Consider the following 288358-nt stretch of genomic DNA (forward strand, 5'->3'; position numbering starts at 1 on the left):
TTGGTACAATTTTTACTTTTTTTGTATTAAATAATACATTAAATACAATTGGGTCGATTTATCAAGGGCCGAATGGCACCTGATGCCTCTGTTTCCACGGGAGCCTTCAGGCTCGCTGGAAACAGCACTTAAGAAGCAGCGGTCTTAAGACCGCTGCCCCTTAACTGGTCCGCCGCCTCTGAGGCTGCGGACATCAATCCACCTGATCTCATACCATCGGGCTGATTGACACCCCGTGCTAGCAGTTGATTGGCCACAAATCTGCAGGGGGCGGCATTGCACAATCAGTTCTGGTGATCTGCTTGTGCAAAGTTAAATGCCGACAGCGTATACTGTTGGCATTCAGCAATGTCTGTCAGACATGATCCACTAAGCGGATCATCCTGGACAGACATTGCTGAATGCCAACAGTATACGCTGTCAGCATTTAACTTTGCACAAGCAGTTCACCAGAACTGCTTGTGCAAAGTTAAATGCCGACAGCGTATACTGTTGGCATTCAGCAATGTCTGTCGGACTTGATCCGCTAAGCGGATCATGCCGGACAGATGTTTGATAAATCGGCCCCATAGTGTGCTGTGTACATTAAATATGATTATTTCCTGTGTAATTTAAATCTGCAATTTACAAATTGTAACGCATATTATGAATATGATTTTAATGGATATGTTCATTATGATTTTTACTCTGTACAACATGCTTAATAAAGAGCTTATTTTATTGCACATTGTATTGTAAAGTATGTGTGCTTCAGAAATGTAGAATTTACCCCCTAGTGTGATGCAACTACAAAAGGTAAAATTTGCCTTCAGAGAAGGCTGTAAAAGACATTTGTAGCAATGAGGATTTTTATAGATAATCTAATCTGAATTAAGAGCCTATAAACATAAAGCCAGGTAGTTTTGCGGTGTCACATTTAGGAGTAAAGAGAAGCACGCACCATTACCTACTTAATATTTTTTACAATTGTTTATGCAGATTTCATTATGTCAGCAGCAAATAAAACAAAGCAGCTAATTAAAAGATAAACAAGTAAGGTCAATGTTACATTTCAGTGGAGACTCTAAGGCCTAGATTTGGAGTTTTGCGGTAGAAGGGCTGTTAACGCTCCGCAGGCTTTTTTCTGGCCGCACCATAAATTTAACTCTGGTATCGAGAGTTCAAACAAATGCTGCGTTAGGCTCCAAAAAAGGAGCGTAGAGCATTTTTACCGCAAATGCAACTCTCGATACCAGAGTTACTTACGGACGCGGCCAGCCTCAAAAACGTGCTCGTGCACGATTCTCCCATAGGAAACAATGGGGCTGTTTGAGCTGAAAAAAAACCTAACACCTGCAAAAAAGCAGCGTTCAGCTCCTAACGCAGCCCCATTGTTTCCTATGGGGAAACACTTCCTACGTCTGCACCTAACACTCTAACATGTACCCCGAGTCTAAACACCCCTAACCTTACACTTATTAACCCCTAATCTGCCGCTCCCGCTATCGCTGACCCCTGCATATTTTTTTTAACCCCTAATCTGCCGCTCCGTAAACCGCCGCAACCTACGTTATCCCTATGTACCCCTAATCTGCTGCCCCTAACACCGCCGACCCCTATATTATATTTATAAACCCCTAATCTGCCACCCCCAACGTCGCCTCCACCTACCTACAATAATTAACCCCTAATCTTCCGACCGCAAAGCGCCGCCACCTACGTTATCCCTATGTACCCCTAATCTGCTGCCCCTAACACCGCCGACCCCTATATTATATTTATAAACCCCTAATCTGCCACCCCCAACGTCGCCTCCACCTACCTACAATAATTAACCCCTAATCTTCCGACCGCAAAGCGCCGCCACCTACGTTATCCCTATGTACCCCTAATCTGCTGCCCCTAACACCGCCGATCCCTATATTATATTTATTAACCCCTAATCTGCCCCCCACAACGTCGCCGACACCTGCCTACACTTATTAACCCCTAATCTGCCGAGCGGACCTGAGCGCTACTATAATAAAGTTATTAACCCCTAATCCGCCTCACTAACCCTATCATAAATAGTATTAACCCCTAATCTGCCCTCCCTAACATCGCCGACACCTAACTTCAATTATTAACCCCTAATCTGACGACCGGAGCTCACCGCTACTATAATAAATGGATTAACCCCTAAAGCTAAGTCTAACCCTAACACTAACACCCCCCTAACTTAAATATAATTTACATCTAACAAAATAAATTAACTCTTATTAAATTAATTATTCCTATTTAAAGCTAAATACTTACCTGTAAAATACATCCTAATATAGCTACAATATAAATTATAATTATATTATAGCTATTTTAGGATTAATATTTATTTTACAGGCAACTTGGTAATTATTTTAACCAGGTACAATAGCTATTAAATAGTTACCTAGTTAAAATAATAACAAATTTACCTGTAAAATAAATCCTAACCTAAGATATAATTAAACCTAACACTACCCTATCAATAAATTAATTAAATAAACTACCTACAATTACCTACAATTAACCTAACACTACACTATCAATAAATTAATTAAACACAATTCCTACAAATAAATACAATTAAATAAACTAGCTAAAGTACAAAAAATAAAAAAGAACTAAGTTACAAAAAATAAAAAAATATTTACAAACATAAGAAAAATATTACAACAATTTTAAACTAATTACACCTACTCTAAGCCCCCTAATAAAATAACAAAGCCCCCAAAATAAAAAAATTCCCTACCCTATTCTAAATTAAAAAAGGTAAAAGCTCTTTTACCTTACCAGCCCTGAACAGGGCCCTTTGCGGGGCATGCCCCAAGAATTTCAGCTCTTTTGCCTGTAAAAAAAAACATACAATACCCCCCCCAACATTACAACCCACCACCCACATACCCCTAATCTAACCCAAACCCCCCTTAAATAAACCTAACACTAAGCCCCTGAAGATCTTCCTACCTTGTCTTCACCATCCAGGTTCACCGATCCGTCCTGAAGAGCTCCTCCGATGTCCTGATCCAAGCCCAAGCGGGGGGCTGAAGAGGTCCATGATCCGGTCAAAGTCTTCATCCAAGCGGGGCAGAAGAGGATCTTCCATCCGATTGAAGTCTTCATCCAAGCAGCATCCATCCGAGCGAAGCGGCAGGATCCTGAAGACCTCCAGCGCGGAACATCCATCCGGCCCGACGACTGAACGACGAATGACTGTTCCTTTAAGGGACGCCATCCAAGATGGCGTCCCTCAAATTCCGATTGGCTGATAGGATTCTATCAGCCAATCGGAATTAAGGTAGGAATTTTCTGATTGGCTGATGGAATCAGCCAATCAGAATCAAGTTCAATCCGATTGGCTGATCCAATCAGCCAATCAGATTGAGCTCGCATTCTATTGGCTGTTCCGATCAGTTAGGTTTATTTAAGGGGGGTTTGGGTTAGATTAGGGGTATGTGGGTGGTGGGTTGTAATGTTGGGGGGGGGTATTGTATGTTTTTTTTTACAGGCAAAAGAGCTGAAATTCTTGGGGCATGCCCCGCAAAGGGCCCTGTTCAGGGCTGGTAAGGTAAAAGAGCTTTTACCTTTTTTAATTTAGAATAGGGTAGGGAATTTTTTATTTGGGGGGCTTTGTTATTTTATTAGGGGGCTTAGAGTAGGTGTAATTAGTTTAAAATTGTTGTAATATTTTTCTTATGTTTGTAAATATTTTTTTATTTTTTGTAACTTAGTTCTTTTTTATTTTTTGTACTTTAGCTAGTTTATTTAATTGTATTTATTTATAGGAATTGTGTTTAATTAATTTATTGATAGTGTAGTGTTAGGTTAATTGTAGGTAATTGTAGGTAGTTTATTTAATTAATTTATTGATAGGGTAGTGTTAGGTTTAATTATATCTTAGGTTAGGATTTATTTTACAGGTAAATTTGTTATTATTTTAACTAGGTAACTATTAAATAGCTATTGTACCTGGTTAAAATAATTACCAAGTTGCCTGTAAAATAAATATTAATCCTAAAATAGCTATAATATAATTATAATTTATATTGTAGCTATATTAGGATGTATTTTACAGGTAAGTATTTAGCTTTAAATAGGAATAATTTATTTAATAAGAGTTAATTTATTTCGTTAGATTTAAATTATATTTAACTTAGGGGGGTGTTAGAGTTAGGGTTAGATTTAGCTTTAGGGGTTAATCCATTTATTATAGTAGCGGTGAGCTCCGGTCGTCAGATTAGGGGTTAATAATTGAAGTTAGGTGTCGACGATGTTAGGGAGGGCAGATTAGGGGTTAATACTATTTATTATAGGGTTAGTGAGGCGGATTAGGGGTTAATACATTTATTATAGTAGCGCTCAGGTCCGCTCGGCAGATTAGGGGTTAATAAGTGTAGGCAGGTGTCGGCGACGTTGAGGGGGGCAGATTAGGGGTTAATAAATATTATATAGGGGTCGGCGGTGTTAGGGGCAGCAGATTAGGGGTACATAGGGATAACGTAGGTGGCGGCGCTTTGCGGTCGGAAGATTAGGGGTTAATTATTTTTAGTAGCTTGCGGCGACGTTGTGGGGGGCAGGTTAGGGGTTATTAAATGTAATACAGGGGTCGGCGGGGTTAGGGGCAGCAGATTAGGGGTACATAAGTATAACGTAGGTGGCGGTCGGCAGATTAGGGGTTAAAAAAATTTAATCGAGTGGCGGCGATGTGGGGGGAGCTCGGTTTAGGGGTACATAGGTAGTTTATGGGTGTTAGTGTACTTTAGGGTACAGTAGTTAAGAGCTTTATGAACCGGCGTTAGCCCAGAAAGCTCTTAACTACTGCTATTTTCCTGCGGCTGGAGTTTTGTCGTTAGAGCTCTAACGCTCACTTCAGAAACGACTCTAAATACCGGCGTTAGGAAGATCCCATTGAAAAGATAGGATACGCAATTGACGTAAGGGGATCTGCGGTATGGAAAAGTCGCGGCTGAAAAGTGAGCGTTAGACCCTTTAATCACTGACTCCAAATACCAGCGGGCGGCCAAAACCAGCGTTAGGAGCCTCTAACGCTGGTTTTCACGGCTAACGCCAAACTCCAAATCTAGGCCTAAGCTTTTTATAATCTCTCTCCATTAATACAGAGTATACAATCATTTCTCAGCTATGATATATAAATTTGAGAGCTACAGCTTATTCTCCTTCCATCCACTATTTATGTCCTGCTTTCTCAGCATTGGAATATACAGTTTCTTCCTCAGAACACCAAAACTACTGCCAAGACTACCCATACTTAAAGGGGCAGTCTAGTCAAAATTAAACTTTCATGATTCAGATAGGGCATGTAATTTTAAACAACTTTCCAATTTATTTCTATTATCTAATTTGCTCAGTTCTTTAGATATCCTTTGTTGAAGAAATAGCAATGCACATGTGTGAGCCAATCACACAAGGCCTCTATGTGCAGCAACCAATCAGCAGCTACTGAGCATATCTAGATATGCTTTTCAGCAAGTGATATCAAGAGAATGAAGCATCTCCCAGACATCACATTTTACCTTGCACAGACAAGTGATCTCCAGACATATTACCCTAGTGACAAGCAGGTCCTCCTTGAAGAACTAGGCATCAGTATAATCATTTTTCAAATTCTAACAGCAATAAATATTAAAGCTTCAGTTATCAATTTTAATGTGAGATTTGTCAGATAAATAACCCAATCATATGCCTGGAGTTATAAACCTATAGCACAAGTGCTCAAGGTGGCTTAAGGTGGCCTTCTGGATTGCAAACCATACTGCTAGGGGTCCTTGGCAGCAATTGTATTTAGTAACAATAAAGCTTTTATTGTTTATATATTTCATAGGTGTAAAACAAAAATAATTTAAATATTTCTTTAATGTCCCCTTCTTTATATTTCTTAATTCTCATTATATGGGTCCTTTGAGAGGCTCAACAGGTAAAATCTGCCTGATGTCCCTGGTTCCCAATCTCTATGAACCTGACTGCTCAAGATCCTCAGACTCTGCCTCTTCATCCAAACCTACTTACTAATAAAATGCCCAATCTTTCATGGAGATCTGCAGGTGCTGAATCTTATCGATAGCAGATGAATGGCATCTTTTGAAGAAGGTTGGACTTTCTGATCCAGTGGTGAATACACTTTTTGTAAACCTGTAGAGTATCTACATCTACATCCTATTATTAAGTTTTAGGTTGTCTTCCCTGCATGGATGAGGTCGTCTGGGATATTATTGGGTTCTGCTTCTGTACATCATATCTAGTCTGCCATCACTGGAGAAAGATAAAGTCAGAAGTTTCTTGTCCAACAAGTAGTTACATATATTTGACACTCTGAACGTTTTCAGTGCTTCTATAGAATTTAATTTTAATCTTTAAAGCTCTGTTGACCTCTTCATCTGAACCTCTGCTAATTAAAGACTGTTTCTTTCATGTAATTAGCAAGAGTCCATGAGCTAGTGACGTATGGGATATACATTCCTACCAGGAGGGGCAAAGTTTCCCAAACCTTAAAATGCCTATAAATACACCCCTCACCACACCCACAATTCAGTTTTACAAACTTTGCCTCCCATGGAGGTGGTGGAACTCAATGCATTCCCAGAGTTCTTCAGTTGGTTTCTTTTGAAGAAGAGACGTTTATTGTTTTTTTCAGACATTATCACATCTGTGGTGTATGTCAATCATCAGGGTGTGACTATCAGTCTTTAGACTGTGACAAAGTATCTCGCATATTTGCTTCGACTAAATCTAGCTCCTATCTAAATTCTGGGGTCCTTTTCCCAGGTATAGACGTTTGGGAAGCGGATTATCTCTGTTAATCAAGCTTTACATCCGGGAGAATGGTCTTTACCCAGATATGTTTTTCAATTTTTCAGATGTGAGGGCTTCCAGAAATAGATCTGTTGGCCTCTCGTCTTAACAAGGAATTTCCCAGGGGCCTATTTCAGGTCCGGGGATCCTCAGGCGGAAGTAGCGTATGCTTTGACACTTCCTTGGAATTATCATTCTGTCTATATCTTCCGCCTCTAGTTCTTCAAAATTCTAATAGAGCGTTCGTTTGTACTGCTGGTGATTCCAGCATGGCCTCACAGGTTTTGGTATGCGGATCTCATTCGGATGGCCAGTTGCCAACCTTGGACATTTCCGTTAAGACCAGTCCTTTTATCTCAAGGCCCATTTTTCCATCAGGATCTCAAATCATTTAATTTGAAGATATGGAGATTGAACGTTTGATTCTTAGTCATAGAGGTTTCTCTGACTCAGTGGTTAATACTATGTTACAGGTTTGTAAATCTGTCTCTAGAAAGATTTATTATCGAGTTTGGAAGACTTTCATTTCTTGGTGTTCTTCTCATAAATTCTTTTGGCATTCTTTTAGAATTCCTAGAATTTTACAATTTTTCAGGTTGGTTTTGTCTGCAAGTTATTTGAAAGGACAAATCTCTACTCTTTCTGTTCTTTTTCACAGAAAGATTGCTATTCATTCTGATATTCATTGTTTCTCCAACATAGGTGTGTCCGGTCCACGGCGTCATCCTTACTTGTGGGATATTCTCTTCCCCAACAGGAAATGGCAAAGAGCCCAGCAAAGCTGGTCACACGATCCCTCCTAGGCTCCGCCTACCCCAGTCATTCTCTTTGCCGTTGTACAGGCAACATCTCCACGGAGATGGCTTAGAGTTTTTTAGTGTTTAACTGTAGTTTTTTATTATTCAATCAAGAGTTTGTTATTTTGAAATAGTGCTGGTATGTACTATTTACTCAGAAACAGAAAAGAGATGAAGATTTCTGTTTGTATGAGGAAAATGATTTTAGCAACCGTAACTAAAATCCATGGCTGTTCCACACAGGACTGTTGAGAGCAATTAACTTCAGTTGGGGGAACAGTGTGCAGTCTCTTGCTGCTTGAGGTATGACACATTCTAACAAGACGATGTAATGCTGGAAGCTGTCATTTTCCCTATGGGATCCGGTAAGCCATGTTTATTACGATCGTAAATAAGGGCTTCACAAGGGCTTATTAAGACTGTAGACTTTTCTGGGCTAAATCGATTCATTATTAACACATATTTAGCCTTGAGGAATCATTTTATCTGGGTATTTTGATATAATAATATCGGCAGGCACTGTATTAGACACCTTATTTCTTAGGGGCTTTCCCAAAGCATAAGCAGAGCCTCATTTTCGCGCCGGTGTGGCGCACTTGTTTTTGAGAGGCATGGCATGCAGTCGCATGTGAGAGGAGCTCTGATACTTAGAAAAGACTTTCTGAAGGCGTCATTTGGTATCGTATTCCCCTTTGGGTTTGGTTGGGTCTCAGCAAAGCAGATACCAGGGACTGTAAAGGGGTTAAAGCTTAAAACGGCTCCGGTTCCGTTATTTTAAGGGTTAAAGCTTCCAAATTTGGTGTGCAATATTTTTAAGGCTTTATGACACTGTGGTGAAAATTTGGTGAATTTTGAACAATTCCTTCATGTTTTTTCGCAATTGCAGTAATAAAGTGTGTTCAGTTTAAAATTTAAAGTGACAGTAACGGTTTTATTTTAAAACGTTTTTTGTACTTTCTTATCAAGTTTATGCCTGTTTAACATGTCTGAACTACCAGATAGACTGTGTTCTGAATGTGGGGAAGCCAGAATTCCTATTCATTTAAATAAATGTGATTTATGTGATAATGACAATGATGCCCAAGATGATTCCTCAAGTGAGGGGAGTAAGCATGGTACTGCATCATTCCCTCCTTCGTCTACACGAGTCTTGCCCACTCAGGAGGCCCCTAGTACATCTAGCGCGCCAATACTCCTTACTATGCAACAATTAACGGCTGTAATGGATAATTCTGTCAAAAACATTTTAGCCAAAATGAACCCTTGTCAGCGTAAGCGTGGCTGCTCTGTTTTAGTTACTGAAGAGCATGACGACGCTGATATTAATATCTCTGAAGGGCCCCTAACCCAATCTGAAGGGGCCAGGGAGGTTTTGTCTGAGGGAGAAATTACTGATTCAGGGAACATTTCTCATCAGGCTGAACCTGATGTGATTACATTTAAATTTAAGTTGGAGCATCTCCGCATTTTGCTTAAGGAGGTATTATCCACTCTGGATGATTGTGAAAAGTTGGTCATTCCAGAGAAACTATGTAAAATGGACAAGTTCCTAGAGGTGCCGGGGCTCCCAGAAGCTTTTCCTATACCCAAGCGGGTGGCGGACATTGTTAATAAAGAATGGGAAAGGCCCGGTATTCCTTTCGTCCCTCCCCCCATATTTAAAAAATTGTTTCCTATGGTCGACCCCAGAAAGGACTTATGGCAGTCAGTCCCCAAGGTCGAGGGAGCGGTTTCTACTTTAAACAAACGCACCACTATACCCATAGAGGATAGTTGTGCTTTCAAAGATCCTATGGATAAAAAATTAGAAGGTTTGCTTAAAAAGATGTTTGTTCAGCAGGGTTACCTTCTACAACCCATTTCATGCATTGTCCCTGTCACTACAGCCGCATATTTCTGGTTTGATGAACTGATAAAGGCGCTCGATAGTGATTCTCCTCCTTATGAGGAGATTATGGACAGAATCAATGCTCTCAAATTGGCTAATTCTTTCACTCTAGACGCCACTTTGCAATTGGCTAGGTTAGCGGCTAAGAATTCTGGGTTTGCTATTGTGGCGCGCAGAGCGCTTTGGTTGAAATCTTGGTCGGCTGATGCGTCTTCCAAGAACAAGCTACTAAACATTCCTTTCAAGGGGAAAACGCTGTTTGGCCCTGACTTGAAAGAGATTATCTCTGATATCACTGGGGGTAAGGGCCACGCCCTTCCTCAGGATCGGCCTTTCAAGGCAAAAAATAGACCTAATTTTCGTCCCTTTCGTAAAAACGGACCAGCCCAAAGTGCTACGTCCTCTAAGCAAGAGGGTAATACTTCTCAAGCCAAGCCAGCTTGGAGACCAATGCAAGGCTGGAACAAGGGAAAGCAGGCCAAGAAACCTGCCACTGCTACCAAGACAGCATGAAATATTGGCCCCCGATCCGGGACCGGATCTGGTGGGGGGCAGACTCTCTCTCTTCGCTCAGGCTTGGGCAAGAGATGTTCTGGATCCTTGGGCGCTAGAAATAGTCTCCCAGGGTTATCTTCTGGAATTCAAGGGACTTCCCCCAAGGGGGAGGTTCCACAGGTCTCAGTTGTCTTCAGACCACATAAAAAGACAGGCGTTCTTACATTGTGTAGAAGACCTGTTAAAAATGGGAGTGATTCATCCTGTTCCATTAAGAGAACAAGGGATGGGGTTCTACTCCAATCTGTTCGTAGTTCCCAAAAAAGAGGGAACGTTCAGACCAATCTTAGATCTCAAGATCTTAAACAAATTTCTCAAGGTTCCATCGTTCAAGATGGAAACCATTCGAACTATCCTTCCTTCCATCCAGGAAGGTCAATTCATGACCACGGTGGATTTAAAGGATGCGTATCTACATATTCCTATCCACAAGGAACATCATCGGTTCCTAAGGTTTGCATTCCTGGACAAACATTACCAGTTTGTGGCGCTTCCTTTCGGATTAGCCACTGCTCCAAGGATTTCCACAAAGGTACTAGGGTCCCTTCTAGCGGTGCTAAGACCAAGGGGCATTGCAGTAGTACCTTACCTGGACGACATTCTGATTCAAGCGTCGTCCCTCCCTCAAGCAAAGGCTCACACGGACATCGTCCTGGCCTTTCTCAGATCTCACGGCTGGAAAGTGAACGTGGAAAAGAGTTCTCTATCCCCGTCAACAAGGGTTCCCTTCTTGGGAACAATTATAGACTCCTCAGAAATGAGGATTTTTCTAACAGAGGCCAGAAAAACAAAACTTCTGGACTCTTGTCGGATACTTCATTCCGTTCCTCTTCCTTCCGTAGCTCAGTGCATGGAAGTGATCGGGTTGATGGTAGCGGCAATGGACATAGTTCCTTTTGCGCGCATTCATCTAAGACCATTACAACTGTGCATGCTCAGTCAGTGGAATGGGGACTATACAGACTTGTCTCCAAAGATACAAGTAAATCAGAGGACCAGAGACTCACTCCGTTGGTGGCTGTCCCTGGACAACCTGTCACAAGGGATGACATTCCGCAGACCAGAGTGGGTCATTGTCACGACCGACGCCAGTCTGATGGGCTGGGGCGCGGTCTGGGGATCCCTGAAAGCTCAGGGTCTTTGGTCTCGGGAAGAATCTCTTCTACCGATAAATATTCTGGAACTGAGAGCGATATTCAATGCTCTCAAGGCTTGGCCTCAGCTAGCGAGGACCAAGTTCATACGGTTTCAATCAGACAACATGACGACTGTTGCGTACATCAACCATCAGGGGGGAACAAGGAGTTCCCTAGCGATGGAAGAAGTGACCAAGATTATTCTATGGGCGGAGTCTCACTCCTGCCACCTGTCTGCTATCCACATCCCAGGAGTGGAAAATTGGGAAGCGGATTTTCTGAGTCGTCAGACATTGCATCCGGGGGAGTGGGAACTCCATCCGGAAATCTTTGCCCAAGTCACTCAGCTGTGGGGCATTCCAGACATGGATCTAATGGCCTCTCGTCAGAACTTCAAAGTTCCCTGCTACGGGTCCAGATCCAGGGATCCCAAGGCGGCTCTAGTGGATGCACTAGTAGCACCTTGGACCTTCAAACTAGCTTATGTGTTCCCGCCGTTTCCTCTCATCCCCAGGCTGGTAGCCAGGATCAATCAGGAGAGGGCGTCGGTGATCTTGATAGCTCCTGCGTGGCCACGCAGGACTTGGTATGCAGATCTGGTGAATATGTCATCGGCTCCACCTTGGAAGCTACCTTTGAGACGAGACCTTCTCGTTCAGGGTCCGTTCGAACATCCGAATCTGGTTTCACTCCAGCTGACTGCTTGGAGATTGAACGCTTGATTTTATCGAAGCGAGGATTCTCAGATTCTGTTATCGATACTCTTGTTCAGGCCAGAAAGCCTGTAACTCGAAAGATTTACCACAAGATTTGGAAAAAATATATCTGTTGGTGTGAATCTAAGGGATTCCCTTGGGACAAGGTTAAGATTCCTAGGATTCTATCCTTCCTTCAAGAAGGATTGGAAAAAGGATTATCTGCAAGTTCCCTGAAGGGACAGATTTCCGCCTTGTCGGTGTTACTTCACAAAAAACTGGCAACTGTGCCAGATGTTCAAGCCTTTGTTCAGGCTCTGGTTAGAATCAAGCCTGTTTACAAACCTTTGACTCCTCCTTGGAGTCTCAATTTAGTTCTTTCAGTTCTTCAGGGGGTTCCGTTTGAACCCTTGCATTCCGTTGATATTAAATTATTATCTTGGAAAGTTTTGTTTTTGGTTGCAATTTCTTCTGCTAGAAGAGTTTCAGAATTATCTGCTCTGCAGTGTTCTCCTCCTTATCTGGTGTTCCATGCAGATAAGGTGGTTTTGCGTACTAAACCTGGTTTTCTTCCGAAAGTTGTTTCTAACAAAAACATTAACCAGGAGATTATCGTACCTTCTCTGTGTCCGAAACCAGTTTCAAAGAAGGAACGTTTGTTGCACAATTTGGATGTTGTTCGCGCTCTAAAATTCTATTTAGATGCTACAAAGGATTTTAGACAAACATCTTCCTTGTTTGTTGTTTATTCCGGTAAAAGGAGAGGTCAAAAAGCAACTTCTACCTCTCTCTCTTTTTGGATTAAGAGCATCATCAGATTGTCTTACGAGACTGCCGGACGGCAGCCTCCCGAAAGAATCACAGCTCATTCCACGAGGGCTGTGGCTTCCACATGGGCCTTCAAGAACGAGGCTTCTGTTGATCAGATATGTAGGGCAGCGACTTGGTCTTCACTGCACACTTTTACCAAATTTTACAAGTTTGATACTTTTGCTTCTTCTGAGGCTATTTTTGGGAGAAAGGTTTTGCAAGCCGTGGTGCCTTCCATTTAGGTGACCTGATTTGCTCCCTCCCTTCATCCGTGTCCTAAAGCTTTGGTATTGGTTCCCACAAGTAAGGATGACGCCGTGGACCGGACACACCTATGTTGGAGAAAACAGAATTTATGTTTACCTGATAAATTACTTTCTCCAACGGTGTGTCCGGTCCACGGCCCGCCCTGGTTTTCTTAATCAGGTCTGATAATTTATTTTCTTTAACTACAGTCACCACGGTACCATATGGTTTCTCCTATGCAAATATTCCTCCTTAACGTCGGTCGAATGACTGGGGTAGGCGGAGCCTAGGAGGGATCGTGTGACCAGCTTTGCTGGGCTCTTTGCCATTTCCTGTTGGGGAAGAGAATATCCCACAAGTAAGGATGACGCCGTGGACCGGACACACCGTTGGAGAAAGTAATTTATCAGGTAAACATAAATTCTGTTTTTGTGCAGGTTTTGGTTTGTATCAAGCCTGTCATTAAGTCAATATCTCCTCCTTGGAGTCTCAATTTGGTACTGAGGGCTTTACAGGCTCCTTCGTTTGAACCTTTGCGTTCTCTGGACATTAAAATTACTTTCTTGGAAAGTATTGTTCCTTTTGGTTATCTCTTCTGCTCGAAGAGTTTCTGAGTTTTCTGCTCTTTCTTGTGGATCTCCTTTTCTGATTTTTCATCAGGGTAAGGCAGTATTCCTTCCTGTTATTCATTATTTTGTTCAGGCTTTGGTTCTTATCAAACCTGTCATTAAGCCAATTTCTCCTCCTTGGAGTTTTAATTTGGTTCTAAAGGCTTTACAGGCTCTTCTATTTGAGCATATGTTTTCTCTAGACATTATTTACTTTCATGGAAAGTATTGTTCTTTTTAGACATCTCTTCAGCTAGAACAATTTTTAATTATCTGTTCTTTCTTGTGAGTCTCCTTTTTCTGATTTTTTTCATCAGGATAAGGTGGTTTTTGCTATCCTCATTTCAATTTTTACCTAAAGTTGTGATTTCTATCAACATTAGGGAGGAATTATTGTCTTTTACTAAGACTTCTTTGGTAAGATTCTTACATTCTTTGGATATGGTAAGAGTTTTGAAATCTTATGTTGAAGCTATTCAGATTTCAGATAGTCTTCTAGTCTATTTGTTATCTTTTCTGGTGTTAGGAAGGTCAAAAGGCTTCTGCCATTTATTTGGCATCTTGCTTAAACTTTTGATTCATCATGCTTATTTGGAGTCGGGTGAATTCCCGCCTCGGAGGATTATGGCTCATTCTACTAGGTAAGTTTCTACTTCCTGGGCTTTTTAAGAATGAAGCTTCTGTTGATCAGATTTGCAAAGCAATGACTTGGTCTTCTTTGCATACTTTTACTATGTTCTGCCATTTTGATGTTTTCTCTTCTTTAGAAGCAGTTTTGGTAGAATGGTACTTCAGGCAGCTGTTTCAGTTTGATTCTTCTGCTTATATTTTCTTTTTTTTTCATTATAAAAATTGAAACTTTTTTGATTTGGGTAGTGGATTAATTTTTCAGCGGAATTGGCTGTCTTTATTTTATCCCTCCCTCTCTAGTGACTCTTGCGTGGAAGATCCACATCTTGGGTAGTCATTATCCCATACGTCACTAGCTCATGGACTCTTGCTAATTACATGTAAGAAAACATAATTTATGTAAGAACTTACCTGATAAATTCATTTCTTTCATATTAGCAAGAGTCCATGAGGCCCACCCTTTTTTGTGGTGGTTATGATTTTTTGTATAAAGCACAATTATTCCAATTCCTTATTTTTTTGATGCTTTCGCTCCTTTTTTTATCACCCCACTTCTTGGCTATTCGTTAAACTGAATTGTGGGTGTGGTGAGGGGTGTATTTATAGGCATTTTAAGGTTTGGGAAACTTTGCCCCTACTGGTAGGAATGTATATCCCATACGTCACTAGCTCATGGACTCTTGCCAATATGAAAGAAATTAATTTATCAGGTAAGTTCTTACATAAATTATGTTTTTTCTGTTGGCTATTATACAGATAGCTGAGTGTCTGGCTCTATTCTGGCATTCTCCCTGTTTATTTCTTTCCATCAGGATAAGAGTGCTCTAGTCTGTACTGAAATTGTTTATGAGGATGTTGTCTGAATTTCATGCCTGTCAAGATATCTCTCTGCCCTAATGTTTTCCTAATAAGAAGTTGGGGAATATAAAATGGCTTTACACTTTAGCCATGGTTTGCTGTTTTCATGTCACCCTTAAAGGGACATGAAACCAAATTTTTTTCTTTCATGATTTAGAAAGAGCATGCAGTTTTAAACAACTTTCTAATTTACTTCTATTATCTAATTTGCTTCATTCTCTTGATATTCTTAGCTGAAAAGCATATCTAGATAGGCTCAGTAGCTACTGATTGGTTGCTGCACATAGATGCCTCGTATGATTGGCTCACCCATGTGCATTGCTCTTTCTTCAACAAAGGATATCTAAAAAATGAAGCTAATTAGATAAAAGAAGTAAATTGGAAAGTTGTTTAAAATTGTATTCTCTATCTGAATCATGAAAGAAAAAAATTTGGTTTAGTGTCCCTTTAACAGAAAAGGCAGCCTGACATGCTTCTATTCTACAGGGACAATGCAAAGTATTTATATCGGCCATAACTATGATTTCCTGAAGGGTTGTTTTACTTCATCATTTCTGTCTATCAGTCAGTCAAGACACCTATTCCACAAGTGCTTCCGGCTCATTCTTAAATGCCAGGGCTAAGAAAAAGTTTTTTTATGTTATCATATGTTGTAAGATTTTTTCTGTCATTATTGTTTTTATTGTGTGAGTCACTTTTATTTGTTTACTTATTATTAAATGTGATATTGATTTTTACCTATTGGTAGTTAATTTAGAGCCAGATACTACATATATTAAGCTGCTGTAGCAGCGCAGTAGCAATTTCTTAGTAAGAAATTACTAGATACAACCTTAGAAGAAGGGAGGTGCTCCAGGTGTTTGTGAGAAGGGTGCTCAGACTGACTTGAGGCCCAGTTTTGCCCTCAGAGAGTTACTGTTTGGACTTTGGGGTATGGGTAGTAACACCCTATAGGAGTTAGTCACAGGTGTTACAGGGACTACTCCTTGTCTACTCCTGTTGGTTCAACATTATACTCTATACAGTTAGATTCTCAGCTGTCCTGCGTACAGCACTGGATTGGCTATCTATTGGAAGCAGTTCCTGCTGCTATGGTAAGTCCAGTAATATGGGTGCCTATGATGTAAGTTGGGAGGTTGTTGTTGTTTAGCCTGTAGGCTATTAGTAGGTATTCACTTATGGGTATATCATAGGCTGGGGACCATTATGTCAGGCCTTTTAGCTTTGAGCGTATAAGTACCTTATTTCACCCAATTATAAGCCTTAATGTATGTTAAGTAGTTTCAGATTCTTCCTTTACAGTTACTTCTTTGTTAGTGCTCATCGACCTGTTTGTTGTTTGCACTCATTTGTTTCGCATGTCTGTTTTGGCTCAGTATATCTATGTCTTGGTTATTGCACATCAGCTTGTCAGTATTTGTTTTGCGCTTTATCTTAATGCAGGTTGGCTTATATATAATATGAAACATATTTACAATATATATGTATATTCAAAAATGCTTCTTGTGAAAGTTATCACTGTTTTAGTGCTAACATTTTTCTCTGCACGTGCATGTAAAGCATACCTAGATATTTTCAGTGCACCAGCATTATAAATACTGCAGCTGCTCAGAGCACCAGTGGGTCTTGTATCATGTCAGCAATTAACAAATTGAGTCATTACTAGATAGAACAAGCAGCTAAGACTCTCTAAGCAAGTGCTGTGTTTAAAATGCTGGTGCACGATGCATACTTAAATACACTTTTGAAACAGCAATAGATTTTCTTAGAAGCATTTTTGATTTGTATATTACAAAAATGCTTCAATTAAAAACTGAAACGCATCCATGTGGATCCCAATTTTGGCTGGAAATGTCCCTTTAAATTCCACACATATAAATTGCTATTTATTTCATGTAATTGGCAAGAGTCCATGAGCTAGTGACGTATGGGATATACATTCCTACCAGGAGGGGCAAAGTTTCCCTAACCTCAAAATGCCTATAAATACACCCCTCACCACACCCACAATTCAGTTTTTACAAACTTTGCCTCCTATGGAGGTGGTGAAGTAAGTTTGTGCTAAGATTTCTACGTTGATATGCGCTTCTCAGCATTGTTGAAGCCCGATTCCTCTCAGAGTGCAGTGAATTTCAGAGGGATGTGAAGGGAGTATCACCTATTGAATGCAATGGTTTTCCTCACTGGGATCTATTTCATAGGTTCTCTGTTATCTCTCATAGAGATTCATCTCCTACCTCCCTTTTCAGATCCACGATATACTCTCATATTCCATTACCTCTACTGATAACCGTTTCAGTACTGGTTTGGCTATCTGCTATATGTGGATGGGTATCTTTTGGTAAGTATGTTTTTATTACTTAAGACACTCTCAGCTATGGTTTGGCACTTTATCGGCTAGATCACGAGTTCTGCGTTAGCCTTAAAAAGCAGCGTTGAGAGGTCCCAATGCTGCTTTTTAACACCCGCTTGTATTACGAGTCCTGCAGGTACAGGTGTACCGCTCACTTTTCTTCCGCAACTCGAGGCTACCGCAAATCCCCTTACGTCAATTGCGTATCCTATCTTTTTAATGGGATTTGCCTAACGCTGATATTACGAGTCTTGGAAGAAGTGAGTGGTACAGCCTCTCCTGTCAAGACTCCTACCGCATTTGAAAGTCAGTAGTTAAAGAGTTTTATAGGCTAACGCCGGAATATAAAGCTCTTAACTAAAGTGCTAAAAAGTTCACTAACACCCATAAACTACCTATTAACCCCTAAACCGAGGCCCCCCCACATCGCAAACACTAAAATACATTTTTTTAACCCCTAATCTGCCGACCGGACATTGCCGCCACTTTAATAAATGTATTAACCCCTAAACCGCCGCACTCCCGCCTCGCAGACACTAGTTATAATTTAATTAACCCCTAATCTGCTGTCCCTAACATCGCCGACCCCTACCTACATTTATTAACCCCTAATCTGCCGCACCCAATGTCGCCGCTATTATATTAAATGTATTTACCCCTAAACCTAAGTCCTAATACCTTAACCCCCTAACTTAAATATAATTTAAATAAATATAAATAAAATTACTATCATTAATTACATTATTCCTATTTAAAACTAAATACTTACCTATAAAATAAACCCTAATATAGCTACAATATAACTAATAGTTACATTATAGCTATTTTAGGATTTATTTTTATTTTACAGGCAACTTTGTATTTATTTTAACTAGGTACAATAGTTATTAAATAGTTATTAACTATTTAATAACTACCTAGCAAAAATAAATACAAAATGACCTGTAAAATAATCCCTAACCTAAATTACAATTACACCTAACACTACTCTATAATTAAATTAATTACCTAAACTACCGACAATTAATTGCAATAAAATTAATTTAACTAAATTACGAAAAAAAACAAAACACTAAATTACATTAAAAAAAAAAAAATACAAATTTTAAAACTAATTACACCTAATCTAATCCCCCTAATAAAATAAAAAAGCCCAGGGGGGCGGAGCTAACCGCCATTGTAGATGGCTGCCTTTTTACAGAGCTCCTGACTAAGACTCACAAAAAGAGATCTATCTAACTAATTCACCAGCTTGACATGATTCATGCTAAGTCATTTCTAGAGGAGATACTGTCTGACTGTCTTTGGGAGCATTCCAAAGCCTCTTTCATGCAAGATCTCAATATGGGACTCGAGTGATACGGAGTTAGGGACGCCAAAGATGGCGACTTAAGCAACAAGCAGATTGCAGTGATTGACGGAATAGACTGAAGCGATCCTAATTGTGAATAAAAGCAACTTGTCCTGACGATGGCGGAGATAATGACACTACTCAGGGAGTTATCTTTGCGGATGCAGACTAATTTTGAAGAGCTTACAACCACACTCAGAACTACATGTGAGCATGGAGATAGAATCCCACGCAAGATGGCGGAGACATGTGAAGATCCTCTTCAGAACGGGAAACCGCAAATGGATCTAGCCATTCTACCTCCCACGGCAATCCCTCCCGAGTACCACCCGATCCAAATTGAGAGGGATGAAACTACTCTGCGCCCTGACTTATACTACTGGAATTATGACAACCTCCGATATGCATCTCACCAGAGATTCACTATACCTCGGCGCAGCCATCACCTTGAATTTTCCTCAGTCGGTGCTGTTGTGGATACAGCAGGCGTCCTGCTGCAGGATAGCACTGACATCGGTTTACAGCTTCTGGCTGGCTTACCAATAGCAGCGGCTTTACATTCTGAGGCATATGTCACACGGGCACCCTACCCTCCACAATTATTGGCCTCTCTGCTGACCCATACACCTGAGGTAGCGCATATCTCTGCTGGCTCAACAACACCAACTGGTATCGGCTAAAAGATCAGCTGAACTGACCACATCGCGAATGGCACAGATGTTTCATTTACCAGCTGGACATGTGGCCTATATGAACTGGCAAACATTCATAGCATTATTTATTGTATGTGGCATGGGTAGATGAGAAGACGCAAAGCTTGATCTGTGTGTTTTTCTTAAGACAGATGTTAACACTATATATGCCTGTTGTAGAGTGTTATGCTATTTTCCAGGCCCACAGACTTCCGTTAATGACGACAAGCCTAAATTGTCTGATATGCTGTCTACTAAGTACTGATTGAGCCTACTGAATGTGCTGGGGGGCGGTCTACCTCTGCCTTCTAGCCCTTTATATATATATCCTGATATACATAACTAAGTATACATACTAGTGTTGGTTTTCATCTGTACAGAACTTGATCCCTCTTAGCTCCCCCCCTACAAAACCATGCCCGGCATTCAGCATATATAGATGCCAGTATCCTTCATTTCATAGACAGGTTGTCAGTTTACACAGATAGCCTTGTAAGACCTTGTACCATAAGCACTTATACTCCTGCAACATCTAGTCCTCAAAAGTTGATGCCAATAATTTAATCTCATATTACTAGGAGGGAGTATTAGCTTGAGCCTCATCTCAACTGCTAAGATATAGAATGAGGGCAGTCAGTACAGATCCTACTTAATTTATCTATGTAAATGTGTCTTATGCAAGGCCCTTGTTTTACTCTATTCCTACATGTATATGGTACACTGTCAGTCTTTCCATCTTTCACCTCCGTAGTTACAAACATTAACATTAAGCTTAGTTTCTTGCATAATAATAATTTATATTATAAATAGTGGAATCTCTTTTTGTGTATGGACCAAGAGATACCTATAAGATTGTAGTTGCATTATTATAGGTGCTGAATGATAGTGTGTTTTTTATCTGTATCTAACCTCTACCCTGCAAATACTATAGTAGTACATGTTTATATTAAGTAGAAGGCACATATTTAATCTACTAAATTCTCTTACAGGGCAATTCACCCACATACCAGCCTCCCACCCCAGAGGGCTTGCCTGCTCTAATATATGTAGGTTCTACTATTGAGCTTACTGTGTAATGGAGATAACTAGGATATTGGTAAACTAATATACCTTGCACTGGCTATACATTCTCACTTGTTCTTTATGCGAGTCTCCCCTCTTGGGGTGTCTCATGGGTTATATATTAGGTTCACACGTACTACTGGCAGGCCTTGAATAGTAGATTTGTGGATAATATACATAGAATTAGTGTGAATGGACTAGAACAGTTGTTATGCATTTTACAAGCCTCATACAGGCTATAAAAGGTTCATAGCTTAGTTGTAATAGTAGAACTTATACCCTGTATATATGTAAGTGCCTATTTGTTTACTAATTACTATACATTACTTATTTTCCTCTGTAAGAGGCCCTTTCCTTAACAGTAACGCAAGGATCTTATACTAGACTCTGATGTATCCCTCATGTGCTTGTAATGCACTTTATTTTTATTAAGTTATACCAACCCAATTCTAGACAGGGTTCTCTCAATGAAAGATAGATCTGCTGTAGGTTATGTTCTTTAGCAAATGGTTATAGTTTGTACTGCTACCCTTGTAATTATCCTGAGCACTAGTAACTAATGTGACATGCACTAGGCCCATACCTCCACTGTCTCTACATCTACTGGTCATATGCACCAGAATGGGAAATGTTTGTGCTTATATTCTCAAGACATAACTGTTTACTATCTTCTCAAATGTTATCTTGAAAGTGTATTATGTAACATACTTCATCTCAGCTAGTAGATACGTTTGTTACGCAATGTTTGGATAAGTTTATATATTACCTGTTTCATTACTCTTTAGGTCAGTCCTGAACACATATGTGAATTGCTATCATTGTGACATGTGTACATTTCTCTATAGTATATTTCTGTAACGTTTGAGTCTCTCTGAATTAAGCAGCAGAGTAGCTTTCCGCCATTATTTAGCTTCTTTACCTGGTGTTATGATGTTACGTTGCCCCACTACCTACTTTTAAGTAGACTAATTCTCCTAGGCATATCTAACTTATCTGTTTAATAATCTAACTACCAGGCCTCGTGGTGCTCGTGCACCCCTAAGTCCATTATAGGTACCCTATGTTACTTGCATTTATATTTAGCTCCGTCCTCCCGCCCCTTTTCCTATACAAATAGCGGTGCTTACCCGCTGAATATCCCCCTTCCCCCTATCTACCTCGGCCCAAGAGTGGCTGATACTTATTCTAACCCTCCGCAGACTCATATTTTGGATTTTTGGTAATACTTTATTAGAATGTGGAGTTCATACGCTGATAATAAAAAAAAAGAAGTTTTATTTTATCTCGCCAAAGATATTGTCTATCTTCATAATCAGACTTGAAATGTATTTTTTCTTACTGTATGTTCATATTGTTTTCTCAATAATCCCTTTGTATAGACAATGTACTATTCGCTTTGTTGTAACTTTTGACTTAGGGCGAGTTCTTGTTTAGATGATATATGTGTCAACTTCAATAAAAAAATTATTTTAAAAAATAAAAATAAAAAAGCCCCCCAAAATAAAAAAAAATCCCTACCCTATACTAAATTACAAATAGCCCTTAAAAGGGCCTTTTGCGGGGCATTGCCCCAAAATAATCAGCTCTTTTACCTGTAAAAAAAAATACAATACCCCCCAACATTTACAACCCACCACCCACACACCCCTACTCTAAAACCCACCCAACCCCCCCTTAAAAAACCTAACACTAACCCCCTGAAGATCACCCTACCTTGAGCCGTCTTCACCCAGCCGGGCACAAGTGGTCCTCCATACGGCAGAAGTCTTCATCCGATCGGGGCAGAAGAGGTCCTCCAGATGGCAGAAATCTTAATCCAGGGGGCATCTTCTATCTTCATCCTTCCAGAGCGGAGCGGGTCCATCTTCAATCCAGCCGACGCGGAGCATCCTCTTCAAACGAAGTCCTAACGAAGAATGAAGGTTCCTTTAAATGACGTCATCCAAGATGGCGTCCCTTGAATTCCGATTGGCTGATAGAATCCTATCAGCCAATCGGAATTAAGGTAAGAAAAATCCTATTGGCTGATGCTATCAGCCAATTCGATTGAAGTTCAATCCGATTGGATGATCCAATCAGCCAATAGGATTGACCTTGCATTCTATTGGCTGATTGGAACAGGAAAGGCTAAAAGGTGCAGAGGTGACTGAAGTTTACAAAAAATATAAAGAAAAACGGTCTTAAAAAGAACAGGGTGGGCCGTGGACTCGTCATATCGTAAAAGAAAGTAATTTATCAGGTAAGCATAAATTTAGTTTTCTTTTACAAAGATATGACGAGTCCACGGATTTCATCCTTACTTGTGGGAAACCAATACCAAAGCAATAGGACACGGATGAAAGGGAGGGACAAGACAGGAACCTAAACGGAAGGCACCACTGCTTGAAGAACCTTTCTCCCAAAGATAGCCTCAGAAGAAGCAAAAGTATCAAATTTGGAAAAATTGTGAAGGGACGACCAAGTCGCAGCCTTACAAATCTGTTCAACAGATGCATCATTTTTAAAAGCCCATGTGGAAGCCACAGCCCTAGTAGAATGAGCCGTAATTCTTTCAGGAGGCTGCTGTCCAGCAGTCTCATATGCCAGGCGGATGATACTTCTCAGCCAAAAAGAAAGAGAGGTAGCCGTAGCTTTCTGACCCCTACGCTTTCCAGAATAAACAATGAATATTGAAGATGATTGACGGAAATCCTTAGTTGCCTGTAAGTAAAACTTTAAGGCACAGACCACATCCAAGTTATGTAACAGACGCTCCTTCTTAGAAGAAGGATTAGGACACAAGGAAGGAACAACAATTTCCTGATTAATATTCTTATTCGAAACAACCTTAGGAAGGAACCCAGGTTTGGTACGTAACACTCCCCCTAACTTAAATCTAATTTAAATAAATCTAAAGAAAATTACTATTATTAACTAAATTATTCCTATTTAAAACTAAATACTTACCTATAAAATAAACACTAATATAGATACAATATAACTAATAGTTACATTATAGCTATTTTAGGATTTATTTTTATTTTACAGGCAACTTTGTATTTATTTTAACTAGGTACAATAGTTATTAAATAGTTATTAACTATTTAATAACTACCTAGCTATAATAAATACAAAGTTGCCTGTAAAATAAAAATAAATCCTAAAATAGCTATAATGTAACTATTAGTTATATTGTATCTATATTAGGGTTTATTTTATAGGTAAGTATTTAGTTAAATAGGAATAATTTAGTTAATAATAGTAATTTTCTTTAGATTTATTTAAATTAGATTTAAGTTAGGGGGGTTAGGGTTAGACTTAGGTTTAGGGGTTAATAAATTTAGTATAGTGGCGGCAACGTTGGGGGCAGCAGATTAGGGGTTAATAATTGTAGGTAGGTGGCGGTGACGTTGGGGGCGGCAGATTAGGGGTTAATAACTACAGGGAGTGCAGAATTATTAGGCAAATTAGTATTTTGACCACATCATCCTCTTTATGCATGTTGTCTTACTCCAAGCTGTATAGGCTCGAAAGCCTACTACCAATTAAGCATATTAGGTGATGTGCATCTCTGTAATGAGAAGGGGTGTGGTCTAATGACATCAACACCCTATATCAGGTGTGCATAATTAATTATTAGGCAACTTCCTTTCCTTTGGCAAAATGGGTCAAAAGAAGGACTTGACAGGCTCAGAAAAGTCAAAAATAGTGAGATATCTTGCAGAGGGATGCAGCACTCTTAAAATTGCAAAGCTTCTGAAGCGTGATCATCGAACAATCAAGCGTTTCATTCAAAATAGTCAACAGGGTCGCAAGAAGCGTGTGGAAAAACCAAGGCGCAAAATAACTGCCCATGAACTGAGAAAAGTCAAGCGTGCAGCTGCCAAGATGCCACTTGCCACCAGTTTGGCCATATTTCAGAGCTGCAACATCACTGGAGTGCCCAAAAGCACAAGGTGTGCAATACTCAGAGACATGGCCAAGGTAAGAAAGGCTGAAAGACGACCACCACTGAACAAGACACACAAGCTGAAACGTCAAGACTGGGCCAAGAAATATATCAAGACTGATTTTTCTAAGGTTTTATGGACTGATGAAATGAGAGTGAGTCTTGCTGGGCCAGATGGATGGGCCCGTGGCTGGATTGGTAAAGGGCAGAGAGCTCCAGTCCGACTCAGACGCCAGCAAGGTGGAGGTGGAGTACTGGTTTGGGCTGGTATCATCAAAGATGAGCTTGTGGGGCCTTTTCAGGTTGAGGATGGAGTCAAGCTCAACTCCCAGTCCTACTGCCAGTTTCTGGAAGACACCTTCTTCAAGCAGTGGTACAGGAAGAAGTCTGCATCCTTCAAGAAAAACATGATTTTCATGCAGGACAATGATCCATCACACGCGTCCAAGTACTCCACAGCGTGGCTGGCAAGAAAGGGTATAAAAGAAGAAAATCTAATGACATGGCCTCCTTGTTCACCTGATCTGAACCCCATTGAGAACCTGTGGTCCATCATCAAATGTGAGATTTGCAAGGAGGGAAAACAGTACACCTCTCTGAACAGTGTCTGGGAGGCTGTGGTTGCTGCTGCACGCAATGTTGATGGTGAACAGATCAAAACACTGACAGAATCCATGGATGGCAGGCTTTTGAGTGTCCTTGCAAAGAAAGGTGGCTATATTGGTCACTGATTTGTTTTTGTTTTGTCAGAAATGTATATTTGTGAATGTTGAGATGTTATATTAGTTTCACTGGTAAAAATAAATAATTGAAATGGGTATATATTTGTTTTTTGTTAAGTTGCCTAATAATTATGCACAGTAATAGTCACCTGCACACACAGATATCCCCCTAAAATAGCTATAACTAAAAACAAACTAAAAACTACTTCCAAAACTATTCAGCTTTGATATTAATGAGTTTTTTGGGTTCATTGAGAACATGGTTGTTGTTCAATAATAAAATTAATCCTCAAAAATACAACTTGCCTAATAATTCTGCACTCCCTGTATAATGTAGGTGTTGGCGATGTTAGGGGCAGCAGATTAGGGGTTCATAGGTATAATGTAGGTGACTGCGGTGTCCGGAGCGGCAGATTAGGGGTTAATAGTATAATGCAGGTGGTGACGATGTCGGGGGCGGCAGATTAGGGGTTAATAAGTGTAAGATTATGGGTGTTTAGACTTGGGGTTCATGTTAGGGTGTTAGGTGTAGACATATTTTTTATTTTCCCATAGGAAACAATGGGGCTGCGTTAGAAGCTGAACACTGCTTTTTTGCAGGTGTTAGGGTTTTTTTTCAGCTGGCTCAGCCCCATTGTTTCCTATGGGGAAATTATGCACGAGCATGTTTAGCCAGCTTACCGCTGACTTAAGCAACGCTGGTATCGAGGTGAGATGTGGAGCTAAATTTTGCTCAACGCTCACTTTTCTGTGGCTAACGCAGTCATTCAGAAAACTCGTAATACCAGCGTTGTTTTAAGTGAGCGGTGAAAAAAAAAGGGTCGTTAGCACCGCATGGCTCTACCGACAAAACTTGTGATCTAGCCGTAAGTATTTATATAAAGTTCTAAATATATGTGTTGTACATATTTGCCATGATTCAGGTTTTCAGTATATTTCCTTTTTGCAGACTGTCAGTTTCATATCTGGGAAATGCTATTTTTATGAAAATGTATTTCTTATCTGGGGTTTAGTGTCTTTTTCAAATTGACTGTCTTTTAAATTCGCGGACAGAATTAGGCTCACGAGGGTGCAAAATGCCAAAGTTTATTGCGTCATTCTTGGTGCGAGATTTTTTGGCGCGAAGTTACGTTCGTTGACGGAAAATTTGTCATTTCCGGCATCTTAGTTGATGCTGAGTTCTTCACAAGGTTGCGTCATCTGTGATGTGAGTGTGTCGTTTCGGAAGTTTTTGGCGCCAAAAAATATTTTTCTGTTTGTTGTGCGTCATACTTGGCGCCAAATATTTTCATTATTTAAGACCCCATTCCTTTTTGCCTCTTGCCTTTTTCTATGTCAGAGGGCTATGCTGTTTGCATTTTTTCCCATTCCTGAAACTCCCATATAAGGAAATTGATAATTTTGCTTTATATGTTGTTTTGTTTCTCTTACATTTGCAAGATGTCTCAATCTGATCCTGTCTCAGAATTCACTGTTGGATCCCAGCTGCCTGATAACAGTTCCTTTGTTGTAAACTTGAGGAGATTATACCTCCAGCTGTGGTTTGTAATAGTTGTCATGATAAACTTTTACATGCAGAAAATGTATCCATCAGTAGTAGTTCATTACCTGTTGTTGTTCCCTCAACATCTAATGCACAAGATATACCTGTAAATTTAAAAAAATGTATTTCTGATTCTATTCAGAAGACTTTGTCTGCCATCCCGCCTTCTAATAAACGTAAAAGGTCTTTTAAAACTTCTCATAGAGTTGATGAAATTTTTAAATGACCGGCAACATACTGATTTATCCTTCTCTGATGAGGATCTTTCTGATTCAGAAGATCCTGCCTCAGATATTGACACTGACAAAAACACTCTTATTTATTTAAAATGGAGTATATTCGTTCTTTATTAAAAAAAGTGTTGATTACATTCGATATGGAGGAAACTAGTCCTCTTGATATTAAAACTAGTAAACATTTAAATTCTGTTTATAAACCTCCTGTGGTTATGCCAGAGGTTTTTACAGTTCCTGATGCTATTTCTGATATGATTTCTAAATAATGGAATAGGCCTGGTACTTCTTTTATTCCTTCTTCAAGGTTTAAAAAATTGTATCCTTTGCCAGCAGTTAGATTGGAGTTTTGGGAAAAGATCCCCAAAGTTGATGGGGCTATCTCTACTCTTGCTAAACTTACTACTATTCCTATGGAAGATAGTACTTCTTTTAAAGATCCTTTAGATAGGAAAGTTGAATCTTATCTAAGGAAGGCTTATTTATATTTAGGTCATCTTCTTAGGCCTGCAATTTCTTTGGCTCATGTTGCAGCTGCTTCAACTTTTTGGTTGGAAACTTTAGCGCAACAAGTTTCAGATCATGATTTGTCTAGCATTGTTAAGTTGATTCAACATGCTAATAATTTCATTTGTGATGCCATTTTTGATATCATCAAAATTGATGTTAGATATATGTAGCAAAAAACAAAAGAAAAAAGCGCAGCCCCACATCAAGGTAGACTTTTTCAAACTTTTATTGCACACGCTGCAAATATTGCACTTACAAGATAGAATTAAAAACAAGCCTTGATCCCACTTAGGGGAAGAAAGTAACGAGTCCCAATCCAATGTGGATAGCTCTGGTATCGTCCAGTATGTGGTTGCTCGTTCACTCTCTCTAGGGGGTATTGTCATCCAAGACCAAGATGTAAGGCTCTGGAGCACACCTATGTGCTTGTAGGGACAGGCTGCAGATTTTATCAGGTGTGACAGCTCACCCACAGAGGATATCAGTCATTCACTGTAGTAGAAAGATAAAACACAGGAAAAGCACCAAATTGTGCAGATCACAAAGGATATGGTGTTTGACTTAGCACAAAGGAAGATTGGGTACTCACATGTTAGATGAGCACACTTATGTGCTAGTAGGAGCAAGCTGGCATATTATGGTAAGGTGTGTCAGCTCACCACCAAGGGACTTTTCCTTAGGATGCAATATCCCAAAAGTGGCAAACTTCTGTGTGCTAGGTTCCACTCCAAGCAGGTGCAGGCAGGTAAAATCACTCACAAGAGTATTTTTACAAATTAAAAAATACTATTTATTAAAAACAAATTAAAATACATGTACAAAGGAGTGAACAAGGGGCATACAGTCTAGCCCCATGTAAATGCAACGCGTTTCTCGGCTCATACGCCGTTTCCTCAGGCATGCCACTTTTGGGACATTGCATCCTAAGGAAAAGTCCCTTGGTGGTGAGCTGACACACCTTACCATAATATGCCAGCTTGCTCCTACTAGCACATAAGTGTGCTCATCTAACATGTGAGTACCCAATCTTCCTTTGTGCTAAGTCAAACACCATATCCTTTGTGATCTGCACAATTTGGTGCTTTTCCTGCATTTTATCTTTCTTCTACAGTGAATGACTGATATCCTCTGTGGGTGAGCTGTCACACCTGATACAATCTGCAGCCTGTCCCTACAAGCACATAGGTGTGCTCCAGAGCCTTACATCTCGGTCTTGGATGACAATACCCCCTAGAGAGAGTGAACGAGCAACCACATACTGGACGATACCAGAGCTATCCACATCGGATTGGGACTTGTTACTTTCTTCCCCTAAGTGGGATCAAGGCTTGTTTTTAATTCTCTCTTGTAAGTGCAATATTTGCAGTGTGTGCAATAAAAGTTTGAAAAAGTCTACCTCGATGTGGGGCTGCGCTTTTTCCTTTTGTTTTTTGCTACAGGATCCTTGAATAAGAGAGTGTTTAGGGACACACCTCTGAAAGCAGCTGCATCTCACATACCAAGGACTTTGGAGTGAACCCTGGATTCTGTATCAACGGTTATATCTGAATTAGGACTTCCTAAAGATTCTTTACCTTCATGTGGTAATAAGTATTATGTACAAATGAATTGTGGTTATTTTAAATTAATCTTATAATATTTTAGTATTATTATTTTTTACTACTATCATTATTTTTTGTTTAATTTTAGATATATATACATTTTACAAAATCTACAATCATAAATTGTCATTTAGACCCAAAAGTCAATATTTATAATCCTTCTAGTTGCGCTGTTAATACTTTATATTGGTTTTAGATATATGTCTTTAGCTATTTTAGCTAGAAGAGCTTTGTGGCTCAAATCTTGGAAAGCTCAGATTTATTTCTCTTTCTTTCCAAGGTAATAAATTGTTTGGTTCTCAGTTGGATTAAAAAATTCCAACTGTCACTGGGGGGAAGGAAGTTTTTTTGCCTCAGGATAAAAAACCTAAAGGCAAATCTAAAGCTTCTAACCGTTTTCGTTCCTTTCGACATAATAAGGAACAGAAATCTAATCCTTCTCCCAAGGAATCTGTTTCCAATTGGAAGCCTTCCTCAAATTGTAATAAATCAAAGCCTTTTAAGAGATCAAAGCCAGCCCCTAATGCCCTCATTCCAGCTCAGCTGGTAGGGGGCAGTTTAAAATTCTTCAAAGATGTTTGGATAAATTTGATCCAAAATCATTGGATACAGAGTATTGTCTCTCAGGGTTACAGAATAGGATGCAGATTAAGACCACCTGTGAAAAGATTTTTTCTCTCACGCATTCCAGCGAACCCAGTAAAAGCTCAGGCTTTCCTGAAGTGTGTTTCAGACCTGGAGTTATCAGGGGTAATCATTCCAGTTCCGATTCAGGAACAGGGCCTGGGGTTTTATTCAAATCTATTCATTGTTCCAATGAAAGAAAATTCATTCAGACCAGTTTTGGATCTAAAGATTTTGAATCGATGTAAGAGTACCAACTTTTAAGATGGTGACTATAAGGACTATTCTGTCTTTTGTTCATCAAGGGCATTATATGTCCACAATAGACTTACAGGATGCATATCTTCATATTCCGATTCATCCGGATCACTATCAGTTCCTGAGATTCTCTTTTCTAGACAATCATTACCAATTTGTCGCTCTTCCTTTTGGCCTAGCACCAGCTCCAAGAATCTTTTCAAAGGTTCTCGGTGCCCTACTCTCTGTAATCAGAGAGCGGGTATTGTGGTGTTTCCTTATTTGGACGATATCTTGGTACTCGCTCAGTCTTTACGTTCTGCAGAATCTCATGTGAATCAACTAGTGTTGTTTCTTCAAAGACATGGTTGGAGGATCAATTTACCAAAAAGTTCTTTGATTCCTCAGACAAAGGTAACCTTTTTAGGTTTTCAGATAGATTCAGTGTCCATGACTTTGTCTCTAACAGACAAGAGACATTTGAAATTGGTTGCAGCCTGTCGGAACCTTCAGTCTCAGTCATTCCCTTCAGTAGCTATGTGCATGGAAGTTTTAGGTCTCATGACTGCAGCATCGGATGCGATCCCCTTTGCTCGTTTTCACAGGAGACCTCTTCAGCTTTGTATGCTGAACCAATGGTGCAGGGATTATACAAGGATATCACAATTAATATCCTTAAATCCCAATTTTTGACTTTCTCTGACTTAGTGGTTAGATCACCATCGTATAATTTTAGGGGCCTCTTTCGTTTGTCCAACCTGGACTGTGATCTCAACAGATGCAAGTCTTTAAGGTTGGGGAGCTGTTTGGGGATCTCTGACAGCAAAAGGGGTTTGGAAATCTCAAGAGGCGAGATTACCAATCAATATTTTGGAACTCCGTGCAACTCTCATGGCTCATCAGTTTTGGCCTCTATTAAAATGAGAACCGTTCATTTGTTTTCAGACAGTGGCATATGTCAATCATCAGGGTGGGACTCACAGTCCTCAAGCTATGAAAGAAGTATCTCAGATACTTGTTTGGGTGGAATCCAGCTCCTGTCTAATTTCTGCTGTTCATATCCCAGGTATAGACAATTGGGAAGCGGATTATCTCAGTCATCAGACTTTACACCCGCGAGAATGGTCTCTCCATCCAGATGTGTTTTCAAATTGTTCAGATGTGGGGGCTTCCAGAAATAGATCTGATGGCTTCTCATCTAAACAAGAAACTTCCCAGGTACCTGTCCAGGTCGAGGGATCCTCAGACGGAAGCAGTGGATGCATTGACACTTCTTTGGGGTTATCAGCCTGCTTATATTTTTCCGCCTCTAGTTCTTCTTCCAAGAGTGATCTCCAAAATCATCATGGAGCAATTGTTTGTGCTGCTGGTGGCTCCAGCATGGTCTCACAGGTTTTGGTATGCAGATCTTGTTCGGATGTCTAGTTGCCAACCTTGGCCACTTCCATTAAGGCCAGACCTTCTATCTCAAGGTCTGTTTTTCCATCAGGATCTCAAATCATTAAATTTGAAGGTATGGAAATTGAACACCTAGTGCTTAGTTATAGAGGTTTCTCTGACTCAGTGATTAATACTATGTTACAGGCTCGTAAATCTGTTTCTAGAAAGATTTATTATCGAGTTTGGAAGACTTACATTTCATGGTGTTCTCATAAATTCTCTTGGCATTCTTTTAGAATTCCTAGAATTTTACAGTTCCTTCAGGATGGTTTGGATAAAGGTTTGTCTGCAAGTTCCTTGAAATGACAAATATCTTCACTTTCTGTTTTATTCCACAGGAAAATTGCTAAACTTCCTGATATTCATTGTTATGTACAGGCTTTGGTTCGTATCAAGCCTGCCATTAAATCAATCTGTCCTCCTTGGAGTCTTAATTTGGTTTTGAAGGCTTTACAGGCTCCTCCGTTTGAGCCTATGCATTATTTGGACATTAAACTACTTTCTTGGAAAGTGTTGTTCCTTTTGGCCATTTCTTCTGCTAGAAGAGTTTCTGAATTATCTGCTCTCTCTTGTGAATCTCGTTTTCTGATTTTTCATCAGGATAAGGCAGTTTTGCGGACCTAATTTAAATTATTACCTAAGGTTGTGAATTCATTCTAACAACATTAATAGAGAAATTATTGTCCCTTCTTTGTGACCTAATCCTAAGAATTCTTTGGAGAGATCTTTACATTCTTTGGATGTGGTAAGAGCTCTGAAATATTATGTTGAAGCCACTAAAGTTTTCAGGAAGACTTCTAGTCTATTTGTTATCTTTTCTGGTTCCAGGAAAGGTCAGAAGGCTTCTGCCATTTCTTTAGCATTGTGGTTAAAGCTTTTGATTCATCAAGCTTATCGGGTAGAGCCCCACCTCAGAGAATTACAGCTCATTCTACTAGATCAGTTTCCACTTTTTGGGCTTTTAAGAATGAAGCTTCAGTTGATCAGATTTGCAAAGCAGCAACTTGGTCTTCTTTGCATACATTTACTAAATTCTACCATTTTGATGTGTTTGCTTCTTCGGAAGCAGTTTTTGGTAGGAAAGTTCTTCAGGCAGCTGTTTCAGTTTGATTCTTCTGCTTATGATTTAAATTTTTATTTTTATTTTTTGAGAATAAACTTATATTTGGGTTGTGGATTTATTCTTTTCAGCGAAATGGCTGTTTTTATTTTGTCCCTCCCTCTCTAGTGACTCTTGTGTGGAGTTCCACATCTTGGGTATTGCTAACCCATACGTCACTAGCTCATGGACTCTTGCCAATTACATGAAAGAAAACATAATTTATATATGAACTTACCTGATAAATTAATTTCTTTCATATTGGCAAGAGTCCATGAGGCCCACCCTTTTTTATGGTGGTTATGATTTTTTTGTATAAAGCATAATTATGTCCAAATTCCTTTGTTGATGCTTTCTACTCCTTTCTTTATCACCCCACTTATTGGCTATTCATTAAACTGAATTGTGGGTGTGGTGAGGGGTGTATTTATAGGCATTTTGAGGTTTGGGAAACTTTGCCCCTCCTGGTAGGATTGTATATCCCATACGTCACTAGCTCATGGACTCTTGCCAATATGAAAGAAATTAATTTACCAGGTAAGTTCTTACATAAATTATGTTTTTCATTTCACACTGTACAACTGTATCAATCCAGACACCTTTATTGTAAGGGATATTCATTCTAAATGGCCATTGTATTAGTGATTTGCATTTTTATAACGTGAAACAGGTTGTAATAGTTATGCAACAATCTAAAATTTGAATCACAACTGTAGATTTAGCTACATTCAACTAGGATACCTATAATGCAATTCCTTTTCAAGTAATGAAAGTAGTTAGGTTTATCCTAAACATATGCTTGAATAGTATGTTACTGTGACGGTTATTAGCAGTATTAGAAATCTACTTTGCATTGCTTAGATCAGAATGGAATAAACACACAGCAGACTAAACTTAGCACAGTAATAATCTATGCAGGGATAATGAACAGCACACTGGGGTTGTCTGTGTAATAGACTGTGTGTATTGAGCAGTATCGAGGCAATCGTATAGTAAAGGTACCTGATCCTGACTGGAACCCGGGTGAATATGAAGATATATTAAAGCTGGTATAAGTTGAGGCTTAATAATGAAAGCTCCAGTCTCAGCGTCCCTGTCTTTGCACAGATCCGCACTGCTGCAAGCAACCTACTAGTAACGGAAGTAGAAAGTCCGATCAGCGGACCGCAGAAAGAGGATGATGTCAGGATACAGCCCTGAAATATGAAACTAGATGCAGCTAAGAAACAGCTGAGATGCAAGCAAAGTAATCCACACTTTAGGTAGGTAACACAAAAGGACTTTAGTTACGAAATGCTGAAGGATATATACTGGAACAGCGGCGCTGTAGAGGAAACTTGAGAATCAGGTATCAGGCTCAGGACTTGAACGAATCCAAAATACCAAGAAAGTAGTAACAGGATGGGGAGGCTTTTAACAGGTAGATAAGATAGATGTAACACCCACTGTTAAAGGAACATAACCCTGACATAACACCCCCCCCCCCCGACATTAACCGCTCCGAGGTTCATGGACGAGGCCTCTCTGGATGTCTCCTATGAAAAAGAGACACCAGGCGGGGGGGGGCAGATAGATTAGACGAAGGTTCCCAAGAGTCCTCCTCTTCCGAGTAGCCAGACCAGCGGATAAGGTATTGGAGCTCACCCCTAATGTGCCTGGAGTCAAGAATAGATTTTACCTCATAATCAGTAGTATCCAAAATAGGGCACAACTGAAAAGGATCAGGGCTATCAGTCCTTACCTAAGAATAGGGTTTGAGCAAGACAACATGAAAGGTGGGATGTATCCGGTAAGCTGGGGGAAGCTGTAGCCACATCTTGTCACCAACTGAGTATCTTGGTGGGTTTATTCATCTAAGCTCTTAATAGGACTTTTGGAGAAGTTGAGCTTGTCTTATATTGTCTTGTAAGACCTTAAAGCTCTCACGTAACGTATTTACAGTGTCATTGACAAGAGGGCATATACTGTCACAACCTGAGTAGACAGGAAAAGAGGGATGAAAACCATAATTTGCATAGAAAGGAGTTTGTTTGATCGTAGATTGGATGGAGTTGTTGTAGGCAAACTCTGCAGAGGAGAGAAAAGAGGACCAGTGTTCCTGTTGGTAGCTACAATAACAGCAGAGATACTGCTCCAACCATTGATTGGTCCTCTCTGTCTGTCCATTGGTTTGGGGATGGTACGCGGATGAGTGACATTGTGTAATTTGCATTTTATTACATAATTCTGAAAATATTTAAGTAAACTGACTCCCTCTGTCCGATGTAATACTAGATGGCAAACCATGAAGTTTTACAATTTCATCGAAGAAAAGTTCTGTGATTTGGGATGATGAGGGTAACTGTTTGTACGGAAGGAAATTAGCAATTTTGGTCAAATAATCTACTACAATGAGTATTATACTATTGTTGTCGGACTTGGGTAGTTCTACTATGAAATCCATACTAGTGTGTTCCCATGGTCTGTTAGGAACTGGTCTGGTGAGTAGAAGTCCAAAAGGTCATTTTCTACTAACCTTAGATGTGGTACATATATTACAGGACTTAATGTGTTTCTTAATATCTGAGTACATGTTAGGCCACCAAAAAGTCCTTGAAACTAGATCAGAAGTCTTTTGGAATCCAGGGTGGCTTGCGAGACAAGAATCGTGAGTGGTTTTAAGAATGTCAGCCCTAATTTCAGGTGGAATGTAAATTTGTTTGTCATGATAATATATACTATCAGAATGCAACTGAAGTTTTTCTAACCTTTTCGTATTATCCTATTCTTGCTGAGTTTTAGGTGGTCTATGTGTTCAGTTAAGAGACCAATTACATTTTGTGAGGGTATAACATTAATAGGAAGAATTTCTTTAACAGGTCTATGATCCTTTCTGGAAAGTGTCTGCTTTTCCGTTCCTTTTCCCAGGTCTAAAAGTTATGATGTAGTTGAATCTAGTGAAAAAGAGATTCCATCACACCTAACGAGAAGAGAGAGTTTTTGTGGTCTTCAAGTACTGCAGATTACAATGGTCTGAATAAATGAGTATTGGATATCTAGTACCTTCTAGCAAATGCCTACAGTGCTCGAGAGAAGATTTAATTGCGAGCAATTCCTTTTCCCCTACTGGGTTATTTTGTTCAGAAGAATTCATTATTCTTGAGAAATATGCTACGGGATGAAGAGGATCAACTAAAGATTCTCTTTGTTAAAGAATAGCTCCAATAGCGTAGTGAGAGGCATCTACCTCTAAAATGTATTGTAGTGAAGGTTGAGGAAATCTTAGAATTGGTGCTGATGTGAATCTTTGTTTTAAATGATTAAAAGCTCATTCTGCAGCTTCAGACCAGACAAAGGGGATTTTATCCTTTTTGTTAAATCTGTTAAGGGATTGTAAATAAAAGCAAAACCTTTTATAAATTTTCGATAAAAATTAGAAAAACCCATAAACTGCTGAACTTCTTTTTTTAAGAGGACCTGGGCCAATCGAGCACAGCTTGTATCTTATTCTGTTCCATGTTAATACCATTTGGAGTAATATGATACCCTAGAAATAATATAGTTTCTGTATTAAATATGCACTTCTCAAGCTTTTCATACAAGCGATGTGACCTCGCTCAAGATCCAAACGTACATGTTTTATATGCTGTTCAGGAGATGAGGAATAAATTAAGAAGTCATCAAGATAAATGACCATAAAAATATCCAGAACATCTCTAAAAATATCATTAATCAGATTCTGAAAAGTTGCTGGGGCATTACATAACCCAAACGGCATCATAGTGTACTCAAAAAGCCTTTAACGAGTACGGAGTGCCGTTAACCACTCATCTCCTGGACGGATTCTGATGAGATTATATGATCCCCTGAGATCTAATTTTCTAAATATCTATGCCCCTTGTAACCTTTCTATCATCTCGGGTATAAGAGGTAGAGGATACCGGCTTTTAGTAGTTCTTTTATTTAACTCCCGATAATCTATGATTGGCCTTAGACTGTAATCTTTATTTCTAACAAAAAAGATACCTGCACCTGCAGGAGAGGTAGAGGGTCTAATGAACCCTATCCTCAAATTCTCATCAATATATGTTTTAAGGTGTTCCAATTCGGGCTGGGTCAAAGGATATATGTGACAATAGGGAATCAAGCTACCAGGTAGAAGTTCAATTGGACAATCATATGTTCTGTAAGGTGGAAGTTTTTCAGCTTCCTTAGGATCAAACACAGAAATCAGGTGGAATTGATACATGTTCTGTATGGAGAACTGTGTGATTTACAAAGCAATTATCTAGACAAAATGTGGAATCTAGTGTGATATGAGAATTAGCCCAGTTAATGGATTGTTGGTGTTTTTTCAACCAGTTTAAACCTAAAACAACAGGATATAAGGGAGACTGTATAATATCAAATGATAATCATTCTATGTGTCCTTTTGTGGTGGTAACAGTTAGAGGAACTGTTTGGTGTTTAATGGGACCTGATGATATTTAATTACCATCAATAACTCTGAGTGACACTGGAAATGCTTTTTCAATGCTAGGCATTTTATTCAGATCAACAAGTGAGTTATCTATATAATTTCCACATGCCCCTGAATTTATTATGGCTGTGAGTTCAAGTTGTTTGTCTTTCCACTGTAAGGAAATAAGTAGAGAACAATAAGGTGCGTTGGTAGATTTAGTGGTTAAACAGTTGAGTTCAGTATATGGCTTACCCTTTTTCTGTTTCAGTAGTATGGGACAGTCTTTCATTAGGTGGCCAACTGCAGCACAGTATAAACATAAATTTAGTTGATGTCTCCGATTCTTCTCCTCTAGAATTAATGGACCCTTGACCAAAGCTATATCCATTGGCTCATCTTTAGTACTAGGCAATATTGATGAGTGGAGTGGATAGGATGATCTCTTTGGTATGATATCATGGGAATGTTTTTCATTTCTTCTCTCACGTAGTCTATGGTCTAACGATATTGTTAAAGACATCAATGCTTCTAGGGTGTCTGGCAACTCAGTGCGGGCAAGTTCATCTTTTATGGCCTCAGAGAGACCCAACCTGTACTGATTTCGTAGGGAGAGATCGTTCCATTCACTGTCTTTTGCCCAACGTTTGAAATCTGAGATAAAATCTTCAAAAGGACGTTTATGTTGCTTTAATGATCTTAGTGCAGTCTCTGCAGTAATTTGTTTGTGGGGGTCTTCATAGAGATTAGACATGGTAGTTAAGAATGGATTTAACAAGTCTAGAATTGGGTCTTGATTTTCAAAGCAAATATCTGCCCAGACTTTGTTTTCCCCTCTTTACAAGGAAATTACTGTTAATACCGTAGTGCGTTCAGTATGGTAAGTACGTGGCTTTAGTGAAAAAAGAAGGTGGCAAGTGGTCTTGAATTGTCTATAGAGTGATCTGTCTCCACAGAATTTGTCAGGTAAAGGGAGTTGTGGTTCTGGTGTGGATTCTGGGACAGGAGGTTTTACAGTCTGGTCAATATATTTTTTGAGCTGTTGATTCTCCAACTGTAACTCTCTAAGATGTTGGGAGAGAGTATCTACCATTTGTGTCAGAGTAACCACATGTGTAGCTAGGTCTACTGGATTCATAATCCTTTTGAGAAAAAAGGAAGGCTTGGTATTATTGTAATAGTTAAACAATCTTAAGTAACAACAAACTCAAATTTGAATAACAACTGTAGATTTAGCTACATTCAACTAGGATACCTATAATGCAATTCCTTTTCAAGTAATGAAAGTAGTTAGGTTTATCCTAAACATATGCTTGAATAGTATGTTACTGTGACGGTTATTAGCAGTATTAGAAATCTACTTTGCATTGCTTAGATAAGAATGGAATAAACACACAGCGGACTAAACTTATCACAGTATTAATCTATGCAGGGATAATGAACACTGGGGTTGTCTGTGTAATAGACTGTGTGTACTGAGCAGTATCGAGGCAATCGTATAATAAAGGTACCTGATGGGAGGAGATCTCGACTGGAACCCGGGTGAATATGAAGATATATTAAAGGTGGTGTTAGTTAAGGCTTAATAATGAAAGCTCCAATCTCAGCGTCCCTGTCTGTGCACAGATCCGCACTGCTGCAAGCAACCTACTAGTTACAGAAGTAGAAAATCCGATCAGCTGACCGCAGCAAGCGGATGACGTCAGGATACAGCTCTGGAATAGAATTAACTAGATGCACCTAAGAAACAGCTGAGATGCAAGCAAAGTAATCCACACTTTAGGTAGGTAACACAAAATGACTTTAGTTAAGAAATGCTGAAGGATATATACTGGAACAGCGGTACTGTAGAGGAAATTTGAGACTCAGGTATCAGGCTCAGGACGAATCCAAAATACCAAGCAAGTAGTAACAGGAAGGGGAGGCTTTTAACAGGAACATAACCCTGACACAGGTAGGTTTCTAGTAAATTCACAATGGGAATCACTGTGCAATTTCCCCTAGAAATGTTGCACAAAGTACTGCTTGTAATCTAGGTCACTAATGGCAGAATTTGCTAAATATTTAACTAAATAATATAAGATCTTATGTTCCAAATCAGCATGAGGAAGCATTTCTTTACAGAACGGATAATTGATTCATGGGGGCCAATTTATCAAATGGCGGGAGGACATGATCGCTGTAGCGAATTATGTTCGCCAGCCATTGCTAAATGTTGACAGCATACGCTGTCAGCATTTATCATTGCACAAGCATTTCTTGTGAAATGCTTGTGCAAATGCCGCCCCCTGCACATTCGCGGCCAATCGGCCGCTAGCAGGGGGTGTCAATCATCCCGATTGGATCGGGATAGTTGCACTCTGCCACCTAAAAAGTGGCGGACAGCAGTTTTACGACTTTTATTGGCCTGGGAGATTCAGGCTTTCTTTTTAAACAGATATTCTTTTTCTTACTATTTTGTTTAAAGATTGCCTATGTTTTCACTTAAGTACCTATCCATATCAATTGGCATCTGAAACATCCCACAGCATTGATCATTACTGACTAGAGCACTGTACCCATAAGAAGAGGAGTTATAGGGGCCGATTTATTAAATGGCGGGTGAACATGATTCGCTGTAGCAAATTATGTTCACTCGACATCACTAAATGCCGACACGGTCTGCATTTAACATTGCATAACTGCTTGTGCAATGTCGCCCCCTGCTCACTAGTGGACAATCGGCCGCTAGCAGGGGGTGGCAATCATCCCGATCGTATCTGATTGGGAAGATTGCAGTCTGCCACCTAAGAGGTGACAGAGAAGTCAAGGAGCCAGAAACTTTAGGGGAGGATTGCAGCATCCGCTGCTTTATAAATCTACTCCTCAGTATGATCTTTCACACTATAGTTTCCATGAATAAAGTGTATCACTTTGACTCCCAGCAGAAGTATAGATAGTTGGAAGATGTAAACTGGGAATCCTGCATAGTGATCAGTCTGGCTAACGAGGTACACACACTGGGGCCGATTTATCAATGTCTGGTGGACATGATCCGCTGTAGTGGATTATATCCGCCTGACATCATTGAATGCCGACAGCATACGCTGTTGGCATTTAACATTGCACAAGCAGTTCTGCTGAACTGCTTGTGCAATGCTGCCCCTGCAGATTTGCGGTCAATCGGCCACTAGCAGGGAGTGTCAATCAACCAGATCGTACACGATTGGGTGGATAGCAGACTGCAGCCTCAGAGGAGGCTTCTTAACTCTTGTTTCTGGCGAGCATGAAGGCTCACGCGGAAACAGCTGCATTGGGGCTGATTCAGACAATGATAAATCGGCCCTATAGTCACAACTAGGGGTCAAGTCCTACAAAACAAAGTGTTTGAACTCACCAAGACTTCTGCCCACCCCTCACAGTTAATATTGTTTTATATATACACACACACACTGTATATGTATATAATCTATATGCTCTGGTTAATGAAAGAAAATTAAAACCAATGAATGGTTGCCTTTGGGCCTGAGGATATTTGGGATTATCCTACTACAAGATGTTTCACAAACACCTGCAAGGACTATTTTCGTTTGTGCGTACACATGTATTCTCCTTGCAAACCTGATCCCAGCTATCTCTGGATAAACTAAAAGGTATTTCAATCAGAAAGGAAGCTGGAAAGACATGACTCCTCCCTGCTTGATGAGCACATTTTTTTTCTTTGGTGAAACTTTTTTAAAACAACTTTAAAATAACTAAACTAGATACACATGAATGCCTGTTTAATGTACAGATCCAGGATGTTCATACTTTGTTTTTAACTCACATGGTGCTTAGCCAGCTTAGATTCAGTTCTTCACACCCTCTTTTCTCCCCCCTCCTTCCTTTGCAGGGGGGCTGAGACCTCTGTGTCTGACAGCAACTCCAGACTCCTCCTCTGTAACTGAGGCTCACCCACTTAAGTAGCCATAGTCATATTTCTGCTGAGGGGAGCTAAATAGCCCCAGAGCAAGTCACACAGAAATGTAAGCACCATGTGTTCCACACAGTGGACCGCTTACAAGCTTGCATTTAGTGTATTATAGGAAGTGTTACTGCCCATTACTAGAAGATTTCACTATCCCTCTAACCAGACTGTGCTCTAGCTCCTCCTACCAGCAGCAGCAGTGTTTACTGAAGCATTTCTGTTCTCTGTCCATGGCGAACTTAGTTCCACCTGCATAAATAATGCAGGAACTCCGTTCCCATGCGTCCCTGCTGGACTTGACCCCTTATGATAAAATTTTTAGGTCTTTTTCAAACTTCTTTTTTTAGTTGATGAAGTTTTCAAAATGACCAACAACATACTGAATTATCCTTCTCTGATGGTGTTTTTTCTCATTCAGAATTTTTTCTTCATCAGATATTGACACTAACAAATCTACTTTTTTATTTAATAGAGTACATTTGTTCTTTGTTCAAAAGGTGTTGATTATTTTGGATATTGAAGTAACTAGTTATTTTGATTTTAAAGACTAGCTAAAATTTAAATTCTGCTTATTTATCTTCTGTGGTTTCTTCAGAGGTTTTTTCCAGTTCCTGATACTAGGGAATGGAATAGGCAGTTAGTTTTGAGGAAAGATTACCCAAGTTAATGGGGCTCTCTCTACTTCTGCTAAATATACTATTATTCTTATAATCCATCCATCCTTCAGATGGTCATATCTTATTTAAGGAAAATTATTTTCAGGTACTTTTCTTAGACCTGTAATTTATTTGGCTGATGTTGCAATTGCTTCATCTTTCTAGTTGGATACTTTAAGATCAAGTATCGGATTATGATTTGTTTAGCATTGTTAAAAGGACAAAATCTACTACTCATTTGGAGTTCAGACTAAGTGCTTTTGCATTGTCTTGTTTTCTTGCATTTGTTGATTGTGCAAGTCCAGTATGTTGACTGGTCCTTTAACTTAAATTAACATGCTAATAATTTTATTTGTGTTGTCATTTTATTAAATATTTTCGCAAATGAGGTTTAATCTATGTCTTTAGCTATTTTAGCTAGAAGAACTTTGTGAGTTCAATCTTGGAATGCTAATTTGATTTCTAAAATCCATATTTCTTTTTTTCCAAGATAATCAATTATTTGGTTCATAATTGGATTCAATTTTTTAACTGTTACTATGGGCTTTAAGATTGAGTTCTAAGACTAATACTTTAAGCTTATATTAGTTTTTTGTTCTTACTAAGGAATGGAGTCCTGAATTCTTCCCCAAGTAACATGTTTATAATTGGAAGTTTTTTTCTTCATTCAATTAAACCTTTTAGAAGTCTGCTCCCCAAATTTGCATGTAGGTGTGGTTCTTATTCCAGCTTGGCTTGATATTTGTTTGGTTCTATTCGGTCCAAACTTCTTTGACTTTGGGTACAGAATAGGATTCAAAGTCAAACCATCTGTGAGAAGTCTTTTTTCTCTATCGTATTCCAGCTATTCCAGTAAGACTAACACTTTCCTGAAGTGTGTTTCAGACCTATATATTTTGGGTACTGGTGAAGCGCGGCTGGTCACCCGTTGGGGCTCAAGCGCTGCTCAGACCTGGAGTCTTCTGGGGTATTTATTCCAGTTCCATTTTTAGGAACGGGGTTTTGGGGTTTTATTCAAAACTATTCATTGTTCCAAAGATAGAAAATCTTTTTGAATTGTCATATAAATGTATCATCTTTTAGAATGGTGTTTATATGGTCTATTCTGCCTTTTTTGGTCAGTGATGACATTATTTGTTTACATTAGATACAATAGATGCATATCTTTATTTTCTGTTTTCATTCAGATTATTTTTATTTTCTGAGATTCTCTTTTGTTGACAAGCATTACCGATGTATTGCTTTTCCTTCTGGTCTAGCGACAGCTCTAAGAATCTTTTCAAGGTTCTCAGTGTTCCTTATTTGGACGGAATTGTGGTACTGGCTCAGTCTTTTCATTCTGTGGAATCTCATACGATTCAACTTTGTTGTTTCTTCAAGACATGGTTAGAGGATCTTTTTATCAAAAGCTCCTTAATTCCTCACACAAGGGTCACCTTTTTTAGGTTTCCAGATAAATTGTGTCAATGTTTTTGTCTCTGATAGACAAGTGACAAGTTTATTGGGTTCCATTTGTTGGAACTTTCAGTCTCTAATATTTTCTTCAAGTTGCTATATATGCATGGAAGTTTTAGGTTTCATGGCTGCAGCATTGGATTCGATTCCCTTTGCTCATTTAGGAAACCTTTCCAGTTTCTTATACTGAATAATGGTGCAGGGATTCTAGGATATCACTTTTTATATCTTTGAATTCTAATGTTTAACTATCTTTGATTCGGTGGTTAAGATCACCATCATTTAGTTCTACAGGTCTCTTCGGTTCTTTCAACCTGGACCATGATCTCTACAGATGCGAGTCTTTTAGGTTGGGAGGCTGTCTGAGGATCTCTGTCAGCATAAGGGGTTTGGAAATCTCAGGAGGCGAGATTACCATTTCATATTTTTGGAACTCCGTGCATTCTCAGAGTTCTTCAGTTTGGTTTCTTTTTGAAGAAGAGACGTTTATTGTTTTTTCAGACAGACAATGTCACAACTGTGGCATATGTCAATCATCAGGGTGGGACTATCAGTTCTTAGGCTGTGACAGAAGTATCTCGGATATTTGCTTGGGCTAAATCCAGCTCCTATCTAATATCTGTGTTTTTTTCCCCAGGTATAGACAATTGGGAAGCGGATTATCTCTGTTAATCAAGCTTTACATCTGGGAGAATGGTCCTTTTACCCAGATATGTTTTCAATTTTTCAGATGTGAGGGTTTCCAGAAATAGATCTGTTGGCATCTCATCTAAACTAGGAACTTCCCAGGGGCCTATTCAGGTCCGGGGATCCTCAGGCGGAAGTAGTGTATGCATTAACACTTCCTTTGAATTATCAATCTGCCTATATTTTTTTCATCTCTGGTTCTTCTTTTAAGAGTGATTTTCAAAATCATCAGAGAGCAATCTTTGGTGTGGCTGGTGGCTCTAGCGTGGCCACACAGGTTTCGGTATATGGTTCTTGTTCGGATGTTCAGTTGCCAATCTTGGTTACTTCCATTAAGGCCAGACCTTATATCTTAACATTTGTTTTTTTCATCAGGAATTCAAATTATTAATTTGATGGTATGAAAATGTAACGCTTAGTACTTAGTCATAGAAGTTTCTCTGACTCAGTATTTAATACTATGTTGCAGGCTCGTAAATCTGTGTTTAGTAGGATTTATTATCGAGTTTGGAAGATTTACATCTCATGATGCTCTTCTTATGAATTCTCTTGGCATTCTTTTAGAATTCCTAGGATTTTTTAGTTTCTTCATAAGGTTTTGTCTGTATGTTCCTTGAAAGGACAAATCTCTGCTTTTCCTATGCTGTTTCACAGTAAGAATTGCTAAATCTTTCTGATATTCATTGTTTTGTTCAGGCTTTGGTTCGTATCAAGCCTGTCATTAAGTCAATTTCTCCTCTTTGGAGTTTTAATTTGTTTATGAAGGCTTTACAGGCTCTTCTGTGTGAGCATATGCTTTCTTTGGACATTAATTACTTTCATGGAAAGTATTGTTCTTTTTAGACATTTCTTCAGCTAGAACAGTTTTTGAATTATCTGTTCTTTCTTGTGAATCTCCTTGTTCTGATTTTTCATCAGGATAAGGTGGTTTTTGGCTGTCCTCATTTCAATTTTCACCTAAAGTTGTGAATTCTAACAACATTAATGGAGGAATTATTGTCTTTTCCTTGTGTCCTAATCCTAAGAATTTTTTGGTAAGATTCTTACATTCTTTGGATGTGGTAAGAGTTTTGAAATCCTATGTTGAAGCTACTCAGATTTCAGACAGACTTCTAGTCTATTTGTTATCTTTTCTGGTTTTAGGAAGGTCAGAAGGCTTCTGCCATTTCTTTGGCATCTTGGTTAAGCTTTTGATTCATCATGCTTATTTGGAGTCGAGTTGATTCCCGCCTCAGAGGATTACGGCTCATTCTACTAGGTCAGTTTCTACTTCCTGGGCTTTTTAAGAATGAAGCTTCTGTTGATCAGATTTGCAAAGCAATGACTTGGTCTTCTTTGCCTACTTTTACTAAGTTCTACCATTTTGATGTTTTCTCTTCTTTAGAAGTAGTTTTTGGTAGAATAGTACTTCAGGCAGCTGATTCAGTTTGATTCTTCTGCTTATAATTTCAGTTTTATTCATTATAGAAATTGAAACTTTTGATTTGGGTAGTGGATTAATTTTTCAGCGGAATTGGCTGTCTTTATTTTTTCCCTCCCTCTCTAGTGACTCTTGCGTGGAAGTTCCACATCTTGGGTATCTACTATCCCATACGTCACTAGCTCATGGACTCTTGCTAATTACATGAAAGAAAACATAATTTATGTAAGAACTTACCTGATAAATTCATTTCTTTCATATTGGCAAGAGTCCATGAGGCCCACCCTTTTTGTGGTGGTTATGATTTTTTTGTATAAAGCACAATTATTCCAATTCCTTATTTTTTATGCTTTCGCTCCTTTCTTATCACCCCACTTCTTGGCTATTCGTTAAACTGAATTGTGGGTGTGGTGAGGGGTGTATTTATAGGCATTTTGAGGTTTGGCAAACTTTGCCCCTCCTGGTAGAAATGTATATCCCATACGTCACTAGCTCATGGACTGTTGCTAATATGAAAGAAATGAATTTATCAGGTAAGTTCTTACATAAATTATGTTTTTTTACCCATTCCCCAGTTTTGCATAACCAACACAGTTACATTAATATTTTTTACCTTGATTACCTTGTATCTAAGCCTCTGCAGACTGCCCCATTATTTCAGTTCTTTTGACAAACTTGCATTTTAGCCAATCAGTGCTGACTCCTATGTAACTGCACGGGCGTGAGCACAATGTGATCTATATGGCACACATGAGCTAACGCCCTCTAGTTGTGAAAAACTGTCAAAATGCACACAGATATGAGGCGGTCGTCAAGGGCTAAGAAATTAGGATATAAGCCTAGGTTTAGCTTTCAACTAAGAATACCAAGAGAACAAAGCAAAATTGATGATAAAAGTAAATTGGAAAGGTGTTTAAAATTACATGCCCATAAAAGTTTATTTTTGACTAGACTGTCCCTTTAAAACAATACATATTCTTACTGGAGGATGGTGGAGTGTGGATCAAGATCAATTATGTAACAAAGGTGATGCTGCTTTGCAAAAGCATATGAAGATAATTAAATTACTTTAATCACTATAATTACAATAAGCTATTTTGTCCTGTGTTTTTTTTTTTTTTGGGGGGGAGTTCCCATCGGGGAAGGGGGCACCAACAGATATGTCTGCATCCAGGCAGCAAGTACTCTTGACTCACCCCTGCTTGCTCTGCGGCAAAGTGTCCCTGAATTCTTTTTGAAATGTTGTATTTAACTACGTTAAAGGTTGCAATTGTTTTTCTTAATTAGATGTCTCATCTGCATCACTTTTTTTTTTGCTAAATGATTTATGCTTTCTTCTAATCATTGAGGACATAAGCATAGTGCTTAAGTCACAGGGGCCTATTTATCAAATGTCTTGCGGACCTGATCCGACAGTGCGGATCAGGTCCGCAAGACATCGCTGAATGCCGAGAGCAATATGCTCTCCGTATTCAGCATTGCACCAGCAGCTCACAAGAGCTGCTGGTGCAACGCCGCCCCTTGCAGACTCGCGGACAATCGGCCGCCAGCAGGGAGCTGTCAATCAACCCGATCGTACTCATCAGAGCAGGCGGACAGGGTTATGGAGCAGCAGTCTTTAGACCGCTGCTTCATAACTGGTGTTTCTGACGAATTTGAAGACTGGCCAGAAACACGGGCCCACAAGCTCCATACGTACGGAGATTGATAAATGGGCCCCACTGTCTCTTCCATCATGGCAGAAAACTCTGGATGTATTGGAGTATGGGCTGTAATAGGAATATGGAAGGGATGTACTGGAGTATGGGCTGTAATAGGAATATGGAAGGGATGTATTTGGGTATCTATGCAGTTTTGAGATTAATTTCAAACATTAGTTTAAATGTACTGGGATGTTTGCATTGGACTGTTATAGGCTGGAAACAGTGAATGGGATGCATGAGTTGTCTGTTGGAGTTTGCATGAGAGTTAATGACCCTTCTATGACAAAAAACCTTTTTATTTTATAAGACACATTTAGCACTTTTTAGATATAGGTGCCTTTACCAATACAAACATACTGTTATCCCCATAATGCAAACTATCAAGTGTTTTACGTCATTATATGTGTAAAAGTTTTATATTTGTACAGTTGTGTTTTGCATCTATAAATATCACATTGTGCTGGGAAGGGGTGAGTCTATGACGTCCCTCATACTGCTATGGGAGATGAAGGATACTGGTGAAAGGATAATACATGTTGTGTCTAGTGTTAGATTGTACTGTGGTAAAGCTTCAGACATTTTAGTGGGACATGAAGACTGCATAATCCATTTACAGTTCCTAACAGCAGAAAATAGAAAGCTTGGAACAAGGACAAGTCCTGCCAGATTAATAAATAAAGTATTATTCTTTATTCCCAGGGTGCTACTGCACTGGATTTGTATCACTACACTTTAGGCCAGATGACAGGTGGTGTACTTAATTACTTTTTTGCTTGTGCTCTAAATGCACTCAAAGTAAAACATTATCATGGCCGGGTTAGCTCGCATATTACAACTTGAAAGTAAAAAGTTAGCGTGCAAGTGAAAGACTGATGCTAGCTTCAGGACTTCAGATACTGAGACCAAGCTAATGTCTTTTTCCCATAGATTTCTATGGAGTGCACTGTAAATAATTTAAACAGCTATCACTTGCGTTCTAACCCGACACCAATTTGGACTAAACCCAAAGTGAGTTAGGAATACTTCATGTTCTTTTATATATATATATATATATATATATATATATATATATATATATATATATTATAAAAGGCCAGGTATGGTTTTCCGATGAAGTCATGCGCAGTAGAGACTGCGTGAGACAAACATACCTGGCCTTAAGAATCAAATCAGTATCCGGCGATTGCAAGGCATTAAGGATCAGTGGCAGCCACTGGCAGCCCGTGTGTGCGCCAGAAAGGCCGTTAAGGATCAATGGCGGTGCGTGTGTGCGGATCATCGCTGGAGTGGGGCGGGAGTGGGGGGGACCAGTACGCTGCTAAGTTGGTGGCGTGGGAGGGTTAGGAGAGAGTCGGGTGGGCGGATCATCACTTTAGGGGAGCGGGTAGGACCGTTACGCTGCTAAATTGGTGGTGTGGGAGGATTAGGAGGAAGGCAGGTGAGCGAATCATCATTGGAGGGGGCGGGAGCTGGTTGGACCGATACGCTGCAGAAAAAAAAAAGTTGAGAGCGGCAGGGAAAGGAGATCAGGGGGTAGGAAAAGGTTCTTGGAGAGAGATGTGATTTTGGCCCATTTAACTGGCTTTAAGACTAGTATATATATATATATATATATATATATATATATATATATATATATATATATATATAATTTTATAGATATAGAAAGATATATACATAGATATATTGTGTATATATATATATGTATGTATGTATATATATATATATATATATTTGAAAGAAGATGGGTGTAGGTATGGCGCTGGAGAACCGCCCTATAGATACTTCTAACCTAGAGTGTGTAGCTGGCTGCCTTCGAATGTCTAACCAGTGTGAATTGTGCCAACAAAGTACTCTTCACCTGTCAGATATAATATGGAAAAAATGATTAGGGAAAGGGGATAAATTCGAATGGCGCCACACTCTGGAAATAAGCCCAATATGTTGTTACAAATACGGCTGGGAATGGGAGATCGATGTGATGTAATATGATATAGTATTGGTGCAAAATGTATAAAAACCAAATTTAAGGGATTAATACGATATGAATGATTATATGTCTATTAACTGGATATGTCAGAAAGATACCTTCCTCATAACATGCTGTGATGAAGATAATATATATAAAGATGATTCGATTCAATAGAACATAACATGTGTATGTGTACTAGTAATAATAATAATACTGTTGTTGCTAGTAGTGCCACAAAGTTACTATAATCAAATAAAATAAAGATAGTGTGTCATATGATTACACCCAAAACAGACCCATGTATAACTAGTAGAGAAGATATACGATCACACTTCCATTATATTAGTAATGCTTTCTGACATATCCAGTTAATAGACATATAATCATTCATATCGTATTAATCCCTTAAATTTGGTTTTTATACATTTTGCACCAATACTATATCATATTACATCACATCGATCTCCCATTCCCAGCCGTATTTGTAACAACATATTGGGCTTATTTCCAGAGTGTGGCGCCATTCGAATTTATCCCCTTCCCCTTTCCCTAATCATTTTTTCCATATATATATATATATATATATATATATATATATATATATATATATATATATATATATATATATATATATATATATATATATACATATATATTTATGTTTGGGAATTTTTATTTAAAAAAAATTGAAATAATTTTTTTTCTATGTAAAGAACATAGGAATAGCAATTATTCCACCACTTAGCAACAGGGTACGTCATCGGTTGTTAGATAATTTGGAGCACACGTCTTGCCGATATTGACAAGACCGCACTATGGCCTCAAGTTATCAAGCCGTCAAACGCAAATATGCTGGAATTCCGCAACATATTTGTGGCGAGGCTGATTCGCCATAGTTATCAAGCCCTACAGACCGGCAAAAGTAGAATTTAGTGACGTAACATACGATCCGCCGGACTCAGTCCCACACAGATCGATGGTTACGTCACTACAGATGTTCCGAACGCAAGTTCGGCAAAATCTGACTACTTTTGGTAGTTATCAAATACCTACCAGGTACGCTTGCCACTATTCCGGGCCAGCGTACCTGGTTTTCAATCCGCCGCCCTAGAGGCGGCAGATGCCATAGGAATCAATGGGAGTCTGACAGCAGCGAGAGCTCATGTTTGCTGCTGCCCGATATCCCATTGATTTCTATGGGAACGTCTGCACCTAACACCCTAACATGTACCCCGAGTCTAAACACCCCTAATCTGCCCCCCCCTACACCGCCGCCACCTACATTATACTTATTAACCCCTAAACCGCCGCTGCCGGACCCCGCCACCACTATAATAAACTTATTAACCCCTAAACCGCCGCTCCCGGACCCCGCCGCCACTATAATAAACTTATTAACCCCTAAACTGCCGCTCCCGGACCCCGCTGTCACCTACATTACATTTATTAACCCTTATCCTGCCCCCCTACACCGCCGCCACCTACAGTACATTGATTAACCCCTAATCTACCCCCCCTAACACCCCCCTAACTTAAATATTATTTAAATTAATCTAAATAAATATTCCTATAATTAAATAAATTACTCCTATTTAAAACTAAATACTTACCTATAAAAAAAACCCTAAGATAGCTACAATATAGTTAATAATTACATTATAGCTATTTTAGGGTTTATTTTATTTTACAGGCAAAGTTGTATTTATTTTAACTAGGTACAATAGCTATTAAATAGTTATTAACTATTTAATAGCTACCTAGCTAAAATAACTTCAAAATTACCTGTAAAATAAATCCTAACCTAAGTTACAAATACACCTAACACTACACTATCAATAAATTGATTAAATAAATTAACTACAATTATCTATAATAAAATACAATTAAATAAACTAAACTATATTACAAAAACAAACAAACAAACACTAAATTACAAAAAATAAAAAAATATTACAAGAAGTTTAATCTAATTACACATAATCTAAGCCCCCTAATAAAATAAAAAGACCCCCAAAATAATAAAATTCCCTATCCTAAACTAAATTACAAATAGTAGTAATCAACTCTTTTACCAGCCCTTAAAAGGGCCTTTTGCGGGGCATTGCCCCAAAGTAATCAGCTCTTTTACCTGTAAAAAAAGAAATACAATACCCCCCCAACATTACAACCCACCACCCACAAACCCCTACTCTAAAACCCACCCGATCCCCCCTTAAATAAACCTAACACTACCCCATTGAAGATCACCCTACCTTGAGCCGTTGTTCACCCAGCTGGGCACCACTGGTCATCCGATGCGGCAGAAGAGGACATCCGGACCAGCAGAAGTCTTCATCCGATCGGGGCAGAAGAGGTCCTCCATCCGGCAGAAATCTTCATCCAAGCGGCATCTTCTATCTTCATCCTTGTGGCGATGAGCGGCTCCATCTTGAAGACCTCCGGCGCGGAACATCCTCCTTGGCTGACGACTACCCGACGAATGACTGGTCCTTTAAATGACGTCATCCAACATGGCGTCCCTCGAATTCCGATTGGCTGATAGGATTCTATCAGCCAATCGGAATTAAGGTAGGAAAAATCCTATTGGCTGATGTAATCAGCCAATCGGATTGAAGTTCAATACGATTGGCTGATTGGATCAGCCAATAGAATGCGAGGTCAATTCTCTGGAGGACCTCTTCTGCCCCGATCGGATGAAGACTTCTGCCGGTCCGGATGTCCTCTTCTGCCGCATCGGATGACCAGTGGTGCCCGGCTGGGTAAACACGGCTCAAGGTAGGGTGATCTTCAATGGGGTAGTGTTAGGTTTATTTAAAGGGGGATCGGGTGGGTTTTAGAGTAGGGGTGTGTTAGTGGTGGATTGTAATGTTGGGGGGTATTGTATTTCTTTTTTTTACAGGTAAAAGAGCTGATTACTTTGGGGCAATGCCCCGCAAAAGGCCCTTTTAAGGGCTGGTAAAAGAGCTGATTACTACTATTTGTAATTTAGTTTAGGATAGGGAATTTTATTATTTTGGGGGGCTTTTTATTTTATTAGGGGGCTTAGATTAGGTGTAATTAGTTTAAACTTCTTGTAATATTTTTTTATTTTTTGTAATTTAGTGTTTGTTTGTTTTTTGTAATATAGTTTAGTTTATTTAATTGTATTTTATTATAGATAATTGTAGTTAATTTATATAATTAATTTATTGATAGTGTAGTGTTAGGTGCATTTGTAACTTAGGTTAGGATTTATTTTACAGGTAATTTTGAAGTTATTTTAGCTAGGTAGCTATTAAATAGTTAATAACTTTTTAATAGCTATTGTACCTAGTTAAAATAAATACAAAGTTGCCTGTAAAATAAAAATAAACCCTAAAATAGCTATAATGTAATTATTAGTTATATTGTAGCTATCTTAGGGTTTATTTTATAGGTAAGTATTTAGTTTTAAATAGGAATAATTTATTTAATTATAGGAATATTTTTAGATTAATTTAAATAATATTTAAGTTAGGAGGGTGTTAGGTTTAGACTTAGGTTTTGGGGTTAATTAATTTAATATATTGGCGGCGGTGTAGGGGGGGGGTAGATTAGGGGTTAATCAATGTACTGTAGGTGGCAGCGGTGTACGGGGGGCAGGATAGGGGTTAATAAATGTAATGTAGGTGGCCGTGGGGTCCGGGTGCAGCGGTTTAGGGGGTTAAACAATTCATTTATTTGCGGCGGGGGCCGGGATCGGCAGGATAGGGGTTAATAACTTTATGTAGGTGGCGGCGGTATAGGGGGCGGCAGATTAGGGGTTAATAGGTATAATGTAGGTGGGGGCGGGGTCCGGGAGCGGCGGTTTAGGGGTTAATAAGTATAAAGTATGTGGCGGCGGTGTAGGGGGGGCAGATTAGGGGTTAATAGGTATAATGTAGGTGGCGGCGGGTCCGGGAGCGGTGGTTTAGGGGTTAATATATGTATTATAGTTGTGGCGGGGTCCAGGAGCAGCGGTTTAGGGGGTAATAACTTTATTTAGGTGTGGGGGGGCTCCGGGAGCGGCGGTTTAGGGGGTAAAACAGTATAGTTTAGTGTGGGTGCTTAGTGACAGGCTAGCAAGAAAGCTGCGAAGAAGCCGATGAGCAGCGAGATCGATGACTGTCAGTTAACAACAGTCCGCTGCTCATCTCACCGTACTTGGTGCGCGGCTTCTTGACAGCTTTCTTGATAACTTTGGCGAACGTATTCAGGTCCGCGGCGGCGATGGTAGACGAGTTCAGGCAAGCGTATTGGGCCGGCGAATGCAGGTAAGTAGACTGTTTGATACATAGAGGCCTATATCTGTATGCCTCCGGGAATAAGGCACGCAGTTCTAGCGCAGCTTTGCGCCAGTACACTTAACGATAGAACAACGTACAGTGTATGTCAGTCATTATGGGGTTAAAAACTCTGGTTAAAATGCTTTACCATGGACTTGTAATATCAAAGTCATGCGCTAACGTTAGCACGGTCAAGCAATATTGGTTACCGTGCCCACAATATCATTAGCACGCCACTTGTAATGTGACCCTTTATAAATTAAATCTATTGATTTCATAAAAGAAATTTGAATTAAAGTGATGGTAAAATAATTATATTTTGAACTTATACTATGAAAACTACTCATAATTTGCTTTATTTTATTTTCAAAGTATGTATTAGATTTGAAATTGTTATGTGCTCGGGTTGAGTTAGTTCTCACTATATTACTTGAAAAGGGAAAAATCACACAAAATAATAAAATATAATAAAAGTGTTTATTATAAACTTATTGCAATAACATAAATCAGTAATCAGCTGATAAAAGTATCACTACTAAGCAGTTACAATATAGTAACACAAGGCAGTGATTAAACTATGCAGAAGACAAAAAAGTTCAAGGAGCACCGCAATGGAAGTAAAATGTAAACTTTATTGTGTCAATTTGGAAAACACAGGATATCCATAACCCGAGGGTAAAATACAGAGTTAAAATCAGACCAAAACTCAACTGACGTGTTTTGGCTTGCGCCTTACTCCTAGCTCTCTATAAAATCAATAGTATCAACCATGCTCAAAGCACACTGTCTCCCTGCCTATTGGATAATAGATTTACACACCTTTTTGGTTTTACCCAATCCAGCTCATTCTATGACGTAATTAGTCCTAACTCTCTACTGATCAATAACACCCTTCAAAGAAGTGTCCAAAACATGTGTTTCATTAACTGCAAAAGACAGGTCACTTATGCCACGGAGTGCCTAATCTACATAGTTTGTACAATAGAAAAACATGTGCCCCTCCGTTGTGGTTTTGATGTTTCTCAGATAATATGCTAAGTGTAATATCCTATCAAAACTATGGGGTGGACTTTAGAAGGGGGGGGGGGAATCCAAAGTGCCCCAGGAGTGAAATAACATGTCACAGGAATGCTGTAGGTCTCCTATCAATCTCTCAAACCTGCTCTTTCAGAATATAATTGTATCATGGCTGCATTTAGGCTAGGAACACTTAAATTACATTTCTCTATATATTAAGACTGACAATCAAATTTGCACCAGTGTAGTTCACCAGTTGCCTTGCGTTTACATCTCCCAGCCTGTTATGTTCCCCTAAGCTTACTGGGGGATTTATCCAGGGTTTAAGAATGGTACCTAAGACCCTTACCACTACTATTGGGGTGCAAAAAAAATCTTTTTACATGTATATGTGTGTCACAATCTACCAAAAACATATTAGATCAAATTCAGAATTTAGACCTTCTGGAACTCTGGTCCTCAACCTAAAGATCCAGAAGGTCTCCCTTTCTCCTAGTTTACAGGTCCTCCTCCCCTCATCTTAGTGGGGGTACCTTTTCTATGATGGTCCACGTGAAGAATCTCACATCTTTCTGGTGAAGGCCGAGAAATGGTTAATCAGAGGGGTAGTTAAAGTGCTGGCCCTAATGTCTGCTAAATGTTCTTTAATCCTAACTCTAGCCTCCATAGTCATGAGCCCAACATATTGAAGGGCACATTGGGTACATGTGATTAGGTACACAACATAAGTGGACACAGGCATTTCTGAAAACTCTCCCCTGTCACTACAGACCCTATGGTCACTCTCTCACATGCTACACAGGATTGGTAATTGCAGCGATAGGTCCCATTAAATCTCAGCCATGAAGAGTTATCTGATTTCTCCTTCTGTAGCCTAGTGGGAGCTATTTTATATCCTATAGTCCTGTTCCTTTTATAGGCAAACCTGACACCTTTCTCCACTGTATTTTGTAAACCATCATCCGCTGATAACAAATTAAAGTGTTTTCTTATTATCTGGCAAATTTGAGTATATTGCTGTTAGTATTCCGTAATGAATGTTACCTTATTACCTGTGTCTTTCTCCAATTTCCCTCTCCTGACCCTAGTCACTCCCCTTACTGACTTTCTGGCCTTGGATATGATGGAGGTATTAGGCCCCCTTTCCTGTAATCTACTGGTTAAATCATCTGCTTGTCTCTCGTACATATCTACATCAGTGCAGTTTCTTTTGAGGCGAATGAACTGGCCTCTCACTACACCATTGAAAATTATTTTCGGATGGCAGCTCGAGAATTCCCAGAAATGGGTTTCCGAAATATTTCTGTTTTAATCTCTCTGCCTGGAACTCCCCTTAATGTAATGTCAAAAAAGTTAATAACACACTCTTGGGTTTCTGAAGTGAAGCTTATACCCACAGTGTTATTGTTGAGACCCTCAGTGAACTCCTCTAGATCGCTATCTGAACCTCTCCATATAAAAAGGAGGTGGTCAATAAAGCATCTGTACCAAACTATTTCTTGTCTGAAGGGGTTCTTCCCACCATAGACATGGGACAGCTCCCACCAACCCATAAACAGATTTTGTACAATATCAAGTGATTAAACTATCTTCGGATAAGGCATTAATAGCATGCAACAGCACTGAGAGTCATCATTAGGGAGAATACAGGCAGCAAATTCCACAGATGCTGTCTCAGACTTTTGTCCAAGATGTTACCGATATGACTCCCTCGCCCCCTTAAAAATTCTAATAATTAAACCTTCAGTTAATTGTTAGGACATCTCCCTTCTTTGTAGACAAAAATATCTGCTTTAGCAGAGAACAGGTAATCAGAGTAAAAACAAATGTAACATATTTCTTAAAGGCAAACAAGTCAACTCTTAAAGGCATATGTAATATATGTATATGCACTATATGTATGCATACTGTATATGTGTTCTCTAAAAGCAAAGTTTTAATATGAACTGATAATAAATTAACTGTTTGATTAATTATTAGTGCATGGATTCATGAACATTTTCCAATCCCTTACAAAAATATATTAATAAATATCGTATGTAACATGGTTACATATTGGCTGTGCCAGCTAATGCATGTGGAAAGGAAAAACGCTGTTTGGAAGTGGGAAGGCAGCAGAGGGAAAAAGATTAATGTAAAACATTTAATTACACAAAATTTCATGCATTTTTAAAATTAGAATTGCTTTACTATCATTTTAATACTATAGGGGAAGATTTATTAAGCAGCGTATTCTGCTTTCTACCCGCGATAATAAGACTGATGCTCCTTAATACGTCCGCCACCTTTTAGGTATAAATCCAATCTGGATGATTGACAACCCCCGCTAGCGCAGATTGACTACAAATGTGCAGGGGGCGGCATTGCACAAGCATTTCACCAGAAATGCTTGTGCAATGATAAATGTTGACAGCGTATACTGTAACATTTAGCGCCTGCTATTTGATAAATCGGCCCCTTTAAGATATTTGGTATTGCACAGATGCTCATTTAAAGTGACATAGAAGTTGCAAAATTAACGTTTACTATTCAGATAGAGCATACAATTTAAACAAAAACTTTTTAATTTACTTCTGTTATCAAATCGACCCCTTTTTCTTGGTATCCTTTGTTAAACCTTAGAACCCTTCTATGAGAGCATGCTGAAGTAGGCTCAAGAGCTTGCATGTGTCATGAGTATTATATATTTAACATTGTTACAAACCTAGTTGCAGACACTGTTCCCATATTGTGCTTAAGCCACGTGCACACTCCTTAGCCTCAACATGTTGTTTTAAAGTGCATAGTGTTAAATATTAACTTTACCTTTTTATTTCTTCACATTTTAAAGGTAACTTCATTACTTCATAAGATGTTAGCAGAGGGTTTACCACATTCAGATGAGCTTATTTTATTCCTTCCTCCTCAAACAGACTCTAATTTGTTTTTGCATCAAATTATTAGATGGATAAAACGTTTAAAATAAAATGAAATGCAAATATTTAAATTGAAAACACCATAAGTAGAAAAGAGTGGTTAATGATGTGTGAAAATAGATCAGTGTCTTTAAAAAGAAGAAAGTGCGTGGGCGTTCTCAAGACTACTGACGTATAAGCTGCTATCAAATTCCAAACCATAACACTCTGCTAGTTAAATAGACATAAAGGTCAGATACGAAAAGTACAAGAGCCCATTTTAGACATTATTGGAGACATTTTATAATTCACTAGCTTTTGCTATTTTAAAGTCATCATTGGCTTAGATTCTGTAAAACCTGCCAGCTACCGTGAATTAGCCAGCTATTACAAAAAATAAAGGCAAGAACAGATAGAGGAAGTCCCAATTGGTATTGGTACCTCCTTCACCTTGATGTGTCTATTTGTGGTCAACTTTTTTTGCATCCCTAAATTTTACTGTCTAGAACCACCACTGGTTCCAGGTAGTTTAAAGTAGTTTGTGTACCTCAAAGTCATATAGTCACAATGGGCTTTCACTTGACTGCTAAAGGTCTTTCACCTTTTTTTACTTAGCCACTCATATTTTGCCTTTTCCTCCTGGTTGGTATTTGGCCTTAGAAGACTCTATTCATTCCATCTATTGTTTCTTAGATGCATAGTTCCTGCTAATGAGAAGCACAATGATGCCTCTGTGTTACTTTATCCTATGGATTTTATGTCTTAAGACAGGATTCTTCAATTTCATTCTGCAGCACCCACTTGCTGGTCAGAATTTTAGGATAACCTTAAATGAGAACAGCAGAGCTTAGTGTAAGAAAATAAATTGATGTACACGATAAGCAAGAACTGCTATTATCTACAGTATATTTTGTTTAATTATAAGCTTTTGTATTTTAAATCATATTTTATACATTTTCTCAGCTATGTTATATGTTATGTAAGAGCAAACACAGTACATTAAAACAGCACATCAATTCCTGGCACTACATATTTAAGGATAGATTATGAGTGGAGCGTAATTTATCGCTCCCGCTCGCTCGTTAACTTTGCTAGATTGAGGCATTTTGCGTGCAACAGGTTTTGCTTGTATTACTCGCACACAAGCTCAATCGTGTTTAACCAAGTGCGCTAACCCGGCATGAAATATGAATATTTCACATTCCAATGTTCTTCACATAGCAGAATATGTTCTATTTATTCTTCAATAAGTATTTCTATATATATCGGATGTATGTATATGTAATATATATATATATATATGTATATATATATATATATATATATATATATATATATATATATATATATAAATAAAAATACTTAGAACATATTTCCTTATGTGAAAAACATTGGAATGTGAAATATTTACAGTAAATACACACTTAAACACTTTATCATATATGAATATTGCATGAATATGATATTTCATGTTTTCAGCTACTTGACTGCAAAAGGCCCAATGCACATTATATATATATATATATATATATATATATATATATATATATATATATATATATATATATATATATATATATATATATATATATATATAAAAGAAATAATTAACTGATCTTTTTAACATAAAACTCAAAGGTCACTGGAAATAGTGTGGTCCCACTGCTGGTGGGGAGATTGCACTATTTGTAATGCAAATCCCATTTTTTTTATTATAATGGCCCTTTAACCATTTTTAGGGTATGTTGCTGGTCCTTAATGGGTTAAAGAACCATTCTAGTAAAAAAAATGACATGATGAAATTCATTAGAATATGTAATTTTAAGACTAGCAACCATGCACAAGTACCGCTGTATGCACTGTCACCACACTTTCTGAAATGGCAGCTCTAGTTACACTGCAGAGTCATGTAGTAATAATGGCTCTTTAAATATCTGGGGGATGCTAGTCAGGTAGTTAAGTGAAGCTATATATTTGTGGGGAATAAAAAGCTTTTGAGACTTTAATTGTATATGGTTTGACAGTCAGATCTCACAGTGTTAATTTAAAGTGACAACAACATTTTATAATTGCACTGATGATTGTCTAGAACTGTTTTAACCTCTTTGCAGGGGTTAAAGACTGCTCCGCGGTCGCTGGGCATACATACTCACCAATCACCGCTTGTATATTGCCCATAAGAAGCAATGCATTGTACACAAAGCTACAACCAAGCATAAGAGGCACTGTACTGGTATGTCACTTTAATTGGGAGCCAACAAAGAGATTTTACCGTGTACACTGTGTTTGAAGGTTTTTTTTTTTATACAAAAATATATATGATTTCTACTTAACATTAAATGTTAATATCATATTTGGTTTACTAAGACTGCTTAGTTTGTTAAAGCCTTCCTTTCTCGTGTTGTTTATTATTTTCTATGAGAGAGGTAACATTGTAGGTGGAGTAGGCAGGGAGTTTATCTCATGCAGCCATCTGTTCTCCCTGTGTCACTCTGTCACAAGACAGCTCTGTGGCAGGCTGCTGACTAGTGGGCAATGGCCCCAGTGATATGCCAGAGAAGGGACAAAAGTTGGCTTTATTCCAAATGGTCAGTCACCAGAATCCAGAGCAAGTGGCCAGGAGCACAGCTTCAGTGTACCCATAGATGTGTGGGCATCACTTGATGCAAGAAATAAGCATCATGAGTAAATTGTGTCACATGATGTAAGTTAACTTCCCAGTTGTGCAGAATGATTGAGCTGTTTACCCAGTACTGAAGGTACAGTAATAACAGTAAATGTGCCATATTGTTTTTTTATTTCTCATTTACTTATATTGCTTTAGAAAGTTTTAGGTATTTTTCATATAAAACTTTACTTCATATCTTTCCCAACCAGTACTGAATAATTATATTGTAGCTAATGCCATTTTTGTGAATACACTATTATCTTTTTATTTATAATAGTAATGATTATTATTATTATATTATTATTATTATTACTACAAATTTTATTTGTAATGTGATTCCAAAGTGCTGTATATGGAGTAGAATAAATAAAGACATGACACTTCTATTCAGTAACTAATTTGTTCCTCAGAGAATACTTCAATGAGTCTTTAAAGGGGAAGTAAACATCTTGTATTTACCAGATATTTCTGCTGTGCTGCTAGAGAATAACATATCAGCCAAGTCTTAACATTTTTAAAACAAATACCATTTTTATTTTCTGTAATTATTTGTCAATAGCATAACTCCACCCTTTGCTGTATTTGGAGGAGCCAATCTGGGCTTTAGTCAGCAGACAACCAGGCTAACCACTGGCACAAATTGAGTATGAAATGTATTTATTTGCAGTTAGAGCCAATCAGAGACAGATATCTAGCAGAGTGCATTTCAATTATTATTAGTATTAAAAATTGTTCAATTTCTAAAGCTAAATTACTTAAAAGGGGGCAAAAGAAATAATGAAAATATATTGCAAAGTTCTTTCATTATGCGTAACTAAACATTTTATATAGAAAACTTAGGGTGCTTACTGTCTATTGAAGCACATGCTGTGTTTTGAACAAAATAAAGTATACAGAAATATGTACAACTTAATATCTATTATAAAAATATCTATTTTAACTATTATATTTGTATATTGTAATGCAGCACTCAACAGCTTGGAATTTCTACTCAGACATTGTTCACTTTGGTGGAGGGGTTTGTATCACAAACCATTTGTTGTCTTGGAGTCCAGATTTAGGTTATTGCTAACTAGATGGTTGCATTCAAATAAGAACTGAAGCTGGCTATAGTTTTTGCATCATTAGGATTTACAACAAAGTAAGCTTGAAATTGAACACTCTATAGTCAACTACTTCATATATCTACGTAGCAAACTACTAGTGTTTTCTAATGAGACAAACTGTTGCTAAACTGAAAGACTACAAAACTTGGCAAAGTTTTAACTAATGCAAACTTGTAACTATTTGTACAAAAAACTGATAGTGGCTCAGTAATGATAGATAATATCAATTGTGATGAAGAGCAGTGTCTATAATATGGTATTATTTAAAATGATTGAATTTAATTTTTAAACAGTGTAAGAGAAGTTTTTTTTTACTATTACAGTACCATTATAGTATAGTTTATAGCTCAATAAACTGATCAGTAGTATGAAACTCTTACAGTTGTCTAAACAGTAAATATATATATTATCACAAAACAGCTAGTCAAACAAGGTCTTTAAATATATAAATAAGGATAATGATTAGAAATGTAAAAATTGGAATATTGCAATGTGGGATGAAAGTTTTTATAAATAGTGATAAGAAGGACAATTTCTTAATCTTTTGTGTCTGACATATTTTGCATTTATTCATTTACACCAATACAAAATGTAGTTTATTTTAGTGAATTATTTTAGTTTGAAATGTGTAAACAAATTACGGCTGTGCTCCAAAGGCTGTGACATGTGCCCAGTAATACAGCTGCAGTGCTGGAATCAGCTGTGACACAGAACATTCCATGCCTTGGCAGCCTTAAGTGGAGGTGTGCTTGCTTGGCAGCAGCTGTTCCCATCCTTGTAACTAGTGCATGTATTATAGATGTAGCTAGCCTGCTGCGAGCATCCCAGCTACTGTCTCTGTATCCTAGCAACCAGGGAGATGCTGCGTTTCCAAAGCAGAGGAGAGAGGGGGAGGGGTGGTTGCCTGTGTTTTGTCCTATAGGATTTAGAGAGTGTTAAAGGAACATAATGTGCAGAAAACAAAAATGCATTAATGCATTTGCCAGATGTTAATATTTTTGATAGTATAATTTATTTTAAAGTCCATTAATCCTCTAGAAATGTATGTCTGTATATTCTGTAGTCAATCAATGTGCACTTAGCACTGAACATGTACACACAGGCTGTTCATGACTGTCTGAGTGTGCTCATGCTGTTAAGCCAAGGTTAGGTAACTTTATTATGTAATTTAAAGAATTAACACTTGGCAATAAAAAAATATTTTAAAATGTTAAAAAATAAAAATAATTTAATCTTTAGCTAATGTAGGTTACAGTGTTACTGATCCCATATTTAGGAAATCCATAATATGTATTGGAGGATTCTTCGTATAAAGTGCAATGTTTATTCCCAATAAAGATGGATTGTAAATATATATATTTGAAAAAACATAAGTACATTATTTTTAATAAATGCAAGAAGTATGCCCATTATATGCAGTGCAATTCTTCATATCAGACTATCTCAGATCTTAGTGTTTTCACAGGGGCCGATTTATTAAGCCCCGTATTGGCCCCAATGCCTCGGTTTCCGCACAAGCCTTCAGGCTCGCCGGAAACAAAAATTAAGAAGCACCGGTCTTAAGACCGCTGCTCCTTAACTCGTCCGTCTGTTCTGAGGTGGTGGACAGCAATCCGCCGATCACATATGATCGGGTTGATTGTCACCCCCTGCTAGTGGCCAAATGTGCAGGGGGCGGCATTGCACAAGCATTTCTAGTGAATCGATGTGCAGCGGACGTTCACACTTTCATTTATCCGCCCCATAGGGTGAGTCTAAACCTATACAACAGGGAATCGGATTCAAACATTGTAAATATGCTCAAATACATACACTGATACTGCAGAAAATAGTGGCCCAGGATCAGTAAAAATTAAAGGGGCAGTATACACCAATTTTTAAAAAAAACTTACTTAGAAGCTCCCAATTTAACACTGTTAATGGGATAAGCCTGGGACACCCACTGAAAGGGGCTGAAAGTAGAACCTCCCCTGCATATGAAAAGACCCATTATACAAACCGAAGCAGTCTGAAGTCTGTATACATCAGTATACATCTAAACCTTTGGGGCTTGGTTAGGAGTCTGGAAACCAGCACAATGTTATTTAAAAAATAAGCAAAACTATACATTGTTACAAAAACACACCCTGATGGGCTATATAAATGGATCATTTAAAAAACATTTATGCAAAGAAAAATCTAGTTTATACTGTCCCTTTAAATGAATGTCACAGTGTGAAAAATATCTCCAGTTTCTGTGCTATCCTGTAGAAAGATCAGCTTCATATAATATGAGAAAACTGAGATTTTTTTTTTCATTGGAGAGCTCTATTAAATGTATGTGAATCTAGGGCACTGATATAGATACATGCATATTAGTATCACTGATATACAATAAGGGGTAGATTTATTATACTCCGGGTGGACAGGATTTGCTATAGCGAATCATGTCCGCCCTGCATCGCTAAATGCCAACAGCATACGCTGTCGGCATTTAACATTGCACAAGCATTTCTGGTGAAATTCTTGTGCAATGCCGCGCCCCCTGCACATTTGCGGCCAATCGGCTGCTATCAGGGGGTGTAAATAATCCCGATCGTATCTAATTGGGATGATTGCAGCCCGTCCCCTAAAAGGTGGGGTATGAGTTAAGGAGCAACTGCTGCTCTAGCGGAATAAGCAGCATCTGATGCTTTTATAAATGTACCCCTTAGAATCAACTAGCTCAAAAAAAACTAATCTTTCCTTTTCATCAAAAAATAATAATTAGGGAGAGGGACTTGGGGGTGGTGGCTCCAGATGGGAAGTGGCAGCGTGCTCTCCAGGATGTCAATGGAGCGGTTCGATGCTCTAACTTGTTTGAATTATATCTTAAAATCCTACTTAGGTGGCATTGGGTCCCGACCAGGTTGCATAGAATATACCCCTCCCGGTCAGCGGACTGCTGGAGGGTCTGCGCACAGCGCGGTACACACCTACACATCTGGTGGGAATGCCCCAGACTGGGACACTTTTGGACCCATGTAGCGGAACTACTCCAGAGGTTGGGTCTCACTGACAATCTCACTGGAGATATGGCGCTCTTTCACCTTGGACTGCAGAACCTCCCAAAATCATCCCGACTACTAGGTGTTATTATCCTCCTGACGGCAAAACTTGTTATAGCCAGACAGTGGGCGAAACATACTCCTGTCACGCTGACCCCAGTCCTAGAGTCCCTAGATTACATTAAAAAAATGGAAGAATATGCGCTGAGGGTCGAGGGTCGCTACGATTTCTACTGTTCTATCTGGTTTGTATGGGAGGAGTATAGGAGGGCTAGAAATATCAGCAGTTCGGCGAGAGGCCGGGTGGATGCGTAGTCCCTAAGACTGAACTGGATTGATGGTGGCCCGGCCGCTCCTCCAACCCTGCTGGAATCTCCCCATTCCCCCCCCCCCTTTTTTTTTTTTTTCTCCTCTCCCTCTCTCCCTTTCTTTCCCCTTCCCTGTGCCCCACCTCCCAACAGAAGTTCTTCGGGTTTTCCACCCCCCATTACCACAATATGTTCATTAGATGTTTTTCGCTTTATAGTTTAAGAATTTCCATCCTGTATATCTTGGACGATTACATTCATGCAGCATTTGATTTCTGTTTTATATGACTCATAATGAGAATCTTTGAGTCCGAGAACTATGTCTCCTGATGAGTACCAGTTTCCAGATCCCGTGAGCGGATCTACTTTACACTGTTGACGTTTGAATGCTCTGTTATTTAACAAAACAAATGAGGCATCATTAAGGTCAATACCATGTTCCCATTGCTGTTCAGTGTATTCATGTTTGAAATAAGGAATTAATGTCATGTACTATTGTCTGAGATATTGTCCTTTATACCGTGATTGTAACTCTGACTTCTTTTATTGCCTCAATAAAAATATTAAAAAAAAATAAAAATAAAAATATAATAATTATAATAAAATGTTTACTTATGCACATAAAAGATCTTTGAAGTGTATGTTCATTTTTTCTTCCCTGATATTCAGCTTCGAAAACTCTAGTTTTCCCACTTCCTCATAAAGGATAGAGTACACATTGAAGAATTTAGAGACAGGACCCTGCAACATTCTACACGATCACTGCTTGATCAGTGTGTGAGCTCATCTATATGTCTATAACTGGCCACAGCAGAGAACATAACATATCCATACACAAAAGTCTTTCCTAATGGGTATCAATGGAGTGCATAACAGTGCAAATTGTTACCAAAAATCTTAGTTTTAAAACATTTACTTTTGAATGTGGAAATGTTGCACACATTTATGTTATTTATGTTATAGGATACAGAATGTCATTTTCTTGAATTCTTTTTTTTTTTTTTTTTAATCACTGCCCATCCATCCCTCTGGCGATGAGGGGGGTTAGGACTGCTTGCTCTCAGACGGCACATTCAGCACGGCTCATAAACTGGTGCCAGTTACTCAGCATTAGATTTATAGCATCATTTTGATGTGCTGAGGCTGGCAATTTGATGGAATGCAGCTGCGGTGTTCTAGGGCAGCAGACTGATCTGACAAGCTAATCCTTCCTGTAGACTGTCCTGATAGAGCCGCACAGGCTCTAGTCCCAGCTGATAATCACTTTGCAAAGTGCAGAGAACAAGGCCAGAACTGTAAAAAAATAGGTCATGTGCTAAGCAGATTATTTTGCTTTTCTCAACCTATAATAAATTACTTTCACATTTAGCAAATTTTAATTACAACTGTTAAATTATCTGTAGATACCTTTTAATCAGGGGCAGAACTAACATTGGTGTGGCAGGTGCCATGGCACCAGGGCCCAAGTGCTTGGGGGGCCCAAAGCAGCCAGTCTATTCACCGGCATGTGCAGAATGTATACAATCCCAATGCAGGGGAGCCTTGTTATGAGTGCAGGTTGCAGATCTATCTATCTATTTCACCAGTAGGTCCGCTACCAGGGCCGTCTTTAATATTGACTGGACCCTGGGCAAATATTTTCTTGGGACCCCCTACCCCATGCAATTTCGCTCTCCACCCCAACATCCCAAAAAACAACTAAATCATTTTTTTTAAATTATTAGCCCAGCGGTGGATCATCCACTGCTGGGCTAATCATTTAAAAAAAATTAAATGAATTGCAATATGGGAAACTGGACCTAAGCAGTACTAATAAGTAAATAAATATATAAATTCCTCCACTGTGGATTCATTTAATATTCTTTTGAATATGATTCTGGTGTGAGGTTAGCGGGTTAAAGAGATTTAGGGCAGTCAACAGGAGCAAAGCAAGGCAAAGACTGAGGAGGAAGCATGGAGGTGCAGACAAATATACTGACTAGAACAGCAGAACTATTATGGGAAGCTGTAAAATCTGAGACAGAGAGAAAATAAAAACTATAAAAATAAACCTTACATTAATGTGTGAAGTATCAGCATGACACTATACATCAGCCACAGTAACACATGTCACATCTTTGTTAGGAACAAGTTCCCTCTCACCCTGCACTAGACAAAGCTGCATGGGGAGGGGCATGTGTGCACAAACTTATTCTTCCCACTGACACCTTTCTACAAAACACTGTTCCCCTAACAAACTTCAGTTAGTTGATCTTAGGGCCACAGCAGAAAGAGCAGGGCTAAGGGGACCAGCAGACTGAATGCTGTCTGTCCAAGGCTGCATGGATACAGTGTGAGATGAGTCACACAGCCTCAAGACTGAAGAGAGCAGTGTATGCAGCTGCACAGATGCTCAAATCCTCACATGCCTGCCGCTCCAGCTTTCTGCTGCATGCGCCTACAGTTAGCCCTACCCAGAAACAATCCCCACAACCAGAGCAGTTACCTGGTAACAGTGGTAACCCCAGTAGGAACTTTTCTGATGCAATGGGAATGGCTGGATGCCGAGTTAGGGCTTTGCATTCAGTGCTGCACAGTGCACATCTAAAACAGCACATGGTAATAGCTTGGCATGTCACATGACCCTGTCATGGTCTGGCACAGTTTTTTTTTTAAATATAAGCAGAGTACTTTTGACTGTGACAGTATTAGGACTGAATGTGTGTTCCCCATGTCACATCAGCAGTCGGGTATGAACCATAAAAAAAAAATAAAAAAATTTTTTTTAATTTTTTTTTAGGACTCTTGGGCCCCTCAACAGAGACTGGGCCCTGGGCAGCTGCCCCTTTTGCCCTGTGTTAAAGACGGCCCTGTCCACTACTGGTTTTAATCCTATCTTAATGTCATCAGTGGTGGCTTTTGACTATAAAATGGGGTGGCCCAAAAAAGTTGACCACAAAGTTACATATCAGGAATGCATGAGTAAGGGGCTGGGACCTAATCTTGTACTATCTATTCCTACATTTATTTATTTCTGAAATCCTTTTATACTTCTGTTCTTGCTCTGCTTGGAGCACTAAACACGTACAAATGTCACTATTTTGCCAATTAACAGCAGCTGGTATTTTTGAAGTTGGGGGGATATAAAAGTAATTAATAGGCATATACCTTCTGCACCCCACTTGAACCCCCACTGAATATATTTTTCATTAGAGGGACTTTCCTGTCAAGATTGGAATCCACATGGATGCATTTCAGTTTTGAATAGAAACATTTTTGTAATATACAGTATATATGTATTAGCAAAAATGCTTCTAATAAAAGCTATAGCCGTTTTTAAAGCATATTTAAGTATGCACCGTGCGCCAGCATTTTAAACACAGCACTTGCTCAGATGGCCTAAGATGCTTGTACCATCTGGTAATGACTCAATTTGTTTATTGCTGACATGATACAAGCACCACTGGCACTCTGAGCAGCTGCAGTATTTAAAATGCTGGTGCACTGAGAATATCTAGCTAGGTTTCACATGCACGTGCAGAGAAAAATGGTAACACTAAAACAGTGATAACTTTTACTAGAAGCATTTTTGCCAATACATGTATATTGCAAATATGTTTCTGGTCGAATATGTAATTCATCTATGTGCATTTGAATTTTGACTGGAATGTCCCTTTAAGATGCCCAAAGTGTTCCTTGCCGTATCCTGACTTCCAATTGAGTTTCTTGTTCATGATGTGCTTTTGCTTTTCATCTCTGCAGACTTCCTTGTAGACAGTTTGATAGCCACAATCAGTTAAATGCAATTAGATGCTTCATGACTCCTTCTGAATGTGTATATTTCCACTTGTCCATTATTAATTAGAAACTCCAGTGGATGAGTAACAGTTTATGGTTTCTCCTGTCTTTTAATATTTAAAATAGATTCTAGTGAAAATAAATAAATATATTGCTGAGTTTCATTTAAAGAATTTGTAAGCAAATCATTTTCTGTCACTAAATAAGTAGTCCAAGCTATATTTTTATTAAGTTACAGGGACATGAAACCCCAAAAAATGATTTCATGATTCAGATAGAGAATGCAATTTTAAACAACTTCCTAATTCACTTCTAAATCTAATTTGTTTCATTCTCTTGATATCATTTGCTGAAGGAGCAGCAATGCACTACTGGTTTCTAACTGAACACATTGGTGAGCCAATGACAATCAGTATATATATGCAGCCACCAATCAGCAGCTAGGAATTAGGTTCTTTGCTGGTCCTGAGCTTGCCAAGATAAACCTTTCAGCAAATAACAGGAGCAGGAAGCAAATTAAATTATAGAAGTAAATTGAAAAGTTGTTTAAAATTGTATTCTCTATCTGAATCATGAAAGAAATTTTTTAGGTTTCATGTCCCTTTAATGATGCAGGTGGTAATTCAATTGGCATACTGGTGTATCTTACAGTCGCCTGCCATATCCTTATCTTGTATTTTCTAACCAAATATAACACTGTTTTTTGTTGTTTGTTTGTTTTTTTAATTAAACTATAATAGGAACATGGAATCCTCCCCCCCCCCCCCCCCGTTAATAACTCATATAGAGCATACACTTTAAAACAACCTTCCATTTTATTTCTATTATCTAATTTGCTTCATTCTCTTGCTATCCTTTCGTTGGAGAAACAGCAAAGCACATGAGTGAGCCAATAACATGAGGCATATATGTGCATCCACCAATCAGCAGCTCCTGAACCTATCTAGGTGTGCTTTTAAACAAAGGCTACAAAGAGAACTAATAAAATTAAATAATAGAAGCATATTGGAAAGTTGTTCAAACACTTGCTCTGAATCAGGAAAAACATTTTTTTTAGGTTTCATGTCCTCTACATGTGCATAGGTTAAATCAGCAATAAAGAACAGGTTTACAAAACAGCTACATAATAAAATAAATGTTTTATAAGTATTTTGTATAATATTTTTTATATAAGTATTTTAAAAATGGTTACTTTATGAGTGGGTTGTGAACCTACCCTTTGGTGAATATGTTTATATTTTCTACCTTAAAACTACATGAAAGTAAAAATGTAAACTTTTATTTTTCTGTTAGATGTTGTCATATTTACTTTATTCTCTTGGTATCCTTTGTTTAAAAAGCATACCTAGGTAGCTTCAGAAGCAGCAACATGCCACTAGCTGGTGATGGGTAGCAACAAACATATGTCTATTGTCATTGGGTCAGTTGATGTGTTTAGCTAGCTCCCAGTAGTGCATTGCTGCTCTGAAGCTGATTTCAACTACATTTTAAATCCCTGAAAAGGGGTTACAACAGTTCATATGCAAGCAATGGTGCAGTAATAAAATTCTCTAACACATCAGAGGCTAAATAATGAATTTATATTGTAAGACATAAATCTGTTAGCTCTGCTTATGCTGGAGTTCACTGAACTTGAGATGTTCCTATATTCCATTGGTACTTTCATAGAAAGTTTACTTAAAACACATAATCACAGCTCAATAAATGGATGAAACCTAAGTTATGTTTTATTAGTTATTTATTGGTTTGGTCTTATAGTGTTTCCTGTTGGTGTTTAGGCTCTTGTGTTTGCAAAGTCACTGTAACAAATAGACTTTGAGAATTTGTGAATGCAAAATCGTATTCCTCCATAGAATTCAATGAAGCCGAAAAAGTTGAAAAAACATAATACCCACAAGTTGCGCAAACAGAATATATGAATTCTTAATAAAATATTTAAATATATATCTGATGGATTTTTGCACAAATATATATTTATAACTATATGTATACATGATTATATATAGATATATACAAATATATATAGGAATGTCTATTTAAAAAATACAAAGAACATATTCCCCTATGTGCAGAACATTGGAATGTGAAATATTTACCGCAAATACACAGTTAAACACTTTATTAAATATGATTATTGCATAAATGAATTTTCATGTTTTCATCTACTTGACTGCAAAGGGCTCCAATGAACACACACACACACACACATTATATATATATATATATATATATATATATATATATATATATATATATATATATATATATATATATATATTTACACTTATATACATACACACACATACATACATACAGACATATTTAGACATGTATATGTATGTATCTCTATGTTAAAGCCCTTTACAGTCCTTTTTTTCTAATATGAGACCTAATAACTTTGAGCCTTTATAACTTTTTTATGCAATTTTTTTAAAATTATTTTTTATTAGATAGTGTTATTATGAGTGTAACTGTACTTTTTAATTGTATTTTTGGTGTGTCTTGTGCAACTTTTTATTCAAGCATAATAGTTAACCAGAGGCTGTGGTAATCATTCTAATGTAAATTACGATTGCGGTCCCTCATTCGCATTTACTTCCAACTTGTAATAAGAGCGGAATTTAACTTGCGAACAAAAGGCCTCAGAAACCTGAAATTGTTTGCGCACAAACAATAGCGCTCCCTTGGAATCTAGCCCTTTAAAAAAACAGGAAACCCACAAAATTCCTGATTTGGATAGACCATGTCATAATAAACAACTTTCCAATTAACTTCTATTATCAAATATGCCTCATTCTCTTGTTATCCTTTGCTGAAGGAACAGCATTGCACTACTGGCATCTAGCTGAACACATCTTGTTAACCAAACACAAGAGACAAATGTGTGCAGGCACCAATCAGCAGCTAGCTCCCACTAGTGTAGGATATGTGCGTATTCTTTTTCAACAAGGCATACCAAGAAAATGAAGCACATTTGAAAATAGAGGTGAATTTAAAAGTGTTTGAAAAGGACATGTTCTGTCGGAATCCTGCAAGTTTAATTTTGACTTTCCTGTCCCTTTAAGAGGAAACCAATTTTACAGTTTACTGTCCCTTTATTGTCCTTTTTAAATAGTATATTATATTGTTTAGTCTGCTACGTGTGATCAATCTATGAAAAGTCAGGATTGTTTTGCAGTAGGGCAGTCTAATTAATAGGCTTTAATGTGATAATCAACTTGCCAGACTCATCTGCTTAGCCACAATGGTGCTTGCTGCTGATGTGTAAGGAGAGAATCCTGATCACCATATAAGAAGGCAGTTTATTGCTTTACGGGGCCACATATGATTTCTGTTTAGTATATTGTGATACATTTTAATAGCCAATATATTTCTAAATCAAGGCTTTCTATTCCATATGCTTTTAAGACCACAAAGGGTTCCAGGGGCGAAACTACAGGGGGTGCAGAGGGGGGGCCCAGCTTATATTTTTTTAATTAAAAAACTTTGACCTACCACTGCCTGCACTGATATCATGTAAGTGTGACATGATGCTTCACTAGTATCTCTGACTACAGGGGTTAGTGTTTCTGTTTTACCCATTGGTGTTTATGTGTGTGTATGTATGTATGTGACTGTGTGTGTATTTATGCATGTATGTGTGTGTGTGTGTGTGTATTTATGCATGTATGTGTGTATGTATGTATGTATGTATGTGACTGTGTGTGTATTTATGCATGTATGTGTCTATGTATGTATGTGACTGTGTGTGTATTTATGCATGTATGTGTGTATGTATGTATGTGACTGTGTGTGTATTTATGCATGTATTTGTGTATGTATGTATGTGACTGTGTGTGTATTTATGCATGTATGTCTGTATGTATGTGACTGTGTGTGTATTTATGCATGTATGTGTGTATGTATGTATGTGACTGTGTGTGTATTTATGCATGTATGTGTGTATGTATGTGACTGTGTGTGTATTTATGCATGTATGTGTGTATGTATGTATGTGACTGTGTGTGTATTTATGCATGTATGTGTGTGTATGTATGTGACTGTGTGTGTATTTATGTATGTATGTATGTGTGTGTGTGTGTATGTGTGTATGTATGTATGTGACTGTGTGTGTATTTATGTATGTGTGTGTGTGTATGTTTGTGGAACCAGCAAATTACAGACCTTGTTAATACAGCATGGGGGGAGGGGGTAAACAGTATCACTATACAGTACCACTATATACATTACGGGGGGCTGGATCATGTCACAGACTACTGTGGTCACTTTATAAAGTACCGGGATGGGTAGGGTCAGGCCAGCCATCTCACCGGCAGATTACAGACTGTGCCACTAACTGACTATAAACAGTACAGGTGTGTTAAGCAGTGTCACTATATACAGTAATAGGGGGTCAGACCATCTCACAGACTGTGGGCACAGGGTACCTCCATTTGCAGACGTAATCTGATTCACATTTTTTTTTTCCTGTAATAAATGTTTAAAAAAAAAAAAAAAAAGATATGTATCAAATTCACTTTTTTTTGGGGGGTGGGCTTAGATTCTTGCACCTGGGCCCTGTGTTTTCTAGTTACGCCTCTGTAGGGTTCCCATCTTTTTATACTTTAAAGAAAGCAGAATATTGAAAGAACTGAAGCAGATGCACTTAAAGGGACGTATGCTTTATTAAATCCATATTCCCTAGTTTTGGAATGTATAGCTCTCAGAAACTAGAAATCTCATTACAACAATGCTGTCTGTCTAACCATGGGTTACAAACTGTTCATAAACTTAAAAAAACCTAAAATGTCTGCCTGTTTAGATGCAAACATTTAAATAAATGTATTAAAATGTCAGTGATATACCTAATTGAACTGAAATTTAAATTCATCTTTCAATTTCTCTTTAAACACTGCTCTTGTTTGGCCCTCAATTAAAGGGCCCTAAAAGTGCATTTGAAATGCACGGCAGCTAGTTTCAAACTCCCATATCCCCTTTCTACAATACACTTTTCTTGTGTACATAAGCAGTTGAGCATATGCTAGTAGGCCATTTGTGCATGCCACTAAGGCTTCCATATACTCTTACTGCTTGTGACATCATGGTCACATATCCAAAAAATGTTTATCACCTAAGTTGGGTTACCGTTGCTAGCAAGTTTATTGCAAAAATGCTGTGCTTTTAAAATCAAATAAAGGGCCACTATAGTGGAAAAATGACAGGCTCTAATTGCTGATAGCATGTCGTTTTTTTCACTAGCTCTATGTGTTTAACTCCTACATAGTTAAAGGGACAATGTACTGTAAAATCGGTTTCTCCTTAATGTGTTTCAAATTACTAGTTATACCAGTTGCAGAGTTTAAAATGTATGGGGGATTGTTCATTTAGGTGTATTTTTGTATATGAAATAACTATTTCTGCTAACTAAAACCACAGCCTAATATAGGGCCAGATTACAAGTGGCACGCCATTTAGTGCTTTCGCTCGCATGCAAACACTGCCAGAAGTTGAAAGTAAAATGTTTGCACACGAGTGAAAGCCGACACACACTAACTTCAGGGCTTCAGATATCGCGATTGTGTTAACTTCTCTCCATAGACTTCAATAGAGAGCGCGAACTGAAAAAACCTTACACTTATCGCTCACGATAACCCGACATGAATTAGACCAACTGCGCAGATATATAGGAATATCTATTTAAAAATACATAGACCATTTTCCCCTATGTTTAGAACATAAAAATGTAAAATATTTACACTGCATACACAGTTGAATACATTATTAAATATTAAAATTAAATAAAGATGAATTTTATTGTTTTCAGGTATTTGAGTGGAAAGGGCTCCATATTATATATACATATGTATATATGTAAATATATGTTTATATACGTGTATACATGTGTCTATAAATGTATATATGCATGTATATACATAAAAACACATAAATACACATGTATACACAAATATACACACACACACACACACATATATATATATATATATATATACATACATACATTCATACACACACACACATGTATGCGTGTGTGTGTATATAGATATATATATGTGTGTGTATATATATATATATATATATATATATATATGTATAGTAATTTGCAGTCAAACACCTTGTCATATTATATAAATATTTTTTATTAGATAGTATATATATATATGAGTGTAAATGTTAATTTTAATGCATTTATGTTGTGTTTAATGCATGTTTTTTTTAACCCTAAACCTTTATGCAAGGTCTTCAGTCACGCTAACCTGCCTAGCTAACCTAATGTTAGCGCAGCACTTGTAATCTAGAGGGGTGGTGGGGTTTAGGAAGATTTCATGTTTGTGATATTATAGCTTTCTTTATTTATTGCCAATATGATTTCTCACTGTTCTGAACATTTCTATAAATATTTCTAATATTTCTTATAAAGGCAAAAAATAAGAAAGACAATAAAGTCGTGGCTACTGTCTTTTATGAAATATTAATATCATGAACTCGAAAACTTCCTAAATAAACAAAACAACACATCAAAAGCAAAATACTTGATTTTTAGAAACATGGCAATAATTACATTACATACTACAGCATTATACAATAAAATGTATAGAAATAATATATTGTATATACATGTACAATATACACACAATCCCCCACCTCCTATAGGTGTATTACTGATGTCCTAGTTTCACTATTGTATTGTAACAAAATGGGTTGTGCGTCTGTTGACACGTGTAAATGGTATTGTCATTCAATATTGTCTAAATGGATCATTTACATTACACCTTAAATATAGGTGGTGATGCTGCTTTGAAAATATTGTCACCCACCTTCAAACGCTGATGTCAGTAGTTTTTAATATTTCACCAGCAAACTTGTTCCCGCGACAAATCCCTTTTGAATATATGGTCACATTGTGGATGTTTCAACCATCAGCGTCTTAAAAAGAAAACGGAAAATAAACATTGTAGTACCGCTCTATCACAGCCCCCACTGGGATCATTATTTTATCTAAACATTCTTGTTTACATTTTTGTTGTAACCAAAACTTAAGTACATAAATGTTCAGTATGGGTGGGGATACAATAGGCAGTTATTTCAAATAAAACAATAAAGGAGAAGTAGCAATTTGTAAACAATTTATTCTGCTCCAGTAGTTACAAATGGATAATAGGGAACACATTAAAAGGGAGAATATATTAGTGTACACTGTTCCTTTTAAAGTAATTCTCAGGAGTCGCAGAGAACTGAGGGTCCTGAGCAGAAACGGTCAGAGGACTAATCAGCAGTGATAGTCACATGATCCATCTGCTTGATTGCTGCTGCTGAGTGGCTCACCAGCAGTTTTTACTCTGGACCAACAGTTCCTAATCAGTACTTTTACTGTGCGTTTAACCTCTTCTCAGGGGTTAAAAATTAGAGCTTGCCATTTTTCCACTATAATGGCCCTTGATTGTAATATATGTTTAATTATGTATAAGAAACAACTTTTCAATATGATTTTATTAGTTATCGTGCACCATTTTAGTGTAATTTAACTCTGAAAACTGTGAGTCTTCCAGTTGTAAAGATTCCCAGACTTCTCAAACTTTATTCTGTCACATGTGTGTCCCAAAAACACCTCAGCAGATGTGATGTGATAAGGAACTGCGCAAACAATTGTAGCATTGCTAACAAAATGAAAATGGTAATCCTTGTCTACTGCAGTAATAAGCCCCGATTGGCTCCTCCAAATAAGTCAAGTGGTGGGTGGAGTTTAACCATTGTAAACAACTCCAATTGAATTGGAAAAATGTTCAAACTCATTTATTATTCTCATTTATTGCGAAACTTTAGAAAAATATTATTGCTAGTGGTTTATGTCCCTTTAAATAAGACTATTTTCTTGTATGCAGCTGTATCAGATGCATCGTGCTTGACTGAGTAGTTGATTGTTTTTTTTATGTAATTGAGGCTGTCATTCTAGATGTTACCCATCAATCTGTTTTTTCTTCTCACAGATTTTGCTTTTTGTTGAGAAAGAAGCAGAACTGCAGAGATGAGTAGCCAAACTACTCCTGAACAGGTTTCCTCCCCTCCTATGCACGAGCAGAGATACTTTGACCGATATTCCGAGGATGACCCAGAGTATCTGCGTGTCCGTAACATGGCTGCCGACATCAGACAAGACTTCAATGTGATGGACCAGAAGAAGAGAGTGACTATGATCTTACAAAGCCCTGTAAGTAGATAGGGGAAAAAGGGTTGTTTGAACTATAAATGAGCAGAAATAAAAATTTAATATGCAAATTATGTTTAAGATTTCCCCATGACCTAAGTCTTGTAATGCAATTTCACATCACTTTACTCGTGCCTTGTAACAGCAGCAGGCAAGGACTCTTCTTCACCCACAGACACAACAGATTGATCCACACAAATCTCTCATAATGTGTTGCTCAGAGTTAAAGGGACATGAAACTCAACTTTTTTCTTTCATTATCCAGATAGAGCATACAATTTTTAACAACTTTCAAATTTATTTCTATGATTAATTTTGCTTCATTCTTATGGTAACCTTTATTAAAGGCAAAGCAATGCACTACTGAGCGCTAGCTAAGCACATATGTAAGTCAAAGGCAAGTGGTATATATGTACAGCCACCAATAAGCAGCTAGCTCCCAGCTCCTGATCCTATTCTTTTCAACGAGAACAAAACAAAATAGATAATAGAACTAATTCAAGAATTATGACAGAAAAAGTTTAGGTTTAATGTCACTTTAACAACAGTCACTTTCATTAATATCATACTAAATGAAAAACACTTAAACCCTACTTTTTCTGTTGTAAATGTTATCATAGAAATGGAATGGTTGAAAAAAGAATTTACTATTAGGTAAGTGTTCCCTTTCAGGGTCTAGTCTATGGCTCACTGTAATATTAACCAGAGCTGCTAATTGTTGGTGTTAAAGTATCTTTTCTTTTACTTGATTATTGTGGTTCTTAAATAAGTTCCTTTAATCACAGAAACTGTGTTACTGTTTTTTTACCCCTCTACACTATTAACCCCTGAATTGCCACAACCCCCTTCGCAAAGTACACATAGCCAAGCATAGAGGGGTACTTTGCAATGGGGTATGTGGCTGTTTAGGGATTAATAGTGTAGAGGTGTACTTTGCAATGTGTGGTGGTTTAGGGGTTAATCGTTTATTGGGGTACTTTGCAATGTGGATGTGTGGTGGTTTAGGGGTTAATACTATAGAGGTGTACTTTGCAATGGGATGTGTGGTTGTTTATGGGTTAATAGTGTAGAGGTGTACTTTGTGATGTGGGGTTGTGGCGGTTTAGGGGATAAATGTATTTTAGTACAATTGTTTTCTTCCGCCAAACTCTTTACGTGAACTTTAAGGTTGCGTAAAAAGTTTGAGTATTAAATGTGATTGTGTTTAAGTGTTTGTATTTACTTTCAACTTGTAATACGTCAAGCATAGAAAATATGTGGAACGTTTATTACCGCAAGTTTGTGTAAACTAATTTGCAGTAATTTAAACAGCATGCCACTTGTAATATGGATTTGAGCGTAAAATACACCGCAATCTTGCGATTGTTTACATCTTCACACTTTCGATAGCACTCCATTTGTAAGCTAGCCCATAGTGCGAAAGAGCGGGTAAGCAGATTAAAAAGGGAGAGACGTGGCGTGTCTTTGGGCAGCACCTTGAATGGTTGCAATATTGGTTCCTCCGAGTGGATCACAGATAATCTGCCTCTTATCAGTGTATTAATTGACCATCCAGCAAGTTCACCCTTATATTTAGTGCCTATAGGCCAAGCTGATTTGAAAGATATATTTTAAGGGAGAATCCCACCTCTGCATACCAATCCGGAGCATTGAGGCCTAGGGCAGGCTCTCCACAGAGCGGTTCTCAACACCCGCCCCGGTAAACTCACAGGCCGGGCAAACAGTGCACAGACACTGAAAACAAAAACCTCAAGCTATGTTATCACTAGATGTTTGGGAACTGAAGTTCTTTCATCTCTTAAAAGAACATCTTAATGAGCTGGAACATAGTTTGCATGGTGCCATTAATAAGATAACCGAGGGTACAAACTTGCTAATGCACACTGGTCTGAGTCCAGGAGACGTGCTACCTACCACAGCAATAAAGAATGCTCCTACCCTAGAGATGGAAAATAAATTTACAAAGCATCAAACTGCGACAACAAAAGATATAATAGAGGAAGTTGCAGCTCTACCTAATAATATTACTAGCCCACCACCTCAAACTATAAAAGGAAAGGTCCCTGCTAACAGAGACAGGCAGAACCGAGACCGGATTATCCCCGGGATGACTAATAGCTTGATGATGTCCACTTCAATACACCAGGGAGACACTCCCCAAAGATGCCACTCTATATACTCACCCAGCGGAGGCCTCAAAGCTGGTTGGTAGCAGTGAGTCCAGTGAGGGGCTGCAAGCAAGTCCCTTCCGTACAGCTGAGCGCGAAGATGGGGCCGGATCTCAATGGAAAGTTAATCTCCATACTCCCATACAACCTCACTACTTTGATGGTACTGGAGCTGGGTGGCAGGGCTTTTGCTCTAGGCAAGACAGAAGACATCTCATGTTGATCCTGGTGGCTTGTCCAGGTCTGAGCAGCTGTGCACCTGAACTGCAGTGTGCAACTGTTTTTCGAACTCATTGCTTAGTTCCTGCGGCAATTTGGTCACTAGACTTCCAATAAAATGAGTTCACAGAGACGACATAAACATTGGGGATAGCTACAGATTGTTACGGTACTTCTGTACAATATATGCAATCTATACCCTCTATAACCACATGTAATTAAGCCAACCTTGAGTATTAGATATGATTCCATGCCTATCATTTCGTATAATTAAAATTCGCTCTGCAATGCTAGTTCAATAATGTTTTCTTTGTCCCCACCCCATATATAGGTTGGAATATATTAACATTTTGGTTTATTGCCAGTCACAGATAATGACTTCTGTTGATTTTCGTAGCTAAATACTGTAGTAGCACTATAGTTTTGCTATACGTGGTGATTTTTTTTAATTCTCTATTTCTGAAGGTTTAGATTGAATATCCTACTATGGACTACTATGAAAACTGCCTTATTAATTGAGTACATCATTTAATGTAGTGTTTACTTTTTCTCTTATATGGGGTTGTGACAATTCAGGTGGGGGTAGACTCACATAAGTTTGCTCCAAAGTATATTTATGTAAATACTAATGGGTATTGTTGGAACAACCTACAGTATGCCAACCCTATACGTCAGACATAGATGGTTACTTGCATTTGTGGTAAGTAATTAATAATAATTAAATAATAATAAAGCTCAGTAAAATATTTACCTAGATTAGGCTTTTGTCATGTTCTGGTGTACATGCGCTCAGGACACAGACCCTCGGGGCAGTGGTAGGGATTTGGAGACACCAACCCCTTACCAGGGGAAGAGTATCCTGGACGTGGATAGATGATATTCTGTGATTCATCGTTGCTAGAAGTTATTGTAGAATTCATAGAGTTTGCAACATATGTATACAATTTATTCTGGCTTCACTGTGACTTATAGTTAGTTAATAGGAGTAGCTGCAGGATTCAATGAGAGATAAATATAGCAATGTGGAATGTTCAGGCTTCAGAGTAAACTGGCAGAAGATTGACTCATAGATGCAAACTAAGGTTTGTTGCAGGTTCACAGTACACAATATTATATAGAACTGTATGTCAGTAATAAGCAGAGCAGCACAGGTGATAGACAAGTTGCAAGTTTAAGGCATTAATTACTGTTTGTGCATATAATGGAGAATCACATGAAAGCTTTTAACTGAACAAATAGATGCAGAGTTCTGAATATATTAACATATATGGAGGAGGATATTTCAGCTATGACAACTTGTAGCAGAGAATAGTTATAAAGTTCTGAGTAAGATGCTGTTGAAGTAATTAGAGAGTGATGATAACCAAATGCATACTTGTAATTTAGAATAAAGTTTAGAGTTTCTTAAGTAGCAGTGTCCAGGAAACAAAATGGATTTTTTTGGATACTTGCGATTAGATGATTTTAAGCATAGGTAAAAGGAAAGGCTGTAGCTTGAATAAGTTGGTAAAATCCATGCAGGAACAGTCACAGACCTCTGTTGTTCAGGAACACAACTTCAAAGTTAATGCAATGCATATTAGGCTTCAGAAGACTTAAAAAGAGGCTGAGGGAATCAGGTGCATGAATGATTAATTAGGCAGGTAAGTTGAATGCAAATACTGCCCAAACCAGCATGATTGTCAGAAGCAGGGAAAGCAGTCTTAAAGGGACAGTGATATCAGGCTGGGATATGTTACAGAACCCCCTCCTTAAAGGTGACCTCCAGGCGCCCAACACAAACCAAAAGGAGAGAGAACAAAAATGATATGGAGTGCCGGCAGTAGGTGTATGGAGGTAGTGAGTCCAATCGGAAATAAAGAAAGGAGGATTGGAAATCTCTTGAAAAAGTAAAATGACAAAGCAAAGGCCATGGAATTCAGGTATCAAAAGATCTTGAAAATGATGAGAGCAAAATTTTAAATCATCTTTCTTGTAGTCATTGTGAGAATGCATGAACGTAACGTACAATGAGCTTCCTACCACAGAATCATCCTGAGGGTTGATAGGCGGATGTTCTTCATAATAGATGACCATGTACACAGCCAATGAAAAGGCACCCAGTCCTAGACATATGAATAGGCTTTCCTCAACTTCAGAAATAGAGATGCAGCATTCTGGATTGATAACCAGATTATCCACCTTTGGATCAGAGATTTGAGTATCCTCAGAATTAACCTCTTGGCTGAGGATTAGATATACTCCAAAAGAAAAAGCTATAGCCACTTCTAGCCCAATAGCAGGGCTTTCTTCAAAGTAGGAGATAGAAGTGTAGAGTGCAAGATTTGTCCAGTTCTTGCCATCTTCTGATTCAATATGAAATGTCTCCTTACTTGATTCAGAATCAAGAGTGTTCTCACTAGGAACAGGTATATGAATGCCCACACCAGGGCAAGGTTCAGGAATAACCACATCAGGGCAAGGTACAGGAATATCCTCAATAGGATCAAGTGAATGAATGCCCTCACCAGGGCAAGATTCAGGAATACCCACATCTGGGCAAGGTTCAGAAGTACCCACACCCGGGCAAGGTACAGGAATATCCTTAATAGGAACAAGTGAAGAAATGCCCTCACCAGGGCAAGGTTCAGGAATACCCACATCTGGGCAAGGTTCAGGAATATCCTCAGTAGGATCAGGTGAAGGAATGCCCATGCCAGGGCAAGGTTCAACTATAGAAAAAGAAAAAGAACCCACTTTAGAGCCAAAAACCATACTCGCTTGTGAGCAGAGGGCATGGCTATCTTCAGGATCAAGTATTATTACACCCATTTCTGGGTTAAACAAAGGAATACCCATACCAGGGTCAAAAACAGGAGAGTCCACCTTGATGCCAGGTTTAGTAATATCATCATGGAAAACAGGGACAGGAATGGCAACTGGGAAATCTTCTTGAAGAACTTTAGTACAAGTTTCAGGGTCAAGAACGTCTACTTGCGAACTAGGTTCAATGTTATCCTCACAGGGTTCAGTATCAGGAATTCCTGTACAGGAAACGGATGTAGTAGAAAATGTAGGTTGATGCGCAGTATCGCCCAAGGAAAACATTTTCTTAGATGCAGTAACAGAAGAAATTTGAGAAGGTGAAGTGTACTGAAATATGCCACTCTCAGGTAGATGCGGAGGAATTGTGACACAAGATTCTGACTGAGACGTTGTCTGGGGTTCTGCAGGCATTCTTATTTGAGTTTGAATTTCAGAGCTAAATTCTCCAGGGACTATTTCTGATAAACTGAAAGGTTGTATATCTGGAACAAAATGATATTTTGCTTCTAGCACAGGGTTTAAAGACATTGCGGCAGCATGAGAGGGATGTAAGGAATCAGTAGTTGAAAGCAGTGTTTGTAATTTTAAAGTCTGAGAAGAGACACCATTAAATGCTTTAAAAACAGACTGATGGCGACTAGAGACAACATCCAGCTTGGTGTTGAGAGTATCATGAGGCAAGAGAGGATCTGGCACAACAGAAACTGAAACAGGAGATTCGAGCTGAGTTTCCTCTTTACAGTTCTGATTTTCTGTAGGCAGAAATATTTTCTTTTTCTTCTTTTTTTTTCAGAGAGCTTAGATAACTGAGATTTCTTCCCATTATGAGGCTTCTTAGGGTGGTGCCACTGTGGCCTGGAGTACCTTATATCAGGTTGAGAACAGAAATCCTCTTCATCACTGGATGCATAATTCTGAAGTAATAAATCAGCAAAGTAGTTGAGGGGACCATTTCTCCAAACAGCAGTCTGTAAACCAGATGTCTCTTCTTCCAGCGCTGAATCTGTCCAATCTACAGAATCCATGGGAATATCAGAAATAGGAAGATCAGTATTTTCATGAGAGGTTTCATGATGAGAGCTGTCTGTATCATCTATATTGTAAATATAGCTACCAAGGATGTCATTATAGCCAATAGGTTGTGGTTTTGTCTGAGTTTGTGGTGAATTAAAGTTGCACTCATACCAGTCTAATGCCAGTTCAGCTGGATCTGTGAAGTCATCCTCCTCGTTGACATATTCAGACTCAGAGTCAGTATCACCAGGATGGGAATCACAAACAGGAGGAGTAGATGGTATTCTGGAACAGTAGTCCTGTCTCTTTAAATCTTTAAATATCTTATTTTATTCTGCTGATTCTATGAATACATCTTCTTCAGTTACATAGTCAGACTCAGAATCAGTTTCACCAAAATGGAAATCACGAACATGAGGAGTAGATGAAATTCTAGAAAAGTGGTTCTGTCTCTTTAAATCTTTAAAGATCTGATTTTTTTCTGCTGAATCTATGGATACATTCTCTTCATTTTCATAGTCAGATTCAGAATCAGTTTCACCAAAATGGAATTCACGAACATGAGGAGTAGATTAAATTCTAGAAAAGTGGTTCTGTCTCTTTAAATATCTGATTTTTTTCTGCTGAATCTATGGTTACATTCTCTTCATTTTCATAGTCAGATTCAGGATCAGTTTCACCAAAATGGTAACCACGAACACGAGTAGAGGATAGTCTAGAATGGGAGTACTGTGTCTTTAAATTTTTAAAAGTATGAAAATCTTCTGTTTTTCCTTTAGGGATAGCTTGGGTCTGAGATAGGTTGTAATTTTTTATTTTCCTTCGAGGGTCGGTGCATCCACTACCACTGCGGAACCCTTTTTTAGGCATTAACTTTCTGTCATGTTCCAGGGTACATGCGCTCAGGACACAGACCCTTGGGGCAGTGGTAGGGATTTGAAGACACTGCCCCCTGCCCCGGGGAAGAGTATCCTGGACATGGATAGATGAAATTATGTGATTCATAGTTGCTAGTTATTGTAGAATTCATGGAGTGTGCAACATATGTATACAATTTATTCTGGCTTCACTGTGACATAGTTAGTTAATAGGAGTAACTGCAGGATTCATAAGAGAAAAATATAGCAATGTGGAATGTTCAGGCTTCAGAGTAAACTGGTAGAAGATTGACTCATAGATGCAAACTAACGCCTAGATTTAGAGTTCTGCGGCCAAAGGGGTGCGTTAGCTACGCGTGCTTTTTTCCCCCACACCTTTTAAACAACACTCGTATTTAGAGTTCTCAGAAGGGCTGCGTTAGGCTCCAAAAAGGGAGCGTAGAGGCATATTTACCGCCACTGCAACTCTCAATACCAGCGGTGCTTACGGACGCGGCCAGCTTCAAAAACGTGCTCGTGCACGATTCCCCCATAGGAAACAATGGGGCAGTTTGAGCTGAAAAAAAACCTAACACCTGCAAAAAAGTAGCGTTCAGCTCCTAACGCAGCCCCATTGTTTCCTATGGGGAAACACTTCCTAAGTCTGCACCTAACACCCTAACATGTACCCCGAGTCTAAACACCCCTAGCCTTACACTTATTAACCCCTAATCTGCCGCCCCCGCTATCGCTGACCCCTGCATATTATTTTTAACACCTAATCTGCCGCTCTGTACACCGCCGCAACCTACGTTATCCCTATGTACCCCTAATCTGCTGCCCCTAACACCGCCGACCCCTATATTATATTTATTAACCCCTAAACTGCCGCCCCCAACGTAGCCGCCAGCTACCTACAATTATTAACCCCTAATCTGCCGACTGGACCTCACCGCTACTCTAATAAATGTATTAACCCCTAAAGCTTAGTCTAACTCTAACCCTAACACCCCCCTAAGTTAAATATAATTTTATTCTAACAAAATAAAATAATTCTTATTAAATAAATTAATCCTATTTAAATCTAAATACTTACCTGTAAAATAAACCCTAATATAGCTACAATATAAATAATAATTATATTGTAGCTATTTTAGGATTAATATTTATTTTACAGGCAACTTTGTATTTATTTTAACCAGGTACAATAGCTATTAAATAGTTAATAACTATTTAATAGTTACCTAGTTAAAATAATTACAAAATTACCTGTAAAATAAATCCTAACCTAAGTTACAATTAAACCTAACACTACACTATCAATAAATTAATTAAATAAACTATCTACAATTAAATCAACTAAACTAAATTACAAAAAAAACACTAAATTACAAAAAATAAAAAAAGATTGCAAGAATTTTAAACTAATTACACCTACTCTAAGCCCCCTAAAAAAATAACAAAGCCCCCCAAAATAAAAAAATGCCCTACCCTATTCTAAAATAAAAATTTAACAGCTCTTTTACCTTACCAGCCCTTGAAAGGGCCTTTTGCGGGCATGACCCAAAGAAAACAGCTCTTTTGCATTTAAATAAACATACAATACCCCCCCAACATTACAACCCACCACCCACATACCCCTAATCTAACCCAAACCCCCCTTAAAAAACCTAACACTAAGCCCCTGAAGATCTTCCTACCTTGTCTTCACCACGCGGGTATCACCTATCCGTCCAGAAGAGGGTCCAAAGTCTTCCTCCTATCCAGCAAGAAGAGGTCCAGAAGAGGCTCCAAAGTCTTCATCCTATCCGGCAAGAAGAGGAGATCCGGACCGGCAAACATCTTCATCCAAGCGGCATCTTCTATCTTCTTCCATCCGGCGTGGAGCGGGACCATCTTGAAGCAGCCGACGCGGATCCATCCTCTTCTAACGACGTCCTAAGTCCGAATGAAGGTTCCTTTCAATGACATCATCCAAGATGGCATCCCTCGAATTCCGATTGGCTGATAGGATTCTATCAGCCAATCGGAATTAAGGTAGGAAAAATCCAATCAGCCAATCAGATTGATCTCACATTCTATTGGCTGATCGGAACAGCCAATAGAATGCAAGCTCAATCTGATTGGCTGATTGGATCAGCCAATCGGATTGAACTTGAATCTGATTGGCTGATTCAATCAGCTAATGAGATTTTTCCTACCTTAATTCCGATTGGCTGATAGAATCCTATCAGCCAATCGGAATTCGAGGGACGCCATCTTGGATGACGTCATTTAAAGGAACCTTCATTCGGACTTAGGACATCGTTAGAAGAGGATGGATCCGCGTCGGCTGCTTCAAGATGGTCCCGCTCCGCGCCGGATGGAAGAAGATAGAAGATGCTGCTTGGATGAAGATGTTTGCTGGTCCGGATCTCCTCTTCTTGCCGGATAGGATGAAGACTTTGGAGCCTCTTCTGGACCTCTTCTTGCTGGATAGGAGGAAGACTTCGGACCCTCTTCTGGACGGATCGGTGATACCCGGAGTGGTGAAGACAAGGTAGGAAGATCTTCAGGGGCTTAGTGTTAGGTTTTTTAAGGGGGGTTTGGGTTAGATTAGGGGTATGTGGGTGGTGGGTTGTAATGTTGGGGGAGTATTGTATGTTTATTTAAATGCAAAATAGCTGTTTTCTTTGGGGCATGCCCCACAAAAGGCCCTTTTAAGGGCTGGTAAGGTAAAAGAGCTGTTAATTTTTTATTTTAGAATAGGGTAGGGCATTTTTGTATTTTGGGGGGCTTTGTTATTTTTTTAGGGGGCTTAGAGTAGGTGTAATTAGTTTAAAATTCTTGTAATCTTTTTTTATTTTTGTAATTAAGTGTTTGTTTGTTTTTGTAATTTAGTGTTGTTTTTTTTGTAATTTAGTTTAGTTGATTTAATTGTAGATAATTGTAGATAGTTTATTTAATTAATTTATTGATAGTGTAGTGTTAGGTTTAATTGTAACTTAGGTTAGGATTTATTTTACAGGTAATTTTGTAATTATTTTAACTAGGTAACTATTAAATAGTTATTAACTATTTAATAGCTATTGTACCTGGTTAAAATAAATACAAAGTTGCCTGTAAAATAAATATTAATCCTAAAATAGCTACAATATAATTATTATTTATATTGTAGCTATATTAGGGTTTATTTTACAGGTAAGTATTTAGATTTAAATAGGAATATGTTATTTAATAAGATTTATTTTATTTTGTTAGAATAAAATTATATTTAACTTAGGGGGGTGTTAGGGTTAGAGTTAGACTTAGCTTTAGGGGTTAATACATTTATTAGAGTAGCGGTGAGGTCCGGTCGGCAGATTAGGGGTTAATAATTGTAGGTAGGTGGCAGCGACGTTGGGGAGGGCAGATTAGGGGTTAATACTATTTATTATAGGGTTTGCGAGGCGGGAGTGAGGCAGATTAGGGGTTAATACAATTATTATAGTAGCGGTGAGGTCTGGTCGGCAGATTAGGGGTTAATAATTGTAGGTAGGTAGCGGCGACGTTGGGGGGGGCAGATTAGGGGGTAATAAATATTATGTAGGGGTCGGCGATGTTAGGGGCAGCAGATTAGGGGTACATAGGGATAATGTAGGTTGCGGCGGTGTGCGGTCGGCAGATTAGGGGTTAAAAAAATGTAATAGAGTGGCGGCGATATGGGGGGCCTCGGTTTAGGGGTACATAGGTAGTTTATGGGTGTTAGTGTACTTTAGAGCACAGTAGTTGAGAGCTTTATGAACCGGCGTTAGCCCAGAAAGCTCTTAACTCCTTGCTTTTTCCTGCGGCTGGAGTCTTGTCATTAGATTTCTAACGCTCACTTCAGCCAAGACTCTAAATACCAGCGTTAGAAAGATCCCATTGAAAAGATAGGATACGCAATTGACGTAAGGGGATCTGCGGTATGGAAAAGTCGCGGCTGGAAAGTGAGCGTTAGACCCTTTCCTGACTGACTCTAAATACCAGCGGGCGGCCAAAACCAGCGTTAGGACCACCTAACGCTGGTTTTGACGGCTAACGCAGAACTCTAAATCTAGGCGCAAGGTTTGTTGCAGGTTCACAGTACATAATATAATATAGAGCTGTATGTTAGTAATAAACAGAGCAGCACAGATGATAGACAAGTTGCAAGTTTAAGGCATTAATTACTGTTTGTGCATATAATGGAGAATCACATGAAAGCTTTTAACTGAACAAATAGATGCAGAGTTCTGAATATATTAACATATATGGAGGAGGAGATTTCAGCTATGACAACTTGTAGCAGAGAATAGTTATAAAGTTCTGAGTAAGATGCTGTTGTAGTAATTAGAGAGTGATTATAACCAAATGCATACTTGTAATTAGAAGTTCAGAGTTTAAGTAGCAGTGTCCAGGAAACAAAATGGAATTATTTGGATACTTGCGATTAGATGATTTTAAGCATAGGTAAAAGGAAAGGCTGTAGCTTGAATAAGTTGGTAAAATCCATGCAGGAACAGTCACAGACCTCTGTTGTTCAGGAACACAACTTCAAAGTTAATGCAATGCACATTAGGCCTGAGAAGACTTAAAGGGACAGTCTACACCAGAATTGTTATTGTTTTAAAAGATAAATAATCCCTTTTTTACCCATTCCCCATGACCAACACAGTTATATTTATATATTTTTTTACCTCTGTGATTATCTTGTATCTAAGCCTCTGCAAACTGCCCCTTTATTTCAGTTCTTTTGACAGACTTTCAGTTTAGCCAATCAGTGATGGCTCCCAGGTAACTTCATGTGCATGAGCACAGTGTTATCTATATGAAACACATGAACTAACACCCTCTAGTGGTGAAAAACCTGTTAATATGCATTCTTAAGAGGCGGCCTTCAAGGTCTAAGAAATTAGCATATGAACCTCCTAGGTTAAGCTTTCAACTAAGAATACCAAGAGAACAAAGCAAAATTGGTGATAAAAGTAAATTGGAAAATTGTTTAAAATTACATGCCCTATCTGAATCATGAAAGTTTATTTTGACTAGACTGTCCTTTTAAAAAGAGGTTGAGGGAATCAGGTGCATGAATGATGATTAATTAGGCAGGTAAGTTGAATGCAAATACTGCCCAAACCAGCATGATTGTCAGAAGCAGGGAAAGCAGTCTTAAAGGGACATTGATATCAGGCTGGGATATGTTACAGCTTTACACATAAATGCTTATATCCCAGTGTAAAGCAATACCCAATATGGGTCCTTTTAATATTATACTATATAACATCACCCAACCTTAGCTGCTTAAATAGCCCATATAAATATACCTTGGTCACTTTGCTATATATTAGAACAACACAATGCCCTGATTCTTACAAGTTATGTATATTGATTAACCTAAAGAGCTTCTAGCAAACATATAGTCACACAAATTTGCTCTGTCTGCGGCCGAGATGGAGTAGAATATTTTTTTTTTCTATACTATAAGTGAGTCATGATAGAAATAATATGTTCATATTGTACACTATCCACGCTCATAGTTGTTTGACCCTATGTACTTTGCCTCTCACTACTTGATATATGTACACACTATTAGAAGTGCTCATCACATTATATTACAGCAAGTATGAGGTCCAAAACTGCTCAATCTTTGCCCTATTGTGATTTACTGCCCAGAAACAAGAGACCATACGTGCTTCACTACAGAGGATTCAGCAATAGTCTCTAGGGATGTTCAAGCCTATATAACTCTATGCTTGATGCTACTAGTTCTCCTGAAATATAGGCACGTGTAACGTTTTGATGTATATCTGTTGACTAGAAATATATAGCTTCTTTACAGACTGTTTGTTGTCTAATCGTGAGCAATGTTTGCTATAAGCTTCCACATGTGAATATATTTGTGCAAGTCATTTTCAGTCGTATCACAAGCGTAGGGGCTTTACATTACCATACCCTTGTAATCTTGTTCCCTCATAAAATTTGACAAAATTGTTCTTTTATGAGTTCTAACAACACATAAGTAAAACGAGAAAATAGAGGTTTTTATCTCTACTCTATGTTTGGAAACATATTCATTGAATGGATTCATTATAGGAAAATAAAATATAAAATCTGAGATTACCATAATGAGACCCAAGAGTGGTTTCCCGATTTCATTAAACAGGACCTTCTCTTACATTTTCTCTTACTTTATGTCCAAGAGAGACCTCCTTGGTTTAATATGGAAGGTTTTCTTTTGCTTTGGCACCATGTATTAATACTGATGTTTAAAACTGTTAACTATTTATTTGACGAGCTGTGCAAAAGTTATAACATTCTAGTATAGAACTAAGTTGGATTTTACATTTTCCCTTTTGTGCTATATTGCAATTCACCTTGTATGTTTACACTGTTTGTATGCCTGTCTTCAGTACCTCAATAAAAAATGTATTTAAAAAACAAAAAACAAGCCCTCAGAACACACTATGGGGCCGAATTATCAAGCTCCATATGGAACTTGATACCCCTTGTTTCTGGCGAGCCTTCAGGCTTTGCCGGAAACAGAAGTTATGAAGCAGCGGTCTAACGACCGCTACTCCATAAATTGTCCGCCTGCTCTGAGGCGGCAGACAGAAATCAACCCCCTGCTAGCGGTCAATTGGCCACGAATCTGCAGGGGGCGGCATTGCACCAGCAGTTCACAAGAACTGCTGGTGCAATGATAAATGCCGACAGCGAATGCTGTCGGCATTTATCGATGTGCAGCGGACATGATACGCTACATTGTATCATGTCCATCCGCACTTACATTAATATGCCCCTACATGTGTAAGAGAGCAACAAATTATATAATGGAATGGGTGAAGAGTGAATAGTGATAACAGCAATTGGAAATATATTTTGGTAATTATATAATATGGGGTGTAGTTTCTAAAAATAGCTTAGGATAATGATAAACTAGCTTACGCTATTGAAAGACCTTAGTCTATGATAGTTTCTCTATAGCAACAGTGCCTATACGAAATAATTGTTTATATAAGAGCTTGGTGTGTGAGTGAATATATTTGTCACATTATATATATATATATAAAAACACTTTCCGTGATCAAATGAATTTATATAAGAACCACAATAATCAAGTAAAAAAAAAAGATACTTTAACAGCAACAATTAGCAGCTCTGGTTAATATTACAGTAAACCTTTTACAAAGACATAGTCGGACCCTGAAAATGAATACTTACCTAATAGTAGATGATTTTTCCGCCCTTTCATTTCTATGATAACATTTACAATGTAAAATGCAGGGTGTTTTTCATTTAGTATGAGCATTAAATAAAGGAATGAATATTAAAGTGATGGTAAATCTGAGTGTTTAAAAAAACACACTAGGATTTACCATCACTAGAAAAAAAATGGTTTGAGGATTTACCATCACTAAAAATAAACTGGACTTTCAGTGATGAGTTGTGAAAAAAGGGTGCTATACTCGCCCTTTCTTTGCTGTAGCTCCTCGCTAAAGTAATCGTCTCTGGCTGCCCACAGCACAGCGCTCTTTACCAATGAGGTGACGTTTCCACCTTTAAACTAATAGCCGTGCTAGTCATCTGACAGTTTTTTTGTATGCTACCATAGCTATTGGTTTAGAGGTGGAAACGCCACCTCCCTGATAAAAGAGCACTGTGCCGTGGTCAACCAGAGCTGCTGACTTTAGCGACGAGGCCGCAGCACTAAAAATGCAAATTTAGCACCATTTTACACAAACTCATCACTGAAAGTCCATTACAAGTGAGGTGCAATGCGAACGCGACCTCGATATTTTGCGCTCCACTTTAAATCGGTCCTACTATGAGCAGTGATGCTATAACACATTAAAATATGCAGGATTATAGGTCTTTGCTAACAAAATTTGACTGTCCTTCAATTTACAGAACTGGACATCACATTTCCTCTATCCTTTACATAGTCCAGTAGAAAGATGGATCATTTGTGTGCCTGCTGTATATTATATTTGTTTTTAAAGCCATGAAAATACAAAGTGTATATCTTTCTGAATCGAAAGGTACTGAGTTTTTATTTTACTTTTCTTTATTGTGGAAACAGGTTATATACAGTATGCCAATACATATAGCATGACTAGTTTCAAGAGTACAAGTGTCTCTTTGACCACTTGAAATATTTAGTGTATACTGCAACAGTTTATGTAGTGGGGCTTATTAATGTATGTGATTAATAAACTATGAGCTGAGAAAAAAAAACTGACCAATTCATGCACAAATCAAGCTGTGGCTAATTAATATGCACAGGGGGCAGCACTTTATTTGACTTATTTCCTTACATTGTGTATTTATGATAGTATTTTGTTTTATCACTGGCCCTGCAATAAAAATAAAAAACAAAAATTCCAATGAGGCTCATATATGTAAAGGTCAAACACATCCCTGTTGCAAACTAAAGCACTAAGGGCTTGATTTATCAAGCAAGGGGGGACAGGGGCGTCCTGCTATTTTGCGCTCACGACGTACAATCCCGCTCCATGCCCACGCACAACCAATCATGCAATGCAGGAGTTGTTAATCTCCACGGTCGGAAGAGGGTAGGATGCAGCAATCTGATGACCGCTACTTGATAAATCTTGACTGCAGGTTGTGATGTGAGAGCTTGCAGTCATAGAGAGGCAAAGAGCGTGATAAATCAAGCCCTAAGAATAGTCAATGATGAAACTTAAAGAGAGAGATTGTGTTTCTTTCGGTATCGACCGCATATAGACAAATGTGTATTAACCACTGCAAAGCTATCTTGACACTTGTTCACTGTCTACATACAAAGTCTGAAAATTGCATAGGTTTTTCAGCAAAATCATTATATTATATGACATATCTTTCATGTATCGCCTCCTTCATGTATTTTCTATGCAAAAACATAGATTCAAACATGCTATATCTATACAAGACCTCCTGACTAATGAAAGTGATGAACCTCCTCTCATATGGCCTGCCACTATCCCCAAGAGAGCTGCACTGTACAGTTTTACTTGTAGTGCTGTTATTCTGTTCGACCTGCTGCTTCAGGCTGACTCGATGGCTGTGTTTTGGTTGGGAGGTTCCATACTTGCGGCTCCTGAGCAGATTTTACCTGTGTGTTTAACTCTCTGAAAGGGATCTATTACAGGTCGAGCAATACTGATTTATGAAGGGTGGTCTTGCAGTGGGAGCCAGAGCTGGAAATTTCCACTTATCCTGGATGGGTACAAAATTGAATTAAATGGGTAAAAAAGTTTCCTATCACTAACATAAAGCGAACTATTAACTGTGGGGGGCGTTTAGTGATTAGACAACTAATAGCGGTGGGGGTTGTATTTTTACTGATGCCGAGGTCTGGCAGTTTAGGGGTTAATTGGAAAGGGGGCCTAAAAAATGGGGTCTGGTGGCTATGGGTTAAAAGCAGAGGGGGTTGCGAGGAGGTCTGGCAGTTAGGGGGATAATAGCAGGGTTTTGTTTTTTTACCATGGAGGTGTCTGGTGGTTAGGGGGTAAAGAGCAGACATTTTTTTTTATTATAGGGGGCTTAGGAGGTAAATACAGAGTTGGTGTTTTTACCATTTGTGGTTAATGGTTAGTGGGTTAACAGCAGGGGTATTTTTTACCAATTGAGCTTTTGGACATTAAGGGGTTAATAGCAGAAGGGGGTTTTACTGATGGGAAAGGTCTGGCAGTTAGGGGTTGATTGCAGAGTTTTTTTGTTTTTTTAATTGAGTGGCAGAGTTTATTTTAATGGGAGCCTGTGGCAGTGTAGGGGTTAAATGTGATAGGGGTTCTGGAGGTTAGGAGGTTTAGAGCTTATTCTGGTTACCAATAGGAGGTCTGGTGGTTAGGGGTTTAATAGCAGGTGGTTTATTGGGGGCTTTTTTCTGTTTAGGGGTTAATAAATTATTGGGTTTTAGTGGCAGGAGTATTGCATTGGGGTTATGGCTGTTTAGGGGTTGGGATACTTTACTTGTGATATCACAATGTATAACGCTCACAAAATTATTGAGTATTCCAAAAAATTAACCAACTAATTTCTAAAAAAAAATGGAAGCATTCTAGATTTTGTGCAAAGCATAATTAGCACTCCACAATGTTTGTACTCCCCTTGTAATCAAGCCATAGTTACCTAGGTTAGCAATAGATATATTGCATGCTTATTTCTGTATTAGAATCTTCCTTCAACAGTATATAAACATATACAGTACATATATATTTACATTAAACACACAGTCCCCATAGACCGCATTATAAAGGCACTTTTCGCCGTTTAACACCCCACATCTGCATATTTTATCCCCTTAAAACTGCTTTGTACAGTTAGTAAAAAAAAATTAAGATGCTCATAATTTTTATTTCAATAAATAAACAATACACTTTACTTTGGGGGCAATTGGCGGACATCTTTTAAATTAACCAGAGGTCTGACCTCTGGTTAATTTCCAGAGCGCAAATTGCTACCGTGAGCTTGCGGTAGCATTAACCACCCACTCGTAAAGGCTGGCTATTTAACGTGCGCCTGTAAACAGGCAAATTTGACCGTTTACGGGAGCATGTTAAATTAGCACTCCACTTGTAATCTAGCCCTAAATATGCTATAATACAATCCATGATCTTTTAGCAGGGTCAGAATCCTATGCAGAATACCAAATCTATTAGGATGAAGTAGCTCATGGAAGCATTTTATCATCTTAACATAAAACAATCTGCTAATCAATAAAGTAACTCTACACATATCCTGAATTTTATGAAAATGCACTTACAGGAAATACAACTGGTGTTTTTATGGCACAGAAACCTTATCTAGAAATTATACTGTCCAGCTCAGAAATATAATAATATCCCTTTTTCTTAATACTGCATGTTTTGAGAAATAACAGTACCAGTCTTAAAGTTATTGTAAAGTTTAATGAATAAGTGCCCGATATCTAAAAATAATCTTAAAACAGAGGCACTTTAATTCATTAAACTTTACAATGACGATTCTTTTTGAAAATACTTACCTTTGCGTTATGGAAAATAGACAGGCTCCCACATCTCCTGCTGTAGTTAGAATATCAATGACGAATCCAGCTTCCTCCAATCATTGCGTGCCCCCTTTTGCATCCAGCTTGTGAGGCACGCAACGATTGGAGGAAGCCAGATTCGTCATCGATCTGCTAACTACAGCAGGAGCTGCGGACGGAGGATTGTCGCTCTGCTTTCCATAAAACAAAGGTATTTTAAAAAAGAAGGTTCATTGTAAAGTTTAATGAATGAAAGTGCCCCTGTTTTTACGAGTACTGGGCACTTATTTATTAAACTTTACAATCAATTTAACAGTTTTTAATAAAAAAAATGCATTTAGTGGTAACATTTTGATGCTTATTATAATTGATATCCATGCACTAACTTGAAAAGACAAGGAATAAATTGTCTGTGGAGCTTGCAGGGTTAATATACACACACACACACACACACACACACACACATATATATATATATATATATATATATATATATATATATATATATATTGCTGCATGTGACTCATATAAATGGGTGTGTCTTGCAAATGTGTATAGATAAATACAAAATTATTTTGGATGAATTCTTTATCAAACAGAATTTATTTTGTTTCGTCAGATATTTGCTCATGGGATAATTTGGAAATAGTTTGTTGATGAAAATCCAATCACCCACTGTTTCCTATTGAGAACATCTTCAGTGCATCATAGCAGTAGTTGGACAGCAGCTTAAACATAAAGTAGTAGGTAGTGCTATTACTACAAGCCAACAGGACCACAAAAATATATGAGCGTTTTAATAATAATTTTTGTACCTCTTATTTCCTTTTCTCCCTATTCTCACTTCTCTTTCTCTGGGTCTGGTGCTCAAAAAACTCTCCAACATGGAGAGAAATCACACAAAATCTTTGAGGTTTTTTTTTTTTTTAGCATTATAGTGTGTGTCTCCCCTTAAAGGGACATAATACTCATATGCTAAATCACTTGAAACTGATGCAGTATAACTGCAAAAAGCTGACAGGAAAATATCACCTGAGTATCTCTATGTAAAAAAGGAAGATATTTTACCTCATAATCTCCTCAGCTCAGCAGAGTAAGTTCTGTGTAAAAAGTTATACTTCACCTGCTCCCAGCTGCAGGTAAAAATAAAAAAAAATGAAGAAATGAACAGCAGCCAATCAGCATCAGCAGTGCTGAGGTCGTGAACTCTTACTGTGATCTCATGAGATTTGACTTAACTCTCATGAGATTTCATAGTAAGCTTCCTTTACCTGATTGGTGAAATAATATGAGAGTGCACGATGCTCATCCTTTCAGCTGTCCCAGGACAGACACACTAAAATGCTGCTTAGAAATCCTTTACAATGGGAGGTGGCTACTGAGGAACTTTTGAGGTAACATATCTTCCTTTTTTACATGATTAGATGTTCAGGTGATATTTTCTAATCAGCTTTTTACAGCTATGCTGCATCACTTTCAAGTGTTTAAACATTTGGGTATTATGGCCCTTTAACATCTGGAACCCTGCCTAGCTAGATTAACAACTCCTCAAGTGTAAAATTATTTACAGTACTGAGAAAGATAATCTCATCACACTGAAAAGTTTTAGAACTTTGGGCCCTCTTTTGTTCCTCTTCCCCTTTCTCTCTGTTCTATCTCTTTCTGGCAGCACCTTCTTTGCCTCTGTCTGTAATGACACTGGCAAGGTAAACAAGCAAGCAGCAAGCTGACTGAGAAAGAAAATGGAAAGGGGTTACATTTATTACATTTTTGAGCCATTCTCTAATAAGGTCAGGGCTCAACAATAACAAATGTAAAGTTACATACTTATTGGCTGGCATGACAATCAATCAATACTTATTGGCTGACACAGGAATCAATCAACTGGATCGTTAGTGAACTTTGTAAACGTGAAGCCTTCCCTTCCTTTAGCTGGTTAGCCTGTTGCATCCCCTCCTATACTGAAAGTGTCAGTACTTCAATACTGGTTTAAAAACTATGTAAACAAGAAGACTTAGAAGAATTTACACTTGTGAGTGGCGGGACAGAGAGATAATAAAAATGTTTATAGAGTGAAAAGATAAGGTGGATTTATGTAAATATAGAGAGATAAGATAATGAGGTCTGCACTCCCTGAATGCTCAACCCATTGGATTAGGTTTTTAATTAGCAAAGACAGTTATTTCATATACAAAAATATACCTAAAGGAGCAATTTCCCATACATTTTTAAACTCTGCTGCTGGTCATTGCAGTATCAAGAGATAATGGGGCTGAATTATCAAGCTCCGAATGGAGCTTGATGCCCCTGTTTCTGCACGAGCCTTCAGGCTCGCCGGAAACAGTAGTTATGAAGCAGCGGTCTAAAGACCGCTGCTCCATAACTTGTCCACCTGCTCTGAGGCTGCGGACATCAATCCGCCCGATCCTATATGATCGGGTTGATTGACAACGATTGGCCGCAAATCTGTAGGGGGTGGCATTGCACAAGCAGTTCATGAGAACTGATTGTGCAATGATAAATGCTGATCAGCATTTATCGATGTGCGACTGACATGATACGCTACATCGTATAATGTCCGTCCGCACTTTAATAAATTGGCCCCAATATCTGTAGCTAGATATGATAATATGACAATTTGTAGCATACTGTACTTAGGTTACAGAATTTGCTTCTTGGTCTCTATAGGGAGCGCGTGGGACAAGCAGAATTTACACATCAAAAGTAAAGTATTTACAGCAAAAACAAAACAAAAAAAATAAACAGGGAAACTTGCAATGCTTTATCATTAAAGGGGCATGAATGTTAGAATTACACTTTCATGTTTCAGACAAACCTATTTTCAATTGACTTGTATTATCAAATTTACTTTCTTATCTTGTTATCAGTTGTTGGAAAGCAAACCTAAGTAGACTCAGGAGCAGCAATGCACTAATGGGAGCTAGCTGATCATTGGTGGCTACACAAATATACCTCTTGACTTTGGCTCACCAGTTCAACCTGCTCCCAGTAGAGCTGCTCGTGACCGGACTTTACCTATGTATTTAACCCGTTTTCATGGGTAACACACAGTTATATGAAAATAACAGTGTAATAATTAAATGCTATAACACATTAGTGTATTTTCTTTTTGCACTTTTATATCTCTTTATTGAATTTGGGGGAATTATACTTTGAGTTGCATGTCTCTTTAACAATTGTGTTCTAACAATAATCCTTTTTCAGCTAATAAAACAACTTTTGTTATGCCTTATACACTCTTTATCTTATCTACAGCCCTGTTTTTCTTCCATGAGCCTGGTACTATACCCATATTACTATATAACTAATGATTTCTTTATTAAGGCACGTTGTCCTTTAAACATCACTGCAGATTGATGGCTCATCTTAATCTTTCAGTCTTTTAGGGAGGAGTTGGAAATCCTCATACAGGAACAGATGAAGAAAGGCAACAACTCTTCAAATATTTGGGCACTTAGACAAATCGCTGAGTTTATGGCCAGTACTAGCCCATCTGTCTTCCCTACTTGTCCTGTCAGTAAGTTTCCTCTCTACTCCTCTTCCTGTATCATTACCAGTATCAGTTGCGGAGATTGTTTAGTAGCAGATGTTATTATATTTAGGGGTTAATAAAGTATAAATAAAGTTAGAAAAATAGATATGTAACAGTGAGCCCTACAGGCATTATTTTTAATACTGCAAAATGTGTGGTTCTTGTATTTTTTCTATTGATGGGATTATGTGACAGTTTATGTACCTATTCATAAATCTCTTGTAATGCTTTTATCCTAAACCTCATTAAAGGGATAGAAAGGTCAAAAATGAAAATTGTGTGGGTGCATTTTAATGTGAAATGTAATCATTTTTGCAAAAATGCTTCTAGTAGAAGTGATTAGTGTTTTTCTGCAGCATATGCGCATATCCTGTAAGGGCCCGTGCACCAGTATTAAGACACTACACCTTCTCAGAGAGCTGGCAGAGGTGTGTATTGCTTCTGAAGATGTCATTGATGCTATGCAAGCCACAGCTGATGCTCTGAGAAGGTGTGGTATCTGAATACTGGTGCACAGGCCCTCACAGCATATGTGCGTATGCTGCAAAAAAACAGTAACTTTTTCTAGAAACATTTTTGCTACTGGACGTATATATTGCAAAAATGCTTATATTTCAAATTGAAGTGCATCTTTGCACATTTCATTTTTGACCTTCCAATCCCTTTAACTATAAAAAAAATTTACCTCAGTAAAATATATATATATATATATATATATATATATATATAAATAAAATAAGATTTATATCGCAAGAAAAAAAAGGCTTATTTGCCTTTCTCAGAAGCTCAGGTCTTTGATACCTTCCATCTGCCCACCCCTCAGTCAGAAGCCGCAGACTTAAGTGCAGACAGTTAAAAAGTATTTCCTGCTCTCTCTCCCCTGACTACTTCCCACTCTAAGGGGTACATTAAGTTAAAAAAGCAGCGGTCATAAGACCACTGCTCCTTAACTCGTCTGCCACCTCTGATATGACAGACAGCAATCAGCCCGATCGGATACGATCGGGTTTATTGACATCTCCTGATAGCGGCCGATTGGCAGCGAATGTGCAGAGGGCGGTATTGCACAAGCATTTCACTAGAAATGCTTGTGCAATGATAAATGCCGACAGTGTATGCTGTTAGCATTTATGGATGTGGGGCAGACATGATCCGCTATAGCGGATCACGTCCATCTGAACATGATAAATCGGCCCCCAAGTATCTAGTGGGCACTCTCTCTCCTAATTCTTGTTGCAAGAGTGCAGTGTAAAGTAATACAGCTATTAGGTGTGATTGAAATAAAAGTAAATAAAGGAAGGTGAACCAATTTGTAAAAATATTTTCTCTGTAACTAAACATAAATGCAGGTGCACAGAATAGAAAAAAAGGCATCTTGGAGAGTGAGGTTGAACAAGTACAAACTATGTCTTGAGGTTGTTTTTGATTACTTGAGGATGGTAGTAACTAAGCCTCTATTTATAGGCTCATCCATGGTGCTGCCTATTAATGACCTGCACAGCAATGATCCTGTCCCTTTGGCAAAGGGTGAGAGGCTGATGAGATGCAAGCTTGCCAGTGTCTACAGATTGCTGGACCTCTACGGATGGGCACAGCTGATTGGTACATATGCTTCGGTGAGCTGGAAAACAATTGATCTCTCATTTTAAAGATGCATGTTCCATGACCAACATTCTTGGGGATTGGGTTAACCATTCCTGATCCTAGTAAAATAGATTGCAATATTAAAGGGACACTGAACCCAGATTTTTTCTTTCGTGATTCAGATAGAGCATACAATTTTAGGCAACTTTCTCATTTACTCCTATTATCAAATTTTCTTCATTCTCTTGGTATGTTTATTTGAAAAGCAAGAATGTAAGTTTAGATGCCGGCCCATTTTTGTTGAACAAACTGGTTTGTCCTTGCTGATTGGACAACACCAATAAACAAGTGCTGTCCATGGTCTGAACCAAAACTTTGCTGGCTCCTTAGCTTAGATTCCTTCTTTTTCAAATAAAGATAGCAAGAGAATGAAGAAAAATTGATAATAGGAGTAAATTAGAAAGTTGCTTAAAATTGCAGGCTCTATCTAAATCATTAAAGAAAAAAATTGGGTTCAGTGTCCCTTTTAATAGGTTAAAAAAGCTTGTGGAAAAATGTCTTACATGTTTAATTGAAATTCATTTTAGAACACCATTTACTTTGTTTGCATGTGACCTGACAGATGCTCCCTCTTACCTGAGGACAAATTTAGATTGTAAGCTCTCAAAAACGGATGTTGACAGCCTCTGTGTACTATTTTAAACATTTTTATGAGACGTAGATACTTAAAACATTCAGCTTGACCTGGATTGCCTGTATTCCCAGAGTTACCGGAAGCCTCCAGGATACAAAGACTTAATTTACTGGATCAATATTTATTTCTTGTGCTTTGTCTTATTAGATAAGGGTGAATAAAGAACAGGATCACTTCTTAATCAGCCCAAAAGGAATTGCCTGTAATGAGGTGACTGCTTCCAGTCTGGTGAGTACAAAACAGGTCTGGTGTTCTCATTAGTTATTTATTATAATATAATCTGTATTACAAGAGATGCTTTTGAGAGATTGAACTCTTTTCATGTCTGTAAGTACAACTAATATTCTTATTTAGAATATTTTTTCCAGTGAAATGATACTTCTTTAGTACCTATATTATGATAATATTATGATAAATATTTGTTAAAATTTAGCTTGTTTAAGTATAAAGAGATATTCAGATTAGTCGTATGGCAATCAAATCCTTTTTTTACTTATGTTTTGCTAGTTCTTTTATTAGATTACTAGGCGATAAACCTGCCCAGAGGGCAGTCTATGATTAAAAAATACAAACCCCCCAAGCTAAAGTTACAAAAAATAAAAAAAGTAAAATTACAGAAAAAAATAAACAAAAATTAAACCTAAACTAATACCCCTATAAAAATAAAAAATCCCCCTAATCTAATATTAAACTTCCAATAGCCCTTAAAGGGGCCTTTTGTAGGGCATTGCCCTAAGTTAAACAGCTCTTTTACTTATAAAAAATACCAATTACACCCTAACAGTAAAACCCATCCAACCAACCCCCTCAAAATAAAAAACATAATACTCAAAAAACCTAAGCCCCAAATAGGTACTCACCATTTCTGAAGTCCAGCGATGAAGGTCTTTTCCCAGACGGCTCCATCATCTTCTATCTTCATCCGGAGCAATGTATATATATGCGTGTGTGTTTTCTAGTATTCCAAAACCAACATGCATACTATGCACTAAAGAATATTAAAGGGACAGTATACACAAATTTTCATATAACTGCATGTAATAGACACTATTATAAAGAAGAATATGCACAGAAACTTACTTAAAAGCTCCAAGTTTAGCACTATTGATTAGGTTAGGCTGGGACACCCACTAAAAGTGGCTGGGAAACCAGAAAGGCAAGACACTCCTCCCCCCCTTCCCTGCATATAAAAAGACAGATTAGACAAAGAGGAGCCAGCAATAGTCTGTAAACGTGTGTATACCTCTGACACTTTTGGGGCTTGGTTAGGAGTCTGAAAATCAGCACAATGTTATTAAAACATAAGCAAAACTATACATTGTAACATATGGGCTATATAAATACAAAACATGTATGCAAAGAAAAATCTGGGGCGCAGGTTTCGGCACAAGCGTGGGAAACTGCGCCGCCCGTAATTTCACCTCACACATCGGGGTATTACATATACCCCGCCGGCAGTTCCTAAAGTGCCGTAAGTCGGATAAACTGGCGATGTCCAGAAATAAGCGTAAATACAAATTTCTGGAGTCGCCAGTGACTTACGGCACTTTAGAAACTGCAGGCGCCTAAGAAAAGTAAAGGAAATATCAAATTTCCCGTAAGAGTCTAACCTGCCTCCCAAAAATAGCCCGTCACGTAAAACCCCTATATCCGCAATCCCCCCTCTCACTACTAATAATAAATGTATTAACCCCTAGACCGACAACCCCCCACAACGCAATAAGTCTAATTATTAACCCCTAAACCGCCATAGCCCACACTGCAATAAAACTATTCTAGTATTAACCCCTAAACCGTCATAGCCCACATAGCCTATTAAATCTATTAACCCCTAATCTGCCGCCGCCAACGTTGCCGCCACTATAATAAAGTTATTAACCCCTAAACCTAAGTCTAACCCTAACCCTATCACCCCCCTAACTTAATTATAATTTAAATATTATTTTAATTTTAGGTAATTGGAGTTAATTTATTTAATTAATTTAATGATAGTGTAGTGTTAGGTGTCATTGTAACTTAGGTTAGGTTTTATCTTACAGGTAAATTTTTAATTATTTTAACTAGGTAGCTATTAAATAGTTATTAACTATTTAATATCTATTGTACCTAGTTAAAATAAATACAAAGTTGCCCGTAAAATTAAAATAAATCCTAAAATAGCTACAATGTAATTATTAATTATATTGTAGCTATCTTAGGGTTTATTTTATAGGTAAGTATTTAGTTTTAAATAGGAATAATTTAGTTAATAATAGTAATACTATTTAGATTTATTTAAATAATATTTAAGTTAGGGGGGTGTTAGGGTTAGGGTTAGACTTAGGGGTTAATAACGTTATAATAGTGGCGGCAACGTTGGCTGCGGCAGATTAGGGGTTAATACATTTAATAGGCTATGTGGGCTATGGCGGTTTAGGGGTTAATACTAGAATAGGTTAATTGCGTTGTGGGCTATGGCGGTTTAGGGGTTAATACTAGAATAGGTTAATTGCGGTATGGGCTATGGCGGTTTAGGGGTTAATACTAGAATAGGTTTATTGCGGTTTAGGGGTTAATACAGTTTATTAGTTATTGCGGTGGGGGATTGCGGTTGACAGGTAGATAGACACTGCGCATGAGTTAGGTGTTAGGTTTTTTTGCAGGCATTTTAGGGAGTAACTGTGCTCCCATACTCAGCGCAAGGTCTGCTACGGCTGCTTTTTATGGCGAGGTAAAAATGGAGTAAGATTTCTCCATTTTCGCCACGTAAGGCCTTGTGCTGGATATTGGATACCGATTTACGACGCGGTCCCATGTTAGCTTATGGGAGTAAAAATTGCGAGCAACGGGTGAAATATACGTGCCGCATTTATATGCGGCGCTGTATATAGGATACCAAAAACGCGCAAAAACCGGCGTCGCCGGCTTTTGTGGGCAACGCTCTTTATGTAATGGAGGCCCTGGTGTACAATGTCCCTTTAAAGTGCCAGTAAAGTCAAAATAAAACTTTCATAATTCAGTTAGAGCATGCAATTTCATACAACTTAGTTCTATTATCTAGTTTAAGTTGTTTTCTTGGTATCATTTGTTAAAAAGCATACCTAGAAAGGCTCAAGCGTACCAATGAACTACTGGAAGCTAGCCTGTGATTGCTTGTTCCAAATATATGCTATTTGTTCACCAGATGTGTTCAGCTAGCACCCAGTAGTGCATTGCTGCTCCTTCAACAAAAGGAGAATGACAAGGAAGAAAATTTGATAATATAAGTAAATTGGAAAGTTTTTTAACCCCTTAATTGTGAGTGATGACACATGTCAGTAATCCACACAATGGGGGATAGTTATCAAGCCGTCTACTTTTCTGGCTTCGCCGGCCCAATACGCCCGCCTAAGCTCGCCTCACATCGCCGCCGCGGACCTGAAAAAATACGCCTAAGTTATCAAATAAAGCTGTCAAAAAGCCGCGGGGCGATGAGCAGCGGACTGTGAGAGTTATCACTCATCCGATCTCGCTGCCCTTCGGCTTTTTCCCAGCTTTATTGCTAGCCTGTCAATAAGCACTCACACTAAACTACACTGTTCTACCCCCTATACCGGCGCCCCCGAGCCTCCCGCAACTCAATAAAGTTACTAACCCCTAAACTGCCGCTCCTAGACCCTGCCGCAACTCTTATAAATGTATTAACCCCTAAACCGCCGCTCCTAGACCCTGCCGCAACTCTTATAAATGTATTAACCCCTAAACTGCCGCTCCTAGACCCTGCCGCAACTCTTATAAATGTATTAACCCCTAAACCGCCGCTCCCGGACACCGCTGCCACCTAAAGTATACCTAGTAACCCATATCCTGCCCCCCCTATACCGTCGCCCTCTATTATAAAATTATTAACCCCTATCCTGCTGATCCCGCACCTCTCCGCAACTAAATAAATAGTTTAACCCCTAAACCGCAGCTCCCTGAACCCGCCGCAGCCTATATTAAACCTATTAACCCCTATCCTGCCCCCCCTACACCGTCGCCACCTATAATAAATTTATTAACCCCTAATCTGCCCCCCACTACACAGCCGCCACTGTAATAAAATTATTAACCCCTAAACCTAAGTCTAACCCTAACCCTAACGCCCCCCTAACTTAAATATTAATTAAATAAATCTAAATAAATTAACTCTTATTAACTAAATGAATCCTATTTAAAACTAAATACTTACCTTTAAAATAAACCCTAATATAGCTACAATATAAATAATAATTATATTCTAGCTATCTTAGGATTTATTTTTATTTTACAGGTACCTTTCAATTTATTTTAACCAGGTACAATAGCTATTAAATAGTTATTAACTATTTAATAGCTTACCTAGCTAAAATAAAGAGAAATGTACCTGTTAAATAAATCCTAACCTAAGTTACAATTACACCTAACACTACACTATACTTTAATAAATTATTCCTATTTAAAAATAAATACTTACCTGTAAAATAAACCCGAAGATAGCTACAATATAATTAATAATTATATTGTAGCTATCTTAGGATTTATATTTATTTTACAGGTAACTTTGTATTTATTTTAGCTAGTTAGAATAGTTATTAAATAGTTATTAACTATTTAATAACTACCTAGCTAAAAGAAATACAAAATTACCTGTAAAATAAATCCTAACCTAAGTTACAATTAAACCTAATACTACACTATCATTAAATTAATTAAATAAACTACCTACAAATAACTACAATTAAATACAATTACATAAACTAACTAAAGTACAAAAAATAAAAAAAGCTAAGTTACAAAAAATAAAAAAATAAGTTACAAACATGTTAAAAATATTACAATTTTAAGCTACTTACACCTAATCTAAGCCCCCTAATAAAATAACAATCCCCCCGAAATAAAAAAATGCCCTACCCTATTCTAAATTAAATAAATTTCAAAGCTTTTACCTTACCAGCCCTTAAAAGGGCCATTTGTGGGGGCATGCCCCAAAGAAAACAGCTCTTTTGCCTGTAAAAGAAATCAGCCAATGGCCGATCAGCCAATAGAATGCGAGCTCAATCTGATTGGCTGATTGGATCAGCCAATCGGATTGAACTTGAATCTGATTGGCTGATTCCATCAGCCAATCAGAATTTTCCTACCTTAATTCCGATTGGCTGATAGAATCCTATCAGCCAATCGGAATTGAGGGGACGCCATCTTGGATGACGTCCCTTAAAGGAGCCGTCATTCGTCGTAGTCCGTCGGTGAAGAAGGTGGTTCCGCGTCGGCGGAAGGAAGATTCAAGACCCGGCTTGGAAGATGACTTCGCCCGGATAGAAGACCTCTTCAGCGCCTCTTTGAAGATGACATCGGCCGGATCGAAGACTTTTCTTCAGCGCCGCCTGGATGATGACTTCATCGGATGGAAGATTTCTTCAGCGCCGCTTGGAGGATTAACTTCTTCCGCTCCGGATGTCCTCTTCAGTTCCATCGGTGGCTCGGCTGAGTGAAGACAACTAAAGGTAGGATGATCTTCAGGGGATTAGTGTTAGGTTTTTGTAAGGGGGGGTTGGGTTAGATTAGGGGTATGTGGGTGGTGGGTTTTAATGTTGGGGGGGTTGTATTTTTCTTTTACAGGCAAAAGAGCTGTTTTCTTTGGGGCATGCCCCCACAAATGGCCCTTTTAAGGACTGGTAAGGTAAAAGAGCTTTGAAATTTATTTAATTTAGAATAGGGTAGGGCATTTTTTTATTTTGGGGGGGTTTGTTATTTTATTAGGGGGCTTAGATTAGGTGTAAGTAGCTTAAAATTGTTGTAATATTTTTAACATGTTTGTAACTTATTTTTTTATTTTTTGTAACTTAGCTTTTTTTATTTTTTGTACTTTAGTTAGTTTATGTAATTGTATTTAATTGTAGTTATTTGTAGGTAGTTTATTTAATTAATTTAATGATAGTGTAGTATTAGGTTTAATTGTAACTTAAGTTAGGATTTATTTTACAGGTAATTTTTTATTTCTTTTAGCTAGGTAGTTATTAAACAGTTAATAACTATTTAATAACTATTCTAACTAGCTAAAATAAATACAAAGTTACCTGTAAAATAAATATAAATCCTAAGATAGCTACAATATAATTATTAATTACATTGTAGCTATCTTCGGGTTTATTTTACAGGTAAGTATTTATTTTTAAATAGGAATAATTTATTAAAGTATAGTGTAGTGTTAGGTGTAATTGTAACTTAGGTTAGGATTTATTTAACAGGTACAATTCTCTTTATTTTAGCTAGGTAAGCTATTAAATAGTTAATAACTTTTTAATAGCTATTGTACCTAGTTAAAATAAATTGAAAGGTACCTGTAAAATAAATATAAATCCTAAAATAGCTAGAATATAATTATTATTTATATTGTAGCTATATTAGGGTTTATTTTAAAGGTAAGTATTTAGTTTTAAATAGGATTCATTTAGTTAAAAAGAGTTAATTTATTTAGATTTATTTAATTAATATTTAAGTTAGGGGGGCGTTAGGGTTAGGGTTAGACTTAGGTTTAGGGGTTAATAATTTTATTACAGTGGCGGCGGCGTAGTGGGGGGCAGGATAGGGGTTAATAAATTTATTATAGGTGGCGACGGTGTAGGGGGGGCAGGATAGGGGTTAATAAATTTATTATAGGTGGCGACGGTGTAGGGGGGCAGATTAGGGGTTAATACATTTAATATAGGTTGCGGCGGGTTCAGGGAGCGGCGGTTTAGGGGTTAATACATTTATTATAGTTGCGGTGGGCTCCGGGAGCGGCGGTTTAGGGGTTAATATGTATAGAGTAGCTTGCGGTGGGCTCCGGGAGCGGCGGTTTAGGGGGTAATAACTTTATTTAGTTGCGGCGGTGTAGGGGGGGACAGATTAGTGGTGTTTAGACTCAGGGTACATGTTAGGGTGTTAGGTGTAGACAGCTCCCATAGAAATCAATGGGATGTCTGTCAGCAGCGAACTTGTACTTTCGCTATGGTCAGACTCCCATTGATTCCTATGGGATCCGCCGCCTCCAGGGGTGACGGATTGAAAACCAGGTACGCTGGGCCGTAAAAGTGCCGAGCGTACCTGCTGGTTTTTTGATAACTAGCAAAAGTAGTGAGAATGTGCCGCACTTGTGTGCGGAACATCTGGAGTGACGTAAGAATCGATCTGTGTCGGACTGAGTCCGGCGGATCGATGCTTACGTCACAAAATTCTACTTTTGCTGGTCTCGAGCCTTTGATAACTAAGGCGAATCAGCCTCGCCACAAATACGATGCGGAATTCCAGCGTATTTGAGGTTGACGGCTTGATAACTAGGCCCCAATGTGTTAATTGTGGATGACAACCAAGTATTGTCATCCTGGGTGCTTTCAGAACTCATTGTGGCCCTCCCTGCACTTACTGCTCTTTAAACCTCTCAATCATAGGAACCCCCAAGACCCACACATATATAAAAATAAAATAATAAATCCCCACATTCCCCACAAATGTTTTCAGGCTGAGGGTCTCTAGGCAGTTATAGCAGGTCATCAACAAGGCCTAGAGACCCCCATGAAACATAAAACTGTATAAAAAAAGCGAGACAGCGCTAGTTGAAAGCTTAAGATTAAGATTAACGGGTCTAAAGAACAAAATCATAGATAAAAATAAATAATATTTAATATAAAAACAAAAAATAATCCTATAGATGGGACAATCAACTTATAAAAACTCGTTAGGGACGTCTCCCGATACGAGGATTCTATGCTTTTAAATATGAAGTACAGCTAAAATTTATAGCACAGCTACACAAATGGCTCTGAATGTAAAATTGATACACAAAATACAAATATAAAACAATGTTGCTAAGGAGAGATATGAGATCCAAAGCTTGCCAAAGTCAAAGATAAATCAAACCATTGGCGGAATCTGGACTAGGAATCAGAGCTCATTCAGCCCAAAACGATAAAGTCACCAAGGAATCAAAAGTTAGTGAGTATACCTTTATAAAGCTTATCCTGACGTCTGAATAATAGTAATTAAATGGCTGATTCTTCTTCCCTTCTGCGGAGTGTACCACGTCCAGAGAGAACTTTATGCCTGGGGAAGAAAAAGAGGATTTACTTCTGTTACCAATCGTGGTAATTTGCTCAGACCTCTGCAACGTCCAAAATTCGACAGACGCGAGTAGCGTTTCCTGTCTTTTAGGCATCTGGGATCTTGGCGTTCACGTGACTACCCTCCGTATCGACAGGAGGCGAAGATTGGATCCTCCACAATGTGACAGCTGCTGTGTGTCAACAGTGATGATCACTAGTAGCGATGTCTCCCAGAGTGTCCTATTAGGGAGGATGGTAATAGAATAAATGGTGTTGTACCTCCAATATAGATTTGATTATCTCCCTCTAGTCAGTCAGTGCACTAAACCCGACAGGGCAGATCCTAGAAGTAATTGTAGAAGCTTGGTGTTATACAGACTGATTTATACAGGAAGGAAATAGACAGGAATAATTTGCTTCACTATGACAGCTCACACTCATCTTCAAAAAATTCACTCACACTGAGTCAATTTTTGAGAGTTTGCAGATTTGTGTCCAACAAAGATATACTCCATAAGAGGCTTGATGAAATGGCAAACTTATTTAGAGATAGAGAGTATCTTAACTCACTCTCTTACTGAATCTGGTAATCTGGAGGGAGGAGGCTAATACCTACATTCACTGTTAACCAGCTAACTAATTAACCCCTTCACTGCCAGGAATTTCAGAATTGTGGTGTACAGATACAATAAGTAACCTTCTAATTACCAAAAAACAATTGCAAAGCCATATATGTCTGCTGTTTCCAGACAAAGGGGATCCCAGATTAGCTTTTACAATCATTTGTATCATGATTGCACAAGCAGTATGCAAATAATTTCAGTGAGAACCCAAAGTTTGTGAAAATGTTTTTGCATTTGGCGTGGAAAAGGTGGTATGAAATATACCAAAATGGGCGTAGATCAGTCGCATGGGTTATCTACTTTAAAGAAATATATAGTTTTGATAGGTAAATAAAATGTATTATTTTGTTTTGCCATTGTGTTTTCAGAATCTTTATTTCTGGTATAATTTTTCCAACATTGTTTGTTTTTTAATATCACCTTAAATATGCATGGTAAATAAGTGTGATATATCTATTTAGTTTAGTTTGAAAATGTTAATAAAGAGCAACAAAAAAAAAAAAACAGATAAGATTATTCATACCAAAGTTGTTATAATCACTTGAGCCTCTTAAATGAAGAGAGGGATTACCATTACCAGATACTTTTCTATTCTTCATCATTGTAAGTATTATACTGTATGTGTAATGTTTCGGGCAATGTTTGAGATATTACACTTAGCTTTTATTGTTTTTTTTTCTCAGGTAAAGGTAAACATCTTGGGGGAGATAGTGGAAGTGGGCAGCACTGGTTTTGAAGTGAACACGCAAGACTTCAGCCTGCACTCTGCAATATACTCTGCTCGGCCAGATGTGAGATGTATAATCCAGTTGCACACTCCTGCTACCACCGCGGTAAGATTTATTTTCTAACTCTGTAAATAGAACCAGAATTCTGGTATCAAAGTGCCACAGCAGTTGAGGTAATATTATGCACATGTATAAACCATAGTACACACAGCATGAAGGCCTTGTAAACAGGGCACCCCATAATGAAGTAGACAGCTTATGGCAGAAGCAGCAAATAATGGCAAATCTGAAGGTTTCTTAAATTATAGTATAAGATCATTTCTGCTGTTCCTTACTGATCTATTTTCAATTGTATAACTCTGGAAATATGTTTAATCAGTGACAAAGAGATGCCCTAAAGGAAGTGCATTTATTTTATTACAGAGGTAACACTTGTATCCATGTTTATGCAGAAAAAGCAAGACACCCTAAAAATAATGTTTAAAGGGACAGTCTACACCTTACTCATCTTAAAGTCTTACCTTAGATTAAGTTGCAAATAGCCTCCTGACCCCTTTCTAAATTATGCAGCAGAAACTGTAAAAAAGTTATTTTAAAATGAGTATTGTTTCTGGCTACTTTGAAATAACTACCAAGCTCCGCCCACTGATGACATCATGATCTGGGGTGCATCTATGCACTCTGCTGAATAGCATTGACAATCTGTTGAATCCAACTAGTGAGCCTTTTGTGGTTGGACGCCATATGCAGCCCAGATCATGGGGTCGATCCGATATAAAGCGTCGCCCGCAAAAGCCGGCGACGCCAATAATTGCGCGGATTTGGTATCCTATATACGGCGTAAGCTAGAAGTTACGCCCGTATATTTCTGCCGTCGCCCGCAGTTTTTTGGGCCATAGGCAGGTATACCAAACCCGCGCAATTTGGTATCCAATATGCAGCGTAAGGACTTACGTGGCGAAAATGGAGAAAACTTACTCCATTTTCACCTCGCCACAAAAAGCAGCCGTAAGAAGCCTTACGCTGACTATTGGAGCCCCGTAACTCCCTAAACTAGCTGCTAAAATAAACCTAACACCTAACGCATGCGCAATGTCTATCTCCCTGTCAACCGCGATCTGCTAAAATAAACCTAACACCTAACGCATGCGCAATGTCTATCTCCCTGTCAACCGCGATCTTCTAAAATAAACCTAACACCTAACGCATGCGCAATGTCTATCTCCCTGTCAACCGCGATCCCCCCCCCCCCCCGAAATCCCTAATAAAGTTATTACCCCCTAAAACGCCGCTCCCCGACCCCGCCGCCATCTACATAAACTAACCCCCTACTGTGAGCCCCTAAAACCGCCGCCATCTACCTTATCTATCCCGTAATCTGACCCCTTACACCGCCGCCACCTATATAAAAATGATTAACCCCTAATTTAATCTACCTACCCCGCCGCCAGCTATGTTATCTATATTAACCCTAAGTATATTATAGTTAATATAGTTATTACATTATATATATTAACTATATTAACCCTAATTATATTAGGGTTAATATAGTTAATATAGTTACTATAGTATTTATATTAACTATATTAACTCTATCTAACCCTAACACCCCTAACTATATTTATATTAAATTAATCTAATTAATTTATAAACTAAAATATTCCTATTTAAATCTAAATACTTACCTATAAAATAAACCCTAAGATAGCTACAATATAATTAATAATTACATTGTAGCTATGTTAGGGTTAATATTTATTTTACAGGTAAATAGTTAATTATTTTAACTAGGTATAATAGATATTAAATAGTTATTAACTATTTAATATCTACCTAGTTAAAATAATTACCCAATTACCTGTAAAATAAATACACCTACACTATCAATAAATGTAATAAACTACAAACATCTATCTAAAAATACAATTAAATTAACTAAACTAAATTACAAAAAAAAACAAACACTAAATTACAAAAAATAAAAAAAAGATTAAAAGATTTTTAAGCTAATTACACCTATTCTAAGCCCCCTAATAAAATAATAAACCCCCAAAATAACAAAAATTCCCTGCCCTATTCTAAATTAAACAAATTTCAAAGCTCTTTACCTTACCAGCCCTTAAAAGGGCCTTTTGTGGGGCATGCCCCAAAGAATTCAGCTCTTTTGCATTCAATAAATACAATCCCCCCCCCCCCCCATTACAACCCACCACCCACATACCCCTATTCTAAACCCACCCAAACCCCCCTTAATAAATCCTAACACTACCCCCCTGAAGATCTCCCTACCTTGTCTTCACCACACCGGGCCGAACTCCTGATCCGATCTGGGCGATGTCGTCCTCCAAGCGGCAAAGAAGAAATCTTCCTCCGGCGACGTCTTCCTCCAAGCGGCAGCAAAGTCTTCAGTCTTCCGGCGGCATCTTCAATCTTCTTTCTTCGCTCCGCCGCCGCGGAGCATCCATCCCGGCCGATCGCTAAACTTGGAATGAGGTACCTTTAAATGACGTCATCCAAGATGGCGTCCGCCGAATTCCGATTGGCTGATAGGATTCTATCAGCCAATCGGAATTAAGTTAAAAAAATCTGATTGGCTGATTGAATCAGCCAATCAGATTCAGGTTCAATCCGATTGGCTGATCCAATCAGCCAATCAGATTGAGCTCGCATTCTATTGGCTGATCGGAACAGCCAATAGAATGCGAGCTCAATCTGATTGGCTGATTGGATCAGCCAATCGGATTGAACCTGAATCTGATTGGCTGATTCAATCAGCCAATCAGATTTTTTTAACTTAATTCCGATTGGCTGATAGAATCCTATCAGCCAATCGGAATTCGGCGGACGCCATCTTGGATGACGTCATTTAAAGGTACCTCATTCCAAGTTTAGCGATCGGCCGGGATGGATGCTCCGCGGCGGCGGAGCGAAGAAAGAAGATTGAAGATGCCGCCGGAAGACTGAAGACTTTGCTGCCGCTTGGAGGAAGACGTCGCCGGAGGAAGATTTCTTCTTTGCCGCTTGGAGGAAGACGTCGCCGGAGGAAGAATTCTTCTTTGCCGCTTGGAGGACGACATCGCCCGGATCGGATCAGGAGTTCGGCCCGGTGTGGTGAAGACAAGGTAGGGAGATCTTCAGGGGGGTAGTGTTAGGATTTATTAAGGGGGGTTTGGGTGGGTTTAGAATAGGGGTATGTGGGTGGTGGGTTGTAATGGGGGGGGGGGGATTGTATTTATTGAATGCAAAAGAGCTGAATTCTTTGGGGCATGCCCCACAAAAGGCCCTTTTAAGGGCTGGTAAGGTAAAGAGCTTTGAAATTTGTTTAATTTAGAATAGGGCAGGGAATTTTTGTTATTTTGGGGGTTTATTATTTTATTAGGGGGCTTAGAATAGGTGTAATTAGCTTAAAAATCTTTTAATCTTTTTTTTATTTTTTGTAATTTAGTGTTTGTTTTTTTTTGTAATTTAGTTTAGTTAATTTAATTGTATTTTTAGATAGATGTTTGTAGTTTATTACATTTATTGATAGTGTAGGTGTATTTATTTTACAGGTAATTGGGTAATTATTTTAACTAGGTAGATATTAAATAGTTAATAACTATTTAATATCTATTATACCTAGTTAAAATAATTAACTATTTACCTGTAAAATAAATATTAACCCTAACATAGCTACAATGTAATTATTAATTATATTGTAGCTATCTTAGGGTTTATTTTATAGGTAAGTATTTAGATTTAAATAGGAATATTTTAGTTTATAAATTAATTAGATTAATTTAATATAAATATAGTTAGGGGTGTTAGGGTTAGATAGAGTTAATATAGTTAATATAAATACTATAGTAACTATATTAACTATATTAACCCTAATATAATTAGGGTTAATATAGTTAATATATATAATGTAATAACTATATTAACTATAATATACTTAGGGTTAATATAGATAACATAGCTGGCGGCGGGGTAGGTAGATTAAATTAGGGGTTAATCATTTTAATAGAGATGGCGGCGGTGTAAGGGGCTTAGATTAGGGGTTAATAATTTTAATATAGATGGCGGCGGTGTTAGGGGCTCACTTTAGGGGGTTATAGATATAATATAGCTGGCGGCGGGGTACGGGAGCGGCGGTTTAGGGGTTAATAATTTTATTAGGTTGCGGCGGGGTAAAGGAGCGGCGGTTTAGGGGTTAATAGCATTTTTATTGTTAGGCTAGTGAGGGGGGATAGCGGATAGAGGGTTAGACAGTGCGGGCTATGTTAGGGAGGCGTGTTAGACAGTGCGGGCTATGTTAGGGAGGCGTGTTAGACAGTGCGGGCTATGTTAGGGAGGCGTGTTAGACAGTGCGGGTGTTTTAGACTTTAGTCAGGTTTTATAGGCGCCGGCAGATTCTAACGTGGCGCAAGTCACTGGCGACGCCAGAAATTTGTACTTACGCAGATTTCTGGACATCGCTGGTTTGTGAGACTTACGGCACGTTAGCATCTGACGGCGACCTATATGGGATAGCTCGAGTTGCGAGCTGAAACTGCGGGCGACGCCGGTTCCCTCGCTTGCGCCGCAAACTGCGATCGATATCGGATCGCGCCCCATGATGTTATCAGTGGGCGGAGCTTGGCAGCCATTTCAAAGTAGCCAGAAACAATATTCATTTTAAAATAACTTTTTTACAATTACTGCTGCATGATATAGAAAGGTGTACAGGATGGTAGTTGCAGTTTAATCTAAGATAAGACTTTAAGATGACAAAGGTGTAAACTGTCCCTTTAATGAGTACAAAACATGCAATGTTTCATATCTTTACCTAACCATACCTCAGACTGTCTCGAAGGGAAATTAATTTAGATAAATTATAACTTAAAAAGCTTAGTACCAAACAATTAATTAAAAGTTACTTAAGTATGTTGTATGAGATATCTTTATCAGAAATCTCACAATTTCTAGAACACTGCAGTAAACCATAGTAGTACTGATGGGTAGATAGCTTCTAAACTCTCTAGAGTAGGTCGAAATTCTTCCATGAGATCTGGGACCCTCATTTCCTGCATATAACCCCTCCTTCTTTACTGAGGGCCTGATTCTAAAAGGATTGTTAGGTGTTTAGGAAAAATGCTTATTTCAGCCTTGCAAGCCTCCATTCATCTGCACGGCAAAATGTTATAAAAAGTGGTCTGGCCCTCGCTGTTCAGATGAGTGGTGATGTGCTTTCTATAGGCTAGTATAGGGCTTGCTGCATTTTTTATCAATTCACATCACCAGTGAATATTGGTCTTGATAGTAACATTGTAATATATTTACACAACATATACTGTTTATTATGTAAATATATATTTTTTTCTGCTTAGTAAGAGTTTAACCCCTCTGGTCTTTAAATGGAGATTGTTTTTTTATTGACCACGCTATTCCAGGAAGTCTGCAGACGGAAGAGAGGACATAATAGTGCGGTTCTCTGCTCACGGCAAGACCCGCGTTACTATGACCACAGAAACCCTTAACGATCACCAACGCTCCAGTTACGTTGCAGTCGTTAAGGGGTTAAATAATAGATCTGTAACCTATGTTTCACTGTGCATTTAGTAGATATCTTAAAATTGGTAATCTCGTTACTGGAAGTTTGGCGAAACAGGAATGTGTGAAAAGGTTCACCTAAACAGATATTGTTTAGAACTTTAGAAATTCCTGTCAATATAGTTCTATTATAATACAGGTTATGCCCATAGAACTCCCATGGAATGCCTATATATGCGTTGTGTATGCAATTGCCATTGTCAATAAAGAACAACAACAAAACTTAATAAAAAACCTATATGGACTGTGGGTTATGAGAATAGTGTACATGTGCATATTTTGTGTAATATGTATGTATTATACTGTAAAATGCTATATTCTGTATTTAAAGTAAGTTCATTATATAAATAAATATGTTTTTAACTTTTTTAATAGCACATTTGGTACAGTGCAATTTTATTACAAAAATAAACCAAAGTAAGTTCACGCTGTACAAAAAGGGTTTACTTCTAATATTGCAGCCACCATGTAACAAACGTGTTGTTAATATATCACATGTTTGGTGCAGTGCGATTGCAATATTAGAACTAAACCTGTTTAATACAGTGTAATCTAGAAGCAGCTATACATATACAATGTTAAAAAAAGTCTTCTATTTATAAAATCTCATTTTAAAAACAACTGTAAAATGAAAAGACTGTGTCTACTGTCTTCTATGGGATATTTATAGCCATACACATAACTGTGTTCCTAAAAAATGTCAAACATGTCAAAAGTATAAAACACATTTATTTCTATAACAATCTTACTTTAATACATAACATACGACTTTACAGTATATTGCATACATATAACACACCATATACATACTGTACGTGCAATATACCCACAATTCCCCAGTTCATATCGGTTTATTATTCATATACTATTTTCATTATTGTATTGTAACAAAAGAGGTTCGGTTTCTGTTCACACTTGTAGATTGTATTACCATTCAATAATGTCTAAAGGGATCATTTACATTGCACCTTTGCCGCAGATGACAATGCTGCTTTTAACATTGCGCCAGTGGCAGAGAACCTCCCACAGTGAAGTATAATAAAATGCCTCTTGGCAACGCTGTCTTCTAACAGTGATTTTATCCCTTTAGAACATTTTACCTGCAATCTTGATTGCAATGCGGATACCTTTATAACATTGAGCTATTGCGACTATGCTTTTAGCATCAGGCCCTGAGTCAGTTCAGTTTCTACCTTTTTGGAGATAATTTTGTTTTTTTGTTCATGCGGTTCAGATTTGTTGGCGCCCCTGTTTGATATCAGCTCTGGGTAAAGTAACTCTTATGATAACATTGGTAGCATTTGCTAATTTATTCTTCTAATATTATCACCCTTACAGCATTTTTACTTTTTTTTCTTGTATTATTGTACATTACAATTAAGCTTATCTCAGGCCAAGCCAAGTAGCCAGTAAATAATATTCCATAAGCAACAAAAGGGCTTTTTAGTCTGACATTTCAGTTTATACAAAACATTATTTTCTGTGCTTAAAAGGGACATGAAACCCATTTTTTTCTGTTGTGATTCAGAGAGAGCATTGAATTGTAAACAACTTTCCAATTTACTTCTGTTATCTAATTTGTTTTGTTTTATTGGTATTCTTTGTTGAAAAGCATACCTACGTAGGCTCAGGAGTGCTGATTGGTGGATGCACATATATGCCTCATGTTATTGGCTCAACCATGTGCATTATTGTTTCTTCAACAAAGGATACTGAGTGAATGAAGACAATTGGATAATAGAAATAACTTGGAAAGTTGTTTAAAATTCTATACTCTATCCGAATTATGAAAGAGACATTGTGGGTTTCAAGTCCCTTTAAGTTTATTTGTTATTATTGAATAACATACAGGTGCACACATGACATATTCTATATCTTTATATTGCAGGTGTCAGCCATGAAGTGCGGTCTGTTGCCTATCTCACATGATGCCCTGCTTGCGGGTGAGGTGGTCTACTATGATTTTAATGGAGCTATGGAAGAGGAAAGTGACAGGATTGAACTCCAAAAGTGCCTGGGACCCACATGCAAGGTTGGGATGTTATAGTAACCCCAGAAACTAGAACAATTCTCTGGTTGGCAGGTTTTCTTTATTTTATTACTTTTCAAATTACATTTTTGCATTTACAATATACCATTGTCTGCTAACATACTTCTGTTTAATTATCTTTTTTTTTCTATTTTTGATACTCTCATTGTTTCTCCATATTACATATATGTTGAGTATAAGTGACTTTTGTTTAGAAGTAGCATTATTTATAAGCAAATATGTGGAAATCAAAAGGAAAGTTAGTTACAGGCAAATGTTTACACCTTATTTTAACTGTGGATGTGTCATGTGTTATTTATCTTTAAGGGGATATTAAAGTATTTACAGATTATATATCAGCCATTAACTACTGCATTGAAAAAGGAATCCATAAAATGTCTTCTAAATGTTTAAAGCTTTCATTGGGTATGTTTATCTAGTGCATTGTGCTTGGCAAATGACAGGCTAAATCACTATGTAGCAGGATCAGATATTTATAAAACCTGCCCTGCAAAAAAGATGCAATTTTTAGAGATTAATTATAAGAAAGGCAGGCAAAATAAAAAAAAATGTGAAGTGCAAGCTTAATGAAATAGGGGTGATTTTGAGCTTAATATCCCATTAACCTTGCAGATTCTCATTTTGCGGAACCATGGTGTTGTGGCATTGGGAGAATCTGTGGAAGAAGCTTACTACAAAATCTTCCACCTGCAGTCAGCCTGTGAAGTTCAGGTAAGTCTATGGTAGTCATTTATTTATTTATTTATTTATTCTTTCTTTCTTTCTTTTTCTTTCTTTCTCTTTCTTTCTTTCTTTTTCTTTCTTTTTCTTTCTTTCTTTCTTTTTTCTTTTTCTTTCTTTCTTTTTTCTTTTTCTTTCTTTTTCTTTCTTTCTCTTCTTTCTTTCTTTTTCCTTCTTTCTTTTTTCTTTTTCTTTCTTTCTTTCTTTCTTTCTTTCTTTCTTTCTTTCTTTCTTTCTTTCTTTCTTTCTCTTCTTTCTTTCTTTCTTTCTTTCTTTCTTTCTTTCTTTCTTTCTTTCTTTCTTTCTTTCTTTCTCTTCTTTCTTTCTTTCCTTGCAAATTAGCCATTATAGAGATCTCCTTTAATTATAATTGTCAAAAGTGCATGCTGTAAGGTTGCCACCTTTAGTTCAGACCAAACCTGAGTACTCTTGCTCCCTGCACAGTAAAGCAACTGTCAGCTGTAAGGAATCAGTCTAGGATTTAACCCAACTGTTAGAGTGATTATATAAACACATGTTAGCACACTGAGAGGAAACCAGGGCGTGACCCACTCAGGAAAGAATAAAAGACAATTATTATGCAGAAAACTGAGTACTCACTGGTGTTGCAGGGTCACTGGAAAGTCTCTAGAGAGATGAGGGAGTAATGTACAGAGACTTATGTTGGTTGAGGTATACCATAAGAATGGTCAGACAATGCAGAGGTCAGCAACCATTTTGAACAGGCAGTGGATGATCCGTTAGAGTGGTCAGGAAATGAAAAGGTCAATGTCCCTTTAAGCAGGTTTGTAGGATAAGGCAGCAGAGTAGTCAGGCAAAGCAATGGTCAATGTCCCTTTAAGCAGGTTTGTAGGATAAGGCAGCTGAGTAGTCAGGCAAAGCAATGGTCAATGTCCCGTTAAGCAGGTTTGAAGGATCAGGCAGCAGAGTGTTCAGGCAAAGCAATGATCAATGTCCCTTTAAGCAGGTTTGTAGTATAAGGCAGCAGAGTAGTCAAGCAAAGCAATGGTCAATGTCCCTTTAAGCAGGTTTGTAGGATAAGGTAGCAGAGTGGTCAGGCAAGCAATGGCCAATGTCCCTTTAAGCAGGTTTGAAGGATCAGGCAGCAGAGTGTTCAGGCAAAGCAATGATCAATGTCCCTTTAAGCAGGTTTATAGGATAAGGCAGCAGAGTAGTCAGGCAAAGCAATGGTCAATGTCCCTTTAAGCAGGTTTGTAGGATAAGGCAGCAGAGTGGTCAGGCAAGCAATGGTTAATATTCAGGAGACAGGTTATTTGGGATCAGGCAGAGAGTAGTCAGACAAGCCAAGGTCGAAATCCAGTAAGCGGTAATAAGGTTGAGACAGCAAAAAGACACTGAGCCACAAGCAGGTAAATACACTTACAAACGGGCCCCGAGGAAAACTCCCGCCAGCATTTAAAGCCAATGACGAGAGGAGGCTGTGACGAAAAAGAGGCGTATCAGGAAGGCCGCATCACGTTACTAGGCAACGTGACGTGGCAAGAACACAGAGGAGATCCGGGAGCCGCAGCGATGAGGCGATTAATGGATCGTGACAGCAACATTATTTCTTTTGTAGAATATAATAGCACATAAACACAAACGCGCATGTAGATATTCACACTCACTCTCTCATACAAGCTTACACTTACACATTCACTCTCACACACTAACACACAAACTCATACACACACAAATACACTCACTCTCTCATAAAAGCTTACACTCACACACTAACACACAAATTCACTCTCACACACTAACACACAGACTCACACACACACAAATACACTCACTCTTACACACACAGAAAGACATTGACAAATACAAAGACACTCACACACATATACTCACGCACACTCCCACACATGTGCAGTATGTTGCAAAAGCACAGTGTCACCTTTTTTGGCTGTGTTTTTTCCTATGAAACTTGGAAATATGCATATCAGCCCAACTCAGCTTCAAACTTAGACAAACAAATGGAAACCCAAACTGTCTGGGTCATTCCTGGGAAGGTGACAACCCTAGCACGCTGTCATCCCAAGTGTAATATATATTTATATGGTCTAGTGTAACTTATATGTCCACATGCCTTTATTGTTGTCTTAGTAATATTGTAAACAAAAAAATATATTTGCATGGGAGCTCAGCTGGTACATTTACTGAGGTACCACACATGCCACTAGATGTCACTTGTGAGTCTATGTAACAATGATCATGCACACTATCCCTTGGAGATGCTACTTGTAACCTTGGGGTTTAAAAAAAACACTGCAACATGTTGACAGGACGTCTGTCTGTATTGGGTAACCTAGTCTTGCACTAATTATATTCTACTAGTATTTTTATGTCAGTGATTAAATGACTGACAAGCAACAGTTTTCTTTACATTAGTATCACATTGTACTTATCAGGTTACAACAGATGATAAAGGTTAAGCACTACACCCGAATGCATGTTATACTATCTGAGATACTGTGTTCCTATAACAAAGATAAATTAAATAATGGGTTTAAAACAAATATTTCCGAGGCCAAATATAGAGTAGAGTGTATAGCTATTGATAGTGCAAGATGCACTATCGTAGAGCGGGTCCCCACTTAGAATAGCGCACAATCTTGTATTACTAGTAAATGGTAAAACAGAATAACCAGAGAATTTTTAGCGCGGCCGACAGCTCTTTAGTGCGCCTATAAGTTTGTGATTTTTCGCCCTGCATGCTGAAACATTGTTTAGATGAAAAATCCCAGCTACTTCTCAAGAATGGCTGGAACCCGCACGTTCAACCCCTTTTTCACATCTGCAAGACTGCAAGACAAAGACCCTTCTGTCTAGCAAGACGTGGTCTTCTACGTATGTAGCAAGAATACTAACACAGGAAAAATATTTAACAATTACACTTATTTACAAATTTTATTTTGCAAATGTCTTTCCAAAGTGTTTTGCAGCTGTATTTGTCATTTTTCCGCGTTTATAGCGTTTTGCATTTCCGTGCAAGATATCAATTATAGGGCTATTTAACATATTCATTGAATTTTGAGCAAGGCCCTTAGTAGCATAATGAGCATCTATAAATTTAACCCTATGGGGCCGATTTATGATGTTCAGGTGGACATGATGATCTGCTGTAGTGGATCATGTCCGCCCTACATCGATAAATGCCAACAGCATATGCTGTCGGCATTTAGCATTGCACAAGCATTCCTTGTGATATGCTTGTGCAATGCTGCCCCCTGCACATTTGCTGCCAATCGGCCGCTAGCAGGAGGTGTCAATCAACCCGTTTGTATCCGATCAGGCTGATTGCTGTCTGCCGCCTCAGAGGTGGCGGACGAGTTAAGGAGCAGCGGTCTTAAGACCCCTGCTTCTTAACTTACATTTCCGGTGAGCCTGAAGGCTCACGCGTAAACAGCTGCATCCGCAGCTTAGTAATTTGGCCACTATGTGTTTAACCCCTGCAGTGCACAAGAGCAGCAATACACTACTGGAACCTGGCTGAACACATCTGGTGAGCAAATGATAAGAGTCATATGTGTGTACCCACCCATCCCTTAGCCAGCTTGCAGGTGTGCATTGCTGCTCCTGAGCCTACCTAGGTATACTTTTAAACAAAGGATACCAAGAGAAAAAAGCTAATCTGATAATAGAAGGAAATTGAAAAGTCTCATAAAATGACCTGCTCTTAATCATGAATGTTACATTTTGACTTTAATGACCCTTTAACTTAACTGCTTTCTTTTAAAAAAATTGTATTATAGACATTTTCTGAGTTTCACATCTGCAGTCTGCATTTAATCCTTTTACTGTCACCTCCTTTTTGATATTTGTCTCCATTTTATATTCCAGGTTTCAGCTGTGCCCAGTGCAGGAGGACCAGAAAATCTGATATTGTTGGACAGAGAGAAGTGTCGTCCCCATGAGATTGGAACAGTGGGCTGGGCTGGGAATATGTTCGGACCTATGCAAAAGAGCAGGCTGGGAGAACATGAGTTTGAAGCGCTTATGAGAATGATGGATAATTTGGTAATTTTCATGAATATGTCATGCAGTCTGTAATCTTATACATTACCTAAAGGGACAATGAACTAACAAATGTTATTCTGTGAATTTATAATAATGTTTCCCAGAAAAGTTCAAACTTTGATACATGAGCAAAGCTGGATAGAATTTGTAGATATCCTCAGTTTGGGTGTGTCAGAGACAGACAGCCAATCACATGTTGCACAAACAAGAGTCATTTTTAGAGTTATCCTCTGAGGTGAACCACTACATTTTCATAGAACTACATAGCTTGAGAGGTCTTTTATCATAAAATGGATCTACAATATTTGTCTCCTTAGTAAAAGGCCTGTTTAATAATTAATATCCATTAGTTCCAACACATGCTCTCATCCTATATTACTTTGACTAATGTAATATTCCACTCACAGATCTCTCACCCTTACAGCTATTTTCCATTCAATCTATTAAAGATATTTCTGCTTTTATAATATTCAATTCAAGAGATCATTTACTGATATCTTACAGTTTCTGCAACTCTGAATGATTCTGTATTCACCACAAAATTCCTGCAATGTTCTTCAAGAGGTGTTTAATATCACTTTAAAAAATGTTTTATTATTATTAATAATAATAATAATAACAAGCTATATAGCTTTCTTTTTTATGACACCATGAGTCCACGGATCATCTTAATTACTAATGGGATATTCACCTCCTGGTCAGCAGGAGGTGAATATCCCATTAGTAATTAAGATGATCCGTGGACTCATTGTGTCAAAAAAGAAATACATTTATCAGGTAAGCATAAATTTTCTTTTTCTCTTGGGGTGGACTCAAAGCAATTTTTAAATGTTAAGGGATATTAAAGTGATTTTAAATATGCATAGTATATATTTAATCAGTAAAGCATTGTATTGCACACAATCTGCATCAAATATATCATTTTGTTAGTAGAATTTATATAATTTAGCAAAATGACATCAGTTGAGGGACACACCCCTTGAAAACCAACATCTTTACCTGGTCTCATTTGCTATAGTCAATCAGAAGCCAGATGTAAATGAGATCATATTCAGATCTAAGCAATTACTGCACAGCATGAAGAGCAAAGCACACATTTAGGGCCAGATTACAAGTGGAGCGTTAACTTCGCAAGAAGTAAGCTTTTTGCACGAGTCGATTGGTCGCTCGTTTTACAAGTTGAAAGTAAACAGTTTTCGCTTGCGTGTTAACCGAATGCAAGTAAAAAGCCGAACTTAGAATATCGCGTGCACTAATCCAACATGAAAATATGAATATTTCACATTCCAATGTTCTTTACAGAATATGTTCTATGTATTCATAAATACATATGTTCACGGATATGTTCGGATGGTATTTTGGTACAATATATATCTATACCTATATATATATACATGATTATATATAGGTATAGATAGATATATAAAGATATATATATAGGAATATCTATTTAGAAATACATAGAACATATATTTCCCTAAGTGCAGAACATTGGAATGTGAAATATTTATAGTAAATACATAGTTAAAACCATTATTAAATATGAATATTAGATAAATATGTTTTTTTCATGTTTTCATCTACTTAACTGCAAAGGGCTCCAATGCAATGTCTGTATATGTGTACATATGTATTTATGTGTATATATATCTGTAAATACATATATACACATATAAATATATAAATACATATGTACACATTTATAAAACACACATACACACATGGACATATATATATATATATATATATATATATATATACAGTATATACACACATACATACATTTACTGTATGTATCTCTATGTTAAAGCCCTTTGTCTGCCTTTTTTTCCTTTTCTAACACCTGAGCCCTCATATCTTTGAGCCTTTATAACTTTTTTGTGCAATATTTTTTTCATTAATTTGTATTAGATGGTGTTATTATGAGTGTTACTGTAATTTGTAATGCAGACGCGCATAAACTTCAACTGTAACTTTGAACCTGTAATACGTGCGAAAAAAAACAGACGCGCGCAAACAGTCGCAACAAAGCTGCCAATCAATGTAAATTACATTGTTGTTTTGAATTATACTTAACAGTTATTGCCAGCCGCAGAGCAGCAGTGCACTACAGTGACCTAGCTAAACACAGCTGGTGAGCCAATGACAACAGCCAAATGTGTGCAGACACCAATCAGCAGCTAGCTCTGCCAGTATTGCATTGCTGCTCCTGAGCCTATCTAGGTAAGCTGTGCAACATATGATACAGAGAGAACAAAGTGCATTTGATAATAGAAGTGACTTTAAAAGTGTATTAAAATGACATGTTCTATCTGAATGATAAAAGGTTTATTTTGACATTCAAGTCCCTTTTTATGTTATGCATCCTTGTTCTTTTCAAATAATCCACTTTCTGATAATTAAAAAAAGGGGTCTTACAAATAGCTTTAAACAGACATGGAAGCCAAAATGAAATGTGCATGATTCAGAAATAGCATATAATACTTTTTTACAATTGACAGCATACTGGAATGAAACCCCAAATTTTTCATTCATGGTTCAAATAAAGAATACAATTTTAAACAACTTTCCAATTTACTCATATTATCTAATTTGCTTCATACTGCTTAATTTAAGAAACAGCAATGCACGTGGGTGAGACAATAGCCTGAGGCATATATGTGCCGCCACACAATATTAAAGGGACAGTCAACACCAGAATTTTTGTTGTTTTAGAAGATAGATAATCCCTTAATTACCCATTCCCCAGTTTGGCATAACCAACACAGTTATATTAATATACTTTTTACCTCTGTGATTACCTTGTATGTAAGCATCTGCAGACTGCCCTTTTATTTCAGTTCTTTTGACAGACTTGTATTTTAGCCAATCAGTGCTCACTCCTCAGTAAATTCACATGCATGAGCTCAATGTTATCTATATGAAACACATGAACTAAAGCCCTCAAGTGCTCAAAATGCATTCATCTTAGAGGCGGCCTTCAAGGTCTAAGAAATTAACATATGAACCTCCTAGGTTTAGCTTTCAACTAATTATACCAAGAGAACAAAGCAAAATTAGTGATAAAAAGTAAATTGGAAAGCTGTTTAACATTACATGCCCTATTTGAATCATGAAAGTTTTTTTTGGACTTAACTGTTCCTTTAACCTTATCAGATAACTAATTATCATCTTCTCTGACGGGAATTTAAAGGGACACTGAACCCAATTTTTTTCTTTTGTGATTCAGATAGAGCATGCAATTTTAAGCAACTTTCTAATTTTACTCCTATTATCAATTTTTCTTCGTTCTCTTGCTATTTGAAATAAAAGCCATCTAAGCTTTTTTGGGTTAAGAACTCTGGACAGCACTTTTTGATTGGTGGATGGATTTTTTCCACCAATTAGCAAGGACAACCCAGGTTGTTCACCAAAATGGGCCGGCATCTAAACTTAGATTCTTGCATTTCAAATAAAGATACCAAGAGAATAAAGAAAATTTGATAATAGGAGTAAATTAGAAAGTTGCTTAAAAATTCATGCTCTATCTGAATCACAAAAGAAAATTTTTGGGTTCAGTGTCCCTTTAAGAAGTGTAGTGTGCAGCTGCAATTAGCGGCCTTCTAATTACCAAAAAACAATGACAAAGCCATGGATGTCTGATATTTCTGAACCAAGGAGATCCCAGAGAAGCGTGTATTACCATTTGTGTTATGACTGCGGTAGTTTTATGTGAATAGTTTTAGTGGGAACCCCAAAGTTTGTGGAAAAGTTAAAAAAAAAATTCTAATATTATTGCATTTGGCTGCAAAATGGTGGCATGAAATATACCAAAATGAGCCTAGATCAATACCTTGGGTTGTCTAATTAAAAGAAATATATAGTTTATATGTAAATAAAAATACAAGGCTCTATTTCTGTTTAAATAGAGTGATATAAAGCAAAATGCTAAACATTCTCTGGCATTTTGGGCAAGTTTTTCTCTGAAATTCCCAGTAGCGAAGGGGTTAATATCCCTTTAATAAAAGAAGCAGAATGCAAGAACACAGCAGCACCACTTTTAGTCTCCAAAACCTTCTTTTATTCCATTCACATGGGTAGCAAAAAGTAAAAACAGAACATTTCAGGTCAAACACCCTTATTCATGTTCATGCAGTGTATACAAACATTACTGCCCTTAAATATCTATACACAGGTGAGACCACACCTCCTTAATTAACACTCTCAGTACATGTAGTAGTTCACCTTCATATATACTGACCCCTAGTGGTCTACACCTTTATTGTTCTATTCTTTTTTTATTTTTTTAAAAAACTTTCTACACAGATAAGGAATACAGCAGTTCTAATCTACAGATTCAATCAAAGACAATGTACAAATTTATCATTTAACAATATACCAGTTAACCCAGAGATAAGCCTTTGCACAAATACACTCAGATCAATTTCCCTATTCATACATTTGGGAATTAATGACTCTAATTAATCTATCCAAAAGGCTTCACGCCTCTTAAGGAGTAGCTCCCTATTACCTCCTCTCCTAGGTATTGGTATATAAAAATAATTTGAAATCTCAACTGTGAGATAGTATGCCCTTTTTCCAAAAAATGATGGGCAACAGGAGCATTTAGGTTGTTGGTCCTAATATTGGATTTATGCTGAAGAATTATGTTCCTTACCCTTTGGACACTTTTTGGAAAAAATTAATAGCTTGTCTGGGTCTATGGAAAAATGTATTTTGTATAGTTTGGACATTGTAAGTCTCTACACATCTATACCCCATTCTAGTGGCTTAGATGCAATAGGTTTTGCCATTTATAAAAGTAATAGATTCACAATGGAACAGTGATAGTTTATTATTGAATTGCTTGAGATTATATTATATTGTAACTACTTCATTCTTGTTTGAAGATACATACTATATACAGGGAACAGCAATGGGGTCTAACGTCGCCCATACCTATGCCAATATTTTTATGAATATTTTGGAAGAGCGATTCGTGTACGAAAATAAACTTTTTCTCCTATGTGGCGCTACCTGGTGGCGTTACATAGATGATATCTTTGGCATTTGGTGGGGCAACGTTGGCACCCTCCAGCGGTTTGTGCTGGAATTGAGTTCTGCAACAAGGAGCTTGAAATTTACACTAATGTGGAGTGAGGAGTCTATAATCTTTTTAGACACTAAGGTGTATAAAGATAGGGGTGAACTAAAAACAGATTTGTATAGGAAGGATACAGATATGAATAGTCTCCTTCACTATACTAGTGCGCATGCCCCATCACTAATGAAGTCACTTCCTTTTAGTCAAATGCTGAGGGTAAGAAGGATTGTGAGAGATGATGCAGTAGCCCTAGTAAGACTAAAAGAGATGGGTGATAGATTTGTGGAGCGAGGATATCCCAAAAGTATGATAGAGGAGATCACCAAAAAGGTATTAGAACTACCAAAAGGAAGGGTTAATAAGGAGAATAACCAAAATAAGAAAGACCCTGACAGAATGGTATTTGTTTCAGACTATAATGCCTTTAGCCCAAAGATTCAAAATATATTACGTAAGCACTGGCATATTTTAAGTGAGTGTAACCCAGAGGTTAAAGCCTTTAGACAGCCACCTATGCCTGCATATACCAGACTCCCTAGTTTAAGAGATAAGCTTAGCTGATGTAGGGAGTAAAAAGAAAGGTAAACAGGGTTTATAACCTCAAAGAATGATGGCTGTTTCCCCTGTCTCAATTGTTCGAATTGTAATAATTTGATTAAAGGAGATAAATTTAACCACCCCTTAACGGGTCAGAATTTCAGGATTAAAGGGGATTATAATTGTAATGCTACCTTTGTAATATATCTAATTTAGTGTCCATGTAGCCTAATTTATATTGGTGAGACGACCCAAAGGGTAAGGGACAGAATTCTTCAGCATAAATCCAATATTAGGACCAACGACCTAAATGTTGCTGTTGCCCATCATTTTTTGGAAAAGGGCATACTATCTCACAGTTGAGATTTCAAATTATTGATTATATACCCATACCTAGGAGAGGAGGTAATAGGGAGCTACTACTTAAGAGGCGTGAAGCCTTTTGGATAGATAAATTAGAGTCATTAATTCCCAAAGGTATGAATAGGGAAATTGATCTGAGTGTATTTGCGTAAAGGCTTATCTCTGGGTTAAATGGTATATTGTTATATGATAAATTTGTACATTGTCTTTGATTGAATCTGTAGATTAGAACTGCTGTATTCCTTATCTGTGTAGAAAGTGTTTTTATTTAAGTAGAAAGTTTTTTTTTAAAAAAACACTAGGGGTCAGTATATATGAAGGTGAACTACTAAAATGCACTGAGAGTGTTTATTAAGGAGGTGTACCGCACACTTTTTTGGCCTTACCGCAAACCAACTTACGTAAATTTTGCAAAGGCTTTTTTCAATGGGACTTGCATAGCGCCGGTATTACGAGTTTGTCCTGGGAGGCAAAAAAGTGAGCACAGCCTATACCGACAAGATTCCTAATGCATTTTAAAGTCAGTAGTTATGAGTTTTACGCTACAAAGCTGTAGCATAAAACTCATAACTAAAGTGCTAAAAAGTACACTAACACCCATAAACTACCTATTAACCCCTAAACCGAGGCCCTCCTGCATCACAAACACTAAAAGAAAATTATTAACCCCTAATCTGCCGCTCCAGACATCGCCACCACTATAATAAACATATTAACCCCTAAACCGCTGCAATCCCACCTTGCAAACACTAACACCAACAATCGTGGACGAGGGGCAGTACGCCAACGACAGGCGGTGGATTCAGATTCCGGATCATCCAATAGCTCCGATGGTAATGTGACGTCAGCGGAAGGCTCCGCCCCTTTTTTAGCGCAAGATCAGATGGCGCCAAGGGGAGGAGGAGGAAGATGCGCAGAGGTTGCGGCCGAAAGAGGAGGAGGAATGTACACCCGACGACAACAGAAGCGGGGCAGGTAAATGTTGTTAACTTGTCCTCAAGACCGCTTAGTGACATTGAACTTTGTGTGCTCAGCAAGGGCCTGTCATTTTGTCCGACAGAGTTACCGGACACTTTTGAACTCAATGTTGACCTTATGCGGTTCTTTAGATTACTAAGACTGAAGGCTTTTTTCAACAACATGCCCCTATCATCTACTGTTGATACACAGGTTACTGATTGTGAAATTTTGGATATAGCTAGATTTGGTTTACGCAACAAAAGTAGCTTCACTCCACCTTGTACGAATCCTGGTGTGGAGACCTTTATTAAGGTGGTAGACAACCAATTTAAGTCCTTAATCAATAAAAACTGCAGCAAAAAACATGGTTTTGTAATGTGTAATTTAACTACTGAAGAGAAATGTGCATTAACTACTTTACAGAATGATGCTACCATAACGATTAAAAATGCAGATAAAGGCGGGGCAGTGGTTGTCTGGGATACTGAAATGTATGTTACTGAAGCTTTACGCCAGCTAAATGATGCAGCTGTATATACTGAATTACCAGGTGACCCAACCTTTAAGATACATACTCAATTTTTAGGCTTGTTAGATCGTGCCTTCCACCAGGGTATAATTAGTAAAAAAACTGTATGATTTTTTGTTTATCCAGCATCCCATTGTACCAGCCTTTTATTTAACACCCAAAATACATAAAGACCCCGTTAATCCACCAGGGCGCCCCATAGTGGCTGGTATTGGTTCCATTATGAGTAATGCTGCTAAGTTTATGGATAAAGTGTTGGCTCCTTTGGTACAAAAAGGTAAATCTTACATCAAAGATACTAATGATTTTCTGGTTAAAATTAAACAAGTTAATGGTCTTGATGACAATACTGTACTTGCCACATGGGACGTATGCAGTTTATATACTGTTATCCCACATAATGTGGGTATTGAATGCACCCGTAAACAGCTTGATGCATGTGGCAACTACAATAGATCACAGATAGGGTTTATGATTGATCTATTGGAAGCCATTCTATCTCAAAATTATTTTCTTTTTGACAAAAAGTATTATCTGCAGAAGACAGGCACAGCGATGGGGTCAAATGTGGCCCCATCCTATGCCTGTATGGTCATGGATTATATAGAGGAATCTATTGTGTATAATCACCCCTTATTTCAAAAGCATTGTTTGGCATGGCATAGGTATATAGATGACCTATTTTTTTTTTTGGCAGGGCACCCCTGATTGCCTAAACCAATTGAAAAATGAAATTGAAAGATCAGCATCGTTTATCACATTTACCTCTAAACATGATTCCACTAAAATTGAATTTTTGGACACTTTGGTGTATAAAGAGAAGGGTCAATTGAAAACTGACCTTTATGTTAAAACAACAGATAAAAATACTCTACTGCATAGAAATAGTTTCCATCCTCCTGCTACATTTAAATCAGTTCCTAAATCGCAATTCCTTAGGGTTGATAGAATTGTCTCTGACCCCTCAGTTAAGGAAAATAGACTTAATGAGATACAGTCTAAATTTAAAGAGAGAGGATACTCTGATAAGGAATTAACAGATGTGAGGTCTAATTTCCATTACAAAAAGAGTTTTCCCAAAAATGATAGACTAACTTTTGTCAGCACATATAATACCCTAAGCTATAAAATACAAGGTATTCTTAAGCACAGTTGGCATATCCTAAAGGAGTCATGTCCTGACATTAAAGAGTTTACTCAAGCTCCAAGAGCAGCATACCGTAAGGGGTACACGTGTGGCAAAAGGATCACTAGATCTATTGTTAACTCTGAAACTAATAAATCTCCCTTCTTTGGTAAACCTAAAAATGGTACCTTCCCCTGTTTGGGTTGTCCTCACTGCAACAGTGTCATGAAAGGGGGTGAAATTTGTCATCCCTACTCCGGGTGTAAATTTAAAATACCGGGGTTTTTTACCTGCAACTCTTCTTATGTTGTATACGCCCTTAAATGCCCCTGTGGGCTATTATACATAGGGGAGACCACCCAAAGGGTAAGGGGCCGCATAGGACAACACAAGTCTACCATTAGAAATGATAGCACTAAAGATCTTCCTGTGCCAGCACATTTCTTAGAAATGGGGCATCAAGCTAATCAACTTCGCTATATGGTATTAGACCAAATAAAAAGAAAACCTAGGGGAGGTGATAGACACAAGGAGCTTCTGTATAGAGAGGCAAAATGGATATGGAAATTAGATACTCTTTACCCCAAGGGTATGAACTGGGAATTTGACCTTAATCCATTACTATGACCCAATATTGGTTCACTTTTGTATATCTCTCCATTGTTATGTAGATGGCTATAGATTCCTGTAAATAACTCTCAGATATGTTGTTTTTAATCTTGGTCCTTTAGGATTTCCTATATGGTAACAAATGGTTAATTAAATTGGGGTTTGTTGAATTGTCTTTAAAAAAACTTTGTATCTTTGTATAACCCCGCCCTCCAAGTATGTTCCTATTGGTCCTTGTTTTAATCAGCTGTGCTATAAATTGTTTGTATGTGCATTGCATTTTTAGCTTGACAAAGGGGCAGAAGCCCCGAAACGTTGCTGTTCACTTAATAAAGTCCCTTCACTTTATGAAGAGTGCATCATTATTTGCTTTTGATTATACTTTCTAAGAGTCTATGGGATTGGACTCTATATGGTTGCACCTACCACGTTATATATGGATACCTAATGAATACAGGTGTGCTGGTCCTACCTTTGTGCTATTACCTCGCAAACACTAGTTAAATATTATTAACCCCTAATCTGCTGCCCCCAACATCGCCGCCACCTACATTATACTTATTAACCCCTAATCTGCCGTCCCCAACATTGCCACCACTATTCCAAATTTATTAACCCTTTAAACCTAAGTCTAACCCTAACACCCCCTAACTTTAAATATAATTTAAATAAATCTAAATACAAATTCCTATCATTACCTAAATAATTCCTATTTAAAACTAAATACTTACCTATACAATAAACCCTAAACTAGCTACAATATAACTAATAGATACATTGTAGCTAGCTTAGGGTTTATTTTTATTTTACAGGCAAGTTTGTATTTATTTTAACTAGGTAGAATAGTTACTAAATAGTTATTAACTATTTAATAACTACCTAGCAAAAATAAATACAAATTTACCTGTAAAATAAAACCTAGCCTAAGTTACAATAACACGTAACACTACACTACAATTAAATAAATTCCCTACATTAAATACAATAAAATAAAATAAATAAAATTAGCTAAATTACCAAAAAAACCCCCACTAAATTACAGAAAATAAAAAACAAATTTCAAGATCTTTAAACTAATTACACCTAATCTAATAGCCCTATCAATATAAAAAAATCCCACCCAAAATAAAAAAACCTAGCCTAAACTAAACTACCAATAGCCCTTAAATGGTCTTTTGCGGGGCATTGCCCCAAAGAAATCAGCTCTTTTACCTGTAAAAAAAATACAAACAACCCCCCAATAGTAAAACCCACCACCCACCCAATCAACCCCCCAAATAAAACCCTAACTAAAAAAACCTAAGCTCCCCATTATCCTGAAAAGGGCATTTGGATGGGCATTGCCCTTAAAAGGGCATTTAGCTCTATTGCAGCCCAAAGCCCTAACCTAAAAAAAACCCCCACCAATACACCCTTAAAAAATCCTAACACTAACCCCCGAAGATTCATTTACCGGGAGAAGTCTTCATCCAAGCGTCAAGATGTCCTCAACGAAGCCGACAGAATTGGTGCTCCAGAACGGTAGAAGTGGTCCTCCAGACGGGCAGAAGTCTTCATCCAGACGGCATCTTCTATCTTCATCCATCCAGCGCGGAGTGGCTCCATCTTCAAGACATCCGGCGTGGAGCGGCTCCATCTTCAAGACATCCGGTGCGGAGCATCCTCTTCCAACGACGTCTTCTTGATTAATGAAGGTACCTTTAAATTACATCATCCAAGATGGCGTCCCTTAAATTCCGATTGGCTGATAGAATTCTATCAGCAAATCGGAATTAAGGTTGAAAAAAATCCTATTGGCTGATGCAATCAGCCAATAGGATTGAACTTCAATCCTATTGGCTGATTGGATCAGCCAATAGGATTGAACTGGCATTCTATTGGCTGATTGGAACAGTCAATAGGATGCAAGCTCAATCCTATTGACTGATTGGATCAGCCAATAGGATTTTTTCAACCTTAATTCTGATTGGCTGATAGAATTCTATCAGCCAATCGGAATTCAAGGGACGCCATCTTGGATGACGTCATTTGAAGGAACCTTCATTCGTCGTTAGCCATCGAAAGAAGAGGATGCTCCACGCTGTATGTCTTGAAGATGGAGCCGCTCCGTGTCAGAAGGATGAAGATAGAAGATGCCGTCTGGATGAAGACATCTGCCCGTCTGGAGGACCACTTCTACCAGCTTCGTAGAGGACGCCTTCTTCGGAATCAATATCTCTTTAAGTGACGTCATCCAAGATGGCGTCCATTAGATTCCGATTGGCTGATAGAATTCTATCAGCCAATCGGAATTATGGTAGAAAAAATGCTATTGGCTGATGCAATCAGCCAATAGGATTGAACTTCAATAATATTGGCTGATCCAATCAGCCAATAGGATTGAGCTCGCATTCTATTGGCTGATTGGAACAGCCAATAGAATGCGAGCTCAATCCTATTGGCTGATTGCATCAGCCAATAGGATTATTTCTACCTTAATTCCGATTGGCTGATAGAATTCTATCAGCCAATCGGAATCTAAGGGACGCCATAATGGATGACGTCACTTAAAGACATATTCATTCAGAAGAAGACGCCGATTGAAGAGGATGCTCCGCGCCGGATGTCTTGAAGATGGAGCCGCTCTGCGTCGGAAGGATGAAGATAGAAGATGCCGTCTGGATGAAGACTTCTGCCCACCTTGAGGACCACTTCTGCCCATCTGGAGGACCACTTCTGCCGGCTTCGTTGAGGACATATTGCCGCTTGGATGACGACTTCTCCCGGTAAGTGAGTCTTCGGGGGTTAGTGTTAGGATTTTTTAAGAGTGTTTTGGGTGGGTTTATTTTTTAGGTTAGGGCTTTGGGCTGCAATAGAGCTAAATGCCCTTTTAAGGGCAATGCATATCCAAATGCCCTTTTCATGGCAATGGGGAGCTTAGTTTTTTTTAGTTAGGCTTTTATTTGGGGGGTTGGTTGTGTGGGTGGTGGGTTTTACTGTTGGGGGGTTGTTTGTATTTTTTGTTACAGGTAAAAGAGCTGATTTCTTTGGGGCAATGCCCCGCAAAAGGCCCTTTTAAGGGCTATTGGTAGTTTAGTTTAGGCTAGGGTTTATTTTTATTTTTATAGTGCTATTAGATTAGCTGTAATTAGTTTAAAGATTTTGTAACTTGTTTTTTATTTTCTGTAATTTAGTGGGGATTTTTTTGGGTAATTTAGCTAATTTTATTTAATTTATTTAATTTTATTTAATGTAGGGAATTTATTTAATTGTAGTGTAGTGTTAGGTGTTATTGTAACTTAGGTTAGGTTTTATTTTACAGGTAAATTTGTATTTATTTTAGCTATGTAGTTATTAAATAGTTAATAACTATTTAGTAAGTATTCTACCTAGTTAAAATAAATACAAACTTGCCTGTGAAATAAAAATAAACCCTAAGCTAGCTACAATGTAACTATTAGTTATATTGTAGCTAGCTTAGGGTTTATTTTATAGGTAAGTATTTAGTTTTAAATAGGAATTATTTAGTTAATGATAGGAATTTTTATTTAGATTTATTTAAATTATATTTAAAGTTAGGGGGTGTTAGGGTTAGGGTTAGACTTAGATTTAGGGGTTAATAAATATAATATAGTGGCGGCAACATTGGGGGCGGCAGATTAGGGGTTAATAAATGTAGTTATGTGGCGGCGATGTTAGGGGCGGCAGATTCTGGGTTTATTATATTTAAATAGTGTTTGCGATGCGGGATTACGGCGGTTTAGGGGTTAATATGTTTATTATACTGTCAACGACGTTGGGGCGGCAGATTAGGGGTTAATCAGTATAATGTCGGTGTCAGCGATGTCGGGGGGCGGCAGATTAGGGGTTAATCAGTATAATGTAGGTGGCGGCGATGTACGGAGCGGCAGATTAAGGGTTAATCAGTATAATGTAGGTGTCGGCGATGTCGGGGGCAGCAGATTAGGGGTTAATAAGCGTAAGATTAGGGGTGTTTAGACTTGGGCTTCATGTTAGGGTGTTAGGTGTAAACATAAAATGTGTTTCCCCATAGGAATCAATGGGGCTGCGTTACGGAGTTTTACGCTGCTTTTTTGCAGGTGTAAGACTTTTTCTCAGTTGGCTCTCCCCATCTATGTCTATGGGGAATCGTGCACGAGCACGTATAACCAGCTCACCGCTTACTTAAGCAGCGCTGGTATTGGAGTGCAGTGTGGAGCGCAATTTTGCTCTACGCTCACTTCTTGCCTGTTAGCGCCGGGTTGATAAAAACCCCTAATACCAGCGCTGCAGGAAAGTGAGCGGTGAGAATAAACTGCAAGTTAACAACGCACACCTGTTAACGCACAACTCGTAATCTAGGCGTAAGATTCTAATATGTTTAAAAGCATAACATATGTTGTATGCCATTAAGCCTTTGAGTGCTAAGCACTTTCCCACCTGGGTGCTAAGCTGTTTAAATTTTTTTTTTTTAGTTCCCCAAGACTTACACTGCTGGAAAGGTTAGGCGATTACCTTTCCGATGGTGGGTCTTGGGGCTCTATAGCTGCTTAGATGCCTAAGATACAGTCTTCTAAGCAGCATGCCCCTTTTTCCTATACTTAACATTGTTATTTTTAAATAAAGTTGCGCGGTGACGTCATTACGTCTTTTCATGTGAAGTCACTGCGCATAATGTGAAGGTAGTAGGGGTAGGAGCGGGTGGGAGCCCCCAGATCTCCCTCAAGGTGGGAGAGTGCTAGCGACGGCTCTGAGCCGTCATTACCACCTGAGTGGAAAACTCTGCGACGGCTCAGAGCCGTCGTTAGCACTGAAAGGGTTAAAGGTGCAGTAAACTCATTTTTTTTTCTTTCATGATTCAGATAGAGCATGCCATTTTAAGCAACTTTCTAATTTACTCCTTTTATACATTTTTCTTAATTGTCTTGATATCATTGCTTAAAAAGCAGGAATGTAAAGCTGAGGAGTCCGCCCATTTTAAGTTTAGCACCCTGGATAGTGCTTGCTTTTTGGTAACTACATTCATTCAGCCAACCAGTGAACCAAAAATGGTCTGGCTCCTATGATTTAGATTCCTGCTTTTTAAATAAATATAGCAAGAGAACGAAGAAAATTCGATAATAGGAGTAAATTAGAAAGTTGCTCAAAATTGCATGCTCTATCTGAATCATTAAAGAAAAAATTTGGATTTAGTATCCCTTTAAGCAAAGAAATACACAATGATAACATTCCATACACGTTACTCATAAAAGGCATGGTTAGCCATTTGTGTTTTTTAATCAACTGAATCTATTGTGGGGAAACTTCAAAGTCTACAGAATATTTTGATTGTATCCTTCTTGCAAATGTGACGTTAGAACCCTGTATACAATAACCCATTTAATTTTAATGCAATAGCCAAAGTTCGTGATTTGGGGTTTTTATGGGGAAATCAGTTTAAATAAATTGTAACTTAAATTTCAGGGCTATCGCACTGGTTACACTTACCGGCACCCGTTTGTCCAGGAAAAGACAAGACACAAGAGTGATGTGGAGATACCAGCCACTGTAACCTCATTTATTTTTGAAGAAGAAGGAATTCCTGTCTCCACCCTACGACAGCATGCTCAGAAGCAGCAAAAGGAGAAGACTCGCTGGCTTAATACTCCCAACACCTACATGAGGGTGAATGTTGCAGAAGAGAATGTGGGAAGTCCCAGAAGCAAAACCACGGTAGGAGGAAAGTCTGAAGTCTACTTATGGCACAAATTGTCATATATGATAATAATATAATTCTCTTTTTGTGCTAAATTTCTGAGCAATGTTATGTGTTGTGCTCGATCGCAACACATAACTCACCAATGTACTATCCATTAAAAATATAGGGCATGCTAAAAAAAAAATGTCAGCCGTGCTAATATTCTATGGTATAAATTTCTTTACCAATTCACCAGATTGTGTGCTATTCTTTGCACAGTGTTGCAATATGTCTAGAGCACCCTGCGCTATCAATATTGCCCCACTTATAATATCAGGCCTATGTTTGGTCCACAGTGCTGATATACATTTTGTGTGAGAGGGAGAGCTTATGATGAGGAAAGAAATACAGTCTTGGCAGGCATTTTATGAGTTACAAAGGACAAAATGCAGGTTGTGGACATAGCAAACTAGACCTCCTGTCTTACAGCAAAAGACATGGGGAAACCATGAGAAATCTGTGAAGACTTTGTTTCCCATGACTGGGTAGGAGGGGGATATAGGGTCAGAGGCATAACTAGAAACCACAGGGCCCAGGTGCAAGAATCTAAGAAGCCCCCCCCCCCCCCCCCCAAAAAAAAAGTGAATTTTATACATATCTTTTTTTTCTTTCTTTTTTTAACATTTAACACAGAAACAAAATGTGAATCAGATTAGATGTCTGCAAAAGGAGGTACCCTGTGCCCACAGTCTGTGAGATGGTCTGACCCCCTATTACTGTATATAGTGACAGTTTAACCCACCAGTACTGTATATAGTGAGTTAGTGACACAGTCTGTAATATGCCGGTGATATGGCTGGCCTGACCCTACCCATCCCAGTACTTTATAAAGTGACCACAGTAGTCTGTGACATGGTCCAGCCCCCCGTACTGTATATAGTGGTACGGTACTGAATAGTGACACTGTTTACCCCCCCATGCTGTATTAACAAGGTCTGTAATTTGCTGGTTCAACAAACATACACACACACACATACATGCATAAATACACAAACAGTCACATACATACACACATAAACACCAATGGGTAAAACAGAAACACTAACCCATGTAGTCAGAGACAGAGACACTAGTGAAACATAACGTCACACTCACATGATATCAGTGCAGGCAGTGGCAGGTCAACATCTTTTATTGAAATTTTTTTTATTTATTTTTTAAGCTGGGCCCCCACCCTTGGGGGCCCAGTCGCAGCTGCGTACTCTGCACCCCCTGTAGTTCCGTCCCTGTATAGGGTAACATAATGCTGTTATGTTTCAAGCACACTGTGACTGGATGTCTTTCTGCAGTGGCTGAAAGCAGATGAAGTGGTGAAGTCTACTAGTGGAATGCCCATTCGTATTGAGAACCCCAACCAGTTTGTGCCTCTCTTCACAGACCCTCGGGAAGTCCTAGAGACAAGAAACAAAGTAGGTTAAGCCTCATCTTATTTTTCATGTGATGATAATTTACTAATCCTCTGTTTATTTTATTCTGTTGTGCACACATAGTGATCTACATGAATAAAAGAATTCACATTTGCCTCCTTGAGTGGAACCTTTCAAAGGAAGCAATTTGTAATCTAAAGACAGACAAGACAGAGGCAGGAAGTGGGCCACTGAGGTCACAGCAGTCAGTCAGAAATAGGTGGCAAGAATAACAATCTGACACCAGTTGGCATATTTTGTCTTCAGGGTTACAGGCAAACAGTCAAAAATGAACATGCGATAAACCACTTTACAGAGGTTAAATAGGATATTATCAGCATTTAAAGGCAGTTTATATTATAAAGAGGGTAAGGGGGGTAGTTATCAAGCAGTCAACCTCAAATACGCTGGAATTCCGCAGCGTATTTGTGGCGAGGCTGATTCGCCTTGGTTATCAAGCCCTAGATACCGGCAAAAGTAGAATTTTGTGACGTAAACTTCGATCCGCCGGACTCAGTCCGACACAGATCGATTCTTACGTCACTCCAGATGTTCCGCACACAAGTGCGGCACAATCTGACTACTTTTGCTAGTTATCAAAAAACTAGCAGGTACGCTCGGCACTGTTACGGCCCAGCGTACCTGGTTTTCAATCCGCCGCCCTGGAGGCGGCGGATCCCATAGGAATCAATGGGAGTCTGACCATAGCGAAAGTTCATGTTGGCTGCTGCCAGACATCCCATTGATTCCTATGGGAGCTGTCTGCACCTAACACCCTAACATGTACCCCGAGTCTAAACACCCCTAATCTGTCCCCCCTACACCGCCGCAACTAAATAAAGTAATTACCCCCTAAATCGCCGCTCCCGGAGCCCACCGCAAGCTATAATAAACATGTTAACCCCTAAACCGCCGCTCCCTGACCCCGCCGCAACTATAATATATGTATTAACCCCTAAACCGCTGCTCCCGGACCCCGCCGCAACCTATATTAAATTTATTAACCCCTATCCTGCCCCCCCTACACCGTCGCCACCTATAATACATTTATTAACCCCTATCCTGCCCCCCACTACACCGCCGCCACTGTAATAAAATTATTAACCCCTAAACCTAAGTCTAACACTAACCCTAACAACCCCTAACTTAAATATTAATTAAATAAATCTAAATAATATTTCTATTATGAACTAAATTAATCCTATTTAAAACTAAATACTTACCTTTAAAATAAACCCTAATATAGCTACAATATAAATAATAATTATATTGTAGCTATCTTAGGATTTATTTTTATTTTACAGGCAAATTTCAATTTATTTTAACTAGGTACAATAGCTATTAAATAGTTATTAACTATTTAATAGCTTACCTAGCTAAAATAAAGAGAAATTTACCTGTAAAATAAAAACTAACCTAAGTTACAATTACACCTAACATTACACTATACTTTAATAAATTATTCCTATTTAAAACTAAATACTTACCTGTAAAATAAACCCTAAGATAGCTATAATGTAATTAATAATTACATTGTAGCTATCTTAGGATTTATATTTATTTTACAGGTAACTTTGTATTTATTTTAGCTAGTTAGAATAGTTATTCAATAGTTATTAACTATTTAATAACTACCTAGCTAAAAGAAATACAAAATTACCTGTAAAATAAAATCCTAACCTAAGTTACAATTAAACTTAACACTACACTATCATTAAATTAATTAAATAAATTAACTACAAATAACTACAATTAAATACAATTACATAAACCAACTAAAGTACAAAAATAAAAAAAGCTAAGTTACAAAAAATAAAAAAAATAAGTTACAAACATTTAAAAAATATTACAACAATTTTAAGCTACTTACACCTAATCTAAGCCCCCTAATAAAATAACAAAGCCCCCCAAAATAAAAAAAATGCCCTACCCTATTCTAAATTAAAAAAGTTCAAAGCTCTTTTACCTTACCAGCCCTTAAAAGGGCCTTTTGCGGGGCATGCCCCAAAGAAAACTGCTCTTTTGCCTGTAAAAGAAAAATACAACCCCCCCAACAATAAAACCCACCACCCACATACCCCTAATCTAACCCAAACCCCCCTTAAAAAAAACTAACACTACCCCCCTGAAGATCATCCTACCTTGAGTCGTCTTCACTCAGCCGAGCAGCGATGGAACCGAAGAGGAGATCCGGAGCGGCAGAAGTGATCCTCCAAGGGGCGCTGAAGAAGTCTTCCATCCGATGAAGTGATCCTCCAAGCGGCGCTGAAGAAGTCTTCCATCCGATGAAGTGATCCTCCAAGCGGCGCTGAAGAAGTCTTCGATCCGGGCGATGTCATCTTCCAAGCGGGGTCTTCAATCTTCTTCTTCAGGATCCATCTTCATTCCGCCGACGCGGAACATACTTCTTTCCCGACGGACTACCGACGAATGAAGGCTCCTTTAAGGGACGTCATCCAATATGGCGTCCCTTCAATTCCGATTGGCTGATAGGATTCTATCAGCCAATCGGAATTAAGGTAGGAAAAATCTGATTGGCTGATTGAATCAGCCAATCAGATTGAGCTCGCATTCTATTGGCTGATCGGAACAGCCAATAGAATGCAAGCTCAATCTGATTGGCTGATTGGATCAGCCAATCGGATTGAACTTCAATCTGATTGGCTGATTCAATCAGCCAATCAGATTTTTCCTACCTTAATTCCGATTGGCTGATAGAATCCTATCAGCCAATCGGAATTGAAGGGACGCCATCTTGGATGACGTCCCTTAAAGGAGCCTTCATTCGTCGGTAGTCCGTCGGGAAAGAAGGATGTTCCGCGTCGGCGGAATGAAGATGGATCCTGAAGAAGAAGATTGAAGACCCCGCTTGGAAGATGACTTCGCCCGGATCAAAGACTTCTTCAGCGCCGCTTGGAGGATCACTTCATCGGATGGAAGACTTCTTCAGCGCCGCTTGGAGGATCACTTCATCGGATGGAAGACTTCTTCAGCGCCCCTTGGAGGATCACTTCTGCCTCTCCGGATCTCCTCTTCAGTTCCATCGCTGCTCGGCTGAGTGAAGACGACTCAAGGTAGGATGATCTTCAGGGGGGTAGTGTTAGGTTTTTTTAAGGGGGGTTTGGGTTAGATTAAAGGTATGTGGGTGGTGGGTTTTAATGTTGGGGGGGTTGTATTTTTCTTTTACAGGCAAAAGAGCAGTTTTCTTTGGGGCATGCCCTGCAAAAGGCCCTTTTAAGGGCTGGTAAGGTAAAAGAGCTTTGAACTTTTTTAATTTAGAATAGGGTAGGGCATTTTTTTATTTTGGGGGGCTTTGTTATTTTATTAGGGGGCTTAGATTAGGTGTAAGTACCTTAAAATTGTTGTAATATTTTTTAAATGTTTGTAACTTATTTTTTTTATTTTTTGTAACTTAGCTTTTTTATTTTTTGTACTTTAGTTAGTTTATGTAATTGTATTTAATTGTAGTTATTTGTAGTTAATTTATTTAATTAATTTTATGATAGTGTAGTGTTAGGTTTAATTGTAACTTAGGTTAGGATTTATCTTACAGGTAATTTTGTATTTCTTTTAGCTAGGTAGTTATTAAATAGTTCATAACTATTTAATAACTATTCTAACTAGCTAAAATAAATACAAAGTTACCTGTAAAATAAATATAAATCCTAAGATAGCTACAATGTAATTATTAATTACATTATAGCTATCTTAGGGTTTATTTTACAGGTAAGTATTTAGTTTTAAACAGGAATAATTTATTAAAGTATAGTGTAGTGTTAGGTGTAATTGTAACTTAGGTTAGTTTTTATTTTACAGGTAAATTTCTCTTTATTTTAGCTAGGTAAGCTATTAAATAGTTAATAACTATTTAATAGCTATTGTACCTAGTTAAAATAAATTGACATTTGCCTGTAAAATAAAAATAAATCCTAACATAGCTACAATATAATTATTATTTATATTGTAGCTATATTAGGGTTTATTTTAAAGGTAAGTATTTAGTTTTAAATAGGATTAATTTAGTTCATAATAGAAATATTATTTAGATTTATTTAATTAATATTTAAGTTAGGGGGGTGTTAGGGTTAGTGTTAGACTTAGGTTTAGGGGTTAATCATTTTATTACAGTGGCGGCGGTGTAGTGGGGGGCAGGATAGGGGTTAATAAATGTATTATAGGTGGCGACGGTGTAGGGGGGCAGATTAGGGGTTAATAAGTTTAATATAGGTTGCGGCGAGGTCCTGGAGCGGCGGTTTAAGGGTTAAACTATTTATTTAGTTGCGGCGAGGTGCGGGATCAGCAGCATAGGGGTTAATAACTTTATTATAGAGGGCAACGGTATAGGGGGGGCAGGATAGGGGTTACTAGGTATAATGTAGGTTGCGGCGGTGTCCGGGAGCGGCGGTTTAGGGGTTAATACATTTATAAGAGTTGCGGCGGGGTCTAGGAGCGGCGGTTTAGGGGTTACTAACTTTATTTAGTTGCGGGGAGCTCCGGGGGCACCGGTATAGGTGGTAGAACAGTGTTGTTTAGTGTGGGTGCTTAGTGACAGGCTAGCAAGAAAGCTGTAAAAAAGCCGAAGAGCAGCGAGATCGGATGAGTGATAACTCTCACAATCCGCTGCTCATCGCCCCGTACTTGGTGCGCGGCTTTTTGACAGCTTTTTTTATAACTTAGGCGAATTTTTGCAGGTCCGCGACGACGATGTGAGGCGAGCTTAGGCGGGCGTTTTGGGCCGGCGAAGGCAGGAAAAGTAGACACGTTGATAACTACCCCCCTAAGGCTCTGCTTAAATGACATCTTATCTAAGAATTAGTCAGTCAGTGACAAGGCAAAAGACTTTCTGCTTTTCAGCCAAGTTTGAAGCCACATTTGCTATTCTACCTCAAAAAAGAACCAAATAAATAAAAGCACATTAAGGGCTAGGTCTGAGGCACAGCAATATTAAATATCCTGCAGATGAGTCTCATAGAACCTGAGGTTTCTTCACCTAGTAGTAACCAAGCCTAGATAGGAATTGTTCAAGTTTGCTGTCATTTAAATAGACTGTCTTAATAGTTTTCACTGGAGATTTGTTGCTTAAATGATAAGGACACAATAGGTAAAGACCCAATAACAGATCATTTGTTGCATAACTCAAGAATTTTTGTTCTGTTAAATATTTGTTATTTTAACAAATTAGGTATTATCTTATCACTGAGCTTCTATTGAACCTGTAGCATCTAACTATAAGTGATAAAAGAAGTAATTACATTGGATTATCGTCAATTGGATGCTCTCTAGTTAGCAAGCACCATATTTCCATTTGTGGGGGAATTTTGTGCCTAACTTAAAAAAACAAACACCTTATTAAACAATCAAAGCTTCAAGATACATGAAAATAAAATAGAACCCGTTCACTGCTTACACTAAAGCATAGTAATGCATATAGTTTCATGTGGCGTGACATATTAAAATAATATATATATGGGGTGGAGCCAACTACCACAGAAGCAGGACGCACATCTTAAGAGCTCCTAATATCTACCACGATCTTACTAAGTTTTATTATTGATAACACCCTCCCGTGTCTTTATATTGGAGATTTATATTGAAGACTACCTTCCGGATACAGTTAGAGGAATCCTACAGCGTTATACATCTAAACTTTTTCAACCCTAGCTCTATACCTTCTGGGGAAAAGCCGAGTATATGAAAGCATGGCCGCATTCTTTCTTTCTCAGCTACAGGAGTTATTGGCTCAGCATAATGACTCTCTTTTGGAAGCAGTGGCTGAGGCTTTTAGACCTTCCGTTACCTATACTACTGTTCCGGATGTTTTAACTGTCTGCGAGGAGAAGTACGCAGCAGGTCTGATTGCCATGCAGCAGCCGCCATCTTTGCTGCTTACACAGGGATCTCCCTCATTACCCTACACTAAAAATGAGCTTGAAAGGCGAGAAGCTGATGGAGGGCTGAACTCTATCTCAGTACTACAAGACCCGCTGCTGGATGCGCTTTGCAGTGGTTTAGAGAGGACACAGACAACAGAAGATCATCTCCGCATGACTACAAGATTAACCCAGCATGAGGCGGTGAGCTCTCTCCTTGCGACAAGCGCAAATGGAACTACAGAGAGGGCCTATAAGGATCCTACAGCGAGCCAGGCACCTAACAATCTGAGTTACCCCCAGCTAAAGTCAACGTTGTCTTCAATTGAAGAGAGGATGGTGAGGCCACTCACAAAAACAAGCCAGGCGCACAGATCTCCCAGCCTTACAACTGGGCTAAATATCACTACAGACTTACTCACAGCCCGCTTCCCACCGCGCCTCTCCGGGAGTTGTGGAGATGTATGCAATAACCCCGGTACTTCTCCCATACCTCTCCCAGCATCAAATCAGTGTAGAGAAGACCGGGCTGATCCCCTGCTGCAATGTGCAACCGGAGTGGGATAGACATTTATGAGACCCATGGGTGACAAAACGCTTCTGCCTATTTGTTTTGAGCTTGTGCTTGGCTTCCATTTAACTCTCTATCCTTGACTCCTTTTTTTTTTTTTTTTTTTAGTTTGTCCTATAGAGTAAATATAAGTTTATTATTATTTCTTGTTTGGGGCTCTACTATTACAATTTGTATGCATCAGGGTGTGGCATGTACTAGATTAGCTGATGTATGAGCAATGCAGCATATGTTGCAGCATATTATTTTTACCGGGCACAGGGGTTTTCCCCCCAGTAAAACCTAAAGTTCTTCTATTTCTAGGTACAAGCTATATTAATATGTTTAATCATATATAGTTATATAGCTCCAGATATATATATAATAGCTGTCTATATGATGATAGAGCAAGGACAGACTCACATTGCATACACTGAGGATGTTATTACATTAGTTGGTTGTACCCTTAAAGGCTATAGGCTTATTTGGCTGAGTTCTATGTACCTCTACGATTTTTGTGATTTTATACACATACTGCTTTACATGTGATATATAGATCATAATAGTTTACATATGAAGTATAAGTACTATGTTGCTTGCAATTAGATTCTATCATATTGGGGTGCTATATTGATAATCTGACTCCTATACCATACACAAACCTCTGCTTCTCCATGTTTATTACACTGCATGTTTATGCCCCTTATTGTTTACTTGCACCTTCCATGTTATAAGTATATTTTAAACATCTCATCACATAATAACCCTATGTCTGCATTCTATGCTTGTGACGTTCCGTGCCTGCGGCCGGGGTGACGGGACGCCTATATTTTATAAATATATAGATCTAAAGCATAATTCTAGACATAGTTTTCCGCCAGAATGCAAATTACTGTACTTGAGTAATGTTTATATTGCCCTTTATGGTAGAACTCTAGCCATGTTTACAATATTCCATTTATATCTGCCATATAACCACGACAGACATATGTGATCTCAGTATTATTAATATTAAATTGATTTTCTTTGCCTATATATACAGGAGTGCTAGAATCATAATAGTAAGTGAGCACTCTGGTTTACTCAGATGAAACATGTGGCACCTACTTAGCAGGCTAGTCCTATCTGTTGGAGTGGAGTTGCCCTCAGATCCACCTTAATTATTATATAGTGACTACCATATATTGTCAAATTAATATCCCACCTAGTTGGAGCTTAGCTGATCTGGAAAGAGATTAGAAGTTACAAATAACTTGTCCTTAGGCTTGGCAGCTTAGCTCACAAGTACCCTACTAGATGCTCCTCCGGTTTAACTTAAGATTTAGTGTGTAAACCCATAACTTGCTGGGGGGAACATAGCTATACTGCGATGCACAATTATAGCCGGAAGCTTATCACTCTGTCTTGGGTGTAGGCAGGTCCTGCACTATTATTAGCATCTACGCCCTTATTATATACAGCATCTTGATTAAGCTCCATAAACTAAGTTAGCCCTTTGAATATAATACTTGAGGCCCTCCAGACCAGGCATACCCTTAGCCCAATATTTATTTAGAATATAAGGCGTTTACCACACTTCAAATAACCACCTCCCCCCCCCCCTCTATCTTATAATGTACCTCCTAGGTAAGGAGGCCTATCTATGCGGTCTTTCTAACCAGTACCGCAACCTACCCCATCTATTTTCTATGTTTCTATGTGCAGCTTTTCACTCTACCATAAAATTGACTCTATTTCTCCTACTTAGTCAAGCGAAACTGTTAAGCTTCACTTACAAATTGAGTTACAAGTTTTAAGTTTAGTATTTTCAATTTCATCACACTACTTATATATTACAAAAACTTGTTTTGCTGTGTTATAAAAAAAAATAAAAAAAAAATAAGGAAGACACATGAAGACCATTCACTACTTACACATTGTGCAATATATGCCATAACTATTGTTTATATTTGACTTACTTTGAGAATTTTGAATACATTTCATTGGCAAGTTTGTGTATTATAAACATTCCTACAGATCTAGCTTATGTATAATTTTACATTCCTGTATATTCTCATGTTTATATGGCTTCGTGATAATATGCATGTAACCTTATTGCTTTTTCTTTGTCTTCAATAAAAAGAATATTAAAAAAAAAAAAAAAAAAAAAAAAAAATAATATATATATAATATAATAAATATTAAAGGGACACTGAACCCAAATTTTTTCTTTTGTGATTCAGATAGAGCATGAAATTGTAAGCAACTTTCTAATTTACTCCTATTATCAATTTTTCTTCATTCTCTTTGAATCTTTATTTGAAATGCAAGAATGTAAGTCCCATTTTTGGTGAACAACCTAGGTTGTCCTTGCTGATTGGTGGATACATTCATCCACCAATCAAAAACTGCTGTCCAGAGTTCTGAACCAAGAAAAACGCTTAGATGCCTTCTTTTTTATATAAAGATAGCAAGAGAACGAAAAAACATTGATAATAGGAGTAAATTAGAAATTTGCTTAAAATTGCATGCTCTATCTGAATCACAAAAGAAAATTTTTGGGTTCAGTGTCCCTTTAAGTGCTATTTAATTTGCAGCACTTGCAGGTTACCAACTTTGCATTTTTGACCTCACTAGGGAGCCTAGGAGAAGCACAATTTTCCACACAAAAAAAGAGTTGATTAGCATGAGTTGAAAAAGTGCATATTGTATGGTTGCTTTTTTCATCTCTCTCTCCTTAAAGTGACACCAAACTTAAAAAAATATTAACAATCGGCTAGATTACGAGTTCTGCGTTAGCCTTAAAAAGCAGCGTTAAGGTGTCCTAACGCTGCTTTTTATCTAACGCTGGTATTACGAGTCTGACAGGTAGAGGCTCACCGCTCACTTTCTTTCCGCGACTCGAGGCTAGCGCAGATCCCCTTACGTCAATTGCGTATCCTATGTTTTCAATGGGATTTGCCTAACGCTGGTATTACGAGTCTTGGAAGAAGTGAGCGGTAGAGCCTCTACTGACAAGACTCCAACCGCAAAAAAAGTCAGTAGCTAAGAGTTTTATGGGCTAACGCCGAAACATAAAGCTCTTAACTACTGTGCTATAAAGTACACTAACACCCATAAACTACCTATGAACCCCTAAACCGAGGACCCCCACATCGCAAACACTATAATACATTTTTTTAACACATAATCTCCCGCTCCGGACACCGCCGCAACCTACATTATACCTATGAACCCCTAATCTGCTGCCCCTAACATCGTCGACACCTATATTATATTTATTACCCCCTAATCTGCCCCCCCAACGTCGCCGCCACCTACCTACACTTATTAACCCCTAATCTGCCGACCGGACCTCGCTGCCACTATAATAAATGTATTAACCCCTAAACCGCCACACTCCCGCCTCGCAAACACTATAATAAATTTTATTAACCCCTAATCTGCCCTCCCTAACATCGCCGCCACCTACCTACAATTATTAACCCCTAATCTCCCGCCCCCAACGTCGCAGCTATTATAATAAAGTTATTAACCCCTAAACCTAAGTCTAACCCTAACACCCCCCTAACTTAAATATAATTTAAATTAAACGAAATAAATTTACTATCATTAAATAAATTAATTCTATTTAAAACTAAATTCTTACCTATAAAATAAACCTTAATATAGCTACAATATAACTAATAGTCACATTGTAGCTATTTTAGGATTTATATTTATTTTACAGGCAACTTTGTATTTATTTTAACTAGGTACAATAGCTATTAAATAGTTAATAACTAGTTAATAACAACCTAGTTAAAAAAAATTACAAATTTACCTGTAAAATAAACATTAACCTAAGTTACAAATACACCTAACACTACACTATCAATAAATTAATTAAATAAATTAACTACAATTATCTAAACTAAAATACAATTAAATAAACTAAACTATAGTACAAAAAAAACCAAAAACACTAAATTACAAAAAATAAAAAAGAATTACAAGAAGTTTAAACTATTTACACCTAATCTAAGCCCCCTAATAAAATAAAAAAGCCCCCCAAAATAATAAAATGCCCTACCCTATCCTAAATTAAAAAGTAATCAGCTCTTTTACCAGCCCTTAAAAGGGCTTTTTGCGGGGCATTGCCCCAAAGTAATCAGCTCTTTTACCTGTAAATAAAAATACAATCCCCCCCCCAACATTACAACCCACCACCCACACACCCCTACTCTAAAACCCACCAATCCTCCCTTAAAAAATCCTAACACTACCCCCCCGAAGATCACCCTACCTGGAGCCGTGTTCACCCAGCCGGGCACCGATGGGCCAGAAGTGGACATCTGGAGCGGCAGAAATCTTCATCCGATCAGGGCAGAAGAGGTCCTTCAAGCAGCAGATGTCTTCATCCAAGCAGCATCTTCAATCTTCAATCAACCGGAGCGGAGCCATCTTGAATCCATCCGACGTGGACCATCCTCTTCGTACGATGTCCTAAGTCCGAATGAAGGTTCCTTTAAATGACGTCATCCAAGATGGCGTCCCTCGAATTCCGATTGGCTGATAGGATTCTATCAGCCAATCGGAATTAAGGTAGGAAAAATTGAACTTCAATCCGATTGGCTGATTGGATGAGCCAATAGAATGCGAGGTCAATTCTATTGGCTCATCCAATCAGCCAATCGTACGAAGAGGATGGCTCCGCGTCGGATGGATTCAAGACTGCTCCGCTCTGGTTGATTGAAGATTGAAGATGCCGCTTGGATGAAGACATCTGCTGCTTGGAGGACCTCTTATGCCCCGATCGGATGAAGACTTCTGCCGCTCTGGATGTCCACTTCTGGGCCATTGGTGCCCGGCTGGGTGAACACGGCTCCAGGTAGGGTTATCTTCAGGGGGGTAGTGTTAGGTTTTTTTAAGGGGGGATCGGGTGGGTTTTAGAGTAGGGGTATGTGGGTGGTGGGTTGTAATGTTGGGGGGGGGTTGTATTTTTATTTACAGGTAAAAGAGCTGATTACTTTGGGGCAATGCCCCGCAAAAAGCCCTTTTAAGGGCTGGTGAAAGAGCTGATTACTTAATTTAGTATAGGGTAGGGCATTTTATTATTTTGGGGGCTTTTTTATTTTATTAGGGGGCTTAGATTAGGTGTAATTAGTTTAAACTTCTTGTAATTCTTTTTTATTTTTTGTAATTTAGTGGGGGGGGTTTTGTACTATAGTTTAGTTTATTTAATTGTATTTTAGTTTAGATAATTGTAGCTAATTTATTTGATTAATTTATTGATAGTGTAGTGTTAGGTGTATTTGTATCTTAGGTTAGGATTTATTTTACAGGTAATTTTGTAATTATTTTAACTAGGTAGCTATTAACTAGTTATTAACTATTTAATAGCTATTGTACCTAGTTAAAATAAATACAAAGTTGCCTGTAAAATAAATATAAATCCTAAAATAGCTACAATGTAACTATTAATTATATTGTAGCTATATTATGGTTTATTTTATAGGTAAGTATTTAATGATAGTAAATTTATTTAGTTTAATTTAAATTATTTTTAAGTTAGGGGGTGTTAGGGTTAGACTTAGGTTTAGGGGTTAATAACTTTTTTATAGTAGCGGCGATGTTGGGGGCGGGAGATTAGGGGTTAATAATTGTAGGTAGGTGGCGGTGATTTTAGGGAGGGCAGATTAGGGGTTAATAAAATTTATTATAGTGTTTGCGACGCGAGAGTGCGGCGGTTTAGGGGTTAATACATTTATTATAGTGGCGGCGAGGTCCGGTCGGCAGATTAGGGGTTAATAAGTGTAGGTAGGTGGCGGCGACGTTGGGGGGGGCAGATTAGGGGTTAATAAATGTAGGTAGGTGGCGCAAGGTTTGGGGGGCAGATTAGGGGGTAATAAATATAATATAGGTGTCGGCGATGTTAGGGGCAGCAGATTAGGGGTTCATAGGGATAATGTAGGTTGCAGCGGTGTCCGGAGCGGCAAATTAGGGGTTAATAATAAAATGCAGGTGTCAGCGATAGCGGGGGAGGCAGATGTGTAAGGTTAGGGGTGTTTAGACTCGGGGTTCATGTTAGGGTGTTAGTTGTAGACTTAGAAAGTGTTTCCCCATAGGAAACAATAGGGCTGCGTTAGAAGCTGGATGCTGCTTTTTTGCAGGTGTTAGGTTTTTTTTCAGCCAGCTCAGCCCCATTGTTTCCTATGGGGATATCGTGCACGAGCACGTTTTTCCAGCTTACTGCTACCGTAGGCAACGCTGGTATTGAGAGTTGAAGGGAAGCTAAATTATGCTCAACGCTCCCTTTTCTGAGGCTAACGCAGCCATTCAGACAACTCGTAATACCAGCGTTGGCTTAAGGGTGCGCTGGAAAAAAAAGCCTTGTTAGCACCGCGGGTCTTTACCGACAAAACTCGTAATCTAGGCGAATGTATTGCATTGCAGAAACCCTGCTTACCTTTAGTGTTGTGAAATCTGCAGCCAAGTCTCCATTTAACCCTTATTCTAGTGCTTCTATGCTGGGCCTATTCACAGCCCTCTTGTCAAACCTGATAGGGCAGATAGTACAGCCAATCAAAAGCCATACCACATGCTCCATAGAGTTAAGAAAATATGTGCTCACGCTGCTCTGTTTTTGAGGCTTTGGATCCTGCACTATTGCCTAAAATACAGAGCAGAGTGAGTGGGCTCTTACTAAATTACATGCATTGGTAATAACTAAAGTTTAGTGTCCCTTCAATCTCATCTTATTTGGGCCAGACATCATTCCATTACAAACTTAAAAAAAACCTGTTAGCTAGCAGGCCACTTAGTGTCACTACTTTTGATAACTTATGACTCTTTCCTCAGATCCGAGAACAAAATCGTCAAGATGTGAAATCTGCAGGCCCTCAGTCTCAGCTATTGGCCAACGTGATTACAGATAAAAGCAGAAGTCCCGTAAGAATTTAGAATGTGTCATGGATTGGTTTAATTTTTCTTTGCATGAATTAAATGTGTGTGAACACAAGATCTGATATTAGAACTGAAAGAATAGACTGGTAGTTGTTTAGGTTTAAAGAAACTAACGGCGAGATTACGAGTTTGGCGTTAACAGGGGTGCGGGGCTAACAAGGCTTTTTTTTCTAACGCTACCTTAAGCCAACACTGGTATTAAAGGTTTTTTTAAACCTGGCGTTAGCCGCAAAAAGGTGATTGTAGAGCAGAATTTAGCTCCACATCTCACCTCAATACCAGCATTGCTTATGGTAGCGGTAAGCTGGCTAAACGTGCTCGTGCACGATTTCCCCATAGGAAACAATGGGGCTGAGCTGGCTGGAAAAAAACCTAACAGCTGCAAAAAAGCAGCGTCCAGCTTCTAACGCAGCCCTATTGTTTCCTATGGGAAAATAAAAAATATGTCTGCACCTAACACCCTAACATGAACCCCGAGTCTAAATACCCCTAATCTTACACTTATTAACCCCTAATCTGCCGCCCCCGCTATCACTGACACCTACATTATATTATTAACCCCTAATCTGCCACTCCGGACACCGCCGCCACCTACATTATCCCTATGAACCCCTAATCTACTGCCCCCAACATCACCCACACCTATATTATAGTTATAAACACATAATCTGCCGTCCCCAATGTCGCCGCCACCTGCCTACAATTATTAACCCCTAATCTGCCGACCGGACATCGCCGCCACTTTAATAAATGTATTAACCCCTAAACCGCCGCACTCCCGCCTTGCAAACACTAGTTAAATTTTATTAACCCTTAATCTGCTGTCCCTAACATCGCCGACACCTACTTACATTTATTAACCCCTAATCTGCAACCCCCAACGTCGCCGCTACTATAATAAATTTATTAACCCCTAAACCTAAGTCTAACCCTAAGTCTACCCCCCCTAACTTAAATATAATTTAACTAAACGAAATTAATTTAACATAATTAAATAAATTATTCCTATTTAAAACTAAATACTTACCTATACAATAAACCATAAAATAGCTACAATATAACTAATAGTTACATTGTAGCTAGCTTAGGATTTATTTTTATTTTACAGGCAACTTTGTATTTATTTTAACTAGGTACAATAGTTATTAAATAGTTATTAACTATTTAATAACTACCTAGCTAAAATAAGTACAAAATTATCTGTAAAATAAATCCTAACCTAAGTTACAATTACACTTAACACTACACTATCATTAAATAAATTACCTAAACTACCTACAATTAATTACAATTAAATTCAATAAACTAAAGTACAAAAAAACCCACTAAATTACACAAAATAAAAAAGAATTACAATTATTTTAAACTAATTACACCTAATCTAATCCCCCTAATAAAATAAAAAAGCCCCCCAAAATAATAAAATTTCCCTACCCTATAATAAATTACAAATAGCCCTTAAAAGGGCCTTTTGCGGGGCATTGCCCCAAAGTAATCAGCTCTTTTACCTGAAAAAGAAAAATACAATACCCCCCAACATTAAAACCCACCACCCACACATCCCTACTCTAAAATCCACCCAATCTCCCCTTAAAAAAACCTAACTCTAACCCCCTGAAGATCTCCCTACCTTGAGCCGTCTTCACCCAGCCCGGCACAAGTGGTCCTCCATACTGCAGAAGTCTTCATCTGATCGGGGCAGAAGAGGTCCTCCAGATGGTAGAAGGCTTCATCCAGGCAGCATCTTCTATGTTCATCCTTCCGGAGCGGAGCGGAGCCATCTTCTATCCAGCCGACGCAGAGCCATCCTCTTCAAACAACGTCCTAACGAAGAATGAAGGTTCCTTTAAGGGACATCATCCAAGATGGCGTCCCTTGAATTCTGATTGGCTGATAGGATTCTATCAGCCAATCAGAATTAAGGTAGGAAAAATCCTATTGGCTGATTGGATCAGCCAATAGGATTGAGCTCGCATTCTATTGGCTGTTCCAATCAGCCAATAGAATGCGACCTCAATCCTTTTGGCTGATTGAATCAGCCAATAGGATTTTTCCTACCTTAATTCCGATTGGCTGATAGAATCCTATCAGCCAATCGGAATTCAAGGGACGCCATCTTGGATTATGTCATTTAAAGGAACCTTCATTCTTCATTATGACGTCGATTGAAGAGGATGGCTCCGCGTCGGCTGGATAGAAGATGGTTCTGCTTCGCTCCGGAAGGATGAAGATAGAAGATGCAGCCTGGATGAAGCTTTCTACCATTTGGAGGACCTCTTCTGCCCCAATCGGATGAAGACTTCTGCCATTTGGAGGACCACTTGTGCCCGGCTGGGTGAAGACGGCTCAAGGTAGGGAGATCTTCAGGGGGTTAGAGTTAGGTTTTTTTAAGGGGGGATTGGATAGGTTTTAGAGTAGGGGTGTGTGGGTGGTGGGTTTTAATGTTGGGGGGGTATTGTATTTTTCTTTTTCAGGTAAAAGAGCTGATTACTTTGGGGCAATGCCCCGCAAAAGGCCCTTTTAAGGGCTATTTGTAATTTAGTATAGGGTAGGAAAATTTTAATATTTTGGGGGGCTTTTTTATTTTATTAGGGGGATTAGATTAGGTGTAATTAGTTTAAAATTATTGTATTTCTTTTTTTTATTTTCTGTAATTTAGTGGGTTGTTTTTTTTGTAGTTTAGTTTATTGAATTTAATTGTAATTAATTGTAGGTAGTTTAGGTAATTTATTTAATGATAGTGTAGTGTTAAGTGTAATTGTAACTTAGGTTAGGATTTATTTTACAGATAATTTTGTACTTATTTTAGCTAGGTAGTTATTAAATAGTTAATAACTATTTAATAACTATTGCACCTAGTTAAAATAAATACAAAGTTGCCTGTAAAATAAATATAAATCCTAAAATAGCTACAATGTAACTATTAGTTATATTGTAGCTATCTTATTATTTATTTTATAGGTAAGTATTTAGTTTTAAATAGGAATAATTTATTTAATTATGTTAAATTAATTTCGTTTAATTTAAATTATATTTAAGTTAGGGGGGGGGTTAGGGTTAGGTTTAGACTTAGGTTTAGGGGTTAATAAATTTAATATAGTAGCGGCGACGTTGGGGTGGCAGATTAGGGGTTAATAAATGTAAGTAGGTGTCGGCGATGTTAGGGGCTGCAGATTAGGGGTTAATAAAATTTAACTAGTGTTTGCGAGGTGGGAGTGCGGCGGTTTAGGGGTTCATACATTTATTAAAGTGGCGGCGATGTCCGGTCGGCCGATTAGGGGTTAATAATTGTAGGTAGGTGGCGGCGACGTTGGGGGCGGCAGATTAGGGGTTAATAAATATAATGTAGGTGGCGGCGATGTTAGGGGCAGCAGATTAGGGGTTCATAAATATAATGTAGGTGGCGGCGATGTCCGGTCGGCAGATTAGGGGTTACAATTTTTTATTATAGTGTTTGTGATGTGGGGGGGCCTCGGTTTAGGGGTTAATAGGTAGTTTATGGGTGTTAGTGTACTTTTTAGCACTTTAGTTGAGTTTTATGTTCTGGCGTTAGCCCATAAAACTCTTAACTACTGACTTTTAAATGCGGTAGAAGTCTTGACAGGGGAGGGTCTACCGCTCACTTCTTCCAAGACTTGTAATACCAGCGTTAGGCAAATCCCATTAAAAAGATAGGATACGCAATTGACGTAAGGGGATTTGTGGTAGCCTCGAGTCGCGGAAGAAAAGTGAGCGGTGAGCCTCTACCTGTCAGACTCGTAATACCAGCGTTAGATAAAAAGCAGCGTTGGGACCTCTCAACGCTGCTTTTTAAGGCTAACGCAAAGCTCGTAATCTCAGTGTAAGTATCTTCTATAGCTTGCCAGACTGACAGGAACCTAAAGCACAGGAGAAAGTGACAAGTAGTTTTCTAATGAAGACAAGAATCTGCTAAATTCAGGTGCATGTTTTGTTCTTTTGGTCAAGGTAATGCAGCTGATCGTCTTAGTTGTAGTTCTTCTGCACATTGTAGCCTTTTAAGATAGTTGCTCACTTGAGATGTCCCGCCCACAAGTCATTGCGCTCTATGACATCTGATTGGCCTATGCTTCTGTAGCCTATTTTTGATATAAAAAAGAAAGAGCTTTGTACAGTCTAGAGGCGGCAAGTACAGGGTAAGTTTCATTTAATATACGGATGAACAAAACATGCATATTTTAAATGCTTGCTTGAACTGTAGTCCCCCTATGGACATTAAAGTGATGTGTTAATATGTTAAAGGGACAGTGGAGTCAAATTTAAACTTTCATGATTCAGATAGAGCATGCAATTTTTGAACAACTTCCCAATTTACTTCTGTTATAAAATTGGCTTTGTTCTCTTGGTATCTTTTTACTTTATGGCAGCAGTGCTTTGCAACATTGTACAATGCTACAAATAATGTTGCAAAACACTGCTGCCATAGAGTACTAAAGACACGTGCACACTCCTGAGCTCTTTAATAAGATATACCAAGAGAACAAAACTAATTTCATAACAGATGTAAAATGGAAAGTTGTTTAAAATTGCATGTTCTGTCCAAATCATAAAAGTTTAATTTTGACTTTACTGTCCCTTTAATTCTGTTGATGTTATAGCATTACATGAGAGTGTAAAGTGCAGTGTTCATATAAGTTCTGTTTCCAGTCTGCAGACAGTCATCTGGCTACACAAGCAGAGACTGAGACCAAACAGCCACCCCAGGAGGAGATTCCAGCTGAACCAGAACCACCAAACCCTTTCAGCCAGCTGACCGACCAAGAACTGGAGGAGTATAAGAAAGAGGTGGAAAGAAAACATGTACTTGATGGTGTGTAAGAGAATCAGTTAGAGTCAAGATTGTTTGTGTGGATACAGATGGTAACTCTTGTGGAACGTCTTTGAGAGTCAGAACATTTAACTGGAAATAGGAGTATAAACCATGACTGCTAAATATTGTTTTAAAAGGATGATAATAATGCAAACCCTGCATATGAAAGAAAATGTTATAAAATGTTTTTAGCAAGAGAATTTCTAGGATCAGTTCTCTGTCTTTTAAAAACAACTCCTACAGCTCTGTTGGTTTGTAGGGAAACTCCCTCTTTAAAAAAAAAAAAAGTTCAAGTGGCTATAAATTGATCAACATGCCAACAGTGTTCATGTGCTATTATTTTCCGCTTGCCATAGTAATTCATGATGCAACCCCCTCATTTGAAAGAGTGCAATTCCACCATTCAAATAAGGGGTTTCATGTTAGTATAACTGTCAAGTGAAGACATAGGCCCCTATTTATCAACCCGTCAACTTTCTTGCATTCGCTGGCACCAATACGCTCGCCTAAGATCGCCTAACATAGCTGCCGCGGACCTGAATACATTCTCCAAAGTTACCAAAAAAGCTGTCAAAAAGCCACGCACCAAGTACGGGGCGATGAGCAGCGGACTGTTGTTAACTAACAGTCATCGATCTCGCTGCTCTTCGGCTTTTCCCAGCTTTATTGGTATACTGTCACTAAACACCCACACTATACTAAACTGTTTTACCCCTATACCGCCGCTTCCGAACCCTGCCGCAACTAAATAAAGTTATTAACCCCTAAACCGCTGCTCCCGGAGCCCACCGCCACCTACATTATACTTATTAACCCCTAATCTGCCGCCCCCTACACCGCCGCCACCTACATTCTGGTATTAACCCCTAATCTGCCCACCTTACACCGCCCCCACCTACATAACACTTATTAACCCCTAATCTGCCGTCCCCAACGTCACCGCCACTATATTAAATTTATTAACCCCTAAACCTAAGTCTAACCCTAACACCCCCTAACTTAAATCTAATTTAAATAAATATAAATAAAATTACTATCATTAACTAAATTATTCCTATTTAAAACTAAATACTTACCTATAAAATAAACCCTAAGCTAGCAACAATATAACTAATAGTTACATTGTATCTAGCTTAGGCTTTATTTTTATTTTACAGGCAAGTTTGTATTTATTTTATCTAGGTAGAATAGTTACTAAATAGTTATTAACTATTTAATAACTACCTAGCTAAAATAAATACAAAAGTACCTGTAAAATAAAACCTAACCTAAGTTACAATAACACCTAACACTACACTACAATTAAATACAATTAAATAAATTACATACAATTAACTAAATTATATACAATTATCTGCATCAGCCAATAGGATTTTTTCTACCTTAATTCTGATTGGCTGATAGAATTCTATCAGCCAATCGGAATCTAAGGGACGCCATCTTGGATGATGTCACTTAAAGGAACCTTCATTCGTCGGGTAGTCGTCGGCCGAAGAGAATGCTCCGCGTCGGATGCCTTGAAGATGGACCCGCTCCGTGCCGGATGGATGAAGATAGAAGATGCCGTCTGGATGAAGACTTCTGCCATCTGGAGGACCACTTATGCCCGGCATGGATGAAGACTTCTGCTCGTCTGGAGGACCACTTCTGCCCGGCTTGGATGAAGACGTCTCCCGGTAAGTTGATCTTCAGGGGATTAGTGTTAGGTTTTTTTAAGGGTGCATTGGGTGGGTTTTATTTTTAGGTTAGGGCTTTGGGCCTGCAAAAGAGCTAACTGCCCTTTTAAGGGCAATGCCCATCCAAATGCCCTTTTCAGGGGAATGGGGAGCTTAGGTTTTTTTAGTTAGTATTTTTTGGGGGGGTTGGTTGTGTGGGTGGTGGATTTTACTGTTGGGGGGTTGTTTGTTGTTTGTTTAAGGGCTATTGGTAGTTTAGTTTAGGCTAGGGTTTTTTTTTATTTTGGGGGGGCTTTTTTTATTTTGATAGGGCTATTGGATTAGGTGTAATTAGTTTAAAGTTCTGTAATTTGTTTTATTTTCTGTAATTTAGTGTTTCTTTTTTTTGTACTTTAGATAATTGTATATAATTTACTTAATTGTATGTAATTTATTTAATTGTATTTAATTGTAGGGTTAGGTTAGGTGTTATTGTAACTTAGGTTAGGTTTTATTTAACAGGTACTTTTGTATTTATTTTAGCTAGGTAGTTATTAAATAGTTAATACCTATTTACTAACTATTCTACCTAGTTAAAATAAATACAAACTTGCCTGTAAAATAAAAATAAACCCTAAGCTAGCTACAATGTAACTATTAGTTATATTGTAGCTATCTTAGGGTTTATTTAATAAGTAAGTATTTAGTTTTAAATAGGAATAATTTAGTTAATGATAGTAATTTTATTTATATTTATTTAAATAAGATTTAAGTTAGGGGGTGTTAGGGTTAGACTTAGGTTTAGGGGTTAATAAAATTAATATAGTGGTGGCAACGTTGGGGACGGCAGATAAGGGGTTAATAACATAATGTAGGCGGCGGCGGTGTAGGGGGGCAGATTAGGGGTTAATAACATAATGTAGGTGGCGGCGGTGTGGGGGGGCGCAGATTAGGGGTTAATAACATAATGTAGGTGGCGGCGGTGCTGGGGGGCAGATTAGGGGTTAATAAGTATAATGTAGGTGGAGGCGGTGTCGGGGGCGGCAGATTAGGGGTGTTTGGACTCAGGGTACATGTTAGGAACTTTATTCTCCCATAGGAATCAATGGGATATCGGGCAGCAGCGAACATGAGCTTTCGCTGCTTTCAGACTCCCATTGGTTCCTATGGCATCCACCGCCTCCAGGGCGGTGGATTGAAAACCAGGTACGCTGGGCCGGAATAGTTCCAAGCGTACCTGGTAGAAATTTCTTAACTTACAAAAGTAGTCAGATAGTGCCGAATTTGCATTCGGAACATCTGTAATGATGTAAGCATCGATCTGTGTCGGACTTTGACCAGCGGATCGTATGTTATGTCACAAAATTCTACTTTTGCTGGTCTGTAGGGTTTGATAAATAAGGGGAATCAGGCTCTCCACAATTACGCTGCAGAATTCCAGCGTATTTGCGGTTGACAGCTTAATAAATAAAAAGAAGAAGAGAAGAGGCGCCAAATGGTGTGTATCGTTTAAACTGCAGAAGGCCAAGCCCCCAAATAGATCTTACTTACAAGATTTCCAGCACTTGAGAAGTGCCACATATGCCTTCTGAACTATTTGCAGCCGTCCAGCTAGCTGTAATTGGGCCAATGTTGCTTCAGTGTTAAGCTGTGCAAGACAAAATCACAAAAGTGCCACAATAGTGTGTATCAGTGAGAACACTAACCAATGCGCAAATATTGAAATGTACTCACGAGATGTAGGGCACTTGAGAAGTGCTACAAAAGCCTCCTGGGCACTTATCAGCTGTCCAGATCACTGTATTCACAGGTAATCCTCTGGGTTAAAGTGTTGGATTCACAGTGGCTTCAAAAAGCAACTTAGGATACAGACTCCAGTCAGTAAAAAAATCAGTGCATAAATGGCAGAAAATAAATTACCAAAAATGCCGTGCTACTAGTAAAATATAAAATGTTTAATAAAAACAATTATCACAACGCGTTTCCCGGTTGCTAAGACCGTTTCCTGAGGATCTAATCTGTATCCTAAGTTGCTTTTTGAAGCCACTGTGAATCCAACACTTTAACCCAGAGGATTACCTGTGAATACAGTGATCTGGACAGCTGATAAGTGCCCAGGAGGCTTTTGTAGCACTTCTCAAGTGCCCTACATCTCGTGAGTACATTTCAATATTTGCGCATTGGTTAGTGTTCTCACTGATACGCACTATTGTGGCACTTTTGTGATTTTGTCTTGCACAGCTTAACACTGAAGCAACATTGGCCCAATTACAGCTAGCTGGACGGCTGCAAATAGTTTAGAAGGCATATGTGGCACTTCTCAAGTGCTGGAAATCTTGTAAGTAAGATCTATTTGGGGGCTTGGCCTTCTGCAGTTTAAACGATACACACCATTTGGCGCCTCTTCTCTTCTTCTTTTTAACAGAATCTGCGACTGCCAACATCGATCTGGAATGAGTTTGCTGCCTGGAGATCTGTGAAATATCTCCTAGAGTGTGGACTATCTTTTGTTACAAAAATATATGAGATGGTCATAATATGAATTTATGAATTTATCAACTAATAATATCTATTAATATATATTAACATCACGATATTTATATATATTTTATTGGTTTGATACATATCACAACAATTGTTTGAAGAAATTTTTGAAGTATTACACAGTCACCGCTAAATTGCAGTGCACTTTACTCCAACACTAATATTATTTTTGTAGTTTATAGAGGGCGCATCTGATTTTTTTCTTAATTTTCTCATCTTAATAAATAGGCCCCATAGTAATAATGATCACCTGGCAGTAACCATTTGACTCATAAAATGAGAACTATGTTATGTGTGTTTATAAATACTGTATGTACAGCATATGTTATATATATATATATATATATATGTGTGTGTGTGTGTGTATATATATATATATATATATATATATATTCTGTTTTACAGTTATTACATTATTAAATGTTACTATGCAATATAAATATGAAATAATACATTTTAGTGTTAGGGAAGAGGAATTTATGCTAAACATGGGGCAATAAAATGTGTGTTTGAAATATTTAGGGAACCATGACTCCCATGCTGCTATTTACCATGTAAAAAAAAAAATCTGTATTTTATATGGTGGTATTTTTTCATATTATGGTATCTCCATAAACTAAAGTTACTTTATTATTTATTTGAATGCTTGATCTGATGAAAAAAAGGTATAGTTTTTAGGTATGTGCATTCTGATCCTTCGTTATTAGGATACAAATGCACAAGTATGCGCTATTCAGTTCTTTTCAGGGCTGGATTTATTCTTGTGCAAGATCACCAAGTTAAAGGGACATTGGACCCAAATTTTTTCTTTCATGATTTAGATAGAGCATGAAATTTTAAGCAACTTTAACATGTACTCCTATTATCAAATTGTCTTTATTCTCTTTGTATCTTTATTTGAAATGCAAGAATGTAAGTTTAGATGCCGGCCCATTTTTGGTGAACAACCTGGGTTGTCCTTGCTGATTGGTGGATAAATTCATCCACCAATAAAAAAGTGCTGTCCAGAGTGCTGAACTAAGAAAAAAGCTTAGATGCCTTCTTTTTAAATTAAAGATAGCAAAAGAACGAAGAACAAATGATAATAGGAGTAAATTATAAAGTTGCTTAAAATTGAATGTTCTATCTGAATCACAAAAGAAAAAATGTGGGTTAAGTGTCCCTTTAAGATCTGTGCAAATCCAGATCTTAATGTAGTGATCTTGCACAATAATTAATCTGGTTCTGAAAAGACCCGAATAGCACAAACTTTCACATTTGAATCCTAACGAAGGATCCCAATGCACATACCTAATCATTTTGTCGGTACCTCACAGGTATTTAAATTTATGTGTAAATGCAGCAAATGCTAAACAACTAAAAGATGCCCTAGCATAGGGGTGTGAAATAACACTGAAGGGACTGTAAATTGTTTTACCCTACAATGAGCCAGTTTACAAGTGGCGTACTATTTTGCACTTTCGCCCAAGCACAAACACCACTGGAAGTAAGCTTTTAATGTACATGGGTTAACGCACATATTACAAGTTTAAAGTAAATGGTTTGTGCGTAAGCAAAAGCCGATGTGTGCTAACTTCAGGACTTAGTATATCGTGACCGTGCTAACTTTCCCTCTATAGACTTTAATGGAGTGCGCTGCTGAAAAAAAACCTAATGATTATTGCTCACGCACAAACTCCACACTGTGTTAGACCAAGTGTGCTGAACCGACGTTAATTGTTCATATTTTACATTCCAATGTTTTTTACATATAAGAACATTTTCTTTTTATTTTTAAATATATATAAAATTACTTTTTGTAAAATATATATCTCTACCTATATATACTGTATATATGAATATATACAGTTATAGGTTTATACAGATCTATATAGGAATATATATTTAAAAATACAAAGAACATTTTATCTTATGTGAAGAACATTGGAATGTAAAATATTTACTGTAAATACACAGTAAAACATATTAATATTGAATAAGGATGATTTTTTATGTAAGGTATTTGAGTGGAAAGGAATCCAAAGTGTGTGTGTATATACAAAATAGCTCTTTTCATTCAAATACCTTGTCATAAACCATATACCTTTTAACTCTTATAAAAAAATGTATTCATATTTATTTGAATCATTTTTATTATATAGTGCATATATAACCATATATTTTAATGTATTTATGTTTTGTTAGGTGCAAATTAATTTTTAGCCCTAACCCTTTACGCGAGGTCTTCAGTCACACTAGCCCGACGAGTGCAAATTTAGATTATGCTCGGCGGTATGCGTTTAGTTTCAACTTGTATTATTGCAAGGTCACAAACGCCACTTGTAATCTAGCCCAATATGTGCCTGATTTACATTGCATTGTCATATTCCTTTGTATAATAAGTAAAGGTTCAATCTGTCAGTATTAGAGTTAGCTGAATGTTGTGATATGATATCTGCTGCATTTAACATTACCAAATAAGTGCCACCTTATACTAACATGTCTTGTCTTTGCAGATCAAGGTGACAAGGAGGTTGCAGATGAGGATTCTCAGCCTTTGTTGGTGACACCTCCCACTTCACCAGTGAGAAGTCCCACAAAAGCCACAGAACCAGTTGTATCTCCTTCAAAATCCTCAGAAGGTAAGTGGGACTTGCTAAGTTTGCCGGGTATATCTGCAGATTGTTTACCTGGGTTCCCAGAACACCTTGTCACTCAGTGAAACTGGATCTTTCAGCTTCAGTTAGAACATAGCGCTCCATGTACTAAGCAGTGGAGGCTATTTTGGACCCTAACATTGCAGGCTGACTCATGCAAGTTGCTTACTGCAAGGAGTAATGGCCATAGAGATAAATCTCCCCAAACTTGTTTGTTTGGGGTGGCTAACAGGCCCTGCTGCAAGACTTGGTAAAATCCTTGTGCAAAAAGAGGATGAACAGTGTTCACTGCCTGTTCACAGCAAAAACAGGCAGACAGGTTCCCTAGTTGGGAACCTGGTAAATCTATCAGATAGTAAATAAGGCCCATAGTCTGTAGTTTTATCCTCAGGCAGGCAGGATGTTATGTTAGCGAGTATGTTTGAGGTTGACATACTGTATCTGCAGTGAGAGGGAAATCTGATGCTTGTAAAAACTTTGGTGAGCATGCAGGTTAAATGTTCAAGGTTATTTATTAACTGTTAAAGTTACAAATAAAAATACAATACCCATTGTTATAGTTGTTATGATAAATTAACTGAAAAACTGGAAAACTAAGAATGTATTACGGGGTCATTTGAAGGAACATAAAAGCAGCTCATTTATAACTGTTCCTAATTGGCCTCAGCAGAGGGGTAAGATAAGACAACAGGCTTATAGAACTAGGAAAATCTAGGTCGCAAGTTGGCTTCCTATACTTTTTGGAGATTAAAGCTTTACACTTATTTTTCAATGCAGTAAAATTACATAATTAACAAGTACATAATAAAAAGACAATTCAATAACACTCTTCAAATAAGCAATAGATTTTTTTCTGACAATTTTATTTTTTCTCCCATTTTCTGTCCCACTGTATCATATGACAGACATCAGCCAATCAAAGACTAGTATACATATACCCTGTAAGCCTGTGCACATGCTTAGTAGGATCTTGTTCCCCAGATAGTGTGAAAATAAAAAGACTGTGCAAAATTTGATATTGGAAGTAAATTGGAAAGTGTCTTAAAACTGCATGTTCTTTTTAAATCATAAAAGTTTATTTTGACTTTAGTGTCCCTTTAAACTTTTATAATTTTTAAAGGGGTACTAAACCCAATTTTTTTGTTTCATGATTCAGATAGAGCATGCAATTTTAAGTAACTTTCTAATTTGCTCCTATTATCATTTTTTATTTGTTCTCTTGCTACCTTTATTTTAAAAGCAGGAATGTTAGGAGCCAAAGTTGATGCCAAAGAACTTGATTTTGGTCTCATCTAACCACAACACTTTCACCAAGTTCTCCTCTGAATCATTCAGATGTTCAATGCCAAACTTTAGACGGGCCTGTACACATGCTTTCTTGAGCAGGGAGACCTTGCGGGCACTGCAGGATTTCAGTCCTTCACAGCGTAGTGTGTTACCAATTGTTTTCTTGGTGACTATGCTCCCAGCTGCCTTGAGATCATTGACAAGATCCTCCCGTATAGTTCTGGACTGATTCCTCACCATTCTCATGATCATTGAAACTCCATGAGGTGAGATCTTGCATGGAGCCCCGGACTGAGGGAGATTGACAGTTATTTTGTGTTTCTTCCATTTGCGAATAATCGCACCAACTTTTGTCACCTTCTTACCAAGAAGCTGGTCGATGGTTTTGTAACCCATTCCAGCCTTCTGTAGGTCTAAAATTTTGTCCCTGACATCCTTGGACAGCTCTTTGGTCATGGCCATGGTGGAGAGATTGTGGAGAGATTGAAATCTGATTGATTGATTGATTGCTTCTGTGGACAGGTGTCTTTTATACAGGTAACAAGCTGAGATTTGGAGCAGTCCCTTTAAGAGAGTGCTCCTAATCTCAGCTCGTTACCTGTATAAAAGACACCTGGGAGACAGAAATCTTGCTGATTGATAGGGGATTAAATACTTATTTCACTCAAATCAATTTATAATTTTTTTGAAATGCATTTTGTTGGATTTTGTTGTTGTTATTCTGTCTCTCACTGTTGGATGGGCCAGCTCCTAAGCTTTACATTCCTGCTTTTTAAATAAAGATAGCAAGAGAACGAAGAAAAATTGATAATAGGCGTAAATTAGAAAGTTTTCATAGAATAAATATTATCTATGGTTTCCACTACCTGTTACCATGTAGGAGGTGCCACTCATTGCCATTGCTGTGTTAGCTGAACCACTATGAATACCTAGATACAAACATAACCATGAGGCTTTAGTAGTGCATGGGTTCCATAATGAAGAAGTGCAGTTTCACGCTTATATAGACTAATAACTGTAATTTTGGTGATTTACCAAATGTATCCGTTTCTGCCAAGCAAGTTCAAGATGTCTCTGGTTCATCCTCAGAGGGTGAATTATCCTCTGAAGATCTAGATTCTAATCCAGATCAGGACTCTGAGACTACGTCCTTTAACTTTAAGTTTCAACATTTACGCTCTTTGCTTAGCGAGGTATTACAAACTTTAAGCATTCAGTCCAGTAGAGGATGTCTATAAAACAACTTGATTTAATTTTTAAATCTGCAGCTAAGTATGTGGAGGTTTTTCCTGTTCCAGGTGCTGTTTCTGAGATTAATTGTAAAGGATGGAACAAGCTTGGGGTTCTGTTCCTTCCGTCACCAAAATTCAAGAAGATGTTTCTAGTTTCCTCTACTAATTTAGAGCTATAGGAGACCATTTTGAAAGTGGATGGAGCCATTTCTACTTTGGCTCAAAGAAATATGATTCCTTTGGATTCCTATGGATAAGAAGTTAGAGGATTATCTCAGAAAATCTTTTCTCCAGGGAGATAGGGGGTATTTAAGCCAGATGCTGGTATTGCTTGTGTTGCAGGTGCAGCATCACTGTGGTACGATTCCTGATCTGATTTGGTATTGGATGAAGCCTCCTTGCAGGATATTCAAGATTATTAAACATTTCTTAGACTGGCTAATTCCTTCATTTGCACTGTTGTAATTTAAATCATACATATTCATGCAAAGAACATGACTTTAGCTTTATATTACAGAAGTGCCTTATGGTTAAAATCTTGGTCAGACATGGTTTCTAAGAGCAGGCTTATATCTTTACATTTTCAAGGTAAGGTTTTTACTTGGGCAAGATTTGGTGCCATTATTTCTACTGTCACATGTGGCAAAGGAGTGTTCCTGCCTCAAGATAAGAAATCAAAATCCAAGGTTAGATCTAATAATAGATTTTTGTCACGCTCAGCTGCTGGGAAGCTCTGCAGTCCTCTCTGTGTGCTTGATTGACAGGTGTCTGAGCCACCCCTTCCTGATGATGTCACAACCAGGCTTTTTATTCTTGGCTTCCTGTTTCTCCAGTGCCAGTTTGTTTGTTAACTTTTTGGCTTCTGATAGGATTTCGCTGAGGAATCTCTCTAACTGCTGCTTTTCTGTTGCCAATCTCTTCAAGGATTTACTATGCTGGATTAATCTTCAACCTCCTGATTACCTGTCTCCAAACAATGCAAGTACTGTTTGTTTTGTGAAACTTTCAAACTTCCTGTTTACCTGCTGCAAACCCTGCATATTCAGACTACTCTGTGTACTGCCAAACTATTCAAATACTGTTATTTCTGTGAAACCTTCAATCTGCATGTTTACCTGTTTCCAAACTCTGCAAATACAATTATTCAGTGTAAACCTTCAAACTGCTTGATATACTGTTGCCAATCTCAACAAGTACTGATTAATCTGTGTTAACCTTCAAACTACCAGCTTACCTGTTGCTATCTCTGCAAGTTCTGACAACACAGTGTTAACCTTCAAACTACCTGATTACATGTTGTTAATTCTGCAAGTTCTGACTACACAGTGTTTACCCTCAAACTGCCTGATTACCTGTTGCATACTCTGCAAAGACTGTCTACACAGTGTTAACTCTCAAACTGCCTGATTACCTGTTGCATACTCTGCAAAGACTGTCTACTCAGTGTTAACCCTCAAACTGCCTGATTACCTGTTGCATACTCTGCAAAGACTGTCTACACAGTGTTAACCTTCAGACTGCCTGATAACAAATGACCTACTCCTGCATTATTAACTGTTTCCTGTTTTACCCTTCTTCTGTCTGAGGATAAGTGGACTATCCCTGCTCTCCTGATACTGTGGAAGACATTTCCTGAAACCAGTTCCTTATTCTGAAGTCTATCTGGCTGATATCATGAATTACTTTGGTACAGGCTAACCCTGCTCCATATCGTGAGTACTTTGTTTTTTGGAGGTTGTCGTGGGGTCACGTCCTGGATTAAACTCAGAGTGCAAGGGTGTTGTTTAAGTTTGCCCTAGCATTTGGGTCTTCTTCTGGACATTTCCTAACCTGACAGTACAAACTGGCCATAATATGTACCCTGACGAGTTATCCAGGGCTGTGGCTCTACAAGGGCAACGTCTAGGAAATCATTCTGCTCATTTGCAATCTTTGGATTCCAAGCTTGACCAGATTACTGCTCTGCTACATAACCTCTCCGCTCCTTCTCAAGTGACGGTGACTCCTGCTGCCACTGCTACTAGCACCAATGCTGTCTTTAATCCACCTCAAACTGTTGGACAGAATATACCACGAATCCCACTTCCAGATAAATATGACGGTAATCCTGAAGAATGCCGTGGATTCCTTAATCAGTTTCGTTTACACTTCCTCAAGTTTTTTCCAATTCTACTTCCAAAATCACCTTTATTATTTCTCTCTTGAAGGGTAAGGCTCTAGCCTGGGTGTCCCCTCTTTTAGAGAAGAATGATCCGTTACTACAGGATGTGGAATTATTTGTGTCCATTTTTTCTTCTGTTTTTGACAAGCCTGGGCGGTCTGCAGCTGCTGAGGCAGGATTGTTGGATCTGAGACAGGGATCCCTTTCGGTAGCTTAATATGCTATTGAATTCAGGACTTTAGCCGCAGAAACTGATTGGAACCATGGAGCCTTACGGGCAGCCTTTCGCAAAGGACTTTGCGAACGCCTTAAGGATGAACTTGTATTTCGGGAACTCCCTGATTCATTGGAGGGTCTTATCAATTTATGTATTACTCTTCAGCATTCTGAACGTCTTCAGGAGAGAGATAGGAATCGGAGATCCTTTGTTAAATCTTCTTTTCGTCCTCCTATTCGAACCTCAAGTCTTTCTAATAATAATTCCCAATCTCCTGAGTCTGTGGAACCCATGGAAGTAGGAGCTATTAAATTGCCAGAAGCTGAACGCCATAGAAGGCGTACTCTTGGGTTATGTCTGTATTGTGGTACCAAAGGACATTTACTGAAGGACTGTCCTATCCGGCCAGTAAAAGCCAAGGCTTAACTTTTGATAGAGGGACAGAGTTAAGCCAGAATCCCATGTCTTCCCTCAATTCTAAACTTTTTGTTACTGTAACTATCTCTTTTGGAAACACCAAGATTCGAGCTAAAGCTCTCATCGATTCTGGAGCTGCTGGAGTATTCATTGATTCAAACTTTGCTGACTCTCTCAGGATTCCTCTTCAAGCCAAGAAACAGTTAATTAAGGTAACTACTGTCAGTGGACAGCCTCTAGGTACTGGTATCATACAACATTCTACCATTCCTCTTCTTTTGACTGTGGGCATACTTCATTCTGAAATTATTCGTTTTGATGTCATTTCTTCTCCCCACATACCATTGATTCTGGGGTTACCTTGGTTGCAGCTTCATGATCCAGTTTTCTCATGGTCTAAAGGAGAACTTATTTCCTGGGGAACTACCTGTTTCAAACATTGCCTGCAAAATCCCTCTAAACCATCCTGTCCTGTCATAGCTATGGTGGAAGTTCCTGAATCATTTCCCAATTACTATCATGCCTTTTGTGATGTTTTTTCTAAAAAAGAGGCTGAGACGTTACCTCCACAAATTGTATTCAGGGGCTCCTCTACCTAAGGGAAGGACCTATCCCCTCTCTCGTCAAGAAAATGTCTCTCTTGAGGAATACATAAAGGACAACTTAGCCAGAGGATTCATTCGTCCTTCCTCTTCACCTGTGGGTGCAGGTTTTTTCTTCATTGGGAAGAAAGATGGAGGTCTTCGCCCCTGTATTGATTATCGAGCCTTGAATCAGATTACTGTCAAAAACAGCTATCCTCTGCCGCTCATTTCTGAGTTATTCGATCGTCTTCAAGGTGCTTCTATTTTTTCCAAGTTAGATCTCCGTGGGGCCTACAATCTGGTCAGAATCCGTAAAGGAGACGATTGGAAGACGGCATTTAACACTAGATTTGGTCACTACGAGTATCTAGTAATGCCATTTGGATTGTGCAATGCACCAGCAGTATTTCAGCACTTTGTCAACGAAATCTTCAGAGATTATCTAAATCAATTTGTTATCATTTACCTCGATGACATTCTAATCTATTCGAAAACATTACAGGAACATGTACATCATGTAAGACTGGTTCTTCAGAGGTTACGAGACAATTCCCTGTTCGCTAAATTGGAGAAATGCTCTTTTCATCAGAGTTCCATCCCCTTTTTGGGGTATATCATTTCTGTATCAGGTTTTGAGATGGATCCTGCTAAACTGTCGGCTATCAAGGACTGGCCCAGACCAACTACTCTCAAATCCCTGCAGAGGTTTCTTGGCTTTGCCAATTACTATAGAAAGTTTATAAAGAACTTTGCTGACATCACGTCTCCACTCACTTCTCTTACTAAGAAAGGGCAAAATTGTAAGAACTGGTCCTCTTCGGCAGTACAGGCTTTTGAAACGCTAAAATCAGCATTTTCTTCTGCACCTCTTCTCAGTCATCCAATTCCTGATTTCCAGTTTATTTTGGAGGTTGACGCTTCCTCTATAGCAGCTGGAGCTGTTCTCTCCCAACGTGATCCGACTACCAGCAAGATACATCCTGTGGTGTTCTTTTCGAAAAAATTCAATCCTGCCGAGTTAAATTATGATGTGGGCAATAAGGAGCTTTTGGCTATAAAATTAACTTTGGATGAATGGAGGCATTGGTTAGAGGGTACCAGTCAACCTTTTTTCATTCTGACAGATCACAAGAATCTTTTATACCTCCAAATAGCTACACGTCTCAATCCTCGTCAGGCTCGGTGGGCCTTGTTCTTCTCCAGGTTTAATTTTGTACTTTCCTATATTCCTGGTTCAAAAAATTCCAAGGCAGATGCTTTATCTAGGCAGTTCCAATCTTCTGAACCTTCTCCATTGGATTCAGAACCTATACTACGTCCAGTCAAAGTTTTGGCTCAAGTATCCTCTTTTCCAGTACAGGCTTTACATGCTGCTCAAGTCCGGGTACCATCTTCTTGCAAACTACCTTCTGGTATCCTGTATATACCCAAAGGATTACGTCTTAAGCTTCTACGTTGGGCTCATGACAACATTTCAGCAGGTCATCCGGGAATAACCAATACATTGTGGAAACTGAAGCAGCATGTTTGGTGGTCCACTATGAGGAGGGATGTTAAGGATTATATTGCTGCTTGTAGTTCTTGTGCTTCGAACAAACAATCTTCTCATCGACCGTTTGGTCTATTGCACCCTCTTCCTATTCCTCATTACCCTTGGTCTCACTTATCCATGGACTTTGTTACAGATCTTCCTGTTTCTGCTGGAAATACGACCATTTTGGTAGTGGTGGATCGGTTCTCCAAGTCTGCTCACTTCATACCTCTTCCAGGCTTGCCTTCGGCTCAAAGACTTTCTGAACTCTTTGTTCTACATATATCTCGTTTACATGGTTTTCCCACTGACATAGTCTCAGATCGTGGAGTCCAATTTGTTTCCAAATTTTGGATGTCTTTTTGTAAACACTTCGGAATCAACATATCACTTTCTACTGCACACCATCCTCAATCCAACGGACAGACTGAGCGTGTAAATCAAGCCTTGGAATCTTTTCTAAGACATTATGTAGACCATCACCACTCCAACTGGTCTCAGTTATTGCCTTTGGCGGAATTAGCTGACAACTCACTTTATAACGCCTCATTACAGACCTCTCCCTTTAAGGCAGCTTATGGATTTGAACCTAGAACCTTTCCTATGATTACCAGTTCTACTGAAGTCCCTGGAGCAGATCGTACAGTGAAAAATCTCAGTAATCACTGGCAACTCATTCGTCAAAATCTACTCTCTTCTTCCTTAAGACATAAGAAATATGCTGATCGCAGAAGGTGCAAGGCTCCTTTACTTCGTACTGGAGACAGAGTATTTTTATCCACCAGATTCATACAGCTAAAACAACCTTGTACCAAGTTGGGTCCTAAGTACATTGGACCTTGTCGAATTGTTTCCAGAGTTTGTTCTTCTGCATACCGCCTGGCCTTACCCAAGACTCTCAAGATCCATCCAGTGTTTCATGTCTCCCTACTCAAGCCAGTCATCTACAATCGGTACTCTATCTAGAGTAAACCACCTCCTCCACTTTCCGTAGAGGGAACTTCTGAGTTTGAAGTCAGCCAGATTCTCGATTCCAAGCTACGGGGCTATCGGCTGTACTACCTGGTCCATTGGAAGGGTTATCCTATCTCTGAACGATCTTGGGAACCGGCCTCTCATGTTCATGCTCCAGCTCTTGTCAAGTCTTTTCACAAGAAATACCCTGCCAGGCCCGGTCGGGTCCCCCGGAGGGGTCCTTGAGGAGGGGGCACTGTCACGCTCAGCTGCTGGGAAGCTCTGCAGTCCTCTCTGTGTGCTTGATTGACAGGTGTCTGAGCCACCCCTTCCTGATTATGTCACAACCAGGCTTTTTATTCTTGGCTTCCTGTTTCTCCAGTGCCAGTTTGTTTGTTAACTTTTTGGCTTCTGATAGGATTTCGCTGAGGAATCTCTCTAACTGCTGCTTTTCTGTTGCCAATCTCTTCAAGGATTTACTATGCTGGATTAACCTTCAACCTCCTGATTACCTGTCTCCAAACAATGCAAGTACTGTTTGTTTTGTGAAACTTTCAAACTTCCTGTTTACCTGCTGCAAACCCTGCATATTCAGACTACTCTGTGTACTGCCAAACTATTCAAATACTGTTATTTCTGTGAAACCTTCAATCTGCATGTTTACCTGTTTCCAAACTCTGCAAATACAATTATTCAGTGTAAACCTTCAAACTGCTTGATATCCTGTTGCCAATCTCAACAAGTACTGATTAATCTGTGTTAACCTTCAAACTACCAGCTTACCTGTTGCTATCTCTGCAAGTTCTGACAACACAGTGTTAACCTTCAAACTACCTGATTACATGTTGTTAATTCTGCAAGTTCTGACAACACAGTGTTTACCCTCAAACTGCCTGATTACCTGTTGCATACTCTGCAAAGACTGTCTACACAGTGTTAACTCTCAAACTGCCTGATTACTTGTTGCATACTCTGCAAAGACTGTCTACACAGTGTTAACCTTCAGACTGCCTGATAACAAATGACCTACTCCTGCATTATTAACTGTTTCCTGTTTTACCCTTCTTCTGTCTGAGTATAAGTGGACTATCCCTGCTCTCCTGATACTGTGGAAGACATTTCCTAAAACCAGTTCCTTATTCTGAAGTCTATCTGGCTGATATCATGAATTACTTTGGTACAGGCTAACCCTGCTCCATATCGTGAGTACTTTGTTTTTTGGAGGTTGTCGTGGGGTCACGTCCTGGATTAAACTCAGAGTGCAAGGGTGTTGTTTAAGTTCGCCCTAGTATTTGGGTCTTCTTCTGGACATTTCCTAACCTGACAATTTTGTTCCTTTCATTACTCTAGAAACCAGAAGTCCTCCTTTAAAAAGCCACACACTTCTAAGTCTTCATGGAAGCCCAATCTAGTTTGGAACAAGGCAAAACAAAATAAGCAATCTCCTTCCATTACTAAGTCAGCATGAAGGTCCAGCACCCGAACTAGACGTCTGTTTAGGACCCTTGGGTACTAGCTATAGTATCTCAAGGTTGCAGAATAATTTTTTGATCTCTGGCTCCTCAAGGGAGGTTTCTTCTGTCACATGTTCCAAAGATTTTTGAAAAAGGACTGCCTTTTTTCTATGTGTTCAAGCTTTAGATAGCATGGTGGGAACCAACCCAAGGAGTGGAACAACCCTTGGAGTGGAACAAGGCCAGGGCCTTTTATTCTGACCATTTCAGCATTCCAAAGGAGGAGGGAACTTTTTGAGTGTTCCTTCATTCAAGATGGAAACTATCAGAACTATCCTGCCTTTAGTTTAACAGGGTCAATCTATGACAACTATAAGCTTGAAGGATTCTTACCTTAACATACCTATTCACAGAGATCATCATCGGCTGCTTTGTTTTGCCTTTCAGGATAAACGTTAACAGTTTGTGGCTCTTCCTTTTGGATTAGCCACAGCACCCAGGATTTTTAACAAGGTTCTGTGGGCTGTCTGTTATCAGGGCTCAGGGTATAGCTATCTGGATAATACTTTGGTTCAAATGCCATCTTTACCTTTAGCAACTGCTCACACAAACAAATTGCTATTGTTTTTTCGCAGTCATGGTGGTTGGAAAGTAAATGTTGCTAAAAGATCTATGTTTACATGGACAAGAGTTTCATTTTTAGGAGTGATTATAGAGTCTGTTGCCATGCATCTGTATTTGACAGATCAGCACAATTTCAAGCTTCTGTAAGCTTGTTAAATGCATCGGTCCTTAGCCCTCTCTTCTGTGGCTCAGTGTATTGAGGTAGTGGGGCTGATGGTTGCAGCATCAGATGCCATTCCTTTTGCACAGTTCCACCTGCATCCTTTTCAGCTCTGCATGCTGAGGCAATGGGATGAGAACTACACTTGTCTATCTCAGAGTTATTAGAAAGGCGGTCCATTTTTTGGTGGATCTCAAATAAACCTGTTTCTCAGGGGATGTTATTCTTTCATTTGTCATGGGAAATAATTACCACAGAAGCAAGTCTCTCAGGTTGGGGAGTGGTCTGGGGGTATCAAAGATCTCACAGAGTTTGGTCTCCTCAAGAGGTGAGGTTACCAATAAATGTGTGGTCTTCCAAGTTCTACAGACTTGGTCCCTTCTTTGTTCAGTTCCATTTTCAATCAGACAACATAACTGCAGTAGTCTACATCAATCACCAGGGAGGTACTTGCTGTACTCTAGCTATGAAAGAGGTATTCTGCATTCTGTCCTGGGTAGAATCCACATTCCCAGAGTCAACAATTGGGAAGCGGATTACTTGAGTCGTCAGTCTCTCCATTCAGGGGAATGGTCTCTGAATCAGGAGAGTTTCAATCAGTTAGTTCAGTGTAAGGCTCTTCCTAATAGCCTCTTGTCGGAATCACAAACTCCCCAGATATGGAGTGTGGTCCAGAGACCCTCAAGTGGATCTAATAGATGCCGTAGCAGTCCCTTGGCCATTCCAACTAGTTTGTCTCTTTCCTCCAATTGTTCTTCTTTCAAGAGTGATGGTTCATCTCACTTCAGCCATCTTGATAGCTCATGTGTTGCCATGCAGGACTTGGTATGCCAATCTGGTTCAAATGTCATGTTTTTCCACTGTGTCTTCCTTGACATCCAGATCTGTCATCTCAAGAACCCTTCTTTCATCAAAATCTTTAATCTCTTAGTTTGCTTGGAGGTTGAACAGCTATTTCTATCTCAGAGGCGTTTTTCAGACTCAGGGGATGATACTCTGGTTCAGGCTTGTAAACCAGTTACTAGGAGAATAAATCATAAGATTTGGAATACGTATCTTTCCTGGTTTGTGGAAAGAGGTTTTGGTTGGAATTCTTTTAGAATTCCTAGAATTCTACAATTCTGCAGGATGGCTTAGATAAGGGTTTGTCGTCTACTTTGAAGGGTCAATTCTCTGTACTTTCTGTGTTATTTCATAGAAAGTGGCCAAGCCCCATCCATGAGAGCATGTGAGAAGAGGTGCCAGACTTGAGTTCACCCCTTAAGTAGAGGTCAGCAACTGAATGTATTTCATGCAGCAACTATTTTATATTGACCATTTTAAGACTTGAGTCTGGAGCTAACAGGGCTAGCCACTGTCATTAGGTTTGTCATTGAGTTAGTAAAATCTCCATTGATTGCTTTCAACAGATAAAATAACATAACAAACTGCAAATTATGGACATATATGTGGCAAGGTTAGGTTTATGAATCCTGTCATGTGCCTTTTCAGTTTCAGGACTAGAAAATCCACAATTTTCAGACGTAAATTACAGGGAAAGGGGCCAAAATAATGAATAGTTATTTAATTAGGCATTTTAGATTGCAATCTAGTGTTTACTGGCAATTTGGGTGTAATTCACTAGAAAACCTGTTTAAAAAAGTTAAAATGACTTTATTTAGTTCAGATAATTTAGTTCAGATAATATAAAGGTAGGAGAGCATATTAAATAGATATGAACCCCAATTTTTTTCTTGCATGGTTCAAATAGAGCATACAAGTTTAAACAACTTTTCAATTAACTTCTATTATCTAATTTGCTTAGTTTTCTTGGTATCCTTTTGTGAAAAAACATAATTTATACTTACTTGATAAATTATTTTCTTTCCTGGCATGGAGAGTCCACAAATCCATTCAATTACTAGTGGGAATTCATCTCCTGGCCACCAGGTGGAGACAAAAACACCCCAGCAAAGCTTCAAGTATCCTCCCATTACCCACAATCCCCAGTCATTCAGCCGAGGAATTATGGAAAGAGATAAAGACACAAGGGGTATAGAGGTGCCTGAGGTTTAGAAAAATGACAAAAAGCCATCTTAAAAATAAGGGCAGGTCGTGGACTCTCCATGCCAGGAAAGAAAAGAATTTATCAGGTAAGTATAAATTATGTTTTCTTTCCAATGGCATGGATAGTCCACAAATCCATTCAATTAATAGTGGGAACAAATACCAAAGCTAGAGTCCACAGAATGGAAGGGAGGGATACACAAGATAGGTAAATCTAAACAGAAGGCACCACCATTTGAAGAATTTTACTCCCAAAAGAAGCATCAGCTGAGGCAAAAACATCAAATTTGGAAAATTTGGAAAAAGTATGCAATGATGACCAAATTTGCTTAGTTTTCTTGGTATCCTTTTGTGAAAAAACATAATTTATACTTACTTGATAAATGATTTTCTTTCCTGGCATGGAGAGTCCACGAATCCATTCAATTACTAGTGGGAATTCATCTCCTGGCCACCAGGTGGAGACAAAAACACCCCAGCAAAGCTTCAAGTATCCTCCCATTACCCACAATCCCCAGTCATTCAGCCGAGGAATTATGGAAAGAGATAAAGACACAAGGGGTATAGAGGTGCCTGAGGTTTAGAAAAATGACAAAAAGCCATCTTAAAAATAAGGGCAGGTCGTGGACTCTCCATGCCAGGAAAGAAAAGAATTTATCAGGTAAGTATAAATTATGTTTTCTTTCCAATGGCATGGATAGTCCACGAATCCATTCAATTAATAGTGGGAACAAATACCAAAGCTAGAGTCCACAGAATGGAAGGGAGGGATACACAAGATAGGTAAATCTAAACAGAAGGCACCACCATTTGAAGAATTTTACTCCCAAAAGAAGCATCAGCTGAGGCAAAAACATCAAATTTGGAAAATTTGGAAAAAGTATGCAATGATGACCAAGTGGCCGCCTTGCAAATCTGTTCCATAGAAGCATCATTTTTAAAGGCCCAAGAGGAAGCGACAGCCCTAGTGGAGTGAGCTGTAATTTTCTCTGGAGGCTGCTGTCCAGCTGTCTCATAAGCCAATCGAATAACACTTCTCAACCAGAAGGAGAGAGTAGAAGAAGTGGCCTTCTGACCTCTCTGTTTACCTGAAAAGACAACAAAAATAGCAGAAGATTGGCGAATAATCTTTCACAGCCGGTAAATAGAACATTAAAGCAAGCACAACATCCAGATTGTGCAATAACCGCTCCTTCTTAGAGGAAGGATTAGGACAAAATGAATAACAACAATCTCTTGGTTAATATTGCGTTCCGAAACCACCTTAGGTAGAAATCCTAATTTGGTACGGAGAACCGCCTTATCTGCATGAAGAATAAGATAAGGAGAATCACACTGTAGAGCCAAAAGTTCTGAAACTCTAGGGGCAGAGGAAATTGCCAGCAGAAACAAAACCTTCCAGGACAATAACTTGATCAACAGAATGCTTAAGCACAAATGGAGCCTGCTGCAGAACTTAAAGAAACTCCAAGGAGGAGCAATTGACCTAAACACAGGCCTGATTCTAACCAAAGTCTGGACAATAGATTGAACATCTGGCAAAATTGCCAGAAGCTTCTGCAGAAGAAAGAGCCAAAATCTGACCCTTTAGGGTACTGACTGATAAACCCTTCTCCAGGCCCTCCTGAAGAAAGGACAGAATACAGGGAATTCTCAACAGACTCAAAGAAAAAGCCCTAGATCTGCACCAATTAAGGTATTTACATCATACCTTATAATAAATCTTGCGGGTAACAGGCTTACGAGCCTGAATCATAGTCTCAATAACCTTCACAAAAAACCTCATCTGGACAAGACTAAGCGTTCAGTCTCCAAGCAGTCAACTTCAGAGTGACTAAGTTCGGATAAAGGAAGTGACCCTGAAGTAGAAGATCCTTCTTTAGAGGCAATTTCCATGGGGGAAATGATGACATCCTCACTAGGTCCACAAACCAAGTTCTGCAAGGCCACGCTGGAGCTATTAGTATCATTTTAGCCTGCTCCTGTTTGATACGAGCTAATACCCGAGGAAGGAGGGCAACCGAAGGAAACAAGGAAATTAGACCGAAATCCCATGGCACTGCCAGGGTGTCTACCAGAGCTGCTTGAGGATCTCTTGATCTTGCTTTGTATCTTGGAAGCTTGGTGTTTAGACAAGATGCTATCAGATCCAGCTCCGGAACTCCCCACTTGAGGTTTAAGATAGAGAAACCTTCCAGATGGAGAGCCCATTCCCCTGGATGAAATGCCTGCCTGCTCAGATAATCCGCTTCCCAGTTGTCCACCCCTGGGATATGAATGGCAAAGAGATGACAATTGTGAGACTCTGCCCACTGAAGCAAATGGAATAATGGCCATGGATGCCACCATGAGACCAATTACTTCCATTCATACAGCCACTGATAGATGAACAGAAGACTGAAGAGAAAGACAGGCTTTCAGAAGCTTGAATTTTCTGTCCTCCATCAAAAAAATCTTCATATATATTGAGTCTATGATTGTCACCAGAAAACATACCCTGGTACTTGGCACCAAGGAACTTTTCCCTAGATTCACCTTCCACCCGTGAGAGTGGAGAATAGCTAACAGAGAATCTTTATGGGATCTTGCTAACTGAAAAGATGGCGCCTGGACCAAGATATCAATCCCTGGATATCTGGCCACAGCCAAAAAAGCCCCATGAAACTTTGTAAAGATTCAAGGAGCAGTGGTGAGGGTGAAAGGCAGGGCTACAAATTGGAAATGTTGATCCAAAAAAGCAAACCTCAGGAACTTGAAATGTTCCCTGTGGATAGGCACATGAAGATCCTTTAGGTCTATAGTGGTTATAAACTGACCCTCCTGAAGAACGAATAGTCTCCATTTTGAAGGACGGGACCTTGAGAAACTTGTTAAAAGACTATGTCTAGAATGGGTCAAAAAGTTCCCTCCTTTCCTCCTAGAGGAACTGGGATAATCACTCCCAGAGAGGACAAATCCCTTACGCAGTTTAAGAAGGCTTCTCTCTTTACCTGGTTTACAGATAATCTTGATAATAGGAATCTGTCCCTGGGGGGACAAGACATGAATCCTATCCTGTATCCCTGGGAGACTACATCCACTGCCCAAGAATCTGAAACGTTGTGAATCCAAGCCTGCTGAAAAAAGGAAAGCCTGCCCCATTCCTTATCCAGAACTGGGAGTGTTTGTTTGCCTAAAGATTTTGCTGCGCAGTTGACTAATGCAGTTTGCTTAGCCTCAGCGGGAAGCTTTCTGGATTGCTTACCCTTGTTCCAGGGCTGGCTAGCTCTCCAAGAAGTCTTGGCTTGCTCAGATTTAGAAGACAAGAAAGCTCTTTGTCCCTTGAAGTTACAAAAAGAGAGAAAAATAGAAGTCTGACGACCCTAGGGTCTATTCTTCTTATCCTGTGGTAAAAAAAGCCTCCATTTCCACCAGTAACCATGGAAATAATCTCTGCCAGACAAGGACCAAATAAAATCTTACCCTTAAAAGGTAGAGACAGAAGCTTGGACTTAGAAGTCGCATCCGTAGACCAAGACCTTAACCAAAAGGCTCTGTGGACTAGTATTGCAAAATCTTGACTCCCAGCCTAACAACTTGCATACAGATAAAAGTATTAGCCAGCTTTAGAGCCTTGATCCTATCCTGGATCTTCTCTATAGTAGTCTCCTCTGAAATTACATCAGACAAAGAGTCACACCAATAAGAGGCCGCACCAGCAACTGTTACAATACTAGCAACTGGTTGCCACTGCAAACCCTGATGAAGAAACATCTTTCTTAAATAACCCTCCAGTTTCTTATCCATAGGGTCTCTAAAAGAGGAACTATCCTCGAGAGGAATAGTAGTTCTCTTGGCTAAGGTAGATATAGCACCCTCTACTATAGGAACAGTGTGCCACAGATCTCACACTGAATCAGCCACAGGAAACATCCTTTTAAACACAGTAGATGGGTTAAAAGGAACACCCGGCTTCTCCCATTCCTGAAATATAATATCAGACATGCGATCTGGAACAGGAAAAACATCCACAGATTTAGGTTTGACATCAAAAACTCTATTCAATTTATTAGCCTTTTTAGGAGCCTCTGCAACAGTTTCAGAGTCATCCAAAGTAGCTAAAACCACCTTGAAAAGTAAACGGAGATGCTCCAGTTTAAATCTAAAATTAACCTCCTCAGAATCTATTGTACTAGGAAATGCAGATTCTGAATCAGAGATCTCACCCTCAGAAGCTGCAGAGGAATGATCCCCGCTAGAATACTCAGAAAGACTAAACAAATCAGTCTTGGCGGAATCAAAACCAATAGAAATGTTCTTAGATTTTCTTTTACCAGAACTAGGTAAAGCACTTAGGGCTGCAGAAACTGCAGAAGTCAACTGTGCAGCAAAATCTTAAGGCAAACAAACACTCCCAGAGACTGACTTAGAGGACTCGCAGGGCACTGCATGTGAATCTGTCAAAAGACTGGGACATGTTAGCAGAAGTCTGAGACAACCCCTGAACAGCATTATCCTGATAGAAATAAGGCTCAGATAAGAAATCCTTATTCTTGGATAATAAAACCTTTTTAAGGCAAGGGGAACAGAATTGCACAGGAGATATAACCTGGACATCTGCACAATAAAGACATTTATCAAATGACAGAGAAAGCTTGGGATCGGCTTCCATAGTAAATAAAATAGCCCTTTATTTCCCTTATACTCTAATTTCAATATTAAAAAATAGAATAAAATTCTAAGCATAGATAAATAATTATTAAAACCGGCACCTCTACACCCCAGCCATGCTGTAGAGACTCACCCAACCAGTAACCAGGAATCCAATCCACACCAGCAGATAAATCCTGTTCAAACTGCAGATCCTAGAAAGCTGCAAACATCAGAGAGAAGCGGCAGGCAGGAAAAACGATCTAATGCTACAAAATCCGATCCGTCTCCTTGAAAATCTGACTTCCAAACAGCCTGCTAGAAACAAAACTGTTCAGCAGTGAGTGGTCACATGATCCCAAATTCAAAAGTAAGGTGTGGTCCAACAACTTTCTTAAAGAGATATTACCCAAACTCATACCTCCCAACATTTCAAAATTCAAAAGAGGGACCCCCCCCCCCCCGCAAAAAAATTGAAATGTGGTGGGCGGGGCTTAAAAAAATCATAAGACCAAAGTAATAAAAATAAAATTCTAAATAAAGTCATATATTAATACACTTAGGCAGCAAATCAAACACAAGCTCAAACCACTGGTATTGCTATGTGAGCTCTGTATTTAATTAACCTTTGCAGAGCCAGAGACATTGCTAACTATTTTTATCTTAATTGCACATTTATGAATAAATTCTTTAAAACTACTCTCTGCATTAATATTCTAGATTCTGGCCTTTAAAGTCAGCAAAAATGCACAGTAGCACACTACATAGCATACACTTACACATGCAGATACACACACACACTACATTACATACACTTACACATGCAGATACACACACACACTACATAGCATACACTTACACATGCAGATACACACACACACACTACATAGCATACACTTACACATGTAGATACACACACACTACATAGCATACACTTACTCATGCAGATACACACACTACATAGCATACACTTATACACGCAGATACACACACACTACATAGCATACACTTACACATGCAGATACACACACACAGTTATGGATACAGATAGACACACACACTACATCATATATGGGTATCTGTAATTCATTGTATGTGGTCCTGGGGTTGGCAAGCACATTAGCTGGCAGTCTGCGGCTGCCACTGTTCGTTACACTGTTCGTTACCCTGGTATTAGCACTGCTCATTGTATAAAACTGAAGGCATGCTAGTATTATCCCCAGGGGTTAGGCATCATCACTACCAGAGTTAGGTTAGAGAGGTCACCATTACCCGTGGTCAGAGTGTATACAGCCTTCTTACTCCTGCTTAACCCACACACCATTCCTTTTCCACAGGGAATATAACAGTTATCTAACCACGTGAGAGCAAAGCCAGCTGCTTCTGAGTATGGGCCCAATAGAATTTTAAAAAAAAAAAAAAAAAAAAAAAAAATTTTTTTTTTTTTTAAATGCCTGGGGCAAATCGGGACAGATGGCTAGCAACTCGGGACAGAGGGACAGACCCCTAAAATCGGGACTGTCCCGCGAAAATCGGGACAGTTGGGGGTATGCAAACTAAACAAAAGGTAAACTTGTGCAAACAAATCCCCATAGCCAAAATCAAAAAAGCCTTCACATGACAGAACAGTGCCCTGAACTGTTGCCCAATAATTCCCCAACCTTTAAAAGGAATATTCAGTCCCATAAGGATCCAGACAAAAACTACTATATTAAATGAGAAAATAAAGATGCAGGAGATATTTGTAAACCATTTTTAAGTACCAATATAGTCATTTTTATATGCATAATATACATCAGCAATTAACTACAGCATTGCAATATATCTGCTTGGAATGGTCAATATTTTAAAATCTTTTGTTAGCAAAATTATAAATTTGAAATGGTTTAGTGTCAAAGGAGTGACATAACAAAGTACTGACATAACAAAATAGTAACAAATAGGAGATGCATTTCAAAAGAGTGACATAATTATTACTGTAACAAAAGAGTGACATATCATAGAAGAGACTATGTAAAATCCTCATGTCTCAAAAGGGCATGGAGTAAATAGGCCAGGTAGTCTTAAAGGAGCCCCAGGGTTCTGGTAGTCTTATTGGTGCATGGAGTAGTCTTAACCCCTCAACGACCAGCCCTTACCCTGTACGGCGCTGCTGTCCTGGGCCTCTTTCTGCCGTGATTTCGCTAACAGTGGCGAGATTGTGCTATTTCTGCTTGCCTCATGAGTGGGGAAGTGCAGAAATAGCAGCACAGAAAGAACGATGCAGAGAGAGACACTCTGTGTCCCTCTCTGCATTGGGTAGCGGTGGTGATGATCGTTGGTGATGTGGGAGGGTCAGGAGGGTGGGCGGCCCATCACTGGAGGGGGGTGGGAACTGGCTGGAAGAGGTAGGAAAGGGTGGAACCGCTACACTGCAGAGTGCAGAAACAAAACACTGAAAGAGGGAAAACATTGTAATAAGAGGGGAGAGAAAGGCCCTAGAAAAGGATCGCTTGGAAAAGAGAGGTGGTGAGGGCAAGGGGGGGGGGCTGCTACACTACAGAAAAATGTGTATTAAAATAAATAAATAATTAAAAACATACATTTATATAATTGTGTATTGGCAGACAGCTGCCATTACCTAAGATGGTGGACACTAGTTAGAGGCAGGGAAGGGTTAGTGAGCTATTTGGGAGGCATCAAGAAGGTGGGAGGGTAAGGGCAGAATCCAATACAATAGACATTTTTAAAAAAGCACTAAAACTTCAGATTGGCAGACTGTCTGCCAGTACCTAAGATGATAGTGACCATTGGGGGGTGAGGGAGGGAAGAGAGCTGTTTAGGAGAGATCAAGTATGGATCAGGGGGTGGAAGGTGTCAAGTGAGAGGGTAATCGCTATACTATAGCTAAATTTAAACCTATAAGCTACCGATTAACCCCTTAACTGACGCAAATTTCAGAAGTGTAGTACACAGTTGCAATTAGTGGTCTTCTTATTACCAAAAATATCTTCTATTTCTGAACAAGGAAGTTTTTACATCCATTATGACTGCTCAAGCAGTATGTAAATAATTTCAGTGAGAACCCCAACGTTTTTGAAAAAGTTAACAATTTTTTAATATGATCGCATTTTGTAGCGAAACGATGGCTTGAAATATACCAAAATGGTCCTAGATCAATACCTTGGGTTGTCTACTAATATATATATATATATATATATATATATATATATATATATATATATATATATATATATATATATATATATAGTTTTGACAGGTAAATAAAAAAACAAGGCTCTATTTTGGTTTAAATTAAGTGATGGGGAAAATTCTAAAAATTATCTGGTCTTTTGGGCAATTTTTTATCTTAAATGCCAGGTCTTTAAGAAGTTAAAGGGGCAGGGGGTCAGGTAGTCTTCAGAGGGTAGGAAGTTAATGGATCAAAATAAGTCAGGTGGTTAAGTGGTTGGGTTGTCTTAAAGAGGCAGGTGATCAGGTAGTCTTAAAGGGACAGGGGGTTAAGTAGTCTTAAAATGGATAGGGGTATGGGTAAACAATCTTAAAAGGACACATGGTAGTTAGTATTAATGGGGCATGGAATAGGGAGGTTGATAGTTTTAAATGGATAAGGGTTATATAGTCTTAAATAGTGAGGGATTAAGGGGTAGATTTAAAATTACTGTCTGTGTCACTGGTATTAACGGCGATTAAAATTCCTTTTTTGTGTGACTCATAACAGGAGGGTTACAACCCCATAACCCTTTAAGACTACCTCCTCATACACCTTTAAGACTATTTTCCCTTATTGTTTTAAGAAAATTTTCCCTTGCCCCTTTAAGACTATATACCCCCCTACCGCTTTAAGAACACCTGCCTCTATAAGATTATCTACTCCTCTGCCCTTGTCATTTAAGCCCAAGCATGTGCCCCTTGAAGACAACCTGACCCATTAAACCTTTGAAGAGTACCTGACCCTCTGCCTCTTTAAAATTATATACCCCTACTCCTGCCCTTTAAGACTGCCAGATCCTCTGCCCCTTTAATTTTACTTGACCCCTTAACCCTCTGTCCCTTAAAGACCACCTGCTTATTAACACTATTTAACACCCTTTAACATCATCTTTCCCTATACCTTAAAAAAACTCCTTTTACAGGGGTTTAGATGATCTAACTTCAAACTACTGCCCCTTTAAGGCTATATAACCTCTACCCATTACATCTCTCAATCCCTCAACTTCCTGTCTCTTTAAGAGTACTTACTCCTTTCTCTTTATGATTATTTCCATTGCACCTTTAATACTATTTCCCCTATCTACCTCCTACTTGTCTCTTTAAGACTACCTGACCCTCTTCCCCTTTAAAACTACCACACCCCTTAACTCTTCTGACCATTTAAGACTGCCTGTCCCTCTGCACCTCTAAGAATACATAATCCCATTTCCCTTTAAGACTATCTCTTCTTCCTTTTTTTTTTTTTTCTCCAGTTTTGTGTTTATTTAGTTTTGTGTGAAAATACAAACGTTTCCAGCAATAAAAGAATTAGCTATTTAACAGGAAATAACTCAATAGGGGGCGCTCTAGAACAAAGGCAGGATGAAACAAAACATACAATAAAATACTGTTAACACAATATGTGAAAGGTGAAAGGTAAATACTTTGAAAAAATGGCAATGATAGCCCAAAAGAAAAAAGTCAATAGGTGTAAAAGTCCCAAAAAAATAGAACTAGGTTGAAATCACAGGGGACATTCCAAGGATCTGAGACAACCGCAGCACTCTCCTCACATCACCAATGGCGGACGTCTATGCAAAGAAAAAAGAAGAGAAAAAGAGAGTTGCTTTGTGTGTACCAATAATCACGAATGCGTGAGATATAACAGCCCACAACAGGGTACTCACATTCTGTAGGAGCACTCAGACAGTGCTATTAGGCGCGGACTGGGTACTCAACAGCAACCCAGCTTGCTGAAACTTCCAGCGTATCTGCAAGAACAATCAGGATGCCCCCTTCTAAGACAGGAAAGGTAGAAGGTCCAGGTGATACACTCCAGCCGGTCAGGTAGTTCGTGCAGGTGGTATCCAAGGCCTCCACAACAGGTGAGAGCTCTCCCAGTTATAGGAATAGGAGTGGTGTGTTTAGTAGAAATGATCAGTAGGAGTTCCAGGTTAGAATTTAAAAGCAAATAGATTTATTAAAACCCATTAAAAAGCTGGAACCATAGGGAAGGGCAAAACAGGACCCCCCTATCTTAGTATGCGACGCGTTTCTCAGCTACAGTGCTGTTTCATCAGGCATATAAAATACAAACGTTTCCAGCAATAGCTACCATACATTGTTATTGAGACAAGCTGTGCACAATAGCAGTTTCTGTGCTTACTGTGCCAAACCAATGAATTCCATGAAAACACTTCACATGTGTATATAGTGACAAATATTGCAAAACTGTACAGTGTTTTTTTAATATAGAAGATGAAGACAAATCTACATATAGTGGTTTAATTAGTTAACATGACCATATATAAAAAGCAGAATAAGGTATTTCCCTAACATTTACAAAGTATAAAATAATTTTGACATCCACATCCCAAGCAACATACAGAAAACTCTTACGGTTATGTCCATTCAATCAGGAATGTGATTTGATATATAATACCTGGTCATAAAAGTATAGCAAGAGCATTAACTAAACAGCAAAAAGACCCTTTAGTGTAAATTCAACTCTTTTGGTAAGTAATATATATAAATCACAAACTTTTAGTCACAAAAAAAACCTTTAAGGATGAATATTATTGAGAGAAACACTTTCCTTGAACTCAACCCAAACTAAGGCATAAAGGGACATGATACCCAAATGTTTTATCTGCAAAAAGCTAAAAAGAAAATACCCCATAAACATCTATATGTAATATATATAAATATATATTTATTTTTTTTACCTTAAATTTCCTCAGTAGCCAGCCACATCTTGTTGAAAAAAGACTTTAAGTATCCAATCAGGATGCTTGTCCCATGACTTTCAAGGGAGTGTGCAAGTTTGTAAAATCCCGTTATGTCACAGTAAAGTGTGAACTCATCACTGATGAAGCGGATTGGCTCATGTTTTCCCCCCACCATTCAGATTACATTAACAACAGTAATTCTGAATAACAGATCACTTATTCTTGTAAGGTGAAGAAATTTTGAGGTAAAATATCTTTCTTTCTTACTCTTTTAACATTATGTTTCCTACCCATATAAGACTATTTCCCTTATCCCTTACCCCTATCTCCAGCTACACTTTTAAGACAATCTACCACAACCCCTTTTAGACTATCTACCCCTAACTCCTGTCCCTTTAAAAACTATATAACCATACCCTTTTAAGCATATGAACTCCAACTCCCAGTCCCTTTAAAGCTATCTATCCCCTGCTTCTTTAAGGCTACCTTACTCCCTGATCCGTTAAGACTATTAGACCCCCTAACCCCATTCCCTTAAAACTACTTAATCTCCTGCCCTTTTAACCATACCTTACCTTATCCCTTACCCCTTTAAGACGATCTAGCCCTACCCTCTGCTTATTTAAGACTTTATGACCGCTTAAACACTCCTTTGAAACAGTTATTTCTTTGAATAGTCAGAAATATTTATAATTTTTTCATGTGTCACTCCTTTCATTTTTGTAAGTGTCACTCTTTTGATACAGTGTTTATGTCACTATTTTGTTATGCCACTCCTTTTGAGCTGTCGCTCCTTAATTAACCCTTTTCTGACGTGAGTAATTTAAAAAAAAATAAGAACAAAGTTCCAATGTAAACAAATTGAAATAATGGGATTGTTCATGCGATCGCATGATTTCAATGAGGGGATTGGGTCAGGGGGGAGTGCCTATGACGCTAGGCACTCCCTCCAGGCCGCAATCCCATTCAGTACAGTCAAAAGGCTAGGATGTTCCATGCTGTCCTAACGGCGCTAAAGCCTAGTGCAGTTCGGACGGCATGGAACATCTTAGCGGTGGGAAGGGGTTAAATGGCTACCTTTGAAACACCTTTTTAATATTGTTTATCTCATTTGCCGTGACCTTTTATGGACAGATGTAAATGAGCTCATTCACTGATGAGACAATCACTTTGTTGAGTGTTTCACGGTCAGAGTTTAGAATCCTATAGGATCCATACCAGCCTATGGGAGGTAGTGTAAAAAAAACAATTTTCACAGAGTTAAATTACAGGAAAAGCAGATAAAAAAAATAATGAAAGTACATCAAATATTATTTTATTTTTCTTAAAGAGACATGAAAGTCAAAAGTAAATGTTTACGGTTCAGATAGAGCGTACAATTTTAAAAGATTCTTCAATTAAATTCTGTTATAACATTTACTTTATTCTCTTGGTATATTTTGCTAAAAGAATACTTAGGTAGGTTCAGGAACAGCAATGCACCACTAGAAACTAGCTGGTGATTGTTGGCTAAACAGATAAGCCTCTTTTCATTGGCTCATTAGATGTGCTCAGCCAGCTCCCAGTACTGCATTGCTGCTCTGGAACTAGCTAGTTATATACAGGCTACAGTGCAATAATATAATGTTCTAACACATTAGAGCTTTTTCCTTTTTGCTCTTTTATGTCCCTTTGGTCAAATGTAATATCCCTTTAATGATACTCAATAGAAATCTACTCCTGATCTCTAGAGACCAAACTCACCCTCTCTGTTACATCATACTAGTCTCCTCCACATCCAGTTTTCACTTTTTGGTCATACATCAGTTTGTCTTTGTGTCTGTGTCCCCACAATGTCTCCCCTTCTTTTTCCATGTGCTCTCTCATGACAGGGGTCACCTCAGATTCTGAATACCTCTCTTTGTAGTAAGTATAGCTGACCCGATTGCTTCCTCAGTCCTTTCCCCCCCCCCCCCTCTTATTCCTGGAATATGTTCACCTTCCCTTAATTTGATAGCATCTGGTTACCAGACTTTTTTCTGCAAGCTCTGTGGTATGTACATTAGTATAATATAATTACAAGACAGAAAATTTCACTAGCAGTTACTTGCAATGCAATTACTTCAGACTACTTATCATCAGATTACTTTACAGATATTGTGTTTGCACTTTTATAATTAAAGTCTTTATTACATTTATCTTTAGACCACTGGTTTTCAAACCTGTACTCAGTCCTCCCTAACAGGCCAGATTTTGAGGATATCTGAACTGTAGCACAGGTGAAATAATCAGCTGATTAGAAAACATGGTTATATTATCTGCTCTTATCCAAGGTAATCCTGAAAATCTGGCCTGTTAGGGAGAACTAGGGACAGGTTTATATATATATATATATATATATATATATATATATATATATATATATATATATATATATATATATATATATATATATATATATATATATATATATATATATATATATATATATATGCAAATGTAAAATTAAGTTCATTTTTGTTATTCATCCACTGGTAACCAGATCCTATAACACAATATTAATTGGGGGGGCACGCTGCTTTGCTTTGTTATGCTCTAAAACTATTAGATTGTCTTCTAAACATTTTAATGAAATGTACATATTGGAAGTAATTTCCTCCTTGATTCAGTTGTGCATTTATTTGAATACCTACAAATTTACCTACAAATTTCCAGCTACAGTTGGGTTTGTCTGTGCAAGACGGTCCAACTTGATTGTTCTTGGAACCTGACGACGTTTTACATTACACAAAGTATCAAAGAATGACTGTATTATCAAAAATTTTTAGTTGGAAGATAGCCTTTCTGAGCTAAAAAACACATTATAATTAGCTAATGATTTCAATATTAGTATTACTCATTACATTTTTAGTGTCAGAAAATCACTTTAGGCATTGTTTTCTTCAAAATCTAAAAAAATAAAATCTCATAGCTTATTGTTAAGATGCATTTTTTTATTTATTTAGAGAAATATTGCCATATATTAGCACTGAAGACAGGGTATGTTTAATTGTGCATGGAATGTTTCTATTATTTCTACTAAAATTGCTACTTATGCTGCCCGTTAATAAAAATAACTAACATGCTCCTTTTAAACTAACAGATGCTTTAACTTAACTCTAATTGTATTATTTTTTTACCTTCTGTAATCAAGCTATAATCCTCTGCTTGTTTTCTAACTATCCAGATGTTATAATGAATTGTCATTCCCTATAAATACAAGGAAATTATAGACCTTTTTGGTATAGTCTTGTTGTAATGATTTTAATTCCACGTATATAAACCCAGTAATTCTGTCTTAGATTCACTAAAGATAACATTTACCAGTAACAAGACAAATTCTCTCCAATTCCTGTGTTTTGTCTTTGGAGTTTTTATATCTTATCTTACCCTAGCTAATACTCAGCTAGATTACGAGTTTTGCGTTATGAGTGAAAAAGCAGCGTTATGCTTCATAACGCTGCTTTTTCCCTAACGCTGCTGTTACTAGTCTTGCAGGTATAGCTGTACCGCACACCTTTTTGGCCGCCACGCAACGTCAGTACCGCACTTTTAAAAAAGTCCTTTTTCAATGGGACTCCCATAGCGCTGGTATTAAGAGTTTGCCTGGGAGGCCAAAAAGTGAGCGGTACGCTCTATAACCGACAAGATCCCTACCGCCATCTAAAGTCAGTAGTTATGAGTTTTACGTTACAAAGCTGTAGCATAAAACTCATAACTAAAGTGTTAAAAAGTAAACTAACACCCATAAACTACCTATTAACCCCTAAACCGAGGCCCTCCCGAATTGCAAACACTATAATAAATGTATTAACTCCTAATCTGCCGCTCCAGACATCGCTGCCACTATTAAAATTTATTAACCGTTATTCTGCCTCTCCCCGACATCGTTGCCACTATAATAAACCTAGTAACCCCTAAACCGCCGCCCTCCCGCATCGCAATCACTATTTAAATATAATTAACCCCTAATCTGCCGTCCGCCCACACCGTCGCTATAATAAACCTATTAACCACTAAACCGCAAGCCGCCCACAACAAAATATACTATAATAAATTGTTAACCCCTAAACCTCTGACCTCCCACATCACTAACTCTACATAAATATATTAACCCCTAATCCTAACCCTAAATCTAATCCTAACGTAACCCTAAGCCTAATACCCCCTAACTTAAATATAATTAAAATAAATCTAAATAAACCTTACAATTATTACCTAAATAATTCCTATTTAAAACTAAATGCAAACGCCTAGATTACGAGTTTTTGTCGGTAAGGCTTGCGTTGCTAACGAGCCTTTCTCCAACATAGGTGTGTCCGGTCCACGGCGTCATCCTTACTTGTGGGATATTCTCTTCCCCAACAGGAAATGGCAAAGAGCCCAGCAAAGCTGGTCACATGATCCCCCCTAGGCTCCGCCTTCCCCAGTCATTCTCTTTGCCGTTGTACAGGCAACATCTCCACGGAGATGGCTTAGAGTTTTTTGGTGTTTAAATGTAGTTTTATTCTTCAATCAAGAGTTTGTTATTTTAAAATAGTGCTGGTATGTACTATTTACTCTGAAACAGAAAGGAGATGAAGATTTCTGTTTGTAAGAGGAAGATGATTTTAGCAACCGTTACTAAAATCGATGGCTGTTTCCACACAGGACTGTTGAGATGAAGTAACTTCAGTTGGGGGGAACAGTGTGCAGACTTTTGCTGCTTGAAGTATGACACATTTCTAACAAGACTTGGTAATGCTGGAAGCTGTCATTTTCCCTATGGGATCCGGTAAGCCATTTTAATAACAAGTTATAAGGGCTTCACAAGGGCTTTAAAGACTGGTAGACATTTTTCTGGGCTAAAACGTTTGTTTTATAAGCATGTTTAATGGTTTGTTACTTTGAGGAGTTATTTTTATCTTGGGAATTTTGATAAAAAAACGGCAGGCACTGTATTGGACACCTTTTTCACTGGGGGCCTTCTCTAGTCATAGGCAGAGCCTCAGTTTCGCGCCACTAATGCGCAGTTGTTTTTTGGGAAGAAAAGCATGCAGATGCATGTGTGAGGAGCTCTGATACACTGAAAAAGCGTGCTGAAGGCGTCATTTGGTATCGTATTCCCCTCTGGGCTTGGTTGGGTCTCAGCAAAGCAGATACCAGGGACTGTATAGGGGTTAAATGTAAAAACGGCTCCGGTTCCGTTATTTTAAGAGTTAAGACTTTCAAATTTGGTGTGCAATACTTTTAAGGCTTTATGACACTGTGGTGAAATTTTGATGAATTTTGGACAATTCCTTCATACTTTTTCGCATATTCAGTAATAAAGTGTGTTCAGTTTAAAATTTAAAGTGACAGTAACGGTTTTATTTTAAAACGTTTTTTGTACTTTATCAAGTTTATGCCTGTTTAACATGTCTGTACCATCAGATAGACTTTGTTCTGTATGTCAGGAAGCCAAAGTTCCTTCTCATTTAAATAGATGTGATGCATGTGATAGTGATAATGATGCCCAAGATGATTCCTCTAGTGAGGGGAGTAAGCATGGTACTGCATCATCCCCTTATGTGTCTACACCAGTCTTGCCCACACAAGAGGCCCCTAGTACATCTAGTGCGCCAATTCTCCTTACTATGCAACAATTAACGGCTGTAATGGATAATTCTATTAAAAACATTTTAGCCAAAATGCCCACTTATCAGCGAAAGCGCGACTGCTCTGTTTTAGATACTGAAGAGCATGAGGGCGCCGATGATAATGGTTCTGACATGCCCTTACACCAGTCTGAAGGGGCTAGGGAGGTTTTGTCTGAGGGAGAAATTTCAGATTCAGGAAAAATTTCTCAACAAGCTGAACCTGATGTTATTACGTTCAAATTTAAATTGGAACATCTCCGCGCTCTGCTTAAGGAGGTGTTATCTACTCTGGATGATTGTGACAATTTGGTCATTCCAGAGAAATTATGTAAGATGGACAAGTTCCTAGAGGTCCCGGTGCCCCCCGAAGCTTTTCCTATACCCAAGCGGGTGGCGGATATTGTAAACAAAGAATGGGAAAGGCCCGGCATACCTTTTGTCCCTCCCCCTATATTTAAGAAATTGTTTCCTATAGTCGACCCCAGAAAGGACTTATGGCAGACAGTCCCTAAGGTCGAGGGGGCGGTCTCTACTTTAAACAAACGCACTACTATCCCTATAGAAGATAGTTGTGCTTTCAAAGATCCTATGGATAAAAAGTTAGAAGGTTTGCTTAAAAAGATGTTTGTTCAGCAAGGTTACCTTCTAAAGCCAATTTCATGCATTGTTCCTGTTACTACAGCAGCGTGTTTCTGGTTTGATGAACTAGAAAAGTCGCTAGATAAAGATACTTCTTATGAGGAGATTATGGACAGAATTCGTGCTCTTAAATTGGCTAACTCTTTTACTCTAGACGCTACCCTGCAATTAGCTAGATTAGCGGCGAAAAATTCAGGGTTTGCTATTGTGGCGCGCAGAGCGCTTTGGCTAAAGTCTTGGTCAGCGGATGCGTCATCCAAGAACAAATTGCTTAATATTCCTTTCAAGGGGAAAACGCTGTTTGGCCCTGACTTGAAAGAGATTATTTCAGATATCACTGGGGGAAAGGGCCATGCCCTTCCTCAGGATAGGTCTTTCAAGGCTAAAAATAAGCCTAATTTTCGTCCCTTTCGTAGAAACGGACCAGCCTCAAGCTCTACGCCCTCTAAGCAAGAGGGTAATACGTCTCAAGCCAAGCCAGCCTGGAGGCCAATGCAAGGCTGGAACAAGGGTAAGCAGGCCAAGAAACCTGCTACTGCTACAAAGACAGCATGAGATGTTGGCCCCCGATCCGGGACCGGATCTGGTGGGGGGCAGACTTTTTCTCTTCGCTCAGGCATGGGCAAGAGATGTTCTGGATCCTTGGGCCCTAGAATTAGTCTCCCAAGGTTATCTTCTGGAATTCAAGGAGCTACCCCCAAGGGGAAGATTCCACAGGTCTCAATTGTCTTCAGACCACATAAAAAACAGGCATTCTTACATTGTGTAGAAGACCTGTTAAAAATGGGAGTGATTCATCCTGTTCCATTAAAAGAACAAGGGATGGGATTCTACTCCAATCTGTTCATAGTTCCCAAAAAAGAGGGAACATTCAGACCAATCTTGGATCTCAAGATCTTAAACAAATTTCTCAGGGTTCCATCATTCAAAATGGAAACCATTCGAACAATTCTTCCTACCATCCAGGAAGGTCAATTCATGACCACGGTGGATTTAAAGGATGCGTATCTACATATTCCTATCCACAAGGAACATCATCAGTTCCTAAGGTTCGCCTTTCTGGACAAACATTACCAGTTTGTGGCACTTCCATTCGGATTAGCCACTGCCCCAAGAATTTTCACAAAGGTACTAGGGTCCCTTCTAGCGGTGCTAAGACCGAGGGGCATTGCAGTAGTACCTTACTTGGACGACATTCTAATTCAAGCGTCGTCCCTGCCACAAGCAAAGGCTCATACGGACATTGTCCTAGCCTTTGTCAGATCTCACGGGTGGAAAGTGAACGTAGAGAAAAGTTCTCTATCTCCGTCAACAAGAGTCCCCTTCTTGGGAACAATAATAGACTCCTTAGAAATGAAGATTTTTCTGACAGAAGCCAGAAAATCAAAACTTCTAAACTCTTGTCAAGTACTTCATTCTGTTCTTCTTCCTTCCATAGCGCAGTGCATGGAAGTAATAGGTTTGATGGTTGCGGCAATGGACATAGTTCCTTTTGCGCGAATTCATCTAAGACCATTACAACTGTGCATGCTCAGACAGTGGAATGGGGATTATACAGACTTGTCTCCAACGATACAAGTAGATCAGAGGACCAGAGATTCACTCCGTTGGTGGCTGACCCTGGACAACCTGTCACAAGGGATGAGCTTCCGCAGACCAGAGTGGGTCATTGTCACGACCGACGCCAGTCTGGTGGGCTGGGGCGCGGTCTGGGAACCCCTGAAAGCTCAGGGTCTTTGGTCTCGGGAAGAATCTCTTCTACCGATAAACATTCTGGAACTGAGAGCGATATTCAATGCTCTCAAGGCTTGGCCTCAGCTAGCAAAGGCCAAATTCATAAGGTTTCAATCAGACAACATGACGACTGTTGCGTATATCAACCATCAGGGGGGAACAAGGAGTTCCCTGGCGATGGAAGAAGTGACCAAAATAATTCAATGGGCGGAGACTCACTCCTGCCACTTGTCTGCAATCCACATCCCAGGAGTGGAAAATTGGGAAGCGGATTTTCTGAGTCGTCAGACATTTCATCCGAGGGAGTGGGAACTCCATCCGGAAATCTTTGCCCAAATAACTCAATTATGGGGCATCCCAGACATGGATCTGATGGCGTCTCGCCAGAACTTCAAGGTTCCTTACTACGGGTCCAGATCCAGGGATCCCAAGGCGGCTCTAGTGGATGCACTAGTAGCACCTTGGACCTTCAACCTAGCTTATGTGTTCCCACCGTTTCCTCTCATTCCCAGGCTGGTAGCCAGGATCAAACAGGAGAGGGTATCGGTGATCTTGATAGCTCCTGCGTGGCCACGCAGGACTTGGTATGCAGACCTGGTGAATATGTCATCGGCTCCACCATGGAAGCTACCTCTGAGACAGGACCTTCTTGTTCAAGGTCCGTTCGAACATCCGAATCTGGCCTCACTCCAACTGACTGCTTGGAGATTGAACGCTTGATTTTATCAAAGCGAGGGTTCTCAGATTCTGTCATTGATACTCTTGTTCAGGCTAGAAAGCCTGTAACTAGAAAAATCTACCATAAAATATGGAAAAGATATATCTGTTGGTGTGAATCTAAAGGATTCCCATGGAACAAGATAAAAATTCCTAGGATTCTATCCTTTCTTCAAGAAGGTTTGGAGAAAGGATTATCTGCAAGTTCTTTGAAGGGACAGATTTCTGCTTTATCTGTTTTACTTCACAAAAAGCTGGCGGCTGTGCCAGACGTTCAAGCTTTTGTTCAGGCTCTGGTTAGAATCAAGCCTGTTTACAAACCTTTGACTCCTCCCTGGAGTCTCAATCTAGTTCTTTCAGTTCTTCAGGGGATTCCGTTTGAACCCCTACATTCCGTTGATATAAAGTTATTATCTTGGAAAGTTTTGTTTTTGGTTGCAATTTCTTCTGCAAGAAGAGTTTCAGAGTTATCTGCTCTGCAGTGTTCTCCTCCATATCTGGTGTTCCATGCAGATAAGGTGGTTTTGCGTACTAAACCTGGTTTTCTTCCGAAAGTTGTTTCTAACAAAAATATTAACCAGGAGATAGTCGTGCCTTCTTTGTGTCCTAATCCAGTTTCAAAGAAGGAACGTTTATTGCACTACTTGGATGTAGTTCGTGCTCTAAAATTTTACTTAGCAGCTACTAAGGATTTCAGACAAACATCTTCTTTGTTTGTTGTTTATTCTGGTAAAAGGAGAGGTCAAAAAGCAACTTCTACCTCTCTCTCTTTCTGGCTTAAAAGCATTATCCGATTGGCTTATGAGACTGCCGGACGGCAGCCTCCTGAAAGAATCACAGCTCACTCCACTAGGGCTGTGGCTTCCACATGGGCCTTCAAGAACGAGGCTTCTGTTGATCAGATATGTAAGGCAGCGACTTGGTCTTCACTGCACACTTTTACCAAATTCTACAAATTTGATATTTTTGCTTCATCTGAGGCTATTTTTGGGAGAAAGGTTTTGCAAGCCGTGGTGCCTTCCATCTAGGCGACCTGATTTGTTCCCTCCCATCATCCGTGTCCTAAAGCTTTGGTATTGGTTCCCACAAGTAAGGATGACGCCGTGGACCGGACACACCTATGTTGGAGAAAACAGAATTTATGCTTACCTGATAAATTACTTTCTCCAACGGTGTGTCCGGTCCACGGCCCGCCCTGGTTTTTAATCAGGTCTGATGATTTATTTTCTCTAACTACAGTCACCACGGTATCATATGATTTCTCCTATGCATATTCCTCCTTTACGTCGGTCGAATGACTGGGGAAGGCGGAGCCTAGGGGGGATCATGTGACCAGCTTTGCTGGGCTCTTTGCCATTTCCTGTTGGGGAAGAGAATATCCCACAAGTAAGGATGACGCCGTGGACCGGACACACCGTTGGAGAAAGTAATTTATCAGGTAAGCATAAATTCTGTTTTTTTTCCCACCGCTCCCTTAAGACAACGCTGGTATTACAGGGTTTTTTAAATTGGCGTTAGCCGCAAAAAGGTGAGCGTAGAGCAGAATTTAGCTCCACATCTCACCTCAATACCAGCGCTGCTTAAGTCAGCGGTGAGCTGGCTAAACGTGCTTGTGCACGATTTCCCCATAGGAAACAATGGGGCTGAGCTCGCTGAAAAAAAACTAACACCTGCAAAAAAGCAGCGTTCAGCTCCTAACGCAGCCACATTGTTTCCTATGGGGAAATAAAAGTTATGTCTACACCTAACACCCTAACATGAACCCCGAGTCTAAACACCCCTAATCTTACACTTATTAACCTCTAATCTGCCGCCCCTGCTATCGCTGACACCTACATTATATTATTAACCCCTAATCTGCCGCCACCTACATTATACTTATGAACCCTTAATCTGCTGCCCCCAACGTCGCCGACACCTACATTATAGTTATTAACCCCTAATCTGTCCCCCCCAACGTCGCTGCAACTATATTAAATTTATTAACCCCTAATCTGCCGCGCCAACGTCGCCGCCACTATTAAACCTAAGTCTAACCCTAACCCTAACATCCCCCCCCAATTTAAATATAATTTAAATACATCTAAATAAATTTACTAAAATTAAATAAATTATTCCTATTTAAAACTAAATACTTACCAATAAAATAAACCCTAAGATAACTACAATATAACTAATAGTTACATTGTAGCTATTTTAGGATTTATATTTATTTTACAGGCAACTTTGTATTTATTTTAACTAGGTACAATAGTTATTAAATAGTTATTAACTATTTAATAACTTCCTAGTTAAAATAAGTACAAAAGTACCTGTAAAATAAACCCTAAGTTACAATTACACCTAACACTACACTATAATTAAACTAATTACCTAAACTACCTACAATTAATTACAATTAAATAAAATAAAATAAATTACAGAAAAAAACACTAAATTACAGAAGAAAAAAAAAGAATTACAAGAATTTTAAACTAATTACACCTAATCTAATCCCCTAATAAAATATGCTAAAAAAGGGCTTTTTGCGAGGCATTGCCCCAAAGTAATCAGATCTTTCACCTGTAAAAAAAAATACAATACCCCCCCAACATTAAAACCCACCACCCACACACCCAACCCTACTCTAAAACCCACCCAATCCCCCCTTAATAAAACCTAACACTACCCCCCTGAAGATCTCCCTACCTTGAGCCGTCTTCACCCAGCCAGGCACAAGTGGACCTCCAGAGGGGCAGAAGTCTTCATCCGATCCAGGCAGAAGAGGTCCTCCAAGTGGCAGAAGTCTTCATCCAGGCGGCATCTTCTATCTTCATCCATCCGGAGCGGAGCGGGTCCGTCTTCAATCCAGCCGACGCGGAGCCATCCTCTTCAAATGAAGTCCAAGCGAAGAATGAAGGTTCCTTTAAATGACTTCATCCAAGATGGCGTCCCTTGAATTCCGATTGACTGATAGGATTCTATCAGCCAATCGGAATTAAGGTAGAAAAAATTGAGCTTGCATTCTATTGGCTGTTTCAATCCGCGTCGGCTGGATTGAAGATGGACCCTGTCCGCTCCGGATGGATGAAGATAGAAGATGCCGCCTGGATGAAGACTTCTGCCGCTTGGAGGGCCTCTTCTGCCCGGATCGGATGAAGACTTCTGCCCCTCTGGAGGTCCACTTGTGCCCGGCTGGGTGAAGATGGCTCAAGGTAGGGAGATCTTCAGGGGGGTAGTGTTAGGTTTTATTAAGGGGGGGTTGGGTGGGTTTTAGAGCAGGGTTGGGTGTGTGGGTGGTGGGTTTTAATGTTGGGGGGGTATTGTATTTTTTCTTACAGGTGAAAGAGCTGATTACTTTGGGGCAATGCCCCGCAAAAGGCCCTTTTAAGGGCTATTTGTAATTTAGTATAGGGTAGGGAATTTTATTATTTTGGGGGGGCTTTTTTATTTTATTAGGGGGATTAGATTAGGTGTAATTAGTTTAAAATTCTTGTAATTTTTTTTCTGTAATTTAGTGTTTTTTCGTAATTTAGTTTATTTAATTTAATTGTAATTAATTGTAGTTAGTTTAGGTAATTAGGTTAATTATAGTGTAGTGTTAGGTGTAATTGTAACTTAGGTTAGGGTTTATTTTACAGGTATATTTGTATTTACTTTAACTAGGTAGTTATTAAATAGTTAATAACTATTTAATAACTATTGTACCTAGTTAAAATAAATACAAAGTTGCCTGTAAAATAAATATAAACCCTAAGATAGATACAATGTAATTATTAGTTATATTGTAGCTAGCTTAGGGTTTATTTTATTGGTAAGTATTTCGTTTTAAATAGGAATAATTTATTTAATTGTAGTAATTTTATTTAGATTATTTTAAATTATATTTAAGTTAGGGGGGGTTAGGGTTAGGTTTAGACTTAGGTTTAGGGGTTAATACCTTTAATATAATAGCGGCGACGTTGGGGGTGGCAGATTAGGGGTTAATACATGTAGGTAGGTGTCGGCGATGTTAGGGACGGCAGATTAGGGGATAATAAAATTTAACTAGTGTTTGCAAGGCGGGAGTGCGGCGGTTTAGGGGTTAATATATTTATTAAAGTGGCGGCAAAGTCCAGTCGGCAGATTAGGGGTTAATATATTTATTAAAGTGTTTCCGATGTGGGGGGGGGGCTCGGTTTAGGGGTTAATAGGTAGTTTATGGGTGTTAGTGTACTTTTTAGCACTTTAGTTAAGAGTTTTATGTTACGGCGTTAGCCCATAAAACTCTTAAATACTGACTTTTAAATGTGGTAGGAGTCTTGACAGGAGAGGGTCTACCGCTCACTTCTTCCAAGACTCGTAATACCAGCATTAGGCAAATCCCATTGAAAAGATAGGATACGCAATTGACGTAAGGGGATTTGCGGTATGCTCGAGTCGCGGAAGAAAAGTGAGCGGTACACCTGTACCTGCCAGACTCGTAATACCAGCGGGCGTTAAAAGCAGCGTTGGGACCTCTCAGCGCTGCTTTTTAACCCTAACGCAAGACTCGTAATCTAGTAAAAAGTTACCTGTAAAAAAAAACCTAAGCTAGCTACAAAATAACTAATAGTTATATTGTAGCTAGCTTAGGTTTTATTTTTATTTCACAGGTAAGTTTGTATTTATTTTAAGTATGTAGACTAGTTATTAAATAGTTATTAACTATTTACTAGCTACCTAGTTAAAATAAATACAAAGTTACATGTAAAATAAAACTAACCTATCTTACACTAAAAACTAACATTAAAATAAAATAAATTAAATTATTAAACTACAATTTACTAAATTACAAAAAAATAAACACTAAATTACAAAAAATAACAAACGAATTTATCAAAAATAAAAACGAATTACTCTTTATCTAATAGCCCTATCAAAATAAAAAAGCCCCCCCAAAATAAAAAAAAACCTAGCCTACACTAAACTGCCAATGGCCCTTGAAAGGGTCTTTTGTGGGGCATTGCGCCAAAGAAATCAGCTCTTTTACCTGCAAAAAAATACAAACACCCCCTAACAGTAAAACCCGCCACCCACCGAATCATACCCCCTAAATAAACCTAAGCTAAACATTGCCCTGAAAAGGGCATTTGGATGGGCATTGCCCTTAAAATGGCATTTAGCTATTTTACATTGCCCAAAACCCTAACCTAAAAAAAAAACACCCCAAAAAAACCTTACAAAAACCTAACACTAACCCCCAACGATCCACTTACAGTTATCAAAGTCTGGACATCCATCCTCATCCAGCCGGTGAAGTCATCATCCAGGCAGCAAGAAGTCTTCATCCGGACGGCCTCTTCCATCCTTATCCAGCCGGCATAGTCCTCATCCAGACGGCAAGAAGTCTTCATCCAGACGGCATCTTCTATCTTCATCCATCTGGCGCGGAGCGGGTCCATCTTCAAGACATCCGGTGCGGAGCATCCTCTTCTTACGGTTGTCGCTGGAAAATGAAAGTTCCCTTTAAGTGACGTCATCCAAGATGGCATCCCTTACATTCCTATTGGCTGAAAGATTTCGATTAGCCATAAGGAATTAAAGGGGGGAAAATCCTATTGGCTGTTGCAATAAACCAATAGGATTAAGCATTCCCCCTATTGGCTGATCCAATCAGCCAATAGAATGAGAGCTCAATCCTATTGGCTGATTGGATCAGCCAATAGGATGAAAGCTCAATCCTATTGACTGATTGCAACAGCCAATAGGATTGTTTCCCCTTTAATTCCTATTGGCTGATATAAATCTTTCAGCCAATAGGAATGTAAGGGGCGCCATCTTGGATGACATCACTTAAAGGGAGCCTTCATTTTCCAGCATTGAACGTAAGAAGAGGATGCTCCACGTCGGATGTCTTGAAGATGGACCCGCTCCGTGCCGAATGGATGAAGATAGAAGATGCCATCTGGATGAAGACTTCTTGCCGTCTGGATGAGGACTTCGCCGGCTGGATGAAGTTGGAAGAGGCTGCTCGGATTAAGACTTCTTGCCGCCTGGATGATGACTTTGCCAGCTGGATGAGGATGGATGTCGGGACTTCGATAACTGTAAGTGGATCGTCGGGGGTTAGTGTTAGGTTTTTTTAAGGGTTTTTTGGGTGGGTTTTTTTTTTAGGTTAGGGTTTTGAGCAATGTAAAAGAGTTAAATGCCCTTTTAAGGGCAATGTCCATCCAAATGCCCTTTTCTGGGCAATGTTTAGCTTAGGTTTATTTAGATAGGTTTTTATTTGGGGGGTTTGGTTGGGTGGTGGGTTTTATTGTTGGGGGTGTTTGTATTTTTTTTTTTTTACAGGTAAAAGAGCTGATTTCTTTGGGGCAATGGCCACAAAAGGCCCTTTTAAGGGCCATTGGCAGTTTAGTGTAGGCTAGGGTTTTTTTATTTGGGGGGGGCTTTTTTTATTTTGATAGGGCTATTAGATTAGGAGTAATTTGTTTTTATTTTTTGTAATTTAGTGTTTATTTTTTTTTGTAAGTTAGAAAATTGTATTTTAATAATTTAATTTATTTTATTTTATTGTAATGTTAGTTTTTAGTGTAAGGCAGGTTAGGTTTTATTTTACAGGTAACTTTGTATTTATTTTAACTAGGTAGCTAGTAAATAGTTAATAACTATTTACTAACTAGTCTACCTAGTTAAAATAAATACAAACTTACCTGTGAAATAGAAATAAAACCTAAGCTAGCTACAATATAACTATTAGTTATTTTGTAGCTAGCTTAGGTTTTTTTCTGCAGGTAAGTATGTATTTAGTTTTAAATAGGAATATTTAGTTAATAATTGTAAGGTTTATTTAGATTTATTTTAATTATATTTAAGTTGGGGGTGTTAGGGTTAGATTTAGGCTTAGGGTTGCGTTAGGGTTAGGTTTAGGGGTTAATAACTTTAGTATAGTGGCGGCGATATTGGGGGCTGCAGATTAGGGGTTAATAACTGTAATGTAGGTGGCGGCGATGTTAGGGGCAGCAGATTAGTGGTTAATAACTGTATGTAGGTGACAGCGATATCGGGGCGGAAGATTAGGGGTTAATAACGTTATGTAGGTGGCGGCGATGTTAGGGGCAGCAGATTAGGGGTTAATAACTGTAATGTAGATGGCGGCGATGCTAGGGGCAGCAGATTAGGGGTGTTTAGACGTGGGGTTTATGTTAGGGTGTTAGGTTTAAACGTTAGTTTCTTTTTCCCCATAGACATCAATGGGGCTGCGTTACGGAGCTTTTGTTTCTGCGATAGCAGGTGTTTGGCTTTTTTTGGCGGCTCTTCCCATTGATGACTATGGGGAAATCGTGCACGAGCACGTCAAATCAACGCTTGATTTCGGTGCAGTATGGAGCTCAACGCCACCATATCGCCTGCACAAGCCTGCTTTTTGTAAACTTGTAATAGCAGCGCTATATGGAGGTAAAATATGCCGAAAATGTTGCGGTCGTTAATTTCCCTATAGCGCTCAAAACTCGTAATCTAGCTGACTGTCTCTTACTGGTAAGTAATATCTAGGGATAAGAGCCAAGATATATTTCTGTATTTTGGGTAAATACTCATATTTTTTGTGAAATGCTTTTGGTGCATCTACAGTCTCCGGGATACACCTGGTACATGCACATATTAAGTTGAAATGGTGCATGTGGGAGTAGTGTTGAGTAGCAATACAGCCACAAATATAATATATAAAGCAAATTGGACAATTACTGTTTCATAATAAGCTGTCCTTAACCACATAAATTAAATAAGGATATTGGTCATTAAAGGGACAGTAAAGTCAAAATTAAACTTTCATGGTTCAGATAAAGCATGCAATTTTAAACATCTTCCCAATTTACTTCTTTAATCTAATTTGTTTAGTTCTTTTGGTATCCTTTGTGGAAAAGCATTCCTGTGTAGGCTCAAGAGTAGCAATGCAGTACTGGAAGCTAGCTGCTGATTGGTGGCTGCACATATTGGCTGACCCGATGTGTTCAGCTAGTTCCCAGCAGTGCATTGCTGTTCCTTCAACAAAGGATACTACGAAAATAAAGTAAATTTGCTAATTGAGATAAATTAAAATTGTATTCTTTTATCTGAATCATGAAAGGAAATTTTGGGTTTCATGTCCCTTTAAACCTAATTTTGTGACAAGAGATGAAACAAGAATGCACTTCAAAATATATACTTGTTCCCAGGTATGAGAAGCATGAATATGTATCAAATACTGTAAAACAAAAAACTAAACACTCTTATTAAAATGGTAAGATGGCTCATGTGTCCATTGAATTTGTTTAGAGCTGTAATATGGTAATATTTTCCATTTTATATTGCTGTTGTTTTTTACAGAAGCAGAGAAGAAAGTGGACGTCCTGGTTTCCACTGAGCCGGAAACTACTGAAAATACAGCAGCGTCCGTGGTGCTAAACGGGAAAGAGGAGGACCAGCCACCTACGGAGGAAACAACCCCAAAAGTCCCAGATACAGAAACCCCCAAAGGGAAAAACGACACTGTAACCAATGCTTCTCCTGAAGGATCCCCCACAAAATCGCCCTCTAAAAAGAAAAAGAAATTCCGTACTCCTTCATTCCTGAAGAAAGGGAAAAAGAAAGAAAAAGAAAAAGAAAAGGCAGAGTCCTGATTTTTTCTAAAACATAAGATTAAAAGCCTGTAAAACTGTTCATCAGATAGGGTATATACTCAAACACCTTCGTTCCAGATTCGTGGTAGTGAAGGGGTTAAACATACCCTTGTTTGTTAAAGTGACGAAAGTTAGAGGGGTGATTGTTCCAGCAGAAATCTGTGGCGTGGTATTTTTTTTGTTTCTTGAGGGGACTTGTATAGGCTGTAAGCTTTCTGCCTCCCAATGCCAGGGACCAGCCCGCTATGCTCATAAATCAAACACCATTTTGTTTACAAGCATCTTACCACTGTCACACAATTATTAGAAATTGTCAGGGTTTTTTTTTTATTTTGAGGGGATGGGTTATTTACAGTTTTGTTTTTACTTTAATATCTTGGAGAAATGTAAATTGCAACTGAATGTTTGTTTGTAAATGAAATGACAACTTGGGTAAATATTATTTAGGTATGGATATTGGTTGACAGGGTAGACCAGATTGCTAAATTTCCCTTAGTTTGTGAGCAACTAAATGTGTTTATGAGCTCCGCTTTGTTAGTCTGCTCTGCAAATATTATGGATACCATAGTATTGCATAATATAACAATAATACATTGCATAGCATGATGATTTACAGCACAATGTTTTGACAGGCATGTGTCCCATAAGAGCTGACACATTTCAAGCTAATCTACTTTTATGTGTTCTGAGGTAAAAAAAAAACGTTGGCGACTCAGAATTTGTTAAATATACCTTATTTATTTACTAAAATGTAATTATATTATGTTGGTTTTTTTTAGTCTAAATGTAACTTAGTATTTTTATTTACATGTACCATCATAATTAATTATGATTTGCGCAACAATGGAGAGGTTCAGGAATCAGGTTTTATTTATTACGTTGTCTTGGATGAAAAATGAATATTGCATTGCACTTTCAAGTTCTAGGAATCAAATTACAAATTATTTGTTTTAATTTATTTTTTAACCACATAATTTCAGTGAGAACTGAATCATGGGTAATCAAATGGATACCAGTGTGCAGCACTTAATCACTTCAGGTAGCATAAGTAGCATAACAATTCTTTTTTTTTCTATGTATCATCTATAATAGGGTATTTGAAAGTGATTAGTGTTTTTAAAAAATGGGTGTTATTTAAGGGTCATTTTAGTCACAGTTGAAAAAAGAGTATTTGTGGCTTTTTAAGATGCAGCGATTTCTTATTGAAGAATCAAATAAAAATGTAGGCTGTGCTGAATGTAAAAAGCTGACAGGTAGTAAACTAGTGTCTGAGTCCAACAAAACAGTTTGCTGTTCTTAATTATTTTTGTATATTATTTTAACCACTTGATTTATATTTTTGTTTTTGTGCCAAACAGAAGTTCAAGCGTAATTTTCATTTTTTAATTATATCTATACATTCAGCAATATGGTTTGTTTTAAAGATGTATATACAAAAAAATATTTTATTAACCAGCTTGTTCAAGATGAAAAGGCAATGTAAACTCATTCATTTTCTTTAAACTTATTGCATTTGATACATTTTTGTTAATGGAATACATTCCAAGAAAAAAAATGAAATCTGTGTTTATTAAGTCACATACAGCTGTGTGCATATACAGTATATTTATATTTATAGTGGGTTATGGTAGATTGAGGAATACAGTGGCTTGGCTTTTATTTGTATGTGAACAATTTTGCGTTACTGTACTCTGTTTACAACAATTTGTATAAATTTAGTTAATAGTTGTTAGGACCACTCATATAGGAAAACACACATTGTGCTAGCGAATCTCAAGTGATATTTTTCTTTGTGTTTACAGTTTATCAAAATATAAAAGCATTGTATAAAAGCACTGTACAATCTAAATGAGTCATTAGTGATGATCATGCAGACACCCATAAAATGTCATAAAACAAATATCTTAGCATGCACTTTTATTGCATACAAATGAGTGATCGTATGTTTAAAAATAAATAAATAAATAAATAAATAAATACATTTATTGTGTGGCACAGTCCAACTGTAACTTCCACTGATATCATGAACTTTGCCTATGAAGCAGGATTTTGTCCATTGCTTTCAATAAAATAGAAACACCAACACTTTAATGTGAAAAGCTCTGGGAGCCTAACAGATCACTCATTTTTAATGTAACAAAAAAATGAGTGCTTAAAGGGACATTAAACACTAAATAAATGCTAGATAGAATGATGCATTCAAAGTAAAGATTAGTCTGGGAATAACATGTAGATGTATTTTTAAAGTTTCATTAGTTGTTTAAATATTGACAAAATAAGTGTAAAGTTTTAGTGTCTATAAAACACTGGGAGCTGCCATGTTGCAACTTGTGTTACCTTCTCTGCTGTGGCCAATTAGATAAAGTTATAAATAGGTCACTAGAGTGTGCAGCCAATGGCTATGTGGAATATAACAGTGTTCTGCACTTCCATTTCTAACAGGAACTGAAAAGCTCACAATTTCAGAATGGAAATACAGGAAAAGAGGACAAAAAAAATTAAAGAAAGTATATTGTAGATTCATTTTATAGATTCAAATGTAACATTTTATGTTACCATCTCAAAGTGTTTAATGTCCCTTTAAAGCAGAGATGAAAAAAAAAATGTTTAAAATCTACGTCATCTCACATATTTAGAATCCAGAATTATATTCAGTACTATAGTGACAGTGTCAAGAGCATACAGAGTCATTTAAACTACCTTCCACATCAGAAAACATTTAAAAGATCTACCTTGATATGACAATTTTCTGTGCCTTTGCTGTATCTACGTTTACAAGCTTGCTTCTTAACTTTTCTCTCACTAACCCTAACAACATTTATCATCTCCCCTATATGAACAGCATGCTGGGACTTGTAGTTCTGAAATGCTGCCTTGAGCAGATGGAAACAGCTTTTCAGCTGTAATCACTGCCATAAAGAAGCAGGTAGTGGGCAATACGATAGTGCTCTCAGAAGTCAATTATTTCAGTGCCAGGTCCAATTTTTAAAATGCCATGGATTAATCAATCCCCGCCATAAAGCATGGTTATTTAAATGTGTGACGAAAAAGGTGCAAAACATAAAACCCTAACAATTCACTTTAATGAATACTTATTAAAGAAATGTCTAATCATTTTGTACAAGTAAAAACATGACTTTCTAACCTTAATTTGATTATAGGCTTATACAGCATTTTTTAAACTTGATACCTTTTCTTAGATTACATGTTTTTTTTATCGTAAACAGCTAGAAACATTGAAATGTTCCTTTAAAGGTACTGACAGCACCAGACACACTTACCTTTAGTAAGAAGTGTTTAACATCTTCCCTATACATGGCATCTCTTCTTTGCTTAATAACAGGGTGCGTAAATACAAATTGCATTGCAGGATGGTAACATCAGTCTTTGGAGCCAGACAGAAATTTGAGAAGCCAGGCAAAGGCCTTTGTTATTGATAAAGTATTAGCTTGAGGTAAATTCTAGTAGCCGTGGCCCCCTAGGTTTGTCAAGCCTTGCTAGAGAGCACTGAGCAGTGATGGACAACTGATTTCTGTTTTGTTTTTTCATTTAGTTTCTCAGAAGCAGAAAAAAATTGCAATTTGTACCCCCATAAAATGCACATCCTCTGTTTTCAGGGGAGCCTATACTATAGTGAAACAGAGTCTACTTTTTTGTGGTTTACCATGTGATCTACTTATGCAAGCGGTAACCACAAAAAAAGTCTAAACTTGCACGTAAAATGGATGTTCGTTTTAGCACAAGAGCTAATATTCTTGTGCTGAATTACATATTTTTTTTTAATTGAGGCCAACATAGTTGCACAGAATATACTTGTGCAAAACACCTTTCTTTTTTTACATTTCTATACACTTGAGCATATACTATCATGATTAGCTAAGAGGGAAATGTGAAGTCTTGTGATCTACTGGTTAGTACTTTTTTTTTCATGATTCAGATAGAGCATGCACTTTTAAGCAACTTTCTAATTTACTCCTATTATCAATTTTTCTTGGTTCTCTTGCTATCTTTATTTAAAAAGAAGGAATTTAAAGCTTTGGAGCCAGCCCATTTTAGGTTCAGCACCCTGGATAGTGCTTGCTTATTGGTGGCTAAATTTAGCCACCAATAAGCAAGCGCAACCCAGGTTCTAAACCAAAAATAGGCTGTCTCCTAAGTTTTAAATTCCTGCTTTTTAAATAAAGATAGCAAGAGAACCAAGAAAATGTGATAATAGATAATAGAAACTTGCTTAAAATTGCATGCTCTATCTGAGTCATGAAAGGATTTTTTTTGGTTTAATATCTCTTTAAGAGAACAATGTGATTTACTGGTTCAGTACTTAAGAGATCTACTGGTAGATCATACTGTACCTTTTGGGCACACCTGCTCTATATGATTTACTGTTGAATTGTTATCATGCGAATATCAACTTTAAAAAAAAAGATAAAGTTGAATGAACAGTGAACACAGTATTTTTATGCTCTGCATTTATGTCAAAGTAAATTACAATATAAGGTAACCAGTGATTTTACAAGCTCTTTGTTAGGACTGTCTATTACTTTGAGCGATTAGGACTTTAATGCAGTGCATAATGCATTAAAATATTTTGTTTAGTTTCCCATTAAAGTGCCAGCAGCAGGAGTCATGTACTAGGATGATTCACTGTGTTAAGGACAATATTTTGTACCTTCACTGCTAGGGCCAGTAACAGCCTTTGTGCTCAGCTTAGTCATGTGTTAGACAGGAAACTGACATTTTGGGGCCTATTTAAGAAGGTGCGAGCGGACATGATCCGATATTGTGGATCATGTACGTTGCATATCGATAAATGCCAACAGCATACGCTCTCTGCATTTATCATTGCACCAGCAGTTCTTGTGAACTGCTTGTGCAATACCACCCCCTGCAGATTCGCGGCCAATCAGCCGCTAGCAGGGGGTGTCAATCAACCTGATCGTATTCGATTGGGTTGATTTCCGGCGATGTCTGTCCGCCGCCTCAGAGCAGGCAGACAGGTTATGGAGCAGCGGTCTTTAGACAGCTGTTTCATAACTCGTGTTTCTGGCGAGCCTGAAGGCTCGCCAGAAACACGGGGCATCAAGCTCCGTACAGAGCTTGATAAATATGCCCCTTTATCTCTTCCCGGCTGTCAGAATGTAAAACCCAACACCTGAAATAGTTCTTAAATATGCACTATGCAAGCACCATGATGTTTTGTCAGTATTTTAAAAGTCACCAATCTATTTTACTTTACAAAGCTCTTCTCTCCTCACTACCCTTTCTATTGTAACCCACTCTTGTGCACACAATGGAGTTGAAAATATTTACTGTGGATATAATATTTGGTAAATGTATGGCATTGTCCTTTTAAAGACTTGGGGCAGTGGGGGTGATGCTTTTAGAGAGTGTGCCCAAATAGGTGACCTTTTTATAAAAAAAATACTCATAAGTGCCTATGGTGTGTTTTTAAATGGAAATTGAAGAGATATTAAAATTGAATTTTGTAAGTAATTTATAGGTACTGCTGAAACCAAGCAGTATGACAGTAGCCCAGTAGTAAAGTGCCAGCGAATTGGTTATGAGTGCCACAGACTCACCACCTTGACTTCTGAGTCCCAACTGAGTAATATGGATTGTCCATCACTGCTTTACAAAATTATGGTAAGGCAGATCAGCCTTGTGAGTCTCTCTGATACTTTTCTGCTATATTTTTCTTAAACAAACCAGAGAACCCCATGTGGAGGAGATGCTGATTTCTATACCTGAATATTTTTGGCTCCATTCTGATGTTAAGTGGTTGGAGCTGTCACAATGTATGTCTTGTCTGCTTAAATTCATAAAAAGCCTCCTGAATGAGCCCATTGGCATACTGTCTTGTCTATAATTCACTTGGGAAACGTGAAATCTGGCAGTTGTAACAAGAATGGTCTTTGGTTTCTCCCAGTGTATATATATATATATATATATATATATATATATATATATATATTTATTCTCATAGCTGGTATTTCCCTGGTCTTGTGATGTATGAAGACAGTGTAATTAATTTTCTTCTTTATTGCACGGGATTCTGTATCTGTGCTCATCCACCGAAGCCTTTTTCCTGTTCCTACTAAATAAAACAACTTCACAATGAAAATTGGTGTACTTCTTTATTTGGCCTCTTTAGCAGTGTTGAGTTAATGGATATTTCATACACTTATTAGACTAGAAAATCAAAATATAACAACCTGATAATGTGCGCGTATCAAAAAATTCACCAGATGGCAGGATCTCTTCTTAAAATGTATGCTTGATTTAAAAATACAACTTAAAGGGATACTAAACTCAGATTTTTTTTCTTTCTAATTTACTTCCATTATCAATTTTCCTTCATTCTCATGCTATCTTTATTTGAAAAAGCAGGACTGTAAGCTTAAGAGCTGGCCCATTTTTTGTTCAGCACCTGAGTAGCACTTGCTGATTGGTGGCTAAAAGTAGCAAACCAATCAGCAAGCTCTACTTAGGTGCTGAACAATAAATGGACCAGCTCCTAACCTTACATTCCTACTTTTTCAAATAGAGATAGCAAGAGAATGAATAATAATTGATAATAGGAGTAAATTAGAAAGTTCCTTAAAATTGCATGCTCTATCTGAATCATGAAAGAAAAAAAAATGTGGGTTTAGTGTCCCTTTAAAAGGACATGAAACTAGGGATGGGTGAATGTGCTGAAAGTGTAATTTGTTTGGTAGAACGAATAGTCCTGTGGACATTCAGGCCTAGATTTGGAGTTTTGTCGGTAACGACCCGAAAAACTAACGCCGGCTTTTTTCTGGCCGCACCATAAAAATAACTCTGGTATCGAGAGTCCACATAAAGGCTGCGTTAGGCTCCAAAAAAGGAGCGTAGAGCATTTTTAACGCAGCTTCAACTCTCGATACCAGAGTTGCTTACGGACGCGGCCAGCCTCAAAAACGTGCTCGTGCACGATTCCCCCATAGGAAACAATGGGGCTGTTTGAGCTGAAAAAAAACCCAAACACCTGCAAAAAAGCCGCGTTCAGCTCCTAACGCAGCCCCATTGTTTGCTATGCGGTAACCCTTCCTACGTCTGCACTTAACACTCTAACATGTACCCCGAGTCTAAACACCCCTAACCTTACACTTATTAACCCCTAATCTGCCGCCCCCGCTATCGCTGACCCCTGCATATTATTATTAACCCCTAATCTGCCGCTCCGTAAACCGCCGCTACTTACATTATCCCTATGTACCCCTAATCTGCTGCCCCTAACACCGCCGACCCCTATATTATATTTATTAACCCCTAATCTGCCCCCCACAACGTCGCCTCCACCTGCCTACACTTATTAACCCCTAATCTGCCGACCGGACCTGAGCGCTACTATAATAAAGTTATTAACCCCTAATCCGCCTCACTAACCCTATCATAAATAGTATTAACCCCTAATCTGCCCTCCCTAACATCGCCGACACCTAACTTCAATTATTAACCCCTAATCTGCCGACCGAATCTCGCCGCTATTCTAATAAATGTATTAACCCCTAAAGCTAAGTCTAACCCTAATACTAACACCCCCCTAAATTAAATATAATTTAAATCTAACGAAATTAATTAACTCTTATTAAATAAATTATTCCTATTTAAAGCTAAATACCTGTAAAATAAATCCTAATATAGCTACAATATAAATTATAATTATATTATAGCTATTTTAGGATTTATATTTATTTTACAGGTAACTTTGTATTTATTTTAACCAGGTACAATAGCTATTAAATAGTTAAGAACTATTTAATAGCTAAAATAGTTAAAATAATTACAAATTTACCTGTAAAAGAAATTCTAACCTAAGTTACAAATAAACCTAACACTACACTATCAATAAATTAATTAAATAAACTACCTACAATTACCTACAATTAACCTAACACTACACTATCAATAAATTAATTAAATACAATTGCTACAAATAAATACAATTAAATAAACTAGCTAAAGTACAAAAAATAAAAAAGAACTAAGTTACAAAAAATAAAAAAATATTTACAAACATAAGAAAAATATTACAACAATTTTAAACTAATTACACCTACTCTAAGCCCCCTAATAAAATAACAAAGCACCCCAAAATAAGAAAAAAAAATGCCCTACCCTATTCTAAATTACTAAAGTTCAAAGCTCTTTTACCTTACCAGCCCTGAACAGGGCCCTTTGCGGGGCATGCCCCAAGAAATTCAGCTCTTTTGCCTGTAAAAAAAAACATACAATACCCCCCCCTAACATTACAACCCACCACCCACATACCCCTAATCTAACCCAAACCCCCCTTAAATAAACCTAACACTAAGCCCCTGAAGATCATCCTACCTTGTCTTCACCATACCAGGTTCACCGATCGGTCCAGAAGAGCTCCTCCGATGTCCTGATCCAAGCCCAAGCGGGGGGCTGAAGAGGTCCATGATCCGGCTGAAGTCTTCATCCAAGCGGACCATCGGATTGAACTTGATTCTGATTGGCTGATTCCATCAGCCAATCAGAATATTCCTACCTTAATTCCGATTGGCTGATAGAATCCTATCAGCCAATCGGAATTCGAGGGACGCCATCTTGGATGACGTCATTTAAAGGAACCGTCATTCGTCGTTCAGTCGTCGGCCAGGATGGATGTTCCGCGTCGGAGGTCTTCAGGATGCTGCCGCTCTGCTCCGGATGGATGACGATAGAAGATCCCGCTTGGATGAAGACTTCAATCTGATGGAAGACCTCTTCTGCCCCGCTTGGATGAAGACTTCTACCGGATGGAGGACCTCTTCTTGCTCCGCTTGGATGAAGAATTTGGCTCGGCTGGGTGAAGACAACTCAAGGTAGGGAGATCTTCAGGGGCTTAGTGTTAGGTTTATTTAAGGGGGTTTGGGTTAGATTAGGGGTATGTGGGTGGTGGGTTGTAATGTTGGGGGGGTATTGTATGTTTTTTTTTACAGGCAAAAGAGCTGAACTTCTTGGGGCATGCCCCGCAAAGGGCCCTGTTCAGGGCTGGTAAGGTAAAAGAGCTTTGAACTTTAGTAATTTAGAATAGGGTAGGGCTTTTTTTTATTTTGGGGGGCTTTGTTATTTTATTAGGGGGCTTAGAGTAGGTGTAATTAGTTTAAAATTGTTGTAATATATTTCTAATGTTTGTAAATATTTTTTTATTTTTTGTAACTTAGTTCTTTTTTATTTTTTGTACTTTAGTTAGTTTATTTCATTGTATTTATTTGTAGGAATTGTATTTAATTTATTTATTGATAGTGTAGTGTTAGGTTTAATTGTAGATAATTATAGGTATTTTATTTAATTAATTTATTGATAGTGTAGTGTTAGGTTTAATTGTAACTTAGGTTAGGATTTATTTTACAGGTCATTTTGTAATTATTTTAACTATTTTAGCTATTAAATAGTTCTTAACTATTTAATAGCTATTGTACCTGGTTAAAATAAATACAAAGTTACCTGTAAAATAAATATTAATCCTAAAATAGCTATAATATCATTATAATTTATATTGTAGCTATATTAGGATTTATTTTACAGGTAAGTATTTAGCTTTAAATAGGAATAATTTATTTAATAAGAGTTAATTAATTTCGTTAGATTAAAATTATATTTAAGTTAGGGGGGTGTTAGTGTTAGGGTTAGACTCAGCTTTAGGGGTTAATACATTTATTAGAATAGCGGTGAGCTCCAGTCGGCAGATTAGGGGTTAATAATTGAAGTTAGGTGTCGGCGATGTTAGGGAGGGCAGATTAGGGGTTAATACTATTTATTATAGGGTTAGTGAGGCGGATTAGGGGTTAATAACTTTATAATAATAGCGGTGCAGTCCGCTCGGCAGATTAGGGGTTAATAAGTGTAGGCAGGTGGAGGCGACGTTGTGGGGGGCAGATTAGGGGTTAATAAATATAATATAGGGGTCGGCGATGTTAGGGCAGCAGATTAGGGGTACATAGGGATAATGTAAGTAGCGGCGGTTTACGGAGCGGCAGATTAGGGGTTAAAAATAATATACAGGGGTCAGCGATAGCGGGGGCGGCAGAATAGGGGTTAATAAGTGTAAGGTTAGGGGTGTTTAGACTCGGGGTACATGTTAGAGTGTTAGGTGCAGACGTAGGAAGTGTTTCCCCATAGGAAACAATGGTGCTGCGTTAGGAGCTGAACGCGGCTTTTTTGCAGGTGTTAGGTTTTTTTTCAGCTCAAACAATCCCATTGTTTCCTATGGGGGAATCGTGCACGAGCACGTTTTTGAGGCTGGCCGCGTCCGTAAGCAACTCTGGTATCGAGAGTTGCAGTTGCGTTAAATATGCTCTACGCTCCTTTTTTGGAGCCTAACGCAGCCATTCTGTGGACTCTCAATACCAGAGTTATTTTAAAGGTGCGGCCAGAAAAAAGCCAGCGTTAGATACGCGGGTCGTTACCGACAAAACTCTAAATCTAGCCGTTAGATCTTAAAAGCCACCTCTAATCTGAATGCATTTTGACAGTTTTTCACCACTAGAGGGCGTTAGTTCACGTGTTTCATATAGATAAGATTGAGCTCAGGCAGATGAAGCTCCTAAGTGCAAGCACTGATTGGCTAAAAATGCAAGTCTGTCAAAAGAACTGGAATAAGGGGGCAGTTTGCAGAGCCATAGATACAAGATAATCACAGAGGTTAAAAGTATATTATTATAACTGTGTTGGTTATGCAAAATTGGGGAATGGGTAATAAAAGGGATTATCTACCTTTTTAAACAACAAAAATTCTGGTGTTTACTGTCCCTTTAAGTTGATTTGAAAACATCTAGGCCTAGATTACAAGGGGAGAGCAAAAATAGCGCAATTGTGTGTTAACATTGCTCGAGCACTTAATTAGTCCAAAGTTGTTTTTTATTGCTCAAGGGTGTGCTAATATCTATAACTCAGGTGCACTAAATCACATAATAGACGTCTTTGGGAGAGCACAGTAGAAATTATGTCAGATATCACTTGAGTGCTAAGCCGACTGTGCTCTTTGCAAATGCTGTGCAAATAGTGGGGGTTTTCATGTAGTTTTATGTTGTACTATTCATAATAAGGGGCCGATTTATAAAAACTTCAACTGTGAATGTGCTGGAATTCCGTGTCAAATTAGACGCCAAGTTGATCCGCCGTAGTTAACACCGCGTTAATGTTGAAATATTCGGCATATATATGCTCCCGCAAGATCAATTCGATGCAAATCGATGCTTGCATTATTCGAGTGTAATACTGATCATCCACCTTCACATTCAACTCTATTCTAGCGAAATACTGATGATCCGCCTTCACATTCGACTCTATTTGACCCTCTTATCATTTTATCAAACATTCAACAGGTACGCCCGTGTCTATTCCGACGCAGTGTACCTATCATTCAAACCGCCACCTATGAGGCCTCGAATGCCATAGAAATCAATAGGAGTCTGAAAAGGTTTTGTTTTATGCTGTTTGTCATCGCATGAACATGGAGAATATCTTTAAATTTGTGATACTTTTATGACGCAGAAGGAGGATATTAAAGAACCATCTGAATCATAAGGTCTAATAACAATGTTTCATGTCCCTTTAACCTTTTGTAATAAAAAAATATATTAATGGGACACTGAACCCAAATTTTTTTCTTTCATGATTCAGATAGAGCATGCACTTTTAAGCAACTTTCTAATTTACTTCTATTATCAATTATTCTTCCTTCTCTTGCTATCTTTATTTGAAAAAGAAGGCATCTAAGCTAAGGAGCCAGCAAATGTTTGGTTTCAGAACCATGGACAGCACTGGTTTATTGGTGCTGTCCAATCAGCAAGGACAACCCAGGTTGTTCACCAAAAATGGGCCGGCATCTAAACTTACATTCTTGCTTTTCAAATAAACATACCAAGAGAATGAAGAAAAATTGATAATAGGAGTAAATTAGAAAGTTGCTTAAAATTGCATGCTCTATCTGAATCACAAAAGAAAAAAACTGGGTACAGTGTCCCTTTAAGATCTGCCCTTATTTCTAAATAAAATAAAATCAAAAGTAGAGAGATGTTACCTTACTTATAGGTTATGTTTCATCTTTGTCTCTCTGTCGTAGAGTTCATTACAAAGCAAGGGGACAAGTTATTATTTATACAGGAATGAAAGAAAGGAACACAGTCCTTGACTTTTTTGACGCAGAAGGAGGAGATTAATAAACCAGCAACAGGCTGCACAAGTAGATGTGCGTCAACAAAGACGCATAAGAGTGCCAAGAGTATTTCTCTCAAGAATTGATCTATATCCTTTGAGTGAAAGGGATGAACTCCTTTCACTAGTAGATGCTGTCAAACATATAGAGATAAAAGAGAACAAAAGAGATATTACATAAGATATTTCGATTACCAAAGAGTATAACTTAATTTGTTAAATCCAGGAGTGATGTTCATAGTTTAAAAGCAAATACAAAAAGAACTCTCACAACATTTCTGCTCCTTCTTCCACGCAATACTCCAACTTCTAATAACCACCAAATAAGTCAATGATTGACCATGTTTTATTGGGAAATGCATCATCACGTGATTAATTAAATAAGCAAATCAAAAGTTAACATACGTTTTCTACTCTCAATAACAGATCGAATTGGACAATACTGGTGGAATTGGTGTCGCAGTAGTAGTGTTAGAGACGACAAAAAAGGGATTATAACATTCATGAGATGACGGGACGCACGTACGGTATATCTGGGATAAATATGATACAGGGAATATGTATAAGGCGATATAGTGACCTTTGACGACGCAATAAACAGTGTTATAAGGATATCATCTCATGAATGTCACGCGCACACACACTAACACACACACACACACTCTAAAAAATAAAGACACTCAAAAAAACAAAGTCTAACACACTCACACTCTCACACACATTAGCACACTAACACACACTCACACATATACTCTCTTACACACAGACACACATGCACACTCTCACACATATACTAACACACATTTTCTCTCACACACACAAAAATCTACTCACTCTTTCACACAAAGGGGCATATCTATCAAGCTCCGTATAGAGCTCGAAGCCCTGTGTTTCTGGCGAGCCTTCAAAAACACCAGTTATAAAGACCGCTGCTCCATAACCTGTCCGTCTGCTCTGAGGAGGCGGACAGACATCGCCGCAATTCAACCAGATCAAATACGCGGCCACGAATCTGCAGGGGGCGGCGTTGCACCAGCAGTTCACAAGAGCTGCTGGTGCAATGCTGAATGCGGAGAGGGTATTGCAAAGATCATGTCCGACAGTCCTTTCATAAATAGGCCTCAAAGACTCACACACAGAAAGACACTGACAAACACAAAGACACACACTTTCACACACACAGACACACTTCCACACAAAGACACACTGCTACACAGACACATACATGCAAGAGAGAAATAACTGTAGGCATGTGCAGTATGTATACCTTTTTGGCTGTGGTTGTTTTCCACCAAAGCCTGACACTTCCATGTCCAGGCCTGACTCAGCTTCAAGCCAGGACACACAAATGGAAACCCGAACTATCCGGATTATTCCCGGACTTTGGATATTGTGACCGTGTTAACTTCTTCCCATAGACTTCAATGGAGCGTGCTTTATATTTCAAGCCCTATATATAGGTATATATATGTATTTATATGTCTCTGTGTGTATATATATATATATATATTTATATATATATATATATATACATACAGTATGCCACAAAAAATGACTACACCCCTCACATTTTTGTAAATAATTTACTATATATTTTCATGTGACAATACTGAAGAAATTACACTTTGCTACAATGTAAAGTAGTGAGTGTACAGCCTGTATAACAGTGTTCATTTGCTGTCCCCTCAAAATAACAACACACAGCCATTAATGTCTAAACCGTTGAAATGTCCAAATTGGGCCCAAAGTGTCAATATTTTATGTTGCCGCCATTATTCTCCAGCACTGCCTTAACCTCTTGGGCATGGAGTTCACCAGAGCTTCACAGGTTGCCACTGGAGTCCTCTTCCATTCCTCCATGATGACATCACAGAGCTGGTGGATGTTAGGGACCTTGCGCTCCCCCACCTTCCATTTGAGGATTCCCTATAGATGCTTAATAGGGTTTAGGTCTGGAGACATGCTTGGCCAGTCCATCACCTTTACCCTCAGCTTCTTTAGCAAGGAAGTGGTTGTCCTGGAGGTGTGTTTGGAGACATTATCATGTTGGAATACTGCCCTAAGGCCCAGTCTCTGAAGGGAGGGAATCATGCTCTGCCTCAGTATGTCACAGTACTTGTTGGCCTTCATGGTTCCCTCACTGAACAGTAGATCCCCAGTGTCGGCAGCTCTCTTGCAGGCCCAGACCATGACACTCCCACCATCATGCTTGGCTGTAGGCAAGACACACTTTTGTACTCCCCACCTGGTTGCCGCCACACAGGCTTGACACCATCTGAACCAAATAAGTTTATCTTGGTCTCATCGGACCACAGGACATGGTTCTAGTAATCCATGTCCTTAGTTTGCTTGTCTTCAGCAAACTGCAGGCTTTCTTGTGAATCATCTTTAGAAGAGGCTTCCTTCTGGGACAACAGCCATGCAGACCAATTTGATGTAGTGTGCGGCGTATGGTCTGAGCACTGACAGGCTGACCCCCACCCCTTCAACCTCTGGATATGACGCTGAGCATGTGCAAAAAGAGGAATGGTTCAATGCAAAAGAACAAAGTAACCGCTTTGGAGTAATGTCCAGACAAGCTTTAAGCTATAAATTCCTTATTGATTCTGAAAGCAATTAAATTACAGTGATATAAAGTAATATAATATAATATAATATGCCCCCCTCTCTCTTTGGACAGAAAATCAATCAAATCAAACAAGCGCTACCATTAGTACTTCTGCTTTTGTATACTGCGCTGTTCATATAACCCTATATAGCGTGTTCCCAAGTATCAACGTGTAACCAATAATATTTGTGAAGGTAGTGCAAACATAGAAAAGTTTAGGCAGGTTTTTGAAAGTCTCGGTCAGCAGACAAGTGTCTATTGCTCATATAAACCTCGTATACCTCCGCTCCCTTCCGTGCCCCGGTACCTCTGACCTGAATCCTCCTCGATCTTGCTGTACGTTGTTCCGGACCCCCGTCCGTCCACACCATGCGGATTCAGCGTCTTCCGTATCACCCCACGTGTGGCGTGATGTCACTTCCTGGATTCCGTTATCAGCTTGCGGTACACCTTGGACATACTGGGCTTGGAGCCTGATGGAGCTTGAGCCAATCAGCGGGCTTATCTGGATTTTCTGCCGTAGGGATCCTGCTGTCTGTGTAGATCGATATAGCCGTAAATAGGTATTCCCAAAAACTTTTCAAATGCCGTTTGCTGTATCCTCAGGGAACAAGTAAAAGGGGTATCATCCAGAGAGAGGGTTAAAGGCAAGTCCGGACTGCAGTGCAGCTTCAGTGAAAAAACAGCAACTGACTTGGGCAAAAAATAAAGCTCAAAAATAAACAAGATGTCAGTTGCTGTAGTTAAGATAAAAAGTCTCTTTATTTAGAAATAATTAAAACATGGAGGGTACATACCCTACTGGAGAAAAAAATAGACTAACATGTTTAGGCTTGCGCCGTACTCATAGTCTTAAAACACCATACAAACACTCTAGGGGTTTGATTGGTGGAAATCTTAAACATCAATTAGGGCTTTAAAGGTACAGTACATGATACACTTTTTTGACAATGAGATAGATTATATATACATTAATTCTTACAATGTGAAATATACACTTCAACAATATCATAAATTTGTGTGTTCAACATTACCTTATATCCTTGTTATTACATTACATTTATTTAAGATGGCCTATACTGATAAATAAATGGATATAAAAATTGATATAAAAATAAAGCTAAGAGAAGAGATATTTTCAATTTCACGTAGATTCCCTCTCAAAGGAGCTGAAGTGCTTTGCTTAAGTCTTATAGTATTTACCACTGAATGTACAACATGTATACCCTATAATACCTTGAATAAGCAAGTTGGAAACAAATAACATATATCATATATACTTCTTTATATAACTAAGCATGGGGTTTTATTATCAAGTATAGGTAAGGGTACTTATCAATCCTATGCATACATAAGTGATATGGGTTAATATGAAGCAGAGATGTAAGGGTGGCAATTATTTGCTTTTATTTGCTTTTATTTGCTTTTAAAGGGACCCAGGGGATAGGTGGATGACAGGATCAATTCCAATGATTGATAAAGTCGTATTCAGAGTTCAGACCAAAAGGTACCTTGGTCTGAAGTCTGAATATCCAGTACATCTCCTGCCTGGATAGAATCTGGAACTTATCTCCACCCCTCCCCCGGGCCTGGACTTTCTCAATTATTATCCATCTGAGGCTTGCGCAATCTTTGTTGTGTGTGTTAACAAAATGATTAACTATGGGGGTGCTACTTTTAGCCACTCTAATGGTTGATAACTGCTCACGTATCCGTGAGCGTACCTCCCTTGTTGTTAAACCTATGTATTGGAGGTTGCAAACTGTACACCACACAAGGTAGATGCAATAAGTAGATCTACAGTTCACACAGGCTGCTACTTCAAAACTTTCCCCTGTGGTACAGGATTGGAACGATGAGCCTATATGGACATATTCACACGCTTTACATTGGGTGTTCCCACATCTGTATGTGCCCCTATGCCTAAGCCAAGAAGATTGTATAGCTGAAGCAGGTTTTTTAAGCTGTGAGGGAGACAAAATGCTACCCACAGATTTGTTTCTTCGATACGAAAATCTGCAGCCTTTACTGACTGCATCAGCTAGACCATCATCAGCTGCCAACAATTTGAAATGTCCCCGGATTATATTACAGATAGTATGGTATTGTTCTGAATAATCCGTAACAAATGTCAGTTTGCGCTCTGAGTGACCACTAGCTTTTATACGGTCTACCAAAAGGGAATCTAGCTTTCTTGAGAACTCTGATGCTATATCCCCTTTCCTTCAATCTATCCTGCAATGCTTCAGCATGACGTTCATAGTCTTTTGCTCGCGTGCAGTTCCTTTTAAGGCGAATGAACTGTCCCTTGGCCACAGAATATGGAACTTGTTGGGGATGGCAACTCTGGGCATGCAATATACTATTTCCTGAAATGGGCTTTCTGTACACTTCTGATGTAATCTCGACTGATTGCCACCCCCTGAGCTCCACATCCAGATAGTGAATTTTCTGTTTGTTTGTTTCATATGTGAAACTCAGATTGAATTCATTCTGAACCAAATATTTCACAAATTCATCTACCGGGTGTCTCTCACTGTCCCAAAGAAACAGCAAATTGTCTATGAAACAATGGTACATCCTAATCGCAGGTCGGAAGGTGTTACTATCTGCATAAATGTGGGACCGCTCCCACCAACCCATGTATAGGTTGGCATAAGTGGGGGCGAACTTAGCGCCCATAGCGGTCCCACATTTCTGCAGATAGTAATCACCCTCAAATTGGAAATAGTTGTGTGAGAGGAGAAATTCCGTGACCTCCAACACAAAGGCTCTGAAGGGCTCACCATAAGTCGTCTCATTGATTAGAAAGTATTCAATAGCCTTTAATCCTAAATGGTGGGGAATTGAGGAATACAATGCTGTGACATCCACAGTAAGCCACATGGAATTTTGCGGACATGTAATTTGATCAATCAGATTCAAAACATGTTTTGTGTCTTTGATATAACTAGGGAGGGCTAAGACCAGAGGTTGTAATAGATCATCTAGAAACTCTGAAAGATGCTCAAGCATGGACCCTATTCCGCTAACTATCGGCCTACCCTGCACGTTCTCAGTTGTTTTATGCACCTTTGGTAGGTGGTGGAGAATTGGAATAACAGGGTGATTGACATACAAATATTGACAGGTGTCATTGTCAATAAAACCCTCTTCCACAGCCCCATCCAAAAGGTGCATAAGCTGTCTCTGAAACACATTCGTCGGGTCTCCCCTGAGTTTAGTGTAGCTGTTAGTATCTCCCAATTGCCTCAAGGCCTCAGCTATGTAGTATGACCTATTCATAACAACTACGGAGCCCCCCTTATCCGCCTGCTTTATGACAATATTCATATTGTCACTTAATGATCTCATAGCTTGTTGTTCACGTACACTTAGGTTACTTTTCACTGTTTTTTTCTCGTGATTAAGTGCTCTTAAATCAGCCTCAACTCTTCTATAAAAGGTCTCTATAGTGTTCCCCCTGCTCTGAATGGGGTAGAAAGTGGAGGGATTTTTGTATTTCTTATGCAATGTAGTTTGAATATTAGCAATATCAGTTCCTGTCTCCTGTTCCAACCCCCTCAGAGCTATGAGGTCACACATATCCTGGAATTGAAACCCTTGGTATATATTAGAGTTTATTTGCCCCTGGAGTTGTTCTGTGGGAATTTCTAAATCGTCAGTTTTGAAGTGTTTAAAGAGTGTTAGATTGCGCACAAATTTGTTAAGGTCTAACATTGTGTTAAACAAATTAAAGTTTACAGTGGGTACAAAACCCAGGTCCAAACCTAACACTCTGTACTCTTCCTTTGTCAAAATATGGTCAGATAAATTTATGACGGTTTGTATTTTGATGGCATCCTGGTTTGTCTTACTGGGTACCTTCCTTGTTCGGGTTGCATAACTGCCGTCCCACCTCCCCTGGAGCGCTGACCCATGTGAAAAACCTGTTCCATCTGTGAGAACTCTTCATCTCTACCTGTTATCTCATTCATAGGTTGTTGTTCCAAAGAAGGAACAGGATTTACAGATGGTTGATATCTTCTCTGTTGCTGAGCATGTGCACTCAACTTCTTTGGTCGACCATGATGAGGCGTGTTCTGAGTGGAACCTGTCCTGTGAGACCGCTGTATGGTCTTGCCCACCATGCTGCAGCTCAGTTTCAGGGTCTTAGCAATCTTCTTATAGCCTAGGTTATCTTTATGTAGAGCAACAATTATTTTTTTCAGAGAGAGTTCTTTGCCATGAGTTGCCATGTTGAACTTCCAGTGACCAGTATGAGAGAGTGTGAGAGCGATAACACCAAATTTAACACACCTGCTCCCCATTCACACCAGAGACCTTATAACACTAAAGAGTTTACATGACACCGGGGAGGGAATATGGCTGAATGGGCCCAATTTGGACATTTCCACTTAGGGGTGTACTCACTTTTGTTGCCAATTAGACATTAATGGCTGTGTGTTTAGTTATTTTGAGGGGACAGCAAATTTACACTGTTATAAAGGCTGTACACTCACTACTTTATATGTAGAAGATGAAAGAGAGCGCCAACACAAAAAGGCTGAGGTGGATGTGGTAAAAGACTAAAATTTATTTATAACATCAATTTTAAAATGAGTGGCAATGTCTAACAAATTTAAAAAAACATCATGGATCCATGATACAGATATAAACAATAAAATACAATACAATATAGTATTCACAATGAGGTAGTCAAAGGGTAAAACACTCCGTGGCAATTTACAGATGTGTTACAAATGGATGCTGACATACAATGTATATAGTGCTTATCTTTGTATGATGAAAAAAAAAAGTGGAAAAATGTTACAGGTGATAAAGAGTATTCATTGGTAGTGTTGAATCTGTGGTTTAGAGTGACAAATCCGAGTGTTAAAATAAATGTGACAAAATGGGAAATTTCTGAGTTCCAATAAAAGATTCCAATAGAAAGTTCCAATACAAATAGTGATATATAAAAACTATTAGAGTGGCTTAAAAAGTAAAAATAAAGCTGAAAAAATGTGTAAAAAGTACGTGTAAAAAATATATATATACAAAAAAGGGAAAAAATGTGATAGTGAAAAAGTGTGTACTATTTCCCAAATTGTTTGGAGGATATCCCAATGGATATAAAAAGAGTGTGTGCTTTGGGAGGAAATGAACTTCTGGTGTATCCTAATAGTAAAGTTCCAAAGGAGTATTCCTGAAACCTGTGGGAAACAAAAAATACAATAGTGCAATAAAGTTTTGAACACCTATTTATGGTATTGAAAAAAAGGCTTACAATAGAAACATAGAAACATAGAATTTGACGATAGATAAGAACCAAAAAGGCCCATCAAGTCTACCCATATTACATGTTACTTTTTCCTTAGGGTAGCCTTATGCATGTCCCAGGCATTTTTAAATTCCGTTACAGTCCTTAAATGGAAGTTCATTCCATGAATCCACCACCCTTTCTGTAAAAAAAATGCTTCCTTAAATTTCTCCTGAATCTGCTAACTTTAGATTGTGACCCCTTGTTTTGGCATTTATTTTTTTGTGAAAAATGCTTTCAGCTTCTATTTTATTAAGTCCTTTCATATATTTGAAGGTTTCTATCATGTCACCTCTTTCCCTTCTATCCTCTAAACTATACATATTTAGATCATAGAGTCTTTCTTTGTATGTTTTATATTTTAGACCATGTACCATTTTAGTAGCCCTCTTTTGGACAGCTTCTAGTTTATTTATATCTTTCTGAAGATATGGTCTCCAGTGGTATGTCGACGCGTTTCGGCCTCTCACAGGCCTTTCTCAAGACTATACTACTGAGTGTTTACTGGTAGCTTATATAGGGTAAGGGCTAGGTTCAATTAAGACTGTTTGGGCGCCAAAATTATTTAGGACCGCCCACTATCACATTTTTTCAACTTTTTTTCTATTTATTTTTTTTAATATTTTTTACACATAGTTTTTACAAATTTTTTTGGCTTTATTTTTTATTTTTTATTTTTTTTAATGAATTTTTATTCATTTTAAACAATATATAACAACAATTGGGGACTCGCAGGACCCCTGTACATTGTGATACACATCATATAAATAAGTACATAAGTATGAAACATGCAACTGGTACATTCAAGGTTCAGAGATAGAAATCGATACATTTCCGAGTAGTTATCAAGGGGGGGGGGGGGGGGGGCGCACATCTATAGGGGGGGGAGAGGGGGGGGAGGGGGGGAGGTGGTTGCAGCGTGGTCTCTTAGACACTAACCTGGGGTAACCATGTAGTGTCGTGTGTGTCTGTCCAGTCAGCCCAAACCATTTCAAAAAGGTTGATTCTGTCCAAACTATAGTATATGTCTTTTTCCATAGCGTGTAAGTAGGCCATTGTTTTGAGAATATCAGACCATCTAGGAGGAGAGGTTTTCTTCCAGCGTCTGGCAATATTAGTTTTAACTGATGACAGGAGATAAACACAGAAAATCTGCTGATGTTTGGGGAGGACGTGCAAGTTTAGGTGTAGAAGTGCCGTGGCAGGGTTTTTGGGCAACTGGATCCTGAGAGCAGACAAAGTGTGGAAACACGTATTCCACAGAGGAGTTAGCCTTGGGCATTCCCACCATATGTGGAGCATGTTGCCGTGGGAATCGCAGTCCCTCCAACATTGTGGAGAAGATGTCGGAAACATCTTGGACAGCCGCGCGGGGACCAGATACCATTGAGAGATGATTTTATAGTGGGTTTCGAACATTGTCACACAATGCAATGATTTTTTGGTTAAGGTGAGGGACCCCTGCCAAGCGTTTGCAGAGATTCGAGTGTGAAGAATAGTATCCCACTTAAGCAAGTGTGGAGCCAGTTCTGGGGGCACAGAACCCTCAAGCAGACTATAATGCCTCGAGAGAGGCTTGTGGAGTCTACGTCCTCCTTTCCACACAGACTCCCATGGGGTAAGCTGATGTGGAGTGGCGGGGAAGAATCCCCAGCTAGATAGGAAACTCTTAATCCTAGTAAGTTCAAAGTGGAGGTAGGACGGAATGTCTTCCCGAGGTCTGTCCTGAGACAACGAGATATATCCGTCCCCGCTGGACCCCGACCAGAAGTCTGAAACTTGTTTTACACCTACCTGAGCCCACGTGTTGGGGTGTGTTTCTGCGAGGCCTGTGAAAAGGCCTGAGACAGAAGTGATCGGGGAGGGGTGCGGCGCAATCAATTTGCTATGCTGAATCTTATCCCAGATTGCCAGGCACTCCAGGACTACAAAGTTATAAATATTCAAGGTTCTATGACTATGAACCGGGATCCAGATTAGATCCTTTAGGTAAATATCAAAGGGTAGTGAAGCTTGTTCAATGTCTCTCCACCTGTCTCGTGAGTGGAGTACTCCCCATTGAGAGATATGCGTGAGCATGGCTCCCTCGTAGTACTTAGCTATAGATGGGGAAGCCAGTCCCCCCAACTGGACGGTAAACTGTAGGGTTTTATGGGCTATTCTGGGAGTTTTATTCTGCCAGATAAATTTTGCGCACTCACTTTGAAATTGCAGTAAAAGGTGAGTGGGTATTCTGATCGGGAGACATCTAAACAGATAGGTGAGCCGAGGGAGGAACGACATTTTAAGGGAAGATATACGGCCCATCCAAGAGATGTTCTTGTGGTCCCAAACATTTTTTAACGCACGCAAATCCGCCAGCAGGGGTAGGTAATTACCATTGACCATCTGCTTCAAGTCATTAGAGATTTTAACTCCAAGGTGGGTAATCCATTTGTTAGACCATTTGAAGTCAAACTGCCTTTGAAGGACCTTAACATAGTTTTGGGGAAAACCCCACCAGTAGATTTCTGTTTTGGGGGCGTTAAGCTTATAGAAAGAAAGAGAGCCAAAGGTCTCAAGTATTTCCAGGAGTCTAGGGATTGTACGAAGTGGGTATGCAGAAAACACTGTAACATCGTCTGCAAACAAGGCGATGTTGTGTTTGGAGCCAGAGAGTGTAATTCCCTCTAAGCCCTTATCGGTACGTATTGTTTCAGCGAGTGGCTCAATTGCCAGAGCAAACAGGAGCGGGGAGAGTGGACAACCCTGCCTCGTACCGTTAAAGATGGGGAATGGGGTCGAATGGAACCCTACCCCCCTGACCACTGCTGTGGGACTGGAGTATAGGGCTTGAATCGCGAGGCATATGTCAGAGGGAAATTTGAAGGCATTGAGAGTCTCCCAGAGGTAACTCCATCTGACTCTGTCAAAAGCCTTCTCAGCATCTAGAGAGATAACCGAGAAAGGCTTGTTTATTCTCGTCGATTCACATACAATATTGATAAGGCGCCTAGTATTATCTGGGCCTTCGCGACTATGTATAAACCCTACTTGGTCTGGGTTGACTAGGGTGGGCAGGAGTTTGCATATTCGGTTGGCCAGTAGCTTGGAGTAGATTTTAATGTCCACGTTTATAAGCGAGATAGGCCTATAGTTGGGGCAAAGTGAGGGGTCTTTATTTGGCTTAGGAATCATAATAATCTCAGCCTCTAAGAATTCTTGCTTAAATCTTCCTTCTTGTCTGGCTGTGTTAAAAAACCTAATGAGCAATGGCATCAGTTCTTGACTGTAGGTTTTGTAGAACTGTGCAGGGAATCCATCTGGGCCAGGGGCCTTAAAGGGTTTGAGACGCTGAATAACTTGCTTAATTTCCAACTGGGTAAACGGATTGGTCAGGGACTCTTGTTGTTCCGGCGTTAAAGACGGAAGGTTTAGCGAATCAAGGAATTGTCTAATCTGTTGTGTGGAGGCGGGAGTTTTAAATTCGGTGCTCTCAAGGTTGTAGAGTTTGGAGTAATAGTCTGAGAAACAGTCTCCTATATGTGAGGGAAGTCTGTGGGTCTTATTGTTGTATAGGATTTGGTGTATGCGAGATGTGCTATTCCGCTGGCGCAATTTGTGTGCTAACATAGTGTCTGCCCTATTGCCTTTATAATAAAATAACTGCTTAAGTTTTGTAAGATTCTCTTGGGTACGGCGCAGCTCTAGGTGATTAATATGCGAGCGCATGGCTGAGATCTGGGAGGTCAGTGCATCTGTAATGTTGGCTCTGTTAGTGGATTCAAGTAGCCTAAGTTTACAGTGAGCTTGGGCTAAGGTAAGTCCAGCCAGTTTCCTAATTCGGGCTTGCTTACGGATGATATAGCCTCTGGATACCGCCTTAATGGCTCCCCAAAGTGTATCGTCCGTTGTCTGTCCATTATCATTAAGTTGGATAAGTTCTGTAAGATCACTGCGTAACTCTTCCCTGAAGGGGGTGTCTGCTAGGATATTACGTGGAAGAGACCACTTACTTTTATGAAGACAGGGGTCACTGGTGCGTAAGTCCGCCAGGACTGGGTCATGGTCTGACCATGAACAGAGGGGGATATTAGATTGGAGTGATGAGTCTAAGGTCGTCACAGAGAAAAAGATATGGTCCCACCTAGAATAGGTTTTGTGTGCCTGGGAGAAATGGGTGAAATCCCTATCTGTAGCGTGTAACGATCTCCAAATGTCATAGTACCCAAATTCAGACATGATAGATCTAAACCGTGTGGAGAGGAGAGTTAGTTGGGAGGAGGTCTTAGTTGGGGATAAAGTCTTGCGGTCTAATTTAGGGTCCCAGATCATGTTATAGTCTCCTGCTATTATGACTCTACCCTGTTTGTGTTGATCAATTAATCTCAGAATTTTCCTAAGACATGCAGGCTGGTGAGAGTTGGGCAGGTATACCGAAACTAGGGTATGTGTGAAATGATCAAGCTTACAAACTACTATGGTGAACCTAGCCTGGGGGTCCCTAAGTACTTGAATTTCCTCGTAAGCTACCCTCCTGTGGATCATGACTGCTGTCCCTCGTGCTTTTTTTATAAATGAAGAGCACTCTATGGTCGTATATGAACGAGAATGGAATCTATGAGGAGCATCGGACAACCAGTGTGTTTCTTGCAGAAATACAACGTCGGGGTTGTGATGGTTGAGCATACGGGTAAGTAAGCTCCGTTTGAAGGGAGAGTTTAGGCCTCTGGAGTTATGTGTGTAGACTCGTAAGCGGTTCATTTTCCGCTTCTAACCCTGGGGAGTGGGTGGGCAAGGAGGAGGAATGTCTGGGAGGCTTAGGGCAAAGTCCTGGTAGGTAATATGTACGGGTTGGGTGGGAGGGAAGGGAGTTAATCAACACTTAAGGTAGGAATGTACCGACAGTACAGGTGGAAATAGTCCACCTAGGTGGAACCCTGGTGTGGGTTAACCTATAGGGGGGGAGCTAAGAGCAAGTGTATGGGCAGAGGAGCTGGAAGGTCCAGCCCCACTCCATTAATGAAATGAATAAGTAGTGGGAGGGCAAACTAAAGTACGAATAATTGTCAACCTGTGGGCCCCAAGTGGGGCGTAACCAAAACATAGCGAACAATGTGAACACATAAGCCTAACATGAGACAATGGAATGTGGCCATATATAATCAGAAAATTACATATTTCAAACAGTACGGGCCCTACTCCGTGTCAAGTTAGCATAGCAACAAAAAGGAAGAAGAGTAGAGATAGGTATATTCAATCATGTCAGGCCTGTGGTATGTAATCATAAGCAAGCTCAGATTTCAGGAGGACAAAGGCTCCGGTTGGGTTGTATCCATAGGCTGTTGTATTCTCATCCTCTTTGGCCTTTGTTCCTTAACAGACCATTCGGGAGCCGTGACTCTTAGCTTAGAGTGAGCAGCGGGAGGTCCTCTTGGGTCCTCTGACAAAAGACCCCATTGCACAAGGAGAGAAGTCCCTTGAGGAAGAGAAGTCACTGTGAATGTTTTGTTGTCCTTTGTTATTATTAGTTTAGTAGGGTAGCCCCACCTGTATTGAATATTTTCCCTGCGAAGGATCAGCGTAACTGGCTGGAAGTATCTTCGGTGCTGTAGAGTGTGTGCGGATAGGTCGGGCAGCAGCTGGATGTCCTTAAACCGCTCTGAGATCTGTGGCTTTCGAAAAGCCGCCTGCATAAGTCTGTCCTTGAAGAGAAAACTATGGAAGCAGACTATGACGTCTCTCGGTTTCTCCTGTGAGACAGTTCTAGGGCGCAAGGCTCTATGGGCTCTTTACATGGTGTCAGTCAGCCCCTCTGTTGGACCTAGTAGGTCTTTGAAGAGATCTTTTAAGAAGTTTTGAACCTCTGCAGGTTGGATGTCCTCAGGTATTCCTCGAAACCTTACATTGTTTCTGCGTGCCCTATCCTCCACATCAGCAAGTTTGAACTCCAGCTGACTAATCTGCTCCGCAAGAGATTCCGAGTAGGACAGCAAGTTTGTGTGGTCGGTGACAAGATCATCCTGTTTTCTTTCCAGAGAGTCCACCCTATCACCAATCTCTGAGATGTCCTTGCGGAGTTCAGCATGGTTGCGCTGGATTTCCTTGGTTATGGAGAGAGTTTGGTTTGCAAACATTTTTTTAAGAGTGGCCTCCGTGATTAGGTGTTGTGGTCTGACAGGTGGCATAAGGTCAGGTTGGGAACCGTCCCCCAGTGATTCAGAGTCACTCTGACCTTCGTTAGAGTCTTCATTCTGATCTTTAGAAGGTTGCGTGAAATGATCCAGGACCGTTTTCTTTATTGGTCCTGGTGTTTTCGGATGCCTCCTGGCAGTATGGGGCATTTTCATATGGGAGGTGAGAACCGTATACTAAACAGATGAGCTTGGATTAGAGGTTGTTAAGGAAACTTGTGGGCCCGACAGGCTGACAAAGTGAAAAGAAGAAAATACACATGCACAATAGTATTACATAACGGAGTAGGGCCAGACGTCCACCTGAAACCTCTATCTCCCCCTAGTGGCGCTTATGGGCAGAATGTTACCCTACAGAACGCAATATCTATCAGAGAGAGCCGACTCAAGTGGAGAAGGAGGCCAGGTGGGCGCCTTATGCAATTTACCCTTTACTTATAGTGAGGTACCTATATATACCTTGAGAGAGATGCCCCCTTCGGACTCAGGGAAGGGGGGATACAACCCTAAGGAAGGGGAAAAGGAGAGTGGAGGTGACCAGCCCACGTGAGCGGGCCGGAAAGGGGGAGTCCAAAGGGGGGGTTCAATAAGATAAAATGGAATTAACACACAAATGGACTCATCAGCAAAAAATACATGGAACAGTGACTCCTGCTGGCCGATGCACAGGGCGAGAAGCCAGGTTTGCTTTCTCTATTAACTAAGGGGTTTCAAAAAGTGCAGCAACCAAGCAAGAGGAACTGAGGTCTAAGTAGAATAGTACCAGAGTAAAAATCAATATTTCACTGAATTGGAGTAATAACCCTGTAAAGAAAAGATGCACGTTAGGTAAATTAACACTACAATTTGGATGAGTAGCCCAAATATATAAAGCTGGCACAGCAGCTGTTAGGTTATAAGGTCAACTCAAGTCAGCTAGTGTGGTTGCGGGGTATAAAGACTTTTGAGGTATCAGAAGGAAGTCACAGCATGTCTGGGACTGAGATAAACATTGTTCAACAGATGTCCCCAGAGAAAAAAGGTATCCAAGTTATGAGGGCGGTTTAGCAGTTAGGTGTATCAGCAATGATAGGGTGAGGTAAACCCCAACAATAAGAAAGCTGAAAGAGTTCCAAAGAGGGACTGTGTGCTCAAAGGCCTTTGGGATGTATAGGGCCTATGTACTAAAGTCCTCCAGCAAACTGTAGCCCCGCAGGACCAGCTCTTATAATTTAGTGAGGTGGGGCAAAATCAACAGTTGGAACCAGGAAGGCAGATACTGATTCTTATGGACTCCTATTAGGGGAGTAAGGTAAAGTGGGCTGCTCTGAAGAGACAGGTTAGATTAAAGGCACCCCAGCCTCACAAGGGTTGTGAATAGTACCCAGGTAAACCTAGAAGAGGCCGGGAGAAGCAGGGATCCTGGAGAGGGTCCAAAAACAGTTATTGTCAGTCCCTGCTCACAAAACCTCAGGCAGTGTTCAAGAACCTAGAGGGCCTTATATGTTAAAGGGAGCTTCACAGTAAGTAGTTTATGGCACTTAAGTCTATACGTTAGAGGCTGCTCTGCTGGCCCTTCCTCTATGTAATGAACAGGCTAAGTTACTCCCCTCACCCTGCCCGGACCCGGAGACTGCTGTGTGTGGGCTTTTAGGCGTTAGAAGTTAATGCAGGCTTACCCGGTCCCTTGGTACAGATAATGTCGGCACTGATCAGCAGTGTTCTCGCCTCCCTGCGCCGTCAATGAATCTTCTTAGGCTGTCGCCTAAGCAAGGTTGAAGGGGTGAAGCAGTAGTCCCGCTAGAGACCCAGGGACTACCGGTCTGATAGTCGCAGTTCCGGAGCTTGCACCACTGATCTTAGCCACAGGTCTTTTCACTCGCCGCGTCTCCACACAGGCCAGACACAAGATGGCGGAGATTCGCGCCAAAGTAGTCGTGGCGCGCTTCAGCTCTCCAGAATCCTGTCGGGTCTTCTTAGTTCTCTAGTGGGAGCCGAGTTGTTACCTCAGGTGAGCTGTTAGCTAGGAAGCAGAGCCGGACCAGACACATGCCCTCCACACATGAATAGCCACCCGTCTCCTCCTGGAAAATGCAAAGTGTCAGCGGACTGCTGATCTGGAGCGGAGCTCTGGCTTTCCGGGCAGCAGTATAAAGAGGCAAGAGTACTTTCGTGGTCCTGACCAGGGTTAGGGAGTTCAGGTGTCCAGATCCGAATTGCAACTGTGCCTATAGCTGCGCAGCGCGTGGACGATGTCTCAGGGGCTATAGGCTGTCTTCTCAACACTGCACTGCAGAGATGGCTGTGAGTACTTGTGGGTTGGCTTGCTCTATAACCCGGGTCTCGGCATTAATTATGACCCAGGGAATTCCACAAAACTCCACAAGTGCCTCGGAGCGGAGCCCTGACCCTCCGAGGCTGTGGAGGCTAAGCTAAGAGGCTTCGGTAACCTTGCTGCGGCCCGGTGGCTGGCTTCACTTGATCAGAGTAGAAATGAAGTCAGGATGTTTGTTCTTATTCTAACTTTCTCAGACTTGTGTTAAACTGGTTCTAGTTCCTACAGCTATCAATTTTTTTCTATTTCTAGAAGGATTAACTAGTTAATAATTATTTTAATCTGTAAAATCTGACAGAGCTCTCAACTTGTGCTGCTGCTCTGCGGTTAACTCCGCCCCCCTTGGCTTTATTTTTACTTTTTAAGCCACTCTAATAGTTTTTATATATCACTATTTTTATTGGAACTTTCTATTGGAATCTTTTATTGAAACTTGGAATTTCCCATTTTGTCACATTTAATTGAACACTTGGATTTGTCAATCTAAAACACGGATTCAACACTACCAAGAAAGACTCTTTATCACCTGTAACGTTATCAGCCCTCCTTTATCAGAGAGTGAGGATAAGCACTATATACATTGTATGTCAGCATCCATTTGTAACACATCTGTACATTGCCACTGACTACCTCATTGTGAATACTATATTGTTTTGTATTTTATTGTATTTTATTGTTTATATCTGTACCATGGATCCATGATGTTTTTTTAATATTTGTTAGACATTGCGACTGATTTTAAAATTGATGTTATAAATAAATTTTAGTCTTTTACCACATCCACCTCAGCCTTCTCGTGTTGGCGCTCTCTTCCCTCTTCCACATATCTGTTACTCACCAAGTCCACTAGGGGACTTTTGGAAGAGAGCTTAAGGTGTACCCATTAGCACTTGGCCTACTAAACCATTAAACACTCACTACTTTACATTGTAGCAAAGTGTAATTTCTTCAGTGTTGTCACATGAAAAGATATAATAAAATATTTACAAAAATGTGAGGGGTGTACTCACTTTTGTGGGATACCGTATATATACAGTGATGGCCAAAAATATTGGCACCCCTGCATTTCTGTCAGATAATGCACCACTTCACCAGAAAAATGTTGCAATTACAAATGTTTAGGCATTCTCATGTTTATTTATTTTGATTGTATTGGTATGACACAAAAAAGTGGAGAAAATAAAGCCAAATCTGACACATTCCACGTGAAAACTCAAAAAATAGACTGGACAAAATATTTGGCACCCTCAATTTAATATTTGGCAGCACACCCCATTGGAAAAAATAACTGACATCAATCGCTTCCTGTAACCATCAATGAGTTTCTTACACCTCTCTACTGGAATTTTGGACCACTCTTCTTTTGCCAACTGCTCCAGGTCTCTCAGATTGGAAGGGTTCCTTTTCCTAACTCCTGTTATGAGATCTCTCCACAGGTGCTCTATGAGATTGAGATCTGAACTCATTTCTGGTCAGTTCAGTACTCTCCAGTGCTTTGCCTTAAACAATCTCTGGTTGCTTTTTGATGTGTGCTTTGGGTCATTGTCCTACTGTAAGACCCATGACCTCTGACAGAGACCCAACTTTTTGACACTGGGCCCTACATTGCACCACAGAATTATTTGGTAGTCTTCCGATATCATAATGCCATGCACACAGTCAAGACATCTAGTGTCTGAAGCAGCAAAGCAACCCCAAAACATCAGTGAACCTCCACCATGTTTGACTGTAGGGACTGTATTCTTTTCTTTAAAAGCCCCATATCTTTTTTTTTTAAACAGTAGAATGATGGGCTTTACCAAAAAGCTGTAATTTTGTTTTGTCTGTCCACAGCATATTTTCCCAAAATGATTTTGGTTTCCTCAGGTAAGTTTTGACAAACTCCAATTTGGCTTTTTTATGTTTCTGTGTCAGCAGTGGGGATCTCCTGGGTCTCCTACCATAGCGTCCCTTTTCATTCCAATGGCGACGTATAGCATGAGTTGACACATTTGTACCCTGTGCCTAAAGGTCTGCTTGAATTTGTCTGTAAGTTGATTGAGGTTCTTTATTCACCATTCGAACAATCCTTTGTTGCAATCTTTAATCAACTTTTCTCTTTTAAGATCTCTGGAGATGGACTTGTAACCTTGAGATTGTCCATGCTTTTCCACTATTTTTGTTCTCAAATCCTCAAACAATTCTTTGCTGCTCTTTCTCTTCTCCATGCTCAGTGTGGCACACAGAGACACAACAGAAAGGTTGAGTCAATTTTTCACCATTTTAACTGGTTGCTGGTGTGATTTCTATATTGTCAGCACCTGTTAAGTGATACAGGTGAGTTTAATTACAAATTACAGGAGCATCACAAACTTGGAATGCAATTATTTCTTACAATTTTGAGAAGGTATGAGAAAATTTTGTCCAGTCCATTTTTGGAGTTTTGCGTGCAATGCGTCAGATTTGACTTTTGTTCTCCACTTTTTTGTATCATACCAATACAAAAAAAAAGAAATTAACATGAGAATGCCTAAACATTTGTAATTGCAACAATTTTCTGGGCAAAGTGGTGCATCATCTGACAGAAATGCAGGGGTTACAATATTTTTGGATATAGATAGATATTTACACACACACACACTGTATTTACAAATACAAAGAACATTTTCTTCTATGTGAGGGAATGTGAAATATTTACACTATAACATAGTAAAACATAATAAAAATATTAAAATTTAATAAATATTCATTTTTAGGTACTTGATTTTGGTCTATAGCTTATACAGGGCTGTAAGTCTGATGTGGGCATATAACTGTCAAAGGCAGTAGGCAGTGGGGTCTTACAGATCACCCACTGGACGTCCAACAGTTTTGTGAAGGACATCTGAAAACCATAATGATGAGTTACCAAAAAAAAAAAAAAAAACGTTCAAAAAATGGAAACTGTTACTAAATATAAACTTTAGGATTGTAAATCTCTGTGTGATATTATCTTTATGTTTCAATCAAAGTCACATGTGAAATCAAACATTTGAAGCACATTCCAGTCTCAGACAAAAATATGCAGTTAATGTCACCATCAGCTGTGCTTCTTTAGTTGATGACAGGTCTAACAGCATCTTCTGTCTGACTTTGTGGAAGCTTTTAAATATAGTCACATCACAACAGATAAACATGAGCTACCAGGTGCATTTCTGACTTTTTTTAAAATAAACACTAAAATAGATTTAAAATAACTTCACTGATGTCAAACTATTTTTGAATATCAACTACTCTTTAAAGGTAACTGGTTTAAATTGTAAAATTGTAGTCTAATAGTTCAGGAAAATTCTGCTTGCCATTTACCTTTATATGTAGAAGAAAAAATTCCAGAAAGTGTCTTTCCAATATATTATCTTGGATAAGTTGTGTTCACTGTTAATAATGTTTCTGTCACTGCAAGGTGTAAGAGCCATGATATAATTTTGCTATATTGATTAGTGCCGATTTTAGGAATCTGCAAACCTCTGTTCGCTCCTTGGATCCAATCCAGACTTTTTACTGTAATAAACAAGGCTAGTCAAAGTAATTATGTAAGAAGACTTTTTTCTGTTCTCATCATCTATGCTGAAGCCAGTTCGGTACATATATGGTGCAGATTGATGTTTGTGAAGCCTGCTAGGTGCACTATCAGTTCTCAACAGTGGCGTTACAAGGGGGGTGCGGACTGCACTCGGGTGACACCTCAGGGAGGGTGACACCAACCCTGGTGATGCCACTGCATTTGGGAATGAACCTTCATGAGTCAGAGATGGCGTGTGTTTTGCTTTATATCTCTTTTCCTTTCATTTACTGATATGAGTAAGTTGACGTGCTTCCAGCGGCCGGGGAAGCACGATCGCAATATCCTAAAGGGGATATCATAAAATCTGTTTTATTAGACAAAAGGAGAGAGCTGACAAATATATGCGTATACCCACGCTCATGACCCACAATCTGGAATTTTTGTGACTAACAGCTAGGCATATTCCTGACAGGATTCCATTATTTAAGCCTTAAATATATTACCCACTGGGACTATAGCATACAATTGATAAGCTCAGCCACCATACCACTGATAACATGATTTCCTTTCATTTCAGCCTGCTATATTTGTGATTTATATTTGTTATCATACGGTTACCTGACCTGTTGTTAGGAATTAATACATATATCTGTGTCGGATTGAGATTGTGGGATCGTATTTTATGTCACAAATTTCAACATTTGACGATCTTGACGCTTTGAAAACTACGGCAGATCAATCTCATGACAATTACGACGCGGAATTCCAGCGTGTTTTCAGTTGACGCTTTGATAAATAGGCCCCTATATAACTATGTTGTATAAAACGTGTCCAATTTATATTTGATGTACCTTTGGAAACAATCTTTTTTTCTTTTGCATACATTGTACTGAAATGCAAAAAAAAAATAACTCCCAAGTCCCATTCCTCTTTAGTTACAGTCACTAATGTACGATTGAGACTATAATTGGCCTTTGGGTTTTTGGATTCTATGTGCATAATTTTGCTCTTGGCAATATTAGATTTTAGATCCCATTTATTTGCCCAGTCCTCCAGTTTTTTTAATACCACTGCTCATTTGATCCACTCCTCCTGGAACACCAACTTTGCTAAAAAAAAATTTAGGGCAATCTTTTTTTAGGGTAGGTTTTTTTTTTTAGATGCCTTTTTTTTTGGGGGGGGGGTTACTTTTATTGTAGAATGGGGTTGTAGTATATTTTTTTTTAAAAGAGATGTAACACTTTAGGACAATGCCCTAAAAAAAGCCCTTCAGAGGGATATTCTTATAGTAACTGTTAGTTTATGTTTTTTTATTTTCTTAAAGGGGTTCTTAGTGTTAGTTTAGGCATAACTGTGTGGGTTTTTTTTGTTGGTAGTTTTGGTAGTGTAATGCAGTTTGCATTGGTGGATTATGGCGGTTTAGGGGTTAATAGGTTAGGTGGTGGTTAGGTCTTTAGGTTATGTCAGATTAAGGTTTCATTGTATAGTTTGCGCTGGGGGTGAAAGCATGCAAGGGGTTAATATTTTATTTTAACATTGCATTTATATCCAATGTTCAAATTATATGCATTGTCATGTATAATGCAAATTATTTTAAGTATTGTATATAATGTAATATGTAGTTATTTTGTCTTGTTCATTTTATATATATATATATATATATATATATATATATATATATATATATATATATATATATATATATATATATATATATATATATCCATTAAACAGAGAAAAGGATAAAGATAAGAAAAGATAATAGGATTCCTTAGCCAGCACTTCCCATATCGTTATGGTATGATTAAATCAGAGGTTAGGCACCTGAAGGGTTATCAAGACCGCAACAAAAGCAAATAATCAGAATACACAATTCTTATACAAAATCAATTTATTAACTACCTTAGTCTAAAATGTTAACATATATCAATAACCCCTAAATATTTTTAAAATTTTAGACTAAGGTAGTTAATAAATTTATATATTTTGTATAAGAATTGTGCATTCTGATTCTTTGCTTTTGTTGCGGTCTTGATAACCCTTCAGGTGCCTAACCTCTGATTTAATCATACCATAATGATATGGGAAGTGCTGGCTAAGGAATCCTATTATCTTTTCTTATATTTATCCTTTTCTCTATAAGTTTCTTTTTCTGTTTAATGGATAAAATAATCATTGATTTCTCCTGTGCACCCTTAAATACACACTACTAGCTGTCTCTGGTTTTCCCCATTACTTTATTAAGTCAGGTTATACTTAGAGCTGGTTTGACAAAAACTTTTGTATATATATATATATATATATATATATAGTTCAAGAAAAAGATTGCACTCACAGGTCTTTTCAAACAAAGTAAATCACTTTTTAATGTAACTTTTTCGGGGACAATATCCCCTTCATCAGCATGTCAAATGTGGATACAATCACACAATTTATAGTGAACAAAAATACAAAACACAAATCTCATACCATATCCAATGGCGCCAAACAAGTGCTTGGAACACATGTTTGCGTTCCAGTGTCTCGTGCGACCGGAAGTGGTAAAAAAACATCACTTCCAGGAATACGTGTAACATTTCATACAAGTTTCAAAATAACATTATCTATTAATTAAAGATGTGAGGATATTACAAAACCTGTGTCTAACTTACACTATTAGTTATATTATATTCCTAGTGTCAAAGCATATTCTAGTGACAAAATACATTATGCGGTATGGCTTCCTTCGTTGCCATAGTGACCGCTACCACTCATATCAAACCCCTTATCCATTTCCTTTCACACCTAGACTATGTCATTTAGGTCATTTGTGAGGGCGGAGCTAGCAGAGGGAGAGCTAGCACGGTGCTCTGTGGGAAAGAGCCAACTTCCATCTGACCCAAGCGACTACTTTCCTTGACCCAAATCTAAAGGGGTTTGGAAGCGCTAGATGTCGCTAGGAAGCCACCTCTACCTATCGGCCCTGTCGGTGAGGGCATAGCTGCAGGATAGGCTCGCCTAAGTACACATTTTTTCCCGTGGACGAGAGCTTTACCTGCATTTGGAATTCGAGTGACACTGAATAACTTGAAGTGTCTACCTGTCAAGCGGAGAGTGTTGAGGCACACGGAGGAGTCCGGGCAAGCATCCATCAGACAAACGGCATTACAAGCGGAGGCGAGGCGGTGTGAACATACAGGTGCCCAGTAATAACACCTCCTGGGAGTCTTACCTGTGGGCCGCCGACGTGCAGAAAAGTAAAGTAACCAGCCTGGGCTTTCTGTTCGGCTAGGACGGCTAGGACGGCTAAAACTACGTTCCTGCTGCCAAGACCGGTACAGACTTCATATGACCCCGGAACAACAGCGCAGTTAGGCGCGCCGGAGCAGAGGTGAGCTGGGTCATTCAGAGACGCCGGAGGAGTGTGCAAAAACAGACGAAGACGGGTGGCACGAAGTTGCATAGCAAGGCAGAGTGGCCCCCTGAGTTAACACAAAGAGACCTGCTGGAGGAGTTCACTAATCTGTGAGTCATACCTAATGATATTTTATGTTCTATATTACTGTGAGACTTATTTGAAGGCAGGTATTGACAAGAGGGAGGCAAAGGTGACGGCCCATAATAGGCCTCTTGAGCAATATCAATAAACACAATATGCTTGCACTAAACAAATACTGCATCACAGTGAGCAAGATTCAATTCTGAGCAAGTGAAAGAGGGCTTCACGTTTGTTTTGAAGGGAGTATGGCCCAGAATTACATACTGCCTTAACGGGATATTGCAGGTTAACTCTCATCTCGTATCTAATATGACAGATGAAGACCAAGATATGTTAACAAAGCTATATTGAAGTTTGGAATATACTTGGGATTGACTTTTGTTAACAACCTCACTTGGTCTTATACTTTGCCTGAATTTGTTAAGGTGGGGCGATGGGCTGGCCCTGTAACTGAAGCCCTGTGGTACATACAGGAAATACTGTTTGGGCTATCAATATTAGACACAAATCTGATTTAACCCAATGGGTCCTGAGAAGGACAGGCTTTTTTTTTCTCATCTGAGTCTGAAGATCAAGGAGGCGTTCAGATAATTAAGACTCTAGTATCAATAATCCATATCCTTGTGTGGTCTGGCTTAAATTACGACCAAAAAATTGAGTATTACCTGGAGAAGGATCTTGCTTTAACCTGATTGGCGGGCTGCCTCTCACTAGAGACCAGAGTACCCTAGGCTGACACAGACTGGGCAAGTTATATCAGGAGCTGGGGAAAAAATCTCTGTAGTGTGGAGAGCGGGGAGTTGCGGGCTCCACTACAAACCTGCCAGGAATAGGGGCATTGGGATACCCTGGCATACTTAGCCACTAGGAGAAGCAATTTTGGACTCAGAGACAGGCCATCTCTCTATCAGTGGGCTAATATTTGGGCGTGAGCCCAAGTGTTATAGTTTATTGGTCCAGGTCCACCAGATGGATTTTAGTGGACGCCATCTACATTTGGACTGATTACCATTTTTCTGTATATATTATATTGATAGCTAACACTGTCTACTATAGAAAGTTCCACAGGCAGTGGATGTGATTATAATTTAACTCTTTATAGGCTTTGCAGGGGCTGGATATCTGTAGCTGGTGGTTTTTAGTATGCATTTATTAGGGCTATGAATATTTTATGTGGGCTTAAGTTTGCAAAGAGAAAAACCCCTATACTGGTTCAGGGATCCTATTAAAAACAGAATTTATGTTTACCTGATAAATTACTTTCTCCAACGGTGTGTCCGGTCCACGGCGTCATCCTTACTTGTGGGATATTCTCCTCCCCAACAGGAAATGGCAAAGAGCCCAGCAAAGCTGGTCACATGATCCCTCCTAGGCTCCGCCTTCCCCAGTCATTCGACCGACGTAAAGGAGGAATATTTGCATAGGAGAAACCATATGATACTGTGGTGACTGTAGTTAAAGAAAATAAATTATCAGACCTGATTAAAAAACCAGGGCGGGCCGTGGACCGGACACACCGTTGGAGAAAGTAATTTATCAGGTAAACATAAATTCTGTTTTCTCCAACATAGGTGTGTCCGGTCCACGGCGTCATCCTTACTTGTGGGAACCAATACCAAAGCTTTAGGACACGGATGAAGGGAGGGAGCAAATCAGGTCACCTAGATGGAAGGCACCACGGCTTGCAAAACCTTTCTCCCAAAAATAGCCTCAGAAGAAGCAAAAGTATCAAACTTGTAAAATTTAGTAAAAGTGTGCAGTGAAGACCAAGTCGCTGCCTTACATATCTGATCAACAGAAGCCTCGTTCTTGAAGGCCCATGTGGAAGCCACAGCCCTAGTGGAATGAGCTGTGATTCTGTCAGGAGGCTGCCGTCCGGCAGTCTCGTAAGCCAATCTGATGATGCTTTTAATCCAAAAAGAGAGAGAGGTAGAAGTTGCTTTTTGACCTCTCCTTTTACCAGAATAAACAACAAACAAGGAAGATGTTTGTCTAAAATCCTTTGTAGCATCTAAATAGAATTTTAGAGCACGAACAACATCCAAATTGTGCAACAAACGTTCCTTCTTTGAAACTGGATTCGGACACAAAGAAGGCACGACTATCTCCTGGTTAATGTTTTTGTTAGAAACAACTTTCGGAAGAAAACCAGGTTTAGTACGTAAAACCACCTTATCTGCATGGAACACCAGATAAGGAGGAGAACACTGCAGAGCAGATAATTCTGAAACTCTTCTAGCAGAAGAAATTGCAACCAAAAACAAAACTTTCCAAGATAATAACTTAATATCAACGGAATGTAAGGGTTCAAACGGAACCCCCTGAAGAACTGAAAGAACTAAATTGAGACTCCAAGGAGGAGTCAAAGGTTTGTAAACAGGCTTGATTCTAACCAGAGCCTGAACAAAGGCTTGAACATCTGGCACAGCTGCCAGCTTTTTGTGAAGTAACACAGACAAGGCAGAAATCTGTCCCTTCAAGGAACTTGCAGATAATCCTTTCTCCAAACCTTCTTGAAGAAAGGATAGAATCTTAGGAATTTTTACCTTGTCCCAAGGGAATCCTTTAGATTCACACCAACAGATATATTTTTTCCATATTTTGTGGTAAATTTTTCTAGTTACAGGCTTTCTGGCCTGAACAAGAGTATCAATGACAGAATCTGAGAATCCTCGCTTTGATAAGATCAAGCGTTCAATCTCCAAGCAGTCAGTTGGAGTGAGACCAGATTCGGATGTTCGAACGGACCTTGAACAAGAAGGTCTCGTCTCAAAGGTAGCTTCCATGGTGGAGCCGATGACATATTCACCAGGTCTGCATACCAAGTCCTGCGTGGCCACGCAGGAGCTATCAAGATCACCGATGCCCTCTCCTGATTGATCCTGGCTACCAGCCTGGGGATGAGAGGAAACGGCGGGAATACATAAGCTAGTTTGAAGGTCCAAGGTGCTACTAGTGCATCTACTAGAGTCGCCTTGGGATCCCTGGATCTGGACCCGTAGCAAGGAACCTTGAAGTTCTGACGAGAGGCCATCAGATCCATGTCTGGAATGCCCCACAGTTGAGTAATTTGGGCAAAGATTTCCGGATGGAGTTCCCACTCCCCCGGATGAAATGTCTGACGACTCAGAAAATCCGCTTCCCAATTTTCCACTCCTGGGATGTGGATTGCAGACAAGTGGCAGGAGTGAGTCTCCGCCCATTGAATGATTTTGGTCACTTCTTCCATCGCCAGGGAACTCCTTGTTCCCCCCTGATGGTTGATGTACGCAACAGTTGTCATGTTGTCTGATTGAAACCGTATGAACTTGGCCTTTGCTAGCTGAGGCCAAGCCTTGAGAGCATTGAATATCGCTCTCAGTTCCAGAATATTTATTGGTAGAAGAGATTCTTCCCGAGACCAAAGACCCTGAGCTTTCAGGGGTCCCCAGACCGCGCCCCAGACCACCAGACTGGCGTCGGTCGTGACAATGACCCACTCTGGTCTGCGGAAGCTCATCCCCTGTGACAGGTTGTCCAGGGACAGCCACCAACGGAGTGAATCTCTGGTCCTCTGATTTACTTGTATCGTCGGAGACAAGTCTGTATAGTCCCCATTCCACTGACTGAGCATGCACAGTTGTAATGGTCTTAGATGAATGCGCGCAAAAGGAACTATGTCCATTGCCGCTACCATCAAACCTATTACTTCCATGCACTGCGCTATGGAAGGAAGAGGAACAGAATGAAGTATTTGACAAGAGTTCAGAAGTTTTGTTTTTCTGGCCTCTGTCAGAAAAATCCTCATTTCTAAGGAGTCTATTATTGTTCCCAAGAAGGGAACCCTTGTTGACGGAGATAGAGAACTCTTTTCTACGTTCACTTTCCATCTGTGAGATCTGAGAAAGGCCAGGACAATGTCCGTGTGAGCCTTTGCTTGAGGAAGGGACGACGCTTGAATCAGAATGTCGTCCAAGTAAGGTACTACTGCAATGCCCCTTGGTCTTAGCACCGCTAGAAGGGACCCTAGTACCTTTGTGAAAATCCTTGGAGCAGTGGCTAATCCGAACGGAAGTGCCACAAACTGGTAATGCTTGTCCAGGAATGCGAACCTTAGGAACCGATGATGTTCCTTGTGGATAGGAATATGTAGATACGCATCCTTTAAATCCACCGTGGTCATGAATTGACCTTCCTGGATGGAAGGAAGAATTGTTCGAATGGTTTCCATTTTGAACGATGGAACCTTGAGAAACTTGTTTAGGATCTTGAGATCTAAGATTGGTCTGAACGTTCCCTCTTTTTTGGGAACTACGAACAGATTGGAGTAGAACCCCATCCCTTGTTCTCCTAATGGAACAGGATGAATCACTCCCATTTTTAACAGGTCTTCTACACAATGCAAGAATGCCTGTTTTTTTATGTGGTCTGAAGACAATTGAGACCTGTGGAACCTCCCCCTTGGGGGAAGCCCCTTGAATTCCAGAAGATAACCTTGGGAGACTATTTCTAGCGCCCAAGGATCCAGAACATCTCTTGCCCAAGCCTGAGCGAAGAGAGAGAGTCTGCCCCCCACCAGATCCGGTCCCGGATCGGGGGCCAACATCTCATGCTGTCTTGGTAGCAGTGGCAGGTTTCTTGGCCTGCTTTCCTTTGTTCCAGCCTTGCATTGGTCTCCAGGCTGGTTTGGCTTGAGAAGTATTACCCTCCTGCTTAGAGGACGTAGCACTTGGGGCTGGTCCGTTTCTGCGAAAGGGACGAAAATTAGGTTTATTTTTGGCCTTGAAAGACCTATCCTGAGGAAGGGCGTGGCCCTTGCCCCCAGTGATATCAGAGATAATCTCTTTCAAGTCAGGGCCAAACAGCGTTTTCCCCTTGAAAGGAATGTTAAGCAATTTGTTCTTGGAAGACGCATCCGCTGACCAAGATTTTAACCAAAGCGCTCTGCGCGCCACAATAGCAAACCCAGAATTTTTCGCCGCTAACCTAGCCAATTGCAAAGTGGCGTCTAGGGTGAAAGAATTAGCCAATTTGAGAGCACGGATTCTGTCCATAATCTCCTCATAAGAAGAAGAATTATTAGTGATCGCCTTTTCTAGCTCATCGAACCAGAAACACGCGGCTGTAGTGACAGGGACAATGCATGAAATTGGTTGTAGAAGGTAACCTTGCTGAACAAACATCTTTTTAAGCAAACCTTCTAATTTTTTATCCATAGGATCTTTGAAAGCACAACTATCTTCTATGGGTATAGTGGTGCGTTTGTTTAGAGTAGAAACCGCCCCCTCGACCTTGGGGACTGTCTGCCATAAGTCCTTTCTGGGGTCGACCATAGGAAACAATTTTTTAAATATGGGGGGAGGGACGAAAGGTATACCGGGCCTTTCCCATTCTTTATTTACAATGTCCGCCACCCGCTTGGGTATAGGAAAAGCTTCGGGGGGCCCCGGGACCTCTAGGAACTTGTCCATTTTACATAGTTTCTCTGGAATGACCAAATTCTCACAATCATCCAGAGTGGATAACACCTCCTTAAGCAGAGCGCGGAGATGTTCCAACTTAAATTTAAATGTAATCACATCAGGTTCAGCTTGTTGAGAAATTTTCCCTGAATCTGAAATTTCTCCCTCAGACAAAACCTCCCTGGCCCCCTCAGACTGGTGTAGGGGCCCTTCAGAAACAATATCATCAGCGTCCTCATGCTCTTCAGTATTTTCTAAAACAGAGCAGTCGCGCTTTCGCTGATAAGTGGGCATTTTGGCTAAAATGTTTTTGATAGAATTATCCATTACAGCCGTTAATTGTTGCATAGTAAGGAGTATTGGCGCGCTAGATGTACTAGGGGCCTCCTGTGTGGGCAAGACTGGTGTAGACGAAGGAGGGGATGATGCAGTACCATGCTTACTCCCCTCACTTGAGGAATCATCTTGGGCATCATTTTCTCTAAATTTTGTGTCACATAAATCACATCTATTTGAATGAGAAGGAACCTTGGCTTCCCCACATTCAGAACACAGTCTATCTGGTAGTTCAGACATGTTAAACGGGCATAAACTTGATAACAAAGTACAAAAAACGTTTTAAAATAAAAGCGTTACTGTCACTTTAAATTTTAAACTGAACACACTTTATTACTGCAATTGCGAAAAAGTATGAAGGAATTGTTCAAAATTCACCAAAATTTCACCACAGTGTCTTAAAGCCTTAAAAGTATTGCACACCAAATTTGGAAGCTTTAACCCTTAAAATAACGGAACCGGAGCCGTTTTTATATTTAACCCCTTTACAGTCCCTGGTATCTGCTTTGCTGAGACCCAACCAAGCCCAAAGGGGAATACGATACCAAATGACGCCTTCAGAAAGTCTTTTCTATGTATCAGAGCTCCTCACACATGCATCTGCATGTCATGCTTCTCAAAAACAAGTGCGCAATACAGGCGCGAAAATGAGACTCTGCCTATGATTAGGGAAAGCCCCTAGAGAATAAGGTGTCCAATACAGTGCCTGCCGGTTATTTTACAAAATTCCCAAGATTAAAATAATTCCTCAAGGCTATGGAGTATAAAATATGTTTATATATAAATCGATTTAGCCCAGAAAATGTCTACAGTCTTAAAAAGCCCTTGTGAAGCCCTTTTTTTCTGTCTGTAATAAAAATGGCTTACCGGATCCCATAGGGAAAATGACAGCTTCCAGCATTACATCGTCTTGTTAGAATGTGTCATACCTCAAGCAGCAAAAGTCTGCTCACTGTTCCCCCAACTGAAGTTAATTCCTCTCAACAGTCCTGTGTGGAACAGCCATCGATTTTAGTAACGGTTGCTAAAATCATTTTCCTCTTACAAACAGAAATCTTCATCTCTTTTCTGTTTCAGAGTAAATAGTACATACCAGCACTATTTTAAAATAACAAACTCTTGATTGAATAATAAAAACTACAGTTAAACACTAAAAAACTCTAAGCCATCTCCGTGGAGATGTTGCCTGTACAACGGCAAAGAGAATGACTGGGGAAGGCGGAGCCTAGGAGGGATCATGTGACCAGCTTTGCTGGGCTCTTTGCCATTTCCTGTTGGGGAGGAGAATATCCCACAAGTAAGGATGACGCCGTGGACCGGACACACCTATGTTGGAGAAAAGTTGTTTAAATTTGACACCAGTAGGTTGTACAGACAGAGGCTAAACGACCATAGGCCTAAAGTTTAAACATCTTAAACTGGACAGGGTATCCTGATACTTAAACAAGGCCACTAGTAGTGGCTTTCGCTAGATAATTAGTCAAACAAGACTGTGAATTGTCTAGTTGGGGACTGACCCCTTTTGGTTGTCATAAATTTAGGAGGCGTCAGTCCATTAAGACCCAGTTCAAGTATACAGAAGTTTGAGGCCCACTATATGCAGGGTATAGTATACCTTTATATTTAGGAGCACATTTCTGAGGTTCTATTGTTAGAACCAAAGATTAAGTCAGAGGCGGCAGACAAATTCGCTGAAGTACTCAGACCAATTGTTTCAGGTGGTCCTGGAATTTAGGTCCCGATTTTGGGTGGTGACGCGTCAAATTACACTTACCTAAGGTCACTAGGGTTGGTTTTGGGGGTCTTTTTGTGTTCTTTCCCCCTCTTCTTGGGTTGCCCCACTCCCCTCCACCCCTATCCCCACAATTCTTACTTTTTGTTCACCTTCTTGATTTTTCACACCCTACAGATTCACTCCAACTAGATTTAGTTTTCTCTGATCACATTTAATTGGAACAAAGTTCTTTTGCTCCCCTACTCATGGACAAATATATGTCCCACTCTAAATCTAATTCACCCGCGATGCCACCTAAACAGAAGGACAAAAGGACCAAGTCCAGTGAGCCGGAGGCCTGCAGCGACTTAAGTTTGAGTAGTGTTGACACTGCAACATTATTGAATCAAATATCTGAATTGTTAATGCCTCAATTTGATGTCCTAAAACAAGAAATAAGTAATTTATCGGCAGAAGTCAAGCAATTCTCCCCTAGACTCATGGAATTGGAAACAAGAGTCTCCGACATGGAGGATAAGCTCTCCACCCAGGAACAGATAAATGAGACACAAGATAAGACCATACATATATTACAAGCTAAGTTAGAGGATTTAGAGGATAGGTCGCGGCGCAATAACCTTAGGGTTATTGGGCTTCCTGAAACAGCTGAATATTCCGATCTTCTAAAATTTGCCTCCACCACACTCCCGCAAATGGTTGGTAGTCACAGACTATGTCATTTAACATAGTTTTGCATATCAGAAGCATCAAGTGAATCATGTATTTGTGGGGAAATGTTCTCTGTAGGGATATTCATAAGAACTGATCTCCCTCGCTGTCATGGTGCCCAAATCACACTCCACTTTTCCCATTAATTTCAAATTAGGGATTTCTAACTGTATGAACAATTTATCAATGGTAACCCTGTATAAATCATATGCAACACACCCTGGAGGACACTACCACCTCACACCACCAAGGCTGCGTTGCATAATACCTCTGTCTGGTATCTTAGCCTACGTAGTGGCCAATGTTGACGCCAGTCAGCGTATAAAAAACTGGAAAAAAGAGGGCACCAATTGGTTCAGCATAAGCCTATAAATACAAATATCAGACAGGTAGCAAGATGTACCCCTACTTTTAGATATGCATAATCTCTATGCTAGTCCCCTACTGTGAAACATTAAAAGTAAAAATAAAAATGAAAATATCCTAGCCGTGGATGTCACATAGTGCGGTTCTGGTCCATGCCTGTACCTGTACACTAAAGTGAATCCCGCCTCTATGGTGTATAATATACCCAAAGAATTAAATAAAAATTGTTACCACATATACACACTTAAAAACAAACAAACACTATAGGACCATAATGTGTGCTGTCCTCGATGTTATGCATACATCTTTCTATGTATGTATTAATGCATAGATCTGCACATAGAATTGCATGCCAATTAGTGATTCCCAGCTCACTTTGCTTCTTGGCTTCAAATCTATGTGTGAAAGCTTACATTTTAACTGTTGATTTTGTATCTTCCAACATAATTTTGGTATCTATCACCATCATATACTAGACTTATAGTACCACTATGGGCCCCCAAGTCCAATTGGAGATATGATGTTGTACTCTAGACATTACCCCTACTGGGGAACTTATGATGAAGTAACCATCGACACCCCTGTGCTGTTACATCCTGCTTTCAAAACCAAGGCAGGTGCTTAGAGTCCATGCCCCAATGTATGCCTGTAAGTACTAGGAATAATGTCCTTGGTTAGGACTATGGTCCTCTATTGTGGAATATTGAGTGACCTCTCTGAAATGTCTGGACTTCCACCTAGCACACAAGCCACGGAATGCGCCTGATTCCAAGTACTACTGTGACAACCAGGGACAGCCTTCCCACATAGTGGGATGATCATACCCCAGTACACAGCAGAGTGTCAACAAAACAGGGTTGCACTCCCGGTATGTACCACACTGGACCATCCTACACTAGGGCTTTGAAGTCAGGTACTGAGTTCAACCCTCCTGGGTAGATGGTGCCCAGTCTGTATATCCACTGTGCCTCGTGTAGTAGAAGTATCTTGTCTCTATCACCTCCTCTGCCCAATTTAGGTACATGGTTGATGAGGATATATCGGATAGAGGATACCAGATGCTGTTTACTTGCACAATGTCTCGCCACCGGCTGGTCTGATTCGCCCTTTTCCAGGGCTGTGCGAGTGCCCTCCATAGTGTGTTGCATATGATTTATACAGGGTTACCATTGATAAATTGTTCATACAGTTCAAAATTCCTAATTTGAAATTAATGGGAAAAATGGAGTGTGATTTGGGCACCATAGCAGCGAGGGAGATCAGTTCTTATGAATATCCCTACAGACAACATTTCCCCACAAATACATGATTCACTTGATGCTTCTGATATGCAAAACACGCCATATTGGATGACGTCATTTAAAGGGAAACCTAATTCGGAAGAAGACGTTGATTGAAGAGGATGCTCCGCGCCGGATGTCTTGAAGATGGACCCGCTCCGCGTCGGATGGATGAAGATAGAAGATGCCGTCTGGATGAAGACTTCTGCCTGGTTGGATGAAGACTTCTACCGCTTCGTTGAGGACTTCTGCCGGCTTCGTTGAGGATGGATGTCGGGTCTTCAAAAACTGTAAGTGGATCTTCAGGGGTTAGTGTTAGGCTTTTTTAAGGGTTTATTGGGTGGGTTTTATTTTTAGATTAGGGTTTTGGGCGGAAAAAGAGCTAAATGCCCTTTTAAGGGCAATGCCCATCCAAATGCCCTTTTCAGGGCAATGGGGAGCTTAGGTTTTTTAGTTAGGATTTTATTTGGGGGGTTGGTTGTGTGGGTGGTGGGTTTTACTGTTGGGGGGTTGTTTGTATTTTTTTTTTACAGGTAAAAGAGCAGATTTCTTTGGGGCAATGCCCCGCAAAAGGCCCTTTTAAGTTCTACTGGTAGTTTAGTTTAGGCTAGGGTTTTTTTTATTTTGGGGGGGGGGGTTATTTTTATAGGGCTATTAGATTAGGTGTAATTAGTTTAAATATCTGATTTCTTTTTTTATTTTGTGTAATTTAGTGTTTGTTTTTTTGTAATTTAGGTAATTGTATTTAATAAATGTAATTTATTTAATTGTAGTGTAAGGTTAGCTGTTAGTGTAAGACAGGTTAGGTTTTATTTTACAGGTACATTTGTATTTATTTTAGCTAGGTAGTTAGTAAATAGTTAATAACTGTTTACTAACTAGTCTACTTAGTTAAAATAAATATAAACTTGCCTGTGAAATAAAAATAAACCCTAAGCTAGATACAATGTAACTATTAGACATATTGTAGCTAGCTTAGGGTTTATTTTACAGGTAAGTATTTAGTTTTAAATAGGAATTATTTAGGCAATGATAGTAATTCTTATTTAGATTTATTTTTATTATTAGGGGTGTTAGGGTTAGACTTAGGTTTAGGGGTTAATACATTTAGTATAGTGGCGGCAACGTTGGGGACAGCAGATTAGGGGTTAATAAATGTAGGTAGGTGGTGGCGATATTAGGGGCGGCAGATTAGGGGTTAATAATATTTAACTAGTGTTTGTGATGCGGAGTGCGGCGGTTTAGGGGTTAATATTTTTATTATAGTGGTGGCGATGTCCAGAGCGGCAGATTAGGGGTTAATAAGTATAATGTAGGTGTGGGCGATGTTGGGGCCGGCAGATTAGGGGTTAATAAGTGTAAGATTAGGGGTGTTTAGACTCGGGGTTCATGTTAGGGTGTTAGGTGTAAACATAAATGTTGTTTCCCCATAGGAATCAATGGGGCTGCGTTACGGAGCTTTACGCTGCTTTTTTGCAGGTGTTTTCAGCTGGCTCTCCCCATTGATTCCTATGGGGAAATCGTGCATGAGCACGTAAAAACCAGATCACCGCAGCTTACAGCAGCGCTGGTATTGGAGTGCGGTATCAAGCTCAATTTTGCTTTACGCTCACTTCTTGCCTGTTAACGCCGGCTTTTTGTAAACCTGTAATACCAGCGCTGTAGGGAAGTGAGCGGTGACAATAACTTGCAAGTTAGTACCGCACCCCTCACAACGCAAAATTTTTAATCTAGCCGAGTGTAAGTTAGACACAGGTTTTGTAATATCCTCACATCTTTAATTAATAGATAATGTTATTTTGAAACTTGAATGAAATGTTACACGTATACCCGGAAGTGATGTTTTTTTACCACTTCCAGTTGCACGAGACACTGGAACGCAAACATGCGTTCCAAGCACTTGTTTGGCGCCACTGGACACGGTATGAGATTTGTGTTTTGTATTTTTGTTCACTATAAATTGCGTGATTGTATCCACATTTGACATGCTGATGAAGGGGATATTGTCCCCGAAAACGTTACATTAAAAAGTGATTTACTTTGTTTGAAAACACCTGTGAGTGTAATATTTTTCTTGAACCATAGATATCATTGCACCCAGGCAGGCGTCCGCAGGAGGGTCGGACTGAAGACAGGTTTGATATTATTTTGAGCAGTGGTACCCCCATACTTTGACTTCATGTCTTCTGTACTAGAGACTTTATTGTGTGATTTTGTTCATTTTATGCATGGACTTTTTACTTTGCAACCTTGTGACTAAGGATTTTTTCTGTTGACTAACATGGATACCGTGAATATGAACCAGGTGGAGGACCCTGCATGTCAAGCAAAGGCAGCCCAGATTGGAACTGTTTCCTATACCCAGGATGATGCAAATAGAATCCTGTTCGCACCCATCTCCAGGACAGCTGGTGAGACGCCAATTAATTTGTATTATACTTTACTAAAATTAAAAAAAATGGAGGTTGATTTATCCCTACACGGCAGCTATCTATCTGAGTATTATAGATCTGGCTATATTCCTAGGGGCTTTAGAGTACATAATATTCCCACGAGGCAGAGAAAATCCTGAATTTCGTAAAAAATTGTGTTTTATCTTGAACAAGTGCTCATTGGATTTAGTCCTATTAGTGATTGAATAGGTTACTGATATTCTAGCCAAAGTCAGGATAGAAATCCATACTTTTGAGACCACACACAACAGTACCCTGACCACTGACCAACATGAGAATTGGCTTACTAAAATCACACAACAGATTGAGAAATATCAAAATGATCTGATAGCATTTAAAAACAGAAAACTAGAGGCCGTTAATGCAGATTATGTGCAAGGTAAAGTATATAAGTGGCTAACTGTGCCAAAGGAGGGCAACCAAGAAGAAGACAGAGAAACAGGATATTCAGATTTGACACAGTTGACACCAGTGGGACAGAGTCCTCTGACAATGACAGGAACCTCTCAAACTTATCACATACATCACCTCCAACATCTAGCAATCAGGGCCTATACGCTTTTCCTCAAACCTATAAACCTCACTCCACACCAAGCCATTTTTTAGGTGTTACCACATGATCCAGAGGGGGAGGAACAACAGACCCCACATTAGAAGGGCGAGGCAACATGTACAGGCAACCCCGCAGAGGCAGACAAAAAGGATATAGTGATAAATCTGAGCACACATAGTTTAACGGCTTCTGAACGGGAGGTACTCAACAAGGGTTTGTCCTTTGTACCTATTGCGTCCATTTCAGAATTGGATCAGAAATTGGATATACATAAATTGAATAGGACTATGAAAATCAAAGATTTTTTTCAGAATACAGAAAGTAGCAGGGTCATCCCTCCTTCTGAACACAAATGTAAAAAACCCAGTTCTTTTGAACCCACTAATTGTAGTCCAAGTACCAAAACTTTCATTAGATTGGTTACACAGGACCTAGATGTAGAAATAACACAGAAACTTTGGAAAAATAATCTATCCAAGAAAGAAAGGGATGCCTTTAGAACGCTCCAGGATGACCCCTCTATAGTCATTAGACCTGCGGACAAAGGCGGGGCAATAGTCTTGTTGAACTATTCTGATTACAGAGGTGACATCGTTGAACAATTAGCAGATAAAGCCACTTACATTTCACTCCCTTCAGATCCCACTTTTGTGTATAAAAAACAACTTTACACCCTTATTCAATTTGGACTAGAACAGGGTTTCATATCAGAACAGATCAGTGGTTTTTTTTTTGTACCACCATGTACCCAATGATTCCAATCCTGTATACTATTCCAAAAATCCATAAAACACTAGTTAAACCCCCTGGATGACCCATAGTGTCCGCTGTCCAGTCATTGTTACAACCGGTGGCTCAATATATAGATGTTCTGTTACAACCAGTGGTCAGAGCAGTTCGGGCCTTTATTCTGGACACGAATGATCTGCTAAGACAACTTCAAGATGTACATATTCAAGAAGCAGACATTCTTGTCACATTAGATGTTAATAGTCTATACACTATCATTCCACACCACATAGGTTTGACAGCAATTAAGGAACACCACACACATAATCAGCTATATGTGGGCCCTCCGGTGGAATTCTTGCTGACCCTCATTGATTTTTGCTTACAAAAAAATTATTTTCGATTTGAAAAAACTTTTTATTTACAAATCGCCGGCACTGTGATGGGGCCTTCATATGCCCCATCCTATGCCAATATATTTATGTCACACTTCGAAAACCAATACTTATGGGGTAAATGTGACGAATCTATCATATTTTATCGAAGATATAAAGACGACATATTCTTGATATGGGGAGGTAGTCAGCAAGAACTCCAGAACTGGTTTCACAACTTCAACAGTACGGACACAACAGTAAGATTTAAGATGACTACTAGCGATGAACAAATACATTTTTTGGATCTCAATATCTTTAAGGAGGAGAATACCTTGGGCACCACACTATACAGTAAGCCCACAGATAGGAACTCGATCCTCAGGGCGGTCAGCTGCCACCCTCCAGCTCTTCTTAAGGGGATAGTTAGGTCCCAAATGATTAGGACTAAACGAAACAATTCTAGTCATCAGGTAGGGGTCTCCCAGTTGTCGGAGGTGAGGGACAAGTTCCTCCAAAGGGGATATAGACTACGTTTGGTCAATGATACTTTGAGTGAAGTATCTCTCCTGTCCCAGAATGAATTGATCACCCCTAAACCAGCAAGAACTACCAAAGATAAGCTCATTATGGCCACAACATTTACACCGAATACCACTAAAACTGGAAAAATTCTGAGAATTGGCCTGTAGTAGCGTCCGACCCTAAACTAACTGACTACAAATTTGGACCCGATGGTGGGCTTTAGGAGGGGCACCAATCTGAGGGATATGCTTGTCAAAACTGACCCCCAAACAGAGCTATAACATCAAAACCAAAATAAACATCAAGGGTTCCTACAGATGCTTGGGCTGCACCACTTGAAATGCACTCATTAGCACTAAGGTGTTTCATCACCCTCATACGAATACAAAATATGTCATCAGACATTCACTTACGTGCACCACCACGGATGTCATATATTTGCTATTTTGGTCATGTTCCAACTTTTATGTTGGCAAAACCACAGGAACGTTGAGGAAACACATGGTGAATCATAGGCATGCAATTCGCACAGCCCTGGAAAAGGGCGAATCAGACCAGCCGGTGGCAAGTCATTGTGCAAGTAAACAGCATCTGGTATCCTCTATCCGATATATCCTCATCGACCATGTTGTACCTATATTGGACAGAGGAGGTGATAGAGACAAGATACTTCTACTACGCGAGGCACAGTGGATATACAGACTGGGCAACATCTACCCAGGAGGGTTGAACTCAGTACCTGACTTCAAAGCACTAGTGTAGGATGGTCCAGTGTGGTACATACCAGAGGTGCAACCCCATTTTGTTGAGACTCTGATGTGTACTGGGGTACGACCATCCCACTATGTGGGAAGGCTGTCCCCGGTGGTCACGGTAGTACTTGGCATCAGGCGCATTCCGTGGCTTGTGTTCTAGGTGGAAGTCCAGACATTTCGGGGAGGTCACTCAATATTCCATGATCGAGGAGCATAGTCCTAACCAAGGGCATTATTCCTAGTACTTACAGGAATACATTGGGGCATGGACTCTAAGCACCTGCCTTGGTTTTGAAAGCAGGATGTAACAGCACAGGGGTGTCGATGGTTACTTCAACATAAGTTCCCCAGTAGGGGTAATGTCTAGAGTACAACATCATATCTCCAATTGGACTTGGGGGCCCATAGTGGTACTATAAGTCTAGTATATGATGGTGATAGATACCAAAATTATGTTGGAAGATACAAAATCAACAGTAAAATGTAAGCTTTCACACATAGATTTGAAGCCAAGAAGCAAAGTGAGCTGGGAATCACTAATTGGCATGCAATTCTATGTGCAGATCCATGCATTAATACATACATAGAAAGATGTATGCATAACATCCAGGACAGCACACAGTAGGGTCCTATAGTGTTGTTTGTTTTTAAGTGTGTATATGTGGTAACAATTTTTATTTAATTCTTTGGGTATATTATACACCATAGAGGCGGGATTCACTTTAGTGTACAGGTACAGGCACGGACCAGAACCGCACTATGTGACATCCACGGCTAGGATATTTTCATTTTTATTTTTACTTTTAATGTTTCACAGTAGGGGACTAGCATAGAGATTATGCATATCTAAAAGTAGGGGTACATATTGCTACCTGTCTGATATTTGTATTTATAGGCTTATGCTGAACCAATTGGTGCCCTCTTTTTTCCAGTTTTTTATACACTGACTGGCGTCCCCATTGGCCACTACGTAGGCTAAGATACCAGACAGAGGTATTATGCAACGCAGCCTTGGTGGTGTGAGGTGGTAGTGCCCTCCAGGGTGTGTTGCATATGATTTATACAGGGTTACCATTGATAAATTGTTCATACAGTTCGAAATCCCTAATTTGAAATTAATTGGAAAAATGGAGTGTGATTTGGGCACCATGGCAGCGAGGGAGATCAGTTCTTATGAATATCCCTACAGACAACAAATCCCCACAAATATATGATTCACTTGATGCTTCTGATATGCAAAACTATGTTAAATGACATAGTCTAGGTGTGAAAGGAAACAGATAAGGGGTTTGATATGAGTGGTAGCCGTCACTATGGCAACAAAGGAAAGCCACACCGCATAATTGCCTAGATTACGAGTCTTGCATTAGCCTTAAAAAGCAGCGTTGAGAGGTCCCAACGCTGCTGTTTAACGCCCGCTGGTATTACGAGCCTGGCAGGTACAGGTGTAACGCTCACTTTTTTCCGTGATTCGAGCATACAGCAAATCCCCTTACGTCAATTGCGTATCCTATATTTTCAATGGGACTTGCATAACGCCGGTATTACGAGTCTTGGAAAAAGTGAGCGGTACACCCTCTCCTGTCAAGACTTCTACTGCATTTAAAAGTCAGTAGTTAAGAGTTTTATGGGCTAATTCCGTAACATAAAACTCTTAACTAAAGTGCTAAAAAGTACACTAACACCCATAAACTACCTATTAACCCCTAAACCGAGGCCCCCCCGCACATCGCAAACACTTAAATAAATTTTTTAACCCCTAATCTGCCGACCGGGCATCGCCGCCACTGTAGTAAATATATTAACCCCTAAACTGCCGCACTCCCGCCTCACAAACACTAGTTAAATTTTATTAACCCCTAATCTGCCGTCCCTAACATCACCGACACCTACTTATATTTATTAACCCCTAATCTGCCGCCCTCAACGTCGCCGCCACTATATTAAATGTATTAACCCCTAAACCTAAGTTTAACCCTAAGTCTAACCCCCCTAGCTTAAATATAATTTAAAATAATCTAAATAAAATTACTACAATTAAATAAATTATTCCTATTTAAAACTAAATACTTACCTGTAAAATAAACCCTAAGATAGCTGCAATATAACTAATATTTACATTGTAGCTATTTTAGGATTTATTTTTATTTTACAGGCAACTTTGTATTTATTTTAACTAGGTACAATAGTTATTAAATAGTTATCAACTATTTAATAACTACCTAGCTAAAATAAGTACAAATTTACCTGTAAAACAAACCCTAACCTAAGTTACAATTACATCTAACACCACACTATAATTTAATTAATTACCTAAATTAACTACAATTAAATACAATTAAATTAAATAAACTAAAGTACGAAAAAAACAAACACTAAATTACAAAAAATATTAAAATAATTACAAGAATTTTAAACTAATTACACCTACTCTAATCCCCCTAATAAAATAAAAAAGCCCCCCAAAATAAAAAAAAATCCTTACTCTATGCTAAATTACAAATAGCCCTTAAAAGGGCCTTTTGCGGGGCATTGCCCTAAAGTAATCAGCTCTTTTACCTGTAAAAAAAAATACAATACCCCCCCAACATTAAGACCCACCACCCACACACCCAACCCAACTCTAAAACCCACCCAATCCCCCCTTAATAAAACCTAACACTAACCCCTTGAAGATCACCCTACCTTGAGACGTCTTCGCCCGACCGGGCAGAAGTGGTCCTCCAGAGGGGCAGAAGTCTTCATCCGATCCAGGCAGAAGAGGACCTCCAGATGGGCAGAAGTCTTCATCCAGGCGGCATCTTCAAGCCAGCCGACACGGAGCATTCTCTTCCAACGAGATCCAACTGATGAATGAAGGTTCCTTTAAATGACGTCATCCAAGATGGTGTCCCTTGAATTACAATTGGCTGATAGGATTCTATCAGCCAATCGGAATTAAGGTATGAAAAATCATATTGGCTGATGCAATCAGCCAATAGGATTGAAGTTCAATCCTATTGGCTGATCCAATCAGCCAATAGGATTGAGATTGCATTCTATTGGCTACCTTACCTTAATTCTGATTGGCTGATAGAATCCTATCAGCCAATCGGAATTCAAGGGACGCCATCTTGGATGACGTCATTTAAAGGAACCTTCATTCTTCAGTTGGATGTCGTTGGAAGAGGATGCTCCGCGTCGGCTGTCTTGAAGATGGACCCGCTCCAGATGGGTGAAGATAGAAGATGCCGCCTGGATGAAGACTTCTGCCCGTCTGGAGGTCCTCTTCTGCCCAGATCGGATGCAGACTTCTGCCCCTCTGGAGGACCACTTGTGCCCGGTTGGGTGAAGACGTCTCAAGGTAGGGTGAGCTTCAAGGGGTTAGTGTTAGGTTTTATTAAGGGGGGATTGGGTGGGTTTTAGAGTAGGGTTGGGTGTGGGTGGTGGGTTTTAATGTTGGGGGGTATTGTATTTTTTTTTACAGATAAAAGAGATGATTACTTTGGGGCAATGCCCCGCAACAGGCCCTTTTAAGGGCTATTTGTAATTTAGTATAGGGTAGGGATTTTTTTATTTTGGGGGGCTTTTTTTATTTTATTAGGGGGATTAGAGTAGGTGTAATTAGTTTAAAATTCTTGTAATTATTTTATTATTTTTTGTAATTTAGTGTTTTTTTTCGTACTTTAGTTTATTTAATTTAATTGTATTTAATTGTAGTTAGTTTAGGCAATTAATTTAATTATAGTGTAGTGTTAGGTGTAATTGTAACTTAGGTTAGGGTTTATTTTACAGGTAAATTTGTACTTATTTTTGCTAGGTAGTTATTAAATAGTTAATAACTATTTAATAACTATTGTACCTAGTTAAAATAAATACAAAGTTGCCTGTAAAATAAAAATAAATCCTAAAATAGCTACAATGTAACTATTAGTTATATTGTAGCTATCTTAGGCCTAGATTTAGAGTTTGGCGTTAGCCATGAAAACCAGCGTTAGAGGCTCCTAACGCTGGTTTTAGGCTACCACCGGTATTTGGAGTCACTCAAAATAGGGTCTAACGCTCACTTTCCAGCCGCGACTTTTCCATACCGCAGATCCCCTTACGTAAATTGCGTATCCTATCTTTTCAATGGGATTTTTCTAACTCCGGTATTTAGAGTTGTTTCTGAAGTGAGCGTTAGACATCTAACGACAAAACTCCAGCCGCAGGAAAAAAGTCAGTAGTTAAGAGCTTTCTGGGCTAACGCCGGTTTATAAAGCTCTTAACTACTGTACTCTAAAGTACACTAACACCCATAAACTACCTATGTACCCCTAAACCGAGGTCCCCCCACATCGCTGACACTCGGAAAAAAAATTTTAACCCCTAATCTGCCGACCGCCACCTACGTTATCCTTATGTACCCCTAATCTGCTGCCCCTAACACCGCCGACCCCTGTATTATATTTATTAACCCCTAATCTGCCCCATCAACGTCGCCTCCACCTGCCTACACTTATTAACCCCTAATCTGCCAACCGCAAAGCGCCGCCACCTGCGTTATCCTTATGTACCCCTAATCTGCTGCCCCTAACACCGCCGACCCCTATATTATATTTATTAACCCCTAATCTGCCCTCCACAACGTCGCCTCCACCTGCCTACACTTATTAACCCCTAATCTGCCGACCGGACCTGAGCGCTACTATAATAAAGTTATTAACCCCTAATCCGCCTCACTAACCCTATCATAAATAGTATTAACCCCTAATCTGCCCTCCCTAACATCGCCGACACCTAACTTCAATTATTAACCCCTAATCTGCCGACCGAATCTCGCCGCTATTCTAATAAATGTATTAACCCCTAAAGCTAAGGCTAACCCTAATACTAACACCCCCCTAAATTAAATATAATTTAAATCTAACGAAATTAATTAACTCTTATTAAATAAATTATTCCAATTTAAAGCTAAATACTTACCTGTAAAATAAATCCTAATATAGCTACAATATAAATTATAATTATATTATAGCTATTTTAGGATTTATATTTATTTTACAGGTAACTTTGTATTTATTTTAACCAGGTACAATAGCTATTAAATAGTTAAGAACTATTTAATAGCTAAAATAGTTAAAATAATTACAAATTTACCTGTAAAAGAAATCCTAACCTAAGTTACAAATAAACCTAACACTAGACTATCAATAAATTAATTAAATAAACTACCTACAATTACCTACAATTAACCTAACACTACACTATCAATAAATTAATTAAATACAATTGCTACAAATAAATACAATTAAATAAACTAGCTAAAGTACAAAAAATAAAAAAGAACTAAGTTACAAAAAATAAAAAAATATTTACAAACATAAGAAAAATATTACAACAATTTTAAACTAATTACACCTACTCTAAGTCCCCTAATAAAATAACAAAGCCCCCCAAAATAAAAAAATGCCCTACCCTATTCTAAATTACTAAAGTTCAAAGCTCTTTTACCTTACCAGCCCTGAACAGGGCCCTTTGCGGGGCATGCCCCAAGAAATTCAGCTCTTTTGCCTGTAAAAAAAAAACATACAATACCCCCCCCCCAACATTACAACCCACCACCCACATACCCCTAATCTAACCCAAACCCCCCTTAAATAAACCTAACACTAAGCCCCTGAAGATCATCCTACCTTGTCTTCACCATACCAGGTTCACCGATCGGTCCAGAAGAGCTCCTCCGATGTCCTGATCCAAGCCCAAGCGGGGGGCTGAAGAGGTCCATGATCCGGCTGAAGTCTTCATCCAAGCGGGCCAGAAGAGGTCTTCCATCCGATTGAAGTCTTCATCCAAGCGGCATCCATCCGGAGCGAAGCGGCAGCATCCTGAAGACCTCCACCGCGGAACATCCATCCTGGCCGACGACTGAACGACGAATGACGGTTCCTTTAAATGACGTCATCCAAGATGGCGTCCCTCGAATTCCGATTGGCTGATAGGATTCTATCAGCCAATCGGAATTAAGGTAGGAATATTCTGATTGGCTGATGGAATCAGCCAATCAGAATCAAGTTCAATCCGATTGGCTGATCCGATCAGCCAATCAGATTGAGCTTGCATTCTATTGGCTGTTCCGATCAGCCAATAGAATGCAAGCTCAATCTCATTGGCTGATTGGATCAGCCAATCGGATTGAACTTGATTCTGATTGGTTGATTCCATCAGCCAATCAGAATATTCCTACCTTAATTCCGATTGGCTGATAGAATCCTATCAGCCAATCGGAATTCGAGGGACGCCATCTTGGATGACGTCATTTAAAGGAACCGTCATTCGTCGTTCAGTCGTCGGCCAGGATGGATGTTCCGCGGTGGAGGTCTTCAGGATGCTGCCGCTTCGCTCCGGATGGATGCCGCTTGGATGAAGACTTCAATAGATTGGAAGACCTCTTCTGGCCCGCTTGGATGAAGACTTCAGCCGGATCATGGACCTCTTCAGCCCCCCGCTTGGGCTTGGATCAGGACATCGGAGGAGCTCTTCTGGACCGATCGGTGAACCTGGTATGGTGAAGACAAGGTAGGATGATCTTCAGGGGCTTAGTGTTAGGTTTATTTAAGGGGGGTTTGGGTTAGATTAGGGGTATGTGGGTGGTGGGTTGCAATGTTGGGGGGGGGTATTGTATGTTTTTTTTTACAGGCAAAAGAGCTGAATTTCTTGGGGCATGCCCCGCAAAGGGCCCTGTTCAGGGCTGGTAAGGTAAAAGAGCTTTGAACTTTAGTAATTTAGAATAGGGTAGGGCATTTTTTTATTTTGGGGGGCTTTGTTATTTTATTAGGGGGCTTAGAGTAGGTGTAATTAGTTTAAAATTGTTGTAATATTTTTCTTATGTTTGTAAATATTTTTTTATTTTTTGTAACTTAGTTCTTTTTTATTTTTTGTACTTTAGCTGGTTTATTTAATTGTATTTATTTGTAGCAATTGTATTTAATTAATTTATTGATAGTGTAGTGTTAGGTTAATTGTAGGTAATTGTAGGTAGTTTATTTAATTAATTTATTGATAGTCTAGTGTTAGGTTTATTTGTAACTTAGGTTAGGATTTCTTTTACAGGTAAATTTGTAATTATTTTAACTATTTTAGCTATTAAATAGTTCTTAACTATTTAATAGCTATTGTACCTGGTTAAAATAAATACAAAGTTACCTGTAAAATAAATATAAATCCTAAAATAGCTATAATATAATTATAATTTATATTGTAGCTATATTAGGATTTATTTTACAGGTAAGTATTTAGCTTTAAATTGGAATAATTTATTTAATAAGAGTTAATTAATTTCGTTAGATTTAAATTATATTTAATTTAGGGGGGTGTTAGTATTAGGGTTAGCCTTAGCTTTAGGGGTTAATACATTTATTAGAATAGCGGCGAGATTCGGTCGGCAGATTAGGGGTTAATAATTGAAGTTAGGTGTCGGCGATGTTAGGGAGGGCAGATTAGGGGTTAATACTATTTATGATAGGGTTAGTGAGGCGGATTAGGGGTTAATAACTTTATTATAGTAGCGCTCAGGTCCGGTCGGCAGATTAGGGGTTAATAAGTGTAGGCAGGTGGAGGCGACGTTGTGGGGGGCAGATTAGGGGTTAATAAATATAATATAGGGGTCGGCGGTGTTAGGGGCAGCAGATTAGGGGTACATAGGGATAATGTAAGTAGCGGCGGTTTACGGAGCGGCAGATTAGGGGTTAATAATAATATGCAGGGGTCAGCGATAGCGGGGGCAGCAGATTAGGGGTTAATAAGTGTAAGGTTAGGGGTGTTTAGACTCGGGGTACATGTTAGAGTGTTAAGTGCAGACGTAGGAAGGGTTACCGCATAGCAAACAATGGGGCTGCGTTAGGAGCTGAACGCGGCTTTTTTGCAGGTGTTTGTTTTTTTTTCAGCTCAAACAGCCCCATTGTTTCCTATGGGGGAATCGTGCACGAGCACGTTTTTGAGGCTGGCCGCGTCCGTAAGCAACTCTGGTATCGAGAGTTGAAGCTGCGTTAAAAATGCTCTACGCTCCTTTTTTGGAGCCTAACGCAGCCTTTATGTGGACTCTCGATACCAGAGTTATTTTTATGGTGCGGCCAGAAAAAAGCCGGCGTTAGTTTTTCGGGTCGTTACCGACAAAACTCCAAATCTAGGCCTTAGGGTTTCTTTTGCAGGTAAGTATTTAGTTTTAAATAGGAATAATTTATTTAATTGTAGTAATTTTATTTAGATTATTTTAAGTTGGGGGGGTTAGGGTTAGACTTAGGTTTAGGGGTTAATATATTTTTTATAGTGGCGGCGACGTAGGGGGCGGCAGATTAGGGGTTAATAAGTGTAGTTAGGTGGCGGCGACATTGGATAAGGCAGATTAGGGGTTAATAAATAAAAAGTAGGTGTCGGCGATGTTGGGGCAGCAGATTAGGGGTTCATTAGTATAATGTAGGTGGCGGCGGTGTCCGAAACGGCAGATTAGGGGTTAATAATATAATGTAGGTTGCGGCGATTTCGGGGGCGGCAGATTAGGGGTTAATAAATGTAATATTAGGGGTGTTTAGACTCGGGGTTCATGTTAGGGTGTTAGGTGTAGACATAAAAAGTATTTGCCCATAGGAATCAATGGGGCTGCGTTAGGAGCTGAACACTGCTTTTTTGCAGGTGTTAGGTTTTTTTTCAGCCGAATCTGCCCCATTGATTCCTATGGGGAAATCGTGCATGAGCACGTTTTGCCAGCTCACCGCTACTGTAAGCAATGCGGGTATTGAGGTGAGATGTGGAGCTAAATTTTGCTCTCCGCTCACTTTTTTGCGGCTAATGCCGGGTGTAGAAAAACCTGTAAAACCAGCATTGTCTTAAGTGAGCGGTGAGAAAAAAAATGCTTGTTAACACCGCAAGCCTTACAGAAAAAACTCGTAATCTAGTTGAATGTTTTTTGTCACTAGAATTTTCTTTGATAATATAACTAATAGTGTAAGTAAGACACAGGTTTTGTAATATCCTCACATCTTTAATTAATAGATAATGTTATTTTGAAACTTGTATGAAATGTTACACGTTTTCCCGGAAGTGATGTTTTTTTACCACTTCCGGTTGCACGAGACACTGGAACGCAAACATGCATTCTAAGCACTTGTTTGGCGCCACTGGGCACGGTATGAGATTTGTGTTTTGTAGTTTTGTTCACTATAAATTGTGTGATTGTAGCCATATTTGACATGCTGATGAAGGGGATATTGTCCCCGAAAACGTTACATTAAAAAGTGATTTACTTTGTTTGAAAAGACCTGTGAATGTAATCTTTTTCTTGAACCATAGCATTCTATTATGGCACCCAGGCAGGCGTCTGTAGGAGGGTCGGATCAAAGACAGGTTTGAGATATATATATATATATATATATATATATATATATATATATATATATATATATATATATATATATATATATATATATATATAATTTAAATTATATATTTAAGTTTAAAATAATAAAATGAACAAGCCAGAATAACTACATATTAAATGATATAAAATACTTAAAATATGTATTACACATGACAATGCATATCATTTGAACATTTGATATAGAAGTAGCAACACAGCTCCTATAGTTATAATAGGGAGTTTTTTTTTCTTTGTATACTTTATTAGTCGGACAGATTGGAGACATTACATAGGTGTAGGCGTTCAGTGGAAGTTAGTTGGGCATTACAGGGGAATGTAGTTAAGATGTGACTTAGGTGTAGGCGGCATTAGGAAGTTAGCTGGGCGTTCCAGGGTGAGTAACCTGTACTTTGATTTGGATACATTGCCATCAGTACAATATATTACAATCTCTTAAGTATAGGTTGGGAGTAGAGTTCAGTCATGTTTGTCTTGCCACCTTTCAGTGGTGAGACATTACAGTGTGAGGCAGGTAGTATAGATGTAGTTACAGTAAGGTCACACAGGCATTATTTGAAGTGTTCCAAAACAGAAACCATGTTTGGTTTCAGTGAGCGCACATTTGAAGTGTAGGAACACTTCAAATACGCCCCCAACCCCCTGCCTGCTGATTGTGCCAAAAAGTGGTGATGTTTATCTGATGTAGCGCTTCCCAACATCGGTGGCAATTTGCGCATCTGCCCCCTTTTTTTAGAACATATCAACAGACCGACGGACTGCCAGGCATTTTTTTTTAAATATTTTGACAGATCTGGATACATACAGTAAATCATAATTTATTCTTACCTGATAAATTTCTATCTTTCTTGGTTGGTTGTGAGAGTCCACGACTGGATTATTTACACTTGGGAATTACATCACCTGGCCACCAGGAGGAGGCAAAGAACCCAACACTAAAGTATTAGTATCCCTCACACTTCCCTCTCTCCCAGTATTTTAAAAGCCGAGATAAAGAAAGGAAGAAAAGGAAAGGGAAAAACGGGTTAACAAGGTGCAAACCAAAATTGTCGCAAATTACTGGGTAAGTTCTTGGACTCTCACAACCAAGAAAGAAAAAAAATTATCAGGTGAAATTATGATGTCTTTAAATTAGTTGTTAGAGTCCACAACTAGATTATTTGCACTTAGGAACCAATACCCAAGCTGGGTGGGATAAACACACCACCGGCAAAAGCTTTTTGTCCCAAAGGCTGCCTCAGCTGAGGCAAAAACATCAAACTTTAAAAATGTAGTAAACATGTGTGAAGATGACCATGTGGCAGTCTTGCAAATGTAATCTACTGTAGCCTCATTTCTGAAGACCCAAGTAGTAGAAACTGAATGAGTAGAATGCACAGTAATCCTGGTGGGTGGCTGTTGCCCCGTCTCCAAGTAAGCCAAGCGAATAAGACTCTTTAGCCTGTATGACAGCGAAAGAGATGAAGCTTTGTGTCCCCTCCGTTTCCCAACGTACAGAACAAACAGACCTGAAGACTGAGACATCTGCTTAGTAGTCTGATTTAAGTTATCTCAAATACAACCTTCAGAAGAAAACCAAATACCGTATGTAATGCTGCCTTATCTTGGTGGAAGGTCAAATAAGGCTGATCACAAGATAGAGCAGAAAGTTCAGAAACCCTACGGGCAGATGAAATTGCTAACAAAAAAAGAACCTTTAACCCCTTAAGGACCAGCGACGTACCCTGTATGTCACTGGCCTTTTTTTGGGACTTGATTTTTTGTTTTATAGCGTGGTCTTGCCACCAGCGTTGAGACTGCTCTGTTCAATAAAGCCTGCTGGAGGGAGTGCATTAATAGCGTGTTTTTGCTAGACTTGTGCTATTATGTCCTGAAAAAACCCTTAACGACCAGTGACATACAGGGTACATTGTGGTCATTAAGGGGTTAAAGTCAAGATCTTCAGATCCAGAGAATGCATAGGCTCAAATGGAATAAGTTGTAAAACCATCAATACTAGATTTAAATTCCAAGGAGGGGAAACTGGTCTAACTACCAGGCTGGACAACCAAACCAGATCTTCATACCCAGTCCTTCGAGCCCACGCCAGAGCTATCAGAATGGCTCATACTCGGTCCTGCTTAAGACGTGCCACTACTCTTGGTAGAAGTACTATTGGAGGAAAGATGTCAACTAGACTGTAGATCCGAGAGGCTGTCAGAGCATATATCAACCATGCCTGAGGGTCCCTGGCCCTTGAGCCGTACCAAGGCAGTTTGTGATTCAGTCTGGAGGTCATTAATTCTATCTCCGGAATGCCCCAATGCTCTGTCAGACTGATGAAAATGTCCTGATTGAGGAACCATTCCCCTGAATTTAGAGTCTGCCTGCTCAGATAATCCGTTGTCCACACCTGGAATGTGGATTGCCGAGATTGTGCATTGATAAAGTTCTGTCCAAAACAGTATCCACGTTACCTCGTACATTGCTAAGGTGCTGTGGGTACCCCCTGATGATTGATATACCCTTCTATTTTGTTATTGTCCGACTGGAATCCAATGAAGGACATGGATCTGAGTTGTTGCCAGAACTGTAGAGCCTTGACAGGCCCTCAGTTCCAACACATTGATTAATCAAGTCTCCTGAGAGGACCAAGTTCCCTAAGCTCTGCGGCCATCCCAGCCCACCGCCAGTCCAACAAGCCTGCATTGGTGGTAATAATTTAGCACTCCGGATGACAAAAACTCATTCCCCAAGACACGACTCTGGAATTGTCTACCAAGACATAGATGTCCTGGTGGCTCTGTATAACTGAATACGATGGGATAGATTTCAATGATCTCCATTTCATTGGAGTAGAAACCGTGCCTTTTTGTTCCACGGGAACTATAACTCCAATCTCTTCTAGATCCCTTACACAGTCTAGAAAGCCCTGTCTTTTGTCTGGTCTTTTTGAAATTTGAGACAAAATAACCTTCCTCTTGGAAGACGACACCTGAAGCCTATACTGTATCCTTGTGTCAAATTCTCCAGTACCCAAGGATCCTGGACAAACTCTGCCCATGCTTCTTGAAAAAGGCTTAGTCTGCCTCTACCAGAGAAGAATCCAGATCGGGGGCCGTACCTTCATGCTGACTTATTCTCTGGAGTAGACTTCTTGGAAGCCTTTGCCAAGATGTGTTTGATCTCCATGTTCTCTTTGGAGAATCTGGTTTCTGGGAAGTAAATGTTTCCTGAGACTTATTCTGTTGAAAGGGACGAAACTACGTCCCAGATTTGCTTCTGGGTCTAGATTTCTTGTCCTAAAGTAAAAAGGCCCCCTTACCTCCCATTACTGTGGAGATAATTTAATCCAGGTCCAGTCCAAATAATGCCTTACCCTTAAAGGCAAGACCTAAAAAGCAATATTTTGACACCATGTCAGCTGACCAGGATTTCAACCTGAGGGCTCTGCCCCACAACACAGTCAACACTGTATTTTTTGCATTAATACCTGCAATTTTAACAACAGCATCACAGATAAACGAGATTGCAAGTCCTGAGACTGTGCGCTACCAGTCCCCAACATGATACCGGAACGCTTTGAGTGCAGTCCCTAAAACTCTTAGGGCCAGATTACAAGTGGAGTGCAAAATATCGCTTTAGCTAATGGCAAGAGCGCGCAGCGAAGAGGTAAGAAGCGCAGTGATGGAAGTTACAGTTAGTAAATTTATATGTATATATACTGTATGTATATACACATAGTAACACATACATATATATGTATATAAGCATATACATATATATTTACATTTAGGTCTATAAGAAGACCTCAATGTAAATGCACTTTTCAGTGCCCTTTTTTTTCTAACACCCCACTCCCACCAACTTTAAAGCAAGAAACCTTCCTAGTGCAGTTTCTTTTATTTAAAAAAAAAAATACTACATTTTTTTAAGTTAAAAACTACAACGCCCTTTATTTTGAGGGCATTTGGGGCACTTTTAGAAAATTAACCAGCGATCAGCTCTCTGGTTAATTTCCAGAGCTTGCAATAGCAATAACCAGCCACTTGTAAATTTGACCATTTGCAGGAGCGCAATAATTTAGCGCTCCACTTGTAATCTAGCCCTTTAAGGGGTAGAATGTTCAAAAGTCCACAGTACACAGGCCCCACAGGAATATAAATAAAGTTTTGCCCAAAACTCCAACCTGGAGTTATACCAATGTTTGGCCTGTGCATGACAAAATATGTACTGCTTACTAAGCAGCAAGTGTATCACTTACATGCCCCTTAGCGTAACTGATCATAGGGCAGAAATAAGATACATAAGCTGGTGACTTCCTTGGCTCACATATTTGCATATGTTCACTTATGTGAGAGTAATAGGGGTGGCTGAGGAACTTCTTTTGGAATTTCCTTTTTGTTATAGTACATTTTTGAATAAACAAGTGTGTCAGAACACCATGCTAAAGCTTTCTAGGTCTATGGATTGTGTGAAATTTGCACATCTGTACTTACATGTGGATGGCCCAGTCCTGTTCTAGCTACTACCTCTGAAGTTCCTTATTGTTGGTGTTTGCGATTATGGGCAATTGTTTAGGATCCGCTGAATGGCAGACCCTTAAGGCCAATTTTGCAGGATCTTAAATGCCTTGGAGTGATCATTCCATTAGCCCACCCCACAATGGACATAGGGGTTTTATTCTAGCCTATAACTTTTTCTAAAGAAAAATGGCAATTAACACTAAAATTAATGACAACAATAAACCCAAGTGATGCTTGTTTTAGTTGAAATAATGTTTATTAACCACACTCCTCCACCTTTAACATCAGCAAATTCACATATAGGTTACAACGGGAATATATCATACATCAAAATCCAGAGTCCTATTTGCATAGATATACCTCTAGTTAACATATTTCTCAACCGGGATAAGTCCTTTTTTGTTAAGTCTTTTATGGGTCTCTATATAATGTTTCCCATATGTTTTCACATAGACGTCGACAATGTCTCTCTACTGGGTGTCTTTCATATGGTCTAAATGACATACCACTCATCGCTACTTATGGGACCCAAAACCTTTAAGGGATTGCCCTTTAATTCACCCATCATTAGGAGACTTCCCTCTGATGTAACTAACTCACCTCTTAGAAAATATTTCAAGTGCAATCCACCTAAGAGTGATGAGATCTGATTTCTGTGTAAAGCATAATAGGTCCAGAGTTAATTGAGAGGTGGTTAAATTAGGTTTAAAATTTAGCAGTGGATCTTTTTTATGGATTAGCACAGTGGTGGCACTGTGTAGAGATCAGAGAATCTTCTCAATATATAAAGGTGATACTAGTACCAACACATATTAAATTCTGTAGGTTTTAATATTTTTATTCAGCTGGTTTTAGAAGGTCCTTACTAGTGGCAATTACCATCAACTGGAGGTAATAATACGTTTAAAAAAAACCCCTGCAATCTGATAACAAACTTACCTGTAATGGATGTCGTAGTATAGTGTTGGCATAAAAATATAAATATAATTTTTGGGGCATGTCAGGCAGCAGCCATGTAAGACTGCATTTCCAGATGCTGCTAGTCGATCTTGGATAATCCGCCAATTATCTAAGTATATATCTGACATCCAACTCTGCAATCAACATATTGTAATACCTACATCACTGCTTTAATGGATGATATTAATATTGCTTGCAATTATTAGCTTGCGACCAGGTCTGGGTCATTGGATTTGGTGGCGGCCTTTCATATTTCCAGCTACCCCCTTGGTATCCCGGGAAAAACAGCTCCTCTAAGGCTGATAATTGGGCCCTTTGGGACATAGATCTCACCATACAATTGCTCCTAAAGAACCTGAGTGCCTCGCTAGATGACCACTTAATTCAGCTGTCTCAGAAGATTAAAGAGAGTTTTGGCGCAACTGTATATCTTAACCATGCTAAAGATGTCAACCCACTTCCTACTACAACAGTCACCGTAAGTCCGGCAGCTAGAAACACTTGTGAGCTGCTTGTAGCCCCACCCCAGACACTGCAGCAGACTTGCGACCCGGAGGAGCTAAGACAATCTACATGTGGGAACATTATCGCTGTCTTGGAGAGTGAGAAGGTGAGAGAAGCCATACCAGCAAATGCCAAGTGACTGTGGAGTCAAAAGGGTGAGACTCGCTGCCAACATTATGAAGTGGAGATGGATCAATCTAAGGGCATTAATCTTGATGCTGTATTATATTCTGAGCTGGCACCACTACCTCTTCTATTGGACCCGGGTAAAGTGTCTTTTTTCTTATCAGCCTGAACAAGCCTGGAATAAGGCAGCTAATAGGATTAATGTTTTCCCTTGGTGGAGTTCAGGATGAAATAAATCTCAGGACTGGAGTGGGGTAAAATCTTATCAGGCAACATAATATTATATAGTTTATTCACCATCTTCCTGCTTCACTGTTTCTGTGTGATCTCACTATACCTTAAGTTTGTTAAAGGAGACTGGGCTGAAACCTGGTTATATGACGGATCCTACCCAGATGCATGATGAAGACCTACTTTTAGTTTTGGACTCCCAGTTACCTCAGCTGCTCACTCTTATACTGGCACAGTCAGTTGTGTCCTACATGAGATTTACAGATATAGGGTTTCCACTTAGGAGTTTAGCTTATGTAGCTCACTAGTCCTATCTCACTTATATAAAATTTTATACATTTGTGCCTTGTTCAGCCTGTTAACATAGTTTCTACAGATAGGCTACAATACTATAGTTATTTATTTGTACAGTGAAGCCTCTATTAGATTTTTGTTAAATATATTTATTTAGTCCATACAGTGTTTATTCTAGACTTTGCTTGTGTTTATATAATCTGTTCCTTTACAGGTTCACCTATTATACGCTCTCTTGTTAATAAATCACTTTATTACCCAAGCTCAATGGATTGTAACTACTGATTGCATAGATATACAGTATATATGTCTGCCACCTGTTCCATAACTCAGGTTGAGGCCCCTTGTAAGGTTAGATATTGCCCTTTCATAATATGTACTCCTACATACTCTTAGCGACTCTTTAGTTCGGACTTCATGGGGACCTTGTGCTCCTCACTTGACTCATTGTGGAGTAAAGTCAGTCCTATTATCAGCGGCCGAGATAGTGGGCTCAGGTTGACTTTATGATATACTCATTATAAATTTTGAGTGAAGCACTTTTATACCATTGAGGGTCCGTGCGAGCCTTCCGGAGTCTTTGTAAGACCGCTGCTCCTTAACACATTGGCGGACTGCAATCATCCCAATCAGATTGATTGGCCACAAATGTGCAGGGGGCAGCATTGTACAAGCATTTCACAAGTAATGCTTGTACAATGATAAATGCCGACAACATTGACATCAGCATTTATCGATGTTGGGTGGACATGATCTGCTAAAGCTTTTTAAGAGTTATTTTAAGGTTTGTGTATAGGAATATCACATTCGATGCTATATTGTTGTATGCTATCTTTGCTAGCCTACAATATACTATTTCAGAGGTCCAAGAGTGACCATCTGTATCATAAGCTTTCCTCCCCTGGGTCATTTTTACTTTTTTGGGTCCATGATTGGCTCTCTGAAGTCTTAGAGGAATTTATAATGATATAAAATGAGATTTCATTACCATATATTTGCTATCGCCTAGATTACTAGTTTTGCGCTATAGAGGCTGTGAAACGAACACAACAAAAGTTGCGTTATTTCTCCCTCCATAGCACTGCCATTTCAAGTTTCTGAAAAGCCGCCTTGTGCGTGCGATATGGTGGTGATAAGCTCCATACCGCACAAAATCCAAGGGCTGAGAATATGTGCTCGTGCATGCTTTCCCCATAGACATCAATGGGGAGAGAGTGTTAGAAAAAAAACTAACACGCGGAATGAAAAGCTCCGTAACGCAACCCCATTAATGTCTATGGGGAAAAAAAAGTTACGTTTAAACCTAACACCCTGACATAAACCCCAAGTCTAAACACCCCTAATCCGCTGCCCCCGACATTGCCGACACTGAAATAAAGTTATTAACCCCTAATCCGCCGCCCCCTACATCGTCGACACTGAAATAAAGTTATTAACCCCTAATATGTCGCTCCCAACATCACCGCCACTAATAAAAGTGATTAATCCCTATTCTGCTGCTCCCCGATATCGCTGCCACTATAATAAAGTTATTAACCTCTATGTAGCGGATTTCTTCAGTGCATCTTCTATCTTCATCCAGGCGGCATCTTCTATCTTATTCCCAACAGCGTCTTCTATCTTCATCCCGGCAGCGCGGAGCGGATCTATCCTTGAAGACATACGGCGCGGAGCATCCTCTTCATATGGTCACCGCCGTACACTGGATCTTCAATGCAAGGGAGCCTTTTCAAAATGGTGTCACTTGCATTCCTATTGGCTGATTTGATTCTTGAAATTCAAATCAGCCAATAGTATGAGAACTACTGAAATCCTATTCTCTGTTCAAAATAGCCAATAGGATGAGAGCTAAATAAATTCTATTGGTTATTCAAATCAGCCAACAGAATTTCAGTAGCTCTTATCTTATTGGCTGATTTGAACAGCCAATAGGATTTAAGTAGCTCTCATCCTATTGGCTGATTTGAATTTTAAGAATCAAATCAGCCAATAAGAATGCAAGGGATGCTATTTTGAAAAGGCTTCCTTGCATTGAAGATCCAGTGTACAACGGTGACCGTATAAAGAGGACGCTTCGCGCCGGATGTCTTCAAGGTTTGGGCTTTTTTAAAAGAGCTGAATGCCATTTTCAAGGCAATGTAAAAGAGCTGAATGCCATTTTAAGGGCAATGCCCATACAAATGCCCTTTTCAGGGAAATGGGTAGCTTAGGTTTTTGTAAGAGTTAGGTTTTTTATTTTGGGGGGTTGGTTGGGTGTTGGGTTTTACTGTTAGAGCTTATTTCTTTAGGGCAATGCTATACAAAAGGCCCTTTTAAGGGCTATTGGTAGTTTATTGTAGGCTATGGTTTTGTTTATTTTGGGGGGGGGTATTTTATTTTTATAGGGCTATTAAATTAGGTGTAATTGTTTTTATTTTGGATAATTTCGTTGATTTCGTTGATTTTTTGTAATTTAGTATTTTTTGTAATTTTAGACATAATTTTTTTTAGTAGTGTTAGGTTTTTTTTTATGTGTAATTTAGTTTTTTTAATTGGTAGTTATTTTAATTTTAGTATTATAGTTATGTTAGGTTAATTGATAGTTTAAACTTAGGTTTTTTTTAATTTCACAGGTAAGTTTTTATTTATTTTAAGATAGGGATATTGTAATTTTAATTTAAAGTTAGGGGTTAAAGGTTTAGGGGTAAATCTTTATATTTATTAGTGGCGATGTAGGGGGGCTGGAGGTTCAGGGCTTAATCGGTTTATTTAGTAGTGGCTATTTGGGGGGCTGGCGGTTTAGGGGCTAATAGGTTTAGTTAGTGGCAGCGGTGGCGGGGAGTGGCTGAATAGGGGTTAATAACTTTATTATAGTGGCGGGAATGTGGGTGGGTGGCAGATTAGGGGTTAATACATTTTAAACAGTTTTTGCAATGCTGGAGGGCCTCATAAGTATAGTATAGTATGTAGGCATTACCCTCCTTCCTGACACCTCACACCTCCCTAATCCTTCCCAAACAGCTCTTCACCCACCCCCAAACCACACTCATCCCTGCCAACATGCAGTTTAGGTTTTTTTATTATATTTATGCAGTGTAGGGATCCCTCCTCAACCATCCCACCTCCCTCCCAAACAGCTCTCTACCCATCCCACTAATGACGGCCATCTTTGGTACTGGCAGCTGTCTGCCAGAACCCTATTTATAGTTTTTTTCATAATTATATTTTTTTTATTTATATATTTTTAATTTTCTGTAGTGTACGGCCCCTTCCACTCCTTTTCTCCTCCACCGCTGGGCCGCCCACCCGCATTCCCTCCCATCGGCGCCAACTGTCCCTAAAGATCTGGCAATCTGCTTTCATATGGTAACGGAGAACTGATCATGCTCCTTTACCATATGAAGACAGATGCCTGCAGCGCAGGAAGAGCAGCTCTATGCTATCACGTTACAACCGAGACTGCAAGAGCTTCCTGAAGCTGTGACTTACATCTACGTTAGGCTTAAGGGTTTGAGTAACAGGTTCCGCAGAGCTATGAACATGGGTGGTATATAAAAAAAAAACGATTACAGGGATCAAATGGGGAGAAAAGGTCCTGCCGAGAGTTGCACTGTTGTAGTCGGCTCTTATGAAGGTGAACTACAAACAGCTGGGCTTATAGGCTTACATGCTATGGGGTTTTAGGGGATAGCAGTGGAGATAGGAAGGTTAGTGTAGGTTGTAAGCGTCCCTGAATAGTAGAGTCTTCATGGAGCACTTGAAGCTTTTAAAACTAGGGGAAATTCTTGTGGAGCGAGGCAGAGTGTTCCATAAGATGGGAGCCAGTCTTGAGAAATCTTGTAGATGAGAATGTGAGGAGGTAACAAGAGAGGAGGAGAGGAGGAGATCATGAGCGATGCGAAGGGGACGGGAGGGAGAGTATCTGGAGACAAGGTCTGAGATGTAGGGGGGAGCAGTGCAATTGAGGGCTTTGTGTGTCAGAGTAAGAATTTTGTGTTTAATCCTGGAGGCAAGAGGAAGAGAGTGAAGGGATTGGCAGACAGGTGCGGCATATGAAGAGCGACGTGCAAGGAAGATGAGCCTGGCAGAGGCATTCATTATGGATTGTAAAGGAGCTATGCAGCAGCTAGGGAGACCAGAGAGGATAGAGTTGCAGTAGTTGAGGCGGGAAAGGATGAGTGATACCATGTGATATGTAAGGGGTTATATTTCTTGAAACACAAAACCTACTTCTGTAATGCTCGTGGGATACTCCACTATCAGACCGAACTCGGCCAGTAGTCTTCTTATCCCGGCGTCGAGCCGGAATGATAGGGAATATCCCAGAGCAGAGAAAGTTCGCAAGATGAGAAAAGTAGCACTCACCACAGGCAGGATAATCTTCAGCGGCAATGGTAAAGCAGTCCAAAGGTAAACCACTAGAATGGTCAGGCAGGCAGGGTTTGGCAATGGTAAAGCAGTCCAAGGGTAGACCACTAGAATGGTCAGACAGGAAGGGTTTGGAAACAGAGAGGCAATCCAGAACAATAGTGGTTAATCAAGCAGAGTAGTCAGACAAGCAGAGTTCAGTAGCAGTATATCAATCCATCAAATTAAGCATTAATCAGGCAGTGTAGTCAGACAAGCAGAGTTCAGTAGAAGTATATTAATCCAGCAAATAAGGGGTTCAACAGGCAGAGTAGTCAGATAGGCAGGGTTCATCAACGATAAGGCAAATAGCAGTAATGATCTATCACACCCAGGAGCACACAAAGTAACACCTATACTTGGGCAGAGATAGATCATTACTGTGGAACTTACATAGGCACAGGATTCGCACCACAGGAATCCATACCAGCATGGACAGAGGAATGTGCAGCGATGACGTCAGCGCTGCGCGCATCCGGACCCAACACTGCCCCTTACAACGAGCAGGGAAGGAGATGCTGCGCCCCTAGCAACAGCTAGAGCAGCGCGGCGTGACATAACCCCCTTCTCAAGGGTTCCCTCCGGGAACCAGAGTCGGCTTCAAAGGTTGAGCAACATGGAATCTGGAGACCAAAGATGGAGCATGTACGTCATGGTCAGGAACCCAGGAACGATCTGCACAGAATAACCCTTCCAATGTACAAGATACTGCAGTTGTCTGTGCCTGTATCTGGAGTCCAGGATCTTAGTAACCTCATATTCAGGGTCACTACGGACCAGGAGTGGAGGAGGAGGAGTTCTGAGTCGGGTATATCTATTCCTGATGTAAGGCTTGAGTAGAGAGATGTGGAAGACTGGGTGTATGCGTAGGGTTTTGGGCAAGGACACTTTGTAGGCAACAGGAGATAGTCTCTTCAGGATTTTGTAAGGACCAATAAACCTAGGCCCTAATTTATGACAGGGTTGACGTAGACAAATTTGTCGAGTAGAGACCCAAACATGTTCACCTACTGAGAAGGCATGTACAGAGGCTCTATGAAGATCAGCAAACTTCTTGTATCTAGAGACAGCTGAACTTAGCTGAGAGCGAATACGTTGCCAATGAGTGGTGAGTTCAGTAACATGATGGTCTGCAGCAGGAACCCCAGTGGACTTAAAAGTCAAAAAATCCCTTTGGGTTAGAACTGCTCCAGCCCCTATTTCGGAGGCATCAACCTCTAAAGTGAACTGTAGGTCAGGATCAGGATGGCGGAGCACAGGAGCAGAACAGAAAGCCCTTTTCAGACAAGAGAAGGCATTTATGGCTTCAGGAGGCCAATGTTTACAGTCTTTGTTCCATTTGGTGAATTCAGTGAGTGGAGCGACTGTTTGAGGAAAGTTCTTTATAAATTTGCGGTAATAATTGGAGAACTCCAAGAACCTCTGTAATTCCTTTAATGAAGTAGGTTAAAGCCATTATAGAACTGAGTTTAGCAGGATCCATGGCAAAACCCTCCTTTGAGATGACATAACCAAGGAATTGGATCTGAACTTTAACAAACTCACATTTTTCTAGCTTGGCTACCAAAGAATTGTCTCTGAGACGTAGAAGTACCTGTCTCACGTGTTTATGATGTTCCTCCAAAGTGGAAGAGAAAACAAGGATGTCATCCAGATAGATGATGACAGTGCCGTTGAGGAGGTCACGGAAGACATTGTTGACAAATGCCTGGAAGACTGCAGGGGCGTTACACAGCCCAAAGGGCATTAAAAGGTATTTGTAATGCCCAGATCTTGTGTTGAAGGCGGTCTTCCATTCGTGGCCTGGGAGGATACGAATCAGATTGTATGCCCCAGGTAAGTCCAGCTTGGTGAAGAAGCGAGCATCCTGGAGTGAGTCATACAGTTCAGTGATCAAAGGATTGGGATATTGATTCTTGATAGTTATGTTGTTCAAGGCCCTGAAGTCGATGCAGGGTCTAAGCCCACCATCCTTATTACTGACAAAAAAGAAACCTGCCATAGCAGGAGAGGAGGAAGGGCGAATGAAACCTTTAGCTAGGTACTCTTGGATGTACTCCTCCATGGATTTGGTTTCAGCTTTGGAGAGTGGATAGGTCCTCCCTTTAGGAAGTGGGGCTCCGGAAAAGAGGTTGATCTTGCAGTCATAAGGACGGTGGGGTGGCAGCACGTCTGCTGCTTTTTTCTCAAACACATCTGTGAAGTCCGCATATAGTGAGGGAAGGTTTGGAGGAGTCTGTATACTGGCTATAGGGATGCGGAGCAGAGGAGTGACTTTAGCAAGGCAGGAGTAGAAACAGGGGGTACCCCAGGAGGCCAGTTGTCCTTCAGCCCAGTCGAACTGTGGATTGTGTATCTGAAGCCGAGGAAGACCAAGGATGACAGGCTGTGCTGGGGAATGTATGACTTCGAACTGCAGCTGTTCGGTATGAAGGACTTCCACATGAGGGTCAGGGGTGCTCAACACTAAACCAAGGGGGGTGCCATCCAGAGTAGTTATTTTGAGACAATGTCTTTTCTGCAGAAGAGGTAAGCCAGCATGAATCATAAAACGGTGATCCAGAAAGTTTCCAGCTGCCCCTGAATTAATGAAGGCTTGAGTGTGGACAGTATTCGGAAGGATGGTGAGGGTAACAGGTACCAGAATCCAAGAGGAGTGATTGGATTTAGTAGAGATCATGCTTAGAGGTACCCCAGTGTTATCCCCTAAGCATTGGCTTTTCCCGGATGAATGTCACAGTTCTTTAGTTGGTGGGAGTTAGAACCACACTAAAAGCATAGTCTCAATATCCTTCTTCTCTGTCTTTTAGACTCTGAGGGTTTGAAGAAGGAAAGATCCATGGGTTCCTCTACTGAGGTAGCTGGAGAAGTTGAAGGGGTAGAGGATACTGCAGAAACCGGACGAATAGAAGGACGAGAGGGAAGGACTCTCCGAGTTCCGTCTCTCTCGGCTTGTCTCTCCTGGAAGTGAGAGTCTAGACTGATGCAAAGTGTTATAAAAAATAAAGTCATCCAATGAAGAGGGAATAACATGATAAGTGATTTCATCTTTGATGCGTTCATGCAGACCCCTCCTAAAGGCTGCCTTGAGGGCATTGCATCCCAACTGGTCTATTGTGCCAAGGTGCGAAACTCAATGGCAAATTGTGCCACAGTTCTATTGCCCTGGTGGAGATCTAGGAAAGAGAAATCTTCAGCAGAAGTACGGCCAGAAGTCCTAACACAGAAGTATGTGCAGAAATGAAGGCATCAGTGTCGTTCAGGAGTGGAGCGCTCTGTTTCAAAAGGGGAGAGACCCAGGCTAGGGCCTTGTCTTTCAGTAAGGAAATGATAAAGGTGACCCTTGACTGGTGAGGCTGAAAGGTGTGAGGATCATGGCGGAAGTGCAGCCTGCATTGGTTAAGAAAACCCCTGAAATCAGTATTACCCTCATACTCAGGCAATGGTATCTGGGGAATACTTCCAGAAGCAGAGGAAGAAGCTGCAGTACCAGAAGCAGAGACTGGTGGGACAACAACAGGGGCGGTATTCCTCGCTGTAACTAGTAAAGAGAGTTAAGCGGTTATAGCCTCTAGCTTGGAATCCATATTCGGCAACTGTGTGGTATGGGTTCCCAACATCTGTCCCTGAAGATAAACTGCTCATGCCACCTCATCTGGCTCCATGGCCCAAGTATAATGTAATGCTCGTGGGATACTCCACTATCAGACCGAACTCGGACAGATAGGAATGATAGGGAATATCCCAGAGCAGAGAAAATTTACAAGATGAGAAAAGTAGCACTCACCACAGGCAGGATAATCTTCAGCGGCAACGGTAAAGCAGTCCAAAGGAAAACCACTAGAATGGTCAGGCAGGCAGGGTTTGGCAACGGTAAAGCAGTCCAAGGGTAAGCCACTAGAATGGTCAGGCAGACAGGGTTTGGCAACAGAGAGGCAATCCAGAACAATAGGGGTTAATCAAGCAGAGTAGTCAGACAAGCAGAGTTCAGTAACAGTATATCAATCCAGCAAATTAGGGGTTAATCAGGCAGAGTAGTCAGACAAGCAGAGTTCAGCAGCAGTATATCAATCCAGCAAATTAGGGGTTCAACAGGCAGAGTAGTCAGACAAGCAGGGTTCATCAACGATAAGGCAAATAGCAGTAATGATCTATCACACCCAGGAGCACACAAAGTAACACCTATACTTGGGCAGTGATAGATCATTACTGTGGAACTTACATAGGCACAGGATTCACGCCACAGGAATCCGGACTGGCATGGACAGAAGAGCGTGCGTTGCATGCATCCGGACCCGACACAGTCCCTGACAACGAGGAGGGAAGAAGACGCCGTGCCCCTAGCAATGGCTAGAGCAGCGCGGCGTGACAACTCTGTATTATAACCTAGATTCCAGTCTTTTAAATCAGCCATTTTCAAAACTGGAGCAATTCCTGTGTATTTGTTAAATACATTTCTGACCATTTTAAGACTGTCCACTGTCCCTATTTGAGAGGGACAGTCCCTACTTCTGAACTCTGTCCAAGTTAGACTGAGACAGCCTTATGTTCCTAGTTGCAGAATGTCCCTTAGACAGACCCACAGAAAACCCACAAGCTACTCAAATGTCTACCAACCAACCAGACAGCCCATAATCTCGACAACTATGCACATGTCAACCCACGCCTTCCAACACAGACCCGCCCATAAAACGGCATCAGACCCCCTAATACCTAGCCACAGATGTTGGGAAGTATGCCATTTATTCCCCATGTACAGCGCAAGCAAAATGGAGTATTTTTCAGCTCTTTGCATATTACGAGTTGAAAATAAATGTGTTCATTTGAGTGCAATAGATTTTTTTAAAAGGTGTTTGAAGAATTTATTTATTTTTCTTTCCTTTTTTTTCAAATCTTTACTAAATCTCACAAAAGAAAATACAGATTATTAAAGGGACACTGAACCCAATTTTTATCTTTCATAATTCAGATAGAGCCTGCAATTTTAAGCAACTTTCTAATTTACTCCTATTATTAATTGTTCTTCATTCTCTTGCTATCTTTATTTGAAAAGCAAGAATGTAAGTTTAGAAGCCGGCCCATTTTTGGTTCACACCTGGGTTGTTCTTGCTGATTGGAGGCTAAATGCACCCACCATTAAACAAGTGCTGTCCAGGGTCTAAACCAAAAATTGTCTGGCTCCTTAGCTTAGATGCCTTCTTTTTTAAATAAAGATAGCAAGAGAATGAAGAAAAATTGATAATAGGAGTAAATTAGAAAGTTGCTTAAACTTGCATGTTCTATCTTAATCATTAATTAAAAATAATGGGTTTATTATCCCTTTAACACAAATATACAATATACTTGAAGAATATAAACTGACGGGGCCAATGCCACCACCTTGTGGAATAATTATATGATACTATATGGAATTGTAATATAAATATGTAGCTGGGAGGTGCTGTGTATTAAAGGGATACTAAACCCACATTTTTTTCTTTCATGAATCAGATAGAGCATGTAATTTTAAGCAACTTTCTCATTTACTACTATTATCAATTTTTCTTCATTCTCTTGCTATTTTTATTTGAAAAAGCAGGAATGTAAGGTTAGGAGCCGGCCCACTTTTGGTTCAGCACCTGGGTAGAGCTTGCTGATTGGTTTGCTACATTTAGCCACCAATCAGCAAGTGCTACCCAGGTGCTGAACAAAAAAATGGGCCGGCTCTTAAGCTTACATTCCTGCTTCTTCAAATAAAGATAGCATGAGAACAAAGGAAAAATGATAGTAGAAGTAAATCTGAATCATGAAAGAAAAAAAATCTGTGTTAAGTATCCCTTTAAACTTAAATATTTATAACAACAATTAGTGGTAAAGAATACACTTCTAGCACTCTCTTATTTCATAGTTCAAAAATAATATGGTGTGCATGAAGTGTTTGGTGTTACTTTATTTCACAAATTTTAATTTAAAATATCACATCTTTATTCATTTGATTAAAATCTGGGAAAATAAGTTAAAAACAACAGTCTGGAACCATTAGACCAGGAGTATAACAAGTTAACCGCTGACCTAATAATATAGTGAAATCACTATTGCTAAAAAAATAATAGATATAGCAAAGTCAGGAACACTGCATAGGACAATAAAAACAGCATAGGGCAAATAGTGATGTTGTTACAGTATACACAGAAACTGGCCCTTGTACTCCTAAATATATAAGAGGGTCAATAGGTAAAAAATTCTGCTGCAGAGCGGTAAGATACCTGAGTGAAACAATATAAGCAGCTAAATAATATAGAGACCCTGATATGTCTGGATCAATATCAAAGGATCATGGATATAGCCACGTATCTGTAAACTATAGCGCTGCACTGTTGGACAAATACAGGAAATAAATTGATACTATGTATGCAATGTAAAATAACGTCTGCAATAGTTACCAACTTATATAGTCTATTGGCAACTAAATAAGAAATAGATTAGGATAAACATTGCCCCATATGTGGCATAACAATACCAGTATTCTCCTTTCCCAATAAAAGTACTGTATATCACAAGTATGGCTTGCAAGAAACCAACAATTAGCCCTAGTAAACTGCTGTATATTAGCTAGGTTCGCAGCATGCACAGATTTAGTGATGAAATATTAGCTTATAGCTTAAAGTATTATACTAACTTGGCGGTTAGTTAAATAATATTATTGCGGTCTAGCCAGATAACATTAAAACAAGTTGGAGAGCCCCATTCCTCTCCCTCCTGCCCTTGACATGTTTCGCCTGTCAACTTTTTCAAAAGGGTCAAGGGCCCTTAGACGCAAAGTTTATCCACCGTAGTTACAAAGCATCAAAATCATGAAATGTTGAAATGTGTGACGTAATATACGCTCACGCGATATCAATCCAATGCTGATCGATGCTTGCATTATTCGAGCAGAATACTGATCATCCGCCGTCACATTTGACTCTATTTGACCCTCTTTCCAATGTATCAAACATTCGACAGGTACACACGCGTCTATTCTGACGCAGCGTCCCTATCGTTCAAACCGCCACCTTTGAGGCCGCGAATGCCATAGAAATCAATTGGAATCTGAAAACCCAGAAAGATTATGTTAGATGCTGCAAGAGAATGAAGCATATTAGATAATAAAAGTAAATTAGAAAGTTGATTACAATTGTATACTCTTTCTAAATCACACAGACAACAGAGACACATGTTCAGTATCTAAATATTATAATCACATGTAATTTCAAGGGACGGATTAATTTCAAAATTAGTTTTAATGACATGTAATGCCTGTCTGGCAGCAGGACTAGTAGATATAGGGATAAAAATGAAATAAATACATTACATACTATAGCTAACTTCCTTTTTTTATCAATCTAATTTTACCATGTTTAACACATATAATACAAGTCCCACTGCACTTTGCACCAAATTTGACACAATACTTTGCACCAAATTTGACGCAATACTGAGACTCCTAAACAACCCACAAACTAGTGAAAATTTCCACCACTTTTGAATGCATAATCACATGATCAGAACATGTAAGTGTCATTTGTTACATTGTGTATTCTACTTAGAAAGTATGTGTATGTGAAATTAGTATTAAAGTTAAACATTGATGCTGACATTAGAACACTTTGGCCTCTATTTATCAAGCTGTCAACCGCAAATACGTTGGAATTCCGCAGCATATTTGTAACGAGCCTGATTCGCCGTAGTTATCAAACCCTACAAACTGGCAAAAGTAGAATATAGTGACGTAACATACGATCCGTCGGACTCAGTTCGACACAGATCGATGGTTACGTCACTACAGATGTTCTGAACGCAAGTTCGGCACAATCTACTTTTGTTAGTTATCAAAAAACTAACAGGTATGCTCTGCACTATTCCGGCCCCGCGTACCTGGTTTTCAATCCGCCGCCCTGGAGGCGGCAGATGCCATAGGAATCAATGGGAGTCTGACAGCAGCGAAAGCTTATGTTCGCTGCTGCCCGATATCCCATTGATTCCTATGGGAAATGTCTACACCTAACACTCTAACATGCACCCCGAGTCTAAGCACCCCTAATCTCCCCCCCTACACCGCCGCCACCTACATTATACTTATTAACCCCTAAACCGCCACTCTCTGAGCCTGCTGCAACTAAATATATAGTTTAACCCCTAAACTGCCGGTCCCGGACCCCGCCGCAACTAAATAAAATCTTTAACCCCTAAACTGCCGCAACTAAATAAATTGTTTAACCCCTAAACCGCCACTCCCGGAGCCCACCGCCCTCTACATTATATTTATTAACCCCTAATCTGTCCCCCTACACTGCCGCCACCTACATTATACTTATTAACCCCTAAATCTAAATCTAAGTCTAACCCTAACACCCCCTAACTTAAATATAATTTAAATAAATCTAAATAAAATTCTTATAATTAACTAAATAATTCCTATTTAAAACTAAATACTTACCTATAAAATAAACCCTAAGCTAGCTACAATATAAGTTATAGTTACATTGTATCTAGCTTAGGGTTTATTTTTATTTTACAGGCAAGTTTGTATTTATTTTAACTAGGTACAATAGTAAATAGTTAATAACTATTTAATAACTAACTACCTAGTTAAAATAAATACAAATTTACCGGTAAAATAAATCCTAACCTAAGTTACAATTACACCTAACACTACACTACAATTAAATTAATTAAATTAATTAAATAAATTAACTACAATGACATACAATTAATTAAAATTAACTAAAATTAACTAAAGAACAATTTTTAGATTTTTAAACTAATTACACCTAATCTAATCCCCCTAATAAAATAAAAAAGCCCCCCAAAATAATAAAAATCCCTACCCTATACTAAATTACAAATAGCCCTTTTACCTGTAAAAAATATTACAATACCCCCCAACATTACAACCCACCACCCACACACCCAACCCTACTCTAAAACCCACCCAATCCCCCCTTAATAAAACCTAACACTAACCCCTTGAAGATCACCCTACCTTGAGACGTCTTCACCCAACCGGGCCTAAGTCCTCAATGAAGCCGGGCAAAGTCTTCATCCAACCGGGCAGAAGAGGTCCTCCAGACGGGCAGAAGTCTTCATCCAGGCGGCATCTTCTACCTTCATCCATCCGACGAGGAGCGGCTCCATCTTGAAGACATCCAACGTACAGCATTCATCCAGACCGACTACCCGACGAATGACGGTTCCTTTAAATGACGTCATCCAAGATGGCGTCCCATGAATTCTGATTAGCTGATAGAATTCTATCAGCCAATCGGAATTAAGGTAGGAAAAATCCTCAGCCAATAGGATTGAGCTTGCATTCTATTGGCTGATTGGAACAGCCAATAGAATGCAAGTTCAATCCTATTGGCTGATCCAATCTGCCAATAGGATTGAACTTCAATCCTATTGGCTGATTGCATCAGCCAATAGGATTTTTCCTACCTTAATTCCGATTGGCTGATAGAACTCTATCAGGCAATGGGAATTCAAGGGACGCCATCTTGGATGACGTCATTTAAAGGAACCGTCATTCGTCGGGTAGTCATCGGTCTGGATGGATGCTCCGCGTCGGATGTCTTTAAGATGGAGCCGCTCCTCGTTGGATGGATGAAGATAGAAGATGCCGCCTGGATGAAAACTTCTGCCCGTCTGGAGGACCTCCTCTGCCCTGATAGGATGAAGACTTCTGGCTGTCTGGAGGACCACTTCTGCCCGGTTGGGTGAAGACGTCTCAAGGTAGGGTGATCTTCAAGGAGTTAGTGTTAGGTTTTATTAAGGGAGGATTTGGTGGGTTTTAGAGTAGGGTTGAGTGTGTGGGTGGTGGGTTGTAATGTTGGGGGGGCATTGTAATTTTTTTTACAGGTAAAAGAGCTGATAAATTTGGGGCAATGCCCCACAAAAAACCCTTTTACGGGCTATTTGTAATTTAGTATAGGGTAGAGATTTTTATTATTTGAGGGGCTTTTTTAGGTGATTAGGTGTAATTAGTTTAAAAATCTTGTAATTATTTTTTTATTTTCTGTAATTTAGTGTTTGTTTTTTGTACTTTAGTTAATTTAATTGTAGTTAATTTATTTAATTAATTTAATTATAGTGTAGTGTTAGGTGTTATTGTAACTTAGGTTAGGATTTATTTTACAGGTAAATTTGTATTTATTTTAACTAGATAGCTATTAAATAGTTAAGATCTATTTAATAACTATTGTACCTAGTTAAAATAAATACAAAGTTGCCTGTAAAATAAAAATAAACCCTAAGCTAGCTACAGTGTAACTATTAACTATATTGTAGCTATCGTATGGTTTATTTTATAGGTAAGTATTTAGTTTTAAATAGGAATAATTTAGTTAATTATAGGAATAATTTATTTCGATTTATTTAAATTATATTTAAGTTAGGGGGTGTTAGGGTTAGTGTTAGACTTAGGTTTAGGGGTTAATACATTTAATATAGTGGCGGCGGTGTAGGGGGCAGATTAGGGGTAAATAAATATAATTTAGGGGGCGGTGGGCTCCGGGAGCGGCAGTTTAGGAGTTAAACAATTTATTTAGTTGCGGCGGGGTACGGGATCGGCAGGATAGGGGTTAATAACTTTATGTAGGTGGCGGCAGTATAGGGGGCGGCAGATTAGGGGTTAATAGGTATAATGTAGGTGGCGGTGGGCTGCGTGAGTGGCGGTTTAGGGGTTAATACATTTATTAGAGTTGCGGCGGGGTCCGGGAGCGGCGGTTTAGGGGTTAAACACTTTAATAGAGTTGCGGTGGGCTCCGGGAGCGGCGGTTTAGGGGTTAATAACTTTATTTAGGTGCAGCGGGGTCCGGGAGCGGCGGGATAGTTGGTAAACAGTATAGTGTGGGTGTTTAGTGACAGGGTAGCAAGAAAGCTGCGAATACGCTGAAGAGCAGCAAGATCAATGACTGTTAGTTAACAACAGTCCGCAGCTTTTTTACAGCTTTCTTGATAATTTTGGAGAACGTTTTCAGGTCCGCGGCAGTGATGTTAGGCGATCTTAGGCAAGCGTATTGGTGCCGTCGAATGAAGAAAGTAAACGGCTTGATAACTAGAGGCCATAGTGTAATATTTTTGACAATGATTTTTGTCAATGATTTTAATAATCAAATGATGTTTAATTCAATATAATCTTAAACTGGTAGCTCAAAGGGATAGTCTACCTAACATTAAACTGTCATGAATCGAATCAGATACAGCAGAAATTAAAATCACCTCTTAAATATCATCCTATTTTCACTGTTATTCCTCCTTCTCTTGAATTTCATTTTCATTGAGAAATGTCATCTTAAATGCCACCCCATTTTATAACACCTGTGTAGGAGTGGTGTTTAAAAATAGACTCCAATCAGGAAGGGTTACACAGGTGCAGAGAGAAAATTTGCCCAGCTCTTAAATGATGCCCTGATTACATGTTATATTCACAATTTTTATTGCTCAGAATAATAATATATTTACACTATATACATATAGTGGTATAAATAACCTCAGAGATATGAAAGACAAAATTGTTAAGAACAAAAAAAGGAATTTAGGGTCATGTAAAGCGTGGCCAGACTGTTAGCTGACGGACATTTGGCCGACGGATAATATTCCGACAGACAAGTGGCTGTCAGATAACAGTCCGGCCACGAGATAGATTCGATAGATAGGATAGATAAATCAATTTGATAGATAGATTTGATAGATAGATAAATAGATAGATTTGATAGATAAATAGATAGATCAAGTATTTCCCAGACAGAGAACTACAAGACATGCGGGCTGGGACCCATGGTTTGGTTCCCATAGGCGGTTGCGGTGTCCGAGGGTTTGATTAGAACAGAGCACTCTGGAGCATATCTGCTCGCTGCTGAACTCGGAACATGCTTCCGCATTCTGTCCGTCGGCCAAATATCCGTCTGCATTTTGTCAGAGCACCCATGTAAATATGTGTATATACACACAAGTATGTAAAAAGAAATATGTACAAATTCTAGCATTAAATATCATTTTAAAAAAAGAAAAAAACATGAGATAGGCATATCATGATTTCTAGAAATACAAATACTGTACACATTAATTTAGGTGAAAATATCATATATCAGATATTTGTATAACAAATAAATAGAAAAATAAATTTCTATGAGATATTATTGTTTGTTCATGTATAAATCTAGCTATTTCTTGGACATTAACAGATAAAAATAAAAGATTAGCTTTAGAGAAATGTGCTTGTTTTATAGACAGTAATAAAATGGTATAAATAAAGTTGGAAAAAACAGAAATATCTCCAACATCGATGACTCTTATTTATAAACAGTCCGATGCTCAACGCTCCATAGCTGACGCGTGTGTTTTTAACAGACTTTTTAATAAATAAAGCTGTTGTATGTAGATTTGCGGCAGCAATGTCTGGCGAGCGTATTGACTCCAGCGAATGAGCCTAGAATGACGCTTTGATAAATCGGCTCCATAGTAACAATTTATTTCCAGTATTTCTCCAACTGTGCAGCGCTATAGTTTACAAATACGTGGCTATATCTATGCTCCTTTGATATTGATCCAGACATATCAGGGTCTCTATATTATTTAGTTGCTTATATTGTTTCACTCAGGTAGTACTTAGGAGTACAAGGGCCAGTTCCTGTGTATACTGTAACGGCATCACTATTTGCCCAATGCTGTATTTATTGTCCTATTGAAGAATATGTCTGGTGAGCAAAAACAAAAACATCACCAATGTGATTTAAAGGGATGGTACCCAGTCGGCATTCACATGTTTGCTATTGCTTGCTATATGTGCAGCAGCAGCATCTCTTTCTTTTCGCAGTAACCTTTTTGAATAGGCCACCTCCATATTCCACACTTTACACATCATGCATGTACTACTGTGCCTGGGCATAAAAGGAACTTCTACCTATACTATTGCTTGTGTTTTCTGATTCTGATGTCTGATTCTGTGCGTTACCTTAACCTTTTAACGCTGTTATGCCGTTCTATTCCGTCATAATTAAACTGGGCTTTAGAGCCGTTATGACGGAATAGAACGTTATAGCCAACGGCTGTCCTGAAGCCTACTGTGCTTCCTGGATTTGATTGCGGTCTGGAGGGCGTTCCTAGGATTATAGGGACGCCCCCTAGACCCGATCCAATTTGTCTACATTGGAACAGTTGTTCTGATGTATACACTTTAACCCCGGCAGGAAAGGGTTAAGTGGGCTTATCACTGTTGTACAGAAGGAAAATGAGTAAATAACTACTGTGATCACTACTGTGTGTGTTGCTAGCAAGAAAGGTATTAATGGATCATAGTTCTGTGTACAAGGTTAAATCATTACTGAGTGAGTTAGCAGAAGGAAAATGGTTAATATATGCTTAGTTGTGAGAAAATCACACAAGCAAATTTCCTGCTGGTAACGGTTTTATGGAGAAAAGGAAGCTATTGTCACGCCGCTCCCTTGTGCCGTCCTGGCTGTTCCCAGGGATGCTGCGGTTGTTGTGATCGTGCGGCAATGACGTCATTGCTGCACGTCTCTTTCCCTCTGAAGCAGGATTCTTTGAGCTCCTTGGCGAGAATCGGCGCCTATGTAAGTACCTG

At 39.1% G+C, this 288358-nt stretch overlaps 1 protein-coding gene and 1 long non-coding RNA gene across 2 annotated transcripts; one reads left to right on the forward strand and one right to left on the reverse strand.

The window, feature by feature from the left end:
- The first annotated feature begins 59487 nt into the window (after positions 1 to 59487).
- ADD2 (adducin 2) lies at positions 59488 to 205493 on the forward strand. The gene is made up of 15 exons (XM_053717770.1): positions 59488 to 59597; positions 75764 to 75984; positions 97431 to 97569; positions 99049 to 99200; positions 100010 to 100090; positions 109229 to 109378; positions 116733 to 116876; positions 117507 to 117605; positions 121461 to 121637; positions 136287 to 136535; positions 137850 to 137969; positions 151206 to 151295; positions 155976 to 156138; positions 162833 to 162958; positions 203224 to 205493. Exons 2-15 carry the CDS (start codon positions 75802 to 75804, stop codon positions 203514 to 203516), a joined length of 2166 nt encoding a protein of 721 aa, XP_053573745.1. The 5' UTR covers positions 59488 to 59597; positions 75764 to 75801; the 3' UTR covers positions 203517 to 205493.
- On the reverse strand, positions 137690 to 188166 carry LOC128663443 (uncharacterized). The gene is made up of 2 exons (XR_008402868.1): positions 187934 to 188166; positions 137690 to 137951 (listed from the first exon to the last, which is right to left on the reverse strand). It is a non-coding gene; the product is annotated as an uncharacterized LOC128663443 (long non-coding RNA).
- Positions 205494 to 288358: the final 82865 nt, after the last annotated feature.

This window comes from Bombina bombina, chromosome 6 (genome assembly GCF_027579735.1).
Source record: "Bombina bombina isolate aBomBom1 chromosome 6, aBomBom1.pri, whole genome shotgun sequence".
NCBI lineage: Eukaryota > Metazoa > Chordata > Amphibia > Anura > Bombinatoridae > Bombina > Bombina bombina.

Excerpts from the sequence above, each read along its gene's own strand:
- ADD2 (XM_053717770.1), top strand. The coding sequence starts at position 75,802 with ATGAGTAGCCAAACTACTCCTGAACAGGTTTCCTCCCCTCCTATGCAC. Across the intron at positions 136,536-137,849 it reads GTCCCAGAAGCAAAACCACG|TGGCTGAAAGCAGATGAAGT; the intron begins GTAGGAGGAAAG and ends GTCTTTCTGCAG. Across the intron at positions 151,296-155,975 it reads CAGATAAAAGCAGAAGTCCC|TCTGCAGACAGTCATCTGGC; the intron begins GTAAGAATTTAG and ends TTCTGTTTCCAG.